This window comes from Temnothorax americanus, unplaced genomic scaffold, assembly GCF_048541705.1.
Source record: "Temnothorax americanus isolate GAGA-0224 unplaced genomic scaffold, ASM4854170v1 Scaffold61, whole genome shotgun sequence".
Lineage (NCBI taxonomy): Eukaryota > Metazoa > Arthropoda > Insecta > Hymenoptera > Formicidae > Temnothorax > Temnothorax americanus.
Genome location: NW_027509762.1, coordinates 342,643 through 577,642, shown reverse-complemented (window position 1 = coordinate 577,642; position 235,000 = coordinate 342,643). Strand labels below are relative to the sequence as shown.

At 38.8% G+C, this 235,000-nt stretch overlaps 10 protein-coding genes, 3 long non-coding RNA genes and 1 pseudogene across 26 annotated transcripts in view; 8 read left to right on the top strand and 6 right to left on the bottom strand.

Annotated features, from left to right (window-relative positions):
• Positions 1 to 5,126: 5,126 nt before the first annotated feature.
• On the bottom strand, positions 5,127 to 87,072 carry Ctbp (C-terminal binding protein). 6 transcript variants are annotated; one of them, XM_077420879.1, is made up of 8 exons: positions 86,428 to 87,072; positions 19,097 to 19,597; positions 17,747 to 18,034; positions 17,108 to 17,296; positions 13,455 to 13,544; positions 10,180 to 10,339; positions 9,509 to 9,686; positions 5,127 to 5,891 (listed from the first exon to the last, which is right to left on the bottom strand). In XM_077420879.1, exons 2-8 carry the CDS (start codon positions 19,292 to 19,294, stop codon positions 5,381 to 5,383), a joined length of 1,614 nt encoding a protein of 537 aa, XP_077277005.1. In that variant the 5' UTR covers positions 19,295 to 19,597; positions 86,428 to 87,072; the 3' UTR covers positions 5,127 to 5,380. The 6 variants fall into 6 exon arrangements, with proteins under 6 accessions (XP_077277005.1, XP_077277001.1, XP_077277007.1 ...); XM_077420875.1 differs by having other exon boundaries at positions 5,127 to 5,894; positions 86,428 to 87,071; XM_077420881.1 differs by having other exon boundaries at positions 5,127 to 5,894; positions 10,198 to 10,339; positions 86,428 to 87,071.
• LOC143905433 (uncharacterized) lies at positions 64,394 to 66,541 on the top strand. The gene is made up of 3 exons (XR_013259199.1): positions 64,394 to 66,049; positions 66,146 to 66,314; positions 66,433 to 66,541. It is a non-coding gene; the product is annotated as an uncharacterized LOC143905433 (long non-coding RNA).
• A 685-nt stretch (positions 87,073 to 87,757) lies between the features above and the next one.
• Positions 87,758 to 90,649, bottom strand: Atpsynb (ATP synthase subunit b, mitochondrial). The gene is made up of 4 exons (XM_077420883.1): positions 90,489 to 90,649; positions 89,846 to 90,004; positions 88,767 to 89,119; positions 87,758 to 88,103 (listed from the first exon to the last, which is right to left on the bottom strand). Exons 1-4 carry the CDS (start codon positions 90,514 to 90,516, stop codon positions 87,927 to 87,929), a joined length of 717 nt encoding a protein of 238 aa, XP_077277009.1. The 5' UTR covers positions 90,517 to 90,649; the 3' UTR covers positions 87,758 to 87,926.
• Positions 90,650 to 105,292: 14,643 nt separating this feature from the next.
• LOC143905422 (uncharacterized) lies at positions 105,293 to 106,714 on the top strand (annotated as a pseudogene). Its single transcript, XR_013259195.1, has 2 exons — positions 105,293 to 105,365; positions 105,513 to 106,714. The product of XR_013259195.1 is annotated as an uncharacterized LOC143905422 (transcript).
• A 13,934-nt stretch (positions 106,715 to 120,648) lies between these two features.
• LOC143905443 (uncharacterized) lies at positions 120,649 to 121,917 on the top strand. The gene has a single exon (XM_077420861.1). The coding sequence runs from the start codon at positions 120,649 to 120,651 to the stop codon at positions 121,915 to 121,917; it is 1,269 nt and encodes a 422-aa protein (XP_077276987.1).
• Positions 121,918 to 124,906: 2,989 nt separating this feature from the next.
• Positions 124,907 to 125,519, bottom strand: LOC143905453 (uncharacterized). The gene is made up of 2 exons (XM_077420872.1): positions 125,323 to 125,519; positions 124,907 to 125,199 (listed from the first exon to the last, which is right to left on the bottom strand). Exons 1-2 carry the CDS (start codon positions 125,517 to 125,519, stop codon positions 124,974 to 124,976), a joined length of 423 nt encoding a protein of 140 aa, XP_077276998.1. The 3' UTR covers positions 124,907 to 124,973.
• A 510-nt stretch (positions 125,520 to 126,029) lies between these two features.
• LOC143905442 (matrix metalloproteinase-18-like) lies at positions 126,030 to 127,619 on the top strand. The gene has a single exon (XM_077420860.1). It carries the CDS (start codon positions 126,030 to 126,032, stop codon positions 127,617 to 127,619), a length of 1,590 nt encoding a protein of 529 aa, XP_077276986.1.
• Positions 127,620 to 154,738: 27,119 nt separating this feature from the next.
• LOC143905421 (uncharacterized) lies at positions 154,739 to 159,423 on the top strand. Of its 2 annotated transcripts, XR_013259194.1 has the most exons (3): positions 154,739 to 154,907; positions 154,982 to 159,256; positions 159,331 to 159,423. XR_013259194.1 is itself a non-coding variant. In XM_077420848.1 (2 exons), the coding sequence occupies exon 2, from the start codon at positions 155,067 to 155,069 to the stop codon at positions 156,132 to 156,134; it is 1,068 nt and encodes a 355-aa protein (XP_077276974.1). In that variant the 5' UTR covers positions 154,739 to 154,907; positions 154,982 to 155,066; the 3' UTR covers positions 156,135 to 159,085. The 2 variants fall into 2 exon arrangements, 1 of the variants encoding a protein (XP_077276974.1); XM_077420848.1 differs by lacking the exon at positions 159,331 to 159,423 and having other exon boundaries at positions 154,982 to 159,085.
• A 10,092-nt stretch (positions 159,424 to 169,515) lies between these two features.
• On the bottom strand, positions 169,516 to 171,611 carry LOC143905431 (putative elongator complex protein 1). The gene is made up of 2 exons (XM_077420853.1): positions 170,315 to 171,611; positions 169,516 to 170,211 (listed from the first exon to the last, which is right to left on the bottom strand). The coding sequence occupies exons 1-2, from the start codon at positions 171,088 to 171,090 to the stop codon at positions 170,151 to 170,153; spliced, it is 837 nt and encodes a 278-aa protein (XP_077276979.1). The 5' UTR covers positions 171,091 to 171,611; the 3' UTR covers positions 169,516 to 170,150.
• An 11,434-nt stretch (positions 171,612 to 183,045) lies between these two features.
• On the top strand, positions 183,046 to 185,975 carry LOC143905432 (uncharacterized). Its single transcript, XR_013259198.1, has 3 exons — positions 183,046 to 183,587; positions 183,948 to 184,163; positions 184,309 to 185,975. It is a non-coding gene; the product is annotated as an uncharacterized LOC143905432 (long non-coding RNA).
• Positions 185,976 to 186,623: 648 nt separating this feature from the next.
• The window catches only part of LOC143905464 (uncharacterized), a 249,609-nt gene continuing 201,232 nt past the window's right edge, over positions 186,624 to 235,000 (top strand). Inside the window, exons 1-6 of one of the 7 annotated variants that reach the window (XM_077420888.1) lie at positions 186,624 to 190,451; positions 193,478 to 193,654; positions 193,773 to 193,912; positions 193,995 to 194,320; positions 194,390 to 194,556; positions 194,637 to 195,143. In XM_077420888.1, coding sequence (XP_077277014.1) covers positions 193,503 to 193,654; positions 193,773 to 193,912; positions 193,995 to 194,320; positions 194,390 to 194,556; positions 194,637 to 195,018 — 1,167 coding nt within the window. In that variant the 5' untranslated portion in view covers positions 186,624 to 190,451; positions 193,478 to 193,502 and the 3' untranslated portion in view covers positions 195,019 to 195,143. Of the gene's footprint in view, positions 190,452 to 193,477; positions 193,913 to 193,994; positions 194,557 to 194,636; positions 195,144 to 235,000 lie in introns of those variants that run through there. The other 6 variants (XM_077420889.1, XM_077420887.1, XM_077420890.1 and 3 more) reach the window with 6 other exon arrangements.
• On the top strand, positions 205,110 to 209,353 carry LOC143905440 (uncharacterized). The gene is made up of 4 exons (XM_077420859.1): positions 205,110 to 205,648; positions 205,759 to 205,882; positions 206,444 to 207,412; positions 207,611 to 209,353. Exons 1-4 carry the CDS (start codon positions 205,110 to 205,112, stop codon positions 209,351 to 209,353), a joined length of 3,375 nt encoding a protein of 1,124 aa, XP_077276985.1.
• On the bottom strand, positions 222,436 to 223,845 carry LOC143905470 (uncharacterized). The gene is made up of 2 exons (XR_013259204.1): positions 223,467 to 223,845; positions 222,436 to 223,394 (listed from the first exon to the last, which is right to left on the bottom strand). It is a non-coding gene; the product is annotated as an uncharacterized LOC143905470 (long non-coding RNA).
• LOC143905439 (uncharacterized) lies at positions 229,531 to 230,949 on the bottom strand. Its single transcript, XM_077420858.1, has 4 exons — positions 230,329 to 230,949; positions 229,997 to 230,234; positions 229,828 to 229,913; positions 229,531 to 229,764 (listed from the first exon to the last, which is right to left on the bottom strand). Exons 1-4 carry the CDS (start codon positions 230,947 to 230,949, stop codon positions 229,531 to 229,533), a joined length of 1,179 nt encoding a protein of 392 aa, XP_077276984.1.

The following is a 235,000-nucleotide window of genomic DNA, read 5'->3' as shown; positions in this document are numbered from 1 at the left end:
CTTTTATAATTCTTATCTATAATTTCATTTCCATTTGATAACAAATGCCTGCGCAAGTATTGTAATATTTCCTATTACTTTTTTAAATTTTTATACATTCCTTAATGTTTTATGTTATTTTTTATTACTTATCGCAGATACAGGAATTGTTGTAATGCCTTGATCCTTCTATATTTATGTAGCAATTTCATGTAAAGTGTATCTTACGAAACAGCTACATTTTCTGTCTCAATACTTAACTTAAAAAAATATAATACAATCTACTTAAAAAATGTTGTTTCTTAAAAAATTGCATTTAATATTACATGGAGAATTATTATTGATTAATATAAATTATTTTTTGAAAATAGAAATGGAAACGATAAATGCGAATCCAAATACAGTGTGACAAACTAATGTATGACTCTATAAGAATATCCAAAATGTTTCGTAATTATCGCTTTTTAATCAAAATTAGGGTAAATAATCAGTGTAAAGAAAAATTCTTTCTTTTTTCTTTCCTTCTTTTATTCATTAAGCAAATATATATTGAAATGTAAAATATTCAATATAATACAATTATTCGAAATAAACATAAAGATAGGAATATTATTATTATAAGACGCATCTACAATCAAGGATAACACAAAATGTTAAAAGAATCGACTTTAAGAAAATTAAGACAATACGATATTTCTTTATAAACCAGATTAAGAGAATTGCTCATTAATATCTAAATTAAAAATTGGAGGAAAGTACTGTATTTTGGTGAAATTAACATATATCATCTATTATAAAAGTCTACATGACAAATAGGCTAAACATAATATCGTGTACAATACTTTGTTTTTGTTGCAACAGTCGTCAATAAACTCCTTTCTTTCGATGTCACAATGAGGAAGAACTGCTTAATTTGTTCAACATTCGCACTAAATTTTTCAATTTTCTATATAGTTTCAATTACAAATTGTTACGATTATTATTAATTCTTAAGATTGTGTGTAATCATAAAGATCATCATCTATGTATAAGAACTTTCAATTTCATAAAGTATCTTTTTTCTAATTTGTTCGTTTCAATCGCGCTTTTTTTGCACCATCTTCCCTTTCATTCTTCTAAATTATATCTGTTATTAGTTGATTAAAATAATAATTCAAAAAACAATAATTCATTACATATATATATGTATATATATTTATACAAGGTGCTCGGAAATTTAACCGACAAACTTTCAGAGGTTGTCAGAGGCATCATAAGGATTATTTTTTGCAAATGGGCCCCGGGGTCGGAAACACGTTGTTACATCACTACCACGTCAAGAATGTCAGCAGCAAAAGACTCTGAGCAAGGTGAAATCAAGGATGATCCCAGCGTGTTTGCGCCGGGTCGGCGCTATCGTCTGTGCAAAGATCATGGGAGACGACACTTTCGAGCACCTGCTCTAAGACACCCTCCTGTATGAGATCGCTCATAAGCAGTAGTGATGCAACGACACGTTTCCGATCCCAAGTCCATTTGCAAAAAAATGATCCTTATAGTGTTCCCGACAATCTCTGAAAGTTAGTCGGTTAAATTTCCAAACACACTGTATATATTAGGCTGACTAAACATGATTCGTTCATTTCTTTTCTTCATTAAACAAAAAGAAGATAAAGGCAAAACAGGAAAAAAAATTAAATCTTAATCAACCTGATACATTTTATTTTTATTAACTGCAGACTTTTCTTTTCTATATATCTAAGAAGCGTGAACATATTTTGTGGCAAAATTACTGATTTCGTGACATTTAAAAAATAAAAGTTCTAATATAACTTTGTAAATTATTTGTTGATTATTTTAATAAATATAAGAAACTCGCGTATTTTTTATATATTCACCTGTAATTTAACAAAATTATCGTTATTTATGTAACAATTAAATATTTCCATTAATGATCTGAGAATTTAAACGGTTATCAATAAGTATATTTGAAAATTATGTACTAATGATGATAAAATTAAACATTGATTGCTAAGCACCAATATAAGTATACTTTAAACTTTAAATTTTCATTATGCTTATAATGCAAGTAGTATTTTACTGACTTTACAGAATCATCGGTGACTTTATACAAACACCAATTACTTTCACAGTATAATGGATGTATTAGATTGATCAAAGTTCGTTCATTTCTTTTCTTTCTTGTTTCGACAAAATTGTTTTATTTGTTCCTCTCAATTCTTCAATTAAAAAAAAACATTCGTTTTTAAAAATATTTTTTAAGTAATATTCACAATTTTTTATACAGAATTATTCACTAAGAATTAATAGAACAAAATTATTTTATTAAGAATTATATAAAAAAGAATTACTATTGTTTTAATTCGTATAGAAAAAAACGAACAACTTATTTTTTTTTGTTATAATCAACCTAATACATTTACATTGTTATTATTATTGTACCAAATACACATTTTCATCGAAACTTAATACATCTCTTCTCCTTTCTATTTAATTAATAATATATTTTTACCAAGTAATTATATTCATTCATTTATTATAAGTTCAGATATTTCTCGTAAGGAGAGAGTGCAAAAGAGAGCGCGCCTAAACCAAACAAAATGTCATATAAAATTACTAGAATCGGAAGATCGCGAGAGAGACCAACTGTTTTCATTATACCGTCATCATTATACTCTGTCCAACTGTATTTGGTTTTGTCACAAAAATTACATCAAATTACATGAAAATGCACTCTCTTATCCGTGCGACTCTACAAATACAAAAAATGCGAACGCAAAATCACGCACATGCACAAGTACACAATTTTCTTTCGCAGCTTCTTTCCTTTCTCTCTTTTCTACTAATTACTTCTTGCCTTTTCTCTGTACTTCTTTCGCATGCGGTATTTCTTCTCTCTCTCTCTCTCTCTCTCTCTCTCTCTCTCTCTCTCTCTCTCTCTCTCTCTCTCTCTCTCTCTCTCTCTCCCCTCCCTCTCTTTCTCTCTCACGCACTGCTTTTAATCACCTATACAGACTCTTTCTCACAAAACACACACAAACACGCGCGCACGCACGCACGCGCACACAAACATACACGCACGCTCTCTCTTTCTTTCTAGCCAATTTGATTGGATGCACCTGTGCGTGCTGATGCAAAATAAAGCCTATTACACATTAACTTACTTAAGTAAAAACATAACACAAGAGCTTTGATCGATAATACGGGCAGTATATATTTCTACATTTTTTAATTAAAACCCTTTGAGATATAAACATTAAGGGAACACCACTCTAGAGGCCCAAAAATAAAATAATTTTTTGTGGTTAAGAAAGAAAGTAAATCAAAAATCTATTTAAAAGACTTTATTGTACAAAGTGTATGAAACAATTTTTTATTTTTTAAATGGCGCTGCAGCCTTGTAAGCAAAAGCGTTTCTTTGCGGGAGCTGCTCCGGGGTTTGCAGCATAAGTGCCGCAAATGTTGACCTGGAACAAAAAACCAAAATTTTTCATAATTTTTCATAATCTGCATAATAATAAGTAGAGAAATACGTAAAGAATTTTTAAATAATTGTTTTTCATAGAAATAGCAAGCATGTAAAAAAAAGTTAATTGAAACTTTCGAACTTTTTTTTTCAAATTCTTGCCATTTCTATGAAAAACAATATTTAAAAAATCCCCTACGTATTTTTCTAGCTATTATCATGCAGATTATGAAAAATTTTGGTTCTTTGTTCCAGGTCAACATTTGCGGCACTTATGCTGCAAGCCCCGGAGCAGCTCCCGCAAAGAAACGCTTACGCTTACAAGGCTCCAGCGCCATTTAAAAAATAAAAAATTGTTTCATACACTTTAAGACATGTTAACAATAAAGACCTTTAAATAGATTTTTTATTTACTTTTTTTAACTACAAAAAAAATTTTTATTTTAAGCCTCTAGAGTGATGTTATCCCTTAATGCTTTTAGCTATGCCAGGATTAAAAAATTTACAATAAACAAATAAATTTTAAATATAAACAAGATAATAATTCGTAAAAATCTACTATTAAGATAGTCATTTAGGGCTGGTTGTTTCAACCTGCTGATAAACTATCTAATAGTTAAATCATATATATGTCTTTATTTATCCTTTACATTAGACAAAGATAGACACATGATTTAACTATTAGTTAGCTTACCAACAGGTTGGATCAACCGGCCCTTAATAATGAAACTTTTCAAGACGAGTAAAAGTATTGTTTGAGATAACATTAATTACTACAGAAATATTTAAATTTATGTTCAATTTCAATAGGGTATGACTTCTCGTTTTTATGATTTTTGAATTAATGATATTATTTTATCTAAATAAGAATATACACAGCAGTGAGCCGGCAAGTGCACCAGATGTATATGCGATACGATATTTTAAGTGTAATAATCACTGTTTGCTATAAATGTAATAAATATCTGTGGACATTACAATCTTTATTTTTATTTTTCTGAAAACAAGCAAGTTTTTCATCTTGTTATTATTTTATGCCAACTAATATCAAGGTAAGACAAAGAAATATATCGTAATTATGTGCAATGTATTTTTATTTTGTTGCGCGCAAGTTAGTAATTCCAAAAAAATTCCTTTGCATGCAACAGTTAAAAGAATTAATACGATTGTAATATGGATATAATGAAAATAATTTAGAAAATGTAATTATTAATAGACTTGTTAATAAAATGTCGATATAATAAGAGATTTTTACTGAATTATTTCAATATCATATTATTTATTCAATTAAACAATGTCATAATTTATGCCAAGTGTATCTTTCTTGCCCAATCTGACTAAATTCTACGCTGCATATAATATCCTAAGCAGCTATGCCTTTATGCCAATTTATGTATAAATTTATGTAAATTTACACATAAATTTACATCATCTGCATCTAAGCCTTTATGCAAGTTCATGTACGTACCTTTATATCGTACATTTTGTGTATAAGTCTTTAGTGTACACCAGAGCACGTATTAACTAATGTGTATTCAATCGAATTCGGCATTTCTTCCATTCACCCTTACTCTCCTTCTTTACGTATCTATCTTTCTCAATCTCTCTCAAGCACAAACTCTGTCTAAAATTTCTCGGAAGCAGCGGAGCGGACAGATTTTACGGGGCAGTCGTATCGGCCGTTTTTCGCCATCATCATCCTTAATATTCCCAGCTTCAGAAGTAATAATAGCAATTACTTCCAGTTGATTGATAAAATGATTCAATCAAATCATATAGGAGAGAAAATTAGGGGTGCTGATGTAGTAGTGCTATGTGGTAGTCGCGTAGCAGCTCGAGTCAAGTGTATAACTGGGGGGACTGGGGCATTGGGAGGTGGTTGGGAAAAGGAGCTAGTTCATTCGCGTTATCAGAGGGTTGTTATATTATTCAAGGTCAACGGGGGCTCGGGGCGGGCGGGCTCGGCCGGGGGTCGGGCTCGCTCACTATGCTGTGTGGTAGACCGGGCAGTCCGGCGGTGGGGGGGGCCCCGGCCGCGGGACCGCCGCCGCCGGGCCCGCCGGCGGCGGCCGCACCCACCACGCCCGTGGCGGACGGGGGTCCGCCGCCGCCGACCGCGGCAGGGGGGCCCTGCGGCCCTGCGGGCCCGCCGCCCGTACCTCCCGCGCCGCCGGCCCCGCCGCCCGCGGCCCCCGCCATCGTTACGGCGGACGAGGACGAGGAGTTGGGCCCACCGATCCCGCCGCCCCCGCCCCCACCACCGCCGGACCCGCCGCCGCCACCTCCGCCACCGCCACCACCGCCACCGCCGCCGACGACGGAGTGCCCACCGCCGGCACCGGGAACCGGGGGTGGGGGCGCAGTATCGTGAGGAGTCGTCGAATGCGCCGTCTGTTGTACCGGCAGCGCCCCAGCATAGTATCCGCCGTTGATGCCCTCGGGGTAACTGCTGAAGAAAAGAGAAAGCGAAAAACAACATCATGGGCGAGACCTTGAAAATTTCGCGCGCCACTTTTTTCAGTACTTATGTAGTAGAGTAGCTTTTATTGTAGTGTGTAGAGTAGCTTCCAATTTTCTTTTTCTGTGACTCTGTGTGTGATTTCGTTACGCTCTAGGTGGCGTTCTAGGTGTGCTCTAGGTAGAGTAGCAATCGTTCCTCGCCAACGAGAAACAGGAACGTGAGAACACACACACAGGTCATCAAGATTCCCAAGAACGGAATCATCTTTTTCTTTGTCTCTCTTTCTTTCGTTCATTTTCTATATAAGTCTCGTCTAAGCGCTTAGTCTTTACACTCTATACACACACGCATCGACAGATTTTGTCACGCTCGACTTTCACGATCGCTTTCGGACTTTCACTCGGAAGAGAAGAGAAGTTAACATCTGCTCGAAAAGCCGTTTCTGCAAAAATTACCAGAGATACAGTGTTACTCATCACGAAATTGATCCAATGCTATTTTAAGAATGCTATTTGCCATTATAGTTTTATTTAAGGCTCCTGGCTCTTTCTTCTTATTATTGCTATCTTGGATTATCCTCCTGTACATTTCAAAAACTAAATTTTTTTTAAATTTATTTTTACAATTATTATTTTAAACTTAATCTTTTATTTTTCTATATTCTACAGCAAAAAGTTTCTCTACTTTATTATTTTTCTTATATCTTTTCCATTTTTCTAAATTTCTGCTTTGTCATGTTTACATAAAAAAATTATAATAATACAATTTTAAATTATCTATCTTAAATTTGCATTGAAGAAAAATATGCGTTGGAATTATGATTTAACCCTTTATAACGTCATATAACTTTCAAGTCACATATCTGTATTATTATATCTATTAACCTTTGTGTCCACGATGCTAGAAATCGCTCCGAGATCTCAGACGGAAAAAAGAAAGAATTAACCAATCGCATTGATCAATTTGTTCTCTGTCCGAGATCTCGGAGCAAATTCTAGTATCGTGGACACAAGGCTTTAGACTATTTTATATAAACTTTGATCAGATTTGAAATAATTTTAGAAAAACACAATTTTTTTAGAAAAACAACTTTGAAAAAATAAAGTTGATTTTTAGATCGTTTTAAATCATTTCATATTTTTTAACAAATATTATGTGCTTACAAGTTTTTCATAATTTTATAATCATAATTTTCTATATTTTTTTTGTGCCTAAACAGGATTACACAACGTGAAACTAGTAAACATTAATTTTTTGATAAAACTAACAATTAATTAATAAAACTTTTTATTATAAAACAACTGTTTGCAACTTTGAATAAGATGCTACGCTGTTATGGCAAAGAAATGGAATAATACAGATATATACGTATGTGACTTCAAAGTTACATGGTGTTATAGAGGGTTAAATCATAATCCCAATTTTCTTCAATGCAGATTTAAGATAATTTAAAATTATATTTTTTATAAACACAATAAAGACAGTCATAAAAGTAAGTCAAAGTAATCGCGCTTAATTAAATATAAATTTTCAAACATACTAAAATTTTCAATTCTGATCTTTAAGTTAATTTATTTTATTTTTTCCAAAATTGTATATATTTAAATGCAATAACGTTTAATACAATAATATTAATAATTTGTAAAATATTAAATACAAGTTAAATACAAAAATTCTCGCTCTCTTCGATCGATCTTAAGGTATTATGACGTTGTTAACCCAATATATCAAATTTTATGATTAGCGTTACATATGTAACTTAAATTTTACATACGTAACTTGAATTTTAATTTTTCATAAAACGTGTAATATTTTATATATTAAGATTCAGAAATATTATGACGATTAGAAACAACAACTTGTACGAATCTTTTTCCTTTACAAAATACATACGCGCACGCACATCTATACATATCCAAATTCATTCATCATTGATCTATACGCACGGATGCACGCACGCACACACCTCCGATTTACACACACACACACGCAACCACACACTTATACAATGGATTCACACATATGCTTACGCACACCCATTCACTAATCCACAAACACGCTCACATACATTCATCCGATTCACACACTTGCACACTCATCATATATGCACGCGCGCATGCATACAAACATACTAATCAAAATAAATTAGTTTTTGTCGCATGTCACCATTTGTATTCGAGAACATAAATTGATAGAATACAGTAAAAATTGGTAAAAACTTTTTTTAATTCTCTATCAATTTCGTAGAATATTTAAACGTATATCCCATATCTTCAGTAAAAATAAACCTTATAATAGTCAATTAAAATTTATAATTGTTTATATTGATTGCAAAATAAAAAAAACTAATTTATTTTGATATACAGGGTGTTACATAACATACTATACAAATTAAAAGAGCATATTTCTGATAATATATAAATTAAAATACAAAATGTCCTATAAACGTGGGTCTCCAATTCAAAACAATTATCCATCTATAAAAATGTTTAAATTTTATAAATAATGGCTCAATTTTTTAAAAACATTTTTTTAATTAAAGATGGAAAAAAAACACAAAACTCGCATAAATTGTTCAAATTGACATTGTTCGGTATTAATGTACAATATGGTGCGATCTAAATGGAATAGCCGTATGAAGAATATCACGATCGTTGCTTATTTCTTCATACGTGTCATTAATACGATGTATTTATTCAGCTCAAATATTAATCTTCCTATACTAAATTTTTCATGGTCCCACTAATGGTAAAAGTATAAAGGTATGAAATCCAGTGATTTCGGCCGAGCAAAATAGAATTATAAATGAATAATCGTTCTGAACTGGATCCATGTTTATAGGACATTTTCTATTTAAATTAACATCAGAAACATGCTCCTTCAGTTTGTACAGTACGTCATGTATCATACTGTACAATGTGCAAGAAAAGAAATTCATATCATTTTTTCTAACATCATAACTCAAAACAGCGTTGTAGCAAGGGGCCAGGAGCCTTAATACAATAAGAAGGAGGGAGAAGAGAGCAGGCATATGTATAAAAACAAATTTTTGTAGCTCGCGTTATCAGAAAAAATACAAATGATACATTCTTAGTACATTCAAGCTTACGGTATCTCAGAAAGATACAAATAACATATTTCTAAAATATATAATACATATTTATAGACAATTTTTTTGCATGAATTTGATCAATTTCGTGACAGACACTGTATCCCTTTTCCCCCGGTGGTTTGCAATCAAAGAAAAAAGAAGAGAGAGGAATGTAAATATAATATACTGCGACCATGTAACCTGCATATATACATATATAGTGTGTGTGTGTGTGTGTATATATATATATATATATATATATATATATATATATATATATATATATATATATACACACACACACACACATATATATATATATATATATATATATATATATATATATATATATATATATATATATATATACACACACATATATATATGTACGTATATAAAAATATCCGTCTACGTCTTTTTCTTTTCATTCAACAAATTGTAAGAGACTTTATTATTATTCGAGAGGCAGGGGGAAACAGGCAAACAAAGCCTGCTGAGGAAGGGCGCTTACCCAGTCGAGGAAAGGAAGTATTCCTTGTTCACACAGTTGCGTAGGCAGTCGGGTATGCGTCCGACGATCGCCCGTCGTATCTCGCTTGCCGCCATCTCGCGTAATTCGGTGCAGCTCGCGTCGCTGTAGAAGGCGGCGTGTGGAGTGCACAAAAGATTGGGCGCATCTTTCAATGGACCTGTACAATATATATTGCAAAATCGACGATCAAAAGAATCAGATATATATCTGAATTTAACGACATAGGACGGTTTTTCAGAAAAAATATATATAATACAGTGAAAATTAGTTAATTGTATTTCTTAATCAATTTTTGTAAATAAAATAACTAAGAGCATAATATGCAGAATACAATTTTGGATATTTTATCTAAAATATATACATATAAAAAAAATACATATATATATATATATATATATATATATATATATATATATATATATATATATATATATATATACACACATATATGTTATATATGCATATCATTATATAAAATCAATATAAATTTCCTAAAATTATTTTCACCATAAAATATACATCTTTGTTGTGTTTCTTTATTTGAACAAAGCTCATCAGTTTTATCTTTTCTGTTTATTATGGAAGGAATTCAGGACGGTTTTAGATAGTCAGTCGAGACAGGGTTAGGCACGGGGACAGATAAGACTCACACTGATTCGCAGACTGACCCTGAAAGACGTTGTACGGTTCATTTTCATGGACGTCTAGCGCTGCCGCGCGAATTCTACCCTGTTTGAGCGCCGCGGCCAGCGCGTCGTCATCCACCAAACCACCTCGTGCTGTATTGACTAAAAATGCTCCTGGTCTCATCTGAAACAAACGTGCGATTTTTTCTTGTAATATAACATAGAAATAACATTATTGTGTTACTTTTGTGTTACCTTGTATTATTAAAATCGCAACGTTAAAAAATTGTAATTATATAATCATATGTTTAACCTTTTATTATAATTTTAATAAAATAAAATTAATTCTATACGATATATATATATATACAGGGTGTCAAAGATAAAAGTAACCACCCGAATAGAGGGGGTAGATTGGGTCAAACTGAAAAGAAAAGTCTCGTACCATTTTGCAAAATTCGCAATAGTTAACGAGTTATTAAATAAAACGTCTGAGCGAATGCGCGCACAAGGAGCGATAGAGGCGGGCCTCGGCGGCTGGCTGGGCTGGCACGGTGCCCGGCGCGCGGCGAGCGGTGGGGGTCGAGAGACGAGTGGCGAGCGGGGCGCGGCGCGGCGCGGCGAACGTCGAGCGACTCAGAGCGACTCGATGTTATACACTGCGACGAAAAAGTATTAGAGCCAGCCCATACTAAACTTACGATAATTCCTTCGCGTAAACGAGATTTTCCTTCGCGTAAACGGGATTTTGTAGTAACTTACAATAATTTACTCCGCGTAAACGTAGTAACAGTAGGTAGCACACGTATTGGCTATTGCATAGGCATTGCCGTAACGTCTTACGCCTTAGATAATATTAATTAGTTTAGCTTGAATTATGTGTAATAAAAACATTTAATTTTAGTAAATTTAATTATTTTGCATGTCAAAGTTTACGAGGTTTACCACAAGCCTTACTTTAACTTTTGTTTATGTTATAATAACTTTAATGGTGCGTGTCCACCTGCGAGTAAAACTCTCGAGATGAGTAGCTCTCGAGATTGATTCTCGCAAATAGACATATTCCTAAAGAGTACCTAACGGAGAATGAATCGCAGCTCTCGGCGAGCGAACTTTTCAAGACCTACTCGCAAATCGACACGACGTTATTTTACTCTCGGAGATCAGCTCGCCAAGCTCGAACGCTGTTCGTATTTTGAGAGCTACATGATGACACAAAGGAACTTATTGAATAATGCGGAAATCATGAACCATTGTAGAATACTACTGTGACAGAAATAAAAGTTTTTTTTAATTTTTATGTTTTGCGAATAAAGTGCGAAAAATTCATAATTTAAAGAATTAGGTAGGAATATTTTTAATACATTTTTGAATTACTTGGTCAATAATTAGTTACACTTTAGTTTTACATAGTTTGCACGTTTTAGTTACAGTGTTGAAATTAAATACATTTTTACATCGCGAATTAAATACATTAAAAAAAAAAAAAAAAAATATTTACATATAAAAATCTAATATCAAGGTATTTCGCAAACTAAAAACTAAATAATAATATCGCACTATGTATTCCACTTCACAACTTGTAAGTCTGTAGAAACTTTTAATTGTTGGGAGTCTTCAATCTTAAGCTCTCTAATTTAGAGCACATCCGGCACCTGCGATCAATCCATTGCTTGACCCAAAAGGTCTTTTTGTTGTTATTTAACATCCTTTTCCTTTTTAAAATAATGCTAGCCACTATAGCAACCGCAAGTTCTTTCGTTTACGCGACATTATGATGTCACCACTCTCAGACATCAACTAAAAAAATACGTAAGTGGATACGGTTTTGAGAGAACTCTCCGAAAGAATACTCTCCGGATTCCCGCGAGATGCTCGCGAGAATACAATGTCAGAGAAATTATTCTCAAATGGACAGTGTCAGAATAACTCTCGAGAGATATTCTCGAGAGTTTTAATCTCGAAAGTGTAACTAATTATTGACCAAGTAATTCAAAAATGTATTAAAAATATTCCTACCTAATTCTTTAAATTATGAATTTTTCGCACTTTATTCGCAAAACATAAAAATTAAAAAAACTTTTATTTCTGTCACAGTAGTATTCTACAATGGTTCATGATTTCCGCATTATTCAATAAGTTCCTTTGTGTCATCATGTAGCTCTCAAAATACGAACAGCGTTCGAGCTTGGCGAGCTGATCTCCGAGAGTAAAATAACGTCGTGTCGATTTGCGAGTAGGTCTTGAAAAGTTCGCTCGCCGAGAGCTGCGATTCATTCTCCGTTAGGTACTCTTTAGGAATATGTCTATTTGCGAGAATCAATCTCGAGAGCTACTCATCTCGAGAGTTTTACTCGCAGGTGGACACGCACCATTAAAGTTATTATAACATAAACAAAAGTTAAAGTAAGGCTTGTGGTAAACCTCGTAAACTTTGACATGCAAAATAATTAAATTTACTAAAATTAAATGTTTTTATTACACATAATTCAAGCTAAACTAATTAATATTATCTAAGGCGTAAGACGTTACGGCAATGCCTATGCAATAGCCAATATATACGTGTGCTACCTACTGTTACTACGTTTACGCGGAGTAAATTATTGTAAGTTACTACAAAATCCCGTTTACGCGAAGGAAAATCTCGTTTACGCGAAAGAATTATCGTAAGTTTAGTATGGGCTGGCTCTAATACTTTTTCGTCGCAGTGTATAACATCGAGTCGCTCTGAGTCGCTCGACGTTCGCCGCGCCGCGCCGCGCCCCGCTCGCCGCTCGTCTCTCGACCCCCACCGCTCGCCGCGCGCCGGGCACCGTGCCAGCCCAGCCAGCCGCCGAGGCCCGCCTCTATCGCTCCTTGTGCGCGCATTCGCTCAGACGTTTTATTTAATAACTCGTTAACTATTGCGAATTTTGCAAAATGGTACGAGACTTTTCTTTTCAGTTTGACCCAATCTACCCCGTCTATTCGGGTGGTTACTTTTATCTTTGACACCCTGTATATATATATATATATATATATGTATATATTTATATATCGCGATTGTTTCATAAAATTATAGTACAGAAAATTGGAATGCATTATAATTCTATAGGTATACTTATGCACCTCAATAGTAAAATAAATAAATAAGAGATAAATCTAAAAAACAGTCTAGATCTCATTTGTAATCATTGATTTTTTTGTAGAATCAAAATTAAAAACTACACTTAAATTGTAATCCCTATACTATAATCTCTATACTATATGTATATACATATATTAAATAAAATTTTTATGTCTCATAATTTTTAATATACCTGTTTAATAGTATATTCATTTATTAAATGATGATTGTGTTCATTCAAGGTACAATGCAGAGATACACAATCTGATTGGAACAGCAAATCCTGAAACATAATAAAAAATAATATCAGTTAGAAAATAAATATTAGTTGTCAAGAATTTTATAAAATATTTTTTTGATATTGTATACCGAATGTTTCTTAAGTACTGCCCAATATTTTAAGAATTGATTTTTGAGATTATTTTATAACTGAAAGGTTTATACAAACATAATTTTCAAAGACCTCGTTTTGGAAATATAGATTGTAAAAAAATCAATAAAATTATTGTTTCTTTTCTTCATAGCTCCTAAACGAGAAAAGAGGTTTCTTTTTCGAACTCGAACTAGTAAATAAACACAGTTATCTTCCTTTTTTATTTATAGTTGTCGTTTTATAAAACGTTAATAGCATAGAAATGGGGTTTACATATACTATGTTACTGCTCCGATCTCATAAGCCAATGGACAGAATTTCTTGCAGATTTTTATAATTTCAGTATACTCGTATTAAAGTTTCTATTATTATTAAAGTTTCTTTCACTTGAGTGGTCAGCATCTCGCCTGGCTGATTTACTTTTGGAAAAAGATCTTGTTACTCATTGGACAGGAGACTGAGGGAGCTTCAGAGGTATTCTAGAAGAAGACCAGTAGGAAAAATGGGCGGTATAATAAACATTCCTAGAAAGCGGAATTAGAAATACCGCAAAGAAGAAACATAACTGATTAAAGCACAATAATGGTTAACAACAAATATCTCTAACTTAGGAATAAAATTAGATACAATATCACATATGTTTTCATAGCAGAAATTCGTTCTTAGTACATATCTATTTTGCTGTATTAAGAAGTAACACCACTCTAGAGGCCCAAAAATAGAAATATTTTTTGTGGTTAAAAAAAGAAAATCAAAAATCTATTAAAAGGTCTTTATTGCACATGTCTTAAAGTGTAACAATGTAAAACAATTTTTTATTTTTTAAATGGCGGCGTTGGAGCCTTGTAAACGTAAGCGTTTTATAGCGGAAAATGCTCTGGAACTTGCAGCATAAGTGCTGCAAATTTTAACCTGGACCAAAAAACCAAAATTTTTCATAATCTGCATGATAATAGCTAGAGAAATACGTAAGGAATTTTTAAAATATTGTTTTTCATAGAAATGGCAAGCATGTAAAAAAAAGTTAATTGAAACTTTCAAACAACTTTTTTTTTTAAATGCTTGCCATTTCTATAAAAAACAATATTTAAAAAATCCCCTACGTATTTCTCTAGCTATTATTATGCAGATTATGATAAATTTTGGTTTTTTATTCCAGGTCAAAATTTGCGTCACTTATGCTGCAAGCCCCGGAGCACTTCCTGCCATTTTTAACACTTACGTTTACAAGGCTCCAGCGCCGCCATTTAAAAAATAGAAAATTGTTTCGTATACTTCATACACTTGGCTTAGTTTACACCGTGCGACCTGATCGCGACCTGACCTATGCCTTGACCTAAAATAGGCTGCTAAACAAAACGTTTACACCATGTAGACCTATGATACTTTTGGTCAAATATAGATAAAAATCCAGTATCCAGTATCTATTGGTACACTCTCTGCACTTTAGGCGGTCTTTAGGTCACCTGCGTTTACACGCGTTACGTCGTGTGACTTAATTTAGGTCAGGGCACGCGAAAAAGAGACCTGACCCAAGCGAGGTCGCAACCGTTTACATCGTCGCGACCTATCGTGTTTAGGTTGAATATAAGGTATAGGTCGCGGCCTAAACGCACGGTGTAAACTGGCACTAAGATATGTACAATAAGGTCCTTTAAATAGATTTTTGATTTACTTCTATTTTTTAACCACAAAAAATTCTTCTATTTTTTGGGTTTCTAGTGGTGTTACCTCTTAATAACGTAAGATACCTCTTGTGAAATTTCGACATCTCGTTAAAACTATGAACTGTCACGCTACTTTCTATATCACAGTTCTGACTAAAATAAAACAAAAGATCGTCTAAAGCAGCAGTTGTTTAACCCATTGGCTGTTTAAGAGAATTTTACTATTTGGGCCAAAAGTGTGTTGAAAAAAAGTTTATCGAATTATTATGAAACTTGATACCCTTATGTTTTTTGGGTCTCTGAATCCGAATATGATGTCAGATTTACAAAATTCAAAATGGCGGATCCAATATGGCGGATCAAAATTACAAAAAATGGTCTGATTTTCATCAAATTTGGTACCCTTATGTTTTTTGGGTCTCTGAATCCGAATATGATGTCAGATTTTCAAAATTCAAAATGGCAGATCCAATATGGCGGATCAAAATTACAAGAAATGTTCTGATTTTCATGAAATTTGGTACCCTTATGTTTTTTGGGTCTCTGAATCCGAATATGACATCAAAATTAAATAATGGCGGGTCCAATATGGCGGATCAAAATTACAAAAAATAAATGGAATTTTATTAATATTTTGAAGTTATTTAGATCTCCGAATCTAAATTTAACATTAGAATTAATATATTCAAAATGGTTAATAAGAAAGAAATTTTACCATTTTGTCCCGCCATATTGAATCCGCCATATTGAATTTTGTACATCTGACTTCATATTCGGATTCAGAAACTCAGAAAACATAAGGGTACTAAATTTCATGAAAATCAGACCATTTTTTGTAATTTTGATCCGCCATTTTGAATTTTGAAAATCTGACTTCATATTCGGATTCAGAGACTCAAAAAACATTAGGGTACCAAATTTCATAAAAATCAGACCATTTTTTGTAATTTTGATCCGCCATATTGGATCCGCCATTTTGAATTTTGTACATCTGACTTCGGATTCGTAATCAGCGACCCCAAAAACCCCCGTGTAACAAGTTTCAAGCAAATTCAAAAAGTTTTACTTTGTTTTTTCTACATTGCGGCTATAGCCGTCATACGCACTCTTGGCCACTTTTATTTTTGCGGCTATAGCCGTCATCGACAGTTAAGGGGTTAACAGCTTCCGCTGCTCACTGACAGAATGTAATACGTAACAGTCTCAATATCGAAGGATGCGGAATTAGGAACAAGGGCGATATTAAGCACAGTTCCCCTAAAATATCTTCAAAAACCAACTCTTAAAATATTGGACAATATTTAAGAAACATCCTAGTATAGTTTAAAACGTTGTATTAAAAAATGTTTTTATATTTGCACATATAACATCTAAAATCAATATTTGAATAATATCCAAATCAATTAAATAATTACTAATCATTGTTTAAATACTCAAGAAATTCATGCTTTATTCAGAAACCTATAATTTGTCGTAATATCCTATTTGTAAAATTTCCAGAACGTATTTTTAAATAAACGTAATGTTAATTTTCTTATATATTTCAATTATATATCAACTTGATTTTTTTTTTTTTTTTTTTTTTTTTTTTTTTTTTTTTTTTTTTGACCAATATTCAGTACAAAATCACGACGTTTCAGCCCTTGATTCTGTACTGAATATTAGCCAGTTAAGTCGATATAATTAAAATACAATTTTTCCAGAAAGATCATAAAAGACATCTTTTAAACTTTCTAATGGATGAAATAGCAATAGTGCCTAAAATTAACTTATGGCTTTGTAATAAACATAAGTAGAGAGACAAACCTGTAATGTGTAAACCCTGGTGAGACCTAGTGATTTTTCGATACCATCCGGTAGATAAGGATCATAGAAGATGACGGTAAAGCCAAAAGCTTTGGCACGCAGCGCAACTGCAGAACCAATCCTACCGAGGCCAACAATACCCAATGTGTCGCCCCGTATCCTTGCGCAGCCAGTCGCCGCTTCTCTCACCTAAAATACACGCGCCAAACAAAATGCGCGAAAAAATTCAATGTTATACAGAAAATTGTCAAGCGATTTTAAGCAATATTATATTTCAAGCAACGATATAATCCAGATCTAATAATTGCAGTATGCTTATAGTTTAATAGTACACCTAATAGTATATATAATATCTCTAATATAATAAGTAATCGTAATAATACAATATAATAAAAAAACAATATAACATTCTTATATAAAACAAATGTATAAATATAATTTATACTATATATACTATAAATAATATAAATCCATTACAACATAACAATACAATTTATGACAGCAATAATACAATTTTAATAGAATAATAAGTAATTTCAATATTACCTTAATATTATAGTTTTCTAATATTTTATTAATTTATTATCTAATTATTAATTTTTAATATATAACATAATACTCTTGGAAATAAAGATTTACCTGTTCTGGTCCTGTGAACTTCTTGCCTTCGCGCACCATATTGGCAAGCCAATAAGTGCGCCGATAAAGATTTAAGATGAGACAAAGAGTAGTGTCAGCCACTTCTTCAACTCCATAGCCAGGCACATTACACACCGCAATGCCAAGCTCGCCAGCTGCCTTGACGTCGATGTTATCTACACCGGAACCGATCCGAACGATAATTCGAAGTGTTTTAAACTTTTCCAAATCCTCTTTCGTCAGAATTATTGTGTGCCACATCAATGCACCCACTGCTTCATTTAATACCTGTGAATACACATTACATTTATTTCCAAATACAGCATTTGTTTTTTTTTCACAGTTGCATAAAATCAATTTCAGAAAATAAAATATTACGTATCAGATATCAAAAATGTATGTCAATATACTAAATATATTATACTGTGCAAAATAACAATACGGAAAATATTAGACACTAAAAAAAATTTACTAAATTACAGTTTTCTAAAACTTACTAAATATAATATTAAAAATATTAAATAAAAATATTAAATATAAACTTTAAATATAATTAAGTAGATTTGACCAGACATGAATAAAATCAATACTTTTAGTTATTAAAAGTATTTTAATAACTGTGTGTAAAATACTAAATAAAAAATGTTCAAATATAAAATAAATAGAAATTAATTTACCATGTAAATATTTTTTTCAATTAAAATGATTTAAAAAAATAAGATACTCGAAAAAAAGTAACGAAGAATATAAACGTAGGATATAAAGAAAGTGCACACTATTGTTGGAACAAGTTGTGCACTTTATGGAACTTTTTATCTAATTTTAAAGTTATATACATTATTTCATTCATTAGATTAACAAATATTTAAAATAAAGAGTAAAACATTCTTAAAAATATGATATGAAGATAATTTATACATCGAAACAGATTTACTTCAACAAGAGAGAACTAGCATATTATTTATCAAATCATCACTCTTTTACATATTACACCAAGTACGTGCATAAATGTGTATTTTAAATCAAAGACAGAGTAAAAAAAATAGGAAAAATATGGAATATCAATATAAGGCATGAAATATTTTAGAAATTATTAAAATTTAATTACTCTACAAAAATGTTTTTGTATCAATATATCATAAACAACAAAAGATTCTTTTAAAACAATTCAACTTAAGTTTCATTATCTATGACATTTTATGTTTTACCCTAATATTTTGATATCTTAAGCTTAACATTTTAATAATGATATTTTAATTCTAATAATTCCTTACTATAGATTCTCTAATACTCTTTATCATACTTTTCTAATAATTTTATTTTATTATAATTGTAATGTATTTTAATTACCTTTTCATGTATTTCTGAAGTGGACTGTGCATCGCAAAAGGCAACAGTTGCAACGTCTTTGAGGATGGGCATTTCGATAGAACAATCACGGCCATCGAGAAGTGCAACCAGTGGCCGCGTTTGGATCGGTCCGTTGGCAATCGGACCTCTCAGATTCTCCATACGAGGGCGTTTGGGCATCATCTTCCGTTTGTCCATCGGTCAGCAGACCGCCCCCCCTATTTTTATTGTTTTCACTGTGCGCTCTCAGTGTCACTAGAAAGAGAAATTACGACCGCTTCCCCTTCTGCTCCAACAAACAGTAAAAGACGACAGAATCTATCTTGACAAGACACTCGCAGCGGAGATGCCTTTTCTAGTCCAATTAGTATAACGTTTTAGCACTCTCGTTGTTTTTTAGGCTTTGTCACACAAACTGCTTTTGCAACACTAACTTCTGGTCGGTCTTCGGGCAAAAACCGCTGAATCTCCAATGCATCACGGCTCGATGAACACCGTCTCCTAAAATTTATCAGAAAAAAATACCATTAATTAAAGAAAAAAAAAGAAAATAGGTATGTTAAACAAAATATTTTCTTTGTTATCAGAATTACGTATCTCAAATACATGTTTATAAAGTTGTAAGTTGATTATAATTGACTTTTTATAATTTATAAGCACTATGTATATGTAAACAGTTCTATGATCAAGTAAAAAAATTAGTTGCTTGACTGAGCTTTTGTCTATCGTATTAACACTTAAAAAATTTCTTCATTTAAATTTTGGTAATTCTCTTACTTGTATAACTCTTAATTTAACAGTTTTATCGTTATGATCTCTATATTGTACTTCAGGATATACACACATTTATGTATTTATATATAATTATAAGATTATGTTATTATATTGATAATCGCTGGCTCTTTATACAAATAATAATAGTCTATTTTAATTAATTATATAACTACTTTTTTACAATTTGTTACGTGATATTCAACTAAATAAAAATTGTGTATCAAGTATATCTACATTTTCTCCGAAATACTGTAATATCGTGATGCTTATTAATAATTCACCATTTTTTTTTGTATTTTATTGCAAATGACATTTGTGCGTCTTATACAGAGAAAGAGGCACAGATCCCAATTACATTACGTTACTACATAATACTTCATATACGATATCAAGTGGTTCCTTTGCAAATATATTAGTTTAAAGCAAACTATAGAATTTCGTCACATTTGCAATCAACTTGTTCACGGAGAAAGCCACATAGACGAAAGCAGAATTGAATGCTACCGCACAGACAAACACTGGCAATGTCATTCGCGTGGAAATAGATTAGACTCGGCCATAGCGTCCATCGAAACGATGTAAGACGTTACCTCACATTGCCTCGCATATCCGCGATCTCACATCGTTCCTATGACTATTTTAACCGAACGCAAATACGATCTTTATATTCGCAAACGCACTTGAACACGTCCCCAAAAACACACAAGGCTACAAAGAAAGCGTCACTTTTGCTCGAGCGGCGTGCTCGAGTCGGTAGCCGCCACCGCCGCTGTCGCCGCTTCGCGACTTTTTAGGTTACCTTGAAACGCGCCGGCTTAACCTGCGCAGTGCCAATAGCGCGTCCCGCTGGCTGACCGACTGACGCGGAATCCGGACTCCGGCCTCCTCGACTTCGATTTCGGGCAGAGGAGCGCGACGATGGCCGGAACGCGAGCGTGGCACTTTAAGGCGCGGGAACGGCACCGCGAAAACGCGATGGAAACGGGCAAAAACCGAAGCACCGAGCACCGCAAGCACCAACGCGGAGGAGGAGGCGCTCGCAGATGCGGGATGCGGCACGGCACGCCACAGCGGCGCTCGGCGCTCGGCGCTCGCTCGGTCGCTCGAGGCGCGCTGGGGCTAATGTTTTTGGTAGCGTTAATAGCGAGGGCGCCTTCTTCAAGTTAGTGAGTGAGCGGGCAAGCGCGCGCGCGGAGCAAGTAGATCTGTTTCAATCTGTTTCCAATCCGTTTTCCGTTTTCGGTGGCAGCGGCGGCAGCAGTAACAACAACGGTAGCAGCAGCAGCAGCGATGGCAGAGAGAAGGATGAGAGTGGTCATGCCCGCGTTTTTGCTGTTACCGAATCTTGTAGGTAATGTGCACGATTTTGTGGTTCTCTTCCGTGTTATGTTCACGATTTTTTGGTTCTCTTCCGTTAGATTCACAATTTTTTTTCCAAAGAAAATCAAAAACTCGTGGACATAGTACGGAAGAGAACCACAAAATCGTGCACATTACCTACAGGATTCAGTACTTAACAGTCAAAACGTGGACAGGACCACTCTCATCCTCTCTGAGCGATGGCAGCGACGATTGGAAATTAATTATCATAATATGGGAGCTTTCCAGCAAGCGACACAACTCGATACAAGTATCGTTTTATCTTTGTTGCTCATTACTAAAAAAAAAGATAGAACGATGCTTGTGTCGACCTGTGTCGCTTGCTGGAAAGCTAGCAATGTTACGCTTACAATAGTTTCACTTTTTGTGCGTTTCGTCATCTGATTTTTTTTCTTGACGTTGATTATCGAAATATGTATATTCAAGTAAGATAAGTGCAAACGAACAGCAAGGGAGTGTACCATAGGTTTTTCAATCATCATGGCCATGTGCGCCAGCCATCGACACGAGTGTTATCAAGGCAGTGATTGGAAATCGATCATTTTGATGAAAGATACTTTTATATTTTTATTCTTGATATTGATCTTTTTATACAGTACGCAACATACTAATACATGCTATATTAATATTAATATAATACAATTACTACAATTTTGCTATAATGTAATATATTATCATAATATATATTATTACTCCTATCATAATATTGTATCACGTAATATTACTATTACTACGTTTACGCGAGCGTTAATTCTGTATTAACTTACGATAATTTACCCGTTTACGCGGAGTAAATTATCGTAAGTTACTACAAAATCCCGTTTACGCGAAGGAATTATCGTAAGTTACTACAGAAGTAACGCTCGCGTAAACGTAGTATATATGTTACTATTATACATTATTATCCCTATTATTGTTACACTAGGAAATGTAATGTATAGAAAGCTATCAGCCATTGATGCTCAGTCAACTACAGGGTTGGATTTGATACGCATTCCAGAAGTTTCATACGTATGTATGATTGCTTATTATACGTAGGATACGTATCAAACTGTGTATGATATTTCTGACATTAACCCTAACCTCAAATCATTTTTTGATTTTTTAAGGAATTAGTTTAATTATTGGTTACATTAAAATATACTTTTTAAACTACAGTAAAACCATATAGTATAACTATACGGTTTTTGTATAATTTGTTTACTATATATTCGAAATTAGTTCATCAGTTTTATTATCAGGCCTGTTCTTTGTGGCTCTGCACTGGTTATCTCCTCTCAAAGTTAAAAACTTTATACATTGTGTATACATCACGTAAACAGTTTCCAAGTCAGTTTTACTCTCTCCCTCCCCCCCTCTCTCTCTCTCTATTTGAGACATAAATGATATCAATTCCTGTTCAAAATAAAAAAGAATGAAGTTAACTGCACTATCATATATTAGATTTATATGATCTGGTATATCATCAATTTTAAACCACTATAAAGTATTTTGTGATTCCTGCTGATTTTATAACGTATAATTTTTAATGCATTCTGAGTGTCTCTAATCTGCATATCAATCTCTCTTGCTGAGAGAAGAAGCTATCTAAATAATTGACATAATTCAAAGTTACGCGCTATACTTGCAAGATATATATATAATTGTAACTTTCTTTCAAATTCTTTCTTTTCAAATTACCAACTAACAAATACATTATATTTTTGAAAAATAGCCAATAAAAATATTTAATTTTAATATTATATTTTAACTTCTTTTTCATATATGTAATTTATTATAACATTTCCATGACTTTACAAATAAAACTCTTTCCTATTTCACTCAAATTAGAGAATAGTTCATAAGCTGGACCTTAAGGTGGTCCTTTCGCGGACCCAGTTAGTCAAGTAACAGTCCGTCATGAGGTAATTGAAAACAAACATAGTGATAAACATTACACAACATCCCAATAATTATAATAATATAACATGATTTTACACGCACGATTTAATCGTATTTAATTATTTACTAATTAAAAAAATATCACAATAGTAGTGCGGTTGGACTCGATTTAGGTTAGGTCAGGCATGACAGTACGAGTAAAGCAATATGCGCGTGGATCCACTACTTATTTAACCTCATATATCAGAGCAAAACATTCGGCAAGCCCTTATTTTCAAGATATGTACGAAATCCGGAAACTTCAGGGAATATTTTAAGACATGAATAATGTATTCATCTGATCGCTAAGTACATGTATTATTCGTTGAAAACCTCGGCCGTGGCGATTTGCATCATTCTATCTTTCTCGTTCATTAGATGTAAACAAGGATAGAATGACAATGGCACGCTCCGCAAACGCACATTTAGAATGACTTATTTCTTGTAAAGTGTCGGTAACCTCACTTGATTTTTCGTACACATGTCCCTTATTACTGTATATTTAACATATATCAAATTTAGGTACTTATCTAATACTTATTCTCACGAAAGGACCACCTTAAATTCCCATATAAATTGATCGATTCAATTTACTTAATTGAATTCTTGCATTACCTACTGTTTTACTTAGTCTCACTATTGTTGCAATATACTTCAATTCTAAAGCAAGTAAGATTCTAGCATAACTAATAATTAACTAGTAATGTTAATATTATAGTATCCAACATCCATTCAATGATTTATATTAATTTGACATCATGTCTATTACTGACTTTTGAATCTTATGGTTTAATCTTTCATGTCAAACATTTACTTGGAATTGATAAATGTGATAAAATTGATAAAATGTCAACCTGATAGACAGCTCCGGAGCAATGTTGCCGGACTTAATAGTCAAGATGTATGAATAGTCGAGATGCGATATATTTAATTTGAAAATAGTTATCGCCAAGAGCGAGAAAGCATTTAATGATACCGTAACTAATGTTTGGTTTGATCTTAGAGTACTTCGAGTTTTCAGAATTACACTAATACTGCAATTAGATTTATGAGATATTATGAATGCACGAATGTATCACAAATTGGTATGACATAAAGGAAACCTTGGATAAACAGAAAGGAGAAGAGAGATGAAGGAGGATAAAGCATTATACATATACTTCCAATATTATTTATATGGCGAAAAAACGCTGAAGAAGTGGAAAGATTACGCAGTGAAGCGCTTACAGATATTATGAATTATCATTATCAGCAATGCGATAAACAGTATGAAATACAGTGAACAATATCAGAGTTTCAATTAATGATTATAAACTTTTTTAAAATTGTATCTTTAATTTAAAAAAAAAGCATGTACATTACCGCGTCGAAAACAATTATAACATAATGTCGTAAAACAATCAGAAGTAAAAAACTCGCAATTAATCGAGTATTTCAGATATTTAAAAATCGGAAGGTATTAGGTGCGTTTAATTATAATAGATCGCTTCAAGAACCACTATCCATGTCATAGTAACCGAACATTTTCTTAATGGTGGAGGAAATGCTAAGTTTACATCAGGGGTTCTATTTGACGTATACATAGTTACACGTATACATTAGGGGTATTCAAATAAGTTAGAGTTTAACGGTTTGACAGGTTATGTCGGGTTAAAGTCGGGTAAAAAGTTAATTTTTACACTTTTAACCCAAAGATTAATGTGATAGGTTAATGAGTCACTTATGTATTTTGCATAACCTTAAAGAGTAGCGCGCCCAAAGTTAATTAATTAACTTTTTACTCGACTTTAACCCGACATAACCTGTCAAACCGTTAAATTTTAACTTATTTGAATACCCTTATAGTTAATATACGGAGCCGTGTATAAGGTACGCCGTAAGTTCTACCAAATTAGCATTCTTAAACTTATTGATAATTAAATATATGAAAATAAACTAAACAAATATTTGCAAAGAATAATAATAATAATAATAATAATAATAATAATAATAGTAAATTACTCGTTTTACAAAAGAATATTAGAATGACAGAGATATAAAATACTTATAAACAAAACAAACCTACCAAACATCGCACTTACAACAAGAATGTACAAGACAAAGGGTGAAGAAAGCTATTATTATCGTACAAACATTATCGTACCAATACGTGGCGCCCTCACCCGAACGAGAATGCCCACGGATCCCACAATCGTCAGAATGGCATTTTCACGAGAAACATGGAGGATTGATCTTCAGCTTTATTAGTTTTAGCCATCATATCTTTGGATCTATTAACTTTGCTTTAGCCTCAGCTATGACTTTATTGCTTAACTTTAACTTTACTAACTTTTGTCAAAACTTTATCAACTGTAACATTGTAACTTTATTATTCTTTATCTTGACTTTATTAACTTTAATCTTTTAGTCTTAACTCTTAAAAAAGAGACTTTATTAGCTTTAATTTTAATTTTATTATCTTTAACTCGAGTTTTAGTCTTTAATTCTAATTTTAAGTTTAATTACCGCTTAGCTTTAATTTTAGCTTAAATTGTAATTTTAATTATTTCAATTTATTGTATTAACAGTATTTGTAAATACTATTAATCATGCGAACTAAAGAATGCCGAAAAATTGAAATCAATTAACTATTACTAATTAATACGTAACTTATTATGTAACTTTATTCATATTTCCGTTCATACATAATGATGTATGATGATATAAAATACCTACCTAATACTATCAATGTGCCATTCTCATTTTGACAAATAATAGCGGCAGAAATGAAAATTAAAATAATTCCTTGAAACGTTTGCATAAGAATGTGTAACACTCGATGCAGCACGTGCAATCGCTAAGCGAATTAGCTCACCACGTGACAAGGATAAATCAAATGCGATGCCTTAATTCGACAAATATTTGAATACCGTGATTTATATCGCATTGCATGAATGAAATAATATTGATGTAATAGTGTTGCAAGTGCGTGTAGCAATGCAGCACGCAGTAAAATTCATTACGCACATAAGTGTTTCAAGATTTTTATTTTAATGCGACAGATTTATACACAATTCGCACATCAGACATTACATTTAAAAAAATCAAAGATAAAAATAAAAAAGTGAAAACAAAGATACTTCGAATTGGTTAAAGAAATTATGAAAGTATAGAGACCAAGAAAAATAATAAAATAAATAAATAGAAGATGAGTAATATTTTTTCTTTACACAACTTTTTTGAATAAAATTAATATAATTTTCTAAGTTTGCATTTCCCTTTCTTTTTTCATCCTTTTCTTTACTTTTTACTTCTTTCTGTCTCTTATATTTATTTCTATTATAATTAATATGTGTGTTTTTCTTTTATTTATCTTAATCTCTTAATTTTTTCTTTTATTTATATTCCATCTTTATAGAATAAATTGGCAGGATACAGCCGTCGAATCTTCGGCTATCGGGTTATCCTATATACATCTGCATACACGCGTCACATACGTAAAGTGGCGCACATAATCAGAAATGTAGTCCGTGCAAGGAAGGCTACGGAAAACGAGATCGTTGCTGGCCTCAGCGAAAGCGAGCGGCGAGGACGCGACACTAACGCTACGTCGTACTCTGCCGAGCCAAGCACTTTGACTTGGGCACATGTTGTGCCAACTCAGCGAAAACGTAAGCTCGTATCATTGAAAGCAAGAGAAGGGAGGCGGAATCGAGCGGGCGAGATTAAACCCTTGTTCGACAGCTGGTAGCGTATATCAAGCGTTATACATGCCGCTTAACAGCAGCAAAGCGATGCATCAAAGAAATATACCTACTTCAGGAAGAAGTAAATGTATTTATATACAAGCTGATAAGTAAATTAATCACATTGTAAGAACTGTTTACTTCGATAAAATTCCGATATGTATAATTGTATAAGTTTTAAGAGATGTTTGATGTACATTATGTATATAACGATAAAAAAGATTATTGCGCAAATAAAAACTTTACTATATATATAAATATATCATGCATGTGTACATATATATATATGTGTGTGTGCGTGCGTGCTGTGTGTGTGTGTGTGTGTGTGTGTGTGTGTGTGTGTGTGTGTGTGCGTGCGCGCGCGTGTTAAAATAGATAAAAATTTGTTTTGTTGTCAATCATCAATAATATAAAATGTGTTAAAGAAAAATATATAAAAGTATAATAAACCAATAAACTCATAAAATTATAATAAACCAAGTTAACTGTACTTTATTTCGTAATTTTTGGACTAATTTTGGACTAATTTTTTAAAGAAAATTTGAGATAAAATGCTTACTTATTGAATACATGTATCGCATATATATATTTTTCAATATTTGGATCACGCGTTTTTTTTTTATAATTTAGATTCGTAAATAAAAATCAAACGATCCTCTTAAAGGGGACACCCTGACCAAGTGGTTAAACTCAACCTTTTGGCTTAATCTCGGTATGCAACAGAGCCTTTCGATTCAGAGGGACACAGACGGACAGATTAGTGCTTAGGACAAGGAAGGGTATAAGAGAACAAAGGTGGAGGTGGGAATAGAGAGGAGTGAGTGGAGTTACGAACGGGATGGGGCACTATGAGGGCGAAGTTATCCAATTATTGTCTAACCTGAGAGCAACTTTACTTGGCAAAGAACTCGTGGATGATAGGGAAGAGAGGGGAGAGAGAAAGCTCCGTTCTGCTGGATTTCCCCCACTCTCTATAATCGCCAGCCACGATAAAGTAAAGTTTGTTTCAAAACTTGCCGTTCTCACCGAAAGAGAGAGAGAGAGAAAGAGAGAGAGAGAGAGAGAGAAGGAGGAGGAAAAGAAAGAGAAAAGTAACTGTGTTTTTGTTAGTGACACGTAAAATTCAAACAACTTCGCTTTTCGACAACAATTGGAGCGATTGAGATGTAATAAACAATACAAAATATTCCAGATTTCTCAATCTTTTACCTTTATCTATCTACATTCATAATGCATATAAATACTTGAAAAATTTTTCAAGGTTAATTTTTGAAAATATTCCTAGATTTCAGGATTAAATCGAAAAAGTTCATGGAGTTTTAGAGTTACGTAATAAAAATCTCAGAATTCCTAGGATTAATTCATAAAGATCTCAAGTTTTGAATTTCAAAAGTTAACTTTTGTAATCGCTATATTTTCAACAAATAAATACTTATCAGCTTTAGGTCTCTTCTATGTTTTATTACGACTAAAACAAAATTTTTCAAGTATGTTTGTTGTTATCATACATCATAGTATTGTATTTTATTTAAAAAAAAAGGAGAAATCCAAAACAGTTATTTAATCGAAGTTTATATTAGAAATATTGTATTTTAAAACTGCTTTAAGAGAAAGAAAGAAGAGAGAACTTCCTCCCAGAAATAAAAAGAGAAAAAAAGGAGTAAAAGGGAGAGAAAGTGAGGAGGGACAAAAGAAAAAGAAGGGGAGAACGTTCCTTATTCCCCAACAAATAATAGAATATTACATAAAATAGAATATAAAATATATGATGAATGTATACAACAAAATATAATAAAATATAAAATAATACCAAACTAAAAATAAAATTCTTAATAAACAATAATAATAAAATAGTAATAAATAATAAGTGAAACAGGACCGATATGATATACAATCACTTAGGGAAAAAACCAGATGAAAATATTATTATTAGGTCAGATCCAATCCAGATCGTAAGTGATATTTTTCTCTAATTGTATCATATTCATCCTGTTTCACTTATTGGTTATATACGTCGTAAAAAAAAGACGTTCTTCCTATTATTAACCGGTTAATAAATATCACATTACTAAATATCATAGGTATGCCTCAGTGATCGAATTGGTAAAGACGGAATATAGGCAGATCCAGGTTCAAATCCTTGCTGAAGTAATATTTTTCGCAATAAACTATTTATAGTAATTTAATAAGAATGTTTATTAGCATCAAAAGTTAAATCGATTATCGATTTAAGTATATGGATTGACTGTTCCAGCAAAGAGATGTGTTTTAAAGACCGACAAAAAATCGGCGCGTAGCTTGCTAAGTTTGAAAAAAAGTATACAAAAGTCACAAAAATATTATTATTATTAGACTACCAAGATCCAGCCTTAACCAAAATAATAATAGTATCAGAGTCAATTCGTCAAAAAGTATCCATCATAAGGATGATGGTATCTAATGCCAAGATGACATTATATCCTATTTTTTTCGAATACAGTTTTTCATATCCCGTGCGAAAAGACTTTGATAGGAAGAAAAAAGAAAGAAAGCGAAGAGAAAGAACAACAAGCAGGGGATAAGGAAGTCGTCCAATTATGACGGAGGAGTATCGGTGGCGGTAGTTCGGCCATTCTCGTCCTTACGAGAGGAAGGAATTGTGGAGGGGTTGTTGCTCTCCGCTCGCCGTTACCTTCCGTCTCCGAACGAACGGCTAAGAGAAGAGTGGTGGAGGGGGAAGGAGAGGCGACTACTTAAAGTTGGCGGAAAGTTTGGTTCGGCAGCAAAGTTAACTGAGTTAAGTTCTCCGCTCCTAAAGCGAAACTTCGCTGCTTCTCTCTAACGTCCCTTTCTCCTCCTTCTCGCTGTGTCGGCACAACTCCTCTCGCCTCACCATTCCCCTCCTTTTCTCGCCATGAACGACGAGCGATTTCTCTTCGACATTCCGGCTTGTCCAAAGGAGTGAATAGTGTGTTTTGGGATTACTGTTTCTTCTTCGTGTCCACACGATTTCCGGTGGTATCTTACGTAAGAGAAAGGAAAGAGATCAGGATACACGGCGTCCCAATTGTCACAAGCGACGATCAGCATGATCTCAAGCATACATGAACAAAAATATCGTGAAAAATTATTCGCGATATTTTAAATACATTAAAAATCATATGTGACACATTAATTATTATCGACGCTATTAAAATAATTTGCGAGTCTATTCAAAAAATTTTTTTTTACAAAAAAAACGGTAATTTAAGTCATCTAAAGAGATTAATTATGCGGATTTAAAGTAACAAAAATTAAGTGCGTAGGATTAACTATAAAATTAATGAACACAATAACCAAAAAATTGTAATTATATCTAACGAAAGATCCTATATCTCCGATGAAGATTAGAAAAATCATAGCATAAGCGAAGTAACGGCCTAACGTAGATTGTAGATTTGTTGAACTCCGCAAATGCAGTTCGTCGGCCTTGAAACTGCACTTTTCTTGCTGCTCTTTTGCAGGCATCGACACATATGCGACGCACGTGGCGAGACGCAAACTCTTCTTCCTCTCTCTTCTTCTCCCCCTCCCTCTCACGCTCGCAGGAAGCAAACGAGCTCACAGATCGATGTAGATACACGCAAGTAGTACTCGGCAGTAAGCTCTTAGGCTAATCGTCTCACTCACTGATTCATTACATGGGTTTCTCGGTCTGATACTGGTGCAAAAATTTCTTAACAAATTATTAACCTCTTTATAAAGTTGCGCGTTTGATACTAAAAAAATCATATTTTGCCACTTTTCGAATATTCGTTGATAGATGTGTAACTCCTTAATTTCGTATTAAACATAAAATTATAAATAAATCAAAGACATAATAACAACATAATTAATTTATTAGATTAGAAATACGATTGATTAAAAATAAAAAACAAGTAGAAACTTGCACATTGTTTCCTCGTAGTTTTTAATTGTGCAAGTAGAAACTTGCACATTGCTTCCTCATAGTTCCTAAGTGTGCAAGTTTTTATTTTATTCGAGGTATAATTATCGGTATTTATTTGTTTTGGCTTCCTCATAGAGGAAGCTTTGTTAGCAAAGGTTCTGATTTCACACTTAACTCTTTTGGGGACTGCGTAAATAATTATATACATTCACTAAAAAATACTAAAAATACTTGTCCACTTAAAAACTAAAACAATACTTTATCGATAAAAAAAATCAGCCCGATATTATAAATATTTGAGATAGCAATTTATTTTTAATTCTATTATATTTTCCAGTCTTTTTTCTACCCCTATTTCATATATAATTGGTTAAAATTTGGTTGATCAGATCAAGTTTTATAAAGCTTCTATGTATGTACGAATTCTTCGAAATTTCAAATGTGTGTAATACGAGATCTGATCAATCAAATTTTAATAAATTATATATGAAATAGGGGTAGAAAAAACTGGAAAATGTAATAAAATTAAAAATAAATCGCTATCTTAAATATTGAGAAAGCGGCAGCGTAAAACACATTTTTCAAAAAAAGAAAAATCTGCATAAAATCTATACCGGTAGACCGATTTCAATAAAATTTGAGGAGGACATACTTTCTATGATACTCTATTTGTGTGCAAAAATTCAAACTGGTATCTAAAAAATTGTAGAAGTAAATGCGTGTACAAAAATCCGTACACGCACGCACGCACGCACGCCCGCACGCCCGCACGCACGCACGCACGCACGCACGCACCCACGCACACACACACACACACGCCCGCACGCCCGCACGCACGCACGCACGCACGCACGCACGCACGCACGCACGCACGCACGCACGCACGCACGCACGCACGCACGCACCCACACACACACACACACACACACTTCCGGACATTTTTTACTAATATTTTCGACATTTTAGAACATTCTAAACCTATTTCCATCAAAATCTCGAAAAAAATTTTTTCACCATTACAAAGCCTCCTCTATGAGAAAGCAATAATATACTACACGTATTTCTATAAGTAAATAAAGTAGAAAATAATTTCAGATTTTTTATTTTCTCTATAAAGTGTTAAATGTAAACACTATTTATTACAATACCTAGATTTTTTAAAAACTTAACCCTCAATTAGCATTGCACACATGTGCTAATTCGCACCACTTTTCTTTCGTTCAGCACTTTATATATTTCAATTTTTCATATAAAAATCATTTCTTTTTCCTAAAATAAAGTGCACTACTCGATTGCCAAGGAAATTTTGGGAAATTTTGGATAAACTTCCAAAAACGGCCCCCCTCCGATTTCGATGAAACTTTGTGAAAAGCTTCGTTTTGGGTCAAAATGAAAGCCCTTAAAAGGAATTTTGGCGACTCCTATGATAAAGCCATTTTTTAAGATAAAATGATAAAAAATATAGGAAAATCTTCATAATTCTACAAGATGTTATAAATTGAATATATACTGTTTGTATTTAAATAATCAAGGTCAGAAGCTAGTATGTATATATATAAACAAGCTTGTAAAGCGCGCCACGAACCCATGTGACATCTCGTTTCGCGTGAAAAGTGTATGCGTGGGGGCAGTAGGTTCCGCCCCCCTGCGAGGAGCTCCACACCTTTTAAACTAGACACATAGTGTGCCTTACAAAGTACATGCGTGAACTATTTCGGGACTACCGCACCTCCCCCGAAAGCACGGGGGTGGGTGTGCGTGAACCTCGGTTCGCGTGGAAAATGTATGCGTGAACTATTTCGGGACTACCGCACCTCCCCCGAAAGCAAGGGGTGGGGGGGTGTGCGTGAACCTCGGTTCGCGTGGAAAGTGTATGCGTGAACTATTTCGGTACTACCGCACCTCCCCCAAAAGCACGGGGGGGGGGGGTGCGTAAACCTCGGTTCGCGTGGAAAGTGTATGCGTGAACTATTTCGGTACTACCGCACCTCCCCCGAAAGCACGGGGAGGGGGGGTGTGCGTGAACCTCGGTTCGCATGGAAAGTGTATGCGTGAACTATTTCGGTACTACCGCACCTCCCCCGAAAGCACGGTGGGTGTGCGTAAACCTCGGTTCGCGTGGAAAGTGTATACGTGAACTATTTCGGGACTACCGCACCTCCCCCGAAAGCACGGGGGGGTGTGCGTGAACCTCGGTTCGCGTGGAAAGTGTATGCGTGAACTATTTCGGTACTACCGCACCTCCTCCGAAAGCACGGGGGGGGGGGTGTGCGTGAACCTCGGTTCGCGTGGAAAGTGTATGCGTGAACTATTTCGGTACTGCCGCACCTCCCCCGAAAGCACGGGGGGGGGGTGTGCGTGAACCTCGGTTCGCGTGGAAAGTGTATGCGTGAACTATTTAGGTACTACCGCACCTTCTCCGAAAGCACAGGGGGGGTGCGCGTGAACCTCGGTTCGCGTGGAAAGTGTATGCGTGAACTATTTCGGGACTACCGCACCTACCCCGAAAGCACGGGGGGGTGTGCGTGAACCTCGGTTCGCGTGGAAAGTGTAATATATTACTAAGCATATTATTTATGTATTCTGCTGTAAGTATATAATAAAAACATTAAATCATTAAATACAAACAGTATATATTCAATTTATAACATCCTGTAAAATTACGAAGATTTTCCTATATTTTTTATCATTTTATCTAAAAAAAGGGCTTTATCATAGGAGTCGCCAAAATTCCTTTTAAAAGCTTTCATTTTGACCCAAAACGAAGCTTTTCACAAAGTTTCATCGAAATCGGAGGGTGGCCGTTTTCGGAAGTCTACCCGAAATTTTACATAAATTTTTATTAAAAATGACTGAGATACGACAGTTAACAATTGTCAAAATCTCAAATCGCACTAGTGTGGCATCTGAGATGGCCCAACCAAAGTCTGCTAATTGAGAGTTAACTTACTTCGAGAAAATGCCATTTGTCTACCGATGGTATATACAATTTTTGATTAGTATTTTCTCTACAGTTTATTCACCATATTATCAATAAAAATATTAATAAAAAATTATTATACAATAAAAAGATATATGTATAATTACCACCGTAAAAATAATAGATGTGATAGTATAACAAATAGGATATGATTGTAGAGTCAAACATATCAATCACGTTTCCATATTATATATAGGATGTTATATAATAAGTAAAATTTACATTTTTGGATGCAGAGAACACAGAATCGCAAATTGTTACGGAAATTAAATTTTACAACATTCGTATTTCTGGTCATATTAGAATAACGTAATTGCAGCAGTCTTTTCTTCGCATAAAATTGCTGTTTTATTAAGCTTGTGTAATTCTTGCGATTTGTTTTGGCGAATGATCTCGTTGCCACGACATTCTTCGACAGTAAGCTAATATTATCGCACACAAAAATGCTTGCGCGTCAAATACGTTGCAAACATCTTCTATTGACATTGCTCTGTCATAATAATTTTTCGCGGATATAACGAAAATTAATTAGATAAGAAAAAATTTTAAAAAATATTATTTAAAAAAATTAATGAATATTATGTAGACAAATTATTTAAGTATGATGTAAACAGTATACGAATAATAAGAATAATACAAAAGTCATACAAAAGTCATACAATAATACAAAGTCAAAAATAAATTATGGAAAATCGATAATATACGTCGAAAAATATCCACTGAGACCGAATGTAATTAGCACTCAATCGGGTCATGTATTTTCCACGAGACCAATGAGATATTAAAAAAGTAAAAAACAAAAAGAATGGATAAATATACAAAACGTGAAGTAAATATTTATGGCAACAGAGATTTCGCATAATATGTGAAATTTGTTACAAAGACAGCAATCAAATAAAATAATTTTCTGTTTAACTTATATATTTATTTGTTATTATTTATACTTCTAATTATTTTTGTTGTTTAAGTCTCATTATTTTCATTATTTGTCATTTTGCTTTAAAAATCCAATTACGCAAATAAAATATTAAAACGTTCTTTTATTCCGTTATTCACATTATATATTTTTTTCTTTATTTTATTACGCCTGTTGTGTTATATTTTATCATTCTTCTTTTACTCTTTTCAGAAAAAGCAAAAAAAGTTTCACATTGTAAGTTATCCCGATTCATAATAGGCAGTGTTACGGATCAAGTGTCATCGCACTAGCAAAGAACAATGCAGTTGTTAATTTGCAAAGATGCACCGGCTCTCGCGCTAGTCATTCGCGGAGAAAGCGCGACAAGTGTATTGGCCTTGTTAAGTTTCAAAGTACACACACAGACACACACACATACAAACACGCACACGCACGCACGCACGCACGCACGCACGCACGCACGCACGCACGCACGCACGCACGCGCGCGGACATTTTTTTAATGCAATATTTCGACGTTTTAGAACACTGAACATATTAGCATCAAAAACTTCAAACCAATCTTTTCTTTGGTTTCTTCTACTCCTATTTCATATATAATTCATTTAAATTTGGTTGATTAAACCAAACTTTATACGCAATCAAAGGTTCATATACGAAATTTATGAAAACAAAACTCTCTATGAGGAAACAAAACCGGTTTCCAGAAAATCGGTAACAAAAAACTATACACATCATGGCACTCCCCGGAAAAATTCTACCCCTATTTCATACACTTTTGGTAAAAATTCCGTCCACTAACAAATGAGTAGTTTGTCCACTAACAAACGGTACTTATATATATAGATTCAAGCTGGTTTCCAGTGGTTAAACCCATCCTCAAAAAATTGGAAAAATTTCTGAACCGGTTTTCAAATAAATTGGTAACAAAAAACTATACACACCATGGCACTCCCCGGAAAATTCTACCCCTATTTCATATACTTTTGATAAAAATTCGGTCCACTAACGAATGAGATTCGGTCAATTATTTCCCAAAAAATTGGAAAAATTAAAGAAACCGGTTTCCAAAAAATTGGCAACGAAAAACTATACACTTTATGGCACTCCCGGGAAATTCTATCTCTATTTCATATACTTTTAGTAAAAATTCGGTCCACTAACGAATGAGTAGTTCGCGGTCAGACAGACAGACATACAGACAGACGGTACTTATATATTAGTATAATAGGGGTAGAATTTCCCAGGAAGTGCCATAAAGTGTATAGTTTTTCGTTACAGATTTTCTAGAAACCGATTTTTTTTTATTTTTCTAATTTTTCGGAAAATAATTGACCGAATATAAAAGATTTATATATGAAACAGGGGTCGAATTTTCCGGAGAGTGCTATAAAATGTATAATTTTTCGTTACCGATCTTTTTGGAAACCGGTTACAAAATTTTTCCAATTTTTTCGAGAATTAATTGACCAAATCTTAAAGAATTATATATGAAATAAGTCGTGTCAAAATTTTTTTAATTTTTGGATAAGTTTAATTTTTTAATAATGGATAATTTTTCATTAATGAATTGATTTTCTTGAAACCGGTTACGAAGTTTTTCCAATTTTTCTAAAGGGGTTTCCGATTTTTGTTTAAAAAAACGTGATTGTTCTAATTTCCTCAAATTTCGAGTTATATTAGCTGAATTTTTTTAGAGATAATTTTTTGTTACTTTCTTAAAAACAATGCCCAAATTTTTCTAATTTTTTGTGGATGGCAAAGATGTGTATAATTTTTCATAATTGATTTTTTGGAAACCGGTTTCAAAATTTTCTAATGAGGATGACTACGATGAGTTTATAAAAAAATTGCTAATAATAAAGGGGTTTCCAATTTCTGCTCCAATTTCCGTAAATTTTGATATCAAGCTGAATTTTTTTTTATGGATAATTTTTATAGATAATTTTTCGTTACCGATTTTTGTGAAAACCGGTTATGAAATTTTTCAAATTTCTCAGGAGTTAATTGATCAAATTTCAAAGAATTGTATATAAAATAAAGGTAGAATTTCCTGGGGTTTGTTATAAAATGTATAATTTTTCGTTACCGATCTTTTGGGAAACCGGTTACAAAATTTTTTCGGGATTTAATTGATCGAATCTTAAAGAATTACATATGAAATCGAGATAAAATTTCCCGGGGATTGCTATACAGTGTATAATTTTTCGTTACCGATTTTTTTAAAAACCAGTTACAAAATTTTTTCCAATTTTTCAGAAATTAATTGACCAAATCTTAAAGAATTATATATGAAATAGAAGTCGTGTCAAAAATTTTTTAATTTTTAGAGAATGTTTAATTTTTTATTAATAGATAATTTTTCTTTAATAAATTGATTTTCTTGAAACCGGTGCCAAAATTTTTCTAATTTTTTGATGATTTCGAAGAGAAAATAAAAGAAAGGAAAATGAAAAAAAAGTTAATAATGGCGGGTCAACGTAGAGTGAAAACGCGCGAGGCGCGAGCAAAAATTAAATTTAAAGGCTTTAATATAAGGTATTACATTTTTTAAATATTTGACAATATGCTAATCTGCATCTATAATATTATCTATTATTTTGTATTTTTCAAAAAATAATTCGAAGATGTAGGTTAGAGTTTGAGGAGAACGAATATCAAAGATGCTCCTAATTAATGAGTGAGTTTGGGGAGAGGGGAATAGATTTTGAGCCCTCGCGAAGCGCGGGCGAAAAATCTAGTATATATATTTAATTATACTATTGTTTTATTTAAATATCAATGCTTTATAAAAAATGTCTTAAACATTTATTTATTATTTATTTATTTATATATGATATATGTAGTAATCGGTTGACTGCTACGTATATAAATAAATAAATAATAAATAATTGTCATATCTCCATCACTCGAGTGACCGGTGTGATGGATTCCAATGATGTGTACAACTGCGAGTGATAGACGCTTTCACCGTGGGGCCTTATATACGGTCTCTGGTCAAATTTGACTTACGAGTTTAGCAACCGCCTAGCGGTGAAAACGCTTATTACATGTATTGTAACCACATAATATATTATTTGTTTAAGAGATATTACTTCAAAAATAATAGTGTCTTTTCCGTTAAATAATAGTTTTCTTGAATAAAAACACAAATTTATTCATTCAAAAAAATATTATTTCGTCTCGGCATATGTATGTTGTTTCAATGAAAGAAATTTCAATCAAACAAATACGATTACTAAATCCAAAATCCGTTCTCTCTGGTGTGTGTGGATATAACATATTAAACTACTATTCACTACAGATCTTTCGAATAATTTAGAAAATAACTTCTACTTAAATGTACTTCCGAGTAATTGAAAATTAACAATAAACAACTTCTGATCAATTAAAATTTAAGAAAGGAATAAATAACAAAATCGTACATTTCAGTCAATTCCATATTTTATTTTAATAACATTTTAATATAAAGAACTTATATATATAGAGTCACAAAAATATATAATATTAAAAATTATGTAAACTTATGTAAACTTAGCGCTCAACTTACTAAAATATTAATTATTTTTAATATATCTAAATATCAATTAATTTCGATAAAGAATACAGGCTCATTTTACGAGGGTCGGTACGAAAGTAATGCCTCCTAATATTTTTTTCTTTTGAATCTGGCGCCTAGAAAATTTTGCGGTTTAATGAGTTGTTATTTGAAGTCTCTAATTGCGTTATGTTGAGTGGTATTGTGATCATTTACGTGAGTGTGTCACACGAACAATTCGAATTTGTGTGTATTTCAGATGTGCGTAACAGACAAGAACGGTAAGTGGTTGATTTTCTTACCGTGAAAAAAGTGAGTTCCAATGGCTGCGTTCAGCAAGGAGAAAGTAGCTCAATGATTCTTAATTACGATTGGTTTCTACACTTGAATCCAGGAAAGAATTAAGAGGGCAAGGTCCAATTATTTTAAACAATTACTAATCGTTCGCTGAGTTGGTTTTTCCATTAAAATTTATTCGCGTCTCAAAAATGTTTATGATAACACCATTTATGAAATACGAATGAATTTTAATATAACTCATTTCTTCTACGGTAAAAAATTCAACCACCACGTGTCTGTTACGCACATCTGAAATACACACCAGTTCGAATGACACCATGCTCGTGTGACACACTCATAAATGATTACAATACCACTCAACATAACACAACTAGAGACTTCAAATAACAACTCATTGAAACGTAAAATTTTCGGTAATTATACAGTATAGGGGACCACCCTCCGATGACCTTGACCTTGACATATGTTGTCAAAGTCACCCTTCTGAGTGACCTTCAGAAGGTTTTAGCCGTCGCTCGTTTTTTATTAAAAAGTTATTAACAAAAAAAATTTGGCGACCTCACCGATTTTAATGACCTTGATATATGTTGTCAAGGTCATAACCCCGAGTGACCTTCAGTAGGTTTTAGCCGTCGCTCGCTATTCGTTAAAAAGTTATTAACAAAAACAGTTTGGAAAATATAGCAGCTATTTTGAGTATTGAAAGGCATAAATAATTAATATATACGTGTGTGTGCCCTGCTTTAAAGAAAATCACAACTTCTATAACTATAACTATAGTATATATTACTATAACTAACTATAACTATAGTATATATTAGTTATTTATGCCTTCCAATACTCAAAATAGCTGCTATATTTTCCAAACTTTTTTTGTTAATAACTTTTTAACGAACAATGACCGAGGGCTAAAACCTTCTGAAGGTCACTCAGAAGGGTGACCTTGACAACATATGTCAAGGTCAAGGTCATCGGAGGGTGGTCCCCTATACTGCATAATTACCAAATTTTCTATGCCATATTCGAAAGAAAAATATTAGGAAGCATTACTTTCGTACCGACTCTCGTATTTATAATTATTTATAGTAGTAACAATAATATAATTTATTGTTCAAACTCTGTAAAAAATGCAACGTGTTAAAGAACTATCACGAAAATATGTAACAAATCGGGATTTTTTAAAATAATTTTGCTGATGAAAAGCTATGTCCAAATTGGCTGAAGAAGCTATAACAAAAAAAGAACATTCCTTTTACAAATCTTTAAATTACGTTTAAACACAATTGCAATACTAAAGAATCACAATAAGAGAGAATCTTAATTAATCTGTCTAAATGATTGATATTAATATTTAATGTATTGAAAAATGTTGAAAAAAAAAAAGATTAAAATACCCTTTTTAACAATTTTCAGAATGTCTGAATATTAATAAGAGAATTTGTTTCTTAGAAACTTTCTACTTCTTTTCGTGATACCGTTGTTCCTGGAAAACATTCTAATAGAGATTACTAAAAAGATGATTTTAAGGTCATAATACATTTAATTGAACAAACCTTTAGTGACGTAAAATTCATTTCTTCTGCCAGACGATCTGCGAATATGCCATTTTCTTATTCTTTTCTTATACTTTCTTCTCTCTCAACATTTGGTAATTTTCTGACACCCTGTACATACAATACATCCATGAGGCACGCGTGCGCGCGCACACATAGCCGCGGCGGGTTAGCACAAGTGCGTAAAGCGCGCAAGCGGCTGGCCTGAGTAGTTTCACGGAGAGTTTCCTCCTGGTCTCGCAGTGTGCCGAGAGATACGGCATCTTGACTTCTAGTAAAGTAGCAGCGCCGTCGAAAAAGCGAAGCAAGAGAGAGAGAGAGAGATAGAATGAGAGAGTGAGGGAAGGGAAGGAAGAGTGTGGCACAAGCAATGGCCGCGAGACCCGATCGATGTCTCGGCAACTTCCCCCTTCCGCCGTTCAACGCGACACGTCCCTCCTCCGTGCCATCGCCATCACAACTCGCCTCATCCCGCTCTCGTCAGCGTCTCTACCCCCGCCGGTCCCGTCGCGACTTCACCGAGCATTACCTTCTCCCCTTCCCTTTTCGCCGAACTAAATCCCAGATAGCCGCTTGCTCGCTCGCTCGCCTCTTCGAGTCTGTTTACAATAGCGATGCGCTACTCCCATTATCCTCGGTGTACTTCACCTTCGGATCGACTGCATCGCAGTAGTGGCAGCGGCGACGACGATGACAACGGCGATAGCAACAACGATGACGATTACGAGAAAAGGATCCGTGGCAATATTTCTAAGCTGATTCAAGACCTGCGATTATTATACACACCAAAAATTCTTGACTCTTCTCTCCTCCTACTACAGCCGTATATCATAAAATTTTTATTTTAGCTTTTCTGTGATATGTTTCTTCTTGTTTTACGAGGACGGAGGTTATACGGTGCGCTATAGAGAACTAAAAATTTCTCGATGTAATTTCATTGCTAAATAAAAGATACTTTGATTGATCAAAAATAAATCTTAGGCAAAAAGATCTCTAGAGAAATGATAAAAGTAAGATGTTATGTTAATATTACATTAATAAAAAATATATCTAAGAGAGAGTTTATGAAATATGATAAGAATAAAGCTTATGAAGTTCGTGGAGCGTTATTTGCTTTAATTCCTATATTACGGTAGTTTTTGTGCGAGAATCTCTAATGAAACAATAAGAATTTTAAGACCGCGTTAGGTGTTAGGTTCATAGAGTGTGATATTCTGTACTTTGTGCCATTATTTGGTTTTCTTTGTAAAGGGCTCGTCATTTATCTTTGTCGTCACGTTTTACGGAGAAACTTATGAGATGCAATACGATAAAATTACAACATGGTTCTACCGTATTACCTTATTCATGAGATGCACAAAGATATTCTGATACTGATATTAGATTTGTCATAGATTATTAAATTGATTAAACATGAATATCGCAAGAGAGGCGAACTTGTCAAATTTTATCTTTTCAAGATTAATATAGAATGATTCAGAAATACTTGTACTTACTTTGAGAATGAGTTTTCCACATATAAACAATAAGGAAAAATGTCAAACAAAGTGGACAAAATAAAGCGTAACTAACTTTTATTTCCAAAAATATTGTTTCTAGAGAAAAATGTTTCAAACAAAAGTTATTTGGTTTAAAGGGAAACACATAATTCCGATGTGAGTCATGTGATAGATGTCATTTTTTTTTTCAAGAAATTTTAAAGACGACTAACTTCAATTGAAACTTGATTTTTTCCTTGAGATAAAAGTTGTAGATCTTGTCGAAACGTTTTCAAAGCATTATAATAAAGCTCTCTTCTGTTAAGAATTTCTTGAGATATTTTATATTTTGTTATAATATTTTTAATACGCAATATGAACTATCTCGTGAAGTATTCACTTTTCGATGATTTTACATTCATACTTTTATACGTAGAATAATGAAAGAAATCGATTGTTGTAAAAAAAAAACAAAAGAAAAATCCTCTTCTAATTATTTTAAAAAATTCGATTGCATTTTATAGACGCATTCAATTTTGGAAAATTGCAAAGATAAAAATTAATATTTTTATTCGTTTCCTTTCATTATTCTACGTATAAAAGTATGAAGATAAAGTCATAAAAAAGTGAATACTTTACGAGTTATTTCATATTTTATATTAAAAATATTATAACAAAATATATAGTAAATATCTCAGAAAATTCTAAACAAAAGAGAGCTTTATTATAATGCTTTGAAAACGTCTCGACGAGATCTTCAACTTTTATCTCAAAGAAAAAATCAAGTTTTATTTAAGAAATTAGTCGCCTTTAAAATTTCTTGAAAAGGACGACTTGACTCGCATCGGAACCATGTGTCCCCCTTCAAACCGAACAACTTTTGTTTGAAATATTTTTCTCTGATATTTTTGGAGATAAAAATTTGTCATGCTTTATTTTGTCTACCTTGTATATACATATGTTCAAAAATGACAGATCCAATGACAGTTGCGGATGGTTTTGCAGGCATCTATGCATTGATAAAACGTCTCTTCTCATTTGTAATTTCAGTTGCATAAACTAGGGTTTTTAAGTGTCCCCACAGAAACAAAAATCTAATAGATTTAGATCAAGGAAACATGTAAATCTGAAATATAATCTTTCAATTATAACTCAGGCATTTCCGGACCTATGTGTATATGACTTTTTTTCTTGTTTAAGTGTGGAGAACTCCTAAAATTTGTATAAGTATTTTTGAATCACCCTTATAATAATTATCATTACATAAAATATGGTTTGACGACATTCAAAATAATAACCAAAATAAGAAATATAAAATTGCACAAAAAGCAATCGGGACACGAATCCGTTGAAAGATATAGTAAATTAATATTCGAAAATTTTTAGATATCACAGTTCCAAAATTAATAATAAATTATGGAAGAAATAAATTTGTAAGTTATAGATCATAAGAAAGTATTACGCTATAAATGCTATAGTGTGTGATTTCTGTATTCTCCGTATTCTCCGCGGCCACTATTTAGCTTTCTTCGTGTGACAACCCGTGAACAAGAACGCGTGGCGTCGTCATTCCTCGTCGCTTCGAGAGGGAGATTATGCAAATTATACAAAACGACTCTGTATAGTAATGGACACGTACATATATACTTATACAAAGAGTAACAGAATTTAAAAAGAAACGTCTAAAAGAAATCATTGAATTCAAAATTTTGAATAGAGAAATCTAATTTGTCGATATTTTGTGATCGACTGCTAATTCAAACTTTAAAATTTGCACAATTACAGAATTTTCACGGTAGTGAGGCTTCACTATAACTCTGACTGAGAAACCACTATTATGTTCTCGGAAAATACCGGCTTAAAAAACAAATATAAGAGTAAAAATAATGAAATTTGCATATATCATTATTAAAAATTTTCAAATAAAAATCTATACATATATAAAAATCTTACATACAGAAATTGTATACATAAGCAGAAGATAATTCATTATAAAAAACTAAAGTGTTCTATCTGGTGAGTTTAAAAAAAGTTTTTGTTCTCATCAATCAAAAAATTTCAACTACTTCACAGATAACGATCATTTAGTTCTTATGGTTTTCTGACTTCCTAATTTGGAAACATACTTTTGGTACGATGGAGAACGTGAGCAACTTTATTTTTGTATACTGCTGAGGATGGCTCGATATGTGGAGCCGAAACATACAAAATATTTGTAATTTTTTTAAATTTAAAATAAATCAAGATTCTGATATTACGCACTGATAACACTCTCATTGCCAAAATCACGTTTGTTTAAAATATTCTCGTTCTATAAAAAATTCAAAAAAAGATAAAAATATATTATAATAAAAAAATGAAAAATGTATGAGTATCAAAATATACAGATGACTTTTTTTCATGTTAATAACATGCTCCGTCAATTATTTTTGCTAACACGATATGCGTAGAACTTTGTAAACTTTGTCGGACTTTCAACTGCTATTTATCCATTCAATTCTGTTACCTTAATGAACGATTCACTATCAAATATGTTCTTATTACATGAATTTAAATTGCTTCCAAAAATATCGAAATGTAAAAACAATAACAAAGTAATTATTTGACCAAACTGACGTTTAATATCGTAGTGTTACATTAATTCGACGTTTCGACAACAATAATTCTTATTTATTTTATTTAATTTCATTTTCTCACAATTTCTAATATTCTTAAATTCTTATAAACTTATTTTTTACATTTATTTTTTAACAATGATTCAAAATTGTGGTCAAAAATAGTTACGAGATATATATTAATTTAAATATTGTAACTTTTCAGAGTGACCCTCCTTGCCAAAAAATCTCTTTCGCATGAGTGACGCAAAGGCGGACATTTATTCTATCTCTTCTTTCACTCGGCCACGCAGAAGTAGCGCTGCAATCGATTTTCCATAATCCCGATTGCGCGTGGACGATTACGCTTCTGTTTTCCCTCTCTACCTTTCTCTCCTTTTCCCTCCTTTCCCTCTGCTAATTAATAACACTGCAATATCACATTTTCCTTGCAAAACTTTAAGAAAACTACGCAACTTTCTCGTATTTTTAAAGAAATTAAAAATTAATAATTTGCAATATTACTTACCTACACTTTGTACTTTATACTCATAAAACCCATTTATCTTCATAGAAAATCTCATACCGTCTTCTAAGTTGTAATAAGTAGGTACTCAATATATAACCACTATTTTGCATTTTGCCACCATATAAAAATCAATTCGTCTCTAAAGAGTATATACTTTGTAACATTGCAATGCGTAATATTCCTTACAATTACAATTCCATATTTCTTCATAATTTTCAAATAAGATAGCGTAAACTATTCCATTAAAATAAAAATCTAATCGATGAAATTTAATCACAATATCAATACTGATCATAAATATTTAACCAGATAATAAGCAGATAACACTTCTACATAACTAACAGGAAAAATTCTCTTCTAAACATAAACACTAAATCTACACGAATAAAAACACCTCTTTTAAGCTAGCAGGATCAAATGGGCAGAATCAAACCGGACCTATCGGAATATTTAGTACTTTTTTTGTACTAATTTGTACCACTAATAACAATTTTGTACCTCGTGCCGTTTTGGAGAAAATCGTGTCGCTGCTACCTTAAAGTAAAGCTAAAAAAACCACAAGAAAAAAAAATAAAAAAAGAATTTTAAATACAGAAATTTGAAGGACTAAATTTGTACTAATTTTTACCATACAAATAAACTTAATATATTCATCCCTTCTGCTTCAAAAACAGCCCCTAATAGAACTCAGTCCTCTTAGTCTCAAGAGTAAAGTACTCTTTCTAATCAGCAGAATCAATCGCTACTTGTAGACTCTATTCAGTATAATTTCTACTACAAAAATATAACGTTTCAGATTTTGGACCCCAACCGTTTGATAAAAAACTACCCCCGATACCTAACAGTCTCAAGAATAAAGTACTCTTTCTCATCAGCAGAATCAATCGCTAGTTGTAGACTCGATTTAGGATAATTTGTACCGCGAAAATATAAAGTTTCAGATATTGTACCCCAGCCGTTTGATAAAAAACTACCCCCGATACCTAATAATCTCAAGAGTAAAGTACTCTTTCTAATCAGCAGAATCAATCGCTACTTGTAGACTCTATTTAGTATAATTTGTACCGCAAAAATATAAAGTTTCAGATTTTGTACCCCAGCCGTTTGTCGGAAAACTATCTTCGATTCCTAACAGTCTCAAGAGTATAGTACCTTTGGTCGCGAACAGAATCAATCGCTATTTGCGTACTGGATGCGAAATAATATATACCATTGAAATATAAAATATATAGTTATTTTGTACCAGTGCCGTTTCTTTTTAATTATTTAGTAATAAATTAAAATCTGATTTTTGTTACAATTCAACATATAAAAAAATATCGAAGTAAACTGTACGTATTTGCGTGTATACGAGTGTGTGCGCGTATAAGTGCATGAAACGGAAAACCTCATATCGTTGTACAGTTAACCAGTACGTCAATTTTTCAATAAAATTGTAACAGTTAATGATTATGGGAATGTAAAAACAGTTTGACATATTTATATTCATTGCAAATTATACTTGTTAAAAGTAAACGACATGTATATAAGTGTAACACAGTTTCTTTATGAACATAAATTGTTTATAAGGCTTTATAAATATAAAGTTTTTATAATACTTTATAAAAATATTTATAACTTAATATAAATATACTTATAAACCTAAGATACCCTAGAATCTTGAGAAATAACGTAGGAAATTCACACATATTATTAGGAAGTTTGTAATGTTAAACCATTAATAACAAAAAAAAATGTTAGAAAAAATTCGCTCTTAGACAAATAGCTGTGTAGTGTCCGGGAATTTTAATGTTTCGTGTTACTATTGGTTTCTTATGGGATACTACTCCAATTAATTTGTACTTGATCCTATTTAATGGATTTGTAGAAATTTTGCTAATGTCTGTCATCTTTACTTGACTGACTGATGTACTGACTGTGTATATATCGAAAATAATATCTCTTGGAAAAAAAAACGAATAATATTATTTTGTGCTATTAGATAATTTTTCTGAAATAGACAAAGAGAGAATTATTTTTATATTTTTTTGCAATAAAGTCGAAGCATAAAATCTTGTAAAAAGTTAAAAGTAAAGATTATTTTTGATGGCTTAGACTAGACATACAGTATGCTGCTGTAATTATTTGTTTAATTTACGCTCAATAATGAGTTGGATATTTTAAATCACTTGCCTGTTTCAGATAGCTTTGTTTTTTCAAATCCAGTACAGCGTTTTGTGCATCAAGGATGTTCTCCTTCTAAGAGTACGCTTTGTTTAACAATGTCATCAAAATTTGTACAACTTGTAATTTTTGCTTCTTCAATTTGAATTACAGGAAACTTTTTGGATCGTGGCGGACAACCAAGATTGCACTGGGACGTCTCTTTAAAACTGGGGCTTTTTTTAAATAAGATGCCAGCCAAATAGCCTACGTTTGTCTCACAATTGATATATTTACATCCACCGACATCAGATGTCGGGAAATGATCTAGAAGTATTTGTGCACGCATTTTGTAAACATTTTGACTAATTCCATTTTTTATGGTATGGTCAATTAATTTAAAAAATAAATTTGTTTCTACTTTTTCTTCCATGTATTGCAAAATATGATGTAAGTCATGTTCTGCTGCAAATAATATTTGGAAAATATTGTCAAACGCGCAAGTATTAGCGACAGTATAATTGTTATTGTGAATTTTTAATGCTTTTAATGAGATATTATTACCATTTTTCATAATAGGTACTCTTGCAGTTTTTTTACATTTTAGGGCATCTATTATTTTATGCGGATTTTTTCCAAGATATAACGCATCACGTTTCCTTGATTTCACCTGTTCCTGTCCGAATCCACGCCAATTTTCTACTTCGCGACTTGCCAAAATGTCTTTTATGTTTGGTACGTTATCTTTACATTCAATACATACGCATGGTTGACCATATCCCTCTTCAACATCTCCGAATGGTAAAGAGCATTGAGGTAACGCGTGTACATACTTTTTACATAAATGGCAAACATGCGCACCTGATGGTTTATCATCATTCTTACATGCAGGACATGAATTATTTGAATCTAACATTAAATTAATATCTGAATTATTTGAATCTAACATTAAATTAATATCATCATTAGATTTATTTATACATAAAGTTGACAATATCTCTTTTGGATCGGCAGATGGTACCAATAATGATGAAACATTTTGGCAAGTCGCGAAGTAGAGAATTGGTGTGGATTCGGACAGGAACAGGATCAAGAAAACGTGATGCGTTATATCTTGGAAAAAATCCGCATAAAATAATAGATGCCCTAAAATGTAAAAAAGCTGCAAGAGTACCTATTATAAAAAATGGTAATAATATCTCATTAAAGGCATTAAAAATTCACAATAACAATTATACTGTCGCTAATACTTGCGCGTTTGACAGTATTTTCCAAATATTATTTGCAGCAGGACATGACTTAGGGGAGAGTGGGACCTTGAGCCACGGGGTCCAATGTGACAGTGCGAGTTTTCTGTATTAACGTTCTGCAAAATAGTGACGGTGGGTATGAAAACTTTCGTTTTCAAAACATATAACTTCCATCAAAAAATTATGCCAAAATAAACATATATACCTTAGTTAAAGGCAGATATGTAATTGGAGCCTTGCAGAGTAAATTTTTACTTGTCATAACTTTTTGATATGTATGAATTTCTAAGGATTCTACAGTTAAAAAAAAATCCATAAGACGTTCGTCGGGATCTAGGTTCAATACCAAAGTGCGTACAAAAACGTTTAATTGTTTTGTATCTGAAATATTTATGATAAATAATACCAATGTTCAGTGGGGTCCAATGTGACGCAAGTTGATGGGGTCCTCTGTGCCACGCTTACAGAACTACACTTTTTCCTATAAAATGAAATAATTTCTATCGATAATCATCTCCACACTTTTATTCTCTCTTTTTTTCACCCTTTAGTTACAGATCACATGTAATCGAGTCGCTATGAGGTAATATTCGTTGATCTCTATTAAAGTGAGGTTATATCGATGTTCAGTGGGGTCCAATGTGACGCAGGTTGATGAGATCCTCTGTGCCACGCTTACAAAACTACGCTTATTTTGTCTTTTTTTCACCCTTTAGTTACAGATCACATGTAATTGAGTCGCTGTGAGGCTTTGTTTTCAGTTTTCAATTAGATCTCTTTTATGTGTCACAGAATACCCTACCTTTTACATTACATGTCACAGTGTACCCTACGCTATGGCTCAATCGACCCCACGCTTTTGGTCCACTGTGAAAAACGCAGCATTTCGAAATATCATTATTTTTGCAAAATATTTCTGAAAATATACTTATTAAATCATTTACAAACAAAGTTTATTATATTAAACATCGAATAATCTCATTTATATTATAATAAAGTTATTAAAAATCATTTTTAATGTGATTTTAAAAAACGTGGTTCAAGGGTGCCTACTCTCCCCTACATCATATTTTGCAAAACATGGAAGAAAAAGTAGAAACAAATTTATTTTTTAAATTAATTGACTATACCATAAAAAATGGAATTAGTCAAAATGTTTACAAAATGCGTGCACAAATACTTCTAGATCATTTCCCGACATCTGATGTCGGTGGATGTAAATATATCAATTGTGAGACAAACGTAGGCTATTGAGCTGGCATCTTATTTAAAGAAAGCCCCAGTTTTAAAGAGACGTCCCATTGCAATCTTGGTTGTCCGCCACAATCCAAAAAGTTTCCTGTAATTCAAATTGAAGAAGCAAAAATTACAAGTTGTACAAATTTTGATGACACTGTTAAACAAAGCGTACTCTTAGAAGGAGAACATCCTTGTTGCACAAAACGCTATACTGGATTTGAAAAAACAAAGCTATCTGAAACAGGCAAGTGATTTAAAATATCCAACTCATTATTGAGCGTAAATTAAACAAATAATTACAGCAGCATACTTTATGTCTAGTCTAAGCCATCAAAAATAATCTTTACTTTTAACTTTTTACAAGATTTTATGCTCCGACTTTATTGCAAAAAAATATAAAAATAATTCTCTCTTCGTCCATTTCAGAAAAATTATCTAATAGCACAAAATAATATTATTCGTTTTTTTTCCAGGAGATATTATTATTTTCGATATATACACAGTCAGTACATCAGTCAGTCAAGTAAAGATGACAGACATTAGCAAAATTTCTACAAATCCATTAAATAGGATCAAGTACAAATTAATTGGAGTAGTATCCCATAAGAAACCAATAGTAACACAAAACATTAAAATTCCCGGACACTACACAGCTATTTGTCTAAAAGCGAATTTCTTCTAACACCTTTTTTTGTTATTAATGGTTTAACATTACAAACTTCCTAATAATATGTGTGAATTTCCTACGTTATTTCTCAAGATTCTAGGGTATCTTGGTTTTAATTAATTTTTAAAAGTTATAAAAAATTTTTTTTTTTATTAAAAAATTTTTTTTATAAAGCCTTTAAAATTTTTTCAAAGAAAAGTGTTACACTTTATACATGGTTTACTTTTAAAATTAATTTGCAAAAATTAAAAAAGTCAAAATGTTTTTACATTCCCAAATTTATTAACTGTTATAATTTTGGTGTGGGGGGGGTGGGGGGGGTGTGTGTTGTTTGTGTGGGGTTGTGTTGTGTGTGTGGTGTGGGGTGTGTGTTGTGGTGTGTGGTGTGTGTGTGTGTGGGGTGGTGTGTGTTTTGGTGTGTGTGTGTGTGTGTGGTGGTGTGTGTGTGTGTTTGGGTGTGTGTGTTGTGTTTGTGGGGGGTGGTTTGTGTGTGGTGTGTTGTGTGTGTGTTGTGTTTTTGTGTGTTTTGGGGGGTGTGTGTGTGTGTGTGTGTGGGTGTTTTTGTGGGTTGTGTGTGTTTTTGGTTTGTGTGTTGTTTGGGGTGTGTGTGTGGGGTTTTGTGTGTTGTGTGGTTTGTGTGTGTGTGTGTGTTTTGGGTGGGGTGTGGGGGGGGTGGTGTGGTGTGTGGTGGGGGTTTGTGGTTGGTGTGTGGTGTGTTTTGTTTTTGTGGTGGGGGTTTTTGTGTGTGTGTGTGTGTGTGGGGGTTTTGTTGTGTTGTGTGTGTGTTTTGTGTGGGTGTGTGGTGTGTGTTGTGGTGTTGTGTGTGTTTTGTGGTTTTTGGGTGGGGTGTGTGTGTGTGTGTGTGGGGGTGTGGGGGTGGGTGTGTGTGTGTGTGTGTGTGTGGTTGGGGTGGGTGTGGGTGTTTTGGGGTGGGGTTTGGGGTGTGTTTTTTTTGTGTGTGTGTGTGTTTTGTGTGGTTGTGTGGTTGTGTTTGTGTGGGGTGTGTGTGGTGTGTGTGGGTTTGTGTGTGGGGTGTGTGTGTGTGGGGGGGTGTTTTGGGTTTGTGTGTGGTGTGTTGTGGGGGTTTTGTTTGTTTTGTGTGGGGTGTGTGTGTGGTGGCCCCCCCAACCCCGCTCTTTTGCTTTTTTCCCGAATTTTGTTTTTTGCCCCCCCCCTTTTTCCTACGTCTCCCCCCCCCCCCGTTGCGTCTTTCCGGGCGTTTTTAAAAAGTTTAAATTTTTTCGCCAGCTTTTTGCGTTGCCCCGTTCAAACGTACAAAAATTAAAAAAAAATTCGCAAAAGCGAATGGGGCCAGCGTTCACCTATTTTCGATTGAATCCTGACTTCGGGTTTTATAATTTATTAAAAATTTTTTTCACTTCCAAAACGCCCAAACTCTTAAAATTTTTTTTAATTTTTCAGAACTTTTTGAAAAATTTTTTAACCGAACTCCGAGATTTTTACAGCGTTCACCAACCCAAAAGCGCTTTTTGGGCGTAAAAATATTTAAAAAATGATTAAATAATGTTTACCCAGAACTCTTTAAAAAATTTTTAACACGTTAGAACGTACAAAAATTATAATAAAACCGAGAACTGCGAAAATACGGCCAGGTCTCACCTTTTTCGAAAAATTCCGATTTCGGCGTTATTAATTTTTTTAAAAATTTAACAACTTGGACGCCCGGAACTCTTTAGAAATTGTTTTAATGTTAAAAATTTTTCAAAAAATTTTTATATAACCAGAACTCGAGATTCCTCAGGCTCCCCATTACCGTAAATGGTTTTTCTCGGGCGAAAAAAATTTTTTTAAAAAAGTTAAAAATGTTTCGCCAAATTTTAGAAAACGTAGAAACACTTCAGAAGTAGAAAATTATAAAAATTCGCAGAACTGTCGAAATACGGCCAGCCCGTCTCACCTATTTCGATGAATTCCTGACTTTCGAGCGTTATTAATTATTTAAAAAATTTTACAACATTGCCAACGCCCGGAACTCTTTAGAAATTGCTTTTATATGTTCAGAACTATTCGAAAATATTTATATAAGCCAGAACTCCGAGATTTTCTACAGCGTCTCACCCATATACCCGTAAATGCGTCTTTTCGGGCGATAAAATTATTTAAAAATGATAATAATGTTTATCGCCAGAAACTCTTTAGAAAACGTTAGAATACGTCAGAACTGTACGAAAATTATAATAAAACTCGCAGAACTGTCGAAATACGGCCAGCGTCTCACCTATTTTTGATAAATTCCTGACTTTCGAGCGTTATTAATTTATTTAAAAATTTAACAACATTGCCGACGCCCGGAACTTTTTAGAAATTGCTTTTATATGTTCAGAACTATTCGAAAAATATTTTATATAAGCCAGAACTCCGAGATTTTCTACAGCGTCTCACCCATATACCCGTAAATGCGTCTTTCTCGGGCGATAAAAATTACTTAAAAAATGATTAAATAATGTTTATCGCCAGAACTCTTTAGAAAACGTTAGAACACGTTCAGAACTGTACGAAAATTATAATAAAACTCACAGAACTGTCGAAATACGGCCAGCGTCTCACCTATTTTCGATGAATTCCTGACTTTCGAGCGTTATTAATTTATTTAAAAATTTTACAACATTGCCAACGCCCGGAACTCTTTAGAAATTGCTTTTATATGTTCAGAACTATTCGAAAAATATTTTATATAAGCCAGAACTCCGAGATTTTCTACAGCGTCTCACCCATATACCCGTAAATGCGTCTTTCTCGGGCGATAAAAATTATTTAAAAAATGATTAAATAATGTTTATCGCCAGAACTTTTTAGAAAACGTTAGAACACGTTCAGAACTGTACGAAAATTATAATAAAATTCGCAGAACTGTCGAAATACGGCCAGCGTCTCACCTATTTTCGATGAATTCCTGACTTTCGAGCGTTATTAATTTATTTAAAAATTTTACAACATTGCCAACGCCCGGAACTCTTTAGAAATTGCTTTTATATGTTCAGAACTATTCGAAAAATATTTTATATAAGCCAGAACTCCGAGATTTTCTACAGCGTCTCACCCATATACCCGTAAATGCGTCTTTCTCGGGCGATAAAAATTATTTAAAAAATGATTAAATAATGTTTATCGCCAGAACTCTTTAGAAAACGTTAGAACACGTTCAGAACTGTACGAAAATTATAATAAAACTCGCAGAACTGTCGAAATACGGCCAGCGTCTCACCTATTTTCGATAAATTCCTGACTTTCGAGCGTTATTAATTTATTTAAAAATTTAACAACATTGCCGACGCCCGGAACTCTTTAGAAATTGCTTTTATATGTTCAGAACTATTCGAAAAATATTTTATATAAGCCAGAACTCCGAGATTTCCTACAGCGTCTCACCCATATACCCGTAAATGCGTCTTTCTCGGGCGATAAAAATTATTTAAAAAATGATTAAATAATGTTTATCGCCAGAACTCTTTAGAAAACGTTTGAACACGTTCAGAACTGTACGAAAATTATAATAAAATTCGCAGAACTGTCGAAATACGGCCAGCGTCTCACCTATTTTCGATGAATTCCTGACTTTCGAGCGTTATTAATTTATTTAAAAATTTTACAACATTGCCAACGCCCGGAACTCTTTAGAAATTGCTTTTATATGTTCAGAACTATTCGAAAAATATTTTATATAAGCCAGAACTCCGAGATTTTCTACAGCGTCTCACCCATATACCCGTAAATGCGTCTTTCTCGGGCGATAAAAATTATTTAAAAAATGATTAAATAATGTTTATCGCCAGAACTCTTTAGAAAACGTTAGAATACGTTCAGAACTGTACGAAAATTATAATAAAACTCGCAGAACTGTCGAAATACGGCCAGCGTCTCACCTATTTTTGATAAATTCCTGACTTTCGAGCGTTATTAATTTATTTAAAAATTTAACAACATTGCCGACGCCCGGAACTTTTTAGAAATTGCTTTTATATGTTCAGAACTATTCAAAAAATATTTTATATAAGCCAGAACTCCGAGATTTTCTACAGCGTCTCACCCATATACCCGTAAATGCGTCTTTCTCGGGCGATAAAAATTATTTAAAAAATGATTAAATAATGTTTATCGCCAGAACTCTTTAGAAAACGTTAGAACACGTTCAGAACTGTACGAAAATTATAATAAAACTCGCAGAACTGTCGAAATACGGCCAGCGTCTCACCTATTTTCGATAAATTCCTGACTTTCGAGCGTTATTAATTTATTTAAAAATTGAACAACATTGCCGACGCCCGGAACTCTTTAGAAATTGCTTTTATATGTTCAGAACTATTCGAAAAATATTTTATATAAGCCAGAACTCCGAGATTTCCTACAGCGTCTCACCCATATACCCGTAAATGCGTCTTTCTCGGGCGATAAAAATTATTTAAAAAATGATTAAATAATGTTTATCGCCAGAACTCTTTAGAAAACGTTAGAACACGTTCAGAACTGTACGAAAATTATAATAAAACTCGCAGAACTGTCGAAATACGGCCAGCGTCTCACCTATTTTCGATAAATTCCTGACTTTCAAGCGTTATTAATTTATTTAAAAATTTTACAACATTGCCAACGCCCGGAACTCTTTGGAAAATGCTTCTATATGTTCAGAACTACTTGAAAAATCTTTTATATAAACCGGAACTCCGAGATTTCGCTTAGCGTTTCATCGTTTTCCGTCATGATTACTTTTCGGTTAATATTAATTTTTTAAAATATAACACAAATATTCTAACGCTCGGAACTTTTTAAGAAATGCTTCAATATGCTCAGAACTACTCGAAAAATATTTTACATTAATCGGAACTCCGAGATTTCAACTGGCGTCTCAACTCGGTATACTCGTTACATGGTAATTTTTTTTAGTACTTTATAATTAATTTTTTTGCTTTTATATGGCAGAACTCTTTATAGAACTGTTATAGAACTATAGATCTCGCAAAATCTGATGAGATACAGTAGTGGAACTTGTGTAGGACAAAGTGAGACGCTGCGTGAACCTAGCGTCTCAGTTTGTACTGACGCGTTTTTTGGCTTTAAAAGCCAGAACTATTTGTTTAAACTAGCAGGAACTCTAGAACTATTGAAAAGGAAGTCAGAACTCTCAATAATTTGTGAGTTTCCGCAAAATGAGACGCTAGCTTCACACACACTTATAATTTTATTGAAAAATTGACGTACTGGTTAACTGTACAACGATATGAGGTTTTCCGTTTCATGCACATATACGCGCACACACTCGTATACATGCAAATACGTACAGTTTACTTCGATATCTTTTTATATGTTAAATCGTAACAAAAATCAGATTTTAATTTATTACTAAATAATTTAAAAAAAAACGGCACTGGTACAAAATAACTATATATTTTATATTTCAATGGTATAAATTATTTCGCATCCAGTACGCAAATAGCGATTGATTCTGTTCGCGACCAAAGGTACTATACTCTTGAGACTGTTAGGAATCGAGGATAGTTTTCCGACAAACAGCTGGAGTACAAAATCTGAGACTTTATATTTTCGCGGTACAAATTATCCATAATCGATTCTACGAGTAGTGATTGATTCTGCTGATAAGAAAGAGTACTCTACTCTTGAGACTGTTAGGGATCAAAGGTAGTTTTTTATCAAACGGCTGGGGTACAAAATCTGAAACTTTATATTTTTGCAGTACAAATTATCCTAAATCGAGTCTATAACTACCGATTGATTCTGCTGATGAGAAAGAGTACTTTACTCTTGAGACTGTTAGGTATCGGGGGTAGTTTTTTATCAAACGGCTGGGGTACAAAATCTGAAACTTTATATTTTTGCGGTACAAATTATCCTGAATCGAGTCTACAATTAGTGATTGATTCTGCTGATGAGAAAAAGTACTTTACTCTTGAGACTGTTAGGTATCGGGGGTAGTTTTTTATCAAACGGCTAGAGTACAAAATCTGAAACTTTATATTTTCACGGTACAAATTATCCTAAATCAAATCTACAACTAGCGATTGATTCTGCTGATAAGAAAGAGTACTTTACTCTTGAGACTGTTAGGTATCGGGGGTAGTTTTTTTTCAAACGGCTGGAGTACAAAATCTGAAACGTTATAATTTCGTAGTACAAATTATACTGAATAGAGTTTACAAGTAGCAATTGATTCTGCTGATTAGAAAGAGTACTTTACTCTTGAGACTAAGAGGACTGAGTTCTATTAGGGGCTGTTTGAAGCAGAAGGGATAAATATATTAAGTTCATTTGTATGGTACAAATTAGTACAAATTCAGTCCTTCAAATTTCTGTATTTAAAATCCTTTTATTTTTTTTTCTTGTGGTCTTTCTAGCTTAATTCTAAGGTAGCAGTGACACGATTTTCTCCGAAATGGCACGAGGTACAAAATTGTTACTAGTGGTACAAATTAGTACAAAAAAAGTACTAAATATTCCGATAGGTCCGGTTTGATTCTGCCCATTTGGTCCTGCTAGCTTAAAAGAGGTAATAAAAACTGAATCTACACGAGTTTATCAGCTAAGATACTTAATAAATATCTTAGGCAATATCTCTTCAATAACTATCTTTTAAAATATACATTTTTGCTGTTTATAATTTTTTTAATTATTTCAATTTCCGACAAAAAATATGGCACCAATAAATCGAACACTCGCGCGATATACAAAAGCCGTTCGAATATAGCCGCGTGACAACGCTGGCCGATCGGATTGAGAGGCGGCACGGGGAAAGGAAGAAATCATCGGTGAGGAGGGAGAAACGCTCGAACGTTGTAACAGGTGCCCCCACCTCTTCTTCACCATCTAGCCGGCTTGTCTCGGCGCCATGTCTCTTTCTCTTTTTCTCCTCCAATCCCCGCCATTCTTTCTCTTTCTATATCTTATAACATTTCCTGTTGTCCACACTCCTCTCCTTTACCACGATACTTAGTCTCTTTTACGTAAGCTAGCAAACTGACCTGACCCAACTATTCGACCATACTACTATACTATGACGCGATTTTAACCTTCTCTTCTTTCTCCTCCACCTTCACCTCTACTTACATCTTTTCACAATCGTCAGTACTCTTATCATTCGTTCATGTTTGCATTTACGTGCCAAAGAATTTTCGACGACTTTCACCACCGATTTTGAATTCAATCTCAATAAGCAACAGCCTGTCTACCAATCAATAAGCATCGTAATTTAAAAAAAAAATCACTAAATAAGCACTTTTCGACACACGCATCTATATACAGTGATTTTTTCCATTCTTTCATAAAATGAAATATTTGAACTAGGTATACTATTAGATATAAAATAAAAAAAATGCGCTTCTTAAGTATTAAAAAAAAAAAAACTGCTCAAACAGACATGCTCTCGATTAAAGATAAAGAGCGTAAAATAACTTTGTTGTCTTCATCATGGTATATATCAGTTACAGTATATATCAGTATATATACGATGTGCACTTGATTACTTATTGTTAGCTATCAATTGAATAAATGTTTATTGTATCATTGCTCAGTATGAACTATTTTTCTTCCTCATAGAGGAAGCTTTGTTTTCATAAACTTCGTATATGGACCCATTGATCGCATATAAAGCTAGGTCTAATCAACTAAATTTTAAAGAATTATACATGAAATAAGGGTAGAAAAAGGCAAAAAAAAATTGTTTTTTAGTTTCCGATGCCAATGTGTTAAGAATGTTCTAAAACGTCAAAAAATCGTAATTTAAAAAAAAATGTCCGTATGTGTGTACGTGTTGCCAAATTTACCGAAATTTCTATAACTTAAGAACTGATTAACTAAATCTTAAAGAATTATATATGAAATAAAGGTAGAAAAAACTAAAGAATATAATAGAATTAAAAAAATTGCTAATAAAAAAAGGGGTTACTAATTTCTCTTTTAAAAAATCTACGTGATTACTCTAATTACCGCAAATTTTGAGATATCGAACTTAGTTTTTTTTTTTATGGATAGTATCATCAAAGGTAGGTTGGTGAATTTTGGCAATGATCGATAAAGGGATTACCAATTTTTGCCTAAAAAATGTACAAGTTATACATATAATCTTATATATAGAGAGTATCATTAAAAGAAGGTTGTTTTGAATCTGACGAAGATTGGTGAAGATTACCAATTTCTGCTTAAAAAATGTATAGGGTAAATCGAGGCAAATCGGATTACTAATTAGCACGATAAAACAGCTCGTTTGAAACAAAACACTAACAAAAACTGTCTTAAAACTTATATTGATCCGATTCGCCTCGGTCTACCCTAAGTTATTTGATAGATAGAGTATCATTAAAGGAAGATTGTTATTGAATTTGACGAGAATCGGTGAAGAGATTACCAATTTCTGCTTAAAAAGTGTATAAAATGTAATTTTATATAGAGTATCATTAAAGAAAGATTGTTTTAAATTGTGCAAGAATCGGTGAAAGGGTTACCGATTTCTTCTTAAAAAATGTGTAAGTTATTTGAAGGATAAAATATCATTTAAGGAAGGTATTAAATTTGGCGAGGATCGGTGAAGGAGTTACCAATTTTTGCTTAAAAAGTTACATTATAAGTTATACATGTAATTTTTTATATAGAGTATCATTAAAAAAAAGTTGGTATTTAATTTGGCGATAATCGGTAAAAAGGTTTTTTCTTTATAAAATTTTGAAATTTTTGAGAAATGTTCGTGGTTGCTCTAACTTCCGCCAATTTTAAGATATCGGACTATTTATAATTCTATTATATTCTTCAGTCTTTTCTACCTCTATTTTATGTATATTTCTTTAAGATTTGGTTGATTAGATTCAACTTTATACGCGATAAAAGGTCCATATGCAAAGTCCATATATGGACCATGTAGCCTGAACTCCTAAAGTCAACCTCGATTTAACATTGCGTCAATTGTAAAACCCCACTTGTGCTACTAAGCTAACCCTCTATCAATTCATAAAAAAATTAAATTTAAATTTAAAAAAAGTGTGCAAATTATATACATATAAATTCCTCCTCATTACAGATCGCTACCATTGCTCCTATTTTATTTCGCTCATAAAACCTCTATGAGGAAGCCAAACTAATAAATACTAATAATTATGCATCGAATAAAATACAAGCTACCTCATAAGAGGAGCTTTTATTCGAGCAACCAATAGCTTACAAAATAGTAGTTGCTTGCATTGCAGAAAATGGTGCTCTGTTTAAACACATCGCTTGAACAAACATAAACACACAGTATGTACCTACTGCGTGTCAAATTGTATGAAGTTAGCATATCAATTGTCAACATATCAAAAAAAAAAGTAGAGTTCTCTTTGCATACAACCGAGTTCTATAGTTCCTGATAATTTTTAACAATAGTTCTGGTTATTAAATATAAATAAACGAAAGTTGAAAAATGATAAGCTAACTTCCCGCGAAGTTAGCGTATCATATAATTTTTTCAGAATGAATTTTATAGTTCTTGACGAGTTCTATAGTTCTGTAACATAGTTCTGACCATTAACTATCTCTAAATAATTATTAACAATTATTATCAGCATATCACTCGTACTAGAATGATATGCTATGCTTCTGCGATAAGTTCTCGGCTCGTTCGAGATTTTAAACAATAGTTCTAAACTCCCTGACGATAGTTCCGTACAGTTCTGACCACTGGCTACCTTCAAATAATTATTAACAATTATTATCAGCATATCACTCGTACTAGAGTGATATGCTATGCTTCTGCGACAAGTTCTCGGCTCGTTCAAAATTTTAAACAATAGTTCTGAACTCCCTGACGATAGTTCCGTACAGTTCTGACCACTGGCTACCTTTAAATAATTATTAAAAATTATTATCAGCATATCACTCGTACTAGAGTGATATGCTATGCATCTGCGACTAGTTCTCGACTCGTTCGAGATTTTAAACAATAGTTCTAAACTCCCTGATGATAGTTCCGTACAGTTCTGACCGTACAGTTACGACGTAGCTCTTTTCGCAATCCACATGAAGAACATAAAACGATGCGAAACTGGAACTACTGAAACAGATTCGGGTCTGGACTAGTTATTTATTGGTTTGTTATAATAATTGTTAATAATTATTTAAAGGTAGCCAGTGGTCAGAACTGTACGGAACTATCGTCAGAGAGTTCAGAACTATTGTTTAAAATTTCGAACGAGCCGAGAACTTATCGCAGAAGCATAGCATATCACTCTAGTACGAGTGATATGCTAATAATAATTGTTAATAATTATTTAGAAATAGTTAATGGTCAGAACTATGTTACAGAACTATAGAACTCGTCAAAAACTATAAAATTCATTCTGAAAAAATTATATGATATGCTAACTTCGCGGGAAGTTAGCATATCATTTCTCAACTTTCGTTTATTTATATTTAATGACCAAAACTATTGTTAAAAATTAACAGGAACTATAGAACTCGGTTGTATGCAAAGAGAACTCGTTTTTTTTTTATCTGCTGACAATTGATATGCTAACTTCATACACATCTGCATCATCCCCGAATCGTGAGAGGCAAGGGGACTCACGCAAATCAAGCACCCCGAATCGTGTGAAGCTAAGAAAATAATGAATATGCAATAAGCAGTTACACAAATTTTTCTTTAAGAAAATTGCGTTTTCTTTACATTAATTGATTCGTATTGTTTGCGTATTGTAAAAATATAAAGTAAAGAATTTGAATTATAAATACTTAACAAAATATTATGTCACAATACTGTAACTTTCAAGCCTTATAACTCAAAAAGTACTTAATAAAAAAAATTACTTAATTATAGTGTTTAGAAAGTTCTCGACATAAGCTATAAGAATATGCAATAAAAAATAGGGAGTTCCATTTAAGAAACTGAAGGTGTCCTTGACCTGACCTTAACGATGCCACTCAAGATCAAACCAATGACACCATCTTATGTTCCCTCAAAACCATACAATTTTTGTCTAAAACATTTTTCTCTAAAATGCTTCGTTTTTGAAAAAAAGGGGTGTACGTGTGGTCTGAGACACCCGGTATGTACATATATACATATATATACATATACATTATATACATACATACATACATATATATGTATGTATATATATATGTATGTATGTACACACACACACACACACACACAGATACGGCACGTTGGCTCAAGAAGTGCCTTTCTGATATATAGGTACACTGATTGTGAGGAACTTGTGACGCCTGATGTACCGGCCGGTTAGATAGGCTGTTATTACATTGAAGATTCGTATTGCGCGACAACATATTACTCGTCGAGGACAATCGATGTAACCGACACGGTGATGGCAGTGGCGGCGACGATGGTGGCGGTGATGGTGGCGGTGGCGGCTGTGCCTCTCTCACCATCACACAACCGTCGTCGTCACACTTGTACGGATCCCGTAAGCGCACGGCCGGACGCGAAGTGTAACGATGCCCCAAGATCGATAATAACCGCCGCGATGTGGCGCGGTTTGGTTCCTCCACTCCGAGAACTGCTCTCGTGCGCTCTCACACTCACGAGACGGGGACATTTTTTTCTCTCGCCCTCCCTTTGGTCCCGCATCATCCCTACTCTTGATTCTCGCTTCCCCCTTCCCCGCTCCTTCATCACTCTCCTTTCGATTCGACCTCGCGCATCGTAATTGCTCAGCGAAAAATAACGGAGGATAAGGAGAGCAAAATCTAGAGAATGTGACTCAACGAGCTCAGCGACTTTTGTCGCTGTAGAAAAAGAAAGAAGAAAAAGAAAAAAGAAAGATAGGAGAAGAGGAAGAAGAGCGAGAATGCTATATTGAAATATCGTCAATTTGGGATGACCTCAAAAATGCTCGTTAAATATTGGTTAAACTCTCAGAGTGATGCTAAGATTTGCAAGTTAGTAAGTTCGACTTACATGAATAACGTGCAATGGATTCAAGCGTCGAGAACCAACATGTAATACAAATGCAGAGTTACCTTTTCAGTGTATACAGGGTATACAACGGAATACGTATCAGTGATCACTGATAAAGATATTTTCTTAACAAAGTTAGGTCTTTATCTTCGATTATATTCATAATTGATCTTATCTTATACTAACACATAAAAAAATTAATACGTTTCAAGATCTTACTCCAATGGTTATCGGATAAATCTTGCACCTGTTTTGTACATATACATGCATTTAGTAGAATTGTACACAGAGATGTTTCTTAAAATATAACAAATTTTCTTAAATCTAAAGAAATTTACGCATTGGAATACCCCAACCAAACCAATGTTCAAACTACAAAATGCAATTGTTTGACTTTTCATAAAATATCTTTACCTTAAGGTATTCCTTTCATGACACCAAAGTCTTAAGAATTAACTGATTTTTTGGTACGAGAAAGTTAAAATGCATATCTTTACGCTAGAAAAAAATTAAACCACATTACCGAACATATAAAGAAGAATTATAACTTTGAAAATTCGATATTTTATATGTGACGTTATCGAAAAAGTCTATTTTCTACATTTCAATGATAATTTGTTTACCTTAAGATTTAAGATATTAAATATTAACTGTGCTACATATTCGCTAAACTCTATACTTTTGATAGTGCCGATAAAAATACAGAGTCACCGAATATTTAAACAAAATATTTATGTTAAAAATTGACTTGAAATGTGGTTTATAGATAAATATTTTTTATGGCGACTTTCAAGGAATTATTTGGCAACGCTGGCGCTGCAAGCTGTGCGCTCATGTCACACTTCAGTTCATAATGTACGGTTTATTATCAACTTTTATTTTCACAAATTGTCCCTTATTTTTGCCCACATTACTCCTCACTTGTTATGTTTCTTATCACACATTATTATTATAAAATATCTCTTTGATAAAAAGAAAATGTCAATATTCTTTGATTGATGAAATTGACACTGACATTGACACTTTTGTTATCAACTTCACATTTTACAATCGGCGCCCTGAAAAGCGCAGCATTGCCATATTGTTCTAACAGTAAAATTTACCAAAAAATGAAAAATTTCTAAATACACATAATATTTTCACTTTTTTCTTACAATTAAACATAATAATCAATTATAACTTGATTTTATATAAGTTTAATGCAATATACAAGAGTTTGCTGAGGCCCTGCTTAAGCGCCTACAAAATACGCTCCTCCGTGAAAGGAATACCTTAAGGTAAATATTTTCTCAAAAAAATTGAATGTGTTTTTAACTTAAACAATTTTATTATTTCGGTCAAAGTATTGTACTATTTTACTGGAATTATACTTTTGCTATATCAAACCATTTTATTATTTCAGTCAAAGTATTGTACTAGTGGTATGCGGTATATAAAGGCCGGTTTTCACACGCAATGATTGGTGGCGCCAGGCCGCGCCAGTCGACTAATGCCAGTAAAAATGCAAGTGTAAACACTTGATGCAAACTGGCGCTAGTAATGTGGCGTTTACTGGCGGTTATTGGCCAAAGCATATAACCTCAAAATTTGAAGTTATATGGTTGTTGTCATTTATTGTGTGTTTAATAAATGTTAAATATTTTCCATATTATACGCCAATCACTGTGTAAACACTTGTGAGTTTGCCAGTTGGTTCTGGCGCCAATGAATGCCAGTCAGTTGGCGCCACTAATAATTGCGTGTGTAAACCGGCCTTAAGCCTCATGCTTGTAAAAATAAAGCAATATTATTCAAGGCACTCATTTTTAACCACATTTTAATAAAAACTATTTTTTTTTTACGAACGAACCAAACTACTTTTCCGATATCAGCACTCGAAAAAACTGAAGATGATTTGAGCACGACGTGCGTACCTATATACACATTACTAATAGTTGAACTAAAGCAAAGCGCGGAAAGCTTATGGCACTTGATCCCCTTGTCTGGGACTGACACGGTCAGTGTCGATAGTCAGATTAAACGAAATACGGAAACAATGCGCGACGAGAAAATATGCGTGAGTGCGCGATTGCACCACAAACGTCGGCCACCCCCGTCAGAAACTCTCAAACACTTTTCACGTTCGCACTTCTTTGCTTAATGGCTTTTATGTTCGCACTCGACAAACAACCAATTTGGCTTCTTTGAAAAAGCAGTAAGATGCTCTATTTCGGTTATCGCGTCGCTCTTGCCGCACAGCCATATTAGTTCAAGCCGGACGAAACACCTAACTGCTCGCCGAGTGATTGAACGTGATTTGTGTTTAGTTATATACATATACTACATAGATCCAACTATTAATAATGGTTATTCCACCAAGCAATAAATTAATTGTAAATAGTAACACTCTTATTTCAATCAAACATTTTATATCATTTTTATGCAAAGAAATGTTTTATTTTATTGAGTAATATTTAGTGTAATTAAAGAAAATATTATTTCATCAAAATATATTGTTTCAAACAATCATATTTTTTCTGTTAAACAATATGGTTTAAGGATGTTCTGGTTATATCTTTAAAACGGTGAAAAGTCGATAAAAATTTGTGAGATTGTTTTTTCAGTCTTCCTGATGTGCTACAAAAAAGTTAAAACAAACCCACTAAACAGTTGCTGAGTTATAACGATTTTAAAGATCCCTGGTAGAAATTGCCTTGCCAGCGCCACGACACTTGTCAGCGCCATGCAAGTTTGCCACGCCACAGCCTTATCCTAAAAACTAGAAAGAGCCATATCAGGGCCATGTCCGCGCCTAATATGGCATTTACATAAAATTGAACGGGCGCAGGTCTGGATTTGACTGAGTTTCTAATGCGATCCACACTTGCGCCACGTTAGGTGCTGTCGAGATTCTTCTCTTTGGCTTCTAGATCGACTTCTTAATTTTTAGAAATTTATTAAAACATGTACGTTAAAATTGAGACAGGATTATTTTATCCTTTACCTGCCGCGGCCGGAGTCCTTCGGCTGGCAGAGCTCTACTAATTTATCTGGCAATAAATAATAATAAATGATAATAAATTATAATAAATAATAATAAATAATAATAAATGATAATAAATAATAATAAATAAATGGTAAATAAATAATTTGGTTTGGCAATAAATAATAAATAATTAAATTGGGCGCTAATCAGTTGTAGAAGAACTGATAGGCTACAACTACATCTATCGTAACGCTTTGATCGTGATCGTAAGCAATGAAGTCGTCGTCTTTATTATTCATTAATTCCCACGATCAAAGCGTTACGATAGATGTTAGTTGTTACTTTAGGTTATAATTGCAACGCCAGACGAGCATCGTAATTGTGGAAAGAGTTCAAGCTGAATCAAGTCATACGACGAGCTTACGATAGCGATTACGACGAGCTTACGACCGCTTACGATAAACATTACAATAGATGTAGGGTGCATTCGGGGAGACGCTATTAACGCTATAAACGCAAACGCTATGAACTTCGTTAGAGGAGCCAATAGCGCGACAGCGATAGCAAGCTCCCCGAACGCAGCTTAAGCGCCAATAGTATTTCGTGCCTCACCTCGAAAATAATAGCGCGAGTGATGACATCACGCTGCCTTTACAGTGACGTCATCATCGTATATCACAGCGCCACAAAGCGTCTTCTCGAACCGTTTTGGACGATAATTGTGCTAATAGCGTGCTCCCCGAATGCACCCGTAGTTGTAGCCTCACACGACAATGGATAGTAATAAAAAATTAAAATCAAAATTTCGAGCGCAAAAATATCGCCAGATGAAAAAATTTAAACGCCATTATTTGTCATTATTTGAAGAAGAAAAATACGATACATGTAATAAACCAAGTACTAGCGGTATAACATCAGAAGGTATTAATCATATACATCACGAATAATATCGAAGCAAATATTGTATTGTATGTAATAGTACAGTTAAGAAATATGTTTTATTATTTTTAAAACCATAAAAAATCAAACAATAAACCAAGGCAGTTCCAGTAAATCTATCAACGTGGATGCAGATAACATATTTAAAAAATATGAAATAATATTACCTGCAAAAACAAACGAAGAATTTGGGCATATAAATATTAAATTAGACAAAGATAGGGAATTTCGAACCAATTTTGTGAGTTTATTTTACAAAACATAATAATTTATTATTATTTGAAAAAGGGTATATATATTATTTCGTTAAAAATAATAAAATTAATTATATTTTTAGTGTGAGCATCTTTATCGTTATATTGAATTTAATTCAACGTTAACAAAAAATATCACAACGATTTTAAAAATCTGTGTAACGCGCGATATAGCAGTCACATATACTGCTACTAAAACTATGCTTGGCAAGAAAACAATGAAAGATGAACCATTTTACTCATGTATAGAAGGTACATATTTTATATTATATAATTAATATTTTCTCGAAATGAGAGAGAGAGAGAGATTTTGCTGTCATTGCAGCGCCGACTCCGAACGTTAAATCTTTATAAATATTCGGATTTTTAGATATATTTCTTCAAAAAGAATTTAAAGGAGAAGCTGTATCAAGGAATGGTCTTGTAAAGGCATTGAGTGCAGCGCTTTCCAATGCAAAGACTGGGAAGGACATAGAAAAGACCGAATCAAGTGCAACAAAGATGTGTAAGACTACCTGGAGACCAGCGAATATTTGTTCGTTTAATTTCGCTGCGATGTCCTACTCGCGAATAAAGGCATTATAGTGTTAGGTGAAAAGAAGTACAAAGTTTTTGTTTTTATCTGGAACATATGAAATTATTAAATGTAAAACTGCTGATGTAAGACTGTGATTATTTGCCAAATATTAAGGTATTTTATTTTTAATTATAATGGTGTCATTTTATCTCCCTATTGAACTTAATACCACTTCCTTTATCTCGTTGATATAGAGTCACGTTTGTCATTGTATAATACATATTTATTTTCATGTTTCCTAATTTATGAGATAGATTATTAGTTCAATTGACAGTCTGTTAAAAATAACTAATTAATAAATAATCTTTAAATAAATGCATTATATGAATTTAGAAATTGTACCTTATTGGCGCCATGTTAGCGCCATACACGTGCCATGTTAAAAACTCGCTAGCCCCATGTCTGCATTATGATAGTACCTTATTGCCGCCATGTTAGCGCCATACACGTGCCACGTTAAAAACTCGCTAGCCCCATGTCTGCATTATGATAGTACCTTATTGCCGCCATGTTAGCGCCGTGCCAGCACCACATCAAATCTGTGGCGCTAGCGGGCAAAACGTGACGTTTCGCGGATGGCGCTTACCAGCGTGCCATGCCAGCTCCTGAAGTGGCAGTGTGGAACGCTGGTCAGTGCCAGGCAAGCGCCCAGTCAAAATTTCTACCAGGGATGTATTGGAGGTATTTCAAATATATATTGAGAAATGGCTAAAAGTTCGAAATGTTTCTTTTAAATTAAATTAAAAATACTCTGTAAGTGACTAAACAATTTAAGAGTTATTTAAATTTAGTTGATAAAATTAACATTATCCCTTATGGAGAATCGACATTTTTGCGGTAAGTATAAATAAAAACAGTCAGATATTTCTAAAACTTTTTTTATATGTAAAACATACATCATTAATATTGTATTTTAAGTTTCAGAACTTTTTGCTAAATTTTTTCATTTTTTAATTGTTTATACAATACTAATTATTTAAATGACAAAAAACCACACTCAAACTATTAATGGTAATGCTTTCTAACATATAAAAAATTTTGAGTTGTTTGACATATATATATGCATGCAAAGTCTTCATTTTAGTAATTTTTTATTAAGAGCTAACTTTTGGCAGAGATTGTATCGCCAGAACATCCTTAATGCAATAAAACTACAAAATTTGTATATTCAAGAAAATAATGTTTTACTTAAAGTAATATTATTTCCATAAAATAAATGTAAGCCAAACAAATAGAAATAACGAATGTAAAAAAATATTTTTATGTAACACGTGCATGGAAATTGCGCACGCTACGCGTGCGTGATAGACCACTTTCCACGCACTTGCACACCCTATTCATCTTACAGCACTTGTTGCACAAATAACTATTCTCTGTGATTCATATGTAATTTATTGTAAACATTAATTAAATAAAAATAAAACGTATAAAACCTAATATGCTAGTAAGAAAACTATAGAAAAATTAAGACACTACGTAGAAATAAAATATTCTCTTTATAAAAGTTACTTTTTATAATATAGAATTTGTTTTGTAGCATTTTAATATTTTGACATGTACACATATATATTTATTTTTGATATTATCCGAGTGGAAATTGGTCTAGCCAATCTGTTTTTACAGCTAATGGCTGTATCACGCAGGCTAGATATGTTATCTAGCCATTAACTAGCTTAGTATTAGCTATAATTTATGAATAATTCTTCGCTGTCTAGTACTTTTTTAGCCCCTGCACTGTAAATATTGGAATAGATAACGCTGGAAACTTTTAACAAATTAGCCAGCCATTATCTGTAGCCACTACTAATTAAACATTTGTTAGCATTCGAATAGTAAAATTGTCATTCTTAAATAGTTTTTTCGTAACAATTATCATTCTATTATATTAGAAATGTAATTTTAAGAATTATTAAATCTTTCGGCAATCTTTACTAAATGATATTTTTACATTGTTTAAATTTTAATTTTTTAACATATTCGTATTTATATAGACAGTAATTGAGCATTTAAAGTATTAAATATTGTTTAGCAATTTAAAAATAATTGCAGGTTCGTATTTTATATTACGTTATAACACATAAGAAAAATTTAAAACTTAATTATTACTAATACTCGATAGCGTAGTGACGACTGTCTAACTCATCAGCGGTGCCCAACGACATGCAGTACCAAGTTCGAATCCTTTCGGTAAATGGAAATTTTAACTAACAAAATTTAATATAACTAGACATCACAGACGCGCGCTACGCGTGCGCTATTATTTATTTTTAATATTTCACTGTTACCATTACACTATTAACCACACAACTGTCAAAATATGCTATGACAGCCGCTCATAAAGTAAGCGCAACAAGAGAACCAATCGTCGGCATCGTGGAAAAGCGACAACAATATTTCGATAGATTCGAGTATCGATGACATGCCTTTTTTAGAAGAGGAGAAGTTTTGTTACAGCAAAACTTCATCTAGCAAAAATGCAACAGTTAATAAATCAATGAAAAAAATTAAAAATTAATTTTTCCATATATTTTTAATCTAGCCCAGGCTAGCTGATTACTACACCTTGGAAAATTTATGTAGTTTTGTTAAAAAAGATCCTTGTTAAAATTTTTGTGTAAAATAATCAACACATACATGTGTAGATTTAACATATGCCTGCTATGTTAATTAAACTTAATAAATTTAAAATATAGAATTATTAAAATAATTTAAAAAATATGTTAAAAAAACACAATTTAAACGTATTTATTAAATATGTTAAAATTTACACACAGAAAAAGTGTGTTAATTTTACTCTATAACAGAAGTGGGAATAAAAATTTACAGAAAAAGAGTGTTGATTTTCCAGTGAAAATCCGACGAATCCAGTAAAATTTTTTTATTTTCGTTAATTTCCTAATATTTTATGAGCGATCAAACTGAAAATCGGCACCGAAAAAATAGTGACGACTTCGCCCCGGTCTTCCCTACAGTTATAATACAATTAATCTGTACTTTCAGCATTATTCATAGTACGATTACAACATAATCAATCTTTAACCCACCGGTGGGGTGCAATGGGTCATCTCTTGACGTTTTTCACATATTAGATACCTAAAATGCTTATCACGACATTGAGGTTCAAGTATAAAATATAATTTTGTTTTTCACGTTAAGTATAAAAAATGAAACAAAAAACGAAAGACATACAAAATGCATTTAGTGACACATTGTGCTCCACTAGCAATAGACCAATTTTATAGTAAAAATCAATTATTTCTCGAACTACAAATAAGAAAACATGGGCACTGAGCGACGCACGGGTAATTATACTGTCAACTATGACCGAAAACCTAGGCTTTAGGAAAGTGAGGTTAGCTTTTGACATTTTTCGACAAGCGAAAAATTTACTTTCCAGAGGTCCAAATCTATTATTATTTTTAATATTATTCACAAACTGTCATCGAAGTTCCTTTAGGTCTCAAAGTTCAATTTAACTCAGCCTACTACAAAAAATTTCATTACTTACTTTTGCATCAATAACCTCTGAGAAAATCTAATGTGGCTCACAGTGCCCCGTGACACATTGTGCTCCACTCTCCCCTATGACAACATCCATTGTATCTTTGTTACTTCTCTATGTAAATATTTCTCAACGTTGCTTTTATTTTTTTTATTCTTAAGAGTTTTCTTACCAAGAAATTTTATTTCTAATTTTTATTTCTCTAAATTAATTTTGTATTTTTTTAAATACATTATTTTTTAAATATAGGTAATATACAGAATGTATCATTTTAAATGCCCTAAGCAAATATCTCGAAAAATATGGAAAATACGGAAAAACGTTTCAGACGAAAGTTGTTCAGTTTGAAAGGGGACACGATCTTAATGTGAGTCATATCGTAGATGTCGTTTTGAAGAAAGTAACTAATTTTTTAAATAAAATAATTTTTTCCTTCAAATATAAAGTTCTAGATCGTCGAGACGTTTAAAACATTATAATAAAGCTCTCTTTCATTAAGAATTTCCTAATATTTTAAATTTTGTCATAATATTTTTAATGTAAAATATAAAATATCTCGTAAAGTATTCACTTTTCGATGACTTTACCTTGATACATAATGATTTGATTAATTTTTATACATAATAAAAAGAAAATAAAATACAATAATAAAAGGAATTAATTGTTGTAAAAAAAAACAAAAAAAATTATTTTAAAAAATTCTTGCATTTTGTAGACGCATTTAATTTTGCAAAATTGCAAATGTAAAAATATTATTATTCGCTTCCTTTCATTACACATTTGAATAATTGTAAAAAAAAAATAAATATCAATTTCGAAATATGAATATATTATGTATCTAAATATAATAAAATAAAACGCACGTCAAACAAAATATGACCAAGTTATAGAAAGAAAAGAAAGCAAAATATTTCGGCATTAAAAAAACGATGACGCTTGGCAAACGCTCTATCGTGTTCCAAAGTTAATTCGCAATTGTGCGATGATAACGCCTGCTCCCCGCTTGTCATATAGTCGCTTGTAATAAACTCGACGTTTACAAAAGATCCGTGCGTACGTAAATGCATACGTGCATAAGATGTCGTGAAAAAAGCATATGATGCGATGCACATTATATCACATAACACTAACTATTATAATAGATAAACAGAATTTATTATTAATTTTACAATCCCCTCTCCTCTTTGTAAAAAATTAACATAGAATTAATATTAACTTTTAAAAATTAAAAAAAATGTCATTTTTATTTCTTAATTTATCATCAATGAAATTATAAATTCATATTTATAAATCTATTTTATTTAGCAATCAAATAATACCATTTTTGTACAAATTGAAATGTCGGAAAATATTTAAATATTAATAAATAATTATATTTCCTTGTAACTTTTTAAATTCTTTATTAATTAACAATTATAGTTTTCTGTTAAATTTGTATACATTATATGTATATTTTTGTTATAAAGCTTGTTAACATATATTTATGAGTTAATTAATATTAAATTTTTATATTACATAATTTATTTCAATTTCTTTTTATATATGTGTATTAAATAACACACGTTTACATTATACTACATTTATATAACTTCTCTCTAATGTTATTATTTACTGTTACAATTTGTATCATAACAAATGTTATTTATTATTGCTCTCATTATTATCCCGTTAATATAATTATTTTACAATTTCAAAACAAAATTCGACTTTAATTTAAGATCCTGTATGGTCAAAAATTTCTCAGTCAAAAAATTAGTATTCATCCCGCCAAAAAAAAATACGGTGTATTATTAGTTATCGTCAGTGAGCCGGCATTTAAATGAGCTCTCGTTTCTGGTCTTACGTAATTTGCTGAACGCTTGGTTGTAAAGAGCAAGCAGCGACACGATCGCTCGGTCGGTCGGTTGCTTATTCAGTAACGCTATGACCCGTATTTCTCAGTACAATATACTTCGGTTTCTTTTCGTGTTTTCCTTTTCAGAGGAATTGTATCACATAATTAATAATAAAGCGCGTAATACCAAAAACATCGTAATGCACTAGTGCATAATGTATAATTTAATTTTACCAATCTCAAAAAACAAAATTTTTATTTAGTTTTTACTAATTAGTAACCTCTGTAAACCTAACACTCTCACCATTTAAAAAAAGTTCGAATATATGGCACAATTAAGTGCTAATTTAGAACTAATTTATTGTTTTATTCCCGAATGTAATACTCCTATCCATTCGCAGAAAATATCGTATAATAATATAAAAAGTGGGGATGTTGCCTTCACGTTATGCTAGCACCCCCACTTCTGAAAAACACGTATAGAATACCGTAAAGAAAAATTGGATATATCAAAAAAGCATCAAAAGTATTGAACGATTATAAATGTACCGTAACTGCATAAGAGCAAAACGGTCAAAAATAAAAAGTTAACCATATGAATGTAACATTAAACTATGTCTCCAATCAAATACTCGTAAAATACTTTATTGTTGAATTTATTGCTCATAAAACAGCTTTGAAAATGATTGAAAACGCACAAAGATACAAGAGTACATAAGTATTGTATATTATACAAATTAGTTGCTGTAGCGATTTTGGTATTAAAATAATCCTAGAATTTAGTGCTCTTAAAAAGTCTGATTCCGAATATATTGCTTCAATTAACTTATTTATTTAACTTAAATGTCAATCAATTTTTTGTTAAGTTAAATAGTGAGCACTAAATTCCAAGATTATTTTAATTACAATAATTTTCACAGCCGTTTCCTGCGCAATAATTTCCAAAATAAAGTATTTTACCGAGTATTTAATTGGAGAAACAGTTTAATGTTATATTCATATAGTTAGATTTTACCATTTTGCTATTACGGTAACTATGGTATCGGTACATTCATAATCATTTAATATTTTCGATATCTCTTTGCAGTATTTTAAAGCACAAAATTAGCATAAAATTCTGGTATATCGTTTTTTTTTAATGATATTCTATACGTGTTTTTAAAGAGAAGAGTGCTAGCGCAACGTGGACAATACCCGCACTTTTGATATTAATTTCCTGCAAATGAATAGAAGCACTAAATTCGGGACCAGAGTAATAAATTAGCACTGAATTAGCACTTAATTGTGCCCATATACCTAAACTTTTTTTCAATAGTAGTGATAGATTCACCTATCTAAAAAAATAAAATAAATATCTAGAAGAGTCTGAAAAAGCTTTCGACCCGAAGTGCACACAATATTTTTCACAACATCTTTACGAAAATGTTTGATTTTTGAATGCCTGTAGAGTGTGTGCGTTTGGTGTTCCATTCGTACAGTTCATACGCGCGTATCGTTAAATGGAAAGAAAAAATAGAGTAATGCGGGGTCCAGAGGCAAAGCCCCTGGTGGGAGGTGCGGGGGGCAAAGCCCCCCACATAACACAAAATTAAAACAATAAAAATATTTAAAAAAATATATAAATAATTTTTAATTATTACACTAAATCTGATTAATTTGGGATTTTATTTAGGGATATTATGTAAATAGAGATATTATATAATTAGTTATCTCATTATTTAATGACATTATTAAGAAAAAACAATTCCAAATCAGTAGTTTTAATACAAATAATTTTTGAAATAATAATTATTTTTTTATGGTAATTCTTCAGAATAGGGCTTTTTCCGAATTTTGATATTTTCTTGCGGTTTTTTTGGTAAAAACCTTTGTTGTGACTCCGACAGTAATAATCAATCGGGGGAGCCCAAAAAATATGCACCCTACCTATTTTTTTTACCTATTTTTACTTTATTTTTGATAAATGTCTAGATTAAGGGCGCATACACTTTCCACGCAAACCGAGGTTCACGCACACCCCCCCCCCCTGTTTTTGGGGGAGGTGCGGTAGCCCCGAAATAGTTCACGCATACACTTTCCACGCGAACCGAGGTTCACGCACCCCCCCCCCCCCCCGTGCTTTCAGGGAAGGTGCGGTAGTCCCGAAATAGTTCACGCATACACTTTCCACGCGAACCGAGGTTCACGCACACGTATGTGTATGCCCTGCTTTATAGAAGTTGTGATTTTCGTTAAAGCAGGGCATACACACGTATGTGTGTGCCCTGCTTTATAGAAGTTGTGATTTTCGTTAAAGCAGGGCATACACACGTATGTGTGTGCCCTGCTTTATAGAAGTTGTGATTTTCGTTAAAGCAGGGTATACACACGTATGTGTGTGCCCTGCTTTATAGAAGTTGTGATTTTCGTTAAAGCAGGGCATACACACGTATGTGTGTGCCCTGCTTTATAGAAGTTGTGTTGTTTACATGAAGCCGAGTAGGAACGGGAGGAAAGGAAGACGAAGAATGTACTACGCGACGAACAAAATCATATAACAAACGGTCATATAGGTTCATGGCGTGCTTTACAAGCTTGTTTATATATATATATATATATATATATGTGTGTGTGTGTGTGTGTAGGTCCAGAGGTATGTTTCGGGACTGTTTACGTTTTTTGAAATGTACAGTCCTGGAATATAACGCATATATATGTAATCAGATTCAAAAAACTGTCCCGAAAATTGCCGTAGGACATCAATTTTTTCCAGGACAGTCCTGGAAACTGCCAAATGTCCCGGAATATACCGATATCAAAAATAAAAGTCCCGGAACATACTTCCGGACCTACATATATATATATATATATATATATATATATATATATAGAATAAAACATATTTAAATAATTAAATACTTTTAAAGCGCGTCACTAACCTACATAGGTTAATGACGCGCTTTAAACAATTAAATACTTTCAGTCATTTTGAGCAAAAACGCTTTAATTGAGCCTTATTTCATCGAAATCGGAGAGGAGTGAGCTTTCCTTCAGATTTACTAAAATAGGAAAAAAATAGGTAGGGTGCATATTTTTCGGGCTCCCCCGATTGATTATCACTGTCGAAGTCACAACAAAGGTTTTTACCAAGAAAACCGCAAGAAAATATCAAAATTCGGAAAAAGCCCTATTCTGAAAAATTACCCAATTTTCAAATTAGAAGATCGAATTATTTCCTCGATTTTGTATTTGAGGAAGCAAGTGTGGCGAGTATGGCGCGAAAAGACCCCGCACAACTCTTATGGAAATTGAATTTCGGGAAATTGGCTAAAGCTTTGGAAATAAATAATTTATGTGATGCTGATCACAATGGGCAAGATTCACAATAATGAACCGTTTAAGCTCTATCAGCCTTCAAAAGTTACAATAAGGTATTATTTCAGTATTATTGTGGGACAGTAAATTACAATGTAATAATTTTGCAGAATCACACAATTTATTTTTTTTGTTAATACAAAAATATGTACATGTATGTATATATACACTTATCTAAAACCCGGCTGGCGCACAGAAAAAAAAGAAGCATCAAATCAACACACTGATATGCTCTTGTATATATACGTAAGAATATATGGAGGGGTAAAAACCATAGTAGTGTAAATCAAACTTTTAAAAATATTTTCTAGCGTGCATAGATGTAATTTATATATTGTACAAATTGAATCTATGCACACACAAAAATATTTTTAAAAATTTGACTTACACCACTATGGTTTTTACCCCTCCATATAATCTTCTTATAAAAATTTCAACTTCTTATTTCAACTTTTTTGTCTTAATTGAACCATATAAAACTTTGTTTAACTATATGAATAACTTCATTCAGCAAGTTGTCTTCGTTTAACAATATAATCTCATTTCAAGATTTTATATTCTTGCATATACCTATACAAGTATATCAGTGTTGATTTGACACTTCTTTTTTTCTGTGCGGCCGAGGTATGACAGCGCGGTTATAGTTCATGTAAGTGTGTACATACATGCCATGTATATACTTGTTTTTACATAAATACATATTTTTGTATATTAATAAAAAGAATAAGTTATGATTCTGCAGAATAATACATTATAATCAATTGTCCTACAATAATATATACTAAAATAACACTTTATTTTGACTTTTGAACGCTGATAGCGCCTAAACGGTTCATTATTGTAAATCTTGCCCATCTTGTAACTTTTGATCAGCATTACATAAACTATTTATTTGCAAAGTTTCAGCCAATTTCACCGAAATCCAATTTCCATGAGCGTTATGCGGGGTCCTTTAATCTTTTGTATATATCTTCCAAAAATATTTTTTATTTTTCTTTGTTTTCGTATCAGTGGGCCTTATCACTACATCTCTTAATACATCATACGCTAAATAAGTTAATTTTTATTTAAATCTTCGTATATACAGGATGTTCCAGGTTCCAGGTTAGGTCAATAAAACTTCTAGGTCTTATAGAAAATTAAATTTAGAACAAAAAAGTTCCTATAAACATAGGTCCGGAAACGCTTCGTTAAAAAATTATAACTAATAAAAATTTAAAAAGCTTATATTTTATTTGATACGTAATTATTAGTATTTATTAGTTTGGCTTCTTCATAAAGAAAGCTTTATGAACGAAATAAAATAGAAGCAATGGTAGCGATCTGTAATAAGAAAGCAATGTGCAAGTTTCTAATTTGCACACTTTTTTCACTTTAAATTTAACCTTTTTATAAATTAAAAAATGGTCGGCATAGTAGCACAAGTGGGGTCTTACAATTGGCGCAATGTCAAATCAATGTTGACTTTGAGAGTTCAGTATTGAATTTAGCGATGATCGGTAAAGGGGCTCATTTTTTATAAAATTTTAAATTTGAGAAATGTCCGTAATTGCTCTAACTTCCGCAAATTTTAAGATATTAAGCTCATTTTTTTTTAATGAAGAGTAATATTAAAGAAAAGTTGGTATTAAATTTGGTGGTGATCGGTAAAGGGGTTCTTTCTTTATAAAATTTTGAATTTTTTGAGAAATGTCTGTGACTGCTCTAACTTCCGTGAATTTTGAGATATCAAGTTATTTCTAATTCTGTTGTATTATTTAGTCTTTTCTACCTCTATTTCATATATAATTCTTTAAGATTTGGTTGAATAGTTCTTGAGATATAGCCGTTTGAAATTTCAGGGAATTCATACATAGAAAGCAAAATGAGCAAGTTTATAATTTGTACACATTTTCATTATATTGGTAATTTTTTCTAATTCTATTACATTCTTAAGTCTTTTCTACCCCTATTTCATGTATAATGCTTTACAATTTGGTTGATTAGTTCTTGAGATACAGCCGTTTGAAATTTTGAGCGATACGTACAAGCATAAGACTTATAAAACTAAATCTAATCAATCAAATCTTAAAGAATTATATATGAAATAGAGGTAAAAAACTGAGAAATATAGTAGAAATAGAAATAGATCGATATCTCAAAATTTGCGGAAGTTAGAGCAACCACCAAACACACACATTTCTCCAATAATTACAAATTTTATTTTAAAAAAACCCTTTATCGATCATCGCCAAATTCAATATTAGCCTTCCTTACATGATACTCTATTGATTAAAAAAAATTCAGCCCGATATCTCAAAATTTGCGGAAGTTACACTGAAAAACCCATTTTAGTTGAATCAACTAAATCTTTTGACTGGAAAACTTTTTGTTATGTTAACAAAATTTTATGTTGTGTGAATCAAATTTTTTGTTATGTGAACTAAATTTTTGTTATATCCAACCAAAGAATCCTTAGTTACTTTCAACTAAATGAAAAGGTTTGAAAGATTATTTTTAAAAATCACAAAAAAACATGATTTGACAAAGTTTATTAGTTATAACTTTTCAATTAAGCAGATTATATTTATAGAAACTTTTTTGTTCCAAATTCAGTTTCCTATAAGACCCCTGAAGTTTTATTGACCTGACCTGACCTGGAATTAAATACCCTGTATAATTATTTTCAATATTTTGGAAAACTTTTATTGAATTTCTGTTTAATGTGTGTATATCTCGATGCTATTAATAAATTAATTCGAATATTTACGCAGTTATTTGAATTAAATGAATTTAAAATAAAAACGATATCTGTGTACGAAGGCAATATTTTTGTTTGTTTGTATGCAGCAAAAATTTCACATTGAATACAGTAAAAATCTTTCGATCGTCGTGATAGAAACGTATAATAATGTTTTTCTGTCTTCTGAACAGTGACCATAAACAGCGTCACGACTTTTTCGAAATGGCATGAGGTACAAAATTACTATTAATGGTATAAATTAGTACAAAATGGATACCATAATCCCATAAGTCCAGTTTGATTTTGTTGATTTGGTCCTACTGATTTAGCAGTGGTTTTCCTTCACTTTTAAACAAAATACACTTGTGAGGGATAATTAAAAGTAATGTTTGCTATTGATATTTCTCCTTCCATCTTTCGTTATTTCCAAACAAAATAAAATACAATGCAATACGTCATGCTGTTATCAAATCAGAATCTTAAAAAAAGGCACCGTAACAACTGTGCCGCAAACAACCTTCGTTGAATACTTTAACATGAAATAGTGACAATTGACGTAGTTCTACGTTGTTGTTTGCGGCACAGTTGTTACTGTGCCCTTTTTTTCAAATATATAATTTTATAACACACGTGCGTGAAAAGTAGCCCATTACGCGCGCGCCATCTGTGCGACAAATAGCCAATTCCCCACGCGAGAAATTCCCCATTCGAACCCGTGCAGGAATAAGATATTCCCGCACGCAATTCCTGCACGGCCTCGAGTGAGAAATCTCTCGCGCGTGCGAAATCGGCCATCCGTCGCACAGATGGCGCGCGCGTAATGGGCCTCTTTCCACGCACTTTCTAATATAAAATAGGGTGTGTAACACTTGCGGGTTGAGAATTGGACACGAGTGCGGAGTGGACGCACGAGCCGAAGGCGCCCTCGCCTTCGGCTCGTGCGTCCACTCCGCACTCGTGTCCAATTCTCAACTTCCTGCACTTGTTACACAAATAACTATTTTTCTAATTTTATCTTAGGCTCTCATATAGGAAGCTTTTTAAGTAAAATAGCAACTTATAGATATAATCATTTATTAGATAGAAATAAAGAACGATACGTTTGAATATATATACACATATACACATACATGTACATATATACACGTATAAGTACATATACACAAACATATATAGTAATTTTACATTGATTTTTGCGGCATTTCTAAATTTTTATCTAAAACTTGCTTCCTGATCATTTTTTTTAGCTCATAAAGTTTTATCTATGAAAAATTTACCAAATTATTAGCATATAATAGATTGGCTTCCTCATTGAGGAAACTTTATAAGCGAAGTAAAATGATGAAAAAGCAATCTGCAAATTTCTAAATTAAACATTTATTTTTATTATATTTGTAAATTTATAATAAAAAGCATTGTATATGAAATAGGGGTAAAAAACTTCATACACTTTTAAAGTAGAAATCGTTAACCTCTTCCCAGATCATCAGAAAATTCAATACCAACCTTCCTTTAATGAGATGCTCTATATAAGATTACATATAAAACTTATACTTTCTTTAGGCATAAATCAAAAATCAATTCACCGATCGACGCCAAATTAAATACCAACCTTTCTTTAATAATACTCTATATAAAATTACGTGTACACCTTATAGTTTTAAAGCAAAAATCGGTTACCCCTTCAACGATCTTCGCCAAATTCAATACCAACCTCTTTTTAATGATACTCTATATAAGAATACATGCATGTATAACTTATACTCTATTTAGACATAAATCGGTATCCCCGGATCAACGACAAATTCATGTCAATACAGAATCCTCCCAGTGTTAAGTATAAATTTCTTGCAGAAATCGATAACCCCTTCCCCGATTCTCACCAAAAAAAATGCCAACCGTCCTTTAATAATATTCTATATAAGATTACATGTATAACTTTACTTTTTTTTTAAACATGAATCGGTAACCCCTTCAACAATTGACACCCAAATTTAATACCAACCTTCTTTTAATGATAATCTATCCATCAAAAAATTCAGCTCAATATCACAAAATGTACAGAAATTAGAACACAAAAATTTGTTAAAACAGAAATCGGTAACTCCTTCACCAATCATCACCAAATTCAATACCAACCTTCCTTTAATGACACTCTATCCATAAAAACAAATTTCAGCTTAATTGATATCACAAAATTTACAGAAATTAGAGCAATCGCCGAGATTTGTTAAGATAAAAATCGGTAACCTCTTTTAAAGACTAAAGACTTTACAGAGAAAATGGGACTCTATAAGCTATCAAATGACACCTTATTACTCTACGATTATTAGTTTCAGAAATATAAACGTTCAAAGTGTGACATGTTTTCGTTGCATCTGTGCTTCTGGATTTAACCCCCCCCCCCCCTACTGTCACAAAGACGTAGTTCTACGTCAAAAAAAGATAAAAAGATCGCATAACCTCTTTCGGCACATATTGACCACACTGCTCTCCTTTCCCTTTCCACTCTTATCCTCTCTCTTCGCTTTCATTTTTCTTTCTTTCTTCGGTACGTAAATGTCGTAAATATGTATTTCATTTGGACACAAACAAGAATTCCTCGCAAGGAAATTATTATTATCAAAAATCAATGCGCGAAAATAAGGAATGACTTTATTAAAAGGTAAAAAAATGACATCAAGTTACACGCGTCCCTCGTAGTATTATAAACATTTGTACAAAAAATTTGATATAAAAAACTGGCGCCAATTTATAGTTGTCAAATAAATCTAATGTTTCAACATTTTATACTTTTACACACTAACAAGTAAATTCTTCCATCATTTGTATAAAAAAAATATATCAAAAATTGGCGCCAACCTTATAGTTGTCAGTAAAATCTAATGTTTCAACATTTTATTTTTATACACTAGTGAATAAATCCTTTCATCAAATATGTATAAAAGATTTGATATAAAAAACTAATGTGTGTGCCAACTACATCCTGCAAAAACTTGGCGCTGTTAAGAGGTAGGTATATCTTAAAGTATTGTGATATGTTTAGATTATTACACTAATAACAAATCATTAGATGTTCTTAGCAATGCGCTTTATTAGATTATTCTGATATTTTATTAATAAAAACAGAATATTTAACATATATCTGTATGTAATTAAATACCATCAGTAATAATATTTATAACTTATAATTCATTCCTTTTTTTATGTGACTAAAGTACCTGTCCATTTTTTATCGACTAAAAATATTTTAAGGTCTAGCAGCGCCAAGTTTTTACAGAATTTAGTTGGCGCGTGTTAGTTTCTTTTATATCAAATATTTTATGTACATGTGATAAAAGGATTTATTCTTTACTGTGTAAAAACATAACATTGAAACATTAGATTTTACTGACAACTCTAGATTGGCGTCAGTTTTTGATATCGGTTAAATCGCTGGAACTCTTTTTCTTACTTATCAGGAACTCTAGAACCCTTTGAGGAAAGGTAAGAACTCCAACAATTATATCAGAAATCCACAATTGGGGTGCTAACTTCACAGAGGTTTGATATCAAATCTTTTGTACAAATTATGGAATTCATTACTATTATAGATATCAGACACGCGCTTCGCGCGCGATATTTAGTTTTAACATTAGGTATATTATTACTATTACACTATTAACTCTTGATACATAAAACTGTCAAAATATACGATGACAAATGCTCACAAAGTCAGCGCAATGAGAGAACCAATCAACATCGCGGAAAAATGTCAACAATAATAGTTATTTGTGTAACAAGTGCGGAAAGTTGAGAATTGGACACGAGTGCAGAGTGGACGCACGAGCCCTCAACCCGCACGTGTTACACACCCTATTTTATATTACAAAGTGCGTAGAAAGTGGCCTATTGCGCGCGCGTCATCTGTGCGACGGATGGCCGATTCCGCACGCGCGAGAGATTTCTCACTCAAGGCCGTGCAGGAATGAAATATTTCCGCACTTCCTGCACGGGTTCGAGTGGGAAATTTCTCGCGTGGAAAATTGGCTATTTGACGCACAGATGGCGCGCGCGGAATGGGCCACTTTCCACGCACGTGTGATATAAAATCTCTTACACGGCTTCTTTTATGAGTGGAATGGTGTAAAAGTATTATTAAGGTCAATGCGTGTAAGGGATATACGTGAGCAAAGCGCATCTATTGAAAACGAGAATGAATGCAAGCACGCATGATCAGCCTCTTAATACTACATTTTTACAGTTCTTTCATATATTTCAAATACATAAAAATGATAGATGCAGTTCTCAGAGTCAAGGTACACGAATACTTAGATATTTCGATACAATCGCTCGTTCGTTTATTCACGGTACGCACGCACGCATGCACGCGAAGGCAAAGCACAGTGAAATGAAGACAAGCACAGTTAGTACTGGAGGAGGAGGGGGAACAATAATCGAGTCAATTCAAATGAGCATGCGAACAAAAAAAAGGCACATGCTCAATTTCGCTTAAGGTGCTGCTTCCTCTGAGTATTAACATATATGTATTACATGCGCACACGCACATAAGACAGACACAGACAAGGAGATATAAAAAGATAGAGAAAGACAAAGAGAGAAATAAAGAGGAAAAGTGGGAAGAAAAGAGGGATAAAAAGAGAAGGAGAAGTAAAGAAAGAAAAAAAAGAGAAGAAAAATAAAGAGAGAAAGAGAGAGAGAAAGGAAGAGAGGAAGAGAAACGGAGGAAGGGAGGGAAGGAGGGAGAAAGGGAGGGAGGGAGGGAGGGAGGGAGAGAGGAAGAGGGAGGGAAGGAGGGAGGAAGAAACAAAGGGGGAAAAAGAGAGGGAGAGAGAAACCAAGAAAAAAAAAGAAGGGAGAAAGAGAGATGAGAGGGGAGAAAGGAAAAGTAAGAAGAAAGAAAAAACGGAGAATGAGAGGGAAAGAGAGCAGAGAAAGAGAAAGGAAAAGAGAGAGAAGAGAGAGGAAAAAGAGAAAAAGGAAAAAGAGGAGAGAAAAACGCTCACGCGCGACGCTATTTATATTATGTAATAGATATATAACATATTTACATTAGAAAATATAAATGTTATAACATTATATAATTATAAGTGACATAATACATAATAAAAATAAATTAATATATTAAGTAATTATTTACAATAGGACCTTTTCTAAATTTTGATATTTTTTTGCGGTTTTCTTGGTAAAAATCTTTATTGTGACTCCGACAGTAATAATCAATCAGACCTCTATCAAGTTAGCCTCCCATATCGCAAAACAAATTCGCACCTATTAAAAAATTTAGTGCTATTTATGTGCTAATTTGTTGCTTTAGTCCGGATTTTGTTGCTCAAGCCGTTTAGCAGGAAATAGCAATCAAAATGGAGGGGCAGCTTGTTGTCAAACTAGCTCCCCCCCCATAATAAAAAACCTATATAGAATGCTCAAAACCAATACACTAGAATTGTTTATACTAAAATTTGTTGCTTTTTTGTTGCTTAAGTATTCGGATATACGTATTTTCTAAAAAACGTTATATTTAAAAAATGTTTTCACGCTATCTTAAAGCAACAAATTCTGGTATAAGTTTTTTTCGATTTGAGCATTCTATATATATTTTTTTTCACAATGGGGGCAGCTTGACACAGGTTCTAGCCCCACCACATACTGAAAAAGCAATAAAAAAGTCCCCTATTAAAAAATTAATTGTACTTGAATTTGTTGCTATTTTGTTGCTTTAAGATAGCGTAAACAAATTTTCGAAATATAAGGTTCTGTAAACAATACCACTAATAAATACTGCATCTCCGCGACCGTTATCTACGACTTTAATGTCTAAAAACTGACGTCTATTAAGCTGATACAGCCAATTCAGCACAATCGATTAAAATTTATACAGAAATTTAGTGCTCTTTTGTTGCTAATTTGTTGCTCAATTCCCAATTTTGTTGCTCCAGCCGTTTCGGAGAAAATAGTGGCTGTGCTAACTTATGTTTAAGTTAGCACAGCCATTCAAAAAATTGTGTTAAATAAAAAAAAGGACATATTCTTTTAGTGCTTTTTTGTTGCTAATTTATTGCTCCATTCCCGATTCTGTAATTTCATTTTTAAATCCTGGAAACTACCCCCAAAGCTATATCTCCTTAAAAACATACTCTAAAATTGCAAATTAGTCAGATATTTAATTAATTATGTTCAAGATTAGTTAATTACGTTTTACTGATTTTATTGCCAACCATTTGCATTAATTCCAATTTTGTTGCTCCACCCTTAATCCTTAAAAACTACCCTTAGCTTATCCTACAGCAGCACAACATCTTAAAATTGGAAATTAAATAGATTTCTGAATTGATTATGCATCCCTGATTTTGTTGCTCGCTATTTTTAACAAATTCGATTTTGTTGCTCCATCCTTAATGCTTAAAAACCACCCTTAGCTTATCCTACACCAGCACAACACCTTAAAATTGTAAATTACACAGATTTCCGAATTGATTATGCATCCCTGATTTTGTTGCTCGCTATTTTTAACAAATTCGATTTTGTTGCTCCACTATTAATCCGTAAAAAACTAAGATATTGTGGAATAAATTAAAATTACACAATCTTACTAGTAATTTGACAAAATTCTAACAATAAGTTCTATCTGTAAACTATGAGTTGAAATTTTTGTTAATTTATATTTATAAATATATTATAAAACATTTATTTACACATATAAATATAATTGTATTTATATTTGTACTTATAAATACAAATTATATTCGGGGCATTCCATGCCGACCTGGGTTTGACCCTAGACCTTTCGGATTTTGTCGGCGATTTTTTGTTATTATTCCACCTTTGATTTTTTTAGATCTTTTTTTTATAAAATTGATTTAATTATAATTTTTTAAACCAACATATCGATGGCCATAATTTAAAAATCTTAAATAATTCTCAAAAATCCTGTTAAATATAAAAATTTTTAAGCCTAGGCCCAAAGTGGACCGGCATTTGCTTCTAATTTTTTCGAGCTTTTAAGTTTTCTTCAAAAAAATATTGAAAAAAATTAGAAGCCAGACGTCAGTCCATTGTAAGTTGTTGCTTGAACATTTTTGTATATAACACAGAATTCTTGAGAATTTTTTCAGATTTTTTCGACGCAATTTTCTTTATTTTGGAATATTGCTTCGAAAATATTTGAAAAAATTCTAAAAAATCCTGTTATATACAAAAATGTGCATTGACTGCTTTAAGTCAATCGAGAGCAGGGTGTTTTTTAAGTAAGCACAAAAATTTGAAGCGGATATTCCGTGGCTTATTTTAGGAAGGAAATTTCGAAAATTTGGAAAACGTTTAAACCACGAAATACCATGTAGATGTGGTATTAAGAACCATTTTGTCCAGTATCAATGAAACATTTTTAAATCCACCAGTGACGTGCATCTTTGACACCGTATATTTTGAAAACGAAACAGTTTAGGGCATATGTTTATAGGACCATTTCTTCCTAAAAATAAGCTACGGAATATTTCCTTCAATTTTTTGTACTTACTTAGGAAACACCCTGTATATCTCAGCAAATACCAAGTAACATGCAACTTACATGCTAGTTATAATTTCCTACTCAACAGTGTAAGTACAATATAACACTTATGTTGCATTTACATTGTTAAGTAAGAAATTATAACTAACATGTAAGTTGCATGTTACTTGGTGTTTGCTGAGAGATATATTTATAGTAGGTACCGTGTGTATAATCTTATTATACATATACATATATCATATATCTATATATTGCTATATATATATACAGCAACATATATTCATATATCTATATATAATATATATATATAATATATATATATATATATATATATATATATATTCGCCGCGAGAAAACTATTATTAACCGTCATTTATTTACTCTATATTTAATATGCTCCAATTTGATTTCTAACTCAAAAGAAATGATTTTAATTATAATATTTTGTGCTTAGATATATAATAAATATACATTTATAATAGCGTTTCGTTTACACGGAAGAAAAGATAAATCTACTACATAATTATCCAAAGTAAATAACGTTACACAGATCGAAGAAAAAAAAGAATATATTCGAGGAGAGACGGTGGGAAGTGGTCCGAAAAGAGTAGAGCACGCGCATCTCTTAATGCGGTACAAAGAAAGTGCACGCACACATATGCACACATGAGGTGGAGAAGCGCGAAATTCTCGGCCGCACGCACGCATGCATGCATGCGCATGCAACGCCGGACGCCACCGTCGTGTTTCGAAGCTCATATACATACTTAAGTAGAGTATATGTGAACTACGCGAGGCGCGCCAACCGTCTTGGCTAGCGACGCGCGCGCATGCAGGAAGAAGCCATGATTGCACACTACACTAACCTGTCGGAGGCGACTCGCTCTCCCTCAATATCTCGCTTGGCGTCCTAACACCCGAAGTTGGCTGATGGTTGAGTATTTTCACTGCGCGTGGCCACACTGCGATCACCAAACTATTCACACTGCTTCGGTCTCTTTCTATATCTCTGTCTCTTTTCACTTGCTCCTTGTCTCTTTCCTTTCTTTGCGCTCGCGCGCTATATGTCCTCTCTCTCTCTCTCTCTCTCTCTCTCTCTCTCTCTCTCTCTCTCTCTCTCTCTCTCTCCTCCTCTCACTTTTTCTCACTTCTTTTACGTGATCTTCCTACGTCTTTCTTGAAAATATATTTTCAACTCGCCATCAATTCTGCCCAGAATTGCGCACAGCGGCGACGGCGTCCGTCTACCGGGTGACCGCCGTGGTCGGCACGGTGTACGGTGTATGAAATCACGCGAGTATACTGACCACCGGGCACACTGTGGTCCTCGTACAACCGTAAAACATGGATCGTGCACGATTCGCGGCGTACACGAAAGGAGTTTTCACGTTTCACTACTCTCGAATCGATTCGCTAATAACGCTCACAGATTCTCGCTACCTACGCTCTGGACTGCTGTCGTCCCTTGCTGAAGGAAAATGGCGGCCCCCGGCCGCCCGAGTAACTCGCGCGCGCCACCCGATGCTCATCGTCACCGGCCGAGCGCAGCCGAATGCGGCCGAGTGTATCCGAATGCCATTGGCCGAACGCCGAACCGGCCGAACAATGTGACGCGTTCGATTCGCTGAATGATTCACACAGAGACAACACATTGCTGTATGGATGTTAAATAGCGGCACCTTCGCCTCGCATCATCATGCAGCGCGAATCAGTGATGACCAATAAACGAACTTTTTATCGAAGAAAATATTTAAGATTCAAAATGATTTTGATTTGAACTTTATCACTGAAATTTCTGACAGAATTTGTAATTTTGTAAGTTTATAATCTTGATATAATACGAAAAAAAAACAATACATAGTACATAACGTAATAAATAATTTTATTTTAATTTTGTCGCAAATTAGATTGTCGAAGGTGTTTTATTTTTTAAAGAAACATGATGCAAACATGATGAAATTAGTAATTATAAACCAACGTTACTATTTCAAGGATTATTTAATAAAAATCTGTATTTATTTTTTTTTAATTAACTATTTACATTCTAAAATATATCTTAGTATTTTACTTGCATGAAAAGAGATAATAATTAAAGGAATAAGAAAAAATTAATTTATAATCAATTTTTCATTTTATAATATTTTTGATTTTTGATAAAATTTAGTTTCCCATAATGCTAGTAATAATTGATTTACATTTTACTGTTGTAACATAGTGTTTTATTCACTTATAACACTTTAACCATTTTAAATGTTGAAAAACAATATTTGATATACAGAACTGCATGAAGTGAATATTATGTCTGATGACAATATTTCCTTATCATGCTATTTCATTCTATTTCATCTAATTTAATCGTAACTCTTTACACTTTTGCAGCAAGAGCTTCAAGATCTTTGATACATTGCTGAAGAGTTGCTTTTTCCTGTTCAGGAGTGATAGACTTCAATACTCCATTCACAATCCACTGCACCATATGCTTCTGTGCGATTCGGCGTTCAAGATTTTGTATTTGCACCTGGTAGTCAAGACGCTTCTTCACCTGTAAGCAAAAGCAAATAAAAATTTTTGAATCGTATACTTTTTTATTTTTATAAAGAAATTTTGTACAAAAAGTGATATATTGAATATCACTAAAATATAACATTTTATATCTGTTTAATATAGTTATGTTTTTAAGAAAAACTTGTTTTCTTTTTAGCAGTAAAACAAGTATATGCCAAAAATTTGAAAGTTACTAATCTGAAATTTTTATTCAAATTTATTGAGTTTGAGCCATTTTCTTAACTTTCAAATATGATAATTCTATCTATATATACACAATATATATGGAGGGGTAAAAACCACCGTGGTGTAAGTCAAATTTTTTTAAATATTTTCTCGTGTGCATAGATGCAATTTATATATTGTACAGATTGCATTTATGCATACGAGAAAATATTTAAAACATTTGACTTACACCACTGTGGTTCTTACCCCTCCATATATAGAATTACCATATTTGAAAGTTAAGAAAATGGATCAAACTCAGTGAATTTGAATAAAAGTTTCAGATTTATATACGTTATAGTTAACAACGGTTTTCTTTAGTTACTCAGTGTGTAACATCGCAATATTTAACATAATTAATCATTAGTAAATTTATATTATTTATTATCTAGATCTTTTTAATTATTTTATATTCCACAATGTAAAACAATTGTACCTCTTGGTAGACTTGCACCAAGCGTTCTCTATATGTTGCTTCCAGCTGCATCTTAACGTTTTCCTTCTTAATGTCCATTATCATTTTTTGTCCATCCAAGCTCGCTTGCACTTTCTTTTCATGAGAAATTACATTTTCGTAATCAGTCACTTGTTTGTTCCTAGTCTCTTCAAGCTCATTATGGTACTTATCTATTCCTTTATCCAGTATCTCAGCAAGTTTTGGACCAAATAGCTTTACACTTGCTACACATATTATTAACAGAGATATTCCGTTATAAAATTCGTGCTCCAGGACATAAATTTCCTTGGAAAGTAGATAAGTGCTCACGCTTATAGCAAATACATATGGCCCTAAAAATAAAATAATAATTAGTGATAATAAAAAAACGCTATCCCTTCTTATTTATATATTACAAAACAATGTATGTGTACAAAAAAACGTGATTGTTAAGAAAACAAGTTAAAAGTGTAAAGTAGATTTTTTATAAAAAATTTCCTTTTGTATGAAACAACAATTTGAAGAAACTTAATATATTTGTCTTCTGTAAGGATAGAGTTATTTTCAAGAATTTCTCTCTTTCTCTCTCTTATGCACAAAATATTATAATATAATATATAAATCAACAGTACTTCTTAAAATAATATTTAGGGAACAGAAGATTCCCTTAAGGAGAAAATTAATAATAAATAATTTTTATAAACTAAAAATTTTATATAAAGCATCAATGGTTTATTTTTCAAATAGAATCTTAAATTATTTTTCTTATTTACTTAGATAAACACCATTATACAAAATTTTCTAGCAAAAATTCATATAAATTTATTCAATTTTAACAAAAAAATTATTAATTTCTAATTTTAAAAGTAGATCTTATCCAATATAAAACTTTACCTAAAAATATTTTATTTTATATTTATGTAATTTTCTATAAATGTGAGAAATCATTATTTATGTGAATTTGTCGATATAAAAAATCATTTTCTCGTTATAAAAATCCTATATACGGCATAGAAATATATACATTATTCTAAGACAGGTATATAATTATTAGGTATTATCTAATAGCGATTACTTACCTGATGCACCAGTTTTTGGATAGAATGCTTGAAACCACTCCTCAGGTATAAATCCATGTCTAACTGGAGAAGGGTCAATCAAACGTTTAGGACGAGTTGGTTCCGTTGCTACTGATGAAGCACTTTGTGCTCCACGTACAGCAGTGGACAGCAACTGAGCTACGATAGAAAATATATAATATTATCACAAAGAGTTAAGAGATAAATTTTAAATAAATTATATTATACTCTTTGCAACAGTTACAATAACATAGATTTTTGTATATATATATAAAAGAGAAGGATAAAACGAAAATTACATGATATTATTGGAAAACATCAAAGAAGCAACTTCAATTTCTTGAAACATGTCAATATTGTCAATATAATACAGAGCATAAAGATTGTCTATAAAAAAGATTAACATTTTATTGTTGAGGGATCGTAAGCTTAAATATTACACATAACTAGTATATAATATATAAATAAAATTTATATGACATATAAGTTTGGAAGATATTGAAATTATGAATGTATTTGTGTGTCATTACATAACAGAATAAGTAAACTTTAATTTGTAATTAACGAAACTGTCCATCCATCACAAGTGTGTTGTATAATATAATATGCAAAAATACAATGAGGAACATCACAATTGATTTACCATTGCGAAGAGCCAATCTTGACAGCATTTTATACCAAATGTCTATCACTTGCTGCCGATACTAACAATGGCGAACACCAATAACACCATACCCGAAGGCCCGAGCCCGAAGGGTCAGTAATGGAGTAATGGCGGATTCAGACTACACGACAGATCGACAGATGGTCTGTTCTTTTTCGCTGCAGTTCTGCACTAGTGCAATAAGTTAAATGGGCGCGTTCAACAGACCGGGCCGCTCAGTAGCAGTCGGACGTAATTGGCTCTTACTTTTAGAACCAACCAATCAACGCATAGTGTTGATAAGACGAACTCAACAGTTGTGTCTGCTGAACGCGCCCAATGGGAGTCGCAAAATAGTGAGTCGCAAGAATTGACCAATCACAGTCGACTATTCTCCTCAAATTAGATTGTGATTAGTCAATCCTTGCGACTCACGACTGCGACTTGCATTGTAGACCCCGCATTAAGGTGCGGTTACATGGACTGAATTTTCCGTTCCTACTATACGCGTCGCGCGCGCGTTACGACGCCGCGTTATGAGTTATTCAATCAAAACGTTTCATTTTATGACGTCATTTTCGACAAGATCTTGCGTCGGAAATGACGTCATAAAATGAAACGTTTTGATTGGATAACTCATGACGCGGCGTCGTGACCGTCGTGACGCGACGCGCGACGCGTCGTTTGTCGTTAACCATTCAAAACATCCTATATTACATTACTTGTGACGGGATGTTTAGATTGGTAAACGACAGACGATGCGACGCGTCACGACGCAACGCTACGAAAGACGAAAAACAGCGTCAATTTGTATTCTCACTGAACGCGTCGCGTCATATCAACGCACGGGCAGAACATAACCCAGTAAGAGGAATAAAAGTCGCGTTTGAAGAATATGTGTTAAAAATAAATGTATATGAATAATATTACTCGAACTTATACAATTGAATAATAAGTAAATAAATATCTTGTATTAATATATAAATAAAAATAAAAAAAGTATATAAAGTAATACACAGCTTTAATTGAATTAGAGTGTAAGTAGGTATATTATGAAATATCTGAAATAAATTTAATTCATATTCAATCTTTTTTAGGTTACATATTATTAATTATCGCATTATTAATGGGTATTTTTACTCCAATTATTCAATATTTTCATTTATATTGTGTTTGTAGAATTATGGAAGCTTATCGAAGGAAATGGCAGACAAAAGTTATGGATATGATGATACTTCATAAAAGAGACATCGTGAAATTGGGAAATTTCGTACTTTGGTGAATGCCACAACGTAACCAAAAGTCGTGCGTTTCGCTAGGCTCTATAAATGTGAGTATTCTTGTCCGCCATTTTGTATCCAGGTATGTGAAAACATAACCTTTTCGTATATAAGCGTCAATACGCTTTTCGGTCTCGCAATTAATGTAAAAATGAAGCTGAAATATCGATTCTGAAAAACTGAAAATAATTATTCAGTTTACACCCCTCACCTTAGGCTTATTCGACGCGTTTTTGCACGAAACGAACGAATCTGGCAAAAAAAGTGTCGCTCTGCCCCGCGACGCGAGATATTAATCGTTAAAGTTGACAGAAATCAGGTTATGATTCCTGTCATACCGACGACATGTAGCAACACTGAAAGTTTTCACACATGAATTGACGGAAGACGTAAGACGTAAAATGTAAGAAAATCCACCAATCAGAGTCGACTATTCCTCTCTTTAAGAGGAAAGAAGAGGGGAATAGTCGACTCTGATTAGTGGATTTCCTTAGGATTTACGTCTTACGTCTTCCGTCGATTCGTGTGTCCAGGCCTTGAACTGCACTGAACGTGCCCTGCGGCCACATGCGCATGCTCAGTGGTCGCACGTGCATGTAAAACTGCACCAATTTCAAATAAATCAATCGTGCAAAATAACCAAGCATCTCGATTGAAGCAGTTAGGTCTTAAATTGTAGATGTTATGCATGCACACACACACACGGAGGGGGGTTGCGAGGGGGGCCTTTGCCCCCCCTCCTCCTCCACCGCACTCACCCACCGTTAGGCAGCGTGGACCACGCTTTACAACTTAAAGTACATGCTAAGTTGTAAAGCGAAATTATAAAGTACATGCATGGAAGGGGGTGCAGGGGAGAAAAGCCTTCCTGTTCACGTGCGTTCACGCATGTAAGCCCCCTTGCACTCCTCCATGCATGTGCTTTAATTATTATAATTTCGCTTTACAACTTAGCATGTACTTTAAGTTGTAATCAACGCTGCCTATCGGCGGGGTGAGTGCGAGGGAGGAGGGGCGAAAGCCCCCCCCCTTCGCACCACCCCGTGTGTGTGCGTGCGTGCGTGCGTGCGTGCGTGCGTGCGTGCGTGCGTGCGTGCGTGCGTGCGTGCGTGCGTGCGTGCGTGCGTGCGTGCGTGCGTGCGTGCGTGCGTGCGTGCGTGCGTGCGTGCGTGCGTGCGTGCGTGCGTGCGTGCGTGCGTGCGTGCGTGCGTGCGTGCGTGCGTGCGTGCGTGCGTGCGTGCGTGCGTGCGTGCGTGCGTGCGTGCGTGCGTGCGTGCGTGCGTGCGTGCGTGCGTGCGTGCGTGCGTGCGTGCGTGCGTGCGTGCGTGCGTGCGTGCGTGCGTGCGTGCGTGCGTGCGTGCGTGCGTGCGTGCGTGCGTGCGTGCGTGCGTGCGTGCGTGCGTGCGTGCGTGCGTGCGTGCGTGCGTGCGTGCGTGCGTGGTGGCGTGCGTGCGTGCGTGCGTGCGTGCGTGCGTGCGTGCGTGCGTGCGTGCGTGCGTGCGTGCGTGCGTGCGTGCGTGCGTGCGTGCGTGCGTGCGTGCGTGCGTGCGTGCGTGCGTGCGTGCGTGCGTGCGTGCGTGCGTGCGTGCGTGCGTGCGTGCGTGCGTGCGTGCGTGCGTGCGTGCGTGCGTGCGTGCGTGCGTGCGTGCGTGCGTGCGTGCGTGCGTGCGTGCGTGCGTGCGTGCGTGCGTGCGTGCGTGCGTGCGTGCGTGCGTGCGTGCGTGCGTGCGTGCGTGCGTGCGTGCGTGCGTGCGTGCGTGCGTGCGTGCGTGCGTGCGTGCGTGCGTGCGTGCGTGCGTGCGTGCGTGCGTGCGTGCGTGCGTGCGTGCGTGCGTGCGTGCGTGCGTGCGTGCGTGCGTGCGTGCGTGCGTGCGTGCGTGCGTGCGTGTGTTCAACCTCAGTCCCTCCTAATAACTAGTGACTGACTAGTGACCTGGAGATGCCGTCGGGAGATCCGGGAAGAGTTTTCTTTTCTGTATAAGTGTTGGAGTTCCCTGGAAACTTCCTAGGGTTTGGAACGCGAAGAGCATCGCAGTTGCGGCGGTGTCCGGATCTTTCCCTCGGACCTTGAAAATCCAGGACTATGACTGACTAGTGACTGACTAGTGACTAGTTAGGAGGGACTGAGGTTGAATATCCTTCAACCGTAGAAACGGTCCTCGAGAGACACATGTTCGGCTGTGGTCGGTCAGATGTCAAATGCATTTGACTAGTGACCGCTTCCTAACTAGTGACCGCAATGTGTGGACAAGGTAGAGACGGATTCTTTCTCGATCGACTCAGGGAAGGCTCGAATTAATAACTAGACACGATGACACGTCGACGAGCTGTGATCGGACTTGAAGCGACGCGCCGGCTAAAAACTTCTGAAGGTCACTCAGGAGAGTGACCTTGACAACATATGTCATCGGCAGGTGGGGTCTTTTTATGCATAATTACCCAAACTGGCATTGTTTAGATATATTATTACAAAAAGTTATATAAAGATTTAAAAAAAATTTACTATATTCTATAGTTTGTCGGTAACTTTTAATCTGTACCCTCATTTAATAAATAAAGAGTTTGATTATATTCAATAATTATAATATTTATTAAATACTTATTACAATACACGCACGCACGCACGCACGCACGCACGCACGCACGCACGCACGCACGCACGCACGCACGCACGCACGCACGCACGCACGCACGCACGCACGCACGCACGCACGCACGCACGCACGCACGCACGCACGCACGCACGCACGCACGCACGCACGCACGCACGCACGCACGCACGCACGCACGCACGCACGCACGCACGCACGCACGCACGCACGCACGCACGCACGCACGCACGCACGCACGCACGCACGCACGCACGCACGCACGCACGCACGCACGCACGCACGCACGCACGCACGCACGCACGCACGCACGCACGCACGCACGCACGCACGCACGCACGCACGCACGCACGCACGCACGCACGCACGCACGCACGCACGCACGCACGCACGCACGCACGCACGCACGCACGCACGCACGCACGCACGCACGCACGCACGCACGCACGCACGCACGCACGCACGCACGCACGCACGCACGCACGCACGCACGCACGCACGCACGCACGCACGCACGCACGCACGCACGCACGCACGCACGCACGCACGCACGCACGCACGCACGCACGCACGCACGCACGCACGCACGCACGCACGCACGCACGCACGCACGCACGCACGCACGCACGCACGCACGCACGCACGCACGCACGCACGCACGCACGCACGCACGCACGCACGCACGCACGCACGCACGCACGCACGCACGCACGCACGCACGCACGCACGCACGCACGCACGCACGCACGCACGCACGCACGCACGCACGCACGCACGCACGCACGCACGCACGCACGCACGCACGCACGCACGCACGCACGCACGCACGCACGCACGCACGCACGCACGCACGCACGCACGCACGCACGCACGCACGCACGCACGCACGCACGCACGCACGCACGCACGCACGCACGCACGCACGCACGCACGCACGCACGCACGCACGCACGCACGCACGCACGCACGCACGCACGCACGCACGCACGCACGCACGCACGCACGCACGCACGCACGCACGCACGCACGCACGCACGCACGCACGCACGCACGCACGCACGCACGCACGCACGCACGCACGCACGCACGCACGCACGCACGCACGCACGCACGCACGCACATAATACTTATCACAAAACATTCTCATTCTCATAAATAATCTGAATGGTGTCCTCTGTGAATATATTCATATTGGAAATCAACTTGTCCACTCGAGACAAAATATTCACTTAGAATTATTGGTGATCTAGTACTTGTACTTGATATATTTTGTACATCTAACCATTGACTAGTTTCTAATTCTACTTCTTGATTGTATTCTTTTAAACCGTCTTTTTGTTCTTCATACATCACATAATTATGCAAACAATCTGATGCAATGGCTATAAGATCCGCTGTTTCTGGAAGCATACTTTTAGCTGTATGGAACACTTCAACGGTTTGCGTAAATGCCAAACGCACTCTTAACGGTTCTTCTAGTTCTTGAATGTCTGTAATTGTAGATTTTTTGTTTCTTCGTTAAATTTTTCCCAGAATATGGTTTCGTTATTCGGGTACATAATGGAAACGCAGCATCAGCAATAAAAAAACCAGGCATAGAGATATTATTTCCGAGAAGATGAGTGAAAAACGTAGGCAAATTATATAAATTTTTTCCAATGTTTGAAGATTCAAAAACGCCTCCATCACTATTTCCTCCATAGGCTCCTATATCAACTAAACTAAATCTGTATAAGTGATCTGATATGGCCATAAAAACAATGCTAAATTGTTTCTTGTAGTTAAAATACAAGCTCCCAGAATTAGGGGGACATCGCAAAAGTATGTGTTTCCCGTCGATAGCTCCAAAGCAGTTGGGCATATTCCATTGGTTTCAGTATTCAAGATATTCTACCACTGTTCTTCAGTAGGACATGTTAAATATAGGCCTTAATCCCAGCAAACACGGGTATATTACTGTTATATTATCTTGATAAAACGAATTGTAACACGCAATATAACATTATTGTATCAGGTTATGCGGAGGACCGGGGGGCGGCCGCCTCTTCCCCGGCCCGCGTGGCATTTCCCGACGGCGGGTGACAATCACGCGTAAACACGCCGTCCCGCCCACATTGTGAGCAAAACCGTTTGGGTGGCCGGCGGCAATCAAAACGGGTGTGCCCGCGCTGTTTACAGCGCCAGCAACACTCGTGTCGGTCGTATGCGGTAGCGGCGAGCGCGGGTTGCGGGGCGGCAGGCTGTCGCGCGCGAGTCCGCTCTTCGATGCGCTCGAACTCTTCCGCCTGGCGCAGGATCTCGCGCGTCCGGGTGACGGAATCGCGTCGGATGTAGAGCTGGTACCGCGGGTGCATATTATCGTAGAGCGCGTCGAGCCGGTCTTCCTCTGTGAACCCGGTCGCTCGGCGCATCATGGTGAGCATTTCGGTGGCAAATTTGCGGTACGGTTCGTCTGGTCGCTGCATTCGCGTCTGTATTTCGCGAATGAGTTGAGCGCGGTATCGTCGCGGGAGGTAATACTCGCGGAAATCGGCGTGGAAGTCCTCCCAGCCCTGCCATGTGTGCCGGTTATTTCGGTACCAAAGAAGCGCGTCGCCCTTAAGTAACTCCGGAAGCCCCGCCAGTATTTGCGCGCCGGAAATCTGGTACGCGTCTTTAAGTTCTTCTAGCCGCTCGAGAAACGCGACGGGATCTTTGCCATCAAAATGGCACCCCCATTTTCTTATTTGATCCACGACTTGACCGGGGAATCCGGCCGGGCGATCGCTTACCGCCGGAAGAAAAACTTCGTACGGTGTTGCCGGAGCCGACGGCGGGCCGGTCGTTGTCGGCGCGAGGAGCGATCCCGGCGGCTGTATGACGATCGGAGGCACCGTTTTCGTCTCGTTGCCCCCCGCGGCGTCGGTTCGCGTCATCTCGGGATGATCGGTCGCATGAGCACTCAGGCGTTGCCGTAGCTCGTCCATCGTGCCGCCGGCGTCGAGTTCGTGCCCGTTCAATTAGCCCGCGCCTTCCAACGCCAGGAGAAACATTACAATCTCCGCCGCCGGGACCGGCGAATCGGGGAGTGGGTGTGGAAACGCGACCGACCCCTGTCTAACAAAGAAGCCGCATTCAACGCGAAGCTCGCTCCAAAATTTATCGGTCCACTCGAAGTTCGCCGCATCATCTCGCCAGTAATAGTCGACCTCCGTAGCCGCCAGGGAAAATGGTACCGTCACGTGCATGTACAGGATCTCAAACGCGCGCCCACCGATACGACACCCGTCGTACACGATCCCGACCTGGAAGGGGAGCCCGCCGACGAAACCGCCGCCGCGACCGTACATTACGAATCCACGCCGACGACGCGCGCTGAAACTGTTAGCGCCGACAAAAATATTATTGTCAGGGACCGTGAATATTATTGTCAACGGGTAAGATCACCGTGGAATATTATTGTCACGCCGAACAAAATAAAGATGGTACGACCTTCCCCCCCGGATAAGCCAGGAAACCTGGCGACGATAGGAAGCGAGCGAACAACGCGGCCACCGATCCGTCAGATCGACTGTCACCATGACGGAAGACACAGCGACGGAGCAAGCTACGGAGCGAAATATCCTGCGAGAGATCGAGGAAATCCTAAGAGAGGACCCCGAGCCGTACGATCCCGCCAACCCCGGGATCGGGCACGGGTGGGCCACACTATACCGCGGCGATCCCGAGCCCACGCCGCCACCAACGCCGGAGAGACCCGCACCTCCACGGACGTGGCCTCGCATCGGCACCATCGTGCAGAGGTCCGACGCAGCCAACAGAGCGAAGCAAGCGTGGCTGACCACGCCGCCGCCACCGCTACCCCGGCGACTGCAACCGCGAAATACGGCACCGCTAAGGCCACGACCAGCCCTCAACCCGGCCCGAGTGATGGGCCCGCTGCCACCGCCGCCGATACCGATCATCGTCGCGCCCCGGGATTACCGTGGACGTGCCACATTTCGCACGCCACGTCTCCCGCGAATACAAAACCCGACTCGGGAACAGGCGCTGGCACATCCGATTCAATGGAGATGGGTCCGTTCGATGGATTAAGGAGAAATCCCAGAGCACCACGGGGTAGGTCCAGCCAAGGTCAGCCGACTACCCCGACCGGCCATCAACGCATGCCTCAAAGTTCAGGCATACTAAGGGGGGGGTGATGTAACGATGCACCCCCACACATGCATCATTCCCGGCGAAGAACTGCCGGATGCCGCCCGACGATCTCCGTCAGGCGAGGAAAGGGCGCGGTGCGCCCACCTTATTTTTAAACGAAGTAACTGCGATCGTGTGCGCGGCACTCCGCCGCACCGACATCTTCCCGGGTCTCCGACAGAAACCGAGGGGAGCCGAGCGCCGCCGAGCGCGAGTACGCTTACCGCCACGCCGATTCCGCTCCGCTCCGCCGGCGGCGCGGCTCACGCGGGAATCGGCCTCCCCTCCCTAGCGTACCACCCGGGCGAGTATAAAATACCGGCGCCGCGACAGATAGATACTCCAATCCGAGTCTAGCTACCTGTGCTCCGCTACCCTCGGAGACGAGTACCTTTTCCGCTTCCTAGGCCAGCTCACGAAACGGGGTACAGCGTTCTGTGCCTCGCTCGAGAGTTCTCGAGCGCTGACCGCCTTCCTACCCGGGACACCCCGTCTGCCACGGTAACCAGGGGTCGAGCGTGCTCGGCCTCTCGACAAGAGTTCTTGCCGCCGGAACAGTCGGACCTCCTCGTCAACCGATCGACCAGCCTGGCCCCTGGCCGTTCGTTTCCCTTACCTCCGCGCCGCATAATTAACACCGGATCGTATCGCGAGAAAAGAAACCGCGCCGGATAACACACACGCGCCCGCGCCGCGATTCTCGCGCCGCGGGCCGACCAGCCATTGGCCGGCCTCAAGGCCCGTTCGCACGCGTACCGCATCGCGCCGGTGCGGACCACCTGATTCGCGTCCGCCGCATAAACCGAATGCGCTCCCGACATTTGTAATTATCGCGGCCGTCTCATAGCATATAATCCGCCCGCGTCCGCCGCATAAACCGAATGCGCTCCCGAAATTTGTAATTATCGCGACCGTCTTATAGAATATAATCCGCCCGCGTCCGCCGCATACACCGAATGCATGGTAATTATCGCGGCCATCTTATAGCATATAATCCGCCCGCGTCCGCCGCATAAACCGAATGCGTTTCCGTACTCTGTAATTGAACCACTGTAATAAACCACGTTCCGTATCAAAACTGCCTTCTGTCTCTGGGCCTACCATCGAACTCCTGGTCCGGCGAGCTAGTCTGCGTTCGATATAAACAGCCAAAAGGCAGGCCGTTACCCGCAGGCGATCTGAGGGTCCAGGGTTCGAGTCCCTGTTCGGGCGCCATGTACGGTCGCGGCGGCGGTTTCGTCGGCGGGCTCCCCTTCCAGGTCGGGATCGTGTACGACGGGTGTCGTATCGGTGGGCGCGCGTTTGAGATCCTGTACATGCACGTGACGGTACCATTTTCCCTGGCGGCTACGGAGGTCGACTATTACTGGCGAGATGATGCGGCGAACTTCGAGTGGACCGATAAATTTTGGAGCGAGCTTCGCGTTGAATGCGGCTTCTTTGTTAGACAGGGGTCGGTCGCGCTTCCACACCCACTCCCCGATTCGCGGTCGCCAGTCCCGGCGGCGGAGATTGTAATGTTTCTCCTGGCGTTGGAAGGCGCGGGCTAATTGAACGCGCACGAGCTCGTACGCCTCGTTCAAACGACGGTGCACCGGTGTGGCCGGACCGGCCGCGGACGGCAGGCCATTTTCCCCGGGGCGGCGTAATTCGCGGCCGTGATTTAAAAACGCGGGTGTGTAACCGGTCGCGTCGTGCGTTGCGGTGTTATATGCGAACTGGAGTTCTGGCAGGTGCTCGTCCCACGTTTTATGTTTCTTGGCGTACTGCGCTATCATTGTTTTAATGACGCGATTAGTTCTTTCTACGGGGTTGCAGTGGGGTGCGTATGCCGGCGTGAAACGTTGTCGGATACCGCACTCGTTTAGTAGTTGCGCGAGTTGTTTTGACTTTAGTTGCGTACCATTGTCCGAAAGAATCTCCTCCGGACAGCCGTGTCGGAGGATGATGGTTTCGGTAATATGCTTTACGATCGCGGGCGCGGTGGCGCGTCGTAGCGGGCGGAGCTCGACCCATTTCGTAAAACGGTCTTGCATATTGAGCAACCATATGTGCCCGGCGGCGGATCGTGGCAACGGACCGACGAGGTCGATGGTGACCTGTTGCCATGGTCGTTCGAGGGCGGTCGGGTGCAGCTGGCCGGCTGGTTTTTCCTGCGCCACCTTATGTGCGAGACAGGTCGCGCATTCGCGGACGTACCGTGCGATATCGCGGAACATGCCGGGCCAGTAAAATCGTTGCGCGATCCGCGCGATTGTTTTGGCGATCCCCAAGTGGCCGGCGGTCGGGGCGTCGTGGTAACGCGCGAGAATCTCGGGGCGTTGATCCTTCGGCACGCACTCTTTCCACTGTTCGTCTGCCGGTGTATCTTTAAAATCGAGATTGTGGAGCACGTGTTTCCACAGTCGGCCCTGGTCTATTCGGAAATCGGGCGCCTCGTGTGGCGCGGTTTCGGCTGCATGCCACATGCGCGTATACCATGGGCACTTCGGGGCGGTGACGCTGAGGAGCTCGGGTTGCCTCGACAGCGCGTCCGCCACCTTGTTCAGTGTCCCTTTACGGTATTTAACGTCGAAGTCGTACTGCTGCAATTCAAAGGACCAACGTCCCAATCGGCCGGACGGCGACTCTAGTTTCTGTAGCCACTTTAACGATTGGTGATCCGTGATCACCGTGAACCGGTACCCCTCGAGGTAATCGCGCATCCGCCTGATTCCCCATACGACTGCCAGACACTCCAGTTCGGTAGCGCTATAGTTTCGCTCGGCGTGATTCAATGTGCGGCTAGCGTACGCGATGACACGCTCGCCCTCCGGAAAGTACTGCGTGAGTACGGCTCCCAGACCCGTGGTGCTGGCGTCCGTCTGGAGGTGAAATTGCCGCGTAAAGTCCCGACAGGCAAGGACCGGCGCGGTGGTCAGCGTGCGTTTGAGTGTGTCGAACGCGTTTTGCTCGGCCTCCCCCCAGGCCCATCGGGCCTGCTTGCGTGTCAGCGCGGTGAGCGGCGCGGCGAGGGTGGCGAAGTCTTTAATGAACCGGCGGTACCAGCTCGCGAGCCCTAAAAATTGTCGGATGTGTCGTACGTTCTGGGGCACGGGCCAGTTCGCGACGGCGCTAACCTTGTCTGGGTCGGTGCGGATGCCGTCGCGGTCGACGATGTGGCCGAGATACTTTATACGGTCGGTACAGAAACGGCATTTTTCCGGGTTAATCCTTAGCTTCGCGGCTCGGAGTCGGCGGAAAACTTCGCGCATAACGCGTAGGTGCTCCTCGAACGTTTCAGTGGCGATCACGATGTCGTCCAAGTATACGAACACGTGCGGCCATAATTCGGGACCGAGGATCGAGTCGAGCAAGCGCTGAAAAGTCGCCGGGGCCGAATGCAAGCCGAATGGCATAACCCGGAATTGCATCAGCCCTTTGCCGGGGACCGTAAACGCCGTTACGGGTCGGCTCTCCGGCGCGAGGGGCACCTGCCAGTACCCGTTTTTTAGATCAAGGGTTGACAGGTACCGAGCCCCCCGTAATCTATCTAGCGTCGCGGTGATTTGCGGTAGTGGATACGCGTCTTTTTCGGTAAGCTCGTTAACCCAGCGGAAATCAATGCAAAAACGCGGTTTGCCGTCTTCTTTTCGTACGATCACGATCGGCAAGCTCCAGGCGCTGTGCGACGGCTCGATGATGCCGTCCTGCAGCATTTTTTCGACTTCTGCGTCTATGATCGCCTGCATCGCAGGGTTCCGCGGTCGATACCTCTGCTTAACCGGGCGGACGGTTTTTACGCGGATTATATGTTCCCCGCGGTCCGTGGGGCCCTGCACCCCTTCGAACTGCGCGAGTTCGTCTGCCAGAAAACGGCGGAGGCGGTTCTCCTCGGTCGTCGCGTCCTCCTCGTGAATGCCCCCGACGGTGGCTGCTATCGTGTCGGCGCTGGGCGGCGGCGGGGGCGGGATGGCGAAATCCATTTTGCCCCACAGGTCTACGCCTATCAACATGTCGCAGTCTAGCTTGGGCATGATTTGGAACCGGTGCCAACACATGCGTCCTTGTACGGTCACGGGGAACGTAATTAAACCCGGGATGTCCGCGTGCGTCCCATCGGCGAGATATACCCGCCCGGTAATTGTCGTGATTGTGAAGTTTGCCGCCAACGTTTCCGCGGTGCTCGCGTTCACGAAGGAGGCTTCGGACCCGGTGTCTAAGAGAGCGTCGAACGTTTGGTCCGCTACGCGGACGCTCAGGTGCGGACGCGGTTTGTACGTTATGCGGAGGACCGGGGGGCGGCCGCCTCTTCCCCGGCCCGCGTGGCATTTCCCGACGGCGGGTGACAATCACGCGTAAACACGCCGTCCCGCCCACATTGTGAGCAAAACCGTTTGGGTGGCCGGCGGCAATCAAAACGGGTGTGCCCGCGCTGTTTACAGCGCCAGCAACACTCGTGTCGGTCGTATGCGGTAGCGGCGAGCGCGGGTTGCGGGGCGGCAGGCTGTCGCGCGCGAGTCCGCTCTTCGATGCGCTCGAACTCTTCCGCCTGGCGCAGGATCTCGCGCGTCCGGGTGACGGAATCGCGTCGGATGTAGAGCTGGTACCGCGGGTGCATATTATCGTAGAGCGCGTCGAGCCGGTCTTCCTCTGTGAACCCGGTCGCTCGGCGCATCATGGTGAGCATTTCGGTGGCAAATTTGCGGTACGGTTCGTCTGGTCGCTGCATTCGCGTCTGTATTTCGCGAATGAGTTGAGCGCGGTATCGTCGCGGGAGGTAATACTCGCGGAAATCGGCGTGGAAGTCCTCCCAGCCCTGCCATGTGTGCCGGTTATTTCGGTACCAAAGAAGCGCGTCGCCCTTAAGTAACTCCGGAAGCCCCGCCAGTATTTGCGCGCCGGAAATCTGGTACGCGTCTTTAAGTTCTTCTAGCCGCTCGAGAAACGCGACGGGATCTTTGCCATCAAAATGGCACCCCCATTTTCTTATTTGATCCACGACTTGACCGGGGAATCCGGCCGGGCGATCGCTTACCGCCGGAAGAAAAACTTCGTACGGTGTTGCCGGAGCCGACGGCGGGCCGGTCGTTGTCGGCGCGAGGAGCGATCCCGGCGGCTGTATGACGATCGGAGGCACCGTTTTCGTCTCGTTGCCCCCCGCGGCGTCGGTTCGCGTCATCTCGGGATGATCGGTCGCATGAGCACTCAGGCGTTGCCGTAGCTCGTCCATCGTGCCGCCGGCGTCGAGTTCGCGTCGCGTGAGTTCTTCGATTAGCTCGTTTTTCGGTAGTTTATATATCCACGCTTTGGCCATTGCGTATCCTGGTCTTCTGTCTCTCGGAACGATCAAAACGGTCCCTGTTCGGGCGCCATGTAACGGCCTGCCTTTTGGCTGTTTATATCGAACGCGGACTAGCTCGCCGGACCAGGAGTTCGATGGTAGGCCCAGAGACAGAAGGCAGTTTTGATACGGAACGTGGTTTATTACAGTGGTTCAATTACAGAGTACGGAAACGCATTCGGTTTATGCGGCGGACGCGGGCGGATTATATGCTATAAGATGGCCGCGATAATTACCATGCATTCGGTGTATGCGGCGGACGCGGGCGGATTATATTCTATAAGACGGTCGCGATAATTACAAATTTCGGGAGCGCATTCGGTTTATGCGGCGGACGCGGGCGGATTATATGCTATGAGACGGCCGCGATAATTACAAATGTCGGGAGCGCATTCGGTTTATGCGGCGGACGCGAATCAGGTGGTCCGCACCGGCGCGATGCGGTACGCGTGCGAACGGGCCTTGAGGCCGGCCAATGGCTGGTCGGCCCGCGGCGCGAGAATCGCGGCGCGGGCGCGTGTGTGTTATCCGGCGCGGTTTCTTTTCTCGCGATACGATCCGGTGTTAATTATGCGGCGCGGAGGTAAGGGAAACGAACGGCCAGGGGCTAGGCTGGTCGATCGGTTGACGAGGAGGTCCGACTGTTCCGGCGGCAAGAACTCTTGTCGAGAGGCCGAGCACGCTCGACCCCTGGTTACCGTGGCAGACGGGGTGTCCCGGGTAGGAAGGCGGTCAGCGCTCGAGAACTCTCGAGCGAGGCACAGAACGCTGTACCCCGTTTCGTGAGCTGGCCTAGGAAGCGGAAAAGGTACTCGTCTCCGAGGGTAGCGGAGCACAGATAGCTAGACTCGGAAAGGAGTGTCTATCTGTCGCGGCGCCGGTATTTTATACTCGCCCGGGTGGTACGCTAGGGAGGGGAGGCCGATTCCCGCGTGAGCCGCGCCGCCGGCGGAGCGGAGCGGAATCGGCGTGGCGGTACGCGTGCTCGCGCTCGGCGGCGCTCGGCTCCCCTCGGTTTCTGTCGGAGACCCGGGAAGATGTCGGTGCGGCGGAGTGCCGCGCACACGATCGCAGTTACTTCGTTTGAAAATAAGGTGGGCGCACCGCGCCCTTTCCTCGCCTGACGGAGATCGTCGGGCGGCATCCGGCAGTTCTTCGCCGGGAATGATGCATGTGTGGGGGTGCATCGTTACAGTTATGTACACGTTAGTGGTAATTTCCCACTCATGTGTATTGGGGTGCGTTCCGTATGCCGGAGTGTTCATCCGGGCGAAGTGTGATGTCACACTCGAGGTTGTCTCGTGAAACGGAACGATTCTTGGACGTCGTTGCGCTTGCGCATATATGATATACATGTTCCATATTCCTGTATGCTTTGTGATTATATTTTAAAGTAACACAAAAAACATGAATTAAGTACTTGTAACTGAGCCGAACGGAAATGTTATCAAGGATGAATCAGGAAATATTCTGGTTTAACAACAACCTGGTAAGTGCTTCTTTTTGTATGTTATGTAAACGTATACTTTTGTGGTATAAATTATAGAGGTTATGTAAAAATGTTTTTGTTATTCGCACATAAATTTTGAGGATGGCTATAAATATTAAAAATTTTAATATTGTTTTATTGTTACAGGAAATGCATTAATATTTATTACTTCTTCCCAAGCTGCTACATTATTTCCAAACGCTGGAATTCAAGCTGAAACGGAGTCTTCAAGATCTGACCTTATTACAGATAATGAACAAGAAAACAACACTACAAGCAGAACTTCTTGGAATTGAAATGAGATTATAGAGCTAATAAGTTTATATAAGTCTCATGAACATCTATTTAAAAGCACGACAATGAAAAAGGATAAAGTATGGGACATGATAGCTCAAAAGTTACCGATGCACACAACTGAGCAAATAAAAAACAAATTTAAATATCTGAAACAAAAGTATATGGAAAAGAAAGATAACATGGGTCAAAAGAGCAGTAGAGCAGGTTCGATAAAATTCGATTACTTTTTTGAAATGGACGAAATATTTGGTCAGGATCCTGACGTGCAGCCAGTGTCAATTGCATCTTCTTTACGAGGGATTAAACGTGCATCCAAGACATCATCGATTGAAATTGAAGAAACTTCATGCAGTGACGATGAAGAGATTACAACGAAGAAAAATAAAAAGTCGAAGATAAGAAAAAGAAGTGAATTAGCAAAACAACTAAGTACATACGACCAAAATTTTAAAGAAAAGGAAGCTAAAAAAGAAGAACGTCATACTGGAGTTAATGGCTCGACAAGATGCAGCTCTAAAAATTTTAGAAAATATTGCAAATTCATTTGCAAACTTACCAAATACTAAAAATTAATCATTTTGATAAGATTAATATTATATTATATTATATTTTGTTTTCTTATTTTTAAAGATTGCTAATAACATTTTGTTTTAATGATTACGGATAATCGCACTTAGAAAGTATAAAATACTTTTTGTTTTCAATATGAGGTTTTTATTTAGCTTATATAATTCTATTATTTTATAAGAGTTATAAATTCATACAATAACATTTCGTATTGTATTGCAAGGTAAATCACTAAGGTAATGGAGATTGTTATACCAAAGAAATACTTTAATTTTTTTTACAACAGTTCTTTTATGTTATGTGCTGTAATTCTGGAATGGAACTTTTAACCGAGCTTTTGATTTATCTGTTGTAAAAAGTAAGACTGAAATTGACGTGATATTTTACTTTTAGACTGATGTGATACTACTTTTACATTATATGTGATACTATTATTACCTGTAAGTATTGCAAAAAATAAATAAATATATTATATTTAAAATATAGTTAACGTTCTCAAGTAGCTTATAAGTAAAATTATTTGAGTTAAAATACTTTGTGCTCAATTAGTAGCTTTTAAGAAAAACTATATTATCTATTACATGTTATGTAACTTTCCAATTTTATATAAGATGAAAAAGGTTTTTAAATACAACTATATTTTTGAAAAAGATCGAAAATACGGAGTAATAAACTGTAAATGTGAAAAGTGATGTTAGATTAGATATGAAATAAAACCAATGATTCATGAAATTTGTGATTTATTGAAACGGATACAAATTTTCTGCGATCCTGTCTCGTAATGCGTGACCTTCTCTTCCCAGTTCTTGTGCATTTATTTCGTAATTAGCTGCTTCATTATTAACATTGTCGGCATGATCGCCACCACTGCTTGAAGCCCTTCATCTATAAACATGTCTCGTATTTCTTGATTTTCTTCATTATTTAAACATACGTTGTGTAAAACGCATGCAGCAATTATTGTTGGTGCTATGTAGTCTGTCCGATTCATGTCTAAATATTTAAGTCGCCTAAATTTTCCAAATAAAAGGGCAAAACAACGTTCAACTACTTGGCGAGACTTGGCATGGCAAGTATTGAAATGTTTTTGCCTTTCGGTAACATTTCTTCTCTCGATGTAGGGAGGTATACACCATTGGAAAACGGAATATGCTTTATCCCCGATAATAAATTGCCTTTCATCAAAATAATTATTCGAATGATTCATGAATTCTTCGTATATTGGCGAATTTCGAAAAATCCTTATATCTGATACTCTGCTAGGATAACCCGCAAAGCAATCAAGAATTGACATTCTATTTTCGCATATTACTTGCAGAGTTATGGCATGAAAACATTTTCTGTTAATGTAAACATCCGGATTTACACTTGGAGCCTTGATAGCAATATACGTTCCATCGATAGCACCGATTATGCCTTCTATTCCAGCAGAAGCTTGAAAAGATAGTGCTATGCGTTGGCGTTGTTCAACATTTGGCCAAAATATAATTTCTGGAGAAATTTCATTTAAAGCAGTCACAACCCGCATAAAAATAGCAGATAGTGTAGACTTTCCTAGGTCAAAACGACTACCGACTGATCTGCAAAATAACAAAAATGTTAAACTACAAAATGAATATTTTGCACTTTTTATAACTTGTTTACTTACCGAAAACTGTCTGGTGTTGCTAATAGCCATAAAAAGGCGAGTAATTGTATTTTTGGATCTGTAGTTTGGTGTCCAGCTGCTCGAGCACTTTCTAATAGAGGAGCTATTCTATTTTGGAGCCATTGAAAGCTTGTCACGGTTATTCTGAAGTGACTTTGAAATTCGGAAGCAGTAGACATATCAATAACTCTTTCGATAAAACCTTCAATGCGATGAGGCCTGGTTGCTGGATTATTAATGCGGACTTTCAATCTGTCCAAATACAATATCATTTCTTCGTCGCTATCTTTATCATCATTGTTGTCATTTAGATCAAAGAATATTAATTTGCTTAAATAACTGATCACAATTAAACCAGCTGCCTTTAAATTATCCATTAACAGGTTCTATCTACAAATAAATAACATTAAACTTATAAGGGAACATTCCCAACTCGGAAATTCAAAAAATTATGAAACTCTGGCAATACATAAAGAACATTCTAACATGTAATAAGCTATTTTAGGCAGTAAAAAAATAGCTTATTACATGTCAACATGTCCTCTATGTATTGCCAGTTTCATAACAGAACATAAACATAACCTACAACGCAAATCCACATGTATTTGACCGTCGCGCTTTATTACACCACGCCGTTCTGCGCATGTCAGACGTTTTTCGTCGGAGTCCCGAGCACGACGAGAAGTTGTCGTCCGGGCGTTTAGAAATTGTGAAACGGAACGCAGTTATGACGTCACACCTTGGTAAACGGAACGGTTTTGGACAAAAAGTTGTCGTCCGGACGTTTATACGGAACGCACCCTTGCAGTAATATAACGTTAATGTAAAGCATAGATAACATGTAATATAATCTTTAAAGATGTTACCAAATGGTTATGTAACATGTATGTAAATTTAATAAAAAGTTATAAAACTGTAATATAAATTATATAATTGTGTTATGTAACTGTTAATTTCTTGTTACTGAATAATTATATATTAAATTGAAAATAAAAAATGTCATTGTTACATATTTGTTACAAATGTAAATATCATAAATATCAAATTGCGTGTTTTAAATTAATTTTAAGCAAAACTAAATAAAATTTATTGATTAGTTTTACATGTAATTAATTACAGAATTTGATATTTATACATACATAAATATTAAGATATGTAATTAATTACATGCAAAACTAATCAAAATTTGATTTAGTTTTGCTTGAAATTAGTTTAAAAAAAGCAATTTGATACTTATGATATTCACATTTGTAACAAATATGCAACAATTAAAATTAATAAAATCATATATATATATATATATATATATATTGCTCTAAATTAAGTAATAAACAACAATAATTGCATATAAGGTTTTTTTATGTTTATTATTATATATATTTATATATCATATATTATTATATATATTATGTAAATCTCGTGGAACAGACATATATTATTATAATAATTATAAAATAGAGTTACATATTTTGTTACAAAAACTGTTTGTTTCAATCGAAATACGTTTCTTAACTTTACTTATACATGTATATATATGCATAGAAAACATGAAAAAAATAAAATCTGACAATATTATCGAATAAAAACTAAAAATGACAATTAAGATAGAAAAATTAAAAATTAAATAATAACCTTTGCTTCTTAGAAGAAGTTATTTATTAGACTTAACTTAAGAAGTCACTATAGTTTGTCTCTGTTCGATGTGTTTTTCTTTCTCTCCTCTCTGCTTTCTTTGTTTCGCGAAACGTAGCCATTCCGCCACTATGTTATCAAAGTCAGCCTCTGTCAAAGTTGCGTGTTGTAAAGTTATTTCTCCTGAAAAAAGATAATATAGAGTTAGCAAAACAATTTTAAATTTGATTAACAGATGCGTGTTTAATAACATAATAGGTACAACATACTTCTCATAATTTTAATGGAATACAAGTCGGATCGAAACTTTAAAATTTTGGCGAATGCCTTTCCAGGAGCAGTTCATCGCACACTCGCTGGGAAATGGTACATCGCAAATTTAAATCTGGATCAATATCTGGTTCTGCTTTATTATTACGCCTAGCGATGTTATGCAACACTGCTGTCGCAATGATAACAGTCATCACTCTGTTCAAATGGTATCGCATTCCAAGTGCTAAAATCGGAAATCTTCTTTTCCAGATACCGAAAAGACGTTCAATTATATTTCGCGTACGAATATGTGATTCGTTGTATAGTTGTTCTGCAGCAGTTTGTGGATTTGTTAACGGAGTTAGAAGATATTGCCTTAGAGGATAAGCAGAATCTCCTAATAACAAACCGTTATTATATGCCCCATTTTCAAAGTTTGCTTTTAAACGGCTATTATTAAAAATCGTACTGTCATGTACATACATTATACATGACACAAGATCTGATCATATAAGTTCATATATGGTCAGACATATTATTATGTGTAGCAGATATGACACTATACATAATCGTATCTGGCCTCACATGGTCGTATATAAAGAATGTGTGTTCGGCCATGTAAGTAGCTAAGCAATATATACTTCTACCCTCAGGGCGAATTGCGGGGGTCGGGGGGGGGGGGTACGTTCCCCGCGGGGGGAACGCCATAAAAGATCGGCGAGGGGGGTCCGGGAGGAGCAGCTGGGGGGGGTAAGAGTAGGGAAAAAAAGAGTGGGGACGGACGAGGAGTGGGGGAAGAATTCCACTTCTGGCCTCAGGCTACTCTGGAAGGGAGCGGGGAAGGGGGGTACTGCGATACCGACGGTGCGCGAAGAGGGAGCGTCGTCGATCGCGGCGAGGCGCGTACTGTCGCCCGGGCCGGACGTGGTTTCTGGCCGCCCGTTTCTTAAACGGCGAAAATCGCGAGTCGTCCTCCCGCGAGAGGGAGCGTCGATCGCGCGCTTCTTCGCCCCGACGGGCCGGACGCGGTTTTCCGACGTATCGAGAGAGAGACCGAGAGAGAGAGAGACGATACCGCTCTCTTCGTTCACCCCGAACCGTACGTTTCGCTAATAATATTTTTTTATCGCGCGTCCGAACTCGTTCAAGGTCGCTTTTGACGTCGCGTCCTCCTTTTGTTTTGTTTTTTTTTCCTTTTCTCGATCGACGCTGCGAGCGGTCGTCGTTGTCTTCCCGCGAGGGGGAGCGACGATCGCGCGCTTCTTCGTCCCGACGGGCCGGACGCGGTTTTCCGACGTATCGAGAGAGACCGAGAGAGAGAGAGACGATACCGCTCTCTTTGTTCACCCCGAACCGTACGTTTCGCGAATAATATTTTTTTTATCGCGCGTCCGAACTCGCGTTCAAGGTCGCTGTCGACGTCACATCCTCCTTTTGTTTTTCTCATCTCGAGCGACGCGGCGAGCAATTGTCGTTTTTTTTTTCCGGGAAAGAGTTTATCTCTGGGTATGGAAAACCAAAACGTTGAGATAACGAACGCGTATAAAAAGAGTTTTGCTCGCGACGGCGCGGCATACGGTGACGCGGATTGACAAATGTATCGTGACAGAGCGGTGCGAACCGATCGGAACGGGAATAAGTTGTTTTTTAATGCGGTATGAGCGACGAGTACGCGGAACTTTGTAAGCCAACGTTCAATCCTGAAATCAGGAAACCGATCGTGAAAATCAGCGAACCGTTCGTGAGGAACGAGGATCCGTCCCCGAGGGACTGGGATCCGTCCCCGAGGAACGGGGGTCCGCGACGCGTCGACTTAACGAGATATATGATTCGTCGTGAAATTGGAATCGCCGATCTCCGATCTCAGCGGAGTTTTCTCGATCCTCATAATTACGCTGAAACATTTTTTTGGCGGACTGTAGATGGAGATGTGTATTTAGATTTCGACATGTTAATGGTGAAATTTTAACATCAGCGACACGTATTTGAGAAATGAACGATCGCCGCGATCACTCGTCCGCGGAATCGGACGTCGACCTATTCTGTCGCGAGCCCATGCCAAAGTTTTCGTCCGAATCGGACGACGAATCGGCGAGGGTCGACGAATCGGCGAGGGTCGACGCGTCGTCAAACGCGCGCGCTTCGGTGGTGAGAGAAGACGCGCGATGGAATCTGGCTACCCATCATCTGCGAAGGGAAATTGGAGCGCGAAGTATTCGCGAGCGAGAGTGGATAGAGACGACGATGGCAAACTCCGCTAGGGCGAACGATTATATGCGCCGCCTACCCGTCGAGTATTATCTTTATTGCAAGACGTTGTACGGAGGAGAGGTGATACGTAGGATTCAAACCTATAGGTCTCGTCGTCTCTTCGCTCGAGTGAGATTCAACGTTCCCGAGGGCGAACCCTTCTGGATGCGATGTGGAACGAGTGCGACGAGTTGCTCGACGCGGACGAGTACCGCGCGTGGACACGGCGATGCGACGAGTGTCTCCGACTCCTGCGGGAGGAGTGTCGAGTCAAACGCTCCGGGAGGCGAGGAAATACGGGAGCCGTTATCAGAGCGGCGGCTCTAATAGCGCGATTGGAAGGTTCGAGGGAGGATCTGCGTCGACGATTCGAACGCGCCGTGGGTGGAAGGATTTTCGTGGTTCGAGATCGATACGGCGTTCCGACGCCGCGTACCGATCGGCGCTGTGACGAACTCGACGTACATCGAACCCGCGCGATTTCTCGAAGACGCGAAGGACACCGTGCTTGAAAAAAAAAAATATCGCTCACAAGTTTTTTTATAAATTGGATAAATAAACATATAGATACGCGCATGTGTATCTCGAGACAAAATATATGTTATTTTATACTTATTTTCTTTATTCGTATCTTATAAAATAAATATATACAAAATATATATTATAGAAAAATGAGCGTCGATGTCAATTTTTTTTCCTATTTCTATGTGTTCTATCCCACCTACGTTTTTTCTCTCGATCTTACTCGCGTTTTCTCATACGCATGTTCTCTCAAATCCCATTTATTGTATAGTAAAAATCAATTCCGATGAATGTATACAATTTTTTATTAAGGTAGTTCGATGATGAAACAACTTTTTTGCCAAATAATAATATGTTTTATATCGAAAGAACTTTCATGAATCGCTTAAACCCAGAAAAAAGATAATTCACTTTCAAATTAAGTGATTTTAATAATTTTAACATTGGTCTAATAGGAAAAAAGAGGTATTTTCTTATGAATAATACAAGTCTGCGAAAAAATCTTTTGCCAAGAATGTTCAAACGATATATATCGATGAAGAGAGGACGCAATGAGAAAAATCTATAGTTGAAGATGAACACGATCCACCGTACAGTTTTTAATTAATGTTGAAAACTAGTCAAGCGACGCGTTAACATACTTTATTTTAATCTGTTTTAGGCAAAATATTATTTTACAACCTAAAAAATTATTTACTAATGGTCTTTTTTTACGTTGTTATAAAGCTTTGCGATGCGTTATTCTATTCTTTTATAATCATAAATAAAAAAAATTGTAAACATTGTTTTGACCTCAGCCTTTCATTATCGAACTACCTTAATAAAGTACACGTTGTGTGTGTAATTATTTTTTTTGTTACAATACAGATGCCTTATCTATCCACGAATTGTGCGAACTGTCCATTCCCAACCATTTCACGTACACTCGATTGCCGCGCTTACGCAGGACCTTTTCCACGAGATATACGTCGGGATCGGAGACGCGCAGCAACTCGTGCTCGTAGAATCCTCCGGCTATCGCCTCCCCGCGAATGTCCCTCAGTAGATACGTGACGGGATTGGTTCTTTGCACTCTGGCTATGCGAAAGATCTCGGTGGTCCAATTGGGTGTGTAGCCCTTCTCGAAGATCGTTTTGAATTTGCTCACGCGCACCGGGTCGTCGACTCGAAACCTCGCCGGCGCGGCGATCTTCGCGCGACTGTACACCGTGCGCAGCAGCTTTTCGGCGACGGTGGGCGTCACGTCCGCCGGACGCATTCCGATCGTTCTGTGTCTGCGACGATTGTAATTCGACAGGAGGCTCGGCAGCGAGTCGATCCATCTGTACGATCCCTGAAGCGTGAAGAGCTTCCACATGTCGTTCTTCAAGGTGCGATTGAATCTCTCCACCACCGACGCTTTCATCACCGAATACGTGGAGTAGTGATTCACTTTGCGCGCGTCGAGAATCTCGCGCACGTCGGCGTTGTAGAATTCCTTTCCTTTGTCCGTCTGCAGATTCTCAGGGCATCGCGCGTCCTCGCGAAAGATCTTTCGCAAAGCCGTCGCGACCTCCTTTCCGCTCTTGGTCTTGAGCGGGATCGCCCAGGCGTACTTGCTCAGCACGTCAATGACTGTCAGAATGTAATTGTTACCCGCGTTTTGGCGCGAATAGGGACGCATCTCGACCACGTCGGCCTGCCACAGATCGTCGTAACCGCGCACCACGACGCGGCGACGGGGAAAGTTCTTCCTCGCCGGCGCGTGCAGTTCCTCCACGAGTCTTCGTTTCTCCGCGCTCATTGTTGAAGAAGGTTCAAAATATCCTGAATTTTGGCGATCTTCTCGTCGTGCTTTTCCACAGTCTTTTTTACATCGAGAAACTGGTTTCTAAATTCTCTTATCAGGTTTCTCGAGTTCTTTTTGGCTTCGGCGATCGCTCCCTCGACGAAGTTCCTGTTCGTCGCGTCCCCGTCGTCCTCCGGCGCGGCCACTCGCCGTATCCTGCGCTCCAACGCGTCGTAGGAATCCTCGCGCAGGCGGAGCGCGTCGTTTCGCAACGTCACGATGTCGTCTCTCAGACCTTGGGTCGCGTTCGTCACAATGACGCCTGTGAAATTCTGATCGGCGGAGTTCTTCTTGATTTCTTCGTTCACCACGCCCCTCAGTCGTTCGATCGCGTCTTCCACGTAGCTCCTGTTTGCCGCGTCGGTGCCGTTCTCCGGCGCGGCCACGCGTCGTATCTTGCGCCCCCTCGCGTCGTAGGAATCCTGATTCAAACGGAGCGCGCTGTTCTGCAGCTGATAGATCACAAAATCGACGTATCTTTTGTTCGTCGCGTCGGTCTCGATCTGCGGATCGACTACCCGCTGTATTTTGCGCTCCTTCGCGTCGTAGGAATCCTCGTTCAAACTGAGCGCGTTGTTCCTCAGCGTTGCTATTTCACCTTTGACATCATTCATCACATCGAACTTGGCATACGCGATCCAGACATCGACGTAGGTCTTGTTCGTCGCGTCGTCGCTGTCCTCCGGCGCGGCTACCCGCCGTATCTTGCGCTCCCTCGCGTCGTAGGAATCCTCGCTCACGAAGAGCGCGTTGTTGCGCGTGTAATTGCGCAGGGATTCGATCGAGGAGCGCAATCTCACCGTGGACGCACCGTCACCGTTGCTCCGATTCGTCAGAGACATGCCGAATTTGTTCACGGACATCGCGCGCGAGGAGGCGCCGGGAGCGCGCCGCGATTCGTACTGCCGTCGCGATCCGCGCGACCGATCAATTTATGACGAGACCAGCCTCGCGGAGTTCCTCGATTATCGACAGAATTTCGTTGTCGTGAGCGTCGTTGCCGGCCCGACGAGAAGCGTCCAGCAGCCGAAGTCGATCGACCAGCTCGTTGGGGTCGTCCCAGTGAATGTAATCGATCGCGTTATCGGTCAGTCGCATGGCCGACGGTAAGCCGGCGCCCTTTGTAGTCCCGACTTTGCGAGACGGAAGTATTAGCGGCGCTATTATATTTTTGTACTTGTGTCCCTTGTTGCCCATAACGTTCTTGCCGGCGCCGCGATCGCGTTTGTGAGCGCTGGTAGCGAAAAGTATACTCCTGTACGTTCGTTTGTCTCTGTCCGTATAGGCCTTAACGTCGGGAGCTCGCATGAAGATCAACTCGTACAGGCCGCGCGTGCCCTTGTACCGCACACCGTCGACGATCACGGAATCGTCCGCGGCAACGTCGAATCGCTTGTTGCCCAACATCGTGCCATTCTCGCCGAGATACACTCCGTAGACGTTGTCGATGTCCTTTTTTCTCTCACCGCTCAGAAGAGCGCCCACGTATTCCCGGCCTAACGGTCCTAGTTGGCTGTGCAGAAAGTCGCGACCTTCCACCGTGCTGAGAGACTCTCTAACGGACGTTTCTATCGCGGGAGGTGGAGTCGTCGTTTCCGAGACGATCTCGCGTTCTCTGGGTAAAAACTGGACCGAATCGGTGTGGATCGGCGTGGAACTCGTCATCGTCGTCGTTGCGGGTGCCGAACTCAATCGTGCCGGACGCGACTCTTTTTTCCCCCCGGTCGTCGTTGTTCTTATTGGCGTAAATACGTCGTCGTCCTCCTCGTATTCACCTTCCAAGTCGGCGCCACCATCGTCGTAGTCGTCGTTCTCGCTGTCCTTCCTCGCCCCCTTCGTTTTAATTTTTTTCGTCATCGCAAAGCCATCGTCGTCGTCGTCATACCTGCCCGGCTCTTTACTTCTACGTTCCACATCGTCGGCGAGCCGTTTCAGAGGTTTGACGATAGGCTCGTACTTTTTTTCCAGAGCGATCTCGCTCTCCATTTTCCCGGCCCTGAGAGCGGCGTACTTCCTACGAATCGAGGCGCGCGTCTTGGCTATCTCACGCACCGTCTTCTCCCCCGCGATCGCGCTCATGCTCGCGTCGTTCGGCGAAGCGCACTGATCGGCTTTACAGCACGGCGAAGTCGTGGAACCCCCGTCTGTATCGTCCGCCTCGCAACGCGCTGTCCTTGTCTATCACAGCAAAACCGTAGGTGCGTCGCCAACACTCGCGACAGAACGCGCGAAACTCGTCGTACGACATATCGATGTTCACGTGATCGTCGTACACGTGTCGCAGATTGGTGCCGTCCTGCCTGAATAAGATCAACAGATTTGCGTTATCACGCACGAGATGTTTCGGTATTTTAGCGTACGTTTGACAGAGATAGAAGCAATCGATATTCGAATGTCGACCCATAGAGAAGTACTCCCTCATACGGTCCTGCTTGTCGCAGGCCACGTCATCGAAGACGAAGACTGAGTCGGGAAGCGCCTCGTCGGGTGGAACGACGTCGCGATTGTCGGAAAACGCGCGATAGCTGATCTCGTCCATAGATTCGAACAATCGTTCGAGATATCGATACTTCGGTTGTTGCAGAGATTTCGAGTACACGTATACGTTTTCGAAACGAAGACCGTGCGGTTGTTCCAGCAGACTCAGCAGAACGTTCGTCTTACCGCAATTGGAGGGCCCGCAAATGATGCAGCGCACGACGTTCGGCAGGAGAGGACCGTGCCTGCGCGATTCTCCGTTTTCTCTCTCGACGGTGCCCGATCTCGTTAGCGTTTTGCGATCCAGATTTGAGACTCCTATCGTCACCGACTGTCGCACGAATCGCATTTTTTTTTGCTCTCTTTCTCTCTCGGTCTTTTTCAGCAGGCGCGCTCACTCGATTCGTTCGCGATGAGCTCCTCGAAAAAGAAGGGGAGCGCTGACGTCGCGTCGTTTCGTCGCGCGTGCGCAAACGCCTCGCGCGTAGGTATAAATAGCGCGAGCGCGTCGTCGCATCCGTACAAAAAAAATTGAGCAATTGGAGGGCCCACAAATGACGCTGACGTCGCGTCGTTTCGTCGCGCGTGCGCAAACGCCTCGCGCGTAGGTATAAGTAGCGCGAGCGCGTCGTCGCATCCGTACAAAAAAAATTCTATTATATTTTCCAGTCTTTTCTACCCCTATTTCATATATAATTGGTTAAAATTTGGTTGATCAGATCAAGTTTTATAAAGCTTCTATGTATGTACGAATTGTTCGAAATTTCAAATGTGTGTAATACGAGATCTGATTAATCAAATTTTAATGAATTATATATGAAATATAGGGGTAGAAAAAAAACTGGAAAATATAATAAAATTAAAAATAAATCGCTATCTCAAATATTGAGAAAGCGGCAGCGTAAAACACATTTTTCAAAAAAAGGAAAATCTGCATAAAATCTATACCGGTAGACCGATTTCAATAAAATTTGAGGAGGACATACTTTCTATGATACTCTATTTGTGTGCAAAAATTCAAACTGGTATCTAAAAAATTGTAGAAGTAGATGCGTGTACAAAAATCCGTACACACACACACACACACACACACACACACACACACACACACACACATACATACATACTCCCGCACATTTTTTACTAATATGATTCGCGCGTAGGTATAAGTAGCGCGAGCGCGTCGTCGCATCCGTACAAAAAAAATTAATTCGAAAGCAACGAATCGTTCGCGCGTGCATCGGTGATCGAGATGTTTCCGATACTGACGGACAAACACGATATTCTCAATCTAACGGCCGAGGAGTTAAAATTCTTTCCGAAGATCGTTCTGTTGCGTAATTTTGAGAAATTCGTACATCTGTTGTGGGACCGTTTACCGGAACACATAAAAGCGGATCCCGAGGTGCAGAGATATCGCCCGTGCATGAAACACTACAATCGTCCGTGGCAGCGAACGCACATAGACGGACCACCGCCGCTCATTAAGGACTGCTACGAGTGTAACCGCGCGCTCACCCCGAACGGTGAGTCGTCGGCTCACCTGGATAAGAAGAGAAAAAACTAACATTTTTTTACAGTAAAAAGAAAACCCTCCCAGCAACCGCGATCGAATGCGGCGCGCGTGCGGCGCCGGTCTGCTCGATCGCGCGATAAACGCTCTTCCCTTCGAGCTGCACGTACCCGGCTATCAGTTCTGTGGACCCGGTACGCGTCTGGCGAAAAGACTAGCGCGCGGTGAAAAAGGTATAAATCCGTTGGACGCGGCGTGTCGAGAGCACGACGTCGCGTACTCCCGAAGCGGCGAGCTCGCCGAACGACACGTCGCCGATCGATTGCTCGCCGAGAGGGCGCGCGAGCGCGTCACTGCGAAGGACTCCACGGTCGGTGAGAGACTCGCCGCGGCGGCCGTATGGGCGGCTATGAAGGCGAAGACGAAACTGGGCATGGGTATGGAAAAACAAAAACGGAAAAAGACGAAAGGAACGGGATCGAGGAGAAACGCGAGGAAGAGCGGGAAGAGGAGACGGAGGATACTTCCGACGGCGAAACGCGGCGGCTTCTTGCCTTTTCTACCGATGTTGGGCGCGCTCGGTTCCTTGATCGGTGGCGCGGCAGGTGTGGCCAAAGCGGTGAGCGCAGGCAAAGCGGCGCAACGGCAACTCGACGAATTGCAACGACACAATCGCGCAATGGAGGGTCGCGGGTTGTACCTCGCGCCCTATAAGAAGCGCGGAGGTGGCGTGAGAAAAGTCCAAAAAAAAATTTCGCGTAAAGAGAGAACGACGTTAGCGCGCCTGCCGCCGTACGGCGTCACAACGAACGAGCAGCTTGATCGAGCGGCGCGTCGCCTGCGCATACCGTTCTTCCGTGGAGTGTTTATGCGCGACGCTCTGCCGACGAGGGTGCGACACGCGGAGTGCGGCATCGTGAATCTCGACGACGCGGCGGGTCCCGGCACGCATTGGGTCGCTTACGCGAAAAGGGGAAACGCGGCGATCTACTTCGACGCGTTCGGAAATCTTCGTCCGCCGAAGGATCTCGCGCGATATCTAGGTGACGGCGATAGCGCAATCGTAACCTACAATCATCGAACGTTTCAGACGTTCGATCAAAGAATCTGCGGACAGCTGTGCCTGCGATTTCTTCGCGAGATCGATTGGGGAAGTGGCGAACGATCGACGTTCTCCCGCGATGTCGCTAACGCTCACGTTATCTGGAACCAACAGCGTTCTGACGGCGAGTCACTTTCCCGCTTTGGACCTGAGCGACGGCGAATATGAGCTGGGTTTAACGACTTTCGAGACGTACAATTCGATACCGAACGTTACGTCCGCGAATAATCGATTCTACTTCGGCGAGGACGACCGGAAGATCGTCGTTCCGGAAGGGTCGTACGAGCTGCGAGCCGTGAGCAGATATCTGCGCGCCGCTCTTCTTCATCGCGAACGTGAGAGAGAAAAAATGAAGGATAAAGGAGAAAAAGAAACGCAGACCGTTGGCGCCGAACGGGTAGGAGAAAAAAACCGAACGGAGAAGGACGACGACGACGACGACGATGACGATAGTGACGGTAGTTACGGCATATACGAGGACGACGGCAAGAACGAAGATGGTGGTGATGGAACGATACTCGCTCTTCGCGCCAACGAGAATACCATGAGGAGCGAGATAAAGTGCGCCTACAGAGTGAATTTTACAAAACCCAACAGCATCGGTTCCCTTTTGGGTTTCTCACGCGATCGCATTCTAAAACCAAACAAATGGTACGTTTCCGACAGACCCGTTGACGTCATGAGCGTTAACGTGATTCGCATCGAATGCAACATCACCGCGGGAGCGTACAGCAACGGACGCTCGGTGCACGCAATCCACGAATTCGCGCCGAAAGTGCCGCCGGGATATAAACTGTCGGAGACTCCGACGCAGATCATTTACCTCCCGATCGTCGCGCGAAACGTTACCGATATCACGGTGCGAGTCGTGGATCAGAACGATCGGCTGATCGACTTTCGCGGTGAGGAGATAACGATCAGACTGCACGTACGTCGTCGCAGTTAGTGTGGGTGTGCGTGTGTGTGCGCGCAACCTGAAGAGAGAGGGATGCTCGTTTTGAACGGATCGAGCACGAATGAGCGAGCTAGCCCGCTCTACGACGAGATCGGTGGTGAAGGGAAAAGAAGAGCTGGCGGAGGAGGAAAAAGGAGAGCCGTTCTCAGCAGCGCCAACGTCAAGTTTCTACGATCGTTGGGTCTCGCCGTGAGAAACTCCTCACCGTCGCGTCGTTTTCTATATCAAAGGAAAAAATAATGGTTGACATACTGAGTATCGGCGGTGAGCCGATCTTCGACGAGCGCATCGTCGGAATCGAGATTCACACGTATAACCCGTACGTTAGCACAACGTTTGGGTACAACGACGAGATACGAATACCCATACAGCAGCAGGATCTGTATACGCTGCCGTGCGATAGTTTTCTGTACGTCGAGGGACGTCTTATTCACGACGACGACGGCGCGACGACGTCGGCGGGGAAGGATGATCAAAGGCAAAACGCGAAATTGGTTAACAACTGCGTCGCGTTTATGTTCGACGAAATTCGCTACGAACTCGACGGCGTGGAGATCGATCGGTGTAGAAACGTCGGAGTAACCAGCACCATAAAGAACTACGTGTCGCTGACCCCCGAACAATCTAGGAGACTGCAGAACGCTGGATGGATAAGTTATCCGTCGAACGAATCGAATCTGAACAGCGCATCCGGTGATTTCACCTTTTGCGTATATTTGAAAGATCTGTTGGGTTTCTGCGAGCACTACAGACGCGTGGTGATAAACGCGAAACACGAGATTATCCTGATACGCGCTCGTCACGACGTCAATTGCGTCGTAGATCCGAGGATAAACGTGCCGAGAGATCCGGCCAAGGATCCTAAAATTACGCTAATGAAGGTGCAATGGCGTATGCCGCACGTATCGTTGAACGACGTGACTAAGTTATCGCTACTGCGAACGTTGGAGAGCGGACGATTTCTGAGCGTGGGCTTTCGCTCTTGGGATCTGTACGAATTTCCCTTGCTGCAGAGCACGACCAAGCATTCGTGGGCCGTGAAAGCCGCGCCGCAATTGGAGAAGCCGCGATACGTCATATTCGCGCTGCAGACCGGACGGCGAAACGAATTCACGGAGGACGCCTCGAGATTCGATCATTGCACGCTCACCAACGTGAAATTGTATCTCAACTCGGAATTCTATCCCTACGACGACGTGAACGCGGATTTCGAAAACGACAAGTTCGCCGTGCTGTACGAGATGTACGCGAAATTTCGAGGAGCGTACTACGGGGACGGTCGCGACAACGCGCTCTTATCCCCGCGCGAATTCGCGAAAGTAGCTCCGCTCGTGGTGATCGACTGTTCCCGTCAAAACGAATCGGTGAAAAGCGCCACCGTGGACGTGCGCATTGAATTCGAATGCAAGGAAAACGTCCCGCCGAAAACCACCGCCTTTTGTCTCATCGTTCACGATCGCGTCATCGAGTACAGTCCGCTGACCAACGTTGTGCGCAAAATTATCTAACGGAAAATGCGGTTGTAGAAAAAACCATTTCCCGGAAACGAGGCACATATAAAAAAATGTGGTTGTAGAAAAAAACCATTTTCCCGGAAACGAGGCACATATAAAATTCGAGGATCTTTTCATCGTTCCTCAGACTGTTAGGAACGGGCGGTTTAAGCACATCTTTAGTGTTTTTTTATTTCAACACACGTCGACTCGATGGCCGCGGCGACAACGACAACGACAACGACGACGATCTTCGTCGACCTACAGGGTTTTGTGGTAGGCGAGAAATTCTTCACGAAGGAGGTGGCTGTGCTGCGAAGCGAGACGCGCGTACTCGCCCATCACGTGTTTCGCGCCCCGATGAATTGGGATCTGCTGACGAGGGCCGAGAAGGAAAGGGCCAGCTGGCTGATGGCGAATCATCACGGCCTCCGTTGGGAGGACGGGGACGTGGACTACCGTCTGGCGAGGACGATAATTCGACGCGCGGTGTGCGACGGCCTGGAAGAAACGTGGGAGAAAGAAGAGACGCCCGGCGTGCGAATCTACGTGAAGGGGCTCGAAAAGAAGAGGTGGCTGGAGGAAATTCTCGGCGACGCCGTTCGCGACCTCGACGCGACGATCACGTCCATCGACGACGAGTACGACGAGATCGACCGCCTGGAGTTCCTTCGCCCTGATCGCGCGTTTCGCTGCGGACGTCATCAACGGTGCTGCGCGATGGAGAACGTGCTGAAACTGCGCGACTGGTGGATCGAGCGACGTGAATGCCTGTCCAGCATCGACTTCGCACATTAGATGTAAAAGACATATTATAAGGTAAACGGCCCAGTTATAGGCACCTTTATAGCAGCGGCCCTGATTTTCTATTATTTACGAACGCAATATATTTAACCCCCGATATAGTTAAACCCCAAACAAACTATTTTAACACGTGCATTAAAGCTTTCTGAGTAAGATTCACCTATATTTTTAGTTAAATCATTCAGTTTTAATAAATAAATAATTATTTTTATAATGCTCGTTACTGCCGGCGTTTTTGGCATTATCGAAGTGCTCTGCCGCACTTTATGGCACCAACGGGCCCAATTTTCGGCACTTCGAGACGTCACAGTTACTTAAATTGTCCTGCGTATAATTTTAGCTGTAATAATCAATGTTTAATTACTAATTAGCTCTCTTGTAGGTATTATATTTTGCCAACCTCTATGCAAAAACTACATATAATATAAGATATATGAGATAAATTAGCTACCTTCGAAGAGTCCAAAGTCTCCATCACTTTTTTCTCTATCTGTGCTTACACTCTGTTACAACAGATTTTTTATATATTATATTAAAATACAAAAAATAAGACAGGTGAAAATAAAACACAGAAAACAAACTTTATCTGTAGCGTAAAGTGTCAAAATGTGTTGAATAATTAATAAATTTCAAACAAATTTCATAAAAATTAATTAGAATTATTTTTTTCATAAATGATATTTTTTATTATAAATTTTTGAGTTGCAAGTATCAATAAATCTATCTCAATTTCTAGAATAATAAAGCAAAATTGATGATGCAACATATTACAAACTCTGTGCCAAAAAGTGAAACATAACCTTCATTACGTGACGCACTTCTTGGCATCGGGAATTTAAGGGAAAAACTAACATACAGATAAACTATTACTTATCTAATCGATAATGTGATTCGTACTGAACATGTTCATATAACCATTATGACGTTTTAATACTTACATAATACTAAAAATCAGCAGTTTGACGTTCGCTACCACTAAGGTGTGTCACCTAGGAATGCCCTTCGGGAGCCACTGAAACGCGCGAGTCGCCCCATTCACTGTCGGTAATTTAAGTACGAAAAATTAAAAAAAAAAGTGTTTATGCAATAATCAACAGTAAAAAACGCTCTGTAATTTGCTTGTAATTTTTTTAATATTTGACGAAAACTTTATTTATTACAAATATAAATGTACCGTCGGTGCCGGAAACTAGGACAGTGCCTGTAACTGGGCCGTTTACCTTAGTACATTACTCGTATGATATAATTAATTAAGCTTTTATTGTATTCATTTTTTTACTCCATATGTATTCATCTATCTATATTATATTTAATCAATGCTTGTTTCAAACAGATTTTAGCAAAAATAGATGCATTATGATTATGGGTAAACAAGTAACTTATCCATCTATATTGTGTTTACTCATTTTTTTCTTTTTTACTGAATGTGTATCCATATATTGTATTAAATAAAAAAACGAATGTAAAAAAATCAAAATGAACAATGTTATTCGTTTTTTTCACATATCTATTCCCCGTATTCTGTACATACATTATGAGCTGTCGAGTGCGTAAAAATGGCCGGTCGCGGGAACGCGATAAACATTGTAAGCTGCCGAGTGCGTAGAAATGGCCGATCGCGATATTTCTTAACAAGATAAACAGAGAGCGCGAGACGGGAAAGAGCGAAAAAAGGAGAGAGCGTAATAAGGAAAAGAAAGAGAACGCCGAACGCGAGGCGTGGATACAAGCGCGAATGAGCGATAACGTCGAGTCGCTCCAGCGCGAGATGCGGTTGCAAGCGCGCGAGTGAGCGATAACGCCGAGCCGCTCCAACGTGAGGTGTGTGTCCGCGAGCGATAACACTGAACGTGAGATTGTTTGGGTAGGGAGCGATAAGACAAAAAATAACATATATTTTATTTATTGTAATAACATATATTTTATTTATTGTAATAACATATTTTATTTATTGTAATAACATATTTTATTTATTGTAATAACATATATTTAACATATATTTTATTTATTGTAATAACATATTTTATTTATTGTAATAACATATATTTTATTTATTGTAATAACATATATTTAGTTTATTTTAATAATATATATTTTTATTTATTGTAATAACATATATTTAATTTTTTTAATAGCATATATTTCATTTATTTTTTTGATAACATATATTTAATTTTTTTAATAGCATATATTTCATTTATTTTTTGATAACATATATTTCATTTATTTTTTTGATACCATATATTTCATTTTTTTAATAATACGTTTCACATTTGTGACGGCCAATTTTCGGGGACATCTTCGTCTTCATCGATGTTTACTACCTCTCGTTCTTGAATGTTCGGCTCGTCACCATCGTGTGACTGGGAACGATCTGCGACTACCTCCCCGGTAGCGTTCAAACGGGCGACGTCTCTGTACATCCCGCGTATTCTGCTCACGAAGACACGAATCTGATTCCGACACTTCTTTGCCAACGAAATGATGATGGTTCTGCACAAGAATAAAAATAAAAATATAATTAATAAATATAATTAATAAATATATGAATATAAAAAATGTTAATTAATACCAATAAAATGGTGCTAATAAATAATTTGAAAGTAAAGTACTTACGTTCTCTCCAACATGACCGCGTCCTCGTCGACTCGTACTGTCAGCTGCAGGCAGGGAGGCATCTTTTCTGAAATATTCCTTATTCGCGCCTGCAGCTGTTTCACAACGTCGTACATATCGTCGACTTCCCGTGTCAGAGCCGCGGTTTGTATTTGTAGCATTTCACAAATACCCTTCAACTGATTGAGTTTATCCATGTTTAAAAAGTATAAAAGTTTACAATAACAATTCACGCGAGCACTGATGTGGATAGACTACACCCAAGTCTAGTCTCGAGTTCTTTATATATTGAAAAATGCAACAAAGGGAGGATATTGCGGTGGAAAAATATACTAAGAATAGCATTTTTTTGCATCGAGAAAATAATGCGTTTTATCAAACCGACTCATCCGCCGGATTTTGACGCATTTTTTCCCACCCGAAACCCCGCCGTCGCATCTATCCGCGCCCAGAAAGCGCATCGACAAAAGGAGGACATTGCGGTGCGAGTAATCTACGATAAAGATAGGATTTTTGCATCGAGGAAAAACACGCGTTTCGTCAAACCGATTCGTCCGCCGGATTTGACGCATTTTCTTCCCACCCGAGACCCCCGCCGCCACCTGTCCGCGCTATCGACATCGCGCGTCCGGTCTGCTCGTCGCGATCGCGCTCAAACCGCAACGCGCCGTCATCGCGGTTCCACCGTCTCTCTCTCGCTCTCGACGATGTGGCTCGCGCGCGTAATCGCGTTGACCGCGTGTCTCATCGCCGTGAGATGCGTCAATGTCACCGAGGAAAATTACGAGCTCGCGTTCGATTACCTGCAGAAATACGGATACCTGACCAAAAATGTGGACGCGGTTCCGGCTCAGAGACGATACGACGTTCTTCGCAGGGCCATCGAGGATTTTCAGAAGTACTACGATCTGCCTGGCGATGGAACGCTCAACGACAAAACACTGGAGATGATGGGTAAATCGCGATGCGGTTTCCGAGATATCCTCAGGCACGGAACGAGAGCGAGTCTATCGAAATGGCCGAAGACGCACCTGACGTGGGATTTTTACCTAGCCACCGAGAGCGAGTTGAGCACGGCGCAGGCCGCGTTTGACGTGTGGTCGCAGCATTCGGCATTGACGTTCGAACGCTCCAAATTGAATCCCGACATTGTGATATCTTGGCGACGCCTGCATCACGGTAACATGAACGTCGAGGTGAACGGCCCAAATTGCACGGACAAATTCGACGGCCCCGGCGGCGTGCTCGCCCACGCGTCTCTCCCGATGGACGAGAGGCCGGGTTTCGTCTCCGAGGTGCACGTCGACGGAGACGAGCCGTGGCACGTTTTCGTCAGTAGGAATCCCTCGGATAAGTTCTCCCTTCATTACACGCTGACGCATGAGATCGGTCACTCTCTCGGATTGTTGCACAACAAGCGCAGGACTTCGGTGATGTTCGCGTTTACGCCCGACAAGCAGTACCCAGTCAAGCTCGACCAATACGACATCGTCGACATTCAACGTTTGTACGGCGAGAAATTGGCGAACGATCCTCCGCAGACGCCGGCGCCACCGCCGCCACCGCCGTCGCCGGATCTGTGCGCCCTTGATCGCGTGAACGTGATATTGATCGTGGAAAATCGAATGTTCATCTCGTACAAACATTACGTTTGGTCGTTCGCTCTGGACGGCAGGACGTACAACGGACCTTTGGCCCTGTCGAATCATATGAGCTTTCTTCACGACAATTACACGCGCGTGACCGCCGCCTATCAATCGCCGTCAGGCGATGTCGTGGTGTTCGTGGATAATTTGGTGTACTTGGTTCAATATCCGGAACTTACTCTGCGGCCAAATTGGCCGAAAACCCTGCAGGAACTCGGATTTCCCGCAAAGACGAAGATCAATGGAGCGGTGAACACCCACAGAGGACGTTCCTTCGTGCTGTTCAACGGCAACTCGGTGGGCGAGATAAACGAATGTGACCATCACAGAGTTGTCAGATTTACGCCTCTCGAGGCAACGTTTCCCGGAATACCAATCGGTGTGACGTCGATCTTCCGATATATCGACGGCAATCTGTACTTCACCACTCGGACGCAGTACTACAGATTCAACGAATTTACGAAGACCGTCACGGCGGCTGGAAAATTCGATCTGCGGATACTGAATATCGTCTGCCCTAAGGACGATTTATTGAAACAGTTGCGCGATCTTCTCGATCGATTCGTGCGCGTCAGCGATTTGACGTCACCGACGGGCGATTCGGACGACGACGACGAGGACGGCGTTCGGCTTTCCAACCAAAGGGGGTAGGGAAACCGCGCTGATCCCCGCACTACACCACACCACACCACACCACACGTCGCGCGATATAAGTGGGGAACTTTCGTACTTGTGCCACGATATGTCGCACCCAAAGCATCAGTATCGTATCGTCAGCCGAATACGACGCGTCGGGAAAAAAATTGGAAAACAAACGACATAACGCGTAGTGCGAAATGTTCTCGACGCTAACCGATCGACCCGCGCCGAGGGATCTCTCTCCTCGCGCGCCCGAGACGGATTCGGAGGTGAACGAAAACGGCAAGAGACGAAGGATAGAATCGACGAACGATCGTCATCATGATCATAATTATCATGATCATAATTATCATCGTCGGACGTCGCGTTCCCAGCTCTCATCCTCCAACGACGTTTTTCGCGAAATCTTCGTCGTGGCTCCGGTGCGCATCCTGACGACGCGTTATCCGCTGACGACGACTGGCTACAAATACTTAACTATTGGTGTCGCGATTAAGTCGCCGCGGTACGGTGTACCATCGCCTTCGTACGTGGATATCGCCCTGGGAGACAAGCAAGGCAAGGAGATCTGTCTGACGCTCGATATGTGGAAAGGACTAATCGAGCGCAAACGCGACGTATTGGAGAGTCTGCGATCCAACTTCGTCGAGCCCGGAACCCGCTCCCCCTCGCCGATATCGATCGGAGACCTGACGCTGCGATTCGGATTGATAAACAACTTATCGATCTTGCGTATGGAGCTACCCAACGCGGCTCGTCTGGTGATATCGATCACCACCGTGCACTCGCTGTACGATTTACAATTTTGCGTCGATTGTGTCGTCTCAGCGCTGGGCGCTGCAACCGAGGAGGTGGACGCGAAATATTCGCGCTATCGGGAGATAGCCCACAACGCGTGTAAGACGGGAACTTCGGTCAAGCATGCGATACGGAAGAGTGAATTTTTCGATCCCAGCAACATCGTCGACTGTGAGATCGCTGCGCTCTGTTTCAAATCCTAATGTCACGACGCTTATTTACAAAATATATAATATATACACAAAAAAATGTAAACACACATCGACATATGTATTTTTTTATTTTGTCGCAATAAATAAGTACCCCTCGCGCGGAAATCTCATCTGCGTGTTCTCTCACTTTCTTTTCCCCTCCTTCCAGATCTGTACTTAACATATCTCGATGCGATCCCCGATTCCGCTTACCACACGATCCCCACGATTGCGTCATCCGCGATGCGTAAAGAGACGGATTGAAACGATGAAGAACAAAGAAAGGTAATCGAGATCCCGCGAAAGAAAACGACCTTGAACACGTTCGAACGTGTTTTCACACGCTCACCCTCTGCCCCACGCGACACATATAAAAAAATAGAACGACCTTTGAACACGTTCGCTCCTCTTTCGAAAAAAAAGAACCGCTCGCCGCGTCGCTCGAGATGAGAAAAACAAAAGGAGGATGTGACGTCGACAGCGACCTTGAACGCGAGTTCGGACGCGCGATAAAAAAATATTATTCGCGAAACGTACGGTTCGGGGTGAACGAAGAGAGCGGTATCGTCTCTCTCTCGGTCTCTCTCTCGATACGTCGGAAAACCGCGTCCGGCCCGTCGGGACAAAGAAGCGCGCGATCGACGCTCCCCCTCGCGGGAAGACACGACGACCGCTCGCAGCGTCGATTGAGAAAAGGAAAAAAAACAAAAGGAGGACGCGACGTCGAATAAATCTACTTAACAAACTGATCGCGAATGCAATGTCTGGTCTACTTATCTGTGACAAATACAAAATAAGCTACCTATGGTCTCTTGATAAGGAATGTTTATATTTACATCGATGTTGCTCTCGCTAAAGTCTAATCCCGGCTCTAGTGGTGTATCTACTGCTTTACAGTCCATCATCTGGTGCTTCCTGAGTAATGCCTTGATGTAGTCCTTTTGGTCGACCCATAGTTTTCTTTCTTCAGTGTTTCTCGAGATATTCATGCCTATACATCTCTTAGCAATACCAAGATCTTTCATCTCAAAGTGTTTCTGCAAGTTTTTCTTGATGTTTTCTCGTAATTCTTTCTGATTCGAGAATATAAATAGGTCATCAACATATATTGCTACAATCAATATCTGACCTGCATTGTTTTTCCATGTATATATTGTTACGTCCTGCAGACTCCACGATATCCCTTTTTCGCGGGAATCCTTATGCGCCTAAGATAGCCCTAAGATTAAAATAAACAAGCCGAGTACGGACGGTTATCGATCGGGGTGAGGTTAGATCTCCTCGCATTCCTTCTTTTTATGATCAAACTACCTATTTGCTTGGGCAACTAAAAGCAACCTCTTAGATGATAAATTACTAACAGACGGGGGATATGGTGACCAGATTCTCGTCAACCTCGTCTGGCCCATAACTATAAATCCGGCGACACAACGCGCAGAAAGGAGCCTTAACTTCAGACGAGGGATGATGGGGATCTGTATTATATTGCGCGACTCACTCAAAACTGGCCGTGCGATGTTCCGACGAACAGAAACGAAACCTAATACGTGCTTTTAAAAATCTTAAGAGCACGTGGCGGAAGTTTCTGTTTGGAATAAAACTGCACTTAAAATTGAGAAGTATGGATCGTCTGTCAACATAGAAACAGGGTCGCGAGATAAGTAAGGAACGCTAATAAAAGAGAAATCGGCGATAGCCGAGAAACAAATGCGTCACTGGAAAGAACCGATGGGTTACACCCCCAATAAGACAGTGGGGTCTTAAGAGGGGGCTCACCAATGGAAAACCGGAAAAATTGATAACCGTCTCTAGCTTTCTAGGATAGGCGTAAACTCAAATCTACCTCTTGGGCAAGAAACATTTCGCCCAATAAGAATTCCCTTAAATAATAATTAGAAACATCCCGCCAACCAGAAATCCTTTAAACGAAAACCAGACACATCCCACACGAAATCCACCCCTCCCATCCTTCGAACCTTCCTATTTAAATAGCGACGTCGCAGGACTAGGGTCCAGAGAAATTTTCTCAGTTCGAGTCTGCATTGCTCGGTATTTCTGAACCTCATTCGTTTCGAGTCTCGACTCCGCGTTTAGAGTCAGTGCAGCAGATCCAACGGACCATCAGTCGCCCCGACTCACCCACCGACGAGTCCAACGTTTATTTCTGAGAGAAGGCCACTCGTTTGAACTCAAGTCATCAAGTAGTAAGTCCCGTAATTTTCTTGATCCTTCTTTTCCCGCGTTATCGCCCCCTTTCTTAAACGGTCTATCGATTGTCGGACCCCCGGAAGCTCATTATATATTTGGGGTCGGTCAGTATAGACATCAGGTTCCCAGCGGTCGTTGGCGTTGTCGTGGGCCTGACTTGCCTCCCGGCGTCTCGTCGCTGTCGTGGACTCAGCTGGTCCGCTGACCTCCCTGAGCTTATGCTCGTAGGTCGGTTAGTGTAGGCAACAAGTTCCCAGCGGTCGTTGGCGTTGTGGCAGGCCTGATTTGGCTCCCGGCGTCTCGTCGTTGTCGTGGGCCCAGACTGTCCACTGACCTTCCCCCCCCTTAAGCTCGACGATTTTTTTTGTTCGTTTCCGACCGGGTTCAAGAGAGATTGACTAAATAAGTAAATATTTTTAGTGGACCCGAAAGTCCTAGCCCCTCAAGGACCGAATCTCCGCACAATCAGGCGACATAGAAATCGCCAGAACAAGCGGGCGCGACGGGAGGTCAAACTCCCCCGGGAGCAGCTCAACGCCGGTCCTCCGCGACTCGCCACCCCACCGCCCCTACTAGCTTCTACGGAAGAACCCGGTTGTTCGAACCAGAATCGTCCCGCTACCATCTTGCCCTATCGCCCAGTCGTTCTACTCTCTCGCCCAATTGTCGAACATCGCCCTATTTGCCGCGTGGCTCCGTTTCGCGTGGTCCCGCCTCGCGTGGTCCCCGTTAACCCCGATCCAGCCCGCTTCTTAGAGCCTCCCGATTCCCCCTCCTCTTCCCGAAGTCCGTCCCCAACCTCCTCGACTGCCTCGATCCTCGATCTTGAGGACATAGCCGATCCCGAGATCATAACATTAGATTAATAACTATAGAAATTAACCTTTATTTTTTCATATGTTTTAACTTCATGATTTAAATACACTTTAATCTTAAGGCCGACTTAAATTAATTTACACACATACACAACACTTCACTAAATTCATGTAATCTCACTACCGATTCTGATTGTAATAATAGCGGGCAGGATGTTCATTATCAAGTAGGTTTTTCCTTAAAGATCTTGCCCGATCACCCCCGCACCTATGTATTACCCGCGAGAAATACACACACATGTTACACCTACATTTAATACATTTACCCTTTATCTGGATTTATTTATTACTTGTACTATCGCCTGATTTTTTCTTTACTCAATGTCATTAGTAAATTCTATGTTAATTTGTAATAAATGTTCTATTTATTTCTAAGATAAACTCAAATGTTTCTTTTATTAAATTGAGACCTCATCCTACCATCCACCTCTCGAAATTGCACGAGGTCCGATCCTGAGTTAAAGGGATTAAATTTTCTGACTCGAAAAAGGACCGACGATCGCACCGCTCACGAAAGGCGTCCTAAGGTCTTTACAGACGTTGACCCTTTCTGAGTCATAAAAGTGCGTTCGGCTCGCGCCACGCGTCTCCGAGCGCGTACCTGCGAGCGACATTTGTAATTATCTAGCTGCGTCCTCCCTTCCCCCGACCCTTCTGGCTAGCCTTTTCCTTGCTTCCCAGATTTTCACATCCTAATCCCGGGGTTGGACGTAACATATACATGGGTCGCTCTTACATTGCTTCAGTCCCAGAACAGTTAGAACGGTATGGAGTTTTTCGTTCCAACGTCTTCCACTCTGCTTCAACCCATATATTGCTTTCTTCAGGCGCCATACTTTTCTATCGTTTCCGGTGTCTCCTTCATTTACCCAATGTGGTTGTACATAGATTTATTTATTCAAATCACTTTGCAAGTATGCCGTCGTTACGTCCATGTGGTCTATTCTCAAATTTTCCTTAGCAGCTAGTGAGAATAGATATCTTAGTGATGCATACTTCACAACCGGGGAAAAAGTTTCCTGATAATTGATGCCTTGCTTTTGACTGCAGCCTTTTATTACTAAACGGGCTTTAAGTTTCTTCTTCCCCGCTTTGTCTCTTTTTTCTGTGAGTACCCATTTTGTCTTCAGCACTTCTTTACCCGCTGGTAACGTTACTTCTTCGTAAGACTTGTTCTTCATTAGAGCATCCATCTCTCTCTTCATAGCTTCCCTCCAGCCTTGAGCATCGGGTCCTTGTAAAGCTTCTTCTACCGTCAGCGGTTCTGTTCTCCCTTCAAAACTTGAAGCGTAGTAAATTATATAATCTGGCATTTTTACCGGTTTTTTCTCTCTCTTAGAACGTCTTGGCTCTTCTATTGACTCTTCTATTGATTCTTCTTCCTCGTCACTTAAGCTTACATAATTTTCTGTGTCCTCGTCTTCTTCGCTTCCATCTGTGTTACTTCCTCGGCTTCTTTTTCTACTTTTTTTTTAGTTTCGCAACTTTCAATATGTTTAGCGTTTATCATCTCAGTCTCATCCTTCGAATAATTTTTCTTCTTCTCAAGAAATTTCACATCTCAACTAAAAATAATTTTTTTATCCGTAGGGTTAATTAATCTGTATCCTTTTCTATTTTCACAGTAACCCATGAATAGCAATTTTTGCGATTTTGGATCCCATTTCTTTCTTAACTTTTTGGGAATTTGAGCCATAGCCTCACATCCAAATATGCGTAAATGTGATAGGTCTGGTTTTTCATCCGTCCAAGCTTCGTATGGTGTTTTATTCCATAATCTCTTTGTTGGTGAACGGTTTAGTAGGTAGGCAGAAGTTGACACGGCTTCTCCCCAATATTCCTTGCCTAGTCCTGCGTTTGCTAGTAGCGTACGAGCCTTTTTTACTATTGAGCGATTTACACGCTCTGCTAGACCATTTTGTTGTGGAGTGTACCTCATTGTCAGTTGATGAACAATGCTGTTGTCCTTCAAGACTGTCTTCAATCTTTGGTTTACATATTCTTTCCCATTATCAGTCCTGAGAATCTTTATCTTCTCTCCTGTTTGTCTTTCTACCATGTTCTTGAATTCTAGGAACGTCTCTGGCACCTGATCTTTGTGTTCGTGCATATATACATATAAGTATCTACTATAGTCGTCGACAAACGTTATAAAATATCTGCTATCACCGATTAATTTCCGTTACATATATATATAGGGCCGCAAAAATCTGAATAGATTAGTTCCAAACGATTATTAGAACGTCTTTTACTCACATTAAACGGATCTCTCGCATGTTTACCCGTAATGCAATCCTCACAAGGGACATCGTTGGTCAAATCTTTATCTAATCCAATAGACATATTTTTCAATAGCGACATGCCTTTTCTATTTAAATGGCCCATACGTCTGTGCCACAGGATACCTGTTTTATCCTCAGCCAAATAAGAATGAATTTTAGTTTTCAACAATTGATCAATTTTATAAATACCGTTTACTTCGGATGCAGTTGCAACGACCTCACCATCTTTGTCTTTAATTTTTCCACCATGTGAGTCGAAAATGACGACATGTCTTTTTTTGACTATTTTGCTAACAGACAAAAGGTTTGCAGCGGCCTCAGGTACGTATAATGCTTCTTTTATGGTGACACTCGATACTTCTTGTCCATTTGTAACTTGTATCTCGGCAGTGCCTATCGATCTGGAAACAAAGTTTATATTATTTGCTGCAGTAATTAAAACGTCAGTTTTTGGTGTCACATTTGTTAGGTTATTGTGATTTTTTGTGATGTGTGAAGATAATCCTGAGTCTAAAAACCATTCTTTAGCGTGACTATCTTCCTTTTCCTTGTGTGCCATAAATGCTTTTTCTTTCTTCTCTTCTTTCTTTTCTTTTTTCTTTTCTTCTTTTTTTTCTTCTTTCTTGTTCCTTCTGCAATTCTATGCGAAATGGCCTGGCTTATTACACACATAGCATTTGGGCGGTCCCCCGGCTTTCCTATTCTTCTTGGCGTACATCGCTGTCTTGCTGCTGCTGTTCTTCGCTTCTTCATGTATTCGAACATCTTGCAAAAGTTTTACCTTAATTGCATCTCCTGTGTTTGGTACACCTGAGCTCTCCAGCCCCATTATCATGGGCCTATAGTCATCTGGAAGCCCTGCAAGTAATAGGGTTCCTACCCACTCGTCAGCAACCTTGAAGCCAATGTCATTCAATTTGTGCGCGGTGCTGGTGACCTGATCTACGTACTCATCGACCGATGTACAATTACTCAACTGAGTGGTAACTAGTTTTCGTAGTAAGCCTACTCGCCTTGTTAGTCCAGAATCTTCGAAGGCAACTTCCAGAGCATTCCATGCATCCTTCGCACTTTTTGCGTTTTGTATATGGCAGTAATTTATCAATTCTACCGTCAATATTATCTTTGAGAGTGCCCTTTTATATACTTTTTTTCATCCTCCTTTTCACCTGATACGACTTCCCATAAATCATTGAGCTGAAGATACGCCTGCATCGCGAACTTCCAAGTCGTATAATTGTCGCGACCACGTAATTTATCTATGATTGGAACTACCGATGACGATGCCATCCTTGTAATATGCTGGATCGTAGGAGAATACCTCTCGACAGCCACGTGTAATATTTTTCGGTCTCTTTTTAACCGAAATTCTCGTCGTCTCGTAAGCCCGCGCGGCAAGTTAGGTTAACCGCACATAAAAACTCTACTCGAATCGCTTACTTGCTTTCTCTGCTGTATATATTATTGTTCAACAGGATGTCTCACGCCTGGGCCCATAACCTGTAGGTTTTTACAAAGTTATACACTGTTATACTTGGGCAAAATGGTTTAATACAAAAACAGAATGCTTTACACGTGTGTGCTTAATGAATATCGGGCCGTCTCTCTGTGTTGCGCGGGATGCTGCGGTCGGTAACCGCCTCTATATTGCATGAACATAGATTCACCGAACGTAGTCATATTCACGATTTCCAACAGCGCCGAATGCACATGCACTGCCTTCCGCTGTAAATATCGCGTCCGTCACCGTATTGTAATACCGCGTTCTGTTGCGCCGAGTGCACATGCACTGCCGTCCGCTGTAAATATTGTGTCCGTCACCGTATTGTAAAACCGCGTTCCGTCACTACCGAGTGTAACACCACAGTATATACAATTTTTAAAAAAAGGTAAAAAAAGGCGCCAAGTACACGTATAGTAGTGTATATGTTGTTACCTAAAAAAAAAGAAAGTGGTAGTATTATACCTCGAAAAAACCTAAGTAACAAGTGGTAGATCTTTATATCTCGAAAAATCTCGAAAAAATCTAAGCAGTAGTATCTTTATTTCCGAAAAATTATAACCCAAGTGATACACGTCACAAAATTATGTTACCTTATCAAAAAGAAGAGTCGCGCTTCAAGTGATCTATTACAATTACAAAAAAGAAATGATATCTCTTTAAATTAGAGCGCCAATTACAGAGAGAACATGTATATTGCCTCAAAAAATAATTGTTGCACTACTTTGAAAAATCTTTACATTGTGTAAATTAGAAAAGAATGTATAATAACAATTTTATAAGATTAAAAAATTTTATTTAAATTTAACAAGGGAAAACAAGATATTTAAATACAAAGTTATTTACATGTGTATTTTTTAATGGCCACAAAGAATTACAGAGGTAACAGTACAAAATAAAAATATTTTATTAAAATACATAAATTTTTCTTGTAAAAAAACTTGGCGCTGCTAGACCTCAAAATTTTAAATAAATAAATAAACTTATTCTATACTTAATTATAAGCCGCATTATCAGCCGTCCGCGTAGTCACGCACACCCATATCACTCACTCCCACATCCACGCTGATAATCATTTAATATTACTCCCATCGCATTACATACGATTACACCTGGACACCGAAAACTATGAAGCGCACTATCGGGATCCCGTCATCAACAACCTGGGACACGTGGACATCGAATTCAAGGCATTAATACACGTGGACACCGAAAACTACGGAGCGCACTGTGTGGACCTTGTCATCGGCAACCTGAGACACGTAGACATCGAATTCAACGTATTATTACACCTGGACACCGAAAACTATAAAGCGCACTATCTGGACCTCGTCATCGGCAACCTGGGATACATAGACATCAAATTCAAGCTTGAGTCATAAGAATCGACTTAAAAATTCCCTAGCGGCACTTTCTGCCAAGCGTAGAGAACCTTCTTTTCCGTTGACTCAATATTTATTATATATATACCTAATTTACCTAAATAGAAATCTTCCTCCTGACCGATAAGTCTATCGACCTAATTTCGAAATACGCGCGCGATATCGAAACTGGCGATACCTGCGCCGCCAGCGTCGAAAAAGTGAAAGTAACGTTTCTGATTATGACGTCATCATATAACGTCGGCGTTAGAAGTAGAAGAAGAAGAAGAGGAAGTATCTTAAAAATAAATTTTCCCATTTGGACTTTGCGTCGCAATATCTCCGCTCGTAGGGCACGTAGCGGAATATTATGAGAGAAACCCCCCCCTAATTGGACCCCAAGCTATCGATCAAGCCTACTTAGAACTTGATCCGTTCACTCGTTATCGAGATCTCAACATCTCGGGTACTCGCAAACCGTCGCGTCGCGTAAAAGAGTCACGGTCGGTCTCGCTCCGCGTGTACTTGGCGCGAGACACTACCGTGTCTCTTGATAGCGCAACTCTCGGTCGGCACCTTTGATGTTAGTGTTGGCCAAAATGGAGTGCGCATGCGCGAAATAAAGCAGTATTCTGTCTCACTTCTCTTTTCGTCATCTCTTTCTTTTCTACTCGTTAGCCCATATTGAGGTTAATTTAACGCAGTTGGCGCGAGATACAACTATGTCTGTTCCCAGCAAACACAAAATACACCTATGATAGCAAATTGTCGCCAAGATGGCATTAAATTTGGAATTTGATGAGAAAATTAATCTATATATTATATATTATATATATGTGTTTTTTATATATACTTATTTTACATTTATTCCTGATTTATTTTATATAATATATATTTATAAATAACATATACTAAGATTATTAGTATAATATTTCATATATTAGTATTTATATTTCATTATTTTGCATCATTAACAATTCATCTATTATTTATGTAATATTTTTTAATATTTTTTAATTTCTTTCATTTTTTTGCGCGCATTGTTAACATTGTACATCGTTAACAATAATTCTGCATAATTTTTATTGAAATTAACCCAGCAAACATAGAATACACCTTTGATAGCAAATTGTCGCCAAGATGGCATTAAATTTGGAATTTGATGCCATTGGAATATATATGTGTTTTTTATATATACTTATTTTACATTTATTCCTGATTTATTTTATATAATATATATTTATAAATAACATATACTATTATTATTAGTATAATATTTCATATATTAGTATTTATATTTCATTATTTTGCATCATTAACAATTCATCTATTATTTATGTAATATTTTTTAATATTTTTTAATTTCTTTCATTTTTTTGCGCGCATTGTTAACATTGTACATCGTTAACAATAATTCTGCATAATTTTTATTGAAATTAACCCAGCAAACACAGAATACACCTTTGATAGCAAATTGTCGCCAAGATGGCATTAAATTTGGAATTTGATGCCATCTTGGCGACAATTTGCTATCAAAGGTGTATTCTGTGTTTGCTGGGTTAATTTCAATAAAAATTATGCAGAATTATTGTTAACAATGTACAATGTTAACAATGCGCGCAAAAAAATGAAAGAAATTAAAAAATATTAAAAAATATTACATAAATAATAGATGAATTGTTAATGATGCAAAATAATGAAATATAAATACTAATATATGAAATATTATACTAATAATAATAGTATATGTTATTTATAAATATATATTATATAAAATAAATCAGGAATAAATGTAAAATAAGTATATATAAAAAACACATATATATAATATATAATATATAGATTAATTTTCTTACATAAAAGTATACACACATAGTATACACACAAAGAAAAATTATGTAAACATTTTAAATTAATATATAACACTTTTTAGATTAAATGTATACATTTATTTATTTTTATAAAACGTCACATTTTACAATATATTATATATTAAATATATTATACATTTTGTGTGTGTGTGTGTGTGTGTGTGTGTGTGTGTAGTAATAAACACAATTTTTTAATGATATATACGATAATATGTTGTCAATATATATTAATAAAATTTTTACATTTTATATAAATACTTAAATAAATTTTTACAAATAATGGAATACATATTATTGAAAACTTTACTGATAATACTAAGCTATTGCACAAAAAAAATTGCATGGCTTATTAATATTAAAAATTAAATATATAATTCGCGCATTGTAATACTAATAATAATACACAAACTTCTTCAGCTTCTTTTCATCAACCTCTCTCATCTATTCGTATCTCAGCTACTCGATCCACCTCGATACAAATCGAAAAGAGAGACAGACAAAAAGCAAAAGTAATATAATAATAGTAATAATGAATATAAATATAAGAATATATAATTACATAAATACTTATAAAAACAATTCAATGTTATTAGAAGAGCAACGCGCGTAATCCACATTCCATATATCTAAACCGATCGATTTTAGTTTTCAAACTCAACACGTGCATATTTCGTACATCATATAAGAAAACTTTTCTAAGGAAAAAAGGCTATTGTCCTAGGTCCTTCTCTCCGTCCACCATAAAAAAAATTTATAGTGGAGGGGACAAGAGGCCACAAACGCCCGCTAGGATTCTGTAAAATTTCAGTCTGCTTCAATCTGCTAGTAGCAACCAAATGCAGAAGTTGTGTATACTGGTGACGATCACGTGTTCGTTTAAGCCAAGCGTTTCGTTTCGAGAGCGTTCGCGATTCGCGATGATCTGTAAAATGAACGAATTGTGGCGATGCTTCCAACAAACGTTTCGTGTGGATTACGAGACAATAATTTCGATGCCGGAACAGACATGTAGACCATTTTATACACATAATTAAAATAATTGAAAAAATATAAAAAAATTCATACATCTTCTTTGAAGTTAACTATGTTATAAAATATTATAAATTCAAAAATAGATAAAAAAGTTGTAGATATTTCTTATATTTTTTTATATTTTAAATTCTTCATTGATTTGAGTATTTCTGCATTTGATTGCTACCAGCAGACTGAAGCAGACTGAAATTTTACAGGATGCTTGCGAACCCTTATAGCCTCTTATCCCCTTCACTATAAATTCTTTTTATGATGAATGGAGAGAATTAAGGACCTAGGACAAGAGCCTTTTTTCCCTATATATATTTTTTTTTATTTGACGCACCTTGTTGTTTCTTCTTGTACAGTGTCCATTGACATGTGTTGTTCAATGTTCAAAGCTTCATCGTTGTTCATTATTGTGCTTTTGGAAAAAAGTTTATTTGAGTTATGTGTTAATTTAAATTTAATTTTTCTAATATTTTTATGATAAATGCAAAAATAGCTTACACATTATTGTTTTCATTTTCCATTAATATTATTACATCCGTTGATACTGTAGAAACTGTAGTAACTGCTGTAAAATAATATATTTTTAATTATTTTATATTACTATCAAAAATATTCTGAAGTATCACAAAACTATAGATTTTTCAAATAAAAAGTAATTAAAACTAATATATATGAAAACTTACTTATTATTAGTGAACTCTAAACATCTTGTTGGTACAGCATCTGGATGAAGGCGAGCTCGACTTTTGACCATTTTATATTTATCTTCCTCAAAATGTACATGGCACAATCGACAATTGCGGTGAGCATACTCGGGGCCTTTCGGTATTAATTAAGTCTGATCTTCTGCATGCTTGAACCCATGCCAACCACCTGTATATGTCAGAATAATTAATTAAATTACGCAAATAATGAAATAATAATGTAAACAATTATTAAAATAGTATTTGTCCTCTATCATGTTCTTTTAAAAAGAGGAAGAAGTGTCGTTTTTCCACATTTATGGTGCTCATACATCCTGTCACTGCACACCAATGACTTTCTTTTTTAAAGTTTTTAATGGTTTCTTCCATTTTCTAATTCCTTCTTGTAGCAAAAAATTTGAAACAAAGCTAAGATCAAAGTGCTTTCAAAGAAAAGAAAACCTGTATAAAATTTACACAGGTTAACTTTCCTTCCTATACTTCCAATACACAAATCACTTCACAATCACTTCACAAATCTCTTCACAATCACACACTTTACAATCACACACTTCACACAATTTTTTTTCCGACTTTTATCAAGTCAATCTATAGCTGTCTATAGCATTTTAACGCCTTAGCATTTAAATGTGCCTCTAAATCCGTTAGAAAAGGAAAGAGAGTAAGAAGAAAAGAGACAGAGGTAGTGCTTTATTTCGCGCATGCGCAATCCGTTTTGGCCAACACGAAATCAGAGAAGTTGCGCTACTGTAATATACTGTGGTAACACCGCGTTCCGTCGCCACGTGTTGTAATACCGCGTTTCGTCACTTTTGGTATGTACAAAATTGAATAAACTATTTCGTGTGCATTACAAACTGGTTATTGTCTCTGGGCCATCTATCAAACTCCTGATCCGGCAAACTAGTCCGCGATCCACAAGATAGGCCGTTACAAGTTAATTATTTAAACTTTTGACCCAAAATGGTCATTTTTCGAATTAATGTAAAAATTGAGAAAAGCACCTCAGATTCTTTTTACTTGAGATCATTCTAACTCATATCCATGATCAAAACATCATCATTTATAGGCTTATTCTCAATATTGAATGACTCTAAGTTAACAAATTGAAAATCTTAAATAAATGGTTTAATAATCAAACTACACGGGTCTTTTCTAGAGATCACTAGTAAACAATTAAAACCATTCGCGGCTCAATTGTACGCTTATTAACAAAGTTCACAAAAATTAGTAAAAATCTAAAATAATGCAAAATTCGATAATTAAACTATATGGGCAGTCTCTTTACAAAACATTTAAGCCCATTCTTAAACCAATCACACCATAAATGGCGAAGTTTACCTGAACAGGTGAAATCTCGTTGTACTGAGAAAATTAACTTTTTGACACCATAGGTAGTCTATTTAGGACTAAACTAATCGTTTAAGACCTGATTCATCAAAATCGGACGGTAAACAAAAAAGTAGGCCCAAAAACGCATTTTAATCAAATTAAATCATATAGGCCTGTTCTATGGAACACTACAAACTCATCTATCACCTCGATTCACTAAATTTACCCAAAACGCAAAAGTTTATATCAAAATGTCAAAATCTACATTAATGATCCAAAATCAATAATGAGCATATAATTGGGTTCTAGGTAACACCAGTAAGGGTGCCCCATGCAGGACGGAATCTCGGAAAACGGAATCTCGGAATCATTCTAATTGGTTAGTCCCATGAGGCTATTGGTTAGCCTCTGGGTGCCCCCACCCGATACGAAGGGTGCCGAGCAACCGTCGGCCATGCGACTGACCGACAACGCTGTCGATTACGTTCACTGGGACGATCCCAACGAGCTGGTCGACAGACTTTGGTTGCTTGACGCCTCTCGTCGGGCCGGCAACGACGCTCACGACAACGAAATCCTGTCGATAATCGAGGAACTTTGCGAGGCCGGCTTCGTCATAAATTGATCGGTCGCGTCGGTCGCGACGTCAGTGCGAGTCGCGCGCCCGCCAGCGCGATGTCCGTGAACAAATTCGGCCTGTCTCTGACGAATCGGGGCAGCGGCGACGGAGTCGACGGTGCGTCCGCGGTGAGATTGCGCTCCTCGATCGAGTCCCTGCGCAATTACGCGCGCAACAACGCGCTATTCGTGAGCGAGGATTTTTACGACGCGAGGGAGCGCAGGATACGGCGCTTAGCCGCGCCGGAGGTCGGCATCAACGCGACGAACAGGAGCTACGTAGAGGGCGCAATTGGGCAGCTGAAAAGCGTTTTGATCGAAGAGATCAAGAATAACAACGCGATCCGAGAATTGGGAAACGAAATCGCGGCGCTGGAAAGCGTCGCGCTCCGTTTGAACGCTCAGGATTCCTACGACGCGTCGGGACGCAAGATACGACGCGTAGCCGCGCCGGAGGTCGCCGCCGACGCGGCCAACAGGAGTTTCGTCGAGAGAGCGATCGCGAAGCTCGGAAAGACTTTGAGTGACGCGATAATAGAATTTAAAAAAGATTTTGTTACTGTGAAAGGAAAGCTCGAGGTTGAAATCATCGCGATCAAGACCGTTTTACAGATTATCAAAAAAAATGAGCGTGGAAAAACGTAGACTCGTGGAAGAACTGCACGCGCCGGCGCAAAAAACTTTCCTTGCCGCCGCGTCGTGGTGCGCGGTTACGACGACCTGTGGCAGGCCGACGTGATCGAGATGCACCCCTATTCGCGCGCGAACGCGGGCCACAATTACATCCTGACGGTCATCGGTGTGCTGAGCAAGTACGCCTGGGCGATCCCGCTCAAGAGCAAGGGCGGAAAGGAGGTCGCGACGGCTCTCCGAAAGATCTTTTGCGAGGACGCGCGACACCCCAGAAATCTGCAAACGGACAAAGGAAAGGAATTCTACAACGCCGACGTGCGCAAAATCCTCGACGAGCGAGCGGTGAATCACTATATACTCCACGTATTCGGTGATGAAAGCGTCGGTGGTGGAGAGATTCAATCGCACGCTGAAAAACGACATGTGGAAGCTCTTCACGCTCCAGGGATCGTACAGATGGATAGACTCGCTGCCGCGTCTCTTGTCGAATTACAATCGTCGCAGACACAGAACGATCCGAATGCGTCCGGCGGACGTGACGCCTACCGTCGCCGAAAAACTGCTGCGCACGGTGTACGGTCGCGAAAAGATAGCCGCGCCGGCGAAATTTCGAGTCGGCGATCCTGTGCGCGTGAGCAAATTCAAAACGATCTTCGAAAAAGGCTACACTCCCAATTGGACCACCGAGATCTTTCGCATAGCCAAAGTACAAAGGACCAATCCCGTTACGTATCTGTTGAAAGACGTTCGCGGAGAAGCGATAGCCGGAGGAATCTACGAACACGAGTTGCTACGCGTCTCCAATCCCGACGTCTATCTCGTGGAAAATGTCCTGCGCAAGCGCGGCAATCGAGCGTTCGTGAAGTGGCTGGAAATGGACAGTTCACACAATTCGTGGATAGATAAGGCGTCTGTGTTGTAAAAAGAAATACTTAGACATTCGTGGAAACGCGCAACGCTTACTTTATTGTCAATAAAAGTTTACACATTCGTCGATTTGTTTCTTACGTGTTATTGATTTTTACGATAAAACAATTTTTACAGCGTACAATATTGTTTCCCCCCTTTTTTTTACAACGGTATTTTGTAATGTCCCTACGGAAGCGTCGATCACCTCGCCGTTCGACGTCACGTATCGCTTGTCGTCGTGCGGACTGAGGGTTAATTTTTGCTCTGACACGGTGTAAACCTCGTGCAACGTCGAGCGTATGCACGACTGGCGCGTTTTCAGCTTGCGCGCGTTCCGCAGGCACGCCACGTAATCCTCGAACGTGATCCTTTTTGCGACTACGTTTCTCTTGACGCCCTTTATTCTCTTGGTGTCGTCACGTCCGAGTACCCTGTAAATGTACATCTTTGCTCTGAGGCCCACGAACTCCGTCATGATCGCGCCGTTGTTCTCGTCCTTCATCAAACCGAGCACCTTCTTGTTGACACGCGGCATACCGTGCGCGTTGTTCTCCGCGTAGTCGCTCGTGTCGAACCTGTCTATGTCGCGCCTCATACGCTCGTACGCGTCCTCGCACTCCAGCGAATAGATCAGGCTGTCCGTATCCGTGTAAAGAATTCGACACCGGTCGCGATAGAGCGGCTGCATGTAGTCGTAGTGAAACTCGTAAAGACGCGTCTTCGATATCTCGAGAATGCACATGCCCACGTAGACCGGCTTGTTGAATTTCACCTCGAGCCTTCGCAGCTCAATCGCGACCAGATTCTCCGAGAAGACGCTTTTGCTGTGAAAGTTCGGCTTAGCGATCAACGCCTCCGCGCCGTATCTCCCGTCCCATCGCGTCACGAGACGCACATCTACGTGATCGCGCACGTTCTCCATCGTCTTGCCGAAGACGGCGTTGTTCATCAGTTTGTACAAATTCCGTTCGAACTCGTTGCTCGCGCGCGTCCTAAGCGCGGTGTTCAACTCGATGTAGACGCGAAGCCACGGCGACTGGGCGAATCGCAGAACGCGGCAAACGAGCATCAGACGCATACCTAGTCGCAGACATTGCTGCAGATTTCGATAGTGCGTCACGTAGCGCGATTTGTCGTAGAGAGTAGCGAGCAGTTTCTCCTGCCGCTTTCCGGGCGGTTTGTCGCGCGTCGAGCACAACGGTAGGTCCGCGTGAGCGTCGTGCAAGTCCCGCGGATACTCGAGATCCACCTCCAAAATGTAACCGACGTCGCTGTCTGTACGGCAGCGATTCGCTCATAGCCCAGCCGTACAGATTGTTCACGTCGTAATACATGAGATACGTAGTGGGTTGGGACAAGTTGTACGTCGGCACGTCTCTGTTGTTGGCTCGCGCGTATCTGCGCGAACATTGACTGAGGCCACCGCGTATTCCGCGTTCGACGAACAGCACCATGTCGATGTCGGTGAGCAGCTCGAAACGCACGCCGGTGTACCTCAGCATGGCGTCCCACGTGTACCCCGGCAACGTGTAATACTGCGCGGGGTCCAGACCGTAACTCCCCACACACGCGTCCCGACAATTTTCAACGATATCCGCCAGAAGAAGCACGTCGGTTTTGAGGTACAGATCGCTGTACTCGCCGAGATCCCGCACTCGAAAACGTCGCCAGACCCTCGTCGCGTACTCGTAGTCGCTCTTGCTCGCGGTCTCGTCCGTCAGGGAGCTGTAAAAGACCTCGCGCGGCGGAAGCTCAATCTCCCGCAGTTTGTCCACGCTGTCGACATACTCGTACAGAAATACTCCCTTGCGAGTGAGCAGATCGAAATCCTCCGCGCTCAAATCCGCGTACTCCGAACGCGTGATTCTCAGCTTGTCCTTGTTCAAATAGGACGCCAGGGTTTCGATACTTGCCGCTAAAAATTTATACGAGTCCACAAATCGAAGCTTCACGTACCGATTCCATCCCTCGTCGGTCTGCGTCTCCTTAACGGCCTTCGAGAAAGATATGTAACTTTCCTTCGTGAGCGGCAGCAGATCGACCCCGCCCTCGAACTAATTCGCGATTTTCTCGACGACGAAGTGCGCGTCGTAACCCGACAGATTGTGAAAGAACACGGGAATCACGTAAACGTTTCTGTAATTCAGATTGCAACGAGAATGCGCCGGACCTCTGTAGCGTCCGGTTAGGTGACAGTGATCCCGCACGCGCTTGTCCTCGGGTTGGAACGATTTCTCGCACACGTGACAGCGCGGGAGAAACACCTCGTTTTTTTCCTTGTTCCTCGTGTTTTTTTTTATTTCATTTCATTTCATTTCATTTCTTTTACCTACCGATCGCAAACGTGCTTCGCGCACCGTTTCGCGGTCAATTGCGAATTCACCAATTGCGACAGATCCTTTATCCAGGCGAAATGGCCTCTGTTGACGCCGCGCAGCGTATCGCGCAGATACAACAGATTTACGTACCTGTCCCTTTTTATCGTCGGTCAACCGCAGAGGCACGATCGCGTTGTCGTCGGCGCCCCGTCCGAACTTAGCTATCTTTTCAATTTCATCCCGAGTTGCAAACACGTTGATCGATACGTCGTTTTGACGTTCGAACTTTCCGATTTTTTTCAGATCAATGGAAAAATCGATCCCGTCGAGATTCAGCACCGTCGCGTAATCGGGATACGAGTCGCGTCGTTCCGCGTTCCGCTTGGCGGGATAAAGAGCGGCGACCACCGCGCGGGCGAAACACGCGTCGTTCTCCGACAGCACGTTGACAACCGCTTGTTTAAGTCTTATACGTCGCGGTATCTTCATTCAATATCCAACGCGCATAAGATTACATTTGTTCACGTTCACCATTAGGTTCAGTATTTGCGACAGCGCCCATCCGCTGTCGCGTTCCTGAAATTCGTCCAACTGCGTTAAAATCGCGTCGCGCACGTGCCTATCGTACCACTCGCCCAGATCGGACCCCGGGAGAAGCTGTTCGTTCTGCGTGGCGATACTCTTCACGTCGGTCTTAACGTCCGCTACGAATTCCCCGTTGAATATGACGTTAAATTTCAGACACCCGTGTCTGGTCATATTATCCCGCACTTTTTCAAGCACGGTGCCTTTCGCGTTTTCGAGAAATCGCGCGGGTTCGATGTACGTCGAGTTTGTCACAGCGCCGGTCAGTACGCGGCGTCGGAACGCCGTATCGATCTCGATCCACGAAAATCCTCCGCCGCCTCCGCCGTCCAAACCGGCACCCACGGCGCGTTCGAATTGTCGACGCAGATTCTCCCTCGAACCTTCCAATCGCGCTATTAGAGCCGCCGCTCTGGTAACGGCTTCCGTGTTTCCTCGCCTCCCGGAGCGTTTGACTCGACACTCCTCCCGCAGGAGTCGGAGACACTCGTCGCATCGCCGTCTCCACGCGCGGTACCCGTCCGCGTCGCGGACGTCCGCGGCGAGCAATTCGTCGCACTCGTTCTACATCGCATCCAGAAAAGTTCGCCCTCGGGAACGTTGAATCTCACTTGAGCGAAGAGACGATGAGACCTGTAGGTTTGAATCCTACGTATCCTCTCTCCTCCATACAACGTCTCGCAATAAAGCTAATACTCAACGGGCAGGCAGCGCATATAGTCGTTCGCCCTAGCGGAGTTTGCCACCGTCGTCTCTATCCACTCTCGCACGCGAATGTTTCGCGCTCCGATTTCCCTTTGCAGATGATGGGTAGCCAGATTCCATCGCGCGTCTTCCCTCACCACCGACGCGCGCGCGTTTGACGACGACGACGACGCGTCGACCCTCGCCGATTTGTCGTCCGATTCGGACGAAAACTTAGGCATGGGCTCGCGACAGAGCAAGTCGTCGTCCGATTCCGCGGACGAGTGATCGCGGCGATCGTTCATTCTCAAATACGCGTCGCTGATGCTACATTTGCACCGCTAACGCGTCGATATTAAGATACTCATCTCCATCTGCAGTCCGCCACACTAATGTTTCGGCGTAATCTAAAATATCGAGAAACCTCCGTTGAGATCGGAGATCGGCGATTCCGATTTTGCGACAAATCAGATATCTCGTTAAGTCGACGCGCCGCGGACCCCCGTACCTCGGGGACGGATCCTCGTTCCTTACGAGCGGTTCGCTGATTTTCACGATCGGTTTCCTGATTTCAGGATCAAACGTTGGTTTGCAAAGTTCCGCGTACTCGTCGCTCATATTACGTTAAGAGAGAAAAACACATTAACTTAGAATCCCCCGAGCGAATAGGGATACAAATATTGGCGGACTTCATTTTAATTTACACTTTCCTCCACACTGTAAACAGAGCTCGTTTCCAATAGGCCAACGTCAGTTCTAGTGATATGCAATACAAAATGCTTGGGACACCACGTGTCAGTGCCAGCGAGTACGTTTCGAAATCCGATTTCTCTGCCGCGAAGCAAACGCACCATCGACGAGCAATAGCGTCCGTCCGTTCCCATACCGTATTTTTTTTTACAAATATACATATTAACTCTCAACCGCGATTTAGTATCCTCGTAGAAAAAAACCATTTGCCGCGCCGTTTGCGCGCCCGTTGAATTTATACCCCCCCGTTCGTCGTCTCAACAGAGGACGTACCCCCCCTGCCGGACGCGCTCTTTCCCGGAATGACAACATCCGCTCGCCGCATTATCCGACGAAAAATAAAAGAAAAAACAAAAGAAGGAAATGACGAGAGCGACTGCGAACGTGTTTGAACGCGCATTAAAATAATTATCGCGAATCGCACGAATCGATCGAACGAAGAGACGAGTCATCTCTCTCTCGATCTCGATACGTTAAGATGGGCGGAAAAAACTACAAAACAAAAGGAAGAAAACCGCAAAACAAAAGGAGGAAACGACGAGAGCGACCGCGTTAAAAATAAATCATCGCTTACACTTCCTGGTAGGTAAAAAAGCTTTGGGCAAATTTTACATTTAATGGCTCTGCTCTTAATCGCCTTCTTACATGCCGAGCATCGATACTCGGCATATTCCTCGTTCATTCTGCTAATATCGGCAGAGACAGTTAATTGACTCGTCACTATAACACGTCACTTTCACACGTCAGCGTTTTGTGTTCGTCGCCGATGTCTACCTGTCGTACGAGGCTTCGATGACCTCTGTACGAAATGCAGTTCTCGTGTCTATGTATCAACATATTCCGGCTAGATAACACTCATAGCTACCCCCGGTCTATGAAGATATTCGTTACACAACTTTTTAACACTCTCCCTCACTTCTAAAGCACCCAAAAATTAACACTTTTACGGAGCGATGTTTCACACGTCTGCTTCTGCTGAGAGAGAGAGAGAGAGAGAGAGAGAGAGAGAGAGAGAAATTTTGATTTTTGATTTGATATATTTATATGCCCAAGCATATGCTAAAGGGCAACAGTACACATAGCATCCTAATATTACAAAGTATATGAGTGTTAAGACATAGCGAAAAGCACATTGAATGTGACGCAACTTGAATTTAGAGAAACTATAACTGAGGCATAATGTGAGTCACAGTCAACATCACAGACGCAAACTATAGTAGTATACAAGGTATAAAACGCAACTTAATCTATAAGTATATTATTAAATCTATGAGGTATAAAACGCAACTTAAATCTATCGAACTAGAATAAAGACAAACACAAGATAAAAATTCACTTCAACTAACAAACAAAACTTAGCTCTCAAATTCGGCTGAGAATAAATGAGCTCGAAGGAGACTCTTGAAAGACGGTAATGACGACGCCGATGTAACATGATCCGGCAAAGATTGCCAAAAGTAAATCGACGAAAGATGGAAGGAGTTCCTATAAGTAACCGTCCTATGAGCGGGAATATGAAAGGCATGCGAAGAAGTGAGCAGACGTTCAGACCTTCGCAGCAATGGATCAGGAGGTGTGAAAAGTTCACGCAGATATACCGGTGAATTCATGAAGACAAGCCGATACATTTGGCAACCCATGAAATAAAGCCTTCTGTTCTCAACCGAAAGCCAGCCAAGACGACATCTAAACGGGGTAATATGTTCATCCCGCCGCAAATTAAAGATAAATCTAACACAGCAATTAGCTAGCTTCTGCAATTTACTGTTTAATTCACTACTCAAACCATGATACACCAGGCAGCAATAGTCTATGTGAGGTAGTACCAGAGTTGTAACAAGCTTGATTCTTAGCTCAGTGGAAAGAGAATTCATATTGAATTTCAGCTTATATAACGCTCCATGGACCCTCTGCGAAACATGTGAAATATGTTTTCTCCACGATAGATTCGACTCAAAGAAGACTCCCAAATTCTTAACTTCACTTACATAAGGTAAGGGCGTATTATTAACAATTACCGGTGGAAGAAGGTCAAGATCTAAATTACTAACATTAGTCCTGCTACCGAAAATAATTACTTTGGATTTGGCGGGATTAAGATTCAAGCCATTCGCCCTTGCAAAATCAAAAATCGCGTTGGCATCACTAGAGATCAACATAAGATTGTGGAGTAGATCTTTAAGATGACATGAGCGATAAATCTGGACGTAATCAGCAAATATCATATGTTCAGAGTAGTTCAAGACTTTGCCAATGTCATTAATATATAAAGAAAATAAAGGTGGACCAAGGACAGAGCCCTGAGGCACTCCACAAAGCATTGACAGCCACGACAAAAAATTACCCGAATCATCAACCACAGCCTGAGAGCGACCAGTAAGGTAAGAATAAATCCATAAAAGAACAGGATCAGAGAAACCTAACTCCTTAAGTTTAATCAAAAGTTGAGGATGCGGGACTGTATCAAACGCTTTACTAAAGTCGAATAGAACCATAATCGTTACTAATCCCTTTTCGATCGACTTCTTAATGTCATCACATACGCGAAGAAGTGCAGATTGAGTGTTATGACACGGGCGATAAGCGGACTGTCTTGGATTAATAAGGTCATATTTAGTTAAATAATCAGAGATTTGTGAGGCTACAATTCTCTCAAGCAGTTTAGAGAGTTCAGGCAGATTTGCTATGGGTCTTGTGTCGGATGCAGACAGAGGGATGCGAACTTGGAAAGAGGGCGAATAAGAGCACGTTTCCATTGAGACGGATACACTGAAGCTTCGAGTGAGCGATTGAATAAAGCAGTTAGACATGAAGAGATTGTAGGCCACGCTATCCGCAATATATACAGTGGTATTCCATCTACCCCAGTCGTATAAGAATGGAGAGGTCGCGTGGAAATAAGCTTAAAGACTTGATCAGGTGTTATAGTAGAAAAACAGAATTCAGGATGTTGAGAAGGACGCACAGCATGGCTAATGGCAGTAATAACGTCAACACGTGTAGAAGGTAACTGAGTGGAAGACACTGATACATAAAATTCATTCAGTTGATTGGGAGTGAAAAAATGCAATGGAGAAACCAAAGTTGATTTAGCAAGACCGAGTGAAGCTAGTTCTTTCCAAAGCTTGGCGGGATCAGTAATATTCTTAAGAGTATTGAATTGAAATTCACTTTTGGCTCGTTTAATATCAATATTTAGCTGATTACGAAAAAGTTTATAGGTGGCGTAGCCAAGTGAACTATTAGTACGTCTAGCTTGTTTGAATAACCGATTACGAGTACGAATACAAGAAATAATTTCATTTGTGAGCCACCTCACCGGGGGCTTCTTAATCACAATCGCACGATTGGGAGCGAATTTGTCAAGTGCCTCCCACCAGATAGAATCCCGCAGAATCCATCAACATCAGTATCAGACACATCTCCTATCGCAGTCCGCACACCATCAGCTATGGATTGAAGATACTGTTCAAACTCAGAACTATCAATACTCCTGAAGTTGCGTCGAGTAATAGAACGCACAGGTGTCGGATCACAATTGAAAAGCATCGACAGCTCAATCAGATCATGGCCAGCAATAAAAGGACTCTGAGATTTAGTAAATGATAACAACTTGTCAATGTCATCCACAACCAAAACGTCTAGCCATGAATCTGAGGTCGCAGTATGATAAGTAGGTTCAGAGTCAACTATATGCAGTGATAAGCCAGACATAAGTTCACGCAAGTATCTCGATTCATAACAAGTTGACAACAAATTACAGTTCAGATCTCCGCCTATAATAATATTCTTATAAAGGTGCGAATAGCTTGTCAGTGATTCAACAAAATCGTGTAGGAGTAGGCCCTTAGGTCGCCTATAAATGGACGCAAATAAAACAGATTCGCCCTCAGGGCAACGTACTTCAAGAATGAGATACTCAGGTGCACCCACGCTGGCATTACAGGAGGTAGCGATGATTTTTACTTTGAGCTAGTGATGCACATAACATGCCACCCCTCCGCCAATCCGCCCCACTCTGTCGTGACGAATCAAGAAATAGTTATCTAAGGCGACCAGTTGATCAGAAACATTCGTATTTAGCCACGTTTCAGAAATAGAGATAATATGATAGAAGTTAGTGCGGAAATATAAGCGTATAAATTCGGTATGCCCGTGATGTGAGTTAGCATTAAATTGAGCCACATTAAACTGGCGTGAGTGTCGACAAGGATTAATAGAGATCACTGAGTTAGGCCAGACGGGTCAAATAAGCTTTGCAAGATCAGTGGCATTGTCGATGTGAACAATTGTGTCGCCGTCAGCTCGCCTGACACACATGCGACCACTGCTCACCCTACAAACATACTTGTACGATTTTTGCTTGGCAGTTCGCTGCAAGAGATCATAAGCAACTTTAGATAAAAGCTCGTTGACGTATATTTTACGATCAGAACTGTTGCCGCATACCTCTTCCTGTGTAAGAGTACGTTTGGATCGCTTTTTTGCAATGACAATATCACGAACAGCCGCCGAGGCTAATGTGACAATAAGCGAAGTTGTGTCAGAAGGGGTCAAAGGTTTGCCGCCCGCAACCGCCAGGAGAGGCCCGCGAACAACAGTTCTGACATTAAGAACATGACATAACAGATTAGGAATGTCAAGAGCTCGAAACACATTTTTAACAAATTCGTCAGACGAAACCGACAATGCCGCTGGGACGCCAGAAATAATTAATTTGTTACTATTACTATCCTCGTCACGAACCAAGGGGGCCGAGAGAGTTGTCTTCAGCTCATTAACCTCGCGCGCAAGGGTTGCACTCCCCCGCTCTAATTCAGTAATACGCTGACAGTTACGCTCGACCTGATCTGCAATACGGTTTAATTGATTAAGCTTATCGTTAATTTCATTGTTAGTACGCTGTTGACTCTCAATAAACGCAGACATTCTAGCATCGGATACTTTCAGTTGTTCAATCAATCTCAACAAAAGATCATTAGTCTTAGACTGAGACTGAGTTAGATCCTGAGTGCCGGAGAGCAAGACATCACTGACATTACTGACACTAGGCGAAGTAGAACAAAAAAATTCAGAGAGCTGTGAACTCTGACCATCTCTTGGTGTTAAAGGCATCGTCAATCGCGATTTGCAACAGGAACTCGCAGCCTTAGTAATAACATACGCTTTAACACAGCCGGGATGAAAAACTCTGCCGCACTCAGGACAAGATACTAAATTGCCGACGATTGTTTTGGTGCATTTGATGCATTTAGAGCACGCGCGCTGCATGGATTACAGCTAAGAAAAGCAGTCGACAGTCAATGAGTAAATACAGAAAGTGACAATGTCACTAAACGCAATTCACAGTTTCAGTGCGAGTACAATAATATAAGTTAGATAGTCACATGCACACATCCGACCACATGCAATAGAGTGTAGAAGAGCAGGAGTAAGCGCATACACAGCAAGAACGTTTTCGCAGACGGTTGACGCAAAAAACTCAAAATATGTAACAAGAGTAGGTATAGTGCATGTGACCAGCCAAAAGACTCGCTTATATCACCAACTCATGCACGCATCTATCGCTGTCAGGCCCCACTTCACAGCCAGGAGAGCCACATGTCCCAATGGAAATCCCGAAACTATATCGGCAGCGCAGGCATGCAGGATAGCCAACCAGTAATAAAGCTCACTCCATTGGCAGCGCCGGCATGCAGGACAGCCAACCAATAATGGAGCCCACTAAGACAGCAGTGCACATCCGAAGAGTAGTAGGTGCAGAAAAGAGCAGCTCAGACGGCAGGCACATGCGCAACAGAGGTCGACAACTTCCACGGAATGATTCTCGGAAATTAGGTTAAGATTAGCAAGAATACTTGTCACCCAATTGTCGAGAACAGAATGATGGTACCGTTATAAATGAGTACGCCGCGTGACAAGCGGCAAAAGCCCCGCCTATACCTGCAACAAAGTGGCCCGAAGGCACCCACGACAGCGACAATATGCACTCAAATCAGGAGCAATGAGCAAAGGCACGTTACTGTACTTACAGAGAGAGAGAGAGAGAGAGAGAGAGAGAGAGAGAGAGAGAGAGAGAGAGAGAGAGAGAGAGACTATTTGCGTGTTTTATTACATATTCTCCGGGGCGAAGCCCGGCGGGGCATGCTAGTATATAATAATTAGCAAATATATATATCATCGTCCTATATTTTTTGTTCAATTCTTCTTGGAGCTCATTTATATTTTGGAGAGAAGAAGTAAGAATTTCTGCATAAAATGCTGATGTTTGTATAATATACGTAAAAAAATCCTAACATAATATTTTTTGGTAGATACATTTTTATTAAAAAATGGACGGTACCTGTTTCATCTGTAACAAAGATATCTCGATAGAAGAAAGTGTGATTGTGAAACGGAGAATAGATACTTTGAAAACCGTTAGTATCGAAAGAAACGATGGTAAATATGAAATTTTAAAAAACTTGACTGCTATAGAAGTACACAAAAGATGTCGACAAAAATACATGTAAGCTTGAAAGTTATCAAGCTTGGCTTTGTCGCCGCTGGTCGACTCGTGCGTGAGAGCCAGTACGTAACAAGACTCCGAGCTGAGAACATTGATGTTATCGTACGGAGGTAGATAAAGGCTTGCTATCGGCAATTGTATTGATTCAGGTTAGTTTTAAGTTTACTCGTTTACTGTAATATCTCAGGCATTCGCTAATGTGTACACATCATTAATATTACAGTTGATTACTGCATCTTGCGTGCTGATTCTTGAACCGAACCTCACTCCATTTAAGTTCCTTACAAAGTGACTTACAAATCAATACAATGGAGAATAAAGCAAAGTTTTATTTTGTCTCGGAGGCTGGTGCAGATGCGAGAAGCACCGTAGTTAAAGTGAAAAGAATTCAGCTGCTTGGCCAAGAGGAAATTTTTTTGTTCCCAGCAGATAAGCAGACTAGTGCTCAACATAAACAGCTTTTTGAAATTCCAATTGTGAAAAATGTCGTTAAAAGCTTAAAGGCTCGCAATAAATTTCGCAATGTCGTACTGACTCTATCTAAGGAACTTGAGAATATTTATCTGGACACGGAAGGGAATGTTGTGCTGCATGACGAATATCTGGAAGAGGTCACCTCAGAGCAAGAGTCAAATGTAAGCAGAGAGTCAGCAATAACATTCGAAAGGAAAACAAGCTCTCTGATAAAGGATATAGTGATCGAAAAATTCAACGGTGAAAATACAAATGCGAATGTTTGGATTAATTTATTTGGGCAGGAATGTAACAGAGTGGGGATTGCCCAAAATAAATACGCGGAAGTATTAAGATTGTTTTTAGAGAAATCTGCATTAGATTGGTATAATGTATTTGTCAAACAGAACTCCTTGCTAAATTGGGAGGCGTGGAATAACGCCTTTATTGATACCTTCTCTGCACAATCCTGGACAGATATAACGTATGCTTATAACTTTAAGTTTTATAACGGCTCGCTATTAGAATATGCATTGAAAAAAAGAAGATTACTGTTAGAAGCGGATGATAGCTTGTCTATAAACACACAAATTAACATGATTGTAATTAGCTTACCAAATTTTATCCAAAATAAGTTAGATAGAAAATCTATTATAAATATAGAAAATTTAATGTCAAAATTAAAACAATTTGGTAAGATTAACGAATCGAAAAATGATAATGTAAACAAAAAAACTCTAAATGAAAAAAGACCGTGTAGCATTTGTGATAGGTTAGGTTTCAAAAATAGATTTCACCCAGAAAGTGCATGCCGTAATAAAGATAGGCAAATTAAAAATTTTAAAAACGAAAATATCAAGGTTACAAATAATAATGAAATACAGGAAGTAGTAGCAAGTTATGAGGAGACAAAAAACGAATAGTCCTCCCACTTATTAAAATTAAGATTTTTGCAAATGGTTGCCCAGCAACTGGCTTATATGACTCCGGATCCAATGTTTCTCTAGTTAATAGTACATTTTTGAATGATAAAAGAAATATTAAACAATTAATAGGTGGGAGAGACACCATAAAAGGGGTAGCAGGAACGGCGAAAACGGAGGGGATAGTAACAATACGTATTAAAATTTGTAACTTAGAAGAGGATTTTCAGTTTTTCATTGTTAAGGAAGGCTTTGATTGTGAATTTCTATTAGGATTAGACTTAATAAAAAAATTCAAGCTCTGTCAAAATGAAAATTTGATTATATCACAAAAACAAGAAAAAAAAAATTTAGATAAGCAAAATAACATTAATGAAATAAGTACTAATAGAATGGAGAATATTATAAAAAAAAAGGAAATAATCTTTGCCAAATCAAAGTTTGATATAGGAACAGTAAAGGATTATGAAGCCACAGTGAAACTGACAGAAAATAGATATATTTCAAAGAAACCTTATAGATGCCCATTTCAAGATAAATTAGAAATAGAGAAACAAGTAGAAGATTTGTTAAATGCAGGTTTAATAGAGGAGTCAAGCAGTCCTTATGCAGCCCCTGTAACCATGGTTTTCAAGAGAGAAGAAGGAAAAAGATCACGCCTGTGTATTGATTTTAAAGAGTTAAACAAAATAGTAGTGCCAGAAAGTCAGCCCTTTCCAAGGATAGATGATCTTACTATACGCGCCAGAAACTGTAAGTTCTTTACAAAATTGGATGTGAATTCGGCGTTTTGGTCGATTCCGGTGCGTGCAAAGGATAGATATAAGTTGGCTTTTGTGACGCATCACGGACACTGGCAGTGGAAATGTTTACCCTTTGGTTTGAAGTCTGCTCCTGCTATCTTTCAAAGAGTTTTAGCAGGTGTGATAAGAAAAAACAAGTTAGATGCTTACGCAGTAAATTATATAGACGATATATTGGTGTTCTCTAAGACTTACGAAGAGCATGTATACCATGTAGAGCAAGTACTGCAAGCACTATATGAACAAGGTTTTAAATTGAATAAAAATAAATGTAAGTTCGCCCAAGAAAGGATAACATATCTGGGACACGAAATTGGAAGCAATAGGATTAAACCAATAAATGATAATTTAGTGGCCATTAAGAAGTTTCCCACACCCAAAACAAAAACACAAGTTAGACAATTTTTAGGTAAGATTAATTTTTATTTGAAGTTTATACCAAATCATGTTGTCTTACTGGATCCTTTGAGAAATTTGTTAAGAAATAAGGTATCTTTCGATTGGTCTGAAGAGTGTAGGAACAGTTTTAATTCGACAAAAGAATATTTATGTACAGTTCCCGCTTTGGCAATTTTTGATCCAGAGGCTCCAATATTTATTTTCACTGATGCAAGTATTGAAGGAGTTGGAGCAATATTGAAGCAGCCACAGGAAGATAATTCCTTGAAGTCGGTGTTTTTCTTCTCCAGAAAGTTGACAGAGGCTCAGAAAAAGAAGAAAGCCATTTTTATAGAATGTTTAGCCATTAAAGAAGCCATTTTATATTGGCAATTTCAATTGTTGGGGAAAAAGTTCTTGGTATTTACAGACCACAGACCCCTAGAAAATTTCAATATAAAAAAAAGTAATGATATGGAACTAGTGCAGATTTTGAATTATATTTCACATTTTGATTTCGAAATTGTATATAATCCGGGTAAAGACAATATTGAGGCTGATTGTTTGTCTAGAAATCCGGTTTTGGAATCACACGAGGATACAGATAATGATTCCGTGATTAAAACTTCAAATTTATTGAAATTGAATGATATCAAAGAAAATCAGAAACTGTTAAAGACCGATGATAAATGCATTATTAAAGATGATATAATTTATAAAATTTTAAATAATAGAGAGAAAATATGGATCACTGAAGAATTTGGAAAGTCGCTCATTACGGATATACATGTTGATCAGGGTCATATAGGCACAAAACATTTAATTTTAACTTTTGGCCAAAAATTTTATTTTAAAAATATGTATAAACACATAAGATTGACTTGCAGATCTTGTGAAACTTGCATCAAAAACAAATCAAGAATAGGCTGCTTTAAAGCACCGTTGTCTCAACTCGGTCCAGCAAAGGAACCTCTCGAAATAGTGTCTATAGACACAATAGGAGGTTTCAAAGGCAACAAAAGTACAAAAAAATATTTACATTTGGCGGTGGATCATTTCACAAGATTCGTTTACATAATAACTTCAAAGACTCAAGTGGCAAAGGATTTCATAAAATTAATTAAGAAAGTAGAAAAAGATGGGAGTATTAAATTAGTTTTATCAGATCAGTATCCTGGTATAAACTCGGCACAGTTTAAGCAATATTTAAATAAACAGAAAGTAGCATTGGTTTTTACAGCAGTGGATTGTTCGTTTTCTAATGGACTAAACGAAAGGACAAATCAGACTTTGGTAAACAAAATACGATGTAAAATTCATGAGAATAAAAATAAATCATGGCCTCAGGTAGCAGAGGAATGTGTAAAAGATTACAACAACACAATTCACAGTTCGACCAGATTCACCCCTAATTATCTGCTGACAGGACTAAACTATTCATTTTTACCCGATGAAGTAAACGATAATAATTTGACAAATTTAGTCAACAATAGAAAAATAGCTTTTAGAAATTCTAAAGAAATTCACAATCAGAATAAGGAATATTACGATAAGAATGTAAAACGGATAGATTATAAAGTAGGAGATTTAGTCTATGTACAAAGCGTTAATAAACTGAACAAAGATAAAATAGATCCAATTAGAGCAGGTCCTTTTAAAATTAAAGATAAAATTTCTGATGTAATGTTTTTGTTAGATAGTAGACTTAGAAAAAATGAGTCAAATATTTTTCATGCTAGCAAGCTGGTTCCCCATTCCGATGGAGGGTACCCTCGGTCTTAAAAGGGGGGATGTAAGCTTGAAAGTTATCAAGCTTGGCTTTGTCGCCGCTGGTCGACTCGTGCGTGAGAGCCAGTACGTAACAAGACTCCGAGCTGAGAACATTGATGTTATCGTACGGAGGTAGATAAAGGCTTGCTATCGGCAATTGTATTGATTCAGGTTAGTTTTAAGTTTACTCGTTTACTGTAATATCTCAGGCATTCGCTAATGTGTACACATCATTAATATTACAGTTGATTACTGCATCTTGCGTGCTGATTCTTGAACCGAACCTCACTCCATTTAAGTTCCTTACAAAGTGACTTACATATATTTTAAAGAAGAACGATAAATTATTTGTTAAGCAATCTGATGCAAGTGTTGCTTCAACTTCCTCGCAATTTAGCCCTACAAAAGCTAAAATTAGAAAAGTCACTTTTGATTTTGAAAATAAATGTCTGTTCAGCGGGTTACACGCTTCCAAGGCTTACAAGAAGAAACAAAATAAAATAAAACGACGAATTATTTTATACCTTACAAAGCCTTCTTTTAAGGATACTGTTATAAATATCTTATCGAAAAGACATGATGATATATCAAAGCAAGTTTGTAAACGAATTACAAGTGTCATTGACCTAATAGCTGTCCGTGCTAGATATCATAGGGACTGTTATGCATCAACAATAAAAAAAAAAAGGATAACGAAAGCTCTTAAGGTCGTCCGCTGGATGAAAACGTTATAAAGGCAATGGATATAATATATTCGTACATAGAAAATCACGACGATTGTCAATTCATTTTACAAGAATTTAAAGGACTATTGGATGACTATACACCGGATGATAAAACTATAAAATCTAAATTGTTCGAACGTTACGGAAGAAATATTATATGGTGTACTAAACCTAGTTCTTCAACTATTATTTGCTTCCGAGGTATTGAACATGAAGTTTTAACAAAGGCATGGTACGAATCAAGATTGCAGAATGAAGAAGAGAAACGATTGCGAATATTAAAAGCTGCAGCATCCATCATTCGACAAGATATCCGTTCGCAAATTTGTCAGAATGACTATTATTCTCCCAGTGATAATATGTTTGAACATGTTAACGATTCCATCCCTGCTTCTCTCGACTTCTTCACAAAAAAACTTATTTTAAAAGATAAAAAAGGAAAGCTTGATAACGTAGAGAAAAAGTGTACTGCCATAAATCATGCTATTATGTGTGCAATTCGTCCAAGATCTTTTATTTCACCTTTGTAGATTAGATTGGCAGTAATGTTGCATAGAAAATTCGCTTCTAAACGTATTTTAGATATTTTATCTCATTTGGGTTTATGCTCTTCGTATAAAGAGGCTATGCTTTATCAAGTATCTTCTTTATATCATCCGCGCCCATCAATAGAATCTGGAGCCTTTGTACAATATGTATTCGACAATGCAGATTTTAACATAAATACTATTGACGGCCTAAATACTTTTCATAATATGGGAGGAATTAAAATTGTTACCCCGTTATCTGCTATCAAAAGACAAAAACCGATTTATCGATGGAAAGTGATGCCAACAGCACAGGAGATTAGCTTGATTGATAAAATTACGTTTGAATCATATGAAAATACTAATGGAGCAGGATTAAAAAACTTACAGGTGAAGAATATTGATATCCCTCACTTTGATAAGTCATTCATTTCAAATGCAGATCTGTTATGGATTTACGCAAAATGGAAAACAACTCCTCAGATCCCTGGATGGAATGGATTCATGGCAGAACTCACAAAGAATATGTCTTATGAACGGTCTCAGATCATTTGCTTACCGTTTGTCAATGCATCGCCAAGCGACTATAGTACTATTTACACTGTTTTAAAATATTCTGCACGTGATGCGAATACATTGGGCTTGCGATATTGCTTTGTAACTTTTGACCAACCTCTGTATTTAAAAGCTGTAGATATTGTTGCATCATGTAGTGACAAAAATTTATCAAATGTAGTTGTTCGATTAGGCGGATTTCATTTACTAATGAAGACATTAGTAAATGAAATCCGCCTAATCGAACCTTGGATGCATTGGATATATCATGGCAGGAAGCGGCATAAAAAAAGTGTTAAGCGTCATTTATGCGCCAGTATCAGTTGACAAAATACTTACAGGACATGCATATTCTCGAGCTGTTAGAGGACATACGCTAGTATACTTGGTACTCTATAAAATAATTTTATCAGAAATAAGTATATCTTCTGAAGAGCATGAAGTACTACAAAATCTCATTGATTTATTTGTCCCCGATCCTCCAAATTTAGAAAACATTGATAATGCTTTTGTTTTAGAAAATGTAAATAAAAAATTACAAGAAAAAATGTTTAAAATTGAAAACAGAGGCAACACTGCAAAGTTATGGATCTAATACGTTCGCATGGTGTCAATTGCAAAAAATTTTAAACGGGCGGAAAAGATGGGCGATTGGAATCTGCATATATCATGCATTAAACAAATGCTACCATATTTCCACGCTTCAGGTCATTTTAATTATGTAAAATCAGCCCATATATATTTCCAAGAAATGCAAAAAATTAATAACTCCATGAATGATGAGGAATTTCGTAAATTCACGAATGGATTTTTTACGATAAGACGTACTGATAAGTTCTGGTCAGGTATTTATAGCGACATGACAATCGAGCAAACACTCATGAGATCAATGAAAGTTGAAGGAGGCTTAGTTGAGCGTGGAATAACTGACGGCACGGTAAATAAGTGGATCCTAGGAATGCCCTCTGCTTACAATATATGTGAAGAAGTTGAAAAATTTTGCGGAATTTTGTTTTCGACTACGAAGCAACATATAGATGCCAGAGATTCTCGAATTACTCGAGATAATATGGATGCACATAAAATAATGGAATGGTTCAACTCTCATAATTCTTTTTCACACTTAAAAACATTAATGTCCATAACAACGGGAGTAACTGCTAGCGATAAAATAAATTGTCATAATGCATTTAACATAGGCATTGCTTTTTTTCAAAAAATAATTGGAAAACATTTTCACGAAATTAAATTCAAGCGAAATGACATAATTCTTCCACTCCAAATAATCAACAGCATTATTAAAGTACAAGAAGAAATAGTGCCAATTAATCCACTGCTGCTATTTCAACGAATTTGCGTCACCATGAAAACAAACGAAGAACTGCGGGAATATCTACACTTTGAACTTGCTCCGTATCCCCTGTCATTATTTGATGATTGTGGTATGCGAAAAACAAAAAAATCGTCTCTTTTCGATGTATTTGAAGTTGTCGATATAGAAATAGATTTAGAAAATTTTGTATACGTCATTGATGGAGGGATGTTATTACACCGCGTTGTATGTACCAAAAAACGACTCATTTACATACATTTGCGAAAAGTACATTACGTATGTTCATAAGCATTTCGGTAAAGATGTAATTATTATTTTTGATGACTATAATAATAACGTGTTTAGCACAAAGGCAGCCGAACACCTCCGTCGATCGTCAAGATATTCAACAACAGAAGTTATTTTTGATGAAACGAAGAATGTTACGACAACGCAAGAAAAATTCCTTTCTAATGAACCTAATAAAGTCAGACTGATTTCTCTTTTAGTTAACAAATTTGAAGAAGTCAACATTATAGTCAAACAGGCTAGAGATGACGCTGACAGATTAATAGTACAAACAGCCCTTGAACAATCCTGTAAAAAGGCTATTATCGTGGCAAATGACATTGATGTGCTAGTAATCTTGACAGCATTAGCACCTTTAAATGTTACTATTTATTTTTTAAAACTTGGTAAAGGAAAAGTTGTGAAAGAAAAATTTATTTGTGCAGAAGTTTAGACAAATTTTTATGTTCTAGGGATAATATTTTGATGCTACATGCAATATCTGGCTGCGACACTACCTCCTGCCTCTACTTAAAAGGAAAAAGGAAAATAATAAATTTATTTGAAACAAATGAAAAATTTCAGCAAGCTGCACAGGCTTTTAAAATACAAAACCAAATGCACGAAACAATTTTTCATAATGGTATTATGTGTCTCTTATCGATCTATGGTGCTTCAAATAAAGTATCATGCATCGATGAGTTTCGATACACTTGCTTCACGTGAGCTATTGGTAAAAATAAGGCTGTTAATTTAGCTTGTATGCCACCTACATCAGATGCAGCACGACAGCACTTGTATAGAGTATATTTACAAGTTCAAAAATGGCTTTTTGATATAAATCTCCTAGCTAAAAACTGGGACTGGAAAATGAAAGAAACGCTCGAGCCGTTAAAAATGCGTAAGCCACCTGCACCGGAAACTTTATTAAATATAATTTTCTGTAAAATGGGTTGCGAAAAAGGATGTACTTGCAGAAAATCAGGATTATTCTGCACTTCTGTTTGCGGACATTGCCAAATACAAAATTGTACAAACATAATGGTTTGAGATAGAAGAGCAAGATGAAGAACTGCAAAAACTGGAAGATATATAAATTTATACTTTTAATCAACAATAAAATATAAAACTCAATTAGCTTCAATTTGTATTTTATATTTCAATTTTTTTATCATGTTTTACATATTATATTATATTTTTATTTTACGTTGACAGATAAACTAATTTTACTTATTTATTATATATTATTTTGTGTTTATATATATATATATATATATATATATATATATATTTGACTGTCAATGTAATTTTATAGCCACTTTAATTTTGACTTTTATTTGACTGACAATGTAATTTTGTAACTATTCTAATTTTTATTCTTTTTTGACCTCAGTTCTTCTCCGTCTCCATATTATATTAAAGTATATTATATAAAGTACAATTTTTTTTATTATGATTAAATATTACCCTTGGCCCCAAGCGCTCTCTCCCCTTCCCTCTACTTGTAATCTTTACACAAACCTACTATAAGTAAGTATATATTCGTTTATTCATACTTCTGATACATTATGTCAACGATGATCAGAATCAGTTCAAGGTTCTTCGCGATAATTTACACATTTACGTAAATAAATAAAAAAATCGAAAAATGACGAAATATATATATAGCGATATGAGACCTAAAAGTAGACATTCCAAGCTTTCAATCGCTTTTTCAAAGCGCAATTTTTTGCAAAGTTATGACGATTTTAATTTTAACATTTTATAAAGAAATTTGAAGATTACTGAAAATGTCAATAGCTTGATTTTAAAGAAAAAAATTTTTGTAATTTTTTTCCTCTGGTAGGATTAAAGTATGAAGTATATACTGTAATATCCTGCAGGCGTTTTTTTTTTTTTTTTTACAATTTGGAACCTACTTGTGACTGATTTTATAAAAAAAGGCAAAAACTGCATGTAACAATTTGTTTAATTCATCGTAGAATTTTCAAAAATTATCGTAGAATAACGAAACAAATTGCATTAAAAAGCTGAAGGTTTCAGCTTTTCAACGATTCTTTTCTCATTTCTGTACGATGATTCGAGAAAGGATACACGTCAAATTGGACCACGGAGGTGCTTAGAATCGTCAAAGTGCAGAAAACTAATCCTGTGACGTATCTATTGGAAGATTCCTGCGGAAAACCTGTCGCCGGCGGATTCTACAAATATGAGTTGCATTGCATTGTTAATCCCGACGTGTATCTTGTCGAAAAAGTTTTGCGCAAAAGGGGGGGATGAGGTTTATGTAAAGTGGTTAGATAAACAAAACAATTTCCGTCGCCAGCGAATATTTCAAAATAAGTCGTTTTATTTTCGACCCAACTGGCCAATTGAAAACAAATTCGGTCGAAACGTTGTGCAATTTGTTTTCAATTGGCCAGTTGGGTCGAAAATAAAACGACTTATTTTAAAGTGGTTAGGATTTAATAATTCACACAATACATGGATACACAAGAATAATCCCTGATAGCACAGTGTCAGTTGGTGCCGTCATAATACCGTCGTGTTGCTGTAAATATACACGAATTTCGTGCATTTTAACAGCAACACGACGGCATTATGACGGCACCAACTGACACTGTGCTATCAGGGACGTAGTGTAAAAATTCATTACAATATAAAAAACACATTATACATACAAATGAATCATTTATTTTCAAAATAACCAAATGTAATCTTATTTACAATATATATATTTACAATGATATTTTATAATGTCCCTATGGCAGCGTCTCAGTAGAATCGAGTATAATCTATCGCTTATCGTCGTACGGACTTAGAGCGATTTTCGTTTCGGACACGATGGACACCTGGTGTAGTTTGGACTTTATGCAAGCCTGCTGTCGCGTCATTTTAATTTCGTCTCGCAGACACCGCGTGTAATCGTCGAACGTTATCGACGTTATCGACCTGGCTACGACGTTACTCTTGACACCTTTGACCTTTTTCGTATTTTTCTTACCGTCGACTCGCAAGGCGTATCTTACATCTTTGCTCTAAGCCCAACGAATTCGGTCATTATCGCACCGTTGTTTTCGTCTTTCATCAACCCCGGTACTTTTTTATTGGCAAGTGGGATATCGTACGCATTATCGACCGCGTAATCGCTAGTGTCGAATCTATTAATGTCGCGCTTCATGGTATCGTACACATTGTCGCACTCAATGTGATAAATAAGACTGTCTGTATCGGTGTACGTAACTTTACACTTGTCGCGCGATACAATGATAATATGTACTCGTGATGAAATTCGTACAAACATGTCTTTTGTATATATCGAGGATGCACATACCCACGTAGATTTATTTGTTAAACTTTACCTCGAGTTTTCGCATTTCTATTGCGACCAGATTCTCCAAAAAGACGCTTTAATTGTGAAAATTTGGTTTCGCGATCATTGCCTCCGCGCCGTATCTACCCTCCCAATAAGTCAGGAGTCGCACGTTAACGTGATTGCGCACATTTTCCATGGTTTTGCCAAATACAGCGTTGTTCATCAATTTGTATAAATTGTTCTCGAAATCATTTTTGGCCAATGGTCTAAATTTCGTATTAAATTCTATATAATCGCGAAGCCATGGAGATTGCGCGAATTGCAATACGCGGTAAATCTTTGCTATACGGAAACCGTGACGAGTACACTGCTGCAGGTTGCGATAATGTATGACATAACGCTTCTTATCGTATAATGTTGCGAGGAGCTTGTCCTGCCGCTTACCGAGTGGTTTATCGCGCGTCGGACAAAACGGTAGGTCAGTGTGCGCGTCGTGAAGATATTACAGGTACTCCAAGTCGACTTCGAGAATATAGCCTATCGAGGAATCCAACGCGACATCCATAACTTTAAAATTGGACACGTCGTCGACCCATTGAAAATCTGCGTAGGGCAATGGTTGACACATTACCCCCCACACAGCAACGAAATATGATACCTTTCAAAAAAACATTTCAGACATGTTTCAGATATGTTTCAGAAAGGTAAAATGTCCGCCAAGCTAAGATTTCAGAAATGTTTTTGAAATCTCAGAAATATTTCTGAAATAATTCTGAAATGCTTAAGAAATATCTCTGAAATGCCTAATAAATATATCTATGAAATGTTTCAGAAATATCTCTGAAATGCTTCAGAAATATCTCTGAAATGCTTCAGAAATATCTCTGAAATGCTTCGGAAATATCTCTGAAATGCTTCGGATATATCTCTGAAATGTTTCAGAAATAAATGGGAAATATTTTAGCTACTTTTTTTCACATACAGGGTGATTCGGAACAGTTTCTTGTCCTTCATAAATCATATTCTTGAACACATTGTAAAACTATTTTTCCTCTTGCAAAATGTTATCCGATTCTTAGTTGCTGAGTTATTAAGCTAATTGTTTGTCTAATACGGGCCGGGTATAATACAGGTGGTCGACAGGAGCGGCACAATTCACCGTCAGATGTTCAACTTCTGCGTCAGCATCTGACGGTTAATTGTGCCGCTCCTGCCTATCTTCTGACCGGCCCGTAATAGACAAACTATTAGCTTAATAACTCAGCAACTAAAAATCGGATAATATTTTGCAAGAAGAAAAATAGTTAACAATTTGTTCAAGAATATGGATTACTTATTAAAAACAGAAAATTGTTTCAAATCACCCTGTATATCTGTAACAAATTTGAAATAAATCCTTATTTAAAGATGTATATTATGTCTGTTACGTTTATGTGAAATATTACAGAAATATGTAGGTAAATCAATAAAATATTTACAAAATACTTTTACAAAAACGAGTGTATCCTTTCTGTAATTTTTATTTTAATTGTGATAGTACTTATACTGTTGCAACAGTTCGCAACTAACAGCCTATAACGGTATATAATATGTAACAAATGTTATTGACATACATAATAAATTTTCTTTATCTCTTATAACACTTAACGTTTTTAATATCACAAATTAATACCTTATAATAGAAAGATAAACTGATATTATTATATATCACATGTGTGCGTAAAAAAAAATTGTATATACCTTAGAAAGATAAACACATATACTTGTAACGATGCGCACCTTACGCCAAGGCATCGTCCCCGGCTACCACCCGCCGGGAGCCGCCCGACCGATTCTCCGTCGGGCGACCACAGGGCGCGGCGCGCCCACATTTTTTAAAGATTTGAAACGCGCCGTGTGCGCGGGGAATCCGTCGCACCGGTGCCTTCCCGCACGACGCCGACGAGCGCCGAAGCGAGCCCGCGGGATCGCGCCGCTCCCACCACCGCACCGTCGCCTGACAATCGGCCTCCCTCTGCCAAAGCTCACCGCGCCGAGCGGTATAAAAAGCCGGCGCGCTCGACGAAAAGACACTTCGTCTTTACCACGGCTTTCCGCTATTCCTGACGAAGCTACCTTCCGCATCCTAGGGCAACACGCACAACGAGGTCCAGAGTTCTGGTTCTCGACTGAGGGTTCTCAGAATGTTCCCGAGCTCCCTGAACACTACCCCGACGGCCACGGCACCGTGGGGTCGAGCGTGCTCGGCCTCGCCGCGAGGGTTCTCGCGACCGTGATCCCGGGATCTCGCCACCCTTCCGTAGGGCATATACCGCGTCCCGTCTGTAATATACCGCGTTCCGCTGTTGTCACCGGTATTAATTCGGTCCATATAGCCTAGCGCTTGCGTCCCGATACCTGTAGCCGCGTTCCGCATGTACTATATCGCGTCCCGTCTGTAATATACCGCGTCCCGTTATTATCGCATGTATTAATTCGGTTCATATAGCCGAGCGCCTGCGTCCTGATGCCTGTAGCCGCGTTCCGTATGTAATATACCGCGTCCCATATGTAATATACCGCGTTCCGTCATTATCACCTGTGTTAATTCGGTGCATATAGCCTAGCCCCGCGTTCTGATATCTGTAGCCGCATTCCGCATGTAATATACCGCGTCCAGCGTGCGTGTAATATCGAATCTTGAATAAAGTGCATGTTACTATCTCATGGCAAATTGATTACTGTCTCTGGGCCTCTCATCGAACTCCCGATCCCGTAAACCAGTCCGCGTTTGATAAAGACAGGCCGTTACATACTAGATATTGATTCACTTGATTATTATAACTGTCACGTTCTGACTGTTATAGTTCGTCCGTTTTTTGGTCAATGCATTTAAGCAATTTACCAGGGATTTGGACAAGTCGTGTGAAGGATATTATTATTATTTTTATTATTCGGGACCGAAAAGATATCTGAGTTTATACGTATGGTAACGAGGATCAGCTTTATTTATTTGGTTATAATTAGGATAATCAACGTCAAAATTGACAGGAATAGGTTTAAAGGGGGGTGCGTTTTCTAATTGTTGCAATTGTTGGAGGAAGGGGAGAGGATCTTGATTAGAAATGACTGCTTGCTTGATCTGGAATCTGATTTGTTTAATACGAACGCGCCTACCTCCTTTCTTCGTCATTCAGCCGCGTTCACGAAAATGAATTTTAAGCTCGCCACACTCTTCGGCAGCGCTCAAAACCAATCCGCCACACCCTCTGCTCGCCACACTCTTCGTCAGCGCTCAGATCGTCAGCGTAGAGGTCAAATTCACTTTCGGGAATTTGTCAAGATTATTGTCTGTTTCTGGGAACCAACTCCGTAATCGCCACGCTTTCGGCAGCGAAAGTACTGGATCGCCACACTCTTCGTCAGCGCCCCAGCACAGATCGCCACGCTTTGTCAGCGGAAACTGCGAGTCGGAATCCCAGAAGTGACAGTGATTATTACGACCTCCAAGAATCAACCCCGTAATCACCACGCTTTTGGCAGCGAAAGCACTGGATCGCCACACTCTTCGTCAGCGCCCCAGCACAGATCGCCACGCTTTGTCAGCGACAACTGCGAGTCGAGTCTTGGAAGTGATCGATTTGTTGATTAAAAATACGAAATGAGATTCCAGATTTTTACACTTGTTTCTTTTTAACTTATCTTACCTTTATTCTATAAATCTCGATACAACTTGTGCGTGAAGCGCGGTCTTATGAGGTATGATAGTGTAGGGACTAAGTCCCAGAATTGAGCGCGAATGCTCGAACTTAGCGTATAGCGGAACGTAGGAAATCGAATAGGGTTAGGAGAGAGTCTGAGAATTACGTCTAGTCAAAACCGAAGTTAAAACTTATCTGCTTTCCGCGGCGTTTTTCCGCCCTATTTATACCCAAAAAAGACCGGAATCTTCCGCGCGAGATTCCCGCCTTTTTCTTACGCGTCTTAAGGGGGGAGGTATTCTAGAAGCTTCTAGAATATTCTAGAAGCGTAGTTTCGGGCCCATCTGGCCCCCAGCCCTTCAATGGACTCCGATAAGATAATCTAAACATTTACACTAACCCCGGCCGTTTCCTCGGAATTCCGAGCCTAGCGTGCGTCGTCTAAGCCTTCAAGACTTTTAACGTGCGTCGTCGGAAATATAAAATTTCTGTACGTAACAATAACCATTCAGATTTCTAACCATTCAGATCTAAACGTCGAACAGATATTATTCATATTGCATATTTCCAAGATCTTCCCTCACATAATAACGCAACTACTTCTTCAGCATCATTTATATATTCTTTTAATATTATAGTTGCATGTGTGTGTGTGTGTGTGTTTATATTTCCGCTCTGCTTTCAACCATCAGTGTCTTATAAAGTTTGTATGAATTTGCTGGGCTGAAAAAATTAATTCATATGTGTAGAACAGCATATGTAATTAATTCTAATGATAAGATAATATTTTTTCATGCATATACGATAAAAAATTGTTTATCTTTACCTTAGTTTCATCTCTTTTGACATTGCGATTATATCCTCCCAATTATCATTTGATATACTAAATGTTTCTACAGCTTTGTCAAGATCGCCACTTCTATAAAACATCATACCAGCTTCTACATATTTTCTTTCATTTGACAAAAATTCTCCATAAACTTCAGCCACCTTTTTATACTCTGTAGTATTCTTCTTAAACAATTTTATTGCCGCCTGGTATAATTTTTGATTACGTATCAAATTTAAGCATTCCTCAAACTTAGTTGGATCTTTAGACAAATGCTCTAACGCTAATTCGTAACGTTTAAAATGCACATTAATAGAATACTTCATGTAATTTGGGTCTAATTTTTTCAAATTGTTCAAGAATGGAATATATTCTTTGGGATCTTCTTTCGATGATTCAGACGCTATAAACATTGCGAGTTCTAAATCATACATGCCTAATGCAACATCATATAACGTATCGATAGTGACAAAATGCAGTAAACACTTCAACGCTTTATGAGCGGATACGGTAGAATCACGTAACTCTGATCTCTGTGAATCCTCCAACATTTTCACTTGCTTTATTTTACTAAGTGCATTTTCCAATCCTTGTCTTTGTTGATTTTTCACCAAGTTTATAATCAATATTGGTTGTATTAAATTATCCGCAACTTGATGTTTCTCCATGGCATCTCTTAATAATTTACAGATCTCGTCTACCTTATTAATTGTAGTTTTGTTACTTCTAGCGTCAGATTTGACAGGGCGATCTGCATAACAAAACGCGTACATTGAACGGGTGACATCGACGTTTTATAATTCTGACAAAAACAGATTCAACCAATTTAACTTCTTATGCTGTACAAGATCTTCTAGGAACTTTTTCACATTATCCAGAAATAATTGTGGATCGTGGTCGTATAATAAATTCAAGTTTATACGTTGTTTAGTCATTATGGCAAGTCCCGTCAAATAATCACAGTTATTTAGGTAACATTTTAGTATATGCACCGATAATGCCTTTGGCTGTATACATTCTAAATTTCTTGTAGGCAGCTGTAAAATAATTTTTGAGTCGTACGGTATCGCCGTTATTATACGAGAACCTTTTCTGAATCGTCTTTAGATACCTGTAACGATATATTTAAAGTCAGAAAAATATGCTATATATAAAATAAAAGAGATTATAAAAAGTACGTATTTATCCGCAAATAAAATCTCGTTCACATATTTAAATCCCAGAGCTGGATAGTTAAATCACGTTTACTTAGCTGCTTTATATTAACTTCGTTCAACAAGACACAAATCAATGTACATTGCAGTGTTGTAAGAAGCAAAAAATCAGAGAATGTACGTAAAAACTTGTAATATTCTTAGCAATTTCTTTTCCGTCGACTAAGAAACTATTTTCTAGAGACAGAACAAGGATAATATCTTTTGAATCAATTTGTATAACTTCTATTTGGTCGCACTGTTCGCTTAACGTAATATTTGTTCAAGTTTTCTTTTTCTTGTGTATTTAAATATTCGATCTCTTACTTTTATGTAAGCTGTATTTGCATCGGGAGAAGAAACTATATGTTCTACTGAATAATCCAAAACATGAAATTCCCTGTAAAAAGATTCAAATTTAGACAGATATTATTTTACATATCTAATGATTCTGGGATACCACATACCGTATTTTCAGACAATCATTAGAATGCATGCCATTTAGAGATAAAACACACAAGAGATTATAGTTTTTTGTAACTATAGAGAACAACAAGATGTTCTCTGTAAACCATAAGAAATGTTGCATGAAGCAATCGCGGTCATCAATTTTTAATGCTTTATCTTTGATAATGTATAAGCACGTCACAAGAAATACGTTTGCAGTTACATATGTCAGCGTGGAGAGAAGCGTTCTACAACATTAAATAAATTACATAAAAAGCAACAAGAAATAGATTATATACATCATATTATATTTCTGCATCCATTATTTTGTTAAGATAAATTACCTTTTTCTGCTTAAAACCGTCAATTTATTATTACATGAAATAGTAAAGAAGTCATTGCTGTTTACCAAGGCTGACTTATTAATATTATTCATTGTAATATTCATTGATCTCAATGTAATATTTCGGAAAGCTTTCAATGATATGTTTTAAAGTAAAATTTCATGAGCAGTGAAAAGCAGCAGCAGGTCGTACACTGATTAGCTACAAAATAGAAAAGTTCATGTGTGTAGTTTGAAACTTAACTTCTTATCACTTATCGTACCCATTATGATCGAGATTATTCACGCGGAGACAAAAATATACTACGTACGTTTACGCGAGCGTTACTTCTGATAGTAACTTACGATAATTGCTTCGCGTAAACGAGTGAATTATCGTGAGTTACTACAGAAGTAATGCTCGCGTAAACGTAGCAAGTAAAAGATGAGCGCAAGTAATTCAAGTGTTGATTTTTTCAGGTTATGTGAATGAAAAAGTAGCATATAAGATATTGTTACGCCCGTGCTGGACACTGAGTAGAGAAGTCGCGAAAAGCTGTGAAGCGCGCTCCTTGACAACGGGAGTTTGTTGATGGATTTATTGATTTTCTGTCTGGCGGATTTTTGGAATCCGCACGCGTTCTGTTTTACGAGCTTGAAATAAACGCATTTTTTAAGTTCTTTTGAGCTCTCTTTCTTTTTGCGAGTTCCGCGAAATACGTGCGCGAGTGTGGAGTGCGCGATAGTGTTACGGCGGTGAGCTTACTCGACGAGCGTAACAATATGAATAAACGTTGCAAAACGCACACGAGTTATGATTTGAAATTCTAACTTACCTTTGATGTAGCGATCGATCAACACTTCTCCAAAACACAGATACAATAATTAAACAACGAAAACAAACTTACAATAAGTTACAATCGTTGACAGCGCGTGACTGCGTGACAGCGTGCTGGGTTTTTCCGCAGACATCTTGGGCATGCGCCTCAGAGACATTTCAATGTTGATTTCAATGTAATATTTCGGAAACCTTTCAATGATATATGTTTTAATGTGAAATTTCATGGACAGTAAAAAACAGTAGCAGATCGTACCGATTGGCTACAAAAATAGAGAAGTTCTCGAGTTTCTAGAACTTCTCTATTTTATAGCCAATCAGTACGATCTGCTGCTGCTTTTTACTGCCATAAAATTTTACCTTTAAGCCTGTATTAGACTACGGATATGGGATTGAGATTGGATTGAAATTTAACCAATTAGAGCAAAGTTCACTATCTTTTAAAAAATGTATATTTTTGTAAAAATCATGGATAAAAGATCTCATTCAAATTAAACAGTAAATATTAAAATATATATAAAAAATTAATATTTTTAATCGTTAGATTCAGTAATTTTATTCACAAATTTATTATATAAAAAATATTTTAATATATATAAATATATTATTATTATAATAATTAAAATTACAAAATTAATATTTAATAAATGATAAGGTTTTTATTTTAATTAAATAATTATTGTTAATAAAAATTTTATTTATAAAATTTAATTTTTCTTTATTTAATTTATTATTTGATTAAAATATAAATAAATTTTATAAGTAAATATATTAATTTTAAATTTAAATAATTTTAAATTAGATAGTTAATATTTATAATAATAAAATTTAATAAATTAAATAATAGTAATTTAATTCGATTAATAATAATAAATATAGTGCCAGCAATTGCGGTTAAACTATGATTATAAATAAATTTAAAATTAATTATAAATTTATAATTTAAATTTAATATAATATAAATGTAAAAATAAATTTATTTGGTGAAATAAGTAAATTTATAATAATTTAAAAAATAAATTATAGAATTGAAAAAATTATGATTAAAATTAGGATTAGATACCCTATTATTTTATTGAAATTAAGTATATTGCAACCCGATTTTCCTCGGTCTCGCTAGCCGAGGGAGCACGGCTGCAATTGGATTGACTTACCGTTAGACGATAGCTCAAAAGGGGATACCGAGGTCAGATTCCTTACCGTAATTCCTGTATCTAAGGTCTTGGACGATACCTTGCGATTGGGCGCCAGGTGCGATTATAGACGCGCACCACGTCTCGGCAATGCTCACCGTAGCCTCAATGGCCTCGTCGCGAGCTCAGGGCGTAAGTCCGCACGAAAGAGGTGGAAGTGGAGAAGGAGCGTGACACAACCGACACACAAAATAAAGCTCGGCGATAAACAACAGTAATTAGATATATTTCACATAATGAGCGGATAAATCATATCGGAAAACCAGGGCCGGATATCGCTCGACGGGCCGGTGCCAACGCGGCAATCGGATCGGCCGTTAGCGCGCGCGGAGTGCGTGATATTCGCGCCCGCGAGACTCCCTTCGCGAACGAAGCTCTCAAGCGAGCCCCGCAATCTCGGTCTGGATACACGCGACCACGCGGTAACGCCAATCCGCCCCTGTCCTAATTCCCCGATTCCGAACGCACGGCGATTCTCCTACGCACGACGTGAACGATCTTTATCCACCCGACATGACAATTTTCACCGACTCGACATCAACGATCCGCACACGCACGACACAATATACGCGCCGCCACGCAATGGCGCGCTCGCGAGATCTTTCCTCGAGCCGGCGCGACGATATTTGCCCGCGCACGTGACGCAAAATATCCGCGAAGCTCGCAATACACTACAAGGTGCCCGGCGCGGTCCATCCCGACACGCACACGGGGCTTCCGTACACGACACGCAACAATATATCCGAATACGCAACTCTAAACACAATATGCACCGGAGTGTACCGCCCGCGGCACGCCTCCGTCCACGATTCACAAAACACGCACCACGATAGCCGCGAATTGACTGCCGATCGTACGCGAGCTTTTGAGTAGAGCTTTCAGAGAGGCTCCTGGCTACGATCTCGGCCGGCCACAGGCCCGCGATCCCGACAAACAGCCGCGATAATTTTCCCGGCACCCACGACGGCGGGAGCCGGTAGCTAAATACGACACGTAATCAGGCCGATTCACACGGTAATCTATTCGATATACACGTTTACTTGCGCCGAGTCGCGACCGAGATCGAGCCCACAATTACTTGGTAGCACCAGAGTGGAGATCTTACACGTCTGGCTGCTCGCTGCTGCTCGGCGGCGTCGGGGCGCTCGTCCAGGGGTGGCTCCTCGTTGGCGGCTCGATCGACAGTGAGGAGTGGTCGGTTCGGCGGGACTACGCCTGGCCCCCGCACTTGCGCCCTCAAGCTCGCGGTTCTTCCGCCCCGCCGATTGGTCGTGTGCGTCGCCCTGTTCGCGACGTTGCAGACGATTTTCCGCCATTTTCTCGCGGCCCGTTTGATTTGGCTGCTGGTTGCGCGCGGGCCCCTCGCGGTTTCCCGCCCGGCTGGCCAGGCCGTGGCGGCGCCGCTCGGCCCTCGGGGCGCCGTCGGAGGAAGTATGCGGGTCGCCCACCCGCGCTGCAGTCGCGGTGGTGCACCCGTGTTCATGCTGCGGCGGGGCCGTGTTATGCTGTGCGAGACATCTCTGGCGGTTTTCCAGCGGCAGCCGCGGCAGGCCCCGGTAGCCCGCCCGTCGGTCCGACCCCTCCGCCGTACGTCTTCCGAGCGCCTGGTCTTCCCTCGTCGCGACTAACGTCGGTACATTAGGTCGTGATCCCACGCTCCGGCACTATCTGTCGTCTCTACGGAAATTAGCCTAAAAGGGTTAGTTAACGCGAGTGGCCCTTCCTCGACTCGAGTCGAGGCGCCACCCCGAACCTTCCCCTCGGCCGAGCTACCGTCTGGGCGGAGGACGCGACAACCCGCGAAAAACGATCTAATATGAATATAACTAAAATCATATTAAATCATATTAAATTTGGGTAAAATTCAAATTAATTCCAGATTTTATATTAAAATTATATTTGTTTAAATACAGTTTTAATTTGCACTTATTAAAATCAGTTATGTAGATTAAATATGATCCACAATAAAATAGGGCTTTAATTAAAATTTAATTAGATCACTTATGTGGATCATATAACACTTCGAATCAAATATGGTTTTAATTTGTATTTAATAAGATAACTTATGTGGATTATATATGATCCAGAACCATACATGATGCAGAATATTTATATATAAGACTTTAATAAAAAGTTAATGTGTTCTGTATGCGACTTTTACTCGATTCAATTGCGACTTTAACCCGAAGGGCCTAGCGGAGTAAGCATGTGAAATCGGCCCTTGATTATACAAAACTGACATTAATGTCACAAGTTAGTACCAATATGATAAAACTTTCCACCAAATATTATTTTAAAAAATTCATTTTTTTAGAAGTTATGCAGGGAGAAAGTAAAATAAAGAAATATATTTTTCTCGAAAACCACTTGACCGATCTTGATGAAAAAAATATATGTTATGTAGACTAATAAAACTAATTAACAAAAAAATGTCCAAAATGTTTGCCAAAAAAAAGACCAAAAAAATATTTAAATTTTTAAATATTTTTTTTTAGGGTGATATTTTCGAGGTACCTCTTTGAAATTTTTACGAAAATTTCTCTTAAAGTGTCCACTATAACATATATTTTTTTCAATTTTTTTTTAATGGTGGAACATAGTTAAAAATACGAAAATTGTAAGCGTCGCGTCACTCCGGCGCACAGTGCAGTGCCATTCCGCGTTGCGGGTGTTCGATGTAACTTTACTAGCACATATGTACGTCTGCAATTAGCCTATAATATGTATACTTTTTAATTTTTATAGTTTTTAGAGTTTACCACGTGGAGGTTGCACACGGTTTTAAACTCCTTATTGGGGTGCTTTTTTAACGGAGTCCCCTCGCCTTTCACTACGTTTCCGTAAAATCAGGGTGCTTTTTTAACGTGAGTCCCTTCGCCTCTCACTACGTTTCCGTAAAATCGGGGTGTTTTTTTAACGTGAGTCCCCTCGCTTTTCACTACGTTTCCGTAAAATCAGGGTGCTTTTTTAACGTGAGTCTCTTTGCCTCTCACTACGTTTCCGTAAAATCGGGGTGCTTTTTGAATGTAAGACCCCTCGTCTCTCATTACACCTTACACCTACGATTTATTTAATCTTCTTCACTATCACACACTGTCTATTACTGGAATGTTATTTGTTTTCTTAAACAGATCGCTAATGGGCTACGAACAATTGGATGCTGCTGTCATATTGCTGCAATTATATATTATCTATTTCATGCAAGATATTTAGCGAAAATTTTGAAACCAGCAGAAATACTGAGCGATCTGTTTAAAAAAACAAATAACATTCCAGTAATAGACAGTGATAGTGAAGAAAATTAAATAAAATCGTAGGTGTAAGGCGTAATGAGAAGCGAGAGGTCTTACATTCATAAAGCACCCCGATTTTACGGAAACGTAGTGAGAGGCGAAGGGACTCACGTTAAAAAAGCACCCTGATTTTACGAAAACGTAGTGAGAAGCGAAGGGACTCACGTTAAAAAAGCACCCTGATTTTACGGAAACGTAGTGAAAGGCGAGAGGACTCACGTTAAAAAAACACCCCGATTTTGCGGAAATATAGTGAGAGGCGAGGGGACTCACGTTAAAAAAGCCCCCAATAAGGAGTTTAAAACCGTACTGCAACCTCCACGTAGTAAACTCTGGAAACTATAAAAATTAAAAAGTATACATATTATAAGCTAATTGCAGACGTACATATGTGCTAGTAAATAAGTTACATCGAACACCCGCAACGCGGAATGGCACTGCACTGGTGCGCCGGAGTGACGCGACGCTTACAATTTTCGTATTTTTAACTATGTTCCACCATTTAAAAAAAATTGAAAAAAATATATGTTATAGTGGACACTTTAAGAGAAATTTCCGTAAAAATTTCAAAGAAGTACCTCAAAAATATCACCCTAAAAAAATATTAAAAAGTTCAAATATTTTTTTTGATCTTTTTTTTGACAAACATTTTGGACATTTTTTTGTTAATTAGTTTTATTAGTCTACATAACATATATTTTTTTCATCAAGATCGGTCAAGTGGTTTTCGAGAAAAATACATTTCTTTATTTTACTTTCTCCCTGCATAACTTATAAAAAAGTGGATTTTTTAAAATAATGTTTGGTGGAAAGTTTTATCATATTGGTACTAACTTGTGACATTAATGTCAGCTCTGTATGATCAAGGGCCAATTTCACATGCTTATTCCGCTAGGCCCTTTGGTTTTAATTTGATTCTTATTAAAACGTAATTTTGTTTAAATAATGTTTAAATAATATTTGCGGTAAAATTTGTTTCTTTATTTGTCGAACTTAACATGTAAAATATTTGATTCAAATTAAAAAAAAATAATATAGTCATATAAGATTATATATGATCAGATCAGAATATTGCATCTCAAAGTATCCGATAGATGGCATTCGATGTGATCTGTTTCTCGTAATTAAAATTTGACAAAGAGTGTTATAAGATTACGGTATCAAGAAGACACGACACTGTCTCGGAACGACACAATTTTTGTATCAGTTATATCGTGAAGTCTACTCTTATAATAAAGTAGCACGCTTAAAAAATAAAATTTTATATAATCTTGTTTAAGTTTAAATTGGTATAACTTTAAATTTAAAACAAAATTATATAAAATTCTAATAAGATCAAATAACATTTATATATGACAAATTTGACTTATATGACTTATATGATTATATTTGACTTATATGATTATATTTGACTTATATGATTATATTTGACTTATATTTAATATATATAGATTATATATGATTATATTTAACAAATTAATTTTGAATTTATTATCATATTTAATCCACATTTGGCAAATTAAAACCATATTAACTCTGCATTTTTTTTGGTCTGTGCGGCTGATTTTGCATATTTTAACAAAGCAAGGTCCAGTTTAATCCATATATAGATTAAATAAGATGGGGTACTTTAATTTGATTTAAATATGACATATTTAAATTATAATTGATTTGCATATTCGATTCTAACAAGATTCTTAATAAATTCATATAAGCTTTTAATACGGTTTTAATACAATCGTTTTTCGCGGGAAATGTCACGTCACACAATATATAATTAGAATTTAAATGATATATTAGGTAATAAATTAAAATAATTTGACGGTATAATAAATAATTAGAGGAATTTGTTTAGTAAATGATAATCCACGATAAGAGTTACTTAATATTTTTTTATGTATTGTTATTTAAATTATTTTAAAAGAAGTTATAATTAATAAATTTAATTTAATTTTAATTTAAATCAAAATGTAGAATTTTTAAGGTTAAAATGAGTTACATTTTATTGTAATAATAAATTTATATTTTAAATTAATATAATGAAATTGGATTTAAGGACGTTCTCCGGTCCTTATACTAAAGAAAATCGATTTTCTTAGGATTTTCTTGAAACTGTTATATACGTTCATTTAGGTGTGCTTTATGCGTGGTATAAATTTCAGTACCTCTTCCGGTATAAAAAATCCAAATATTGAGCCTCAAAGTTTCAACTTTTACTAATATATGAAATGATTTTCCGGGCCAAACGGTAAGAGATACGAGATTGGCCAAGAGGACCAAAGTTGCTCTTCTCGTCGTGTTCTATAAGGAAAAAATGCCAAAACTAAAAAAAATTAAATTTAAAAATTTTGTTTGAAACTTTGAGGCTCAGTATCTTTATTTTTTATACCAAAAGAGGTATACTGAAATTTATACCATGCATAAAGCACACTTAAATTAACGTATATTCACAGTTTCAAGAAAATCCTAAAAAAAATCGATTTTCTCTAGTATAAGGACCGGAGAGAGAGAGAGAACGTCCTTAATAGTAAATAAATATTAATTTTATTAATTGAAAAATAAAATATTATATGTACAAATTGCCCGTCATTTTCATGAATTTAATAATTGAAAAAAGTCGTAACAAAGTAAATGTATAGGAATATGTACTTATATATATATATATATATATATATATATATATATATATATATATATATTTTTTTTAGGAAATTGCTGACCTATAGGAGTTCAATGAGCTGAGTGATGCCTTATTTTTGAACTCTCCTGTGAGCAACAACAATATGTTGATCGTTAAACTGGTAAACTGGTAAAAACAGAGGGAACCAAGGTTGGGTTTCCCAGTACGGCCTCGCCCCTATGCCACTTGCGCCTTCCTTTAATATATTGTTACGCCCGTGCTGGACACTGAGTAGAGAAGTCGCGGAAAGCTGTGAAGCGCGCTCCTTGACAACGGGAGTTTGTTGATGGATTTATTGATTTTCTGTCTGGCGGATTTTTGGAATCCGCACGCGTTCTGTTTTACGAGCTTGGAATAAACGCATTTCTTAAGTTCTTTTGAGTTTTCTTTCCTTTTGCGAGTTCCGCGAAATACGTGCGCGAGTGTGGAGTGCGCGATAGTGTTACGGCGGCGAGCTCACTCGACGAGCGTAACATTTTTTTACTCGACGAGCGTGCATTTTTTGTATATTTTAAAAGGTTCTTGACGCAACATCGATCTCTACTTCCATTTAATATCGGACATGACAATTTCCGACGTTGAGCATGGTTGATACCAGGATCATACAGAGGATTGCCCCTTTTAAAATATACGGAAAATGCACGAAATTAGCATCTCCGTCAGCTGCAACTCAGATCAGGATTTATTGTAATCGGTAACAATTATTGTAATTATGTAGCCTGTGACGGCGTATAATTCAAAGTTTGCTTTGACCTTATTTCTTTTGCGTGTCGTAATCGTTCCATCGGCGATGACTATAATTTTCAGTGTTGATAATGTGAACTTCAACAGTTATTATTATTTTTATTTATATCACTTGTAAGTTTGATTGCAGTGCCCTGAGAAAGACCAAGTAGGTCAAAACGTTAACTCGATAATTATAATTTAAAATGTATTATAGCTTTTTATTAATACCTTAATATTGCTCGGAATATCGGCCGTAACATTACTTAGCTTTTAATTTTAATATTTCATTTACTTATAAATAAGATACGGAAGATAATGCGACATCGTAAAAATTATAAAATATTGCGAAACAATTTTTTATATAATTACATATGCATTACGTATACAATAGAATAATTATAGGTAATAATGTTGTAAATATAATTATCATATTATCTGTAATTATATTATTCGAGTAAACACATACTTAGTCGGTAGAATAATAGTTGCAGATGCATAATAATACAATTATAATTACATATTCCTCTATGATTGTTATATTGTATGTAATACGTATTAATTGTGTGCATCAAATTGTATTAAAAATGTTTTTTTAATCAAATGCACGCGCGAGCAATACAGCGTGACTGACCATTTTTACGCGTTCGCGGTTCTGTATTTGAACCTTTTATCGGCCGTGACGGTAACGTAGCGCGCTCGCCTGTACCGCTCTGCACCGTAGCTCACCGGGTAACGGAACTCATTAATGCTCTCCACTTAGTGCGCGGTCTTTAAGGAACACCCTGTATAGATATATGTATATATATATATATTTTTTAACTCTTAATATCACCAAAGATAACGGGAAAGCGTAAATGAACTATTGTTTCCACTTCAGAGTAAAAACGTCGATGGCCATAGTCTCGGGAACTCTCTGTCCTGACACATACCGTTAATATTTCGTATTCATCCTTGAGGCAAATAAGTCAACCTGTGGTTGACCAAAAATATAAACAATTTTCTGGAAAGCGTTATCTGAAAATTCGAATTCCGTTTCCGGCTGTAGCCTCCGTGACTCGTAGTCTGTCTCGACGTTCTCACTGGAAGGGATATACGACGCCGTAATCAAAATTTCTTTTTGCTTACACTATTGCCAAAAATAGAACTAAGGTTCTCAAAACGACTGTGGTTGAAATACGCAATTGCTGTTGTGTTACCTATGTGTAAAAAGATAATAACCTGTTTGTCCTTTGCAAAGCACTCCAAACCAAACCACGTCGCTTTCAATAATAAATTATTAATATGTAAGCTCAGATATTCAGTCTTCAAAGCCCATGACTAACGTTGATACTCGTAGAAGACACTCCGATCTGTACGAGATGCATCCGACAAATTTTTGAGCTCGTAAACCAGTTCGCTCCTTGGCGTGCTCACGCAACGGATGTTTTATTTTCACCTCTAAATTTCTTTAGAAGGTCATCCTTGCATCAAAATTATTATCATTGTCCTCGGAGTCTTACCTTCTCGAAGCGTCCCGCATGACTTATCCCGTACTTGAAAACCGGACAACGTGAAATCAACGTGCCCATCAAGGCTGCAAATTCTCTTATCGTGTAACGTGAAGTAATATTAAATTTATTCCATAAATCTGTAGTACGTCGTCTCATTTTCTGTAGTAACTCTATCAACATCTTATGGAAGTTAAAAATTAACCCTAAATATTTGTAACGTCGAGTGGAATTGAAAGACTTTTCTCTTCTTTAATTATAAATCTTAGTTCTTGGAGAAGCAACGCAAATATTATAATTATTAATTCCTTATACAATCGACCAACCAGCAAAATATTGTTTAAATAAGAAACTAATATAAAGCATTTTTAAGTATGCTGCTACCGGTTTCTATATTATTGTAAAAGTCTACGGTGTCACGTTTAGGCCAAAAGGCCAATAAGTGAACTCAAACAGTTCACCTTTGAACAATAATCGCCAAAATTTTCTACTGGTCTTCTCGATGGTTACGAGATAGTACGAGTCCTTTAATCTATTGCTGCCATTCAGTCATGGGCGCTGATCAGTCTTTTTGCGACTTTCCAGACTCTGATTTTTAAATGCTTTGCTTTGACAAACTCATTAAGTTTTTTAAGATTTAGTACTAACTTATATGTTCCATCTGCTTCAGGAACTAAAAATACATTCGATAGAGATTAACCTTACATCGGTGATCATTTCTCAAACGCTCCTTTAGCCATCAACATATCAATTTGCTTCTTAATCAATAAACTTTCCAGGTCGGATCACCTACGCTCGACCGGAGGACATTTTTGTCTTGGAAATGATGTGCAGATAATTTTGTCACCTTGAATCCATTTTTGGATAACCGGATCTTTGATGACTTTTGACCACGCGTTGAGAAATATTTCCACCTATCCGCTGGTCTACCTACTTTTGCTAGCCTATTTATTGGCGTCACCTGTAATGATGGTTCGACTCCTTGCTATGTGATGATTTCCTTGCTTCCGAAATGTTGGGCGATGATCGTCGTTCGACTCTGTACGCCGGCTGGCGCAGTGGGCCCTTTACGTTTTTGCATTTTCCTGCAGGTAATTCTTCTGCGGAGGTTTTGCCGGAGACTTCAGAACCTTGAATGTCTTTTTAGCCAGAGACTCCTCTCTGTGAATTAAGACGAGAAGTATGTAATTTCTGCGATTAGCTTTAGGCTCGTGATATATATAAAATCACAATTCTCTGGGGTCGGATATGACTTGACTTCCTCTGGATGAAGTCCCTTCTCGCAAATTCTTGACCAGCAAAAAGCTACATCTTTATGAACCGCAGCTGCCGCCTTTTTGTCTAAAAATAGACGCACCCCAATTACACTTAAATATCCTGTTGAAGCTCTATTCCATGTTCTGGTATTGTTTGTAAATCCTCGATCAGAGGCACCGTCGATAATGTTGCAGGCATTGCGTGATCCATCTGATCATCAGGCGCAGTCGCCAACGCTTGTGTTGCATCGTTCGTTGGCGAGTTGACGAGAGTGATTTCTGTCACAACTCTCCCTCGGGCGCTCGACATCGAGCGTCTCTATAGCGAACGAGATGACGTCCACCTTCCCGAACTTGAACGACTATTCAATAGGAATCTCGTCGGTGAACTCCTCGACGAGTAATCCGATGGTGAGTATCCCCGATCTTGCGAAAACCTCAGCCGGCCTTCGGTCTCTGAACGTCCTCGAGACGGTGAACTTCTCAACAAAGATCGAAACAATTACCGTTTACCTGTAGATGGATTGATAATCATTAGAATTTTTTGTAAACGCAGCCAACCATGGGAGACCAGACTGAGCCGTCTATCCGCATGGTAGAACCAAAAACATAGGCACAATGCCTAACGAATTATGGGTCAAACCCTAGACGTTATAACAGCACGCTGTTTTAACAAAAACGTAGATTCTGGCGAGTGCCAGACGACCGTGCATAACGAGCCATGCGAGTCAAACTCGAGCCGTCAGCGTGCTGCGTTCTTTCGTTAAACGAAGGCGTGCATCTGGTAAGAGCTAAAACACGTACTGTCCATATCAACGTGCTGTGTTCCCTCGTCCCATAAAGACGTGCATACTATCTCCGCCGCAAACAGCACGTGATTCCTCGTCTCACGAGGGCGTGCATCTGGTAAGAGCCAGAAGCATATTCAAGCGACGAGGCGTCGCTTGACTGCGGACAGAGCAGTGAGGTTAACCTTATAACAGCATGCTGTTTTAACGAAGACGTGGATTCTGGCGAGTGCTAGACGACCGTGCATAACGAACCATGAGAGTCAAACTTGAGCTGTCAGCGTGCTGCGTTCCTTTGTCAAACGAAGGCGTTCATCTGGTAAGAGCCAGAAGCACGTATTGTCCATATCAACGTGCTGTGTTTCCTCGTCCCACGAAGGCGTGCATACTATCTCCGCAGCACACAGCACGTGATTCTTCGTCCCACGAAGGCGTGCATCTGGTAAGAGCCAGCAGCACATTCGAGCGACGAGGCGTCGCTTGATTGCAGACAGAGCAAAAAGGTTAACCTCAGATTCTCAATGCTCATCCTTCTCTCGATCCCGCTTCTTCTCCAATCGTTGAATTTTCCGTCTTAACCTGCAATTCTCTTCCTCTTCTTCCATTGAAACTGCTCTTCTTTTCCTTTTCTTTCTCATTTTTACTATTTGCGAAATCTGTAAGTGTGACGATACTGACACAAAGCGAAAGAATGAAGATGGTTAAGCGAGTACGAAAGAGGCGCGCGAGAGCCGCGCCATCGTGCCATAGGGAAACTTCTTTCCCTAGCTTTAAAAGCTTGTGGCGACACTGAGGGAAGCCGGGGTACTACATATGATCTCGAGGAAGAGGCGCGAAATACAATTAAACAATCATCTAATAATATAAACAAAGTAAACAATAATCTAATTAAATCACAAATATAAAAACGCCGGAATAATCGAATAAAACCATAACAAGATAAATTTATATTTATATTGAGAAGTGGTACAATCTCTTCCGTCAGGAAGAGAATGTAAAGAATTATTAACGGAGGTATTCTGATTTAAAAGATCTTTAAAACATATATTTTTCAGAAACTTTTTATAGGGAAACGAAGAAAGTGTGAATAACGTTAAATTTGCATGTTCTTTTCACCTTATTTTAAAAATTTATTTTTATTTTTTAAGTAACAAAAATGCTGTTCTTTTCTGTTATATCCTGGTCACCATAAATGACAGACGTGTAAATAATTCTAGCTGTTCTAGGTATTTGAAACGCAAAAAGCTAAAATTTTCTTATTCAGAAGAAGTATATGTGGCTATCGTCTGAACTAGAACTTGCATACAGAAACCAATATGAGGCTGCCAAAAGACCTAGGCTTGGATCGCATGGTTTTGTTACTAAATTGATTGTTTATCGTTACGATCCTATTTCTCTTATTATTATTTCAAAATATTGTTACCTTTATTTGAAAAATCCTAAACAAACGTTCTTTTTTTATTTTTGTGCGTAATATCTCAACTGAGGTTATTACGATATACTTATAAGTATGAATGTAATGATCGCTATTATAATACCTGATGACATTATTGTCACATTATTGAAATATCTATCTATCAATGTATTTTCTTAAATATACTTTTTTTGACCTATATCATAAGGAACTTTTTTGCTTATTTTTGTGTCAGAAATGTGTTCCATTTTTAAAAAGATTAAAAATTTTTTTTTCTGTAATTATCAAATCTCTATCTTGGTACATGACTAAAAAATTTTGTTATATTTTATTAGAATCATGTAAATTTTTTCAAATTTTTAAAAATGGTAGTTTTTTAAATTTTTTAAAAAACTATTTCAGAAACGGATAATTTAGAAATCTAAAAAAATTATTGAAGGTGTTTTTTGACAAGTACTTTCATATAAAAAAATTACGGAGCAGATCTCAAATATACATATATATATATATATATATATATATATATATATATATATGGTATATATATTTATATATTAATCGTAAAAGATTGTACTATGTCATCATGTGTGTGTTCAATATGCCATCACGTGTGTGTAATCATTATCTCATCACGTGTGCGTAATCACTGTACCATCACACGTGTAATCACACGTGATGGCATAGTGCGACCTTCTATACGCGCACGTATGCCAAAATCATTTCGTGAAGCGAGCATGATGCGTTCGTGCATGCACGGTGTGCTAATCACGCCGTGAAGGTAATATGACCCCGCACGAATTGTTATCTGGGCGTTGCAATTGCCCACAAATGAACACGTTACAATTGAGCATCGTTGCGATTGATCACGTATTACGGTTGGCCGTGCATTGTAATTCGCTACGCATTGCAATAAGTACAGTGCGATTAATCCTGCGTTCTGATATGGATCTTAAAATATGTGATCGGGGAGCCACTCCGTGATCCATCTTCTGTAGTTTAAAAAGTATTTGAATTACAGTTTACTTGGATATTACTTGGATTAATTGGAAACGCAGGTCCACTCCACATTAGTTTGCAGTGCGAAACAAGATCGGTAATTATGCATTTTAGGGGAGGCACCTCCGATGACCTTGACCTTGACATATGTTGTCAAGGTCACCCTCCTGAGTGACCTTCAGAAGGTTTTAGCCGTCGCTCGTTTTTTATTAAAAAATTATAAACAAAAAAGTTTCGAAAATATAGCAGTTATTTTAAGTATTGAGAGGCATAAACGACTAATATTACGTTTTTTTTTAAAGCAGAGAATACTTTATTTTGCGAGAAAATCGCTGCTTTACCATAACACAACATTTAAAGCAGTAAATTGTCGATAAATTGAAGTCTTTTTGTTAAAGCAAACAATACTTTATTTTGCGAAAAGGTCGCTGCTTCACCAAAACACAACATTTAAACCAGTAAATTGTTGATAAATTGAAGTCTTTTTGTTAAAACAGAGAATACTTTATTTTGCGAAAAAGTCCCTGCTTTACCAAAAACCAAAACACAACATTTAAAGCAGTAAATCGTTGATCACTAACCTACATAGGTTAGTTGACGCGCTTTAAAAGTATTTAAGTGTTTAAAGCGCGTCAACTAACCTATATATGCACTTATATATGCTATATTTTTCAAACTTTTTTTGTTAATAATTTTTTAACGAATAGCGAGCAACGGCTAAAACCTTCTGAAGGTCACTCGGGGTCATGACCTTGACAACATATATCAAGGTCATTGAAATCGGTGAGGTCCCCAAACTTTTTTTTGTTAATAACTTTTTAATAAAAAACGAGCGACGGCTAAAACCTTCTGAAGATCACTCAGGAGGGTGACCTTGACAACATATGTCAAGGTCAAGGTCATCGGAGGTGCCTCCCCTAAAATGCATAATTACCACAAGATTTATCATTGTATTTTTCCATGTAGGTTTTAATTTTTCGCGCAAAACGATGTCCATACCATATCACTTCTTACTTTCTGCACCTAGCAATATCAATGTTACAATTATATGTATCAATTATATGTATATTTCATATTTCGCGCACTATTTTAATCAAAATGCATGCTTGTATCACTTTACTTCGTTGATATGATAGATTTTGTTTACCTTTAATTACCTATATGATGTTTTAACATTTAATTACTTTTTAGAGCACAGCAACGATTTTTGTTCTTCAAATTTTAATTTTTATATAAAAATACTTTGAATGAGTGTATTTATAACAAAATATAAGACAAAGCTGTGAGAGTCAGACGCGGTTCTTTGTGCGTATCAGAATCACTTATTTATTACTTATGTTTTATATCAATCAATTCGTACGTTTCGGCTCAAGCTTGAGTCATCTTCAGCGGTATAATATTAAAAAATCAAAAAGTTCTTTGTTCCACCGTGGTGAGTTTCATGATTAGAGATTTCAGAAACGAAATTAAAAAAACATACTTAGAGACTAAAAGATCCATATCTGTAAAAATAATTTCATTGTTACCATACTATACCATAATTTTATATTTAATTATTTGAAATTCTTTGATGTTTTTATTAAATCGTTATCTTATTTAAGAATAATAGTCCCATCCTTAGTTTTACGACGTTATCCGATGCCCAGTTTTCACTTCTAGGCTTTTTAGTAATTTTTTCGGTTTTTACGCGAGATAGGGAACTAGTTTATCGTCGCAACCCCCAACCTTGGGGACCATTCTGGACCAACTGCTTAACGTCTCTTCTGAAAGACGGAGCCCAGTTTTCTCCGCACGGGAACTGTCTTCTTGTGCGCGAGAGAGTGCAGCTCTTTCGATTTTTTCGGAAAATTAATTTCATGCTACATGGCTCTAGTGAACTCGAACCCGGTTCCACAGATTACGAGTCTGGCGCTCTACTATTAGACCACACTGCTCCCTTATACCATACCATAATTTTATATCTGCTTTGTTCTACTTGTTTCGATGTTTTCGTTCTCTAGACTACTTGGTGAGTTACCTTAGATTTTTTAACAATACCTATAGTAACAATGAAATTATTTTTACAGATATGAATTTTTTAGTCTCTAAGTATGTTTTTTCAATTTTGTTTCTGAAATCTTCAATCATGAAACTCACCACGGTGGAACGGAGAACATTTTAATTTTTTAATATTATACCGCTGAAGAGATGACTCAAACTTGAGTCGAAACGTACGGATTGATTGATGTAAAACATAATAAGTAATAAATCAGTGATTCTGATATTACGCACAAAGAACTGTGTCTGACTTTCACAGCTTTTTCTAATTTTATTTTTAATTTTGAGGGTTCTTTGATTTAATTTTTATAAGATAAAAATTCTAAACTTAAAATTATGCTTTCTAGGTTACACAAAATGAGAATCAAAATATATAGCCCACCTACCATATGTTTTGAAACCAGTATTACAACGCATGGTCAATCACTGTGTGAGCAATCGTAACGTGGTTAATTACAACCAGAGGGCAATTGTAACGTAGTCAATCGTAACACGTTGGCAATTACAACATAGCCATATGCGGGAGAGGTTTACTTTGACACGGTACATTTAGACACGTTGCAAATGGACATGTTAATATTGAATACGGTTCGCTTAGACACAATAATTTTGGACACCGTTTACTTGGACACGAAAGAAATGCACGTCGCTCACTTAGATACAAAAGAACGCTGTTCATTTGGACACGGAACAATGTACCCAAAAAACGAGTTCCACACAACCCGGTGGTTATAGTACGAAACGAGGTCTGCCATTGTACGGTTCCACATAAGTTTCCAACTTTCCATGCAAAACGAGGTCCGCCCCACACCGCCCCCCGATGCTTACAGTGTGAAACGTGGTTTATCATTATACAGTTCCACATAGGTTTCCAACTTTCCATGTGAAATGAAGTCCACCCCACATCGACTAGTGCTTACAGCGCTCGGGCATGCATTCTTTCACGTCCAAACAAATGACGTGTATTACTTTTGTGTGTCCAAGTGAATGGTGTCCAAAAATATTACCTCTAAATGAACTGTATCCAACTAAACAGTGTCCAACATTAACGTATATCCATTTGCAACGTATTCAAATGTAGTGTCCAAGTGCAGGTTATTCGCCAATTGCAACGTGATCAATCGGCCACTCTTTTCACTAGTCTTTATTTAAGTTATAAAAATAAAAGTTATGTAAGAATGAAAGTTAAATTATAAAAATATATTACTATTTCTTAATAGGTTATCTTTGAAAGACGAATTCTTTTTGGTTGCACTGCTCTCGTTGGACTCTCGGTATGCATATGGTCAGTGGCTATAGGAGCTGATCATTGGTTTATACTAAAATCGCCAAATAATCAAGGTTTACCATTGGGAGGTAATAAAGTTGGTAGAAAATTGATCTACAAACATGTAGGCCTCTGGAGAAATTGTATTGATGGATTGGAACCTAAATCGGAAAATTCCACGAATTTAATACATTATAGTAAGTGTGACTTATTTTAGATTGTCTTGAAACTATTTTAACATAAAAAATAAAACAACTATAAAAGAGATTGTCCTGATTGCACACATTACCAATCGAACACGATATTTACCGCGATCAGACACAGTCCCTATTAGACACGCACAGTTGGATACAGATACAGTCCCGATCAGACACAGTCCCAGACATGGGTTTTCAACTTTCCACACTGATTGTGAGAGCCGAAAAACAGTAATAGTTTGAATTTTCGTTCATTCTCAACTTTTAATCTCAATACACAGATACTTGCTTAAAAAAAAGTAATATTTACTGAAAAACACAGTAATATCTAAAAATTAAGATCGTAAGCGATTCTGTCTGAAAGAAATAGTAGAAAAGAAATAATTACTGAGAAGTTCCATCATTCAGTCATGTGCGATTCTGTAATCATTACTGTTGGCTCTCCATATTCGTTCTATCGCGCGAGTTCAAAGCAGTTCAGAGAGATATATGAGATTCATAATAATTATTGTAGAATAGATTGTTAGCTCAACGTTAGCGTATTAGTGAAGAATGCTTACCTTTGTGTGAGATTAAAACTTAGGAGTAAGGGAGCGACAAATAATAATTGTCTTATTGTGCTTAAGGCCCGGTGTTCACAATGCTAGAATTATGTCCTAGTTTCGGTTTAAGTCAATCAACTTGCAGCTCTTACAGAAAAGTAGCAGTTTCATTGGCTTAAACCGAAACTCGAACACAGTTCTAGCATCGTGAAGCCGTAAGCCCTAAAGCCACAAGGCCACGATGCTAGAAAAGACACAAGTCCACGATGCTAGAACTGCGTCCGAGTTTCGGTTTAAGCCAATCAACTTGCAGCTCTTACAGAAAAGTAGCAGTTTCATTGGCTTAAAACCGAAACTCGGACGCGACGGACGCAGTTCTAGCACCGTAGACACAAGGCTTAAGAAATTGACCAATCACAGTCAAGTATTCTCCTCAAATTCAACTGTGATTGAACAATTTTTTAGGGCTTAGGGCTTAAAACACTTATTGTACAATAGACTGGGTTCTAATTGTAAACCAAGTCCGTTTTTGACTAATTTGTAAAGCTGAAGTAAATAAATTATATCTATCTCTTCTTTTTATATTTTATTTATTTAGATAAATAAAAATATAAACTTTGTTATTACAAACTTTTCCTATGACTTTTATATTTTGTCTTTTAGACAAATAAAAATAAAAACTGTCATCAGAAACAAAACGAATAATAAATATTTTATGTAAAAATATATGTAAACTTATATAAGAAAGTCTAACTCATCAGCCGTATTATAATTGGAAATATAAGTAGCCATAGTTTTAATTTTATTTACCACTGAAATGGGTAAATCAAAACTGTCACAGCATTTGTTGTATCGCTTTAATCCGGCCCTTACAGTTAGTATTGCCGATAGCATAGGAAGTTGCATTCTATTTCTTAATTTGTTTTTTACGATATTAATACTGCTAAATAAACGCTCTACTTCCGCATTTGAATAAGGTAAAGTTAATAGCTCTATAGCAAAGTCTGCCAACTCAAGGAATGGATTTTTATTTGCACTATTTTTAAAATTTTTAACTTCACACCAAAACTCTACTGTTTGTACAATTATCCCATTTTAAGAAGTTAATATTTCCATATTGTGTTTCAATCTTGCAAATTAAATCATTTGATTTTCCAAAATATTCTAATAACTCTGTCAATCTTCCTTTATTTCTTTTTAAAGTCTGATCCACACTTAACAATGACATATTCTCTTAAATGTCAATATTGTTAGGCAAACGTGTTCTTAACTGTTTAATTAGGGTAACTATAAATTTAATACATCTTTCTCTTAACATAGCCTTGTTATTTGTTGTAAACTTATTATTTTTTTCTTTAGTTTTTTCGAACATATAACCCAAGTAACACTTTTTATCAATATAATCTGTTAAACTCATTTTGAAAATATCAATTCGTGTACCTGGTATTGTGACTTTTCTTACTAATGATCCTATTAAAAACAACAAATCTTTTAAAAGTTTGGTAGGGTCTACATCGTTAGTTTCAAACAATTTATTAACTCTTTGAATTTTACTTAAAATTGGCTTTAAAAATAACAAATATGCAAAATTTATGTCATCGTTATACATTTTATATAATACTTGGGCAGTGTAACATTTATCGTTTAATCTAACTATCTCAAAGTGTGTTTTTAATTCTAGCCATTGTTCATATATCCTATTAACAGCTGATTCAATAGATAACCAACGAGTCTAACAAAATTGCACAATTTTTAACGGATCATGACCTTCATTCAGTAAGTTATAAATTTTTCTGTAATTATCCTGCCTTAAGGATGATTTATTAAACCAATTGTATGTTTCCTGAATTAGAAATTCAATATTCCTTGGTAGACATTCTTTTGCTGAATACCACACTGCTAATTGTAAGGAGTGACAAACACAGCAAATACAGAACCGCGAACGCGTAAAAATGGTCAGTCACGCTGTATTGCTCGCGCGTGCATTTGATTAAAAAGACATTTTTGTTCGGATCCGTCCTCCGAACGGCGCGCCTGCGAGTGCGGCAACCCGGTCCGCGCGCTCAAGCCCGTCCGGCCGGGCGCATATGGCACCACCCCACTCGCGCGCCGCTAGCGCGAGTAACACCTGTCGCCGCGGGGCGGCTGTCGTTACTCGCAATCAAAATTCGGCAAGAAAGATACATAAGGGCGAGCCGGCCCAGGACGAGCCGGGTTCTCTTCCCTCACGTTGAGGCTTCAATATACCGGGCGTTAAGCCCGTATCACACTAGCGATTGACGACTGCGTCTGCGTTTGCGTTTGCTTTTGCGTTTGCACTTGCGATTAGCTATTTGTCTCACATAGTGATTGCAAGCGACGGACGACTGATCGTGTATACATGAGAATTAAAAAATTTAAAATTGTGGGGAAAAAATATATTTTTATACTTGCAAACACAACTATATTAAGTTTACTGATTATATGAAAGATGGATCGGTACAGGAAGAAGAGAATTTGCGCTATTTTGATGTTTCTAATTTTGAGGCATGAAAAAGAGAGACAAGCATTTCGTAAGAAAAGAATATGGGTTAAACCATGGGTAGCTAGAAAGACACAAAAAGGTTGTTTCCGTAATATTTTTTTGGAGTTACAACTAGAAGATCCAGAGAAGTATCGCAGGTAGGTATAAAATCTGTTTTTCTGTGACTATGTATAGGTTATAATATAATCAACAGAATGTGATTTAACTATAAATCGTTAATTAATCGCTTTCAATAATACTAAATTTTTTTGTCAGATGTCTTCGTATGACCCCAGATATGTTTGAAGATCTTGTGGAAAAATTGAGCCCATTAATTAAAAGACAGGATACACACCTTCGGCAAAGTATCTCACCTGCAGAAAGGCTTGCTGTGACATTACGTCATTTAGCAACAGGTTGTAGAACAAGTCTGTTTCAAGCAAGTTACATATTTTACCTATTTTCCATTATGAAACAATTCTGTTGTCTGTTGTACAGGCGAAAGTCAAGAATCATTATCTTATCATTTTCGTCTTGGGCAAAGCACTATATCAGGAATTATAAAGGATACTTGTCGTGCCCTCATTTCTGTTTTGCAAGAAAAACATCTTAAATTTCCCGACAGTGAATTAGCTTGGAAAGTAATTGCTCATGATTATATGCAAAGATGGAATTTTCCGAATTGCTTGGGTGCCATGGATGGTAAACACTGTCTGATAGATCTTCCACTTCAGTCTGGTTCTTCATATTTTAATTACAAGGAAACATTCAGTATTATGCTTTTGGGGCTTGTGGATGCTCAACTCAGATTTATATTTGTTGATGTAGGCACAAATGGGCGAGTATCTGACAAAGGAATATGGAATAAATGTACCCTAAAACATCATTTGCAGAAAAATGACATTAATATACCTCCACCAAGCTCTCTACCAGGTACCGAGCAGGATTTTCCTTATGTGATTATAGGAGATGAAGGTTTTGCTCTATCTACAAATGTGCTTATTCCTTATCCTAAAGAACAATGTACAGGCAAAAAGGAGAGGAGAATTTATAACTACAGGTAACTACAAGTAAGAGTAAAGAAATAGGTGTTTTTTTTATAAATCAGTATTAATTAAATTCTACATTTAATAATTGCAGATTGTCTAGAGCAAGACGATGTTCGGAAAACGCATTTGGCGTTATGGTCAGCAGATTTAATATACTCAGATCTCCTATGAGATATGACCCAGATGATGTTCGTGATATTGTACTGGCCATTTGTTGTCTTCATAACATGTTGAGATCTCACAGTGTAGGCCGTATAATGTATACTCCACCAGGATACATTGATATGGAAAATGAAATGACAGGTCAGTTCCAATATGGAGATTGGCGAAGAGCACAAGGACAAGGTTTAATACAGTTGCAACATCAAGGAAGCAACCGCCATGCTTCTGCTGCTTTGCAAATGCGAGAGACTTTATGTGAATATTTCAATAACGTTGGAAGAGTACCATGGCAAGATGAAGCGATTCATTGACAAGTGATATACTTTTGAATTAATATACTTTTGTAGAACTTTCTATTTTGTGTTTACTACAGTGTAATATATTTGGAAATTAAATATTTATAAATAAACAATATTTGTATTTTTTTTAAACAAAGGATTAATTTTATTTTTATATTATGAACATAAGAAATATCAGTAGATAACATTTAATATGAGTAAAGGCTATAATATGAGTAAAGGTTATAAATTTTCTATATCAAGTCTAAAGAAATAAAATAAAACAAATAAAATCTGTATGTTCAAACTAAAAATAACATTTTCTATATGTTGAAACGCATAGTTGCTTACTAGATTAATGGTAATTAGGTATTTTTAATTGTATTATGTTTAGAAAAAAATGTTATATATGTATTTTAAAACTGAGACAGTAGTTTTAATATTTCATTTTCACACAGTTTACGCTGATCAGGTGTCATTTGACGCAATCTTGCTGCGATAAACGATCCTAATGTAAAAGCAGAGTCAGTAGGTGTAGATGAATCATCAAGTGTAGTTTTTGGTTCCGGTTTGCACAAAACTTTAATAGCACCAACAGCTTCTTCCATTAAAGTGTCAGACTTTCTTTTAGCCTGTCCTCGTTTAATATACATCTGATTCTCAGCATCTTGTATTTTGGGAACTGATGATAAAGGCTTTGTTAATGCTGCTGGCTGTGAATACAAAATATTCCATGAGGAGAGGTTAATATTCTGGAAGTTTATAATATCAACAACTTGCTTCAACTTACTGTGTGGCTTGTGCTTGCAACACTTCTAGATGATATTGATAAATCTGTGGAATTATCGGACAACTCTTCCGTTGGTTGAATCATAAATTGCTGCAACAAATAATTTTATTGTACTAATTTCTCAATAAAATATGTTCAAACGTTGTCAAAGCACTATTTCAATAGTCTTACTTCCGTAGAGTCATAATAAACATTTAAAACTGTAGATTTCTCAGCAACAATTTCTTCTTGATCCTCTTCCGCTCTACATGGTGGCCACTGTGTCAATGATTCATTTGACGTTTGTTCCTCTATCTGTGACATAGTATTATCAGGTTTCTCTGAAGAAATAGTGAGATTTGAGATGAAAGCACTCTGAACTGCTGCCTTTTGTAAAAACTTTAAGCGATCGTACAGAGGCCACTTTGGAATATAAATATCCACAGTGCCCTTTCCACTGCGTTTGGACTCCTTCACTTTCCTCAAATTTGACATGAAAGTATCTCTCATACTTTTAAATCTGCTTGCTACAATAGACCCTACAAAAGAAGAGGACATTTTACTTTAAAGGCATGCAATTTATTTGTACACATAAACTCTTTTAACTTTTGCATTATACACAGATGTGTTAATTTGAAAACTATACAAAATTAATACATAACCTATATTATGTACTATGTTATGTATTAGTTATTGATAGAAATCATTTCTTAATTTGTTTTTTTCTACATTAATATATATAATACAATATTTAGCTGAGAAGCGAGGTCCTAAAAAACGGGCCACTTCTTCCCAAACCTCTTCTTTCAGATCTACTCTTTTGTAGAGCTCAGATGTACAATCCCATAGGATAGGTCTACACTCTACTAGATTGATCAATGTAAACTCAATATCTTTGGAAAATAAATCAGTTTTCTTTGGTGGCATAATTATTAACGTAGATTTCACGTTCGTAAATTTCCAGATCTCTTCAATTTTCGTTCCAATACAACATGAACTATATGTGCCACTACTGGTCACATGACTACAAGTCGCTTTGTGATTGGTTATGTTTGCGTTCACCTTTATGAAAAATAGACGGACGGCTAAATGGGAATTGCAAATCGCAATCGTCAGCAGCTTCTTGCTCATTGGTCAAAAGATAATCGTAGACGCAAACGCAAATGCAAACGCAGTCGTCAAATAGAAATTGTGAATCGCAATCGCCAGCAGCTTCTTTCTCATTGGTCAAGAGATATCGTAGACGCAAACGTAAACGCAGACGCAGTTGTCAATCGCTATTGTGATAGGGGCATTACATATACCGGCAATAGCCGCCGAGATTGAGACGAAACCTGCGGATTCCCCTCCAACCTGGAGCGAGCAGAATCCTCGCACCGTTCTTCGGAACGAAGTGCCACCGACTTGCGCTTGCTATTGAGCAAGGGAGAGTCTGCCCCTCCCACCCACCGAACAGGACAAGTTCGGTCCGTGGTGGTTGTAGCGCAGGGCAACTCTGCCCGCTCTAGCAGAGGCCGCCGACGACTACGACCAAGGAGACGGGCCAGGAGGCCCTCGCCACCACGACGACCAACCACTGCCGGACCGGCACCTCCACCAGAGCTGTGGTGGCCTTTGACACGAGTGACGATCCCCGAGTCGCACAGGCGACTCACACGCCCACCAGGGCTGACTCTAGCGCTTGGCAATCCGAGGGCAGGAAGGCCCCTACCTCCGAATTCCTAGAAGTCTGTGGGCACCCAGACCGGGGACCGCACGAAGAAGGAGAAAAGGAGCAGGGAGACGAAGACCGCACCGGCCCTGCCCTCCCTTGAAATCCCGGAATTGCCCTTGGACAGAACTCCCCCGACTCCGGGAAAAGCAATAGACGCGAACAACAGCCGCGAGAACGTAACAGTGGCTACGCGAGCAGTCAGCCACCGGCTCCCGCTCTAGGCCACCGTATTTTTTGAGAAGTCCGGCGCCCCTGTGCGCCGGCATAAGAGCCATCTAAAGATAAGGCCCCATCCACAATTCACGCGCTGATACGCTAAGTCATCATGTATATATGTTAGAGAAATAAAGCTCACTTTTACCAGAGCTTCGACTCGTTCGATTCACTCGCCTCAGACTTCCTTTCTCCCGACCGTTTCGAAACAATTTTTAATACAATTTGATACACACAATTAATATTTATTACATACAATATAACAATCATAGGTGATTATGTAATTATAATTGTATTGTGCATCTGCAACTATTATTCCACCGACTAAGTATGTGTTTACTGGAATAATATAATTATAGATCATATGATAATTATAATTACAACATAATTACCTATAATTATTCTATTGCATATAAAAAATTGTTTCGCAATATTTTATAATTTTTACGATGTGGTATTATTTTCAGTATCTTATTTATAAGTAAATAAAATATTAAAATTAAAAGGTAATTAAGTAATGTTACGCCCGATATTCCGAGCAATATTAAAGTATTAATAAAAAGGTATATATACATTTTGAATTATAATTATCGAGTCAACGTTTCGACCTACTTGGTCTTTCTCAGGGCATTACATTCAAACTTACAAGTAATATAAATAAAAATAATAATAACTGTTGGGGTTCACATTATCAACACTGAAAATTATAGTCATCGCCGATGGAACGATTACGACACGCAAAAGAAATAAGGTCAAAGCTAACTTCGAATTAAACGCCGTCACAGGCCACATAATTACAATAATTGTTACCGATTACAATAAATCCTGATCTGAGTTGCAGCTGACGGAGATGCTAATTTCGTGCATTTTTTGTATATTTTAAAAGGGGCAGTCTCCTCTGTATGATCCTGGTATCAGCCATGTTCAACGTCGGAAATTGTCATGTCCGATATTAAATGGAAGTAGAGATCGGTGTTGCGTCAAGAACCTTTTAAAATATACAGAAAATGCACAAAATTAGCATCTCCGTCAGCTGCAACTCAGATCAGGATTTATTGTAATCGGTAACAATTATTGTAATTATGTGGCCTGTGACGGCGTTTAATTCAAAGTTAGCTTTGACCTTATTTCTTTTGCGTGTCGTAATCGCTCCATCGGCGATGACTATAATTTTCAGTATTGATAATGTGAACTCCAACAGTTATTATTATTTTTATTTATATTACTTGTAAGTTTGAATGTAATGCCCTGAGAAAGATTAAGTAGGTCAAAACGTTGACTCGATAATTATAATTTAAAATGTATGTATAGTTTTTTATTAATACTTTAATATTGCTCGAAATATCGGGCGTAACATTACTTAATTAGTTTTTAATTTTAATATTTTATTTACTTATAAATAAGATACTGAAAATAATACGACATCGTAAAAATTGTAAAATATTGCGAAACAATTTTTCATATGCAATAGAATAATTATAGGTAATTATGTTGTAATTATAATTATCATATAATCTATAATTATATTATTCCAGTGAACACATACTTATAGTCGGTGGAATAATAGTTGCAGATGCACAATACAATTATAATTACATAATCACCTATGATTGTTATATTGTATGTAATAAATATTAATTGTGTGTATATCAAATTGTATTAAAAATGTTTTTTTAATCAAATGCACGCGCGAGCAATGCAGCGTGACTGACCATTTTTACGCGTTCGCGGTTCGGTATTTGAACCTTTTATCGACCGTGACGGTAACGTAGCGCGCTCGCCTGCACCGCTCTGCACCGTAGCTCACCGGATAACGGAACTCATTTCTGTACAATAGCCTCAAGCCCGTCCACCCCAAAGCGATTCCGGATTTCTCGTGCGTGAGCTAGAATTTATGCGCCGAGAAAAAGAGCTGAGGCAGCAAGAGCTCGATCTTATGCGGAGAGAGAACGAGATATTACGAGTTACCCCCCATTCTGACACACCTGTCGCGACGTCGCAGGTTACTTTAAAGTCAATAAGTGACTATTTATGTGAGTTTAACGGAACGAAAAATACATTTAAAGTGTGGGAAAAGGAAATCAGGAAGCTGCGAGCTATGTACGACTTAAACGACAATTCCGCCAAGTTTTTGATCGGTGCTAAAGTCGAAGGCAAAACTGCGACTTGGTTACACTTTAAAGCCGAGTACGTTGAGATGGATGCGTAGACAGTTTATTAAATGAAATGAAGAAAATGTTTGACCACAGGCCAGGCAGGCTCCTGCAAAGACGTAAATTCGAAGAAAGAAAATGAAAGGTATAGGCGAGCATTACAAGGAATATTATTATGACAAGATTATTCTCGGTAACCAGTTGTCCCTTGAGGAGGATGAGCTTGTAGAATATGTAATCGATGGTATCCCAGACGTACGGTTACGGGATCAGGCCAAAATGCAACAGTTCTCTTCACTCGAACTTTTATTTGGAGCATTCGAGAACATTACGTTGCACAGTGATGTTAAGAAGAATACCTCCCCACTTTCAACGAGGCCAAAACTTATGACTGAACGAAAAGAGGCGCCAAGTTTCCAGTCGGTAAAATGCTACAACTGCAACCTGGAGGGGCATTTAGCTGGATCGTGCCCTAAGCTTAAACAAGAAAAAGGTTCCTGTTTCCGTTGCGGTAAAATGGGTCACTATTTTAAGGAGTGTCCCGCGATGGAGAAAGAGTCGAAATCTGAAGGCGGTAGTACAACAGCACTAGTGGAGGCACCAGCGGAGCGAGAGTACAAGAAGATCAACGCTATTTGCCAGGAGGAACCGAGCCCACAGCCGAAGGAACCGAGCCCGCAGCCGAAGAAACCGTTGATGAAGCCGACGAGGAATTATTGCGTCCTATTAGCTAAGGAAACCAAAGAACAGTATTAGATAGAGGCGTTGGTAGATTCAGGCAGTGCGATAAACATCATGAGCGAGAGTACGTATTTAAATTCATTCAATGATATAAAGTTAATTCGCGATAAGACTGAAACTAGCTATGGAGGCATAAATAAATCACCGTTGTGTATTCTTGGGTACATTACGCCTAGAGTTTGATTACATTTAATACCTAATCATACATTTCTTTTAAGATTTGTAGTCGTTCCAGATTCTACTATGACATATAACGCTTTGTTTATAAGTATGTCTGGATTAACAGTTACTTTTGATCAAGCTTTGCAGATGTATGGCGAACCAATGAGCGATATACTAAATATTGAGGCTATAGAACACACTAGTCCATTGGATATCGTTTCCGATAATTTGGATTCGTCACTTTCCTACAAGGTCAAGGAATAACTATTTGAGTTATTGAGCACTTATATTCACCGTCCGGAGGAGGCTAAAAATATCCCATGGGAATTCGAGATACAGTTAACGGACGCGAGTAAGCCGTTTTATTTCACGCCTAGACGACTTTCATGGAGCGAACGAGCCGAAAAAAGGAACATTGTCGATGGTTTGCTGCAGAGGGGAATTATTAGGTCTAGCAATTCTAACTTTTGCAGTCCAATCATTATCGTCAAGAAAAAAGACGGCAAGTATCGAATGTGCGGTAATTATCGAGCTCTGAATAAGATTACGATAAAAGACAGATATCCTATCCCATTGGTGAAAGATCCAATTGATCAATTGTCCGGTAAATTATATTTTACTACTCTCGACTTGAAAGATGGATTCCATCATATTCCGATTGCTGAAAACTCGATCAAGTTTACTTTGTTTGTTACTCCGGATGGCCAGTATAAGTATATAATGCTACCTTTCGGATTGACCAATGCCCCTGCAGCATTCCAAAGATGCCTTAATCAATTGTTTGAGCGGTTACTTAAAAATTAAGAAAAATACAGTTATATTTAGATGATATTATGATCGCAACAGTTACGATTGAGGATAATTTAGAGATTCTTAAGGAAGTATTGTGTTTGTTGGCGCAGTACAGCCTGGAATTAAATCTTAGCAAATGTAAATTTTTGAAGCGAGAAACAGAATATCTTGAATATAACATTTCCGGAAATGGTGTTACGTTGAATAAATCTTATGTAAAGGCTGTACAAAGGTTTCGGACGCCGAGAACTGTAAATCAAGTACAAGGATTCCTAGGTCTGACTAGCTATTTCCGTAAATTCATAGCAAATTATGCACAGATTGCGAAACCTTTGTATGATCTCACAAAAAAGGATGTACCCTTCACATTTGGCGAAAAGGAATTGTGTGCATTTGAGACGTTACAAGAGAAATTAACTAGTTGTCCACTATTAGCTTCATACAATCATACGGCACCTACTGAACTACATACGGACGCTAGCTCGTACGGATATGGTGCTGTATTACTGCAACAGCAACAGGACGGTCACATGCATCCCGTTATGTACTTTAGCCCACGCACGACGGCTGCTGAGAGTCGCTATCACAGTTTTGAACTTGAGACTTTGGCTATAATTTACGTCCTTGAAAGATTTAGGGTATACTTGCAAGACATACCCTTTGTAGTGGTGACGGACTGCAGCGCCGTCCAATTAGCTTTACGTAAAAAATATATTAATCCACGTATCAGTAGATGGTGTATGATTTTGCAGAATTATAATTATAAGGTTGAGCATCGTACGGCGAATCGTATGCGACACGTCGATGCGTTGAGTCGCAATGTTTTAATAATCGAACCACTCTCTTTTGATCAGATCTTAGTATATAAACAATTGCAAGACCCGTTAATAAGAAAAACTTATGAAAAATTGGAGACTTGAGAAAGTGATAGGTTCGAACTGCGAAACGGCGTTGTATATCGGAAACGCGATGGCAAAATCTTTTTCTATGTGCCTGAGACGATGACGAATGATGTGATACAAACATGTCATGATGAAGTAGGCCACGTTGGGCCTGAAAAGACGATTAATTTAATTAACAAAACATATTGGTTTCCGGGGATGCAAACGCGTGTGAAAGATTACATTTCTAATTGTGTCAAGTGTTTAACGTATTTGGTACCAACTGGAAAAGTCGAAGGTAAACTTTATATTTACGAAAAAGGTACTAGACCTTTCGAGACACTACACGTCAATCATTACGGACCACTTGAGAAAGCGAGATTCGGGTGTAAGCACATTTTCATTGTAATCGACGTTTTCGCGAAATATACCGTACTATATCCTGTTAAGTCAACTACAACAAGAGAAGTAATTGCTTGTCTTAAAGAGTACTTTCATCATTTTGGCACATGTCGCCGTATCGTCTCAGATCGCGGTAGTTCTTTGATGTCCGACGAATTAGCCCGTTATCTGTCGCAACTGAATGTTGAGCATGTTAAGATAGCCACTGCTAGCCCCCGAGGCAACGGACAAATAGAGCGGGTTAATAGATTCCTAAGATCCATTCTGTTTAAGTTATCGTCCGAAAGTACATGGACTGATTTTTTTTCTAAAAGTCAATTTTCTTTGAATAACACGTTACATAAGGCTATAGGCACCACTCCTAGTTTATTATTATTCGGTAATGAACAATATGGTCTTACGGACGATGATCTTAGGGAATATTTCCGTGCAACTCAAGATTTAGATGTAAGCCGAAACGACCTTAGGGAAAAAACTATTGTAAAGAACCGTGCAATGCAAGAATATAATAAGCGGATATGTTTGGTACTCGCGTGTAAATAGTTACTTGTAAATAGTTGTTAGTTGCGTCATTGTATTGTATTCGCGTTAGATTAGTTGCTTAGCATCTTTGTATATATTTGTCTCGTTTACGGTCGGTAACGAGGCTCACTTCGTATTAGCGACTCGCGCGCGACGTTGGCGGATCGCGATCCATTCGATAGTCAATGTTCGCGCGACTCACCCGACTCGTGCTGCCCGCACGCGGGCGGCCACCCCAAGCACGAAGAAGAGGGGCTTCTTCCCGGTGTCTTCGCGAGGCGCAAGCACCGGCACAGTTGTATTTCGTACGCGAGAGAAGACAGTAAAATTTGGGGCCGTACTCGACGCCTCACGTCTCGGACCATCGTCGTCTCTCGCTTTTCGAGAAGAATTACATCGTATCGATAGAATCTTGCCACATAGTGATTTTGTGGACGGTATTCCGCGCCCGGGTGCACCCCGCGAAACGGCGCCGTGTGATTCGAATCGTGTGCATTAACGCTTGCTTGCTTGTCTTCCGCCTGCACGCACGATCACGTGATCCGCATGCGTCTTGCACGACCATCCTGCCTGGGCTGACTCTCCGCCACCACGAGAACCAGGAGGAAGGACGGAGGCTGTGCGAGGACATCACGGGCTACGATACGGTGAGTCGCTTCGCACCCCCCCCTTTTTTTGGCATTTCTAATCGTTTTCGTGAGGGCACGGGCCCTCTGGTCCTTCAACCGAGTTTGACCATTCGCGAATCCGGGGCGGATAAACACCCCCCCGAGCATTGGTCCTTCGAGCCGGATCTAGCTTCGCGTTCGTTACTTCCGCCAACCTTTCGCGCGATTCGCAATACTTCGCATTAATTCGTAATATTAGTCGGCCCTGTTGGGCATTCCGTTGTGCGATAATCGGCGCGTGCACGATCCCACCGCGTGATCGCTCTTGTCCGCACGTGCATTCGGCACGCTGTGGCGAAGAAATACGCGTGAAGATTGTTCGCGCGTGCCATTATTCGACACGCTACCCCTGCACCCGCGTGCAATACAGATTAACGCGATAATTGACGCGTGCACGTTCGCACCGCGTGATCACTCTCGCTCCCCCGCGTGTATTCGGCGCGCGGTGAGGGGAAGTTCGCGCGGGGATTGTGCGCGTGCCGTAATTCCTCGCGATCGAGAAGACGCCGGCACACTCGGTGCCGTTCTCTCAAGTGAAATTCGCGCTCGCTGCACGCTTGGTGCAGCATCATTTGACGGAATCATCAGCACGTTCGGACCGCGTGATATCTGTCGTCCGTACGTCGCTTTCAGCACGTCGCGACGGGAATATCCGCATATTCGTTGCGTGCGCTATTATTTCTCGATACCGAGAGAACACCTTATTATTTTTTGCGCTCGAGAGTACGATTGCACACTCGGTGCCGTTCTCTTAATCATAGTTTGTGCAATAATAAGCGATCGAATATTCGCGATATTCCATTGCTTCAGCTTAACCGTCGAATTCGAGACGCCCGCCCCTCCCGACCTTGGCGACCGGTGCGGTGTTTTTCGATATTGTTGTTGGTCTCCGCGTTCGAAGCGAGACCTTTGAAAATATTTGGCACGTGCTCTGATCACGTGCACATACATTTGCTCGCAAATATTAGTTGTCATCTCCCGATCCTTCTCACTCCTGTAGGACAAAGCCTTCGAACCGTTGTTGATTTTCGTGTCTTCGCGCGCGTGTAGATCATCCTCACCATGACGAAGGGGGCTCGATCGCGGCGCGAGCTATGCATTCGCCGCATGAGGGAAATTCATCAATACTCGGTGCTCGCATCGGAAAACCCGACTCAGAAGGCGGAATTTATGGCGCGCTACCCGACGGTCGCGAAAGTGGTAGATGATTTCGAGGGAAATCACCTAAAGATTATCCAAGACGTCGGGGACGACGAGTTCGAGACGGAGGATAAGATTCGCGACGAGTTCGACCGATTGCGCTTCGCTGTCGTGGGGCGATACGAGAAATTGGCTCGAGCCGCACGGAAGGCCGATCCGCCGGCTCCATCGTCCGCGTCTCGCTCGGCCATTCGCCTGCCGAAGCTCGCGCTCCCTCAATTCAGCGGGGATCTCGCGCTGTGGCCGACCTTTATCGCGCTCTTCGACGCGGCGGTTCACAATAACCTCGACGTTACCGTCATCGAGAAGTTTCAGCATTTACTGACTTCGCTCTCTGGCGAGGCTCTCGGTGTCGTAAAACACCTGCCGTTGACAGTGGAAAATTATCCCATCGCGTATGACGCATTACAGGCGCGCTATTCGGACAAGCGCGAGTTAGCTAAGCAGTATTGGCGTGCAGTCGTACACGCTAAGCCTTTGGTCGGGGATACTCCCGCCTCTCTCCGTGCGTTATTGGACGGGTTCACCGAGAACACGCGCGCTCTTGGAATGTTAGGCTATCCGGTCAAGGCGTGGGATTTATGCTGTATAATCACTTGCTGGAAAAACTCACCCCTACGTTACGGGAGAAGTTTGAAGCGAGCCACATGTCGGTGGACTCGCCGAGTTTCGATCAGCTGGTACAATACCTATCGAGTTACTGCTCGGTTCTCGCGTCAGTGGCGGGTCCTTCGGCGCAATCGGGCAATCGAAGCCGTCGACTCCCGCGAAGAGGGGCGCAGCGACTACCTCGCTCGTCACCCGGAACGCCGCGTGCGTAAGATGCGGAGAGCAGCATTTATTAGCAAAATGCGCCGGTTTTCTTCAACTCTCGGCAAGGGAGAGGCACGACCTCGCGCGTGACAAGGGATTATGCTTGAACTGCCTGCGCTCGGGTCATAACCTCAAAACCTGCCCCAGCTCGTGGACCTGTCGGTCCTGTAAATCGAAACACCACTCGCTCCTGCACTTCGAGCAGGCTAACACGGTTTCTCCCGCAACCGTTCCCTCGATAGCTTCGGGCGCCAGCGAGTCCGCGCCCTCAACCATCGTCGAAAACAAGCCCATCGTTTCGATGGCCAGCGTTTCTAACAGTGTGGTGCTCCTTTCGACCGTGCGGGCCGAGGCCCTTGACGTTAGGGGCAACGCATTTCCAGTACGCATGTTGCTGGATAGCGCCAGCCAGGCAAACTTTATTACAGAAAGCTGCCTTCGAAGGGGCGGTTTTCGCGCGGACTAGACATAGCGTCGCCGTTTTGGGCGTCAACGAGACGAAGGCTGCCACCACTCGGGGCCTCACTTCACTCGTGATTCGCGTAAAGAATCGGGATGATCTTCGTTTCCCGATCGAAGCCACGGTGCTCCCTCGCATAACTTCGCCGTTGCCTAACCATCGAGTTGACTCTAAGGATTGGAGTCACTTAACGGGACTGCCGCTCGCGGATCCGGAATATCATCTGCCGGGCTCTATCGATATATTGCTGGGCGCGGATTCCTTTGTATCCGTGCTACGTGACGGTCGCCGCACCGGGAGAGCCGGGGAACCGGACGCCTTCAATACCGCGTTCGGTTGGGTACTGATGGGCGCGGTCTCTCCGGCGTTACAAGTGCAGCCACTGCACACCTTTGCCACCACGCTCGAGTCAATTGATGCCGCGGTGGAGCAATTTTGGAGACTGGAGGACGTGCCGGAACACCCTCCTCGATCCGAGGAGGATCAGCGATGTATAGAGTTCTTCGAAAGAACTACTTACCGTGACCATTCGGGTCGTTTTGTCGTTTCGTACCCGTTCGCGTCGGGCCTTCCCACGTTCGTGGATTCGCGGCCGATAGCCGTAAATAGATTGCGCGCACTCGAGCGCCGTTTCAAGTCAAATCCGGACGTTCGACAGAGCTATAACGCCTTTATGCAGGATTATCTGGATAGCGGTCATATGACCATCGCGAGTGAGGCCGCTCCTCCGGACGGCCGGGTTTACTATTTGCCGCACCACGGGGTGCACAAACTTGACAGTACGACCACCAAGCTTCGCGTCGTCTTCGATGCCTCAGCGAAAGGCCCGAACGGGTTATCTCTCAACGATACGATTCTAAGCGGACCGAAGCTACAGCCCGACATAGTCGCGGTTCTCCTCCTCTTTCGCGCGAAACCCGTGGCTCTCACCGCCGACGTAAAACAAATGTTTCGGCAGATCTGGATCACGCCGGAGCATCGCGATTACCAAGCATCGTCTGGCGTTTTTCGGAGTCGGACCCCATACTCGATTACTTGCTTAACACGGTCACTTTCGGGAATACGGCCTCGCCGTTCCTGGCCATTTACTGTCTGCTTCAATTAGCGCGGGAGAATCGCGAACGATACCCCCTAGTTTACACCACCTTGCTCGAATCGTTGTACGTCGACGACGTCGTGGCTAGCGTCCGCTCCGTCGGTCAGGCCGTCGCGCTGCGAGATCAGCTCCTCGAATTGTTCCGAGGCGCCGGTTTTCGAACTGCGAAAATGGGCGAGCAGCCACTCCGAAGCGTTGGAGGGGCTCGACCCATCAATCTGTAGCGACGCGATGCTTTCGTTTGAGTCAGCCGATGACCAGGTCCTCAAGGTCCTGGGACTCCGGTGGCATTCTCAGTCGGACACCTTTGGCTTTCAAATCAACCCGCTGAATCGGAACTGCACGAAACGCACCATTTTGTCGGAGGTGGCCCGCGTGTTCGACCCCTTGGGTTTTTTGACCCCGTTGACGTTCACCGCGAAGTGCCTGATCCAGAGGTTATGGACGCTAAAGCTCGAGTGGGATGACGAACCCCCGTTGGAGGTCCGCCGCCAATGGGAGCGTTACCAATCGGAGTTCGACGCGTTGACCGCGCTCCGTATCCCGCGCACGTTCCCAGTGGGCGATAACATTCGATATGAGCTCCACGGTTTTTGTGACGCAAGTGAGCTGGGCTACGGGGCCGTAATCTACCTGCGTGTCGTCGCTCCATCGGAGAGCAAACGCTTGCTTCTTTGTGCCAAGTCAAAGGTGGCTCCCCTCCGCGCGGTCTCTTTACCCCGATTGGAGCTCTGTGCCGCGTTGCTCCTCGCCGATTTAACTGCGTACGTCCGTCAGGTGTTACGGGGTCACACCGTCATTGACACTGAGCGCGCTTGGTCCGATTCCACGGTCGCGCTTTGTTGGATCCGATCCTCTCCGCATCGATGGAAGACATTCGTACGCAACCGCGTCGCTCGTATACAGGAGAGGATTCCGATTGCGGCTTGGGGACACGTGCCCACGGATCAAAATCCGGCGGATCATTGCTCGCGCGGACTGTTTCCCCGCGACCTCGTGGCTAGCTCGATGTGGTGGGAGGGACCCGAGTGGTTGACGGACTTCGAGACTCACGTCGAACCGGTCCTCTCGGAGGAGTCGCTTCCCCGCGAGGAAGAGCGGATCACCTCGCTCGTGTCACTCGATCCGCCCGGTTCATTGCTCGCGTTATTGGATCGCTTCTCGTCGCTAGACAAAATCTGTAGAATAGTCGCATACGTTTCTCGATTCCTAAGTCGTTCCAGGGCCAGGCCGGCACCCGCGACCTTGGCCGTGGACCAACACGAATCGCATTCCGCATTGTTAACGTTAATCAAACTCGTCCAGCTGGATTCGTTTGAGGAGGAGATCGATCGTCTAGGGCACCGGAAAGGGCTGCCAAAACCGTTTCTCAAACTCGCTCCCTTTTTGGACCCAACGGGTCTTCTCAGGGTGGGCGGCAGGCTGATTCACTCGGGATTGGCCTACGAGACCAAGCACCCTATATTGTTGCCCAACAAACACCGGTTAACCGACCTCATAATCGAGCGGGAGCACCGTGCGAATCTGCACCCGGGTAGACGCACGCTCCAATATCTCCTCGCACAACAGTTCTGGATCCTCGGAGTCCATCGCGCAATTCGACGCGTGCTCTCTGCGTGTTATAAGTGCTTCCGAGCGAACCCTCGCCCGAGTCAACCGCTCATGGCGGAGCTACCGGTCGACCGCGTGAGCCAGGTCAAGCCCTTTTCGGTGAGCGGCGTCGACTTTGCGGGACCCTTCACGCTCGTCACTCGCCGGAGCGCGAGGGGTCTCCTCGTTTAAGGCATATGTCTGCCTTTTTGTTTGTTTCGCGGTTAAGGCCGTCCACTTGGAGGCGGCGCTCTCGTTGACCACGGAATCCTTCCTCGCTGCGCTGCGCCGCTTCGTAGCCCGTCGCGGACGCTGCTCCTTGTTATATAGTGACTGCGGCACGAACTTTGTGGGCGCTTCTCGGGAGCTCGCAGCACACATGCGCGGCGCGGCGGAGCGGGAGAGGATCCGATGGTCCTTCAACCCTCCCTCTGCGCCCCATTTCGGGGGCCTCTGGGAGTCGGGCGTTAAATCTTTTAAAACTCACTTACGGCGGGTGGTGGGGGAGCAGATTCTGACGTTGGAGGAGTTCGCGACGGTCCTCGCTCAGATAGAATCCGTATTGAACTCGCGGCCGCTTTGTCCCGTGAGTACGGATCCTCTGGACCTAGAGGTCCTGTCTCCCGGTCACTTCCTCACAATGGAGCCCCTGGTGGCCATTCCCTCTCCTGACTTGACTCCTCTCCCCGTGAACCACTTAGGTCGATGGCAATTAATACAGCGAATTCACCAGGACTTCTGGAGACGCTGGCATCATGAGTATCTCTGTACTCTCCAGCAGCGTCCCAAATGGTGGACCTCCGCTAATCCGCTCGCCGTGGGCTCACTCGTACTCATTCGAGAGGAGAACGCGTCGCCTCTCCAATGGAAGCGCGGCCGCGTAGAGTCCCTTCACCCGGGTCGCGATGGCGTTCCGCGGGTCGCCCACGGTCCGAGTGACGGGCGGTTCGATCGTGCGTCCCCTGGTGAAGCTGTGCCCCCTGCCGATGGGCACACTTCTCCAGGCGACCAACCCCGATCCGTAAAAAAAAATGCATCTCGCTGCATTTTGGTGGGCGGGATGTTTGGTACTCGCGTGTAAATAGTTACTTGTAAATAGTTGTTAGTTGCGTCATTGTATTGTATTCGCGTTTAGATTAGTTGCTTAGCATCTTTGTATATATTTGTCTCGTTTACGGTCGGTAACGAGGCTCACTTCGTATTAGCGACTCGCGCGCGACGTTGGCGGATCGCGATCCATTCGATAGTCAATGTTCGCGCGACTCACCCGACTCGTGCTGCCCGCACGCGGGCGGCCACCCCAAGCACGAAGAAGAGGGGCTTCTTCCCGGTGTCTTCGCGAGGCGCAAGCACCGGCACAGTTGTATTTCGTACGCGAGAGAAGACAGTAAAATTTGGGGCCGTACTCGACGCCTCACGTCTCGGACCATCGTCGTCTCTCGCTTTCGAGAAGAATTACATCGTATCGATAGAATCTTGCCACATAGTGATTTTGTGGACGGTATTCCGCGCCCGGGTGCACCCCGCGAAACGGCGCCGTGTGATTCGAATCGTGTGCATTAACGCTTGCTTGCTTGTCTTCCGCCTGCACGCACGATCACGTGATCCGCATGCGTCTTGCACGACCATCCTGCCTGGGCTGACTCTCCGCCACCACGAGAACCAGGAGGAAGGACGGAGGCTGTGCGAGGACATCACGGGCTACGATACGGTGAGTCGCTTCGCACCCCCCCCTTTTTTTGGCATTTCTAATCGTTTTCGTGAGGGCACGGGCCCTCTGGTCCTTCAACCGAGTTTGACCATTCGCGAATCCGGGCGGATAAACACCCCCCCGAGCAGGATATATTGATGCGAAACATAAGGAACCGAACATAAAGTTGGTGATTATGTAATGGTGAAAAATGTTATTACTACACCTGGCATTAACCAAAAATTAACTCCTAAATACAAAGGACCTTATGTTGTAGAATCGGTATTAGACCGTGATAGGTATGTAATCAAGGACATAGAAGGGTTTCAATTGACCCAGCGACCTTTTCCTGGCGTATTTGGGCCAGATCGATTAAAGTCATGGATCAGACGAATAGAGAGTCAAGACGAATGTGAGCATGATTCGGATGACGAGCATGGTCGGGATGACCATATTGTCAGGATGCCCGAAGTGTAAGAGACGCGAGATGGGGTGACGGCGATGGTGGCGCGGTTACTGACCGTCGACTGTTACACACCGCGAGGATTTTTCCAGAATCGTTTTGGCGCGCAAGAGGACAAGTTAGTCGTCGTGCATTTTTAAGAAGCCACGCATTTGAGAAGTTATCCTAAGTCGTTTTTATGTATTACGGTTTGAGAAGTTATGTAATTCGCGAAGTTATTATGTATTACGCGAAGTTATGTATTACGTAAAATTATGTTTCTTTTAAGTTACGATTTAGACCGTTGTGGTATCCATATAGTTAAGGATACTTTATTTGCCCCAAAGGGGCCTTAAAGGGCGTTTTTGTGGAACGTTCCCAAACCATTCCATCCGGCGTTTTTAAAGGGACGTACCCAACCCTGTACAAACTCTACCATCCTCCTCTGATTCTATACAATACAATGCCATACAAACCAAAATCAAAAAACCAAAATCAAAATCAAAATCAAAATCAAAATCAAACTCAAAATCATAATTTTCAATCAATCAACCTTTTAAATCTTTTGAATCAGAAAACTAATCCACCGTCCCAAACCCTAATTGTCTTTGTCGTGAATATTGTCCGGTCATATTCTCCTCCAACCGCCTCTTTCCTCCTCCCACTTCACCTCCCTTCCGTTTATCCACATTCTTCTATTTGTTAACACCACTGCGTTGCCCCTCGTTCTTTCCTCTCTTGCTCTCTCCACCATCTTATGTCTATATGCTCTCTCTTCAAGTGTTAGTTCCTCGTCGACGCCAATCTCCCACCTTCTCCATATCTCATCACATCTTTCTATCACCTCTTCCTTGTCCTCTTCTTCTTCTAGTTCCGTGAAAATTACAATCTTACCATCCACACCAGTCACCTCCCATGCTTTTCTTATCGGTATCTCTCTTCCTGTTACCTTTTCCATTATCGCTTCCAGCATCTCCCTTCTTTCTTTTGGTCCTTCTCCTGCCACTCTCCTCCAGATCAGATTCTTTTTTCCTCTTCTCAATTTTTTCTTTTCTCTCTCTCTCTTTTTTCCTTCCTCCTCCCTCTCTCTTTTCTCTCTTCTTCTTCTTATCTCCTCTTCTCTCTCCTATCATTCGCCTCGTCTGTTCCTCTCCTCTTCCTGTTCCTTCCTTCTGTACGCTTTCCGGCGGTCTTCTCCATTCCTTCTCGCTCTTCTCTCTTCCTCCGTCTCCTTTTTTCTCTGTCGCCCTCTTCCTTCCTTGGCTATCTTGTTTAGCTTCCCGATTCTTCTTGCCTTCACGACCATTATCCGTCCCTTCCGTGATCCTTCCCCCTGAGTCTGTCGAACCCTCGCTCCAATCCCTTCCCCACTCCTCTCTCCACCCTTCTTCCCCTCGTTCTTCCTTTTCTTCCACCATCCTCTTCTCCTCCACTTCCAGTGGGTTTTTAGCTTTCTCAGTTCCTCTTTGACTTCCCTTCCCGTTCGTATTATTTCCTCTTTAATTTCATGCCCGATTTCCCTTAGCTCCCTCGTAATTTCCTTGATCCATCCTGTCTCTTCCCTCTTTCGCGCCGCTGTCTGTACCTCTTCTTTGTCTGCCACTGTGTGCATAATGAATTATGTTACTTAATGCGCTTGTCCTCCTTCTTTCCTCTCTTTGTAAGCCCTAACCTATCCGCCTTCTTGCCCCATTGATTCATCTCTTCTTACTTCTATTCTTACCCCCTCTCCCCGCTTCTTCTATTTTTTTCTTACTTACGATTTTCCTCCATTCTATTCGATTCCTTTCTCCTTCGCATTTCGAACCTACTCTCTTATTCTTTCCGCGATATGCTCTTCACCTGCTCTGCGTTGTGCTTACAGTCCACTTTCTCGTATTCTTTCTCTTGCCAAGCATGCACCGCCGCTCTGTCGACTTTCAGTCGTGCCACCCTATCTCGATCGGCCCCTCTCACTCACCGCGTTTCCACCGCAGCGACCTGCGCCACTTCGCTCACTCTCGTGCCGATGTCACTTGCTTTCCTGTCACGCCTTGTCGCCCCGCAAGTAGTGCCAACCCGCTCTTTAGGAGGGGCCGGCACTCCGCGCCGCCTCGGCGATCCGCAGTAGTGCCAACCCACTCTTTTGGAGGGGCCGGCACCCCGCGCCGCCTCAGCACCGAACAGCCCTCTGTCCACGCACGTGTCTCCGCTTCCGTGGCTCGCGCATGCCCGTGCTCCCCGCTTCCTCTTCCCTTCTCCGGTCGCCTACCTCAATTGCGTTCCCTCCCTCTTCTCTCTTCTTCTCTCCTTCCCTTGTCTTGCTCCGTCCTAACCTCTTTTCTTCCTCGCCGTATTTTCTTGATTTACTTCCGATTTTTCTTGCCCTCCGGCCTTTCTTCAGTTGTACGCCTTCCTCTTTTCCTTCCTTCGGGGTTCCCTTTATTCTCTCTTCGTTCCTTGACTCCTTACTCCGCCCGTCCTTTCCCTTATTCCTTCTTTCCTTTACGGAGCACCCGTCTTCCTTCCTTACCCAACCGGAAGCTTGTGGTATCCATATGTATTAAGAAAATACACGTATTAAGAAAACGTGGCCGGTTCGACCCATCCTTTACCCTTACAATATTAAAATTATATTTTGTCAAAGCTTTTTTTATGGCTTTAATTAAACCTTCTGTATTGCAGTTTTCAACAGGAACTACATCAAGATATGGAATTACAAACTTGTTATGTCTAGTACGAAAATAATTGACTATAATTCCTTGTTGATACAGGAATTGTGTGGACGGGCTGAGGAGAATTGAGTCGCTTCCGAATTTATTATAAATTCTCTTTATTAATATAAACTGTATGGCGCGTGCTCTCCTCTCGACATGAGACTTGAGACGAGACTAGAGAGGGGAAGAGCCGCCTCGCACGGTTGCCACTCGAAGTCGCTTCGGGGCACGGAAGCTGCCGAAGTTACCCGAGTCGCGCTAGACTCGTTTTACTGTACAGTCACATAGAACATAAGGAATTATGTGTCTGTACACTCGGCAACATAAACGCGCTGAACCTAAATATTCTTAACACTACCGCCGTTCGAGCGTTTCTTGTTCGTTATCATGTTTAGCTTAAAACATAAATTTCTGAAACGGTCTCGCGGCAGCGCTTTTGTGAGTATATCCGCGCGCTGATTCTCGGACGGAACGTATTCGACCCTAACTTCTTTTCCGTTTACCTTTTCGCGGATAAAGTGAAAATGAACATCTATATGCTTTGTTCTCTTGTGAAATACTGGATTTTTGACTAGTTGAATTGCGCTCTGATTATCGACATATAGAGTCGTTTCTTTATCACAGGGACATCCGATGTCGGATAGCAATTTTCTTATCCAGACTACTTCTCGCGCTGCTGCCGATGCAGCCACGTACTCAGCTTCTGTCGTACTTAGCGTCACCAGTCGTTGCCGCTGCGACAACCACGTGACGGCCCCGTTCGCGAGACAGAAAACATATCCCGTTGTGGACCTTCGCGTTTCGATATCTCCGGCGTAGTCAGCGTCCGAAAAACCTATTAATGCTGCTTCGCTACCGCCGCTTACATACTTGATACCGTAGTCTATCGTGCCTTGAAGATACGCGAATATTCGCTTTACTGCTCGCCAGTGTGTCGCATTGTGTTTGCCAAGATATTTGCTAACTGAATTTACCGCAAACGCAATATCCGGTCTCGATACAGCCGCTAAGAATACTAACGACCCGACTGCTTCGCGATAAGGCACGCTAATTAATCTTTCGTCGTCCTCCTCGGTTGGGGACAGTGCCGCGTTCGGATCCGCTGGCACACTCACCGTTTTCGAGTTCGCCATACCGAACTTTTCAATAATCTTTCGCGTGTACGCGCTCTGGTGAATCGTTAACGTTTTTCGCTCTTTATCGCGTTCGATTTGCAGCCCGACAAAAATGTCTGAGTTTTCGACCGTTATTTTGAACACTTCGCTTAGGCGTTGAATTATTATTTTCAGTAACTTTACATTGGTTGACGCGACCAACCCGTCGTCAACAAACAACGCCAATAACACTATGTATTTACCGAATTTCCCGACGAACACACACTTATCTGCTTCGCACTCTTTAAAGTTGTATTCGTCTCGAAATTTCGTGAATCTCAGGTTCCAGCATCTTGGAGCCTGTTTTAGCCCGTAGAGAGACCTCTCGAGCTTGCATGCCACGTTCCTGGGATCTTCTTTTACCTTGAGTCCTTCCGGAATTTCCATATATATCGTCTCTTCCAGCTGTCCGTATAGAAATGCAGTTTGTACATCAAACTGAATTACCTCGAGATTCTTCTCAGCGATTATTGCCAGCAATATTCTGAGTGAGTCATATCTCACCACTGGAGAAAACGTTTCCTTGAAGTCGATCCCCTCTCGTTGTAGGAAGCCCCTCGCACACAATCGTGCCTTGAATCGAAGTCTCCCGTCTGCATCCTTCTTCACTCGAAACACCCATTTCGAGTCGATCAGTCTCATTTCCGGCGTTCTCCTTTTGACGAGTTTCCAAGTGTTGTTTTCCTCGTGCGCCTTGAACTCGTTTTGAATAGCATCCGCCCACTGCGTGGCTTCAGTGCTATTCGTAGCCTCTTCGTACGTCATCGGTACGATGTACTCGGCAACATTTGCGTTGTGCCGGTACCTGCTCGGAGTTTGAATTTTCGAGCGATCTTGCAGGACTCTGGGATCTTCTTGTGCTGCCCTTGGGTCTTCTCGTGCTGGCTCGTTCTCTCGTTCCTGGGCCTCGTCGTTGTCCTCTTCTTCTCGTTCTTCGTTGTCGCCGTCGTCTTCTTCAGCATCGATCACGTTCCCGTTCTCGTACTCGTTCTCGTTTTTCGATAGTGGAAGAGTCACTTCATTTTCTTCTTCCTTCTCTTCTGCTTTTTGTGACGGCGCTCCGACTTTCTCGTTGAACACGACATTGCGAGCTATGCTTATTTTTTTCGTTTCCGGGTCATATACCCGATAGTTAGTCGATTCTTCTGTATATCCAACAAAGATCTTCTTGCTCGCTCGTGCATCGAATTTTCGCGTGAATAGTTTGGGAATGTGCACGTACGCATCCGAACCAAAAATTCGTAAATGCTTCAGATTTGGAGCTTTCCCAGCCCATGCTTCGTACGGCGTTACTGCACCACTCGTCCACACGGTTCGGTTAAGGACATATACCGCACAATTCACTGCGTCTGCCCATAGACTTAACGGTAGATTTTTCGCGATTATCATCGTTCGCGCACTTTCGACTATTGTCCGATTGTCTCGTTCGGCTTTGCCATTTTGCTCAGGATTAAATGGTGCCGTCGTTTCTCGCTTGATTCCATACTTTTCGAGATAATTGTCCATTTCTCTATTGCAGAATTCCCGACCGTTGTCCGAGCGCAGCGTTTTCATTTTTCGACCGAACTTGTTTTCGATCATCTTCTCGAAGATCTTGAATTTTTCATACACCTCGGATTTCTTCTTCATGAAGAACACGTGTCTGTAGCCGGTCGCTTCGTCCTTGAAGGTTAAGAAGTACCTCGATCCTCCGACCGAGTTCGTTGACATCGGCCCGCAGACATCCGAGTGCATTTTTTCGCCCGGTTTTATTTTAGTATCGCGCTCCAATTTCTTGTTGAACGGCAGCTTGTGCAGTTTCCCTAATTGACACGGTTCACAAAAGACGTCACTTTTGTCCGTAATTGTCACTCCGCTCACCAGTCCTTTTTCTGCCAGTTCGCGTATCGCGCGCTTCCCGACGTGTCCCATTCGCTCGTGCCACACGGTTAAGTTCGTCGTGGCTATGTTCGCTTCTTTGGCGCTTCCTTGTTTTGCGACCTTGAAGAACATGCGATAAACATCGTTGGCTTGCTTCATGCCCGTCGCGAGCACCTTGCCATCGAGCACCACTTTGACCCAATTGTTTTTAAATTGCACTCCGAATCCCTTTTTCGTACACACTCCGACAGAGAATAAGTTTTTGCGTAATTTAGGGACGTGCAACACATTTTCGATTCGCGCGTCGTGCCACACACCGTCGACAAGCTTTTTAATTTGCACCGTGCCTTCACCAGCGACGTTGCAGTTCTGATTATCACCAAGTGATATCGTAGCACCGGTTTTGTCCGTCTTGTAGTCGACAAACCACTCACGTCGGTAAGTTAGATGCCTCGACGCACCACTGTCAATCAGCCAGACCTCACTTTGGTCGGCCGCCATAACATGACTTTGCGTCCACAGCACACGACTTTTCGAATCCGACGCTATCGAACTTTTAACTGTCTCCACTACGAATGCGCAGTCGCGGGATTTCTCGTCATCAAGAGCGCGGGATTTTTCACTGTCGTCACGCGGCTTCCGCTTATTTCGGCACCGACTCGCGATATGTCCCATCTCTTGGCACTTGTAGCACTGTATTTCTTTGATATTTTTAGTCTTTTTGTTCTCGACACTTTTCGCTCCTCGCTGACGTCGATTTTTGGCCGTTGCGGCCAACGCTTCCGAAACGTCTTCGTCGTTGTTGAGCCTCGCGTCCTCTCTAATCAGCCTTTCCTGCAGATTATCGAGAGTTTGTCGTGCAGGGTCGACACTATCCCACGCCACCTGCAGCGTGCTAAACCTCGTGGTCAGACTCGCGAGAATCTTCGCCATGACTGTGGCGTCTGATACGTCTTTACCGACGTCCTTGAGCTGGCTCGCCATATTCGTTACCCTCGCCACGTGTTGTACCGCCGTGTCCGCTTCGCTCATCCGGTACGCGTGAAACTTTTGCAGCAGGCCCAACTTATTTGTCGCCGTCTTCTGCTCGTGGATTAGACACAATTTGTCCCACATTTCTTTCGCAGAAATGCACGATAGCACACACACTTGTTGAGCTTCGTCGAGATTGGACAGGATAATGAATTTCGCCGTTGCGTCATCCTTCACGTTTTTCTTCAACGCGGCCGCGTGTCCCGCTTCCACGGGTGGCGGTTCCCTCGTGCCGTCTACGATGTCGAGGACGTCGTTCATTACGAATAACGCGTTCACTTGAGCTTTCCAGCCCTGGAAGTTCGTTCCATCGAAAGGCTTCACATCCTTCACCGAGATTCCGACCGACATCGCGGCTTCGATTTGCTTGCACGCTTCCGACACGTTAACACCGGCACACCGGCACTCGAACAAATGGCCGACTTTTCGTTCCGCGCCACGTGCGACTCCCCGAATTCTCTCAGCACACACAATTTTCCGCAGTTAACGTTAACTGGGCCCATAACCTGTTGATACAGGAATTGTGTGGACGGGCTGAGGAGAATTGAGTCGCTTCCGAATTTATTATAAATTCTCTTTATTAATATAAACTGTATGGCGCGTGCTCTCCTCTCGACATGAGACTTGAGACGAGACTAGAGAGGGGAAGAGCCGCCTCGCACGGTTGCCACTCGAAGTCGCTTCGGGGCACGGAAGCTGCCGAAGTTACCCGAGTCGCGCTAGACTCGTTTTACTGTACAGTCACATAGAACATAAGGAATTATGTGTCTGTACACTCGGCAACATAAACGCGCTGAACCTAAATATTCTTAACATTCCTAAATATTTATTAACTGTTAAATCAGTAGATTCATCAATTATGAGACTGAATTTAAAATCACCCACGTCATTCTTTAAGTCTTCAAAAAAGAACGGTGCAATAATATTTTTTATGATCCCCAAACATTTAGTTCTACGCATATGTAGATTTTCTACAGCTTTACCTTCAAAACATTTTTTACAGGCATTAATTAAATGGTCACAGATGTTGATGGAAGTATGCTGCGCCATGAACAGACTAAATGTAGCTTCCGTCTGTTTTGACAAAAACAAATCTGCATCCTTTTGGAACGGTATTTTTGGCTGAGGATTTGGACCTATTATTAACAATTCATTTTTCTTATGTTTTTTTTAACTTCGGTGATTTTTCAAATCTGCATATCTATTTGATACAATGTGATTGCACATTGTGCATTTTCCAACCGTTCCTGTATATACTTTCCACAGCAATGAGCCAATCTTTAAGAAGCGGGTCTTTAAGCCACGCACGACGAAACTTTTGTTCGTATTGTTTAGGAGGCATTTTATACTTTAACCTGCCAAAGAATTTACTGTTAGAACGTCAGCTAATATAACTTATTTCTTATGCCTAAATCTCAATGGACGATCAAATACGTTTGAACACGTCAGAGAACAAAGCTCGTCTGCGTGAGCCATGATCCCCGTACGCACGCGTGGCGCGCCGAGTCACGCCGCAAACCGGGAGCTGCCCTCTAGAAGGGCGGGAGCGCATCGCTCGTTCAAAGCCTTCTCATAATAAATAAAATAGAATATATGCGAAACCACAAATAAAAATTAAACTATAAAAATATTTAAAAAAAATTAGAACTATTTGAAAATAAAATAAAAATTTTTTTCCATTAAAATATTACACCGGAATAATTACTTACTGGTCTTTATTGTAATGGTTACTGTAAAATCCGTACTGATTGCTGGGAGAATGTATATTGTAGTAGTGCGTAATGGTTACTGTAAGAAAGATTAAAAGTTGAGAATGAGCAAAAATACAGGAATTATTACTGTTTTTCGGCTTTCAGTGCACGTAAAGCGAAAACTCCACATTCCCTGATGTTTACAGTGCAAAATAAAGTCTATCATTGTACGATTCCACATGGATTTTCAACTTTTCACGCGAAACGAGCTCCGCCCCATACTGCTCGGTGGTTACAGTGCAAAATGAGATTTTTTTATTGTATAGTTTCACACGGATTTCCAATTTTGCACGCAAAGCGAGATACACTATACATCAACCGGTGCTTACAGTGCAAAACGAGGTTTATTATTGCACGGAAATGCCTAATCGCGCGGGATTGTATCCGATCGGAATGGTGTCCGATCGAGACTGTATCCAAATGCAACTAAACGTGTTCGATCAGACTGTGTCCAATTAGGAATATGATTGATCAAGACTGTGTTTAATCGAGAATATGCTCGATTGGAAAATATCGTCGTGTGCGATTGGTAATCTGCTCACTCTAATAAAACAAGGGAAATGTTTTATAACGCATTATATATTCTACTATTAAAAACTATATATTAAGATTATTTTATTATAATATGATTGCATTATTCTTATGTATGCATCATTAAGAGACACGATAGTGTTTCACGCCAAGTACACGTGCAGCGCGAGACACTACTGTGTATATTTACGCGAGTACGAGAATTTAGTATGTTCTTTATACTTGTACGGTTGCAATTTCTGACGTAAGAATGCACTAGCGATCAAGCCTCGTAGATATATTAAGAGAGTGAGCGAGCGAGATAGCGCGCATCGGTGCATTGTTTCTTTTCCACGCGTCTGGCGGTCGATGTTATATTTCGCGGCAAATTGATAGCTGATGATAGTTCGTTTTAGTGGCATGTACATACATACAAGTGTTTTGTAAATTTTGTAAAAGGATTATCCTTTAGTGTTTTAAGATTCGTGAATTGAGCGTACATACATGTGGCAAAAAATATAAGGGTTAGTAAAAATGAGAAAAATTTGGACCACTTGAAATCAGCGCTAAAAAGCTTCAAATTCAAAGTAACATATTTTCACAGAGTAATGTTTAAAAAAGCGTTCTAAAGCTTAAATTCTCAGCTTTCGAATGCTTCAAGGCTCGTTTCTCTGCGAAGATTTGATTACAAACGGCGCTAATGTAAAGTGGACCTTGCAAAATTGAAGAATAAACTTCAACTTTCATAGCGTGCACACGGAGAACGAAATATATATGTATATATTATATATATAATTTACTAGCTTGATACCCCGTGCTTCGCTATGGTATGCGAAGGATTCTATAATTTACCTCCGAATATAGATTTGTTCCTTTAAGGGTTGATTAGGAAAAAATCCTGAATTATGTTTTTAAGCATTTGTATGAGTAACCTTTATGAGCAAAAACTCAGTCAGTATCTTATCGAGCCTAAGAGATATTGAAAAATCCGTGAAAACACATTTTACCCCTTTTCACCCCGATAAAGATCGAATTTCTAAAAATCCCTTTTTAGTGGTTGCTTACGTCATGAAGGAATATACTCCCCGAATTTCACGTTTCTAGGTTTAGGGGATTGGACTGGGCGTTGATGAGTCAGTCGGGACATTTGATTATATATATACGGGAATTTTGTTTTAAATGTATATGTATGTATGTAATTTTATTGTTTGTCCCCGTAGAAGTCTTTAACCTCTTCCAAGCCCAACAGAAGCTTCTCCACCTCCTCAGATATCCTCCTGCTAATTTCGTTTTAAATGATACAGTCAATTATCTCATCAACCGATGATTTTATTTAAAAATGTTTCGGACAAAAGTTGCATGGTTTGGAGGGGGACATATGACAAAAATATGGACTTGACCTTGAATGACCTTTTCAAGGCTAGGTCAATTTGATCGGTGTTTTCTTAAACAGAAACCCCTCTAAAGTAGTATATCATTTGAAAGGCCATAAAATAAGAAAAATTTTGGCGCAAACCAGAGGTCGATACGTTTATACCCGTTCGAGAGTTATTTAGGGTAAAAAAATTGACTTTTTTGAAATTTGACCCTAAATAACTCCCGAACGGATCAACGTATTGACCTTTGGTTTGCAGCAAAAAATTTCTTTTTTTATGTCCTTTTAAACAATATATACAATATAAGGAGTTTCATTTAAAAGTTTTGAGTTGTAGTCCTCTGGGGTACTGAAAAATTTTTAATTGAGTTTTTCATATTGTAGTATATTGTTTGAAAGGACATTAAAATAACTTTTTTTTTTACGAAAAAATTAGAAACCAACGCCGGTCCACTTTCAAGGTTTAAAAAATTTGATATCTGACAGTATTTTTTCAGATTTTTAAATTATGGCCATTGATATATGTCGGTTTAAAAAATTGGAACTAAATCAATATTATAAAAAAAAAATCTAAAAAAATCTGAGTGCATTTTAGAGTTGGAACAATAACATAAAAAAACGCCGACCAAATCATTGAGGTCGAGGGTCAAACCCAGGTCGATTTGGCATGAAATGCCCCATATACACAAAAATTAAGGTAGTCCTTTCGTGAGAACAAGTATTAGATAGGTATCTAAATTTGATATATGTGTACACATTTGGTATATTGTCAGGATATATATATATATTTAATATATTCATTTCTGGTCTCAAGAGATATACATTTCACTTCTTCTTGTCGTCAAATCTCAAATAATACAATGTCCGTTTATATCACCATTATCACATAATACAGGGTCCGTTTCTATCTCCATTATCATATAACGCTTTCAGTCTTACTACCGTTACTTCATATTCTCACATTAACTTCTTCTCTACTTTCTCACTTTCTATACATGTTGTCTCTTTGCTAGCTACTTCGCGACTCTCGCTTCCTTATACTCCTAAATCATACTCGTCTCACATTTGTCGCTAGCGCCGACTATTCTACGTCACCTCTCGCAAACTGTGGAATTCCTACATCCCTGTGTCGATAACTTACTCTATTTATTCTGCCGCTTACAGCTCGGCCATCCTGACATTATAGTTCGTCCCGAACTATTCGTCTCTGTACATATTTATATATATAAATTATTTATCATCCTATACGAATGAACGTTCAATGGTTAATAGCCTTATATACTAACGCAAATTTATATATCCTCCGATACCTGTGGTGCCATTTCGGTTATTCTTATCCATGGTTTTATTTTATCAGCTGACAAGATAGTATTTAAAGGTTTCTGAGTAAGACTATATCCAGGTATATCCGTTACAACATATCTATTCTTTCGCAGCACTCGAGCAATCTGATATGGACCCTTGAATTTTGGAAATAATTTTTGATTTATGCCCGGTTTATGTTGCAGCACTTTAATTAAGATTAAATCACCCTCTTTATATGTTGTTGGTTTCTTATGTCGTTTATCATATTGATTTTTATTATATTCCTGAACCGCACTATTAACTAATTTTGCTGTATCTCTAGCCTTATTACGTTCCTGATCAATATTTTTATCAATTGCAATCAATTCATCCATAAATCGTCGAAGATCCTTATCTGATTGATTCTTTTGATCATACCCTAAAAATACCATACTAGGTGTAGCATTTATTGACTTATGAAAGGTATTATTTAAAATATACTGTACTCTACCGAGTTTTTTAGACCAATCACTCAGATCCTCAATAACCTTAGATAGAGTTGATTTCAAAAACCTATTTACACGTTCTACCGCGCCATTTGCCCAAGGTGAGGCAACTGCTGTCTTTATATGTTTAATACCATTTTCTTGTGCAAACTGGGCAAACACACTAGAAGTAAACGCTGTTCCGCGATCACTAACTATCCTTTCCGGACATCCAAATAAATTGCTCAAAGCTGTAAGGTGTGCTACAGTGTGTTCCGAAGATACTGATTTACACGGATATAACCTGACAAATTTAGTATATGCATCCACAACTACCAGAATATACTTATATTTTTCCGCAGTTTCTTCTAAAGGACCAAAATGATCCGCGTGTATCGTATGCATAGGAACGGGTACAGTATCAACAAGCTCCATTTCTCCTTCCGTTTTTCCCGCAGCAATAGTGTTACTAAGACATTTTATACAACTTTCTATATATTGTTTAACTTTTATCTTCATACAAGCGAACCAATAGTACTTGAGAATTCCCTGAATAGTTTTGTCAATGCCAACATGACCCATTTCATCGTGATGAATTCTAATGACATTATTTACCATATTATCTGGAACAACAAATAATTGCTTATCTTGATAGTTTCTAAAGACCAGACCATTAACTAGTGAAAAATACTTGTTTTCTTTCATCTCCAACTCTGATGCAATTTCTTTTAATTTAGGATCAGTCAATTGTTTATACATGATTTCATCTTCTACTGATATATTATTAACAATCATCACATTTCGACTCAGAGAATTTACATGTACCATCTTTTTGGATATACGGTGTATCAAATCATACTGATAATTTTGTAAAAATAAACTCCACCTCGCAATTCGTGGATTAATATTGATTTTTTTCATCGCCATGACCAGAGAATTACAATCCGTTACAATTTTAAATTTAATACCCTGCAAATATACATGGAATCGCTCTACTGCTTTTACTATTGCTAAAGTCTCTAACTCAAAGCTATGATAATTTCTTTTGCAATCAGTTGTTGATTTACTGAAATATGCTATCGGACCAAAATATCCGTCGCTCTGTTTCTGTAACAGTATCGCACCAAAACCATGACTACTAGCGTCTGTGTGAAGCTCCGTTTCTGCACCCGGATTATAAATTCGCAAAACCGGCGGAGATACTAACTCCCTTTTCAACTGTTCCAATGCATTTTCGCAGTTAGCATCAAAATCAAACTGAGCTCCTTTCTTAAGTAAATTTTGTAAAGGCTTCGTTTTTAGCGCAAAATCCTTAATAAATCTACGGAAAAAATTACATAAACCTAAGAACCCTTGAAGTTCTCTTACATTACTGGGTATTGGATAATCTGTTATTGCTTGAACGTGTCTCTTACTCATTGTGATGCCATCTCGTGTTACCAAGTAACCAAGGTATTCTATTTCATGTTTCAAAAATGAGCACTTTGATAAATTTAACTCTAGATTATATTTTTTAAGAATGATTAGAACCTGTTTCATAATATCCAAATTTTCTTGAATATCGACCGTAGCTATCAATAAATCATCGATATATACTAACAATTTCTTTTTTAAGAGTAACTCCCGGAACATATATAATATGCGCTTCTGGAATTCAGCTGGCGCTTCAGAGAAACCAAAAGGTAGCCTCGTATACTCATACTGCCCATTGTGTGTTGCAAATGCGAAATATTTGGTGCAATCAGGATGTATTGCGATTTGATGAAATCCATCCCTTAAATCCAATTTAGTGAAATACTTCTTTCCATATAATTCATCCAATTGATCATCGATGATAGGGAAAGGGTACTTCTGCGGGTAGATTCTTTGGTTTAAAGGTCGGAGATCCACACACATTCTCCTCCTCCCATCCCTTTTTGGCACTAATACAACACGGGCACAATATGGAGATATGCTAGGCTTTATAATATTCCGTTTGAGAAGATCATCAATGATGTTATCCAACTCTCTCTTTTCAATCTCTGACATTCGTCTAGGCGCATATCGAAATAATGAATTATCCTTTAAATGAACTTTAGCACAATAATCATCTTTTACAGGTTCAATCTTCAAACTGTCCACCGAGTCAAAAACATCTATTACTTGTTTCTTTAACGCAAGAGGCATATCCTGTTCTAAATTACTACTAATATCATATTTATTTTGTTTTTCTATAATATCAATATTAAAACAGTGAATAAATTCTATAGTTTCTTTGTCAACTTCAAACTTATAACTACCATTTTGATAAATTAATTTCAAATTTGCATTTTGGAAAAATTGTCTACCCAGTAATAAATCGTACTTCATGGTGCAATCCTGAACTATCAATAAATTTACATAAAACCAAACGCCTTCTAATCCTTCTAGAGTTATTTGATCTTGAATTTTTCCTAAAATACCTATCGCAGTATCGTTAACACCTTTTAATTGAATATCGCTACTAACTTTTAACAATTCTTTTCCAACATAATACTGATCATAGACTGATTTTCTCATCAAACAAACAAAACTACCTGTATCAATTAGCGCTTTTAATCTAATATTCGGAATTGTAATACTCTGTACCGCAATACACGATTTGTCTTTATTACCGGAGTTAATATCACTCACGAAAACCGTTGAATCCGTTACATTCTCCGTTCCTGACTCGATCACGTGACTAGTACGTGTACCCATGTTGGTTCCTCTTTTTGGACACGCCGGGCTGATGTGGCCTTCCTCTCCGCAATGAAAACACACCGCTTTCCTTTGTCTGCAATCCCTCGAAATATGCCCTGGTCGTTTACAGGTGAAACACATTCTCTCCGTTGAAGCCTGTCGTGGTGTATCGCTTCTATCTGCGGTGTTTCTATTTAGAACTCGACCATGACCTCCAAATCGCACGCCTGTATCAACTCTTCTCGGCAAAGCGGAATCCTCTGTTATTCGACGAACATGTTCGATAAAGTCTGGAATGTTCGTTATCCACGTACTTAGTACCAATTTTCTCAAAGTTGAATCCTTCACGCCATCCGCCAACAATTCAATTTTCTCTCTCTCTGTCAAAGACAGGTTCTGCATTAATCCCAGTTTATCCTCAGCATAGTCTACAAATTTCTCTGTGTATGTTTTCCAAATTCTTTGTCCGATTTTTGCGAGCGTTGCTGTATACGATTCTTTTACTTCGAAATGACTGCGCAGGCGAAATTTGAAATCCTCCCAAGTTGCCACGTCCTCCATTGGTTGTCTGTTATACCAGTCCTGCGCTCGATTTTTTAATTGCGAAACTGCCGCCAGCACCAACACTTCGTCTTTAAACTTATACATACGAGCCACACAAGAAATTCTTTCCAGCCATCTAATGACATTTTCATCGTCCTTTCCCGCAAATGTAGGGATCAACTTTGTTGCAAATTTAATTTGTTGCCAGTTTACATTTGACGTATCAACTTCTATACAAGAGCTTACGCTTCTAGTGGTTGAAAAAGATCCTGCCGATCCATCTCGCATCCGCTGCCTCTCCTCCATTACTTGTACCACCGCTTGCACGATTTCTTGCATATTCAATGCAAAATTCACTCCTTGACCATTGCCATTCCCTACGGCTGGAATACCATTAACAATATGTTGCGGATTCAAATCTTCCTTTCCTACTGGACCAGACATATCGGGATGTCCTGCTCCTTTCTGCTGCTCATTTTCATTTTCTGTCTCCTTCAAGTTTCTGCTAACATCACCACTGCGTCCCGAAAATTGAGCCATATTCTTTGGCCACCCGTTTTCCGTATAAAAGTCTATTATTCGAATTATAATTGCTGCGCGAGAGCCCTTCGTTCCCAATTTAAGTCGCGAAGCCAATGATCTCAATTGATTTATCGTTAAATTTTCAATGTCCTTTTGTTCCATCAAAATATATATCAGCCATGCCCTTGAATTCCAACACAACGTATACCATGGCTTACACCGCACGATCACGCGCACGGAACTCTGTATATCCCCTACACTCACGTGATTATAGTTTCGCCCGAAAGTTAATAATTTAGTCTGTATCCCACTTCTGATAAATTAACTGTACACATTTGGTATATTGTCAGGATATATATATATATTTAATATATTCATTTCTGGTCTCAAGAGATATACATTTCACTTCTTCTTGTCGTCAAATCTCAAATAATACAATGTCCGTTTATATCACCATTATCACATAATACAGGGTCCGTTTCTATCTCCATTATCATATAACGCTTTCAGTCTTACTACCGTTACTTCATATTCTCACATTAACTTCTTCTCTACTTTCTCACTTTCTATACATGTTGTCTCTTTGCTAGCTACTTCGCGACTCTCGCTTCCTTATACTCCTAAATCATACTCGTCTCACATTTGTCGCTAGCGCCGACTATTCTACGTCACCTCTCGCAAACTGTGGAATTCCTACATCCCTGTGTCGATAACTTACTCTATTTATTCTGCCGCTTACATATGTTAAATATACAGTAATAAAGGGCATGTGTACAAAAAATCAGGTGAGGTTACCGACACTTTACAAGAAATAAGTCATTCTAAATGTGCGTTCGCGGAGCGTGGCATTGTCATTCTATCCTTGTTTATATCTAATGGACGAGAAAGATAGAATGATGAAAATTGCCACGGCCGAGGTTTTCAACGAATAATACATGTACTTAGCGATCAGATGAATACATTATTCATGTCTTAAAATATTCCCTGAAGTTTCCAGATTTCGTACGTACCTTGAAAATAAGGGCTTGTCGAATGTTTTGCTCTGATATATGAGGTTAAATAAGTAGTGGATCCAATCGCATATTGCTTTACTCGTACCGTCATGGTGGCGAGGTAAATTTGGCAACGCTGTATGTCAGAGCCGGGACTAGACATTTTGGCGCTCGAAGCAAAAGAAAAAAATGCGCCCCTTAGTAACAAAAAATATTTTTTTATGGCATGTAAAATGTAATAAAAAATGATATTAATTAGTGGTATTGCATTATGTAAGTAATGAACTGTTTTTCAGATACATGTTAGCCCGAAATTCTGCGAAAATTGTAAAAAGGATTGTTTTGCAATTTCTTTTCTTTTTTATTTGCCTTGTATTATCTGTGGTAACTTCTATTTTTTCTACCTATACATATTATCTCTTCTCCCTTTATCATACATAGAATGAAAAATTCGAAACTCAAAGGAAGATAGAATCCAGTGGAATAATGAATAAAATTTCAGGGTACGTATACTTAGCATATATATGAATAAAAAATATTCAAATATTGTTAAATTGTTATACATACAATATTTATTCACTTATATTATGATAAATAATTATACACTTTAATTAATGTTTGAAGTTTGCTCTATTCGAGCTGTTGCACAATCGCCATGAGTACTTGATTTTTTTTTCGTTACTCGAGGCTTGCCTCTAACATCTTTGCAAAGCAGCATTCGAATCCCTTCCGGTTCAAAATCAGCGAATGTCTTTTCAAGTATTTCCAATGTGATGCCGGCTTTTGCCATTTTAGTTTCCATGCCAGCCGAGATGTCTTTCAAATTTTCGAGAGTGATTTTGTTGTGTGCATGGACGACAGCATTATTCTCTGCACGCAAGATTTCACCGGTTATTTTTATTGTTTCCTTTATCATATCGTCGGTAATTCAGCTACTGTAAACTAATCTTTTTAGAATTGAGACGTCGGTAACAGCATTATGAGCTCCTGCTATCGACTCAGACCCTAAGAGATCTTCCGCGAGAGCTGTTTGGGTATACCTTTTTTTTCTTTCTTCCGATTCGGAAATAAATTGCGAAAGAGATGCAACGTATCTGCGAAACCTATTACGACAGACTGAAATTCTTCAAGAAATCCGAACTTTTTCATGTGTCGCAATATCAACGGTGCATCGAATCTAACATAAATCATGATAACCGATAAAATATTCGACCATTATCAGACGCATTTTGACTTTAATAATGTGCGATATAAAACGTTTCTTTGACCTAAAATTCTATTTAAAAAATAGCGTTTTACTGTTAGTGCATGAATAAAATTAATTCTCTGAAATTCACCTAAATCCGTTGTGAGCTGTGAGAATTATACTATTTTCGATACTCCGTAAATAGGCAATGAAGTTTTTAAATGCCATTTGAGGTGGCAACGTTGTGTCAACTTGCTGATCATTCAAAAACATCTCACCCCTATGGATTTGAAGCCCAGTGACTTTTGCGGCCCTGGAAGACATGCCTCCCGCTGGAACAATATATGCATTAAATGTTTCCTTCTCGTGCACAGCTGCTATCTGAAAGTGTAGGAAAACCTAAGTCAAGTGTTTCGCCTTCTAGCTTTCACAATAGTGACAGACCTGGCATATTTCTGAGGACTTTGACAGTCCGGTTGTTTCCAGGTCAAAAATTACTATCTTTGCATCTTGGTGGTCGGAAGTATCAGCTAAAAGTAAATATTTCTCGCATTTATATTGGGGATGACCGTTCATGAAAACCAGCGTCTATAAGAGTAAGTGCAGAGGATACCTTGGTAAGGACTCTCATCAATGAATCCAGACACACTGTTCAATCCGCTGTCGGTCTCATACGTAATTCCTTCGCGACGCTGTACGGATGCCATTTTACTTGATCGGTTTTTCTTATAAAACAGTCTTCTTCGTTTCGCTTCGACAGTCCGTAAATTTTCGATTTTTCGTTTTCTAAAATTTTCCTTCAATTCGCGGAATTTTACTGTGTTCGGCGACAGATTCAGCTTTTTATAAATCTTAAACATAGCAGTAAATAAAATTGGAGTTGCAAATCGAACGGATGAGAAATCGATTGAATACAGGCGAGTTTCGTACAACTAAAATAATCACTTGTTCAATGTAGGTCACTCCAATATTTTTTTGGCAAACTGATGCAGCTACTCGAAAATTGAGGGACTCTGACGCTTTGTAGTATTTCGATTTTGGAGCTTTGCTGGCAATTGTACTGTTAAAGGATTCGTTGCCTTGGCTAGAACCGCACGGTGCCAATTTGTCAGAATTATTCGCGAATCTCGTGAAGACAGAAGTAAGTGCAGATTTTAGCTGTGGATCCGATAAGGGCTTTCCATGAGGAAGGCTTTTGTGCTGATACTTTTCACCTATGCTAAAATAGCGACACCACTCGCCACAACGCTCATGACTGCCAAAAGCGTGAGACACGACGTTTTTTAACGCATCCTTTACTGCTTCAGAATTGCCTTCATTTTTTTTTATCGCGCAAGTAAAGCATCGTGAAAAATACTCGATGATTTTAGTTGGCAGCTTCAAACCATACAACGCATTAATCATCGCCTTGGATGCGTGGTTTAGATCAGACCACTTATCTATTCGTGTGGTAGATTCGCGCCGTACTGCTGCAATAGTTGATAAGTCGTCGTCGCCAATCAGTACGTTAACGCAAACGTTTTCGTCCTTCAGATGCTGGTTATGAACGATCAACTCCACAGCCATGTTAGGCTCCATAGACTTCGCGCTACCTTCATAGTTTTTACGACAGTCATGATCGTCGCGGGAGTGCCCCCGTGCGCAAAATGCACATGCCTTGCATTGAACTGCGTACCCGAGGATTAACTTCGACCGATGCCCGATGAGACTGCCTTGACCTAAGTATCGACGCAAATAACGAACTAACTATAAAGTATTTGAAGTCTCGTGGTTACATAAATTCAAACCAGAGAGACTGTTATAAGCTCGACCAGTTCCGCGCTTCTGCCACCCAGCGTCGTATGATACGACGATCTTGACGCTTTCCTCTTGATTCACCTCTGCCATCGTGATACTGTTTTCTTCATCATTAAATTGTTCGGGATTGCTGAAAATACAACCCAATATCTGACTATGTGTAATCTGATAACAAATTGAACTTTACTTTAATTCTATTTTTATTGAATGGAAAAAAATCACTTTGATAGCTCTGCCTCAGGAGTAATTGCTTGCAGGTACTGTTAGGGATTTTTCCACTTAGATAGCTTCTCGACAGCTATTTCGAGCTACACTCTCGATAGCTGGACCGACAATTCTCTCATTACGTTTAGTGTTGCAGTTGAAAAACTTGGTATATCTAGAGCAGAAAAGATTATGTTCAGCTGCGATTCTCCAATGCCACCGTCTATCATTGCTGCAATGCATTACAAAGAAGAAATTAAATGACGTAAGTTTTAAAATATAGCACAGAACAAAACGTTGTGTTTACGCATTTTATAATAAATCAACATTCCTGTTGCCGCTTTGAGGTTCACATGGTATAATCTCTCACTTAGTAGGTGTTTATTTGTATGAATTGTGTAGATTTTATTACACTTTACACATTTCACATCAAGTACGCTTGCCAGACCGAATTTCTGCTCACTTTTGACGTAACGAAGTGATAGAGGAATGTCACAAGCTATGCACCAAAGATTGAGAGCAAGAGTTTTCAGTTCTACAATACGGCAACCACATATTTCAAAATCGGGCACGTTAGAGACAGCCGGAAAGGCAGCTCTTTTTTTCGACGCAAGCACATTTTGTCTCCAACGATATTTAGATTTCGAAACGAAGTGTCTTTTCTCACGCCCGTGCACAGCACGAATATTATGCCTTTCCTTTGCTCATGGAACGGAGACGTGATACGGAGACACGGAGACGGAGACACGGAGACGGAGACACGGAGACGGAGACACGGAGACGGAGACGTGATACGGAGACGGAGACGAAGCCGTGATAACAAATTTGTAGGTTATACAAAAGACTAGCTACTGCGGTGTTGCCAAATGTATCTGTACGTCAATCGGACGAAAAAATCGAGTCCAACCGCACTACTATTGTGATATTTTTTAAATTAATAAATATACTTAAATATGATTAAATCGTGCGTGTAAAATCATTTTATATTATTATAATTATTGGGATGTTGCAATATGTTTGTTTTCAATTACCTCATGACGGACTGTTATTTGACTAGCTGGGTCCGCGAAAGGACCACCTTAATATAAGGCTGTCAAAGATCTAAGCTTGAACAGTATGGCATTTGATCTTAATTTTTCTCTTATTATTATTTATTCACGTCGCCTGAGCAAGACGTTTCAAACTATTGTTAACCGGTTGTTGCGATAAATATTACCATATGCCTCGGTAGTCGAATTGGTATGGCACCCTTCACGGAATGAAGGAGGTTCCAGGTCCGAATCCTGGCTGAGATAATATTTTTCGCAATAAATACTTTACAGTTTTTAAATTATTAAATTGAGTCAATTTAATTTCAGGGAGAGAAGGGTTTTAATTTCAACAATAAACTGTGTTTTAAGTCCGACAAAAAATCGGCGCCCTGTTAAATAAGTTGGAAAAAAAAATATATATACTAGCTGGTTACCCGGGCTTCGCCCCGGAGGACATATGTAATAAGACACGCAAATAGTCTCTCTCTCTCTCTCTCTTTCTCTCTCTCTCTCTCTCTCTCTCCTCTCTCTCTCTCTCTCTCTCTCTCTCTCTCGTAATTTTTTCGTACCTCACTGGTCGCTCTCAGGCGGTCGTTGATCTGGTTGGTAAATTCTCCGAGTGGCTATCCATCACCTCTGGCGTGCCTCAGGGATCAGTATTGGGACCGCTCCTCTTTTCCCTTTTCATTAATGACATTGGTGCGTTTCTTAGATTTACCCAACGCTTGATTTTTGCTGACGACACTCAGATTTACCGTGTGTAGATCAATTTGGTCGACATAACGCTTGCTACCAAATATTAATACTTTGGACTTCTTAAGATTGAGAGACAATCCATTTGTGGTCGCATATTCAGAGATGACTCCGACATCATGGGCCACCAACTGTAAGGCAACTGACAACATTCAACTGACTAAAGAGACACTTATGAGAAAAAGTTACGGTTGCTACAACAGAATAATGCTGTTAATTTTCGCCCATCCATACAAAAGGGTTATGGAAACCATAGTACTCTGGAAGTGACCTATGATTTCCATATGGTTTCCCTAACCTTAGTGAGGGTAACTACTATATGGATGTTGCAACCATAATATATGGATGTTACAACCATAATAAACAAATATTTACCCAACAAAAAAAATTATTTATTTTGAAATTTTATTACTACTTTTTAACTAAATTTGTTTCTTAAGATGCAGTCTATGATTATAAATATTTTCTCGTATTTAAAAATACATATAAAAACACACTTACCTAGGTGGGATTCGAACTCGGGACCTCTGGATCGTGAGCTAACTGCCTTACGTGGTAGACCACTTCTTAATTTAATGTTAGTGTTATATATAGTCTGCATATGTCAACCAGCGCAAATATATAATTTTTCAAAAATCATCTTAAGAAACAAATTCAGTTTAAAAAGAGTAATAAAATTTTGAATTGAATATATGATATAATATTTCTTATAATGTCGGGTGAATGTCAGAAACCAGTGTCGGCTCATTACGAAATTTTGTGTTCGTAAATATATTTATAAAAAAAGTATATTTATAAAGGCTTATCTACATAAGACGCAGAACGCGAGTCGCAAGACACACGCACAGTCTACATGTCAATCTAACCTCTATACACAAAGAGGTTAGATTGACATGTAGACTGTGTGTGTGCTTGCGACTCGCGTTCTGCGTCTTATGTAGATAGGCCTTAAAGTTAAAACATCCTTATCAAATCTACTTTATTCTATGCAGAAATTCTTTTGCGCGCGCAATGGAACTAAACTCTCAATCATTGCAGTGATTCAGTGCTGTACCGTGCAGCTATATCTTATGGATCTCTCAACCATAATAGTTGTGCTGCAGACCACATAAGAGGGATAGCAATAATCCTTGGTTGAGGCAAACATATACGAGGGTATTATAACCGAATGTTACGTATCGTAAGAACTACGGTTATGACAACTGTATAAATGGGCATATCTTAACAGCTACATTAAATGTAATATCAATTTAACTTAAATTTACATACATTTCTCTTTAATCATAGAGAACATTGTTGTAACAACCGTAACAATTTTCTCCGTGAACCATTAATTTTTTTACAACTATCTTGATACTTTTATATGCAGAATAATTAGAAAATCATATTATAAAAAAACATAAGATTTTATTTAAAAAAATGGTGATGACTTTTGTGACCTTAAAAAATTGATTTATTCGAAAATTGGTTTTATCATTATTTGTCCTCTTTAATACAACTTTTGTCTAAAACGTTTTTTTCATATCTTCCATATTTTTCGAGATATTTGCCTGGGGTGTTTAAAATGGCACACCTTATATATAAATATATAAATATGTAAACTATTAATTTTGTTCAGAATCTAAGCTTTTTATTCGAATTGAGGGTAAGGACGGGCAGAGATACCTAGGGTAAAACAGAGCCATGAGCAGAGAGAAATCAATAGATAGATTTATTTGTTATCGACCTCCCGTAAGCCGCGCTATCGATCAACAGCGCTTTGGGTTTTTCCGCTGCGAGGCCCGTCTGGTGAATCTGGCTGTTTCTTTTTAATTGTCGCATCGCTGACGCGC

Coding starts and splice junctions, on each gene's coding strand:
- Ctbp (XM_077420875.1), bottom strand. CDS start 19,294: ATGGACAAACGGAAGATGATGCCCAAACGCCCTCGTATGGAGAATCTG. Junction 17,297..17,746: donor AGTTCACAGGACCAGAACAG/GTAAATCTTTAT, acceptor CGTGTATTTTAG/GTGAGAGAAGCGGCGACTGG. Junction 9,687..10,179: donor GGGTCAGTCTGCGAATCAGT/GTGAGTCTTATC, acceptor TATATTGTACAG/GTCCATTGAAAGATGCGCCC.
- Atpsynb (XM_077420883.1), bottom strand. CDS start 90,516: ATGCTGTCAAGATTGGCTCTTCGCAATG. Junction 90,005..90,488: donor AAGATTGGCTCTTCGCAATG/GTAAATCAATTG, acceptor TTTCTATCGTAG/CTCAGTTGCTGTCCACTGCT. Junction 88,104..88,766: donor TGGTGCAAGTCTACCAAGAG/GTACAATTGTTT, acceptor TTTTGCTTACAG/GTGAAGAAGCGTCTTGACTA.
- LOC143905443 (XM_077420861.1), top strand. CDS start 120,649: ATGGTTGACATACTGAGTATCGGCGGTGAGCCGATCTTCGACGAGCGC.
- LOC143905453 (XM_077420872.1), bottom strand. CDS start 125,519: ATGGATAAACTCAATCAGTTGAAGGGTATTTGTGAAATGCTACAAATA. Junction 125,200..125,322: donor GCGGTCATGTTGGAGAGAAC/GTAAGTACTTTA, acceptor ATTCTTGTGCAG/AACCATCATCATTTCGTTGG.
- LOC143905442 (XM_077420860.1), top strand. CDS start 126,030: ATGTGGCTCGCGCGCGTAATCGCGTTGACCGCGTGTCTCATCGCCGTG.
- LOC143905421 (XM_077420848.1), top strand. CDS start 155,067: ATGGAGAATAAAGCAAAGTTTTATTTTGTCTCGGAGGCTGGTGCAGAT.
- LOC143905431 (XM_077420853.1), bottom strand. CDS start 171,090: ATGTACGCGTTTTGTTATGCAGATCGCCCTGTCAAATCTGACGCTAGA. Junction 170,212..170,314: donor TCAAAAGAGATGAAACTAAG/GTAAAGATAAAC, acceptor TAATTTTTTCAG/CCCAGCAAATTCATACAAAC.
- LOC143905440 (XM_077420859.1), top strand. CDS start 205,110: ATGAGGGAAATTCATCAATACTCGGTGCTCGCATCGGAAAACCCGACT. Junction 205,883..206,443: donor CGCCGAGTTTCGATCAGCTG/GTACAATACCTA, acceptor ACTTTATTACAG/AAAGCTGCCTTCGAAGGGGC. Junction 207,413..207,610: donor CCGTGGCTCTCACCGCCGAC/GTAAAACAAATG, acceptor GATACCCCCTAG/TTTACACCACCTTGCTCGAA.
- LOC143905439 (XM_077420858.1), bottom strand. CDS start 230,949: ATGGCTGTGGAGTTGATCGTTCATAACCAGCATCTGAAGGACGAAAAC. Junction 229,914..229,996: donor TGATGAGAGTCCTTACCAAG/GTATCCTCTGCA, acceptor ATTTACTTTTAG/CTGATACTTCCGACCACCAA. Junction 229,765..229,827: donor AGTCCTCAGAAATATGCCAG/GTCTGTCACTAT, acceptor CTACACTTTCAG/ATAGCAGCTGTGCACGAGAA.